General features: G+C 38.6%; 22 protein-coding genes, 3 non-coding genes and 1 pseudogene across 49 annotated transcripts; 13 read left to right on the forward strand and 13 right to left on the reverse strand.

The window, feature by feature from the left end:
• Nucleotides 1-1,205: 1,205 nt before the first annotated feature.
• On the forward strand, nucleotides 1,206-8,089 carry LOC103711863 (sulfofructose kinase-like). Its single transcript, XM_008798169.3, has 13 exons — nucleotides 1,206-1,404; nucleotides 1,496-1,595; nucleotides 1,721-1,810; nucleotides 2,103-2,180; nucleotides 2,494-2,568; nucleotides 3,300-3,352; nucleotides 4,308-4,458; nucleotides 4,940-5,050; nucleotides 6,054-6,180; nucleotides 6,329-6,429; nucleotides 6,730-6,868; nucleotides 7,355-7,407; nucleotides 7,605-8,089. Exons 1-13 carry the CDS (start codon nucleotides 1,289-1,291, stop codon nucleotides 7,686-7,688), a joined length of 1,278 nt encoding a protein of 425 aa, XP_008796391.1. The 5' UTR covers nucleotides 1,206-1,288; the 3' UTR covers nucleotides 7,689-8,089.
• A 5,298-nt stretch (nucleotides 8,090-13,387) lies between these two features.
• LOC103711861 lies at nucleotides 13,388-31,260 on the reverse strand. Its single transcript, XM_008798165.4, is given in 19 exon segments — nucleotides 13,388-13,634; nucleotides 14,472-14,593; nucleotides 19,017-19,106; nucleotides 19,190-19,303; nucleotides 19,592-19,705; nucleotides 22,033-22,093; nucleotides 22,200-22,236; nucleotides 22,239-22,402; nucleotides 22,846-23,730; nucleotides 23,732-23,994; nucleotides 23,996-24,034; nucleotides 24,121-24,246; nucleotides 24,389-24,456; nucleotides 24,612-24,720; nucleotides 25,604-25,688; nucleotides 25,756-25,872; nucleotides 26,066-26,221; nucleotides 28,158-28,290; nucleotides 30,802-31,260. Coding segments are annotated over 17 exon segments (2,571 nt in total). The 5' UTR covers nucleotides 28,268-28,290; nucleotides 30,802-31,260; the 3' UTR covers nucleotides 13,388-13,634; nucleotides 14,472-14,560.
• Nucleotides 15,973-16,044, forward strand: TRNAN-GUU. Its single transcript has one exon. It is a non-coding gene; the product is annotated as a tRNA-Asn (tRNA).
• Nucleotides 31,261-33,152: 1,892 nt separating the features above from the next.
• LOC103711860 (60S ribosomal protein L18a-like) lies at nucleotides 33,153-37,304 on the reverse strand. Its single transcript, XM_008798164.3, has 4 exons — nucleotides 37,121-37,304; nucleotides 36,639-36,754; nucleotides 36,475-36,538; nucleotides 33,153-33,690 (listed from the first exon to the last, which is right to left on the reverse strand). Exons 1-4 carry the CDS (start codon nucleotides 37,133-37,135, stop codon nucleotides 33,349-33,351), a joined length of 537 nt encoding a protein of 178 aa, XP_008796386.1. The 5' UTR covers nucleotides 37,136-37,304; the 3' UTR covers nucleotides 33,153-33,348.
• A 3,602-nt stretch (nucleotides 37,305-40,906) lies between these two features.
• Nucleotides 40,907-40,979, reverse strand: TRNAF-GAA. The gene has a single exon. It is a non-coding gene; the product is annotated as a tRNA-Phe (tRNA).
• A 15,243-nt stretch (nucleotides 40,980-56,222) lies between these two features.
• On the reverse strand, nucleotides 56,223-56,933 carry LOC103711859. Its single transcript, XM_008798163.4, has one exon. It carries the CDS (start codon nucleotides 56,880-56,882, stop codon nucleotides 56,421-56,423), a length of 462 nt encoding a protein of 153 aa, XP_008796385.1. The 5' UTR covers nucleotides 56,883-56,933; the 3' UTR covers nucleotides 56,223-56,420.
• A 1,589-nt stretch (nucleotides 56,934-58,522) lies between these two features.
• LOC103711858 (pentatricopeptide repeat-containing protein At5g66631) lies at nucleotides 58,523-61,272 on the reverse strand. The gene is given in 3 exon segments (XM_026806503.2): nucleotides 58,523-58,786; nucleotides 58,884-60,756; nucleotides 60,759-61,272. Coding segments are annotated over 2 exon segments (2,007 nt in total). The 5' UTR covers nucleotides 60,991-61,272; the 3' UTR covers nucleotides 58,523-58,786; nucleotides 58,884-58,981.
• A 3,380-nt stretch (nucleotides 61,273-64,652) lies between these two features.
• LOC103711857 (nuclear transport factor 2) lies at nucleotides 64,653-78,060 on the forward strand. Of its 2 annotated transcripts, none has more exons than XM_026806502.2 (9): nucleotides 64,653-65,047; nucleotides 65,242-65,376; nucleotides 73,950-74,256; nucleotides 75,419-75,681; nucleotides 75,793-75,979; nucleotides 76,059-76,201; nucleotides 76,284-76,349; nucleotides 76,855-76,930; nucleotides 77,494-78,060. In XM_026806502.2, the coding sequence occupies exons 1-9, from the start codon at nucleotides 65,009-65,011 to the stop codon at nucleotides 77,715-77,717; spliced, it is 1,440 nt and encodes a 479-aa protein (XP_026662303.1). In that variant the 5' UTR covers nucleotides 64,653-65,008; the 3' UTR covers nucleotides 77,718-78,060. The 2 variants fall into 2 exon arrangements, with proteins under 2 accessions (XP_026662303.1, XP_008796383.1); XM_008798161.4 differs by having other exon boundaries at nucleotides 76,080-76,201; nucleotides 77,494-78,029.
• An 823-nt stretch (nucleotides 78,061-78,883) lies between these two features.
• LOC103711856 lies at nucleotides 78,884-80,606 on the forward strand. Its single transcript, XM_008798160.3, has one exon. It carries the CDS (start codon nucleotides 79,390-79,392, stop codon nucleotides 80,236-80,238), a length of 849 nt encoding a protein of 282 aa, XP_008796382.1. The 5' UTR covers nucleotides 78,884-79,389; the 3' UTR covers nucleotides 80,239-80,606.
• A 797-nt stretch (nucleotides 80,607-81,403) lies between these two features.
• Nucleotides 81,404-88,811, forward strand: LOC103711855. The gene is made up of 5 exons (XM_008798158.4): nucleotides 81,404-81,650; nucleotides 82,946-83,083; nucleotides 86,650-86,745; nucleotides 86,837-86,926; nucleotides 88,213-88,811. Coding segments are annotated over exons 1-5 (573 nt in total). The 5' UTR covers nucleotides 81,404-81,649; the 3' UTR covers nucleotides 88,461-88,811.
• Nucleotides 88,812-89,701: 890 nt separating this feature from the next.
• On the forward strand, nucleotides 89,702-90,085 carry LOC103711902 (ethylene-responsive transcription factor 3-like). The gene has a single exon (XM_008798221.1). The coding sequence runs from the start codon at nucleotides 89,702-89,704 to the stop codon at nucleotides 90,083-90,085; it is 384 nt and encodes a 127-aa protein (XP_008796443.1).
• LOC103711854 (nicotinamide/nicotinic acid mononucleotide adenylyltransferase) lies at nucleotides 89,872-98,737 on the forward strand. Of its 4 annotated transcripts, XR_604855.4 has the most exons (11): nucleotides 89,872-90,403; nucleotides 90,492-90,589; nucleotides 91,326-91,399; nucleotides 92,141-92,226; nucleotides 93,377-93,460; nucleotides 95,344-95,428; nucleotides 95,835-95,914; nucleotides 96,037-96,257; nucleotides 97,090-97,191; nucleotides 97,311-97,369; nucleotides 98,197-98,730. XR_604855.4 is itself a non-coding variant. In XM_008798157.4 (10 exons), exons 1-10 carry the CDS (start codon nucleotides 90,221-90,223, stop codon nucleotides 98,297-98,299), a joined length of 954 nt encoding a protein of 317 aa, XP_008796379.1. In that variant the 5' UTR covers nucleotides 89,872-90,220; the 3' UTR covers nucleotides 98,300-98,730. The 4 variants fall into 4 exon arrangements, 1 of the variants encoding a protein (XP_008796379.1); XR_604854.4 differs by lacking the exon at nucleotides 96,037-96,257 and having other exon boundaries at nucleotides 97,311-97,511; nucleotides 98,197-98,737; XR_003386602.2 differs by having other exon boundaries at nucleotides 97,311-98,730.
• A 2,065-nt stretch (nucleotides 98,738-100,802) lies between these two features.
• On the forward strand, nucleotides 100,803-105,751 carry LOC120104291. The gene is made up of 5 exons (XM_039115215.1): nucleotides 100,803-100,929; nucleotides 102,367-102,440; nucleotides 103,979-104,692; nucleotides 105,086-105,322; nucleotides 105,562-105,751. The coding sequence occupies exons 1-5, from the start codon at nucleotides 100,803-100,805 to the stop codon at nucleotides 105,730-105,732; spliced, it is 1,323 nt and encodes a 440-aa protein (XP_038971143.1). The 3' UTR covers nucleotides 105,733-105,751.
• Nucleotides 105,752-116,098: 10,347 nt separating this feature from the next.
• LOC103711850 lies at nucleotides 116,099-132,788 on the forward strand. Its single transcript, XM_008798154.4, has 3 exons — nucleotides 116,099-116,851; nucleotides 118,128-119,985; nucleotides 132,352-132,788. Exons 2-3 carry the CDS (start codon nucleotides 118,210-118,212, stop codon nucleotides 132,505-132,507), a joined length of 1,932 nt encoding a protein of 643 aa, XP_008796376.2. The 5' UTR covers nucleotides 116,099-116,851; nucleotides 118,128-118,209; the 3' UTR covers nucleotides 132,508-132,788.
• Nucleotides 132,789-133,561: 773 nt separating this feature from the next.
• LOC103711851 (probable inactive histone-lysine N-methyltransferase SUVR2) lies at nucleotides 133,562-141,239 on the forward strand. Of its 4 annotated transcripts, none has more exons than XM_039114978.1 (10): nucleotides 133,562-133,829; nucleotides 134,067-134,336; nucleotides 134,433-134,465; nucleotides 134,548-135,211; nucleotides 135,839-137,037; nucleotides 137,200-137,465; nucleotides 138,772-138,838; nucleotides 138,950-139,000; nucleotides 140,691-140,784; nucleotides 140,917-141,239. In XM_039114978.1, the coding sequence occupies exons 2-10, from the start codon at nucleotides 134,151-134,153 to the stop codon at nucleotides 140,946-140,948; spliced, it is 2,592 nt and encodes an 863-aa protein (XP_038970906.1). In that variant the 5' UTR covers nucleotides 133,562-133,829; nucleotides 134,067-134,150; the 3' UTR covers nucleotides 140,949-141,239. The 4 variants fall into 4 exon arrangements, 3 of the variants coding, with proteins under 3 accessions (XP_038970906.1, XP_008796378.2, XP_008796377.2); XM_008798156.4 differs by having other exon boundaries at nucleotides 134,138-134,336; XM_008798155.4 differs by lacking the exon at nucleotides 133,562-133,829 and having other exon boundaries at nucleotides 133,836-134,336.
• A 1,450-nt stretch (nucleotides 141,240-142,689) lies between these two features.
• On the reverse strand, nucleotides 142,690-145,217 carry LOC103711849 (glutathionyl-hydroquinone reductase YqjG). 2 transcript variants are annotated; one of them, XR_604851.4, is made up of 4 exons: nucleotides 144,254-145,217; nucleotides 143,244-143,721; nucleotides 143,068-143,166; nucleotides 142,690-142,977 (listed from the first exon to the last, which is right to left on the reverse strand). XR_604851.4 is itself a non-coding variant. In XM_008798153.4 (3 exons), exons 1-2 carry the CDS (start codon nucleotides 145,024-145,026, stop codon nucleotides 143,277-143,279), a joined length of 1,218 nt encoding a protein of 405 aa, XP_008796375.3. In that variant the 5' UTR covers nucleotides 145,027-145,217; the 3' UTR covers nucleotides 142,690-143,166; nucleotides 143,244-143,276. The 2 variants fall into 2 exon arrangements, 1 of the variants encoding a protein (XP_008796375.3); XM_008798153.4 differs by having other exon boundaries at nucleotides 142,690-143,166.
• A 44-nt stretch (nucleotides 145,218-145,261) lies between these two features.
• LOC103711848 (60S ribosomal protein L23) lies at nucleotides 145,262-150,013 on the reverse strand. The gene is made up of 4 exons (XM_008798152.4): nucleotides 149,841-150,013; nucleotides 148,892-149,176; nucleotides 145,853-145,894; nucleotides 145,262-145,658 (listed from the first exon to the last, which is right to left on the reverse strand). Exons 1-4 carry the CDS (start codon nucleotides 149,851-149,853, stop codon nucleotides 145,576-145,578), a joined length of 423 nt encoding a protein of 140 aa, XP_008796374.1. The 5' UTR covers nucleotides 149,854-150,013; the 3' UTR covers nucleotides 145,262-145,575.
• On the reverse strand, nucleotides 146,282-146,414 carry LOC113463034. Its single transcript, XR_003386604.1, has one exon. It is a non-coding gene; the product is annotated as a small nucleolar RNA snoR137 (small nucleolar RNA).
• A 1,892-nt stretch (nucleotides 150,014-151,905) lies between the features above and the next one.
• LOC103711847 lies at nucleotides 151,906-166,519 on the forward strand. Of its 7 annotated transcripts, none has more exons than XM_039114980.1 (12): nucleotides 151,907-152,774; nucleotides 153,638-153,736; nucleotides 153,881-154,401; nucleotides 155,976-156,089; nucleotides 156,211-156,412; nucleotides 156,785-156,955; nucleotides 159,025-159,125; nucleotides 160,017-160,085; nucleotides 160,182-160,222; nucleotides 161,939-162,049; nucleotides 164,319-164,449; nucleotides 164,583-165,079. In XM_039114980.1, the coding sequence occupies exons 1-10, from the start codon at nucleotides 152,607-152,609 to the stop codon at nucleotides 162,019-162,021; spliced, it is 1,569 nt and encodes a 522-aa protein (XP_038970908.1). In that variant the 5' UTR covers nucleotides 151,907-152,606; the 3' UTR covers nucleotides 162,022-162,049; nucleotides 164,319-164,449; nucleotides 164,583-165,079. The 7 variants fall into 7 exon arrangements, with proteins under 7 accessions (XP_026662298.1, XP_038970908.1, XP_008796372.1 ...); XM_039114979.1 differs by lacking the exon at nucleotides 164,319-164,449 and adding an exon at nucleotides 165,427-166,519 and having other exon boundaries at nucleotides 151,908-152,774; nucleotides 164,583-165,315; XM_026806498.2 differs by lacking the exon at nucleotides 164,319-164,449 and adding an exon at nucleotides 153,345-153,453 and having other exon boundaries at nucleotides 152,654-152,774.
• Nucleotides 166,520-169,546: 3,027 nt separating this feature from the next.
• LOC103711846 (acid phosphatase 1) lies at nucleotides 169,547-171,323 on the forward strand. Of its 2 annotated transcripts, none has more exons than XM_039114982.1 (3): nucleotides 169,547-170,058; nucleotides 170,379-170,606; nucleotides 170,971-171,323. In XM_039114982.1, exons 1-3 carry the CDS (start codon nucleotides 169,664-169,666, stop codon nucleotides 171,146-171,148), a joined length of 801 nt encoding a protein of 266 aa, XP_038970910.1. In that variant the 5' UTR covers nucleotides 169,547-169,663; the 3' UTR covers nucleotides 171,149-171,323. The 2 variants fall into 2 exon arrangements, with proteins under 2 accessions (XP_038970910.1, XP_008796365.2); XM_008798143.2 differs by having other exon boundaries at nucleotides 169,554-170,058; nucleotides 170,397-170,606.
• A 10,644-nt stretch (nucleotides 171,324-181,967) lies between these two features.
• On the forward strand, nucleotides 181,968-188,855 carry LOC103711845 (protein PHOSPHATE STARVATION RESPONSE 2-like). 3 transcript variants are annotated; one of them, XM_026806494.2, is made up of 8 exons: nucleotides 181,968-182,155; nucleotides 184,422-185,113; nucleotides 185,553-185,763; nucleotides 185,864-185,940; nucleotides 186,031-186,070; nucleotides 186,379-186,436; nucleotides 187,157-187,226; nucleotides 188,132-188,855. In XM_026806494.2, the coding sequence occupies exons 2-8, from the start codon at nucleotides 184,511-184,513 to the stop codon at nucleotides 188,504-188,506; spliced, it is 1,434 nt and encodes a 477-aa protein (XP_026662295.1). In that variant the 5' UTR covers nucleotides 181,968-182,155; nucleotides 184,422-184,510; the 3' UTR covers nucleotides 188,507-188,855. The 3 variants fall into 3 exon arrangements, with proteins under 3 accessions (XP_026662295.1, XP_008796364.1, XP_008796363.1); XM_008798142.4 differs by having other exon boundaries at nucleotides 181,969-182,155; nucleotides 184,619-185,113; XM_008798141.4 differs by lacking the exon at nucleotides 181,968-182,155 and having other exon boundaries at nucleotides 182,169-185,113.
• An 859-nt stretch (nucleotides 188,856-189,714) lies between these two features.
• Nucleotides 189,715-194,962, reverse strand: LOC103711844 (annotated as a pseudogene).
• A 1,303-nt stretch (nucleotides 194,963-196,265) lies between these two features.
• Nucleotides 196,266-197,205, reverse strand: LOC103711843 (protein PROTON GRADIENT REGULATION 5, chloroplastic-like). Its single transcript, XM_008798138.4, has 2 exons — nucleotides 196,796-197,205; nucleotides 196,266-196,723 (listed from the first exon to the last, which is right to left on the reverse strand). The coding sequence occupies exons 1-2, from the start codon at nucleotides 197,069-197,071 to the stop codon at nucleotides 196,619-196,621; spliced, it is 381 nt and encodes a 126-aa protein (XP_008796360.1). The 5' UTR covers nucleotides 197,072-197,205; the 3' UTR covers nucleotides 196,266-196,618.
• Nucleotides 197,206-222,428: 25,223 nt separating this feature from the next.
• Nucleotides 222,429-259,414, reverse strand: LOC103711840 (tuberculostearic acid methyltransferase UfaA1-like). Of its 8 annotated transcripts, none has more exons than XR_003386598.2 (25): nucleotides 259,202-259,375; nucleotides 256,458-256,675; nucleotides 252,159-252,264; nucleotides 251,927-252,028; nucleotides 250,594-250,653; nucleotides 250,380-250,458; nucleotides 234,935-235,082; nucleotides 233,224-233,347; nucleotides 232,916-233,096; nucleotides 230,799-230,827; nucleotides 230,484-230,632; nucleotides 229,320-229,422; nucleotides 229,075-229,170; nucleotides 228,943-228,995; nucleotides 228,712-228,835; nucleotides 228,512-228,574; nucleotides 228,347-228,406; nucleotides 228,098-228,259; nucleotides 227,737-227,810; nucleotides 227,564-227,657; nucleotides 225,255-225,375; nucleotides 225,059-225,139; nucleotides 224,495-224,600; nucleotides 222,880-222,981; nucleotides 222,429-222,794 (listed from the first exon to the last, which is right to left on the reverse strand). XR_003386598.2 is itself a non-coding variant. In XM_008798133.4 (25 exons), exons 1-24 carry the CDS (start codon nucleotides 259,373-259,375, stop codon nucleotides 222,910-222,912), a joined length of 2,595 nt encoding a protein of 864 aa, XP_008796355.1. In that variant the 5' UTR covers nucleotides 259,376-259,414; the 3' UTR covers nucleotides 222,429-222,794; nucleotides 222,880-222,909. The 8 variants fall into 8 exon arrangements, 7 of the variants coding, with proteins under 7 accessions (XP_008796355.1, XP_017699472.1, XP_017699471.1 ...); XM_008798133.4 differs by having other exon boundaries at nucleotides 225,255-225,391; nucleotides 259,202-259,414; XM_017843983.3 differs by lacking the exon at nucleotides 256,458-256,675 and having other exon boundaries at nucleotides 225,255-225,391; nucleotides 259,202-259,379.
• A 5,705-nt stretch (nucleotides 259,415-265,119) lies between these two features.
• Nucleotides 265,120-269,666, reverse strand: LOC113463032 (very-long-chain aldehyde decarbonylase GL1-6-like). The gene is made up of 10 exons (XM_039114986.1): nucleotides 269,591-269,666; nucleotides 269,218-269,444; nucleotides 268,864-269,096; nucleotides 267,857-268,076; nucleotides 267,306-267,681; nucleotides 267,118-267,225; nucleotides 266,758-266,958; nucleotides 266,542-266,640; nucleotides 265,862-266,035; nucleotides 265,120-265,419 (listed from the first exon to the last, which is right to left on the reverse strand). Exons 1-10 carry the CDS (start codon nucleotides 269,648-269,650, stop codon nucleotides 265,249-265,251), a joined length of 1,869 nt encoding a protein of 622 aa, XP_038970914.1. The 5' UTR covers nucleotides 269,651-269,666; the 3' UTR covers nucleotides 265,120-265,248.
• Nucleotides 269,667-279,483: 9,817 nt separating this feature from the next.
• LOC120104220 (very-long-chain aldehyde decarbonylase GL1-6-like) lies at nucleotides 279,484-280,464 on the reverse strand. The gene is made up of 3 exons (XM_039114987.1): nucleotides 280,392-280,464; nucleotides 280,021-280,244; nucleotides 279,484-279,899 (listed from the first exon to the last, which is right to left on the reverse strand). The coding sequence occupies exons 1-3, from the start codon at nucleotides 280,449-280,451 to the stop codon at nucleotides 279,608-279,610; spliced, it is 576 nt and encodes a 191-aa protein (XP_038970915.1). The 5' UTR covers nucleotides 280,452-280,464; the 3' UTR covers nucleotides 279,484-279,607.
• Nucleotides 280,465-283,872: the final 3,408 nt, after the last annotated feature.

Genomic DNA, 283,872 nt, shown 5'->3' on the forward strand with positions numbered 1-283,872 from the left:
ACATGATTCTTCATGGATTTATATCATGCAAGCAAGCGTCAAACGCGCACCGACTATGGGGGGAGATGTGATTAACAGTAGGACACATGCAATCACGCAGAAAAATGCATCTTAAACCAAGTACTAGTTGTGGGCATGCATGTCGACATCAATTGATATGAAAAATAACTATCAAGTGTTGTTAATTGGCTGGCACGAAATCTGCCTCAAGTTGAATAAGATTGCACACTCCATTTCTATTCTGCCGACACAGTTAAAAGTATCGGTCATTTTCCTAACTCCAATAAGATTACAAAATATTAAAGGTCGCACCTTCGTATCTGATCAAAACCATTTATTGGTTAGTGTGATCGAATCGGTTCGATTACTGGATAGGTATCATATGGTAAGATTGACACGAAGGACCAACTCTCTTGTGATACATGGCAATCGAGCTTCATCTAGCATTACAAAAATTATAGGCCATGTTTTATTTGCAACAATTGGGAGAGAGAATAAGTATTCGTTTCCATCCCACTCATCATCATGTTTGATAACTCCTATGGAAATAATAATTCTGAATGGCATTGAATTCTCATAGAAAAGGAGTAAAACAATACCCAAGGGTAATAATGATAAAATTGATGGTATTATTACATTCCTACATGACACATATTATATAACATGGTATGAGATTTATGCAATCATCATCGCAATATTATCAATATTAATATAAGTTTATTATATATATATATATTGATATATTAAAATTATGTTATTATGATAATATATTAATATTATAATTTAATAATAAATAATATATTAATATTAATGTATTGGTAATATATTATTTGCTATGCTACCAGTTTTGCTTCATTTCCTTGAAACACATGCATTGGATTACTCATTCTCAAGAATAGGTTTATTGGTAATGGGAAAACAATTCCTGATTTACAACCAAACATAGTCATAACAGCCCTACCTTGCACCAAAAATTTTCTCATCTTACCTTCACATTCCACGTGGCACAGGTTGATTGGTCCGATACACGGAGTCAATGGAATTCATAGTTCTCATGCCACATGGCGTGCCAGCCATAGAGGGAAAACTTTTAACAACAGTGTTGGGCCTCGTATGATTCATCATGGGCCGATTTGCCCAGTTAGAGGCCTCTTATGACATCGTTGGGTTAAGTCATCATGGGCCAAGATGCCGAGTTAGAAGCCTCTCATGGCATCGTTGGGTTAAGATATTCCTAAGGCGACGGCGGCGGCGGCAGCAGCAACAGTGTCCCAAGGTGGTTGAGCTGATGACGATGAAGCTGAGCCCTGCCATCTCCAACGGGCCCCATGCTCCCTCCCTCCCACTCCTCTCCCCTTCTCTTCGCCGCCCAAAACTCCCTTCCCTTCGACCGCGCATCCCGAGGTATCGCTCCTAATCTATCGCCATTATCTAATCTTTATCTCTCTCCCCTGTTCTCATTCGTATTTCTCTTCCTCTGTGCGTCCGTGTGAAGGGCGGAGATGTCGTCGTCGTCGTCCTCCTCCTCCTCCCAAAATGAGCAGGCTGTCGTCGCCTCGCCCTCCGTTCCTCCCCTCCCGACCAACCGAATCGTGGTGTGTTTCCCTTACTCTCAATCAAGAAAACCCTGAGCAGAACCATGCACCGAGTTTTCTTGTTCAGCAATCTTGTGAATCTGATCGTTCCTTGCCGTTTCCCTGGTTCTATTTTGTGTCGTCAGCTGGGTTGCGGGTTGGCGTCGGTGGATTACTTGGCCACGGTGGCTGCCTTCCCAGAGCCTGATGAAAAGATCCGAAGCACGAGCTTGAGGGTGCGTTTTAACCTTCAGTATGGGCCTATACTGGATTATCCGGTGGTGATACCCTTATTTTTGGGAAAGATGGTTCCACCAACACCGTAACCCCTCGAAGTCTCAATCTTTTCGAAGCAAAAAGGTGGTTCCTTTGGGGGGTTCGCCGCCTTTTTGCTTAGAAAAGATTGAGACGTCGAGTGGTTTTGGCGTCGGTCAAATGGAATAATACTACTCTCTAGTACAACTGACATTATATTGTTCCGAAGTAAAGCTATAACTTGGGTTTCTAACATATCATGTACAATTACAGGTAGAAGGAGGCGGAAATACAGGTAACGCATTAACAAGTGCAGCTCGTCTGGGTGTGAAACCTAGGATAATCTCTAAGGTTTTGCTCCATTTTCCTTCTTTTATAGTTTCATCTTTCGCCAAACCTTATGTTTCCGACTAATGGAGAATTCAATTCACAGCAGATTTGCTTATGCGCAATATGCTTGTGTTCTTTATACAAACAACATAGCCTATGTGCTACAAGCTTCCATCTTGGGGTCATACTCGTTTGCTGCATCCTGTTCTTCTTCTAAAGCAATATTTTGAATTTTTATTAAAGTTTTAACTGTAATCCAGTTTATAGGCAAATGACATTTTTTTGTTATTGACTGATCTCCTAACTCATGTCATCTTCTACTTATTGGCCTTAGGTGGCTAATGATGCACAAGGTAGAAATGCGCTTGCAGAACTTGAAGCTGATGGAGTTGATACATCCTATATGGTGGTATGTTCAGCATGCCTTTCTTTTCCATCCCAGCCTATCGAAGCATTTATTTGGATGTATCGTGGCAAACTATTCTTCATGTACTTGTTTAGATGTATTGCACTGGATGTATTATGTATTGTCATGTTTCTGTAACACTGATATATTTTGCATGAAATACTGCTGGCTGAATTATTTATCAACTAGATTCTCACTGTTTCTATGAATTATATGATCCACCTATTGGTGCATTCTGTTCTAGTGTCCATGGAAGCAGAGATGTGATTTTAAATGTAAATGAGGTACTTGTATGAGTGTGAACTGCTTATTTCAGTGAAAGGTTTTTCCATGATTGTCATGTAAGTTGACAAAAGAAGAGATACCGCATCCAATGTTTCTTCACAGTTTATCATGCTTTTTGATATCTTTTCCCCTTTTCTCAGGTTTCCTACATATGCACTTTACCGAAATGGTGCATAGATGCTAATCTAGTCACGTTCTTAGAAACCTCTCTCTCTCTCTCTCTCTCTCTCTCTCAAACAGACAATTAATTAATTTTTTGATTCTTTTCTTATGATTCAATTCATTTAACATGCATTTTCTTTTTTCTTTTTGAATTCATCAAAACTGGGCATCAACTAGTTGCATTACCATATCAGTTGATGCTTAAATAATATGGGAATTTAAGTTATTCCATGCTACCTAAAATAAGTCTTTTGTGCCTTTTGTGACTTGAGCCATTTCTTTTTCAGGTTTCAGAAAATGGAAATTCACCATTTACCTATATAATAGTTGACAACCAAACGTAAGAACATTTCTACTGTTCAACTTTTCTACTGTTCTACTGTCAAGCTCAAAATATGTGTTGCCCTAATGATATTGACAAATACAATCTTCTTGGTTGTTGTTATCCAGAATTCGTTATTATAGCGAATACGGTCTGCTTGGATTGGTTTGTAGTTCAAGTTCTTTGTAACCATACATACTTCGATATCAAACTTTGGTTGAAAAAGCTTATCCGTGTCTAGTAAAACCTCACACCTTGAGGCAAGCCACTTAAGAAATGCCCTGAAGTTCATGGATGAGGCAATATAAATTACTGGATTTGCATCACAGAAGACTCATGTCAGTTGCATGCCTTGCAACTTTTTGGGCATTTGATTGCTTTTGGTTAACCCCACATCTAATAGAATTGACACTGCAAGGTATAAACAGTTAGGTTGTAAATATTCAAACCTAACTAGAGAAAAAGTTTGATTTTGAATGTGAAAATGTACGAATATTGATTTTCTTCATATGATTAGCTACTGCTGTCATGCCTCTATTAAAGCTACTTTGACCTAAGAATTTTTTGCACTATTTTGCGTCCAGCTATGACATGTTATTCTCAACAAAGCATGCAAGCTAATGTTACAGATTTTTAAAATAAAAATGTATTCTATGTCAACCAGTTGTGTGTTCCTACTTCCTTTTTTTTTCCTTCTCCTAGTTATTTGTTCCATTCCCAGCTCCAGCTGCCACTTTGTAAATGATACTTTATATGATTACAGCATGTGATTGGGAAATGTGATAAAAAGAGAGAGAGCATGCTGTTCAAAATCTCTTTACATGTTACCATATTGATCTTTGGGTCTTCTCGACTCAATCTATATGAAATAGAATTTTTCAGTTGGTCTTTGTAAGGAGAAAAATTCATGTGTAATCAGTTGTATTTCTGAAGCAGCAATTATGGTAGATTAAATTTTTGATTGTGTTTTCAGGAAAACTCGTACATGTATTCACACCCCTGGATACCCTGAAATGGTGCCAGAAGATCTTTCAGAGTCTAGCTTGTGTTCTGCTTTAGATGGTGCAAACCTTGTATTCTTTGATGGAAGATTGCATGAAACTGCTTTAGTTGTTGCTGAAGAGGTAATAATCACTTTATTCTTGTTGCATCTACAGCTCTTTTATTGCCCTCTCATTCTGCATAGGCTTACTAATAAAGCAGAAGGCTAAATACTCGCCAACTATCAAACAATATATTGATGTTATAGAGAACAAAACATTAGACTATGTATCCTGAAGAGACATGCTTATGCTTCCGCTTACAATTCTGCTTAGTCCAATCTAAGCTTAGAAATATAAAAAGTTTCATTTATTTGATACCTTTCTCGACCTACATCAACATTTCACCATAACCATAACTTGGTTTGCCATTGGCTGAACATTGTGCATAATCTGTCTATTATTAAGTTATAAATACTATTTCTTACTTTTATAGTTCTGAAAGTCTTGAAGAATGTGTTGATATTTACGAAACAATTTCTTTTGCTTTATGCATTAACTTGCTAAACCTTCTCCTTCTTTTACGAATTCAACTAATCGGTACTTAATGAATCCCTAAGTGCAGGCAAGCCGAAGGAAAATTCCTATTTTAATTGATGCAGAAAGGAAGAGGGAGGGACTGGATGATCTTCTTAATCTGGCAACTTATGTTGTATGCTCAGAAAAATTTCCCCAGGCAAGGAAATCTTTTTAGATGAAGCTAAATGGATGTCGATATATCCTCTTTCTCTCTTCCTTTTTTTCTTTTGAGCCTATGAAATCAAAATTTTCTGCTGGACAACAATTTCTCTGAATGCATATGGCTTATCAGTTATGGGTATAGGCTGTTTGCTAAATCACAATACTAGGATATTATTCAAAATATATCATTCCCTAAAGGTAGCTTAATCAGCTTGCTAAAATCGCTTGACCGGTCCTATTTGTGATGTCAGTAGACCCTTAATATGTTGGTCTTTTGAGTTGAAATTTCTGGCCATTTTTGTCATACACATTACTCTCATGGAACTTTACTCCTATTCTGTGCCTGGCTAGACCATTAGTTCCTCTTGAGCAGCTCTGCAAGGTGCTTCTTGTTGAACCTGGCCTGGTTGGGCAGCATTAGCAGCATTTTGATGGTGCATTCTTTTTCAATTTGACCTGGATGAATCCAGATTCAGAGTGAGAAGAACCTTAATGGGTGTTAACCCCTCAGATTTAGGTTGGTTGGGTTCAGAACTTCAGATACGCCATGAGCAGCACCTTCTAGGTCCGGTACTAGGCTTTGCAATTCTTGGATTCACCATGAGAAGCACTATATGAGGTGCCGACTTATTAATCTAATGCAAACCCTTGTCTTGGCCCTATCAATTCTGGAAGTTCACTAGACTCTCCTTATTGTTGCTCCATCATACATGCCCTTGACATATTAAAAATATTATTTTTGTATACCTTCACTAGTTTATTTTCTACAACTGTGTCAGCAGAAAAAATAGCCCTTACTATTGACCTTCATTAGATACATAATGTAATGCCAATCAACTTAAAATACATGTTAATTTTTTTAATGTAAATTTTATATAAGCATCTTCAAAAAGTTTGACTAGTGCTTTGGATCAAAAGTTACAAATCATCTGTAGGCACCTACTACTATAAAGGATAAACAATTCTGGCTTTATTGGTTTAATAATTTTACCTGACAGGCATGGACAACTGCACCATCTATTCCCACTGCACTAGTATCCATTCTTCTGAGACTACCTCAAGTCAGATTTGTAATTGTGATGCTTGGAGATAAAGGTTGCATAATGCTTGAGAGAAGCATAAATGGTGAGTGTCAAATCTAGTATTTTCCGGCAAAATGATGTTGGTTAAGGTATTTTAAGTCTGAACAACGAGGATGAGCATGCCAGGTTTGATCAGGTTGTGCTGATGTTATCTGCCTTATTCATTTTGCTATCTTAACTGTCTTCAATAGAGGCTTCTGAGACAAAGGAAACAGATGTAGAAAGTTTACTTGAGTCAGTGAGGCAGAAATTTGATAGAAGCACCACAATTCCGACATGTATTTCTTCGGAGGTATATTCAGACAGCGTAAATCTCTGCAATATATTTTCTTTCTCCAAATTGTTTTGGTTGAGCTGAGATATATAGTCTGCAATCTCAAGCTTCATCCAAGATAAATGGACCATGATGTTCCATGATCTGTCGTCTCAAGCTCGTGAGCCCTAATGCATTATGTCAAACTAATTACCTGAATAACTATATGTATCAACCAATCCACTTAAAAAAATAGTTCAGGAACCTCCAAAATCTGGCATTCTATTTCTACACTTGTTGTATTATCTGATAACTTGATGATTCTTTTTATCATTTCAGTCAAGCCTGAGAGTTAGTGCAGATGGAATAGGTGCTATAAGTGGGAGGTTACTTATGTGTATTGCAGAGGTGGTACCTCCTTCAGAGCTAATTGACACCACTGGTGCTGGAGATGCATTCATTGGAGCAGTTCTCTATGGTTTGTTGAACATACGGTTTTTATTTTCTTTTCTGTTGCATGATTTTGTGGAAATATATTTCGGATGTCTCTGTTTGTCATCCTAATTAGTCATTCATTCTTCTGAAGTTCTAGTGTGGAACTAATCCAGAACTGCCTTTTCTCTATTATGTCCCCATAAGTCATATGATTGAGGTTTTAATTTACTTTTGATTCTGGATATAGATAATAAAAAGAACATACAGTGTCTTCTTTGTCCTCCTGACATCGTATACTGGTTCGAAAGCTAAGATGGAAAACTATCGTGGTTCATGAATCTAGCGTATCATGTTCATGTTCTGATGTGCATTAAGAGCTCAAATCAATAATTCCAAGCCGAAAGATCGGAGCCATGTTATCTGATCTCTCTTGCTGTGCTTGAACGAATATTTTTGGTGTCTATCCATCTGCTTTTTGTGTAATTCATATTGCCATTTGTGTGCTTATTCTGTTCCTCCCCTCTGTTAGGTTTATGTGCAGGAATGCCTCCTGAGAAGTTGCTGCCTTTTGCATCACAAGTGGTATGCCTCCTTTCTTTTGTCCACCACCATAGACTTCAATTTTGCTACTTGATGGCTATCTTTTGTTTCTGTTTTTCCTTTTCTTTTGCCCTTCAAGGCAGCTTGATTTGGGATTTCACTTGTCATCCCAAATTTTGTTTTTCATTTCATTTCCTTGTGGATGACTGGGTCAACGGATCTACGGGCATTGGTTGCAGGCTGCCATTGGATGTAGGGCTTTGGGTGCTCGGAGTGGTTTGCCATGGCGCACAGACCCACGTTTGGCTCCATTTTGGCACTAGACTTCACAAATACCTCCACTCCTGGGACATGGAAGTGAGCAAGGGCACTTCAGCTGGTGTATAAGCTGCACTTATTTTTTGTTGCTGCCTTTGATAACATGAGGCAGTCCGTCATGTGATCATTTGGGATCTGAAGATCAGAGAAAATGACAATTAAACACTATTTGGGGATCAACTTGGCTAATCTCTCTTTGTGGGCAATGATTTCTAGTTTTTACGTTATCGTATATTGTTATGTTCCTCAATACTCTTGTTATGAAGTACAAACCTGAAACACTACAATTTTAAAAGTTTTGGTTCAGATTTTTGTGACCTGTTATTGTAGCATTCATCCATTATTGTCTATCTTATTACTGCTATAACATTTTATCAATAAGATGATCTCATTCAAGTTGTTTACATCTACTCTGAAGCTTTCCGTTAAGATGAAAGTTGGATTCTACTAAATTTTCTCAGGTTGATGGCTCAGCTTTGGTTTTTCTTTTCCATCTGAAGACCGGGTCAAGAGAGGGGTAACCTCAAGCTTGTTGCATTCTTGTGTTGGAAAGGATATTTATGAGCAAAGATGATAAAGTCTTCCCCCAAGTAAATCCATCCCTAATCTAGAGAGCCATGCACGAACACAATACGAAAGTTGGCAATATAGCTGCCCCTTGATTGCTGACCTCATGTCACGCTTTCCGTCTAGGGGAAATGTTGTCTCTCACCCTCTCTGTCGGCCCAGGCTGTGAATTCCAGAGTAGAGGCCGTTTGAGGGGAAGAAGGAGAAGGTGATGTGGACTCCGAAGGGGTCGTTCTTGTACCAGCAGCAACAGCTGCAGGAGCAGGATTCAATGGAGGTGGGCAGGTTCGACATGAAGGTGGCATGTGGATGCCAACCCCATTGATGTCCACACACCCCTGACGCCGACTTCTTCAACTCCTTCAATGGCCAAGACCTTGCCTGATCAACAACCATTCCCTCTTTCCCTCTCCCGTACTTCCCTTCTACTCTTCTTGATCTTTATCGCTTCTCGTTCCTTCCTCATCTAGGGTTTATGGTTTCTTGATTCCTCCCTGATGCCGGTGGAAATTAGGGTTTTCGGAACAAACCTTCGATAGGTGTTCATGTGTTTGTTTGGAATTCTTTACTTCTCTTCTGGATTTGGTGCGCGATTGTAAAAGGAGCATTCTTTCTTTTTATCTCTATGGGAGTTAATATTTCTTATTCTCTCATCTTTGTGGAAATTAGGATTCGAGGAAGAATCTTTGATGGATGTAAATGTTTTATTGGTGCGTGTGGGTCTAACCGAACTAGGGGTTTTTGGGGATCTCATTGTTTCTATTTGATTGGGGTTTGCTATCTTCTTTGTTTGTGGGCATGGAAGTTTTGAGAATAATCTTGTAAGATAGATAGTCCATTGTTTTGATGATTGGGTGTGTTAAATAGTAGATAGAAATTTCAGTAACCGTAGATATTATATGATGTTAGAACACAATTCCATGCCATATCTTTTACAATTTATTTTTAAAATTTTCAAAATAATCCTATTGATAATATTTTCCTGAAATCAGATTTACTTCACAAAACATGTATGCTGTTATTGGCAAGTTGATTTGGTGCAAGTCTGCTGCAATTCATTAGTTAATATTAACTGTCAAATGTTGTTGGCATGTTAAATGCCATCACTAAATATACTGATTGCTCATGAGCAGAAATTGGTTTTGTAATTTAATCCCTAGACCCGGACAAATGCTTTTCTATATCAATTAATCATGGTGCATAATTAGATGGAGAATTAGCTGATGCTGATATTATGTTTGGTGAATGGAAAATGGAAAACTAATCTCAATACGTTTCTTGATGTTCTTATGTCAGGGGGCCCGTTTTCTAGGTTATAATACCTGGTATCAAAGATCAAATTGCCACGCTGGTTAATGTGCAGCAAATGCCTCTCTTTGTCTATGGTACTATCAGACATGAAAGACTAATGATCTATACTCTATTGCAGTACACATGTGACGACATTCAAAACAATGAAAATGATGCGACCTGGAAACCATACATAAGGCATGGGTAATGTGGCCTGTGGAACACAAAATAGGAAAGAAACTTTTGAAAAAGGACTAGATACAAACAATAAGCTATGAATAATGAACAAAAGATTTATAAATTTAGAGACTTTGGTACAGATGGTAAAACTAAAGGCTTGTAAAAATTCAGCTGATCACCTAGGGTTTCATGATATATGATGTAAGGAAATACAATTTATCTATTAATCTTCCTAGAATTGATTGTAGAATCCATGATGCTGGTTTCCTTACATGTAAAGATGCTGAAACAATTTGTAATCTTTCTTACTTGAACTTAAGTTTTTAATAAGTATAGATGCTAAGTGATATTTAAATTTGATATCATTTGATGTGGATGGTAAAGGTAGAAGCTTGTACGGTTTACTCAGTCATAAGTATTTTATGAGAAAAAAATTGGGACGGAAGTGATGGTAAAATTCATGTTGTGGTTGTCCTTACATGTGAAGGCGTAGAAGCAATTTTGGAACTCACCATGTCACTCGCTACTCAAATTTTCTGTTAAGTTATCCACATTCCTAGCCTAATCCCACCACTAAGCTTTAACCCAACTTTGAGGATTTTGTTGTTTATGGTTAGTCAAGTCTGTAATCAGAAGATACGGGGCCTCACGGTCTTTAGACAAGTATTTGCATCCCTGAAATGGATGTAATTGTTGAATTCCTGCTAATTTTTGTAGGGTTTATCATTTACAGCGGTCCTCCTCAGGGGATATCCTTTTGGTAATTTCTTAATCCCTTTAAGCTATGAATAATCAATTTACATATTTGGGTAGTTTTAGTTCCATTGTCTTTCGTGGGACATTCTTTCCTACAGAGCTGGGTGTTCGTGTAGTTTATGCTCATCTAATGTATCAACAGTCAATCTTTTCTTTTGTTTTCTTTTTCTTTGTTCGAATTAAGACATTGTTTATTAGGCACCCAACACTTTAGACATTCCCAATTATTCATATACTGGGATAGTGGATGCAATAAAATCGAGAGGATAAGTGTTTATGATGCAGCTATGACTTATGAAACATACATTTTCTTGGTGGTTGTGTTTTGGATTGGGGAAGTATCTTGTACCTTTTGTCTTTCCACCTGTTTGGACTGAATATGTTGGTTCTTGTGTAAATGGAAAAGACAATCAATGTTACATTGAAACACAAAAATGCATGCTTTACTTGTTCTTGCATTTCACAACCATCCCTGAGTATTGCTTTATGCATGAGAATGGGCATTCCAAGAACTTCCACAGGTAAGGTGTGTTTCACATATGATTGCTCTTAGGGTTCCTTTGATTTTTAGCTATCTTGTCTTCTTTATGCGGAACCCAAGGGCTACACCTGAAGTAGCAACTCCTAAGTGTGGATTTATGCAATAAGTTGATCACCAGTAAAAATGACTTCAGAAACTCATCAAAGGGTATAGAGCCATGATGCACTCGAATTGAATGTTGGCTGTACACTGTGACATGGTTGTTGAGAGTAGAACTTTGCCCAAGGATATTCTATGGCCTAAATAACTTCCATCTTTCCTTTGCCATAGGCATTTATGTCAATACTTTAAACTTGCAATACGACATTGATTTTCAGATCTGGCCCTTGAAATGGTTCTTGTCTTGGCATATGAATTCCCCAGGCTAGTTAACGAATGACTTCACTTTGTCATGGGTGGTAATGTTTATCTGTCATACTATGGCTGGGGATGCTGCATCTTTGTTGCTCTTTAATATCTAAATTTTTTGGTGCATTTCCTCCTCTGCTTTTGGTATCTATTGGAACTTTTCTTAACACGTGTTTTTGATTTGTTTTTTTCTCTAGATAGGTCTTCAATGCCTTGGTTATTCAGTCTATGTCAGTGGAATTGGAAATGCGGGTAGGTTTTTTATGTTGAGTGCCCATACTGCTGTTAGATTACCCATTACTATGGAGATAATATCAGTCTGTTGAAATGGTCATTGTGCTACAATAGATGCTAAGAACAAACACTTAAAAACATGGTTTGTTGTACTGATGCACATCACTCCAATACCGGTACCTAATCAAGCTTCGGTACAGAGGATGTACCGCATCTTACCACGCCGAACCGATTCCGTATAGGATGTACCGAAACCATACTAATATAATATCAATGTTTGGTATTGAGACAGCAGACCTTGATTCTAAACATCAAATTCAATACACTTTTATAAATGGATGATGACTCGATGAAATCACTATTTGCTTTGACATTACTTGTACTTTAAAAATCAATTTTCTTATGCATGCAAGCATTTCACTGCCTAACATGGTATATCTGTTCTTGATAATTTGAGTGATGCTTCATGTGTCTTGTATCATTTGCTTTTGAGTTGCCGCAGGCATTGTAGTCAAATGCTCACCAACATTTTGTCTAATTAGGATTTTAAGAGGGTTAGGTTTGCTGCTGTCTCTTGATATTTCCCCATCTTCTTGTTCTTCTTCTTGCTTTCTGCAAATTTACAGAAACCCACCCGTGGAAGTGGTGGGGGCACAAAAGCCCATGGCGCCGTTCCGCAACCGAGCTCTGTTGTCAACCCCCATCTGTTTCCTTCTGTCCTTCTAGTTTTTTCATTCTCTCTTTAATGTCCTTCCCCTGTGGTTATTTTGATGCTTGCAAAAATTGATGGTCTTGATGGCTTCAGCTGATATGCATCCTTCCCCTATGTCGTATGATATCTGTGAAAACTATTTTGCTATTTGAGTAGATGTTTGTTTTCTAAGCATATTTTCAAGAAAATGGATGATGTAGTGCTCGACCATTACCGAGTCGAAGATTTAGTTGTGTCGAGGCTCTGATTTTTGTCTGTCGTACCGGATCTTGTAGAATATTTTCTTCGGACGGTTTTCAGTTGTATTAGGATCGAGATTTTTGAGCTGTGTAATTCGTCTTTGCCTGGCGTTGTAATTTCAAATATGATAGACCTGAGACAAACCATATTTATCCCATCCATTCAGGATGATTGGCTTTACAGCTCTACTAATTTTGCCATTGTTTAAAGGCCGATGTCATCTCTGGCATGTTCAAAACATCTCAAATAGTTTTTGCTCCCTCCGGATATTCTAGTTTTTGCTACTGTTGCTCATAAATATATTCATGCTCTCGACTCGAACATAGGTAATGATGCAAGGAATTTGCAAACTTCCATTCACAGATTGCTTTGTATCGTGCATGATATAAGATTAGAAATCTCCCTGTGCCCATATTTCATGGTAAAGTAGTTGTTCCAACAATGGACGTCATTACTGGATCTTGCTCATTGTGGAATTCTGTATGCAATTTATGCTGACCGCCTACAGGTGCTATCAAAACTATCATTTATTTTGGAGATTGATTGCCTAAGTTGTCTTTAAGGAGTGGTCGATATAGAAAATCCGTTGCACTGCTTAACATGCCCGTGGTGAAAAACCGGGCACATGAACCTTAGCCTTTTCACCCTAATGTTATCCATGAGAAGAATTATGCGATCATCTCTACGAACTCTACAATAAGATTGCGCCGATGATCCGGCAACTAGCTACATGATTCAGCTTTTTTTTCAGAAAAAAAAAAAAATTAAATATAAATTAGCATTTGTTCCAAGAAAATTTGTAGCAGTAAAGATTGGCACCTACGACCTTCGCTACGTGTCTCTCAAGTCCTCAAGCAGAAAATAAATCACTATACGATAAAATATACAATGTACATTGCAGTAAGCAATGAACAACAACATGATATTGCTCAACATGAACAGGTAACTAACATAAGTTCAAAATGCATTTTTTTGCATTTGGTTACAAGTTTGAGAATAAAATTTGAAAGATACACCAGGAACACTACATTGATAAGCTGTCTCCAAGCAGGTATGATGAACATTCAGCAATGGAGCACGTTCCTGATCCAATAAAGAATGAAATTTAAATTTGTTAATAACTTTGGAAGGGTAAAGCTACTAAAAGGAATCCATCAAATTGGAAAGAAAAATGCAGCAAAAAAAAGAAAAGAAAAGAAAATTCAGCAATCAAATAAATTTAAGCCAAACACAGGCTAATCCAATTTTCAAACAGACCCGACCACAAAGTTATAGAGGCATTAGAAAATGTTAGCTCGAAAAATGCAATGCACACTAATAATGATTGCCAGATAGCATATAGACTTGTGAGAATATTGAAAGCTATATTACATATGGACTTAATGCACAATTATAATTAGTAACGGCAACTTATACAACTAAGGCTAAATGTATCTCTGCTGACGCCAAAAAGCAGAATCCCTTCGTTTTGGAGCTTCAACTAGCTAATTATCAATACAGCTCCAAAGCATGCTCATCAGCCTGAATGAATTTGTGCCAGAGCAGCTTCAGGGCAGAGTATTTTACCATATATTACTAAGCCTAATACATACTTTATCTTAACATTCTTGCATCTATATCAACCAGTATTCTTAGCATATCAATTCTCTTGTAAACTTACTGAATAGGGCAGATCAGTGTAGCATTATCCCACTCTCCCAGTTCGTACGAACAGCCTAGTCTTATGCTGCCCACCTCTCCCCCCAAAGTTTGTCCGAAACTCAGTTGCTTTAGTTCGTTTACAGATTCAAATACCACATAATAACCAACAAATCTTCGACCTCTTTAATTGGGATCAAGCTTTAATGGTACAGCATTCGCAATGCTTCTTATCTTTATAAAGAACATTATTCCTACATTTAGAATGTCATTTATGCTCACCAGATTCCAAATCCACATGAACAAATTCCCAGTGCATGAACTGCCTTGAGTTAGTTGAAGAAGAGTCAAGATTACTGCTACAATGTATGTCATGGGCATACTTCTATACAAAGGTCATCATCCTGCATATACAACAAGGTTTTCTTTAATAAGTAATCACCAATAACTTGCATAAAATCTATCATAAAATTATTGCGACTGAAAGGCAGGAAAAAATGCATATTTAGCCAAAAACTTTGCTGAAGGATGGTTCATGAACTGTGACCCTATTATATGTGTTGACTAGAATGACCAGTGATCCAATTCCAGCACATACACTTCAGGTTTCAATGACTTATAAATAAAAATGATTTGACATCACCACTACTCAAAAGGAATTCATGGAGGGGAAAAAGAGAGGAAAGTGACAAAAATCAATCAGACAAGTTCATGCAAAAAGGTCGGCATATTTGAAGATTTCTCAGTAGGTATTAGAGAAGACACATCAATATTAATGTCATTCAATTGGGAAGTGGACACAATTACTAAAAATAGAAAACAAGATAAGGTAATAGAGAAGAAGCAAGGAGTAAGCAGCAGTACCAAGCAAAATGAGCAATGACATTTTGAGTTAATATCGACTGCTATTTTTCAACATTCTAAGGCATACTTCTGGATCTGCCACACAAGAAATGTAAAAATATATTAAAACTTACACTGTGAAAATAAATTTACTATTCCGAACAGTGCTGAAATTGCTTTTAAACCAGAATTTAAGGGATATGCATATGTAAGCTCATGAGAGGTAAAATAAACTTCATAAATGGAACAAAGCATAGCATCTATTTAGTCTTGGGCGATGAAACTAAAATACCTTACGTGGTCGAGGAGAACTATTCCAAGTTTGAAGGTAATAGGACAAGAAAGCATCATAAACAGAAGAGAAAGTAAAATGACCCAGTCCCACTGCTTGAAAAATTCTGAAGCATCTAAATATCATTGTCTAAAAAGACTTAGCAGAGGTTCACCTTACCTCGCACCTCAAGACAAGGTTCTCAACAAATGCCTTGTGGCTGAAGGGTTAGAATGCCAAGCAACATATGTGCATTAGATACCTAGTGCATTCTATATGCCCTTGGGCACACACCTAGAATGAAGTGTCCTACCATAATAGGTAGATGTTAAAAATTGGAGATAGTACCAACAACATAAAAAATGCTAGAATATTTAAGCCTGATACTGCTAAATTTTTCCTACCCTTTGAATGTTTAGAAGTATTGGTATCAGAAAACATAGGTATTGGAGACCAAATGCAGATTTAGATCATACCATGATGTAGAATATATGGTGTAGACAGTTAACAGCATGAATAAAGGGCAGACTTGCCCATATTGGTGGGAAATGAGGCATGGAACGGAGCCACTACGAAGAAGTTCCGGGAGTTACGAAGGAAGCTTCGGACTCATATTGTTCATGGGTTGAGAACGGGAGTTGAACTCTATGAGGTCGAATCTCCCGTTGTTCCTCAGTAGCTCAGTGGTAGAGCGGTTGGCTGTTAACTGACTGGTCGTAGGTTCGAATCCTACTTGGGGAGATTTGATTAATTCTTAATTAAAGAATGAAGAATTGAATTAAAGGGCTCGCTTTGACCGTTAGGACTACATCAGGAAAATTTTGTTAATTTCATTTTTTTTATGTACTGTATCAGCAACAATCTCATATGTTTCAATGGAGAGGGAGGATTTGCCTTCTTTTATTTTGACATCTAGGATCCGAACTGTATTAATTATAATAAATATTTATAATAATAGGAACTGAACATTATGGCAAGAAAAAGTGTGATTCAGAGGGAGAAGAAGCAGCAGAAATTGGAACAGAAGGTAACCCGTTCCCTGTCTTTGTTTCTATTGCATTCTATCTCATCGTATCACATTCTGTTCTACGATATTTGAGAATCGCCGTCAATACCTCGGCGTAGATCCGGGATAATCCCTTGTAAATAGCCAATTAAGAATTCTCAGATCAGATGATGTACTAGCAGTGCATCTTTGATGCAGTCATCGATTCTCCCGATAGGAACCTTTTGATCCATATTGACCTGTACAATAGCTGCAATAATATGCTATGCCACAATCTAATATAGCCCAAGCAGAGGGTCAACTTGCACATAGATATGACTGAACCTACCTAAACCCGAATATCATCTAGTTGGGTTTGACTTCTCATTTGCCTCTCTCCATACCTTTATCATCCCTTCCTCAAACAACGGAAACAAATTGCAATAAGATATAAAACCCGTGATTATTAGTATTGATCCCATCAATTTAGTATATCGTCTTCCTGAGAGAACAACAGGAGAAATACATTCAGCATATAAGACAGGAGTAATAATGCTACTTCATCTTTAGGGAAGTATCAATGTGGTTTTAATGCAAAGGTTTATCGCCCTCCTCAGCACCCAATGTAAAATGTGTGTAGGTACAGTGTTTATTTTTTCAGCTTACTTGTGAAGTCTTTATTAATCAAATGATTTGTGCCCACATTTGCACCTATATTCATATCTTTTCATACCAAAGCCTTCATTCGATGAGTTGCTGCTTTCACCTTCATGCCTCTGTGTTTGATATTGTTGCATGTCCTTGTATAGCAGTCACAGAGAGGAGCACGGTACCAAAACTTGAATCCTTACAGGAGAACACATTGGAAATTGCTAAGGCCAATATTGCTCCCCAAGTTTATGTCAGCTCCTGCTATGATTGTTAAGAATGACGCTACAGAATTTGAAATTATTCAAATGTTTGTCTTATGGGACCCAAATCCATTCACTTTAAAAAAAGCAAAACAAGGCCCCTACAGCCACTCATGATAAATCCTACATCCCCAACCTGCAAGCCATCGGAGATCTCTATAATCAATAGGCAAAAGGTTAAGAATCTGCTAGATTTTTCCAATGGTGAGTTATAAACATTCCTTTACACACTTCTAACCATCATCATATATGATTGCCTATCTTAAGGTTCCCTATCTAAACAAATAAGCTTGGAAAAAATGTTAAATCAGGTTTTACATGGATCAAAACTAACATTTCATTCAATTCAGAAAGGAGTAAAGCACCATGTATTAAGTTTATGTAAATAGGGTTCCATTGATACATCCGCCGTTCGTTTTGAATGGAGTACCAAGATCGATGATGGGCGGCGACAGTTGGGAGAGGTCGCCCATGTCAGCGAACGAGGTCTAGGAGGAAGAAGTGGAGAAAGAAGTATTTTAATACGACAGGATCTCTGAATTAATTATATGGAAATCAATGTTCGAGAGTGTCATGCAATTTCCGTTCATCTTATCTTACTCTGTCAACATAGTGCTCTCTCACAACCTCACGACATCCAAATATGAAACATAAACAGCAAGGTTGCCAGTGCTACAACCAACTTTGCAGATGGTAATGCCAACTTTGCCGATGTAACACAGGAACCCAGATGATCCAGACCGGAGACTGGAGTACCTGGTTAAAGGAAGAAGTTGTAGCCTTTTAAGCCCATGGAACTTGAGTCCCCATATAATTAATAGGTTGGAGCAAGGTTCGCTGTACCGATCGGTATCGATCGGTACCGAGCGTACCGTACCCGTACCGATGGGTACCGGTATCGGTACACCAATGTCGGTACGTCTGGCGTACCGCATACCGTACCGTACCGACACTCGGTACGCCTATACTAGTGCAGCACCGGTACGGGATTCGGTACCGGTACGGCGAACCTTGGGTTGGAGGGACCGTTTCTGCTTCCAGACACAGGTGTAGAATAGCCTTTTAAGGAGAACGAGGACGTGGAAGTAATGGCAGCAGATTTTGTTGACCCAAGGGGTCGGTTTGGTCCGCTCTCAAACCACTTTGCGTCCCGCATCCCAAGGCCAAAGTCGCCGTGGGCCACGGTTTCGTTGACTACTGAGCTCCCAGATCTCAAATTATTTGGATTTGTTTATTTATACCACCGGACTCGATAATAGAGAAAGCCCACGATGTGGTTTGTTCCTTTGATATTTATATGAGCTGGGGCCGCGGTTTGCGGAACGGAAAAGGGCACATGGTTTCATCCGCTGCAAGTCATCCATCAGATGGTTTCGTCCGGGGATGTAGCAAGTCGAGCCGCACCTAGGTGGTCCAAATCCTAGGCTTGGTCTGAAATATACTTGAGATTGGAACTAGATGTCTCGTGCTCGGCATTGAAGAGCCACACTTCATGGTTTTAGGGAGACCGCGGAAGCCGTTATCTGACGGTGACGGCATCTTTTCTTTCATTTGAATTTTCTTTTGTTCTTTCTAAATGAGTGTATATTTGTTGTTGGTGGTGCATATACCCAACAAACACGTAAACATAAATGTAACCCGAAAAAAGAAAAGAGATATTGTGACTACTGAGAGTTCATAGGGTATTCTTTGACCTAGGATCTGGTGCATGTTCGATAACGATCATAGGAATAAGAGGGGAATAATAAAGAAAGAGAATGCAAGGTAACCATTCCAAGCATGGATAAACGAAATAACAGTGAATCTAAAATAATTACCTCAAGCATATTTTCCTCAAGAAAGAAATTTGGTCCTGCGCAACTTGTATCATGTGGACCATCATACTGAAGAATCCTAAGCTTGCCTTCCTGTGTTTGACCATGGAATTATCAGAGTTTGTATCGGAAGCTAAAGTTCTTAAAAAATGATCACTGAATTCTTAAACCATCACCTTGGTTCCATAAACAAGACCCCCTCCAACTGAAGGATGAAAGCATGCAACATTAACCTCATCTTCTGCACTAGGAAGAACTCTTACAAGCTCCATATCCGAAACTCTATAGATCTGAAATCAAATATGCAAAAGCAGTATTACAATGAAATGTCAAAAAGTACATCAGTATTTGGAATCACTCTCATGGAAAAAATGATGTGTAAATAGCTTTAAGAAAGAGAAAATTATGCAAGAATTGCAAAATACTTTAAAAAAGAAAAAAGAAAAAACAAGAAAGATGCAAATAGCAATAGCATTAACTAAAATAAAAGAATTCACATAGTAGGAGATCCTTAAATTACTATTGGTAAAAGAATGGACAGTGTAAAACTTAAAAACACAGGTAACTCAATCATCTACCTCCAATATTGTGTATATAGGTATTGCAGTCTCCCCATCAACAACAATACTCCTAAGAAGTGAACTATGGCGACGACCATATGCTAATAATATGTGTTCTGATGTAGGAGAGAACTGCACAGGAAAACATTAAAGAAAAACATCACAAAAGCATTAGTGAGATAGTATGGATTTAGAGAAATTTTACAATGCAAACCAATATGGACATTCATAATAAGAACAATGTAAAGCTAGTGCAAAGGTATGAATACTCTGTCATGTCTCTTTTGGTTCTATATGTGAAAGCTACAGCATATTGTACTCATGTATTTAAGTTCATTTCTGTCCAACAATCAATTCATGCATTAGCACCTACATAATACTGCTTCCCAAGTTTCAAGAATGAAGGCTTAAGAAAATCTTCTAAGACTCGTCCTTAAGGCTTCCAACATCAATGACAACAGCTTGGCCTATCTACAACAGATAACCGCCATTAGATACAGCTTCACAGAGAGCTACTAAACTGTCTAGCTGAACTGCCAATAGAATCCAATGACTAGATTGTCAGCCAACATAGAAAAGTCACAAGATCCTCTATTGAATGAGGGCTTCGTCCAACATCCCATTTTATTAAAACCTTCATTTTACTTTTTGTCACCTTCACTTCTTCAACTACATTTTTCTTTTATTGACAGAAGGGCCTAGAGGCAATGAGCTACATAACAGGAGGCATCCCTCTCTGCATGCCCCTAACCCCCCAAACCCTGGTGAAGGCAGGATTTGAACCCAGCTCATTTGTTCCAACCGCCAAGGACTTTACTAGCTTGATAAGCTGGCACCTTCACTGCTAATCTTCCTTTAAAGAAAGCAACATATAATTGTCCATTTCTGATGATTGAGGTGGGACAGAACCTCCGTTAATTGATTTGCTCCTTTCCTCACTGAAATTCCTTTGTTCCAAACTCCATCTTGCTCTCCTTTCCAGTTTGACGTAATGATGCGCAAAGAAGCATTAAATGTGATGACATGAACCCAACATTGGTGATGTGTGGATAAAAATTATAATTTTTTTGTTTTGTTTGTTGTTGTCCTTAGTCATCATAGGCATAGATCGACGTTGATGTATGCATGATTTAGATACTTCAATGAATATTACTACCTTTAGAAAAGGAAACATCAATGACTGCCGAACCCGAATTGAGCAGTTTGGCCCATGCCAAACCGTACCATAGCCAGCCTGGGATGGTTCAGCCTCTCGGGTTGGTGCAGCACTACTTTATAACCCCCTTGGCAGACCGCTTCTATTTAGCTTTGAAATCCCTCGATTTCGCTCATTCGAAACCCTCGTCTCACCCTTTGCTCTTTCGCTTGTTTGAAACCCTCGTCTCACCCTCACCAACAACCGTTGTCCCAACCAAATAAGTCCCCCATCCCCCCCTTCTCTCCCTCTTCCTCTCCATCTCTCTCTGTCTCCCTCCCTCCATCCCTCTCTCGGCACCCTCCCTCCGCCTCTCTCTCCATCTCTCTCCTCCCAGTGGCCCTCCTCCCTGGATTCTGACACGCCCCCCCTCTCTCTCTCTATCTCAATTTGTCCCCCTTCCTCCCTCTCCCTCTCTTCCTTTCTCTTCTGCCTCTCCATCCCTCACTTTGTTTTCTAGTACACATTGGAGCGATACAATACATACTCGTACTAAACCGAACCAATCACCGACCGGTACAACCTCCGGTATCGGTTCGGTGAACCTTGCATCTTATATTAATTAATAGCCATGAATCTAGGACACAAGCGTAACAGGAGTTCTTCATCTTCCACATGCAAATTCCACAAACAGAGATGATTACATCTACATACAACACAAATATGCAACACCTAAGCCAAACAGATTAACACCTATGATTTCTATATTTCTCTTTCACGTCAGCTTGGAGATAAAAGGACATAGTGAAATATAATGTGTTTCCAGTCCTTGAAATGACTTGGTTCTCTGTCAAACCAATCATGTGGGACTCTGTTCTTCAAATCTAAAAGGCATCCCACTGAAAGAATATATGCATTTGGTTACTCATTTTAAATTTATCTTCATATTTTATTTTATACTCTTAATATGGACTTGTGTATCTTAAACATAGTTTGTCACATTCATGTAGCCTCCCAGTTGCACCACCCTCAATCAAATTTTGGGCCAATTTTCTGAAGTCTTCTGGTGTGGTCAAGGTGCTTCTAAGAGCAGCATATGTAGGTGCATTATAGAAAAGGCATGATATTTATCTAAGAATATTTGCCGATGAAACATATTCCTATAAATGTGGCTTTACTCATTGACATGTACCAAATAAACACAAATAGAAAGCTATGGCACAAGTTGCAGACCTAAAATTCATAATTGTTTATTTTATCTTGAAATATATACTCAAGAGAAGAGACAAGTAAACACAAGACTTTGATTACAACTTCTGCCAACCTGAATAGAAGTCAAGCAATGAGCAGCTCTGATTGCTCTCGAAGCTAGCACCATGCCAAAGCTGCAGCAAGAACAGAAAATCAAGCCATGACACAGGTATAGAGCATTTTTTAGGGAAAAAATGGTTACAACACATAAATACCAAAAAGCAACAGGTTTTGTCTTACGTTGCCTCTTCAAGAGAATAGATGCGAAGCTCATACATACTTGATGAGCTGAAATTGGATGGCGTGTTGGGGATGTTGCAGCCCCTGCAGCATCATGCTGCATCTGTAACTGAACTCCAGGATCGCCTTCCATGTGGGGCAGCAAACATGCGACACAAGCGACCAAAAATCGGCCGCAGGGAGAAAAATGGGCACCCATTTCACTGTCATTAATAAATGCATCCAATTAATCAAATAGAATATTATGACCAAAAACAGCAACAAAAAGTCTAAAGCTAATTTGTTCAGCTATATAAATTTAGAGTTATAGTTCGTTCTTATCCAGGGCCATACTGCTGTAACATGAACATATAAGCAGAAGCAACCTTCATTCCAAAAAGTTGAGTTAAACAGTCTATACTAGAAATAGAAGTTGTATTGACATTCTCATGATAACCCCTTATAAAATGTCAAGAGTAATTATACTTTCCAAGCACATTAAATGAATTATTATGACAGACAAATAAGCATGACCATGATAGAGTATATCAATAATTTCAACATGGTACTCATGCAACAAGATTTTAGTAAGCAAAAGTGAAAAAAGGGGGAATGAAATAAAAACCAGAAAATTGTGAATTAAATTAATTACAAATAGGAACTTCACCTGCAAAGGACAGCATGTGGTATAGTTAAACGACATGTCTCTGGATCTAAAGCTGCACATGCGTCTTGTATATCATGCCGCCATATCCGTAGCTTCACTGTACAAGGTAGTTCAGCAGCAGCTGCCGCAGCCAACGATGTGGGAATTTCAGATTCAATACCACGGGGACGAGGATGAGGCTCAGCTTCATCATTTTGGGCATTAAGAAATGACGCACCTTCTCCAGCAGCTGAAGAAGCCATCAAACGGGGGCGTGACCTATGCTGCGAACCAGATCTTCCAGTTACCCTAGCATAGCTGCTAGTGGTTGCCATCGAAGAAGAAGCCACTAGAGCTTCCACATTACGGGTATATAATAATTCAGGTGTCAAGAAGTCAGCTCTCGTTCCACGAACTATAGATGAATTTCCTTGGTGTGGACTGTTGACAGGTATAGCTGTATGAAGGGCTGCATGAGTTTGACCCATTAACCAGCCCTGCAAAAAAGGCAACTCCCAGCATGCTGGGTCACTAAAAGGAATAAACTGATGAAGTTGTCCACCCTCTACAGTTCTTAATAGCGATTGAAGATCGGTACTGCCTGAAGAGTTTGAGGAATTGAAGGCAGGAGAAGTACCCTCTGCACCTGGCCTAGATTGCCTAACAGGTATTCTTACAGCCACCCCATTGCAATGGAAAGTAGTTGACGGCCCATTGATAGCATCCAACCTCTCAACCATGCTGATAGAACTTCTTTGCTGAAATCCCATGGTAGGCTGCCCTTCAGTGTTTTCTGTACTTCCCATAACAGAATCACATGCCGCTGTTTCCATTCCAGTCAGCATAGAATTAGCAAATGCATCTTCTGTCATAACATTTGAGCTAGAAGGTTCTCCAGCAGATACATCATCCATCGCGGTCCACAAAATTCTCGTCTTGGTTTCCAGTATCTGCATTTCTGTGTCTTTGCTGCCCACTGACTGAGCTAATAGCTCTACTACCCTGCCGGAAAGGTGGCATTCTTCCATCATCCTTTACAAATGTTGGCCAGAACAAATAGGAATAAGGTATCAGAGGCACCTTAGCCTCCAGATGTGAACGCAGAGTTGAATTAAGGTTTGCTAAAAAGACAGCTGGTGGAGGATAATGCAAATAGCCAGAAGTAGTTGCCTAGTGTCAGTGGTGAGTCCGGTGAATCGAGATCATTAACCTTCAAGCAAAGCAGCTTAGGTTGACGACATGGTAAAAATGGGCAAATAATAATGAAAATGTGAAGCTATAACAAAAAAATCCCACCTCAGCTGTCAATACAAATGGAGCAGCATGGGGATGAAAATGCACTGCCCTCAAAGAACGCCGAGTCTTCAGCACAACCATTGGGGAAGAAGCTTCTCCTCTCTTGTTGTAGCTCCAAATGTACAGCTGCCAAGATGATTATAATTTTAGTTTTGAACATGAGAGATTTAAATCTCCTGACGGCAGCAAAACCAAAACTAATATGGGGAAGATAAAGATTGAGCAAGATGAAGCTCTACACATACTTCTGAGGTCAGGAATAACTCACCTTGTGACCAGATGCTACAGCAAGTAGTTCTCCTTGGGCATGAAAAGCAATAGAGGCAATGGGGCGATCTGCATGCAGAAGAGAGAAGGGGGGGCAGGTCATGTGTCATAATGCCTCCAAGATGTTAATAGTAATAAACTATATTATTGAGGTACTAAAACAATAAAATTCCCATTTCTTCAACTTGTTAAATCACAGAGGAAATTTTGGTAAGAGATATTACAGAAATCGCGTGACCCAATACAATCTGTGGTACGAGCATCCCAGAGACGGACCTCATGATCCAAGCTACCACTAGCAAGTATTTCTGAATACAGTGGATGGAACCTAACCTGCAGGTGATCAATTAGATAGTAACAAATAGCTCTCAATATAATGACAACATATGATAGAGAAGACCCATAATTACTGTGTAAATTTCAGAAATGCAAAAGAAAAGGAATGTACATTAAAAATCATCATCATGAAACATGATAATGGCTATGATGATGGGAAATGAGTGCTTAGGTTATTGAACCAGTTTGTAGAACAAGGGCTCAAATTTGTAACTAAAAACTAGCCAGCAGATTATAGTGCTCTTCGAGTTGAATCATCCGCCATGAAAAACATTTTGCAAAGCCAGATGATCATAAAAAACCAAATATGCACACTTGGAAAGGACATATAAAAACAAAACACCCAAAATAACAGCTGAAAAATGAAGTATCATTAGTTGCCATGTCCAGGAAGCATTGCTAGAAAAGCAATACATGAAACTAACTTGATAGCCACCCTCCAACCTCTTCTATATGTAAAAGTTGGGCAATTTCATTTTAAACAAGAGGGCATGCATGGATATTTCGTAGGATAAATAATGTAAAAGAAATCTACAAAATAGGAGGTTATGGAATATGATAATCAAATAAGATTCATTCTAGAATCTAGACGCATACAGATTGGAAACTTCAGAAAGTAAATGCAGGCAAGTAACCATGACACCATGAAAAAGAAGACTCAGGATACTAACTCTTTAAAAAAATGACTCATCTCTAGCAGCATTTGCACTGCAACTCAACTAATAAATTATAGTGACGCTCGCATACCTGTGGTACAATTTTTTCCACACACGTATATGGTAGAAGTTGAATTATTTCACTTCATAGAATAATTTAATTTGCCAATGTATTAAAGCAAATAAAGAGCAAAGCAAGGGATAAGAAATATAGGTAGACATACCACCCAAGGTGTTCGTCGATGGCCGCTTAACACCTTCAAACAGTTTCCAGTTTGGCAGTCAATTATCTTAACAGTGTGGTCACCACTGGAAACAGACTCAGTCAATACAATTGTTAACTACAATATAGAGCTAAAGCAAGGCATTCACTTACTGCGTGGAAGCAAGTGTTTTTCCATTGGAACTAAATGCTGCTGCAATCGTGGACCTAGGAGGTGGCAAAAGAGGACAATACTTGGCTGACAAGTGACGCAATGACTCTGCTTCTACCCTGGAAAAGCAGTACATCACATAATCAGACCTTGCATTGTAGCATAATTCCTGGATAAAGGTGGAAAATTTACAGAAACAACAAACAGATTAACAAGTACACTTTGCAGTTAAAGAAGTAATATCACTGTAATATTTACAGAAAAATTCTGAAATCATCCATTAATGGTAAGTCCAGAATAATGGTGTTTTACCAAGAAATAAGAGCATGCCGTGCATCGATTGTTTCACATCTTAGCCCAATGCAATCAGCTCTCTGCTTCGAACTTTCGCCCCACAGCTTTTTCGTGTAGTGTTTTGCTCGAGGAGAGATCTCCCTCCATGCTAACAACCGATAAACATTTCTATGACTAGGAGGGGAAAAAAGCAAAGTAAAACCATACATTAATAAGGATTGATATAAAGAGAACATATATACATATATAGTCCCAATAATAGCAGGTCATTGTGCCGTGATCAAACAACCTAATTCATATTATCAAATCATTTAAACATCAAAGAAAGAAGTACAAACAAAAATTATATGTACAGCAGAAAATACAATCTTATTTTTAATATAAGATGGCACTGCATTTGATATAAAAGCAAATGAATTACAAGTTTACAGCAATTCAGACTGATCTAACACCTATACTATAAAAATTCAAGAAAATTAGATCAACAAGGACATCTTAGGAGGCAGTCAACAACCCATTCACTGACAAAATGCCATCTGAAAATATAGAATTTCCCCACATTTCCCCCTGGACTTCAAATTGTCAACTTCATTCAAGAAGTTGCATACTTTGTAGAGCTTCCTTTCGTCGTTACAATGCTTCTGCGATACAACTCACACTATGTGACTAGAGGCTGGTCAGTTAGGTATTCATCCACCATCATCATGCATGCATCTGTGTAGAGAAAAGAAAGGGGGGGGGGGGGGGGGGGGGGAGAGCTTCAGCCGATGATGCATGACATGCTTCTTCCTCCTACCACTTCTTCCTATTTTATAAAAAACTCTCACTAGTTGCTGTAAATTATTTCTATCATTTATTCTTATAAAAACCACCGGTCCTTCCATCTATAGCATTGGCTATGACATCAGGCATTAGACAGATAAGATTGAACAAGTAAACTGAAATTTAGTTAAAATACCATCAAAAAAATTTAATTGATAGCCCGTCAAAACACAAAGACTTGATCTCTTCATAACTGCTAAAGCCTCTTAAACATTTTTTCACACTAATTACAGTATTTCCTAGTATAGTTCTATCAGATAACTGAATGTAAGGAAAGAAAGACCGGTCCATAGCTAGGGTCAATGTAAAGAGAAGAATATTCTGGAAATGCAAACAATATATTAATTTGAACTAAAGTACCCAATAAAGGCAATCTATCAGTAGATATCATATTCCAAGTGCCCTCTGAGTGAGAACATCTGAGAAGAAAGCTAATTCATAACCCCAGCCCCACCCAAGTGCTGAAGTCAGATTCCGGAGCTCATAAATCATCTTGTTTGTTGAAAGAGCATGGCTTCATGTCCATAATTTGCAGCCCTTGTTGGGGCTGTATAATCACATTTTAGGTAACTTACCTCATGGTCTTGGGCTTCTAGCAGCATGGAGGATTTGAGGGAGCAATCTAATAACCACACCTCAACTTTTATATTCTCATTGTTCAACAAGATGAGGACAACAAGGCATAGTATCAACTCTAACATTTCTGAACTGCCTTGTGTTGAATGACTGCTCATCAGTAATCCCAACTATAGCAAGCTGCAAATCTCATGGCAAATGACCTCAGATGGCACTGTCTCTCTACTTGAGAGAACCATTTTTTGCTAGTGGCAATCATGACACAAACGTATTGGTATATGCCCTATGGGATAGCCGGCCTGGCTGGAGATATAGCCTTTCTGGCCATTTTGGTAGTCTTCTACTCTCACAAGCTGCTTGCACAAGAGCTCAAGGATGTGATGAATTGGTTGGGCGCAAATTGAAATGCCTGATGAGCTTCTCTTATCAGTAAGGTGGCAGATATATAAATAGATAACATTTTCCTGACCAACTAGCCACACCAGATCTAAGAACTGTCTAGAGTGATAAATTTCATCCCAGTTGACTTTCACGAAGTTCACTTTCAAAGCCATAGTAATCGGATGCAGCATACGAACAGAACAACAAATATGTATATCAGACATTGCCGGCACCAGCTGTGCTATGTGTATGTATGAAGTAGCTGGCACCACCGAAGCCATAATCAAAGACAAAGGAATAGATCGAACAAATTCATAACACAATCTTTTACCTGCATCTCAAGCTGGAATATGATGAACCTTGAGAAACTGCAGGATGTAAACTAGATAATGAAGTGGATGCTGAGAAAAACTTTGCATCATCCACCCAGGGTTGAGACATTGCATTCTTTTAACATGCTGTTCCTGAAAATGATTACAAAGAAAACCACTGTCAAGGTGCATGCTTCAAATCAAAAACTCAATATAGAGTGACTGTTTATTAAGTTCTCAAAGAGGAAAAGAAGGCATTGGTACAGGAGACAGTTTTCTGTCAACCCACTCTCAACTTAATAGATTATTCATGTAACTGGCAAATATAACAAGTAGCTCAAGAAAAAATGCTCCATGCTCTTCATATGCAGCATTCCTCAAACTAGTTCCCATCAGTCAGAGCCGTTTCCAGCTCTATTTTTGACTTTAAGGACACTGGGCATTATTTCAAGCACAAATATCAAAAAAAGAAAAAGAATTTCCCAAATGTAACACAGGATGCACAAAAGAGAAATTTATTAATTTCCATAGTGAATAATGAAAGAGAATTGGATATGTATAATCTCAAGCCTTGTGGACACTTCCTTGACCATCTCTGAGGAAGAGAAACTGAAGACTCTTACCAGTTTATAAAGAATAAGTCCAAATACTATTACAAACAAATGTCTCTTCAAGCTCAAACATGCTCTGAATACAACCCAAAGTTTTCTAACAATATCAATTATCAAATGAAGTTCTAGATGGGGAAAAAAAGTTGGAACAAAACTGCAGAAATAAATTAAACTTTCTTAAATTAGAAATCATCATATTGCAGTAAGTAATAAAAATATCAGAATAGTTGGTCAAAAAAAAGACAGAAGAAAAACCAAAGAAACTGAGTCCATCTAGGTATAATTTTAGAATACAGGAGTTATAGGTGGCATTCGGCTTGAACGACCTAGATCTTGAGGTGAGAAATTTGCAGAATATGAATTCATTTATGCCTCTAACTTTATAAATTGACAAGCAATCATGTAATTAATTTTAAACAAAGAGTTCGATAATGAGATAGTGATCTATCATGTCTGTTTGAAGTAGCACCTGCTTTATCACCAGGAGGATATTAATTTTCATTAAAATTCCACTTATAATTAGCTGGGAATGAAAGTAGAACTCTGGATACAAAAAAGAAAGTAAATGAACAAACATAATGGTAAGTTTCTACCAAGTGGTCCCCTCTATTACTGCTAGCCCTAAGCTTATGCTTGAGGGCCCTCCTCAAACCTAATAAGCCAATTTAGACAGCGCAACAAGTCCTATTATTGTCTTTGTATTAGTACAGGACCACGTAACAGCCTAGACGCACATCTCTTCCTCATTCACTGTACTTTAATTTAGAGACCACTGTAGATCCCTCAGTCCATTCAAATAATATAAATAAATTTGAAACAATAATTTGATTCAAGAATTTCTACTACCTCTGTTTTAGCACAACCTTAACTCTGCATCCCGCTAGAGATGCATACCATGTTTGTTTTTCCAAAACAAATTGAGAGTTCCTATCAAAGTTCTATTTTGGTGTTCAGCATTTCCCTAGTCTCACCATCACTTCATCTACCAATAAAATGCACCAAAAGCCTTCATTTGCATAACAGAAATTCCTAAAACAAGTAGATGAAGTTAAGGGGTTTTAAATTGTCCCTATCCTGTGCTAATAGGAACTCTCCAGTCTATTGATGAGCTCTCCATAAACATTCCTGCTCTTTATATCTTCATAAACAAACCTGACAAGCATTTCTTCCACATTACCTATGAAAAACTAAGCCCCCTTGGTACTTTATCATATTTTTCTTCAGGAAATAAGAAATGAAGTTGTCATCAATATGGCTTCCAGAATATGCATGTGGATACCAAAAATAACCAAGAAACCCCCTGCAACTTTTATAACAAATGGCCCAGACTAATAAGATAATGAACTGCTATCTCAGTGTTCAGAGATGCTTCAAACAAAAAAAGAAATAACACAATCGGGGGAAAAAATAGCTCCTTAACCGACCAAAAGAAACTTTTGGTAGGTTATAAATATTGTTAAAGAATAAAAGGAGAGCTGGGTGGCAGGATAGTAAATCACATAGTCATGCAACCCAAGGACGACACGTGTGGAAGAATGATGCAATAAGAGAGAACGGGGATCATAAGACCTCGCCGGCCACCAAAATCACAGACAAATGAGCCTTCTTGTTTGTTGAATGATACCAATTTTGTGGCAACTCAAGGCGCTAAAAACGACATGATAACTTTAAATTTGAGTTTTAGGTATCTAAGACCGACTCATGTCCCGACCTTCCAACTTCGCATGAAGATTATAGAAATGGTAACGCCAAAAAGTTCCGATGCGCAATCTCTCATTGAGATCTACTATGTCCCTCACAATCAGCACCTTCCTAACCATCAAAAAGATCTCAATTTTCATCAATTCTTCCACTTTAAATTCGTTCCTTAAGGAACTGGACCTATCCCACGACAAATTACTCACCAAGATTCAATCTTTCCTCATGTTTCCACAAAAATCTGATAAAATGACGCAAAATCTGATCTAAAATTAATGAAACGGCCGAATTACGCATACGAACGCGAATCCGGACAATGATCGTAAAGACAAGGAAGCGGAGGAAAAGGAAATACCCTAGAAACGGCTGAAATGTATCAGATCGGAGGCAGGGAACACCGAATTCCCATCCCTTTCCCCGCCCGCACAAGATTCAAGAAACCGTGGACCCGGCGGATTCTCGCCAAAATTCTTGAGGAGCTAAGGATTTCCCTGAGGAGCTAGGCCACCCGTGGGAGACGGCGGATTTCGAGGGCTTCTTCTGGCGGCGGAGGGACCCGTCTCGGCCGTGCGCTCTCTCCGGCCTCGGTCGGATTCGAACGCGGAGAGAGAGAAAAGAAAGAAAGAGAAAGAAAACCTAATGGAAAGCCTAAAGAAAAGAAAACCTAATTGGCGGATCGCTGGATTGCCGTCGGAAAAAGAGGGTCGGAATTTATGGCCGTTGGATCGGGATCGGAAGGGCGGGGAGGCGGTGGCCCCATGGAGCCGAAGCGTGGGCCCAGGTGGAGGGGGCGTGGCTTTAGGAAGGAGATCAGGTGGCGGGCGCTGCTCCTCCGAATGGGCCGAGAGGCCGACACCGTGTGAGCGCGTGGTTTCGCATCTCCTCGCCCCCGTGGGGACTGGGGATAGCCGGGGTCTGGTCACCGCCATGAGCGGAAGAAAACTCTGACCTGACGAAAACGGACCGTGGAAGTGGAATGGACAGCCTGGTCTTTGTTTAAACAAAAGAGAGAGTGAATAATTCAGACAAAGGGATTTTAAATAATTTAATTTATTTTATATCCTTCTATTACATGTAAACAAAAATTCATATATATTATTAATTTTAGTATTAATAATGTTGATATTGATATGCTCGCTGCTACTCTATTATTATCAAAATTTATTATTTAATATGCAATAACTATTAATGCTTGATTATCGTTAAAGTTTATTTCAAAAATAGTCCAAAAAATTAAAAAAAATCATGCTTTTGGTTCTGGTACGAAATTCTCTATTCATCGTATGAACACTGGTATTCATGATGAAAGTGTCTACTCGATAATTATTGAAGTTTATTACTTAATCTGTAATAAAAATTTAACTTCAAATTTTTTATTTATTATAATTTATTATATTAATATATTAAAAGAAGAAAATCATACTCCACATCGCATAGGTTATATGTTAGTAAGGGATTCTTTTGTTCCAACACGTGTAAAACTTCTACAGAATGCTGAATGAGACTCGTGATTCCTTCATTATCTTTTGTGTTCTGAGGCCAACCTTCTTCTAGTAATCAGGTTTATAAAGCAACTTTTCTCAAACAACAGATGTCCAGCTATGGTTGGATCACTTATAAATCTTAATTTAGGCCACGTCACATGGAGACGGATATCTGGCCACGAATTCTATTGACTGGTGCTTGCAACGACAAACACTTGGTCGGCTGGTAAAATTGGGAGCACCTATTAAAAAAACAAAAAAAACAAAGAGTACCCACCCAATGCACCAATTCATTCCTTGAAGGGCATGATTTAAGTAATCGTACAGTCGCAGGAGAGAAGGGTGTTAAGTTGGGCAGCATCATCTCTGCGGTCTATTAATGATTAGGAAAAGCCTGGGCGGTGCGGCAGCTGACGGAATTCCACAGGTTCAAGTTTCCGGATTAGCATCTGTCGTCGTTCAATCTTACCCCCAGATAACAAATATAAAATATCAAGTTGGCTTTAGAAGGGAAGTATGTTGAATTTACGGTGATTTGGCAGGTGGTGTTATGGAATGACCAATCAAACATGATTGTTTGCCTTGGATCGTTCCTGTGAAACTTATGGTTCAGAAAATAAGATGCATTCTGCCACAAAGTTGAGTGATCTACCCAAGCCCCCATGGACTTCCCCTCCCTTGAGAAAGACAAATCGATATGGACATTAGAACACCGACCACCACCAAATTGCTTTAGAACATTCGAACTATGATCAATGATGACATAGCCTTCCAAGCAAGCATATATTCAGAAAGACTAATAGAGCCACAGACTGAGCAGTCTCGTATGTAGCCAGTCACTCCAAAATGCCACGCTCCAGGACTTTATGACCTTATTGAATATATCTACACTACAACCATATGATTCATCCATTTTTAGCACCAAAAAAAAAAAGAAAAAGAAAACACTGACTGCATGACAGAAATTATTCTCTCTCTATCCAAATTACCTCTCCCTGCAGTATCAGGTAATTGCCAGGACAAAAAGAAATGGTTCCCTCTGCAATCAAGGGAGCGTGGCAGCTGACTAGTTACAAAATACGCCACTGTTTTGTGGTGGCTGGAAGAAGAAATCACCAATTGTAAGCACTAAACAGGCGAACTTAGGCTGGTAAATTCCAAAACACCATGAGTATCTCCTAGATCTACCAACAAGAAGACTGACTCATGCGCGCCAGCAATATGATATAGTAAAAATCAGAAACAATTTCTACCCATAGTCGCACTGAATTAACTAAACTGCTTTTAAAGGTCTTACACAAAGCTCTTACCCAAAAACAAACTGACAGAGACTCACAAAATCCAACAGTTCATGAAATGAAGAAAACCCGGGCACGCCCAAAAGAAAACATTTGCATACATGCTTGGTGCTTACTGCCCTACATAAAGAGATTGGGGCGGGAGGCCTTGTAGGTAGTCTTCAGCTTCCTGGTAGGTGGTCTGACTTTCTTAAGGACGAGAGGGAATTTGATCTTTGAATCATGGAACTGCTTGGTGCTCTCACGCTTGCAGAGTTTGGCTGGGATTGTGGCAGTCTTGATGATCTGAATGCAGTGGTGCCGGACACGGTGACGGGATGCCATCTCATTGTACATCTGCTCGACAGCACCATTCAGTGTGGTGTCCCTATACTCCTTGTACATGTTGTGGTAACCTGTCCTGCTCTGGTACCTCAGCCAGATGCCATAGTTCTTGATCTTTGTCGGTTTCCTCTCAAATATCTGGCCTCGCAGCATAAAGCAGCACCAAATTAGCTTCTCCATACCAATATAAACTAGAATAACTAAGGAAGTTGCAGGATTTTATTTTTTCCCAGAGACAATCCCATCAAGTTTCATATCAATCAGAGGCACAAGAGCAACTAAAATTCCCGGAAAATGCAAAGACAACAGCTGCATATTTTGATTGAAGATCATGACTGTGGTTGCAAGATGCTTTAAAAAATAAAAACTTGAGTTGCAATGTCATAATTTAGGAGAAAGGGGTAGTTATCACAGATTATGATGCAAAGTTCATACTGAGTGCAGCTATAACGACCATGGCTGAAAGATCAAGGTGTATGAAGTCTCACATTCGGCTCTTGCAGCGTCGGGATAGGGACTCCATCTAACTTAGGTTCATCAAGGCCGAAGGCAAACCTAAGTCAAGGTAACCCTTCTTAAACATTTTGGTATTGCTCCTTGATCAGATTATAACTGATGAATCAGAGCACGTGGAGTCATCTTATCATTTTCTTGTAAAGAAAAAATATGGTGGACTAACCGATCTTTACATCAGTTGATGAAAGAGCCTGTACTTATAACCGTGGCCATCCATGATCCAGCCTTGATCAACCATTTCCAATCAACTTTTAAAAATCTATAAACAACCCTATCTAAGGGCTACATGCACTGACTTAGTTGAGGGAGGAAGAAATGGTTAAGAAATGAACAGGAGGCCACCAATAATTAAATAAATAAAAGGGCAGGACAATTAACACCTTCCAAGGATTCCTATAACTTGCTTTTGTGGATTTGTTAATAATAGTCCTCTTTGTGTGGTCAATATCGAGAATTGCCGTCTAACAGCTAAATTATTACATAAGAAAGAAATTCTACCAGTAATCCACCAAGAAGACTGCAAAAGAAAAGTAACTAACTAACGAAGCATACACAAGGGAAATTGAAAGTTAAGAAGTTTTTTTGTCTTATATATTTCCATTTTCATTTTTCCCCTTCATGGTTACTAATTGATTGGTTTCAGGTCCAAAAATTCAACCACCATGTCCACCAAAACTAAGTTAATCAAAACCATGATTTAAGTAGAATACATGTCCATGTCCTGGTGTGTGTCTATGTTATCTAGCAAGCATCCATGTTGCATGGCAAGCACAGGACACTTGAATACTCTAACTAGATATATCTATTCTGAGCAAAACTTTTATCTCTCCAAAAGGAGCAAAAGATGTCAATCATCATAACAGGACAGCCTTTTCAATCTAAAAATGTTCTCAACAGGTGATTATCAGATACTGAATAAGGTGATAAACAAGTATGGAACCTCCTACCACACTTTCATTCATATATTAGCAGGCAAGTATTTGGTTTCCAAATCACCAATGGGAACATCAAACTAGTACCAACATAAAAGAAGAATTACACAGAAAAGAACTAATGAACAATCTCTGGCAACAGCACATATATATCAACTAAGAATGCATTTCTTCCAAGGTGCTCCATGTCATCATTTATTACTGGTTCATTCATACCCACAATTTTTATCATAATTAGTAGATTATCTCCTATGGTAAACTTATTAAGAAAAAACAATGATGGCTCAAATCCTCAATTCTGAGCTTCATTCGGAAAGGGACAAACTTCTGCTGACTGGGTGGACTGGAGTTCAATTGGCATATACGCAACAAAGTGTGGACAGATTGCAGCTATTTTAATTTGATAAACCAAACTTGGAAGTAAAGAATGAGGATGATAGAATGATGATGGACAAACATCAAAAAGTTTTGGAATAATGATGCCCAATAAGACACCTATTGTTTTCACCTACAACAATGAATAACAGATGAATGTAATCTAAAGAGCATTTCTATTACCACTGAGAGCTGGATAGCATCACCTCTTGCTACTTGGGCAAGAGGTGGCAGATAGCTGCCAGGGGTGGGGTGGGTATATAGAAAAGGTGAGAATTAGCCTCTCCTACTCTTAATACACACAAGCACTACCAAGGGTTGGGTGGGTATAAAATAGACAAGGTAAGAATTAGCCCCTCCTATTCTTAAGATACGCGCGCGCGCACAGCTGCCAGGGGTGGGGTGGGTATAGAATAGAAAAGGCAAGAATTAGCCCCTCTTATTCTTAAGACGTGCGCGCACACAGCTGCCAGGGGTGGGGTGCGTATAGAATAGAAAATGTGAGAATTAGCCCCTCCTATTTTTAATACACACACACACTGTTTGTACATAAAATGAAAGAGAGAATCCAAGCAACATCAACCCACAGTAGTTCAGCTAGCTTAAAACAGTACAGGAGCAATGCAAGCCAAACAAAGATATGGAAAGCATCTAACTACATTGGATCCTGTATTCTCATCATGAACAAAAGGTTATGACCCAAACGATGTATCTAAGGATGTCAACCTGCAAAAGAAATAACAAAGGCATATGCCCAAGTTTAGCAATTGCAATGGAACAATTCTAGCAATATTCATCATTCCACCAAGCATCACGCACCACCATGATGCCAAAACACAAACACAAGTAGGCTGATTCCAAACATAATGATAGTTTAGGTACCGATCATGTAGACCAGGTTCGGTTGAAACTTTAGAGCCACCATGATGCGCCAAAAAATATTTCAATTTAATCACACCAGAACATAATTTGCGGCAAACTGCACGCTTATGACATGGCTAAAAGTCACATATCATAAGATACAGCATGGTCACCAAAACTCCAATAAGCCTAAGTTTGGAAACGAAAGAAAATAAGAAGAGAGTAAAAACAAATTAACCTCGTTAATTGCGAGCACTTGGCCATTGCTCTTTTTCACCTTCTTCAGCTTCCTCAAGAAATACCTGAAATTTTTAAAATGACGCAACAGATTCAAAATAACAACGTGATAAGAAAGAAACGAAGGAAAAAAAAAAAGAATTGAAAGATAGAGTCTACACGTACCAGAACTTGGATTTAGCTCGGACTTCGTTGGTAGCCCAAAGCTTCATGCGGTAAATCTTGGGGTGCTCATCCGACGGGGTCGGGAGGGCTCGACCCACCACCTGGTACTGATGAAACTGCCCCCAATTCCCATCCATCATCATAAAAGAAATCAATACATGGCCACCAACAACAAAACTAGCAAATAAAATAACGGAAAAAGAAAAGAAAATGACGGCATTGGAGGTGAGTTTCGCTCGATCATTCTTAGTACTACCATTATTCGATAAGCTTAAGAGATTTCAGGCTTAATTTCATATGAAATCCTAACGGACTCCGATCAAATCCGATCCAAATATCAGTAACCTTTGAAACCGGAGATCTCTGAAGAATCGGGGGTGAATGGTGCCTGAGATCCAGCGATCTATCGAAAGCTACCATGGATTTGGGAAGACGAGGAGGGGGAGAAGTAGAAGTAGAAGTAGAAGAGGGGGTGAACTTACCCTGAAGTTGCCCATCGATCCCCCGACGTCCGACGCTGCTGCTACGATGCACCGCCTCCGCCCTCAGAGAAACTCTCGTTCCCCGGGGCCGAGGAAATTAAAAGTACCCGGAAACCCTAGCGGCAACCCTAGTTTCGCCATGTTTCGGAACGGAATTACGAGAATAGCACGGGAGACGGTTGGGTCAATAAATTTGGGCTGGTCACCGCACGGTGAGGGCATGAAAATTGTGTCCGCAAGAACCTTACTCTGGGCTTTGTAGGGAACCTAATCCACCACGAATCTATTGGATGCAGACAGTTTGGGTCGAATTCTTGTGCTATTATGTGATTAGGCCATAACTGCTTTTTAATTATCCCAGGATTGAAAGAAAAAAAATGCAACTTTTGTTTGGATGTAGTGGTACCACCTCGATCTAATTGGAGAGAGAGAACAGATTATGTTGGAATGAAACTCATCCAGGGATTGACTTTTATATTAATATTCTTATTTATCGCATCATTTAATTTCTCATGTTGAAGTTATGCTTAATGATATTATTATCTGAAATGAAAATTTTACATTGACCTTCTCATTCCAAATCTTGACATTGCCGACTACCTACCTCTATCAAAAGGATGCAATAAACTCTTAACAAGTGGTCGCATTTGTGTATTACTTGGTAAAAGCTTTATTTTAACACCTAGCTGAAAATGGGTTTTATGTTAAAAAAAAAGTATGGACTTCAAGTTATGTGATGCAATTGAGTTATAAACGCAGCGAATCATGTTGCCAAATCCTTTCTAGATTATTTAAAATGACCAAATTAATTTACAAAATTTTTGATAATTATATTGTAGCACCGCTCCATGATATAGAATCCGGTGTGCGTGTGACATTCCAGCTCTTGTTGGGATTCTACTTCTCCAACAAAGCTAGATGATCACTACCTAGTTGTTGGTCATTGGACTGTCTTCTTCATGGTGATTGTGTGAGTTTGTTTTCAGTTTTTCTTTCTTAAGTTAGAGCATGCTGAGCCTAAGAATCTTTGTAGTGGATGGTTTCAAAAAAAGAAAAGAAAGGAGATTTGGGATTAGGCTTATTAGAGCATTCTTGGCCATTGTATGCATTAATGAGTGGCACTACTATTAGTCAATATGCACCCAATAGGATGGTGTGGAGGAATAGGGAGGTCAAATGCCTATTCTAAGTGCATTCATTGGATGCATAAACAATGAGTGCATACGGAATAGCAAAAGAAAGAGATAAAAAATCGAGAGGGAGTAGCCGGCGTAGGAACCGTTAGCCATTGAGTGCCTTTATAGGATGTAATTCCTCTATGGGTGGTGGTAAGCTTAGCTTATCTGCGGTTTAAATTCAAAATTCTAATGTATCAAAATCACATGGTGAAAAAGATTTTCAAGGCTCATTTGGTTTTTTTTTTAAAAAGAAAAGAAAGTATGGTCAACAAAAGAAATAAATAAATGCTTCTAGTTTGAGTTTTCAAACGAGAGAAGATTAGAAAGTAGCATTTTCATAGAAATAAGATTTCTATATTTTATAGAAAAAAATTCATGAAATATATGAGAAAACTAATTTTCCATCGGTTAGGAACTAGGGTCTCTTTTTTTTTTTGCCAACAGTACCTTTAAGCCATCAAAATCCATAGGTAAGGTATTTTTCTTTTTTAAGGGTATAATAGGTATTTTATACAAATTTTTCAATGGAGTAAATGCTCAATCAAACATAAACCTCTTTTGAATGTGCCACTTTTCTATGATCAACCAAAAATGCCAAAATCATTTTTTCAGATATCATATTCTTAGAAATTATCTTTTCAGAAAAAATATTCTAGTGTGGAAATTTTTTTCCACACTAAATTCAAAAAGCACCAAAATTCAAAATTTGAATCCAGTAGTAAGACTATGTCATCCGAAGATCCGAACATTGTTAACCTGCTAAAAATCGGTTCTGATATCGATAGGACTCTACGATCAAAAAAATTAGCATGATGCTACCATTAGAATTGTTCTAACGGCAGGTCTCTATGATTAAAGCACTTTGGTCCACGATAAGTAAGGGCTCATGCATAGTGCATCAATGAATGATGGGTGGTAGAAGCATCATAGACCCAAATTTTGCAACATCGCATATGAAGACACCACTGAATGATGCGAGGGCCAAAAGTAGGGTGTCTCTGCATATGATATTTACCATGCAACATATTATGCATCAACTGGTTAACAACTAACATAATATAAATCATTTTGCTTCAATGACAATCTGAGAAGGATATGTGATTCATCATGTATCTTCTATTCTTGTTGATTCTAACCTTTTTCGATCCCATTTCTTCGCTTTGCTATCACAAGCAGCACATGGAAAGTCTAGTGACCATTGTTCCTATCATGGGCATGGGCATATGGCCATGTAATATGGTAGAAATCGTGTTTCATGCAACCACATCATGCAACACCGGTGCATTATACATGTTGATAGAGAAATCCTAAATAGGACTTGAAATTGAAATAAAAGGTTACAACTTGCGCAATTAATATAGACCGAGCCTAATCAAGACTTAGGCTTGGATACAATAGATGCACATCTCATGTGGCATTTAAATAAGAATGCCACAACTCAATTTTGGTTGAATTAGTGGTAAGAGTTGTAGGGATGTGCAATAATTACACATACGTTAAACATGGACCCACATCAAGTTACAAACTTAACTTGCCACGTGTTAGTGTAATGCATACAAGTATACAACTTTACATCCTATTTCACTTCATCGTTACACCAAATGGCATCATCTATTTTGCTGATCATATTCACTCAAATTTTTGATATATCTTAAATAGTTATAGAGCAACTTACCAGATGGATATTGAGAAGGTCAATACTTGCAGTGGATTTAGAGATCTATATATTTGATCAATCACAGACTATGATCAAGAGTACTTTTAATTTCATGGAATATCTTGACAATCGATGTGTCACAAGGAGATCAATAGATCATGTTTACTTGATCATAGCTGACATTTCCTTGTCCAAAGATTCGGAATAATAATAATGTTTGATTATACAACCTCACATTTAGGGACAAAATCATTAAAACATCTAGGAAAAGATGTTTATGGGAAAAAAAACTCAAAAATACAAACATCAATCAAAAGAATTAAAAATTATAACATCAAGAAATGGTTACATTCATCTTTAAAAAAAATAGTTTTATACAAAAGCTAAAAGAAGGGGAAAAAACAACTGTTGTCCGTGCCTTGTAGTTATTTTACTTTACATATTTTAGTTCTAAGAACATAACATTGGCATATAAAATTATTCTAAAATAATTTTGTTAAAAATATACTTAATTAGCTGATCTCAAAAACTATTTTATTAAATATTTTTTGAGAAAAAACCAAAAGTCAAACACAACTTTTGGCATATAAAATTTAAAATGCACAAAATTTATTTCTTATAAAAAATTTATTTTAAATATCTTTCTAAAATAATTTTGTTAAAAATATGTTTAATTAGGCGGTCTCAAAAACTATTCTACTAAATACTTTTAAAAAGTCAAAAGTTAAACACAACTTTTGGCATATAAAGTTCAAAATATATGATTTATACTCATCAAAAATCTATGTTTTTAATGTTTTCTAAAATATATATTTTTTAAAATATGTTTAATTAGTTGGTCTCAAAAACTATCCATAACAGATTTTTTTAACAAATTAAAAACAATTTTAAGCATATAAAATTTTTGATATATAATTTATTTTTATCAAAAATATAAATTTTTAATGTATTTGCGGTGAGCGTGGATCGAACACGCGACCTTCAGATCTTCAGTCTGACGCTCTCCCAACTGAGCTATCCCCGCTGTGGATGAGTGGTCGTTTTAGATCCTAAATACTTATTAGCGTTGATCACCAGAGGTGAAAACATTCATTCCGATTATTTGGGTTCAAGAAAGATATTTACACAATGATGATGAGCCTGACACATTGTTTAAAATCAAATGCTATGAATCAGATCTATCACATACGTTCAGCAAATCATCCGGCACCATTAACTTGTGCGACCCATCCCTATCTATGAATTACCGGATCCATTATCCCTTGTTTACTGTCGACAAAAGAGAGTTTTTTTTCCTAGTATCGCCTTAGGATTTTCTGAGGATTGGAACATTGACCTGCAAATTCATTAAAATATATAAGTAGGTTATCTTCATTATCTTCATTTTCTGATGGATAGCATGAGTCGTCCATTCTCTTTCAAGATTGTTATCTCCAGGATAAGTAGGTTATTAGCACAATAGCCACAAGATATTTCATTACAAGAAGATCCATAGACATCTCCAAACGTAAAAAAATTATGGCAATGACTTCATTATCCCTCCGAAACATTCTGTAGATCACATTGCCATGGAACAGAAGGCACAAAGTCCAACACTAACGGTCATACTTTTATAAACATAGGTCCTTACATAGAAGAATCTGACAAGGGCACGATCATGCATGCATCGCAAGCACGCAGCGCAAGCACCCCCCTTCATGCATTAGATCAAAGGCCTTGTTGATATCCACCAGTGTCAATGTGTGAGTTATGTATTCATCCACCTTGATCTCCTGCAACAGTCACAGAAGTTTAGGTCGATACATATGCCATTTTAGTAAGCTTGCATCAATGTGTACCGACTTGACTCAATGATCAGTATCCAGTCAAATTTTGTTGTAATGTTGAAAACTTGAAATAAATGTTCGCAACATTAAAAATAGAAAGTAGAAAGAAAAATTATCCTATAAACCATTATGAAAAGTAGGGGTGCAAATGGGTCGGATCGGATCGGATCGTAGGCATTTTTTGTTCGGGTCCTAATTTTGGACCTAGACCCAACCCGGTTGAAGATCGGGTCGGATCGGGCCCGGGTCGGATCCGAGTTCGAGTTGGATCGGGTCCGGGTCTGTACCGGATCCATTTTTTGTGCTTTTGGGAGAGGATTTGGGCAAATCTAATTTGGTTATATCGTAATTATGAGGTGCTGGGTGACCCATGACCTGAAAGACTTGCAATTGACCTCCGGTCAGAACAAATGACCCATGACTTTAATTAAGTCGGTCTGCAAGCCAAATTTCATATCACACCCTATGTGACTAATCTGGATGGAACTTGGTGTCTCCCATCTCCCCTCTCACGAGGACAAAAAAAATCCCAGTGTAATAGATCGAGAGAGAATCCTGACGAACTACACGACCCACAAAAAAAAAAAAAATTCTGTTTTGCTTTTCTTCCTCCCTCTCTCCCTCTCCCTCTCTTCGGATCCATTTGGATCGGGTCAGGTCCGCTCAGTAAACCTAGACCCGATCCAGAAAATAATTCGGGTCCCATTTTAGGATCCGACCCGGACCTGCGGATCCTAAAATTCGGATCGGATCGGGTCTACGCGGGTCGGGTCTTGAGTCGACCCGACCCATTTGCAGCTTTATTGGGGAGTAACTACATCTCTTTTGTTTATTTTCTTGAATCTGACTTGTGCTTCAGAAGAATAAAAAAATTGGAAAGCATCTCCTGTTTAAAATTGAACCGATCAAATGCTAATCTGCTGTCAAATACTGTTATACCAGAATGCTTAGATATTTAATTAAGTCGTTCCTAATCTGGCCTCTAAAGTTCTTTGAATCATAGCAGGTCTTCCAAAGGAGTGCTAAGATACCGCATCTAACTTTGGAGCTTAGGCCCCCGGTGAGATGGTGAAGATTTAACCCACAAAAGTCCAGCCCCGTTCCTTTAATTATTTGAGAGAAAGAAACAAGAATACCGTACGAACATACAAAGTTCTGCGGAGACACCAGAACTGAACCCCTGAGCCACATGGAAACCTAATTTATCTCGTGTTCTAATTAATAATTTAATTATGATCGCTCCACTGATGTGCATGCCCGAGAGCAGGCGGGAGGAAAGAACACAGTTGCGAGGAGCGCAACCTCAGACAGAGCTAGGATCATCTCCCGTCTGCACCGGGGGTTCTCCTCCATGGAACCACCCTGCCACAAGAGCCGCGAGGATGCGGACTGATGCAACGAGACAGCCGGACAGCGACTGCCATGGCCTTCGAAGCAATGGTATCGCCGGGATCATGCAGAGAACATAGGCAAACCACTGGAATTGCTCGCGGATCAGAACCGAAGCAAGCGAAGCAAAGGCCGGCCCCAAGAAGACAACGGCAACATCCTCGAGGACATGAGCGACTTTTGGCAGGCTACGGCGCCGGAAGGTGATGCTAGCAAGAGCAGAAGCAACAGCACCGACGATGGAGAAGGCAAGGACGTCCATGTCGATGAAATGTTGGGATGCTGCTGAAGAATTCTTTATCGCCACCCGGCCGCCATCGATGGTGATGCATGCCGAAACTACCGTCAGCACAAACCCGAAAACGAGCGCCGGCGTGCCATCGATCAAGCTACGAAGCACCGGCGAGCTACCTGCATCTCTGGTACTCCATGGGCTAGTCTGGCATTCCATGCATCCACGTTCTCCAAAGAAAACAAAAATCGCAGGAACATAAGGTTTTGGAGAAATGGAGTGTGATTGGCTACGAGGAACTGATATTTATGGGGATTGGGGAGGCGTAGGTAAGTGCTTCCTCCACGTCCGCAGTTGACGGCCATTGCAATAAATCAAAATAGAGTCATGCTAGGAACTTGGACGGAAGTTGCCTAGAAAAAAAAAGTGCGGCCGACTTAAATTAGAAAGTATGTGTCTCTGTCTTTTTTTTTGCCATGAAGCTAACGGGTTGTCCCGATCACGCAACGCGACACGTGTCCCGCGCTCCCGTGGTGGAACGTGAGCCATAAGGTGGTAGTCATCGCGAGCCCGAACGCGACACATGTCCCACGTATGGACATGTAAAAATTGTAAATCATAACATTGCAATGGCAAATTTTTAAAATTTATTTTTAATCAATAATTTACTTAAAGCAAAATTTTAAAATTTCAAAATAATATATGCTAACATAAACCAATTACTCTAACTAGTCTAACTAAAATTTTAATAATTAAGCAAAATCTTCCAAATCTACCGCACTCTTCAAGTCCCGAGCAATCATGCATCCGAATCTAAAAAACAAAAAAAAAAAACAAGATAATGAGATACATTAGCCTAATAAGCAACATAATACCCCATAGTAGGGTTAAAGCATGCTAGATAATTAATTAAAATACAAAATAATGACTGAAAAATAAATCACGAATAATATTTTTTTTCAAAACTTATTATTATTTTTACAAAAACTCTGGTAAGCATAAATAGACTATGGCTATGTAACCCAGTGGCATGGGTTGCACAAAGTGCCAAAAATTACTATTGTTAACCACAGTGGCAACGGTATCCGGAAACCACTATTCAAATCACCGGTGGCGCGGTGTCGAAACTGATTCCTCGCATATTACAAGTTAACAGGTCCAACGGATAATTCCCATTGGCGAGACCAGAACATATCATAATCATGCTGAGAATACATATATGTATCCAAAATAAATTTTTTATAATTTGCCTAGTCGCTTTTTTACAGACTTTATGACATATAATATAATTTCCAAATGATATTTGACATACCTGACCCATTTTACTAAGTACAAAATATTTCTCATAATTTAATCAACTAATAATTATTTTATCAAATAATTTGGAAAATACACTTTGAAGTATTAAGTTACTTACCTCTTCTTGCTTTAAATCCTACTTCACGTAGACGGATTAGATTCAACTGTTAAAATATAATTAATTTCTTTGTTAATTATAGAGTTAAGCAAAACCGAAAATACTATTGGATAAGGTCCAATAAGATCCGAACGTGGTCCATATTGGACAGGACCCAACATGCCCCCATTAGCCCACATTGGGCACGACCCAATAGGGCCCAATCTCAGCCAATAATTAGCACGACCCAATAGGGCCCAGATCTTGGCCCAAATGGCCCACTAGGTCCCACAGTTGTTGAATTGGAAATATTTTTGCTGCTAAAAGGAGATTTACTATAGAGATCCACAATGTACAGGCACTGATCTGAGAGACTGGAATTCAACTAGAACAGGAGCGATGACATACGAATAGCAAGGACTCAGTACTGCTGCTGCTTTCTCCGGCACCAAGGTCAGGTGCCGTGCTTCCAAGACCATCCACGCCATCTTATCCCGTTACGTGATGCTACAGGTGCCGTTACGCCATCTCTTCGGCCAGGTTGCATGCATGCTTCGAATAGCCAAAAGGCCTGCACCAACCTGAGCCCGTAGGACATCTTGCAATCAGGCTGGGGATTACAAACTTGGGAGGGGGGAGAGAGTTTCGCTTCGCTTGGATGGATTATTAGCTTCTAATAATCTGATCGCTCTCTTACTACTTCCTTTCGTCCTTCCCCGACTGAAAGCCGCTCGCTTCAGTGAGGGTACTACTAATTTAAAGACGATTAGGGAGGCCGTGATCTTAATTAACACCTCCAGGTGAGCCGTGATCTAATACGTTCCCCGATTTCGCCACCCGCAAGCAATATAACACGCGCCAGGCTGGTTGATTATAAATACGGGAGAGTTTCGCATTGGAACATGGTAGTCATCTACGATGGTACGCTCCTTTATAGTGCAAAAGTTGCATCTTAGAAAATTCCGTTTCTCAGCAAAACCGGCCGCCATCACAATCGGACAATTCAGAAATCTAATTAAGTTATCTTCTACACATGGTATCATCTGTTTTGCTACCAACTGAAAGCAAATTTGGCCCATCATCCTGAGGCCTTTACTCAGGTGGATCACGGATTGGTACTTAATCTATTGTATCTGTTTCTTTTTTCTGATTTTGTTGGCTACATTTGCACTCGTCCGATGTGAACGACCGTTGTATAAAATAAAAAAAATAAAAAAAAGAACAAGGAGGAGGAAGAAAGAAAGCAAATTCCGCATTTGTGCCCCATAATCCATGCTCCTAAGCTGGGGGAGAAAATTAGTGGGTAAAAGATGAAATTCGGCAATCTTTTGTTGCAGCAGGAATCATCGATCACTCAGCAGTCCCTAATTTATTTTGTGTTCTAATTAATAATTTATTTTGTGTTTTGATTGCTTCACTGATGTACAAGCCTGAGAGCAGGCGGGAGGGAAAAAACACACTTGTGAGGAGCGCAACCTCAGACACAGCCACAACCATCTCCCATCTGCGCCGAGGCTTCTCCTCCATGGAACCACCCCGCCACACGAGCTGCGAGGATGCGGACTGATGCAACGAGACAACCGGACAACGACTGCCATGGCCTTCGAAGCAATGGTATCGCCGGGATCATGCAGAGAACATAGGCAAACCACTGGAATTGCTCGCGGATGAGAACCGAAGCAAGCGAAGCAAAGGCCGACCCCAAGAAGACAACGGGAACATCCTCGAGGACATGAGCCACTTCTGGCAGGCTACGGCGGAACGTGATGCTAGAAAGAGCGGAAGCAAACGCACCGATCATGGAGAAGGCAAAGACGTCCATGTGGATGAAATGATGGGATGCTGCTGAAGCATTCTTTAGCGCCACCCGGCCACCATGGATGGTCATGCATGGCGAAACTATCGTCAGCACAAACCCCAGAGCGAGTGTCGGCATGCCGTCGATCAAGCTACGAAGCACCGGCGAGCTGCCCTCTCTCCCATCTGCATCTCTACCACTCCTTGGGCTACTGGTCTGGCATTCCATCCACGGTGTCGAAAGAAAAGAAAAGTCGCAGGAGAAGAAGGTTTTGGAGCTCAATGGGCCCAGCGACCTACAGTCTTAAGGAGCGAGGAGAAGTCCCTATCGAGGAAGACGAGGAAAAGAACTTATATATAATCCCACACAACAATAGGAGCTGACGCAAAGCTGCTCCCGTTCGATCCCCAAGGGAGGAGGAGGAGGAGGAGGAGGAGTAGAAAGAAAGGGGAAGGCTGGCACGATCCCTTTTGGTTAAGACAGGGCGAGCCGCATCAAATCCTCCCCGTGGGGAAGGACGGAAAACAAAGCAAAGGACGCTCGAAAGGGCGGAGGAGGTGGACTTGGGGAAGGACGGAAGAAGCGGGGTCCCAACCAAAAAACTCAAAAAAAAAATCGGCTGTCTCGCTTCACAGAGGATGCAGCTGTCCGAGTTCATACGGCACGATACCATGACGTGGAGCCCACGGGCCACACTTGGTAGGGCCATGAGCTCTCTTGATGCGTCAATCTTTTGTTGTCTAGTAAAGCTGTATGGTGTAGGAACAGGCGCAGCAAAAGAGCAACCGCGGCTCCTCTGTTCGTCATGAAGGGGAGAAGAGTGACGTGCCATCTCCTCACTCCCTTGGGCATCCATCATCCCCTTCGACTGGGGAAGTGCTTTTATTAGGGAGTAACTGAACTCAAGAAAAGGATGAGATAAAAAATAACGATTATATTCCAGGCATATATTTATTCGCTTTTCTGCATCTTTCTACTTCAAGAAAAAGGGGGCTTGGAGAAACATCTCCTCTCTATTTCTCTCCTCATCTTACCATCAAACCAGACACTTCTCTTCACGGCAAACTAAAGGCAGATCAAAACAAAACAAAGCCTCCAACTTATCAGGCAGAGATAATCAACATAATTTGGACGCATGGATATTCATTATTAATATGTGCACTTGCTTGATTTCTAACATAGCAAAACAAGTGCAATACATGTAACGATGCCGAAATCAAATCTCTTATCTTCTTATCTAATGAGATTTACCATACTCTTCTTTCAGCATATCTGGGATCTAGTCGAGGAGGATGTCTGTTCATTATTTAGACACATGCACGATGATGATCTAGATCTTGCTAGGAAACCAGCAGATTTTTGTCCTATTAGTTTGATCCGCAGCTGCATTGAGACAATGAGCTGATTGTCTCTAAAGTTTTGGCCAATTGGCTGCAACCATTTTCTGATTAGCTCATTGACCCGGCCCGAATTGCTTACATCTAAGGAAGATTAATTATGGATAGCATTGTTTGTGCCAACGAGATTTTACACCACCCCAGGAAGGAAGTGCGATACTAATAGAGTGGTATGCAAGCTAGACTTCATGAAGGCCATTGATATGGGGGAGGCACTCTTACTTAATCAAGTTGCTTTCTACGAGATCCTTTCCACCTAAATGGATTGGTTGGATGGCGAGCATTCTATCTAGTGGAAAAATTGAAGCGAATACCAATGACGATCGGATCCTTTGCCATCGTGAGCTTAGACAGGGCGATCTCCTTTCTCTCTTTATGTTCATACTTGCGGTTGACGCTCCTATGTAGAATGCTGAATGCTGCTGCATCAGAAAAAATCTATGAGGGGCACGGCAATTCCTGGATCAACTGTGGAACTAAAATCTTACGGTATGCTAATGAAGATGAGGAAAAGAGATTATATATAATCCGACACAAAAATAGGAGCTTAACCAAAGCTGTTCCCGTTCCCCAAGGGAGGAGGGGTAGAAAGAAAGGGAAAAGCTGGCACTATCCCTTTTGGTACGACAAGGCGAGCCCCATTAAGATCCTCCCCATCTCACCACTAGAAAACAAAGCATAAGGGCGCCTGAAAGGGGAGAAGGAGGTGGAATTGGGGAAGGACCAAAGAAGCGGGGGTCCCAAAAAAAAAGGTGGGGATTCCATGACATACGGCTGGCTGAGACTCGGCTGTCTCGCTTCACGGAGGATACAGCTGTCCGAGCTCATACGGCAGGATTCCATGACATGGGGCCCACGGGCCGATCTAGGTAGGGGGCCATCGGTTCTCTTGATGCGTCAATGTTTTGCTGTGTCGTAAAGCTGTATGCTGTCGGAACGGGCACACCAAAAGAGCAACTACGGCACCTCAGTCCGTCATGAAGGGGAGAAGGATTCAGGGGTTTTAGGGATACATTAAGCTCCGTCCTTTTTCATACTAGTGAATGGCTTCCCTAGTAGTTCTTCAAGCCATCGGTCGGACTGAGGCAAGGTTGCCCCTTGTCGCCGCTTTTATTCATCATCTATGTTGACTACCTGTCCATAACGCTCTGGCGTGCTTCAGCGATGCAAGAGATGGAGGCCTACAGGCTAGCATCGGATGCGTCTCCGATCTCGCACATGCTCTTTACTGATGATTGTTTGCTACTGGCTAGGACGACGAGACGGTCAGCTTAGGTGATCCGGAGAATTCTGGAGGAATATTGTGCGGTATCAGGACAAGAGGTCAATTTAGTCAAGTCATCCATTTATTTTAGCTCGAAGATCCATCCAGATGTGAAAGCGTCTATCACTGGCATCCTGGAGCTTAGAGAGCAGGAGGGCATCTTGAGATACCTCGGAGTTCCGATCACAAGCCAGTGCCAGCGCAGGGCGGACTGCACTCCCATAGAGCTAGGCATTAAATGCAGATTGGAGAGCTGGCAGGCGGGCGCTCTATCCATGATGGATAGAGTCACATTAGTATGGTCAGTCCTGAGCTCGGTCTCTATTTATCTGTTATCGCATACTTTGGTGCCCCTCATAGTATTACGGTGCATGGAGCAGCTGTTCAGGAGTTTCCTCTAAGGGCGACAGAGGGGCAGAAGAGGTGTCATCTGCTGGCATGGGACACCGTCTGCTAGCTAACCAGCAGTGGGGGATTAAGGGGCCCACTCCTTGATCGAGCGACGGGAGGTCCTCGCGACCAAGCTGGCGGCCAAGTTTCTTCTGGAGTCATGACCAAGCTGGCGGCCGGGTTTCTTCTGGAGCCGAAGAGTCTCTGGGGCGTTTGATGAGGGTCAAGTATGGAGATCCGACCGACTTTGTCGTCTTCCACATAGGCCACCACAATTCCTTCATCTGAAGAGAGATCTGTGCCAGCGCCCCGGTGGTCCTCCCAAAGATTAGATGGAAGGTCGGAGATGGATGGGCTATTGACGTCTTGGAGGGCACCTGGCTCTCCGAGGTGCCTCTGTGCGACTGGCCCACCGTGATTTGACGATGGTCGACTGGAGGGATGTAGAGTCTGCGATCTACTTGCTCTAGATGGGAGGACATGGAACGAGAACCTCATCTGATGGGCGTTTGGGGAGCGCTGGCCTAGCGAGTCTTGTCTTTGGCGATTCCTGTCGGGGAGGTGGCGAATATGAGGGTCTAGAGCATGATTGGGAGGTCAGAGGTGAAGATCTAGGATTTACTCTAAGTGGCTAGGAGGACTACGGCTCGATAGATTGATGAGGGTTGGATCTGAAGGCTTCATATTCACCCACGAGTCGCCTTGATCATTTGGAAGGTGGCATGGAAATGTCTGCCTATCAGAGGCATGCTAGCTCGGCGAGGGGTGAGTGTTTCACCATAATGCATGATCTTTCCGGAGGTGGAGGAGTCTATTTTCCATATCCCCCTCGAGTGCTCGCGAGCCGCTCATATCTGGGGGTGCGCCCCGAGCCCCCTGACCCTCGGCAGGGGTGGACATCGACCGAGGAGTTCCTGCACTTCCTGGAGTTATCATCTCCGAGGCTCGGACTTGAGGAGCGGGGGATCAGAACTGTCTATCTAGCCTACTATTGATAGCTAGATAGGAATGCTCGAGTCTTCGAGGATAGTAGAACGCATCCGAGATTGGGGGCAGATAAAGCTCTCCTTCATGCGGTGGAGGTCATTGCATCGCTGCGTCATCGTCTCTTGGGATGGCCAGAAAAATCTAGGGCTCCCCTTCTCCTCCTGCAGCGCCCAAAACCATGTTGATCTCCTGAAAACCCCCACCTCTGGTTTTCTCAAGGTAAATTTCGACGGTAGTGTTGGCTAGGAAGGGAACACTGGTGGTGTGGGATTTGTCATCCACGATGCAAGATTGTTAGCAGCTGGAAGCCGGCAAATCTTCGACACATCGGTAGTCAGTGCCGAGCTTAGAGCTGCATGGGAGGATATCACCTATGTGAGACGTGTGCTAGGCGCAAATCACATCCTCTTCGAGGGTGACTCGGCCACGGTGATCGAGTGGATCCAGAGTTGAGGACACGTGACGTTGGCTCTAGACCGCTACTCTATAATATTCGCAGGCTCTTAGACGAGTGTAGTCTCTATCAGGCTACACATGTCTATATTAAAGTGAACATCGTTGCTTACTAGGTGGCAACCTTCGCAGCTCACTCTAGGTGGCAACCTTCGCAGCTCACTATTTGGAAGGTTTTATCTGAGAAGACCATCTGTCGATGTCTTATCCTTTGTATTATCTTTTCTTTTCTAATTTTATTAGCTGCACCTATATCTGCAGCATGCGAGCCGTCATTATATATATATATATATATAAAAGAAAGAAAAGAGAAGAAGAAGAAGAAGAAGAAGAAGAAGAAGAAGAGGAGAAGAGAGAGAGAGTGAGAAGAGTGACGCCAAAAAGCGACCACTATGGCCCGACAATCAAAAGACCTGCTACAGACGTGTCCCTGGCAGTAACTGAACTGAAGAAAACGATGACATAAAAAATAACGATTATATACCAGGCATATATTTATTCTCGTTCCTAGTCTTTCTACTTCAGAAAAAAGGGGGCTTGGAGAAACATCTCCCCTCTGTTTCTCTCCTCATCTTACCATCAAACCAGATGCTTCCCTTCACGGCAAACCTAAAGGCAGATCAAAACAAAACAAACCATCCAACCAATCAGGTAGAGAAAATCACCATAATTTGGACGGATGGATATTCATTATTAATATGTGCACTTGCTTTATTTCTAACATGGTAGAACAAGTGCAATACATGTAACCATGCCGAAATCAAATATCTTATCTTCTTATCAAATGAGATTTACCGTACTCTTCTTTCGGCATCTCTGGGATCTAGTCGAGGAGGATCTCCTTTCATCATTTAGACAGATGCACGATGATGATCTGGATCTTGCTAGGCTTAACTATGCCGTGCTCACTTTGATACTCAAGAAAGAAGCTGCAAGGGCACCGGGAGAATTTTGTCCTATTAGTTCAATCCACAGCTGCATTGAGATTATCTCCAAAGTTTTGGCAAACCAGTTGCAACCGTTTTCTGATTAGCTCATTGACCCAGCCCCAATTGCTTGCATCAAAGAAAGATTAATTATGGATAACATTCTTTATTTCAACGAGATTTTACACCACCCACGAAGGAAGTATGATACTAAAGGAGTAGCATGCAAGCTAGACTTCATAAAGACCTTTAAAAGAAGTGGTCTGTAGTTACTAAACAATAAATAGCTTTTTATAAAAGTTCTACTTCAAAAGGCTCTACTGCCAACCGTTCTGCCAAACATAGCCTTAATCAAGTTGCTTTCTATGAGATCCTTGCAACCTAAATGGATTAGTTGGATGGCGAGCATTCTATCTAGTGGAAATATTGAAGTGAATACCAACGCCGATAGGATCCTTTGCCACTGTGAGCTTAGACAGGGCATCAATCTCCTCTCTCCCTTTATGTTCATACTTGCAATTGACACTCGTAAGTAGAATGCTGAATGCTGCTGCAACAGAAAAAATCTGAGGGGCTCGGCAATTCCTGGATCAACTGTCGAACTAAAATCTTAAAGGATGCTGTTGATACTTTGGTGTTACTTCGGGCCAACAAATATTACTGTGCAATTTTGAAGGTGATAGGACCGAGATCCTACAAAGATTTGAAAACAAATTAGCAACGTGGAAGACTAAGGCCCGTTTGGCAGAGCTTTTGGTGGGCTAGAAAGCACTTTCTGGACCTCTAAAAGTACTTTTGAATGGAATAGAAGTGTTTGGTTAAAAAATCGAAAAGTTATTTTTAACTTTGCCTAGAAGCTAAAACAACTTTTTGAAAAAAACTTCAAAATAGAGCTTCTTCGACAATTTTAGCATGCGCATCGAAAAACTATTTTGATTTATAATTTTTTTCTTTTTAGATCAAAATACCTATGATAAAATATTACAATTACAAAAAAAATTTCTTATATTACAGAAATATGCAGGTGTCCCAACAATAGAAACAAAGAATCCAAAAATTAGTTCCTAAAAATATTATATTAATAAAAATATTAATATATAAACGATAATAATTCTAATATTTTATACCTTAGTATTGTATTATACTATAAATATAATATTATATCACATTATATCATAATACATTGATATGTTAAATTATATAATATCAAATTATATTAAATTATTATACTATAGTATATAATATTATATTACTACATTATAATAATATTATATTATATTATAGTAATATTATACTATATTATATATTTATGTATTAATACATGTTATATTTTATTATGTTCTATTGTATAATACTATGCAATATCCTTTATAGTCATTTTGTTATACTAAAAGTACTTTCTCGGTTTGTTTATCAAACATATTTTAAGTTCTCCGGCACTTTAGAAATGTAGTTATTAAATAGCAAATAGCTTTTAATAAAAACTCTACTTCAAAAAGCACTACTTTGGCCTAAGCAAAAAAAAAAAAACAAAACTACTTTCGAAAGCTCTACTGCCAATAGCTCTGTTAAACGAGGTCTAAGGCCCAATTTGGCGTAGCTTTTGGTGTGCCAGAAAGCACTTTCTGACCCTCCAAGAGTATTTTTGAATAAAATATAGGTGTTTGGTAAAAAAATCGAGAAGCTGTTTTAGCTTTGCGAGAAAGCTAAAACAATTTTCTGGAAGAAGCTCTAAAATGGAGCTTCTTTAGAAAAGCACTTTTAGCATGCATCGGAAAGTTGTTTTGATTTATTATTTTTTTCTTTTTAGAACAAAATACTCATGATAAAATATTATAATTACAAAAAATGGCCCTTTATATCACAGAAATCTGCAGGAGTCCCAACAAAAAAAATCAAAAATTAGTTCCTAAAAATATTATATTAATAAAATATTAATATGTAATAATAATTATTATAATATTTTATATCTTTATTATTGTATTATACTATAAATATAATATTATATTACATTATATCATAATACATTGATATGTTATGTTATATAATACCAAATTATGTTATATTATTATGCTATAGTATACAATATTATATTACTACATTATAATAATATTATACTATATTATATATTTATGTATTAATATATATTATATTTTATTATGCTTTTTGTATAATATTATGTAATATTCTTTATGGTCATTTTATCATACTAAAAATCTTTTCTCAGTTTGTTTACCAGATACATATTAAAGTTTCCAAAGCAAAAAAAAAATACATATTAAAGTTTCTATAGTATTGCTGATCATTTAGTGTAGGAAATCCACCTTGGCGTTCACAACACTAAGTTAGAAATTGATGTTGGACACCAAATAGTTTGTTATAAAAGCTCTACTTCAAAAGGCTCTACTTCAAAAAGCTCTACTTCTAAAAGCTCTACTGCCAGCAACTCTACCAAACAGGGCCTAAGTATCGTTTATTAAAGTCAAACTTTATCTGCCTGGTCTAATGCGGTTGCCTTCAAGCAGCCAAGCTGGGTTATCAGTGGGATTGACAAATACAGTAGAGCTTTTTTATGGAGTGGATCCTATTTAGCATGTGGAATCTTATGGAATTTTATGACATTCGGAGGTTGCTGAGGGAGTGTGAAGTCTTTCAGGTTATGCATGTTTTCTGAAAGACGAACAGAGTTGCTGACTGGATTGCTTCCTTTGCTGCTCACCATTCTGGAGAACTTCTGTGAACCCGTTTTGTACCCATTCCTCCATATTCGTGAAGTATTTTGTTTCTTGACTCAAATAGCAATGCTCATGCGAGACTAGTGCGAGCTACCGATGTACCAAAAAAGAAAGTCAACTGAAAAATTATTTGCTTGTAGAAAGAATGAAGGTGACCTTGGAGTGAAAGACCTTGCTCAATTCAACAGTGCTCTCCTGGCTAAATGGGGATGGAGACTCATCTGAAGAGACTCAGGCATGTGGAGAAGGTAAATTGAGTTTGCGTACCACCAAAAAATGAAGCTTTCTACATGTTGGAAATCGTTAAGAAGATATTCTGGTTTTTGAAAAGATGTGGTCGACTCTCTACCGGCCTTCTATAATGGAGTTCATTTAGGCCCTACAAGCCGAGGGTATAATAAGGCCCAGGAAAACCGGATGGCTCTTTCCCTCTCTTCTCCCAACTAGTCCAAAAAAAAGATGGCACCGTGGCTGACTTCTTTACCGTAAATTGAGAGTAGAAAATATAGCAATAGTATGCTTCAGGAAGTAGAAGCAGAGAGAAGATAAAAGTATATAGATAACTATATCATCTTTTCACTGGAGAAGATGAAAATAAAAGTGTATAGCCAAAAAATTTTAAAAGTTGTGTGAGTTGGAGAAGATGAAAATAAAAGTGTCCCCGGAAAAGGTTCAAAACTGGCCAATGGCCAATTAGGGTGCTAATTCTGGAGCATAATGCCAATTTTGCAGGAGCTTTTGCGAGTGACATATCATTTTCCAGATCACAGTTTTAGATGCAAATAATTATAATATATGTTCTGTATCTACATCTACATATGCAAGTGTCAACCGATGATGTTTTGAGAAGTGGAGAAAAAGAGAGAAGATAGAATTTCCTTAATCCATCCAATAATTTTAACTATGAAAGCTATGAACAATTGTAATTTTAGATATCATGTATACATGTCAGTTTACATATCTCACAACCCTTGCATGCATCTGCTCATATTTACCAAAAAAAAGAAGAATGCATTATCTCATAAATTGTACAAGAATTATTGATCCTACAGTCCTCCAATCAAACCATGATCCTCGCTAAATTGCACATTTCTTCATTGTGCGCAATTTGTCATGCAATTCACAAGGACTGTTAAACCACAACTTGTGAACATCAATTAAAGTTATAACCAAGGCCAATCCTAAGCAAAACTGCACCTTCAATTTAAACCTTGTTTTGGTTTCTATAGACATGCATCTAATGCATTTTTTTAATGAATTTTATTATTCTCTTTCACAATTTTTTTGGCCTTCTTTGCATGAAAGAAAACTTTTTTTTTGTATTTTGACTACAATGCCATTCTTGACTTATTCAATATCCTTTTTTTCTTGTGCCAAGTAGATATAAATGAAGCCAGGGATTCCCCAAGTTATTCTCAATTTGTTGGTTAGAATTAACCCCTGTGAATAATCTCGGACTGGGGAACATGATAGCTTATAAATTGCAAACCCCAACAATGGAATTCTTGATCAATATAGCAATTTCAGATTGCAAAAGAGTAACGCAGCACCCTACCAGATGATACACCTAAATCATACCAAAAAAATAGCACCCGAAAAAGAAATCTACAATTTAGAGTAGAAAATAAATGATAGATTAGTTGAGCATAATATGAGGTCATAGATTGAAATACTAGGGTTTCCGGCGCTCGGGCCCAAGAATTCCATTGACGACGGAGACGCCGACCAGAACTCCGACGGCCTCCGCCCCCGCCACCGCCCCGGCCTGGAGAATATCCCCGGCGACCCCGACCTCGGCCTCCGCGGCGATCCCCTCCTCCGCCGCCTGGATCTCCTTCTCCGCCGCAACGAAGCCCTCCTCCACCGCCTTCTCCCCCTCCTTCACGATCTCCTCCGCCTCCTCCTCGATCTTCTTCAACTTCTTCCGCAGCCCGAAGAGCGGGATGTCCTGCGCCCTCGCGGAGGCGGCTCCGGCCAGAAGGGGGGCGGGCGAGGAGAGGAGGAGGAGGAGGACGCACTGCCGACGGCCGGCGACGGGCCGCGGCGATGAGGCGGGGCCGGCGAGGCAGCGGGCGGCGGCAGGGCGAGGGGCGCGGGGGAGGGGGTGGAGGAGCGAGGTCGGAGACGAGGCCATGTCGGGAGAGTTTGGTTTGTGGTCGTAATCGGATTACGGTCGCAAAAAATAATCGACACCGGTTGACGGATATACCCTCACCTCCTCATTGTGGTGTCAGGTAACCATAACCAGGACCATAGAAAATCAAAAATTAAATATAAAATTTTAATAGAAATAAAATGTGCAGACACAATCAATCCAGGGGCAGATCTCAGTTATCCCCTCACGTGACTTAGGATTCACATTTGTCTTCTACAAAAGCGAGAGTCTTCAAAATCTGATATGTTTCAACTCCTTTGTAAGGTTATTTCAATTTGGTTCAAAGATGTTGCTATAGCATAATAATAATTTCATATTATACTATAGTATAATAATTAATGAGGTCAAGGAAGATCGCCTCCGGCCCGCGCGTCCAGCGCTACGGGGGGATCTGCCACCCTCCGACCTCGCCCCCACCGGTCTAAACAGCGGAAGCGACTGCTTCTCCTCATAGGTATTGTCCACTTTGAAGGGGGTTTCATAGTCTCTTCCCAACGCACGATTATGCCCCACAAAAGGCGCATCTACAGTTAGAGATACACGCTGGCCTATTAGCTCGGTCAGTAGAGCTCGTCCCCGCTTTGGTATTGTCCGCTTTAGGGGAGCACGCACATTCGTATACGGCAATTTCTCCCTCACGGCTTTATCCCTCCTCGGAGGGCGCCTCTAATGAGAAAGGGATAGCCCCCTTCATTTAAGGAACAGATCTCTCCGCTATTTAGTCGATGTGGGATTAAGTCCAGGCCCCTTTATTCCCACAATATAGCCCCCCCAGTGGGGAGGTCTATGCCGAGGTCAAGGGGATCTGCATGGGCCACTAGTGATGAGGTCAAGGGAGATCGGCCTCCGGCCTGTACGTCCAGCGCTACAGGGGGATCTACCATCCTCTGATCTCGCCCCCACCAGTCTAAACAGTGGAAGCGACTGCTTCTCCTCAGAGGTATTGTCCGCTTTGAGGGAGGTTTCACAATCTCTTCCCAACGCACGGTTTTGCCCTATAAAAGACGCCTCTACAGTCAGAGATACGTGCTGGCCTATTAGCTCAGTCGGTAGAGCTCGTCCCCGCTTTGAGGGAGCACACACGTACTTAACACTATGCGTGGTTTGTATACGACAATTTTCCCCTCACAACTTTGTCCCTCCTCAGAGGGCGCCTCTGAAGAGAAAAGGATAGCCCCCCTCCATTTAAGGAACAGACCTCTCCGCTATTTAGTCGATGTGGGACTAAGTCCAGGCCCCTTTATTCCCACAACAATAACAATATTATATAACATAATATATCAATGTATTATGATATAGTGTAATATAATATTATATTTACAGTATAATATAATAATAAAAATATATAATATAATAATAATAATTATATATAAATATTATTATTATTTATAATTATTTTATTTTATTATAAATATTTTGGTTTAAAAAATTATAACTCAAAATAGCTTTCTGACGAAGCCAAAAAGTATTTTTCTGGAGCCAGAAAGTGCTTTTCGACCTTCTAAAAGCTTTGCCAAATGAGGTTGCAGCCGCAAGAGATTCGCCCATACAACATTTCTAACTCTGTTTCTCACGCCATTAAACAAATTTCTAATACTCTACTTGAAAAATCGAACACATCTTGGAATTACCACTTCTTTCCATGGTCGATAAAGGCATATCATGGATAAATCTAGTGTGGTTTACAAAACAAGTTAAACTCAGTTCTTTGGCATTTATGAAATATTAACTAATACAGCATTATGCCTTATCACATCAGCCTGGGATTAGGGGATTTCTAACCGTACTTAATTCACGCCATTGGTTCGCTGATGCGTTCTCCCCCTCCAGCCAACGCTAGTTCTCTTGAGCTTGTATCTTCGATGCACCTTCTTCTAGATCTCCTGCAAGCATATGAAAAGATCCAGAAAACTCTGATAACAATATGAAAGAATGTTATTATACTGTAACTGCTTATGTGATCTTGCTAGGAATTACTGCCTGATAAACTTATCGCGAAACTACTCAATCGTCACGTTTTCCGCCTCAAGAAAGGCACAGATACAAACACCATGAGGTCTTCAGGCCTGGCCATCTCTCTAAGCAAAACGACCAGAATAAATGTCATAAATCCGCTTAAAATCTACTGCACTCGCAGTCCAGACATGACCCGGCGATGCCAATGGAAGCCCCGCTTCAACCCCCTCGCACCTCTCCTCCACTAATGCCGCCTCCCGAAGCTTCCCTTCCTTCCACAAGCTCTTGACAAGCAAAGCTTTGGTGTGGCCATCCGGCAACATACGCGAGCTCCTCATTTCCTCGAACACCCTCAGCGCAAGCGCCGCCCTCTCCTGTTTGCAGTACGCCCGAATCAACACCCGATACATATAAGAATCGGGCTCGAGCCTGCACTGCCTCACCATCCCAAACAGCCTATGGACGCTCTTCAAATCCCCATTGCCGGCAAAATACTGCATCAAACCTGTAAATGTTTGTGTATCAGGAAGCACTCCCTCTAACATCATCTCTTCCAGTAGCTCCATAGCCTCATTTCCCCTCCTGCACTTAGCCATCGTCCTCAGCAAAGAAGAGCATAGCAGCAAGCGGTTGGATGCCGACAGCGAGCCGCATATCAAATTGGCATCGCGAAAGACCTTCATGGCGGCATCGGCTTTCTTCGAGAGACCGTAGAAGTCGACAACCAATCGAACGGTGTCAAAGGGGAGCAGAATCCCCTCGGACTTCACCTTGGAGAGAAGGCGTTCGACCAATTCAACATGCCCGTTCCGAGCGAGGATGGCGATCATCCTCGCAACTGTGTCGCGGTCATGGGCGAACCCTCCAGGTTGGTACGCCACCCAGCAGAAGAACTCCCACGCCGTCTTGGCCTTCTTGAAGGCCCTCAGGAGTTTGCACACCAGCCGGGAGGTCCACACAAGCTTCGCCGCCTCCAATTCAGATACCTCTGTCGGATCCCAGTCCTCCAAAGCTCTGGCCAGAGCGATTGGGTCCAGCCATGGCTTCAATTTGATCTGACCACTGCCGTCATTCTTTTGGTTATCGTCAGGGGCTTCCTCCTCCTCCTCCTCCTCATTCTCTTCTTCCTCGACAGCGAACCCAATTCGATCATCGGGGGATAATATCTTCACGAACTCCTCGGTCCCTGTGGTGTGCCCAGCCTCCCTCATTCTTGATATCGCCTCCCTCATCGATCGTCCGGGGAGAATTCCATCATAATTCATTGCCTTGATTAGCTTCTCCAGGTCAACGAACCGTCCGGACGACGAGAGGGCATCGGCAAGCACATTGTACTGCTTTGATGTTCGGCGAATCCTCATGGAAGGGAGTAGATGGAAGACCTCAATGGCCTGCTCGAGATTTCCGGATCGAATGAGGTGGTCTATGATGATGGTGTAAGTACGGGAGTTGGGATTCGCACCTTCTTGGATCATCTGGTCGAAGGTGGTGACGGCGGCGGAGTGGTCGCCGGCGGCGGCGTAGAGGTTCATGACGAGGTTGTAGGCTTCGGTGCAGGGGTGGCTCCGGCCGCGGCGGGCGGAGGAGGCGGAGGAGGAGCGGAGGGAGGACCAAGCGTGGAGGGCCGATGGGACGTCGCCGGCGGCGGCCAGCCAGCGGAGGCGGTCCATGGGGGAAGGGGGGAGGGCGGAGGGGAAGGCGCCAGCATCGAGGTCGGCGAGGAGTTGGTGGAGGTCGGGGAGGCGGCGTGCGAGCGCGAGGCGCTTGGCGAGGGCGTGGAGGGCGGGGGCGGGGCGGCGGGCGATTGTGGGGTGGGAGCGGAGGGAGTGGAAGAGAACGAGGGCGTGGTCGGGGGAGGGGGCGGCGCGGAGGGCGTTGGCGGCGACGAAGGGGTCGAGGGAGGGCGAGGAGGGGAGGGGGAAGGGGCGGAGGGGTCGTGGGAGCGGAGGCGGAGGCGGATCGTGTCGATGAGGCGGGCGCGGCGGAAGTAGAGGGAGACGCAGGTTTCGCCTGCGGCAGCGGAGGGTTTCGCCGAGGAGGAGTAGGAGCGGAGGAGCGCGGCGGAGATGCTTAGGGTTACGGTTTCGCGCTTGGCGATGAAGGAGGAGAGGGAGGGATAGAGAGAAGGCATATCGGCTTTCTCATTGCCGGCAACGTTCTCTTTGGTTATGGAGTGCTGCTACTTGAGGAAGGGCTATTTGAGCGATGTGAAACGGGGTCCAGAGATACCGTTTTGCTGGTGCTGCTCTTTTGTGAGTTGTATAAAAGAGAGATGGAGATGGTTGTGGAAAATCGATCCAATATTTGGAGATTTTCTAATAGAAAGAAAGCCTCTACTTCATTTTCTCTTATCTTCCCTGATTCTATCAAACCAGGATCATCTCTTCTATTGTGACAGATTTTTATTCGTGCAATCATTTCTTCCCAGTATTACGGAAAATTAAACACCATGACATTAAGAAGCAAGTTTTTCCTAGAGCCATAGCATGTTTGAATCAAACTAGTCCAATCCCAGATTGTCAACATGAATATATTTCAGGGTAATTCTCATTCCATACAGGCAATATAGCTATTGCCGCATATTAATGTTATTGTTAAGCTCCCTACAATCTAGTGGGATTTGGCAAATAAATGACGTAAGTGTAATTTTGAAAAGAAAAGGATCTCCCTCTCAATGCTTTCGAGCAAATCCAACCTTCCATGCATGTGAGTGTTGGAAGCTTGTTTCATATATCTTCGACCCAAGCTCTCCTTCTGAGATTTCTTGCCTAGAGCCAAGCTAATTCCCATTACTCAGCCTCCTTACTCCTGCAAATTAGTGAATAAAAATCCAGCACCAAGCATTAAAACACATACCAAAATAATTCTCTCTTGGATCATAGCTAGATCATAAAGAAGCCAATGATCTGTGAATATATATGTCCATTTTGCATCATGCGTACCTAAATGGTAAAAGAATGTTTTTCCAGTAACTTATCAATATAGAGTTATGTGCTAGTAAGAAACATCAAAACACATACTAATATATTTTGGAACCGATCTTTGCTGATGAGATAGACCGATCGATGAAAGTTTGTTGCCTGGTTGCAAGCTAATCATTCAAAGTTCACTATGTGTTCAATCCAAAAGACGCACGAAAAGTCCTTTACATTTCAAATTTTCTCTGTAACCGAGAAGCATGGGCGAGATACATAGTTTATTACCTTATCAACTAGCGTATAACCCCGAATTACTCGACGGCAGGCTCCGACCCTATTTTTTGATTCTCTTAGCTGCCTCTTTGCCTCTCTCATGCCTCCTATTCTTCGAAAGCCATGTTAGGCATCGGAGAATTTTCTGTCGGACACGCTCCAATAGGTAGACTACTTTGCTTTATCTATTTCAAATTGGAATCGGCGTTAGAGTATTGGCCGAAGCCGTTCCTTGTCATCTAAAGAAAACTCATGGGTGCTCGGCATCGAGATCATCGTCGATCAAGTGCAATGGCTACTGTACTTTCATTGCGGAGATGCATGGCGACCCCATCTAATTTCTCTAAAATGATTGGTAGACGAGTTGAGATTTCCAGCAACCTCGTTAACTTGGCGCCTAGATCAGGCCGGATCCTAGCATCGACATATACTACTCCATCAAGGTCTTATTGAACAGCATTCATCTTTTCCTCGATTGAGTAGCATACAAAGTCATAACCACAAGGTTGACAATGTCACCGTAATAAAGAACCCGACTCTTACCACATCACCAGATCTCTGAAACACTTGGGTAAGGTTTTCAAATGTAACCGACCAAGATAGATTACCTACATGGAGCTTGTAGTCACTTCCAGGGTACAAGGGCTCTTTAGGCTTGGATTTGTGTAAAAAATTTAACCTAAGGCTGGACTTAAGTATAAAAAATATTAAATTTTATATAGGCATGACCCGAAGTTTAATTAAAAATAAATACGGTTCTACTTCATCCTCGCCGATCGCCATCGCCATCGCCAACAATATAGCTGTCAAAGGAATTTATTTTGTAAGACAAAGATGGATCACAAAAGCCAAGTGTTTATCATTCATTGCAAGAGCTAATTCCATAAGGGACTAACTCTTACTCTTACTTTTTCATGTAAAACAACGCAAACATAAATACGATATTTGGAAATGCACCGTATCTCTTACCTCAAAATGTGTCCGTGTCTGTCTGTGTTTCAGAGAGAGAGAGAGAGAGAGGGGGGGAGTCCTTACGCTTCCATCCAGACTCTGAATGACTTCTTTCACAATCGTCAACAGAGCTCACGGTTGCAAAAGCTAATTCTTGAATTCTTCCAGTGTCCCTGTCATCAAGTACCTGAAAACATGTCCAATTAATTGGGCCTAGCTATCTGTATGTATAGAAAAAACCAAATTACTGAATACAATAGCGTGCATTTCAACCATCGGAGTGCTTTAAATGACGTCCGTGGTTAGTACCGATACCATTTAGAATATCCTCACGAACGGAAACATAATTTTAGTGCGCATTTTCCGAGTGACGCGTTTAGCATTTAAACCTCGCTTCCTGAAACATGCATACTGGCATCTTCAGAACTTCTAAAACCTTTAAGCTCAACATTAAAAGATGATTCCTAATTCATGCATGTTGTTCGATGCGTGCGTCTATTTATCTATCGATCTATATATATATAATAGATCCGAAAATAAATCTAAACCGGACCAACATAAATCTAAATCTGAATTAATTAAACTATATTTTTAGTTGAGCTCAGCCCTAACCCAGTCCACTCCGGTCCGTGAATTGATCTAGTTTTTCTTTTGTTTGATGTGGTACCTTCGAGCAGGATATTTTTTCAGGCCACCATGGAATAGGTTGCATTTGGCTCATTAAGTACCGGGAAAAAAAAACCATTTCCTTATGTGAAAATCGATTGCAATAAATTTAAGAGCCAACAAGGTCTATTGCGTGCCACGTCTTTGTAGTTGTCCCTAGTTAAGCGACATGTTCCTTTGTTTATGTCTTTTATTATGGATTCAAGATAAAATACCATCCTGTTTTTAATAATGAGAATTTGCACATACCCCACCCGGTGAATGGTGATACTTAAAAACAAGGTTGAGATTTCCCATCAAAATTTACTGTTCAGGAATTTGCTCGAGAAGAATATCATTTTATTTTTCTTTAGAGAACTTATCCGATATGAAAATTGATAAATGTGTCATTAAACGACTGCGACCATGATAAGGTCATAAGAATTGATTATTTTATAACGTGCGATTAAATCGACTACAATTATACTTTGGGAGGCATGAATCTTATTTTTAGCAAGGTAATCAATGGGCCAATAAATTCCTCGCAGGGGGCAGGCTACAAGATTTCTCCACGTTGTCTGATAACGCTGGGGTCCATTCGGCATTGAAAAAGAAAATCACTTAAAAGGACAGCTCTGGGTGTTACCTTGGGATTTTTTTGATCTGAAGGCGCTGTCCGGGATCCAGACCATATATGTCTGACCTCCTCCGAAATCAACGAAACGAAGAACGGAGCCTAGTACAGCTCGACCCACTGCCTAACCGTACCCACCCACACAAGCTCATTAAGACGGACGGTCCAGATTCCTCGACCTTTTGTCTCCCACTTATCTCAGTCTCGCGACGAAAGCTCCGCCGTCCTCCGCCCCCGATATCTCAAGCCACGCGAGCCTTTCAAAGTGGGTGACGCGTCGCGCATCGCGAGGATCGCATCAATCAGACGGTGGAGATCGCTTTTCAGCACTCCATCGGGGTCTTTCTTTTTAAACCCCGCTGAGCTCTAGGCGCAGAGAGAAACAGGGAGAGAGAGAGAGGGGATGGATAGGAAAGGGAGCGCTTTAAAAGCCGGATGGGAGAACGGAAAGGGAAGGACCCGGGGGAGAGATCTTTTGGAAGGATTCTAGGTTTCTTCAGGACTGGCAGTTCCTGTATCTCGATCTCCTTCTCTCCTTGAAATCCAAGATCAAAAGTCGAGCGGCGAGTCCCTCGACGGATCCTGGTTCTTGATCTCGAGGTTTCACCCTTGCCCTTCTTTCTGTTTCTCGCCGATCCTCGGTCTCTGCAGATCTAGGGTTTCGCGGCGAGGTTTTCTAGGGTTGAGGTTTTGGAAACGTAGAGGCTGTGTGCTTGTTGAGACCAGCAATGGCGGCCGCGTTTCCGGGTCAAGTCAGTGCCATCCAGGTAATCTAATCGATAACAGAAATGAAGGGCGTTAGAAGCTTTCGTTCTAATTAGCTTTGTTTATCTCCATTCTTACCTTGATTTTTGTCTTATTTTTCTTTCCTTTATTGCAGGTTTGGACCCTTTCTATGGCTCGGTGGAACTAACTATGTTTTTCATCATTTTATCTTAGATTTTTGTTTTCTTTGTTGCAGGTTGGGTCCTTTTTCGTGGGGCAGTACTATCATATTCTGCAGCAGCAGCCAAATCTTGTCTACCAGTTCTATAATGATGCGAGCACTGTGATGCGGGTCGATGGTGACAGAACTGAGACTGCCACGACAATGATGGTAGTTTCAATTAACGTCTAAATTAATCAAATGTTCTTGATAGTCATTCTTGAGGTTTTCTTTGTCTCAGATGGTGATTTGGAATTGTAGGTAACAAATGTTTGTTTTTTTCCTCTCTCAAACAGCTGTGGTTAGCTGAATGTTTGTGTGGTAATAATGCCTATCGGGTTTGTCTCTTTTTAGCTTTCTTACTGGTACCATTCAGATCCTAAGAAAAATGGCTAACGGAAGTGGTTGAGTGGGCATTATCACTACTGATGCTAATATATTTGTATTTTCAGTTTTTGGTTTTTCTGAGGGAAAAGCTGGTGATTCACCTTGTCTTTGTTCATGATTTATAAAAGAAACCTAAATTTTATCAGTGTGTTTGATTTTTATGTAGTGATTACTATTATAGGCCACATAAGTCCTCGTATCGAACTTTCTGTTCTGCTGTGGTCTGGGAGGTGATTAGAGAACATATGTTTGGGGTTGGGGGGGGGGGGGGTCCGGATTATAGTCAGTCAGTATTTGTCACACGCTGAGTGTCTTGGTCAACATGTAGCACATTGGATAAGACAACATATATTTGGTTGTTCCAGAAATAATCTGCCGCCATTTATGATATCTGGGTCACTTATTAGAGTTGTTCTAAAAAGAATCTGCTGCAATCCATAAGATTTCCTTATCTAGTTGAGGTTTTTAAGTTGGTGATCCATTGTCTTTTGTATAACTGTTTTCTTTAAGCAGTTCAAAATTTGAACTACTAAGCCCTCTGCGACCTCATTCTGAAACCCTCATCTCCAATTTGTATATACATGCATGTGTTGCACTATTAGGAAGAGCTATTTAGATTAAGTCAGAGGTGGGAAACGTTTTTTTTTTTTTTTTTTTTTTTTTTTTTTTTTTTTTTTCCTTTATCTGTTTTTACTTTCTTGACATAACTGATTTATTTATGTTGGAATCATCATATGTCGCATTTATATGGTCTAAAACACGGTCACTTGATTAAGAGGAAAGGTAAGAAGCCGTACCAAGCTTTCCATATGGGTTACCATGCATCGAAATCCACTTGTTTCAGTTCCTAAAATGTAGTGATTCGATATCTCACAACTGCTTGCTCTCTAGAACCAATGTTGATGGCTGGATTCCTTTGCTTGTCCTCTCCCATGAATCCCTTTGTTTGTTCATTGGGCAAATGGGCCACAGCTAATCTCTACCCCTTCCCTCTCTTGCTGTTTATCTCCTAACCCCGTTTTGCTTTTTATCACTAAATCCTCCTTTGTTCTTTCTGTAATTTTTCCCCTTTCCTCTGCTAACTCTTTCGGACTTGTAACAACCAATTCCTACCATTCTGTCAAACCTTTTCTAATTAAGGGAGACTAAGTTTTATCATTTTATGTGAGGATGAAGAGATATGGGATGTAGATATAAGAATAGGAAGGATGGGTTCTTGGCAAGGGAAGCAATGTGAGAGTAGAATGGGAGTGGGGGCTGAGTCTAGGTTGCTGTGGTTGAACAGGGAGAAACAAAAAATAGGAGAGGATAAGGAGATCACAGGATAATGAAGGTTGAGATTTTGAAAAGTTAAGTATAAAATGGATGTGTTAAAGGGGCTGGGGACTCGAGACATGGAAAAACAGTGAAGGAAGTGGGAGAGAATTAGAGCTCACATCTATCTAGTGTTTTAAGAGATATAAATGGTGGGAGAGAAAAGATGAGCGAGGGGCATTGGTTGGATATTGGGTGGATGTATTTTGAATAATATTGTTTTATTGCCTCGAAGTTGGAGTTATTGGTTTCAACTCAATCTTACCCAACTTTTGCGAGGATATCCACCTAGCACAAGGCATGGGGAGGAGTGGCAAAACTAGATGTTGCTTCCTAGTTTTACTCTAGGTATATTCGGAATAATATTGTTTTGGTGCCTAGGAGTTGGAATAGCTAGTGCCGTCTCAAGCTCTTCCAACTTTCATGCAGATATCGACCTATCGCAAGGAACGAGGAGAAGTGGCAAAACTAGGCATGACTTCCTAGTTTTGCTCCTTGACTAATGTAGGTCTACAACTTAATAAGAGCATGTCCATGGCTTGCAAGGGGGAAAATGATTGAACTAGTTATGGTACTTATCCTAATACTTTTTAATGAAATAAAACCATTTAATGTGAATCTTTCTAGCACAAGCTCTACGAGTCTTGCAAATAAGGAAAATTTTTGCCAACTATAAATGTTTAACGTAACAAATGCTTATTCATAATTTTATGAAAGTACTATTTGCTTGTGACAAAGATTGAGAATAGGCCAAGGTGGAGAATGAAATAAATGATTTGTTTCTTTAACATGTAGTTTATTACAAAGGTTGATCTTGAAATTGCTTTATAAGATCCGAAAAGTTTTCTAGACGAAGTTCTTACAACATCCAAGATCCTTGTCAATCGAGCAAGGAACCTAATTGAAGGCCATTGTTTTGATGGCATGATCACCTGTGCTCCATCCAATGATGATGACTGAACTAAGATTGTATCTACATCATCTCTGCCAGGGGTATGTTTGGTTGGGGGAAAGTGGCGGAAGTTGAAGTGACCCACGTGGGGTGATTTCGGCCCCTCCCTGTAAAGTCATTGTAGTGGGTTTATAATTACAATTTATTGAAAGAGGGTGAATTCTCAAACATGCCAAACTGCACTGCAACCGTCACTTTAAGCAACCAAACAACATGAAGGGCTCGTTTGGTTCGCGGGAAAAGGAGGGAAAGTGTGGTTAACGGGAAAGTAATGAGATGCCTCTTGTTTGGTTGAAGTTTTCAAAGGAGAGAGACAGAAAAGTTGTATTTCCATGGAAATATGATTCCCACATTTCGAGCTCGTTTGGTTCGCGGGAAGCATTTTTTCTTCTAGAAATATGATTTCTGAAAAGCAGATTCCTGGAAAGAGGATGCATAGAAAAGTATTTTTGGTATGTTTGGTTGACAGTGGGAAAGTGACAGATTTTCAAAGTGCTTATATTTGGTTGGCCATCCACTTTTTAGAAAAAGTTATGTAATTTCTATTATACCCTTAATAAAAATTAGGTCTTTAATGCCTCTTTAATGCTAAAGGGCCTTTTTGGAAAAAAATAAGAATGGAGTGATTTTCGGCTCATGAAAAAGTAACTTTTTCATGTTTTTCATGGAAGAGATTTTCTCATAAAACGTGTGAATCATATTCGTATGGGAATACAACTTTTCCGTCTCTCTTCTTTGAAAACTCCAACCAAACAAAAGGCATCTCATTACTTTTTCGTTGACCACATTTTCACCCCTTCTTTTTCCGCGAACCAAACAAGCCCCTTATGGAAAAGTCTTTCTCATGAGAAACATGAAAAAGTTACTTTTCCATGAGTCGGAAATCACTCTACTTTTATTTTTTTTTTCAAAAAGGCCCTTCAACATTAAAGAAGCATTAAAGACCTAAGTTTTATTGAGGGTATAATAAAAATTATCTATAACTTTTTCAGAAAAGTGGATGGTCAACCAAACATAAGCATTCTGAAAATCTGTCACCTTCCCATGGTCAACCAAACATGCCAAAAGTACTTTTTCAGGCATCCTCTTTCTAGGAATCTGCTTTCCAGAAATTAAATTTCTAGGAGGAAAAATACTTCCCACGAGCCAAACGAGCCCGAAGTTATGGCTTCAGGGGAAAACCTACTTCAAGGTGCCCACTTCTAGGCGGCCAAACATTCCCAAGTTTAAAATAAACAAATAGAGGTATAGGAATAGAAATACGTGTTCTGAGAGTTTACCTCACATCTCATATAGTATTTGAACCGTCACCCTGCTATCTTTTCCATCCTATTCACTTACGGAGGTAGTATTAGTGTACCAATAAATTAATTATAGATTGATCGTTTGCGTGCTGCAAGCAAAGATTGATCATTTGTGTGTGCAATCAACTTGGATTACAATGGGGCAAATTTGTGAGCCAACACAAATGTTTCAAAAGCTTGTAAGTGACAAATGAATGATCGAGAGACCAACCAATGCCTAGGTGTTTGCCTAGAGGTCAAGGTGGCCCTACGATCAATTGTTTTTAAACAAAATAATGAATAAAAAGAAAAATAAAATGCATTTATATTCCAACAAATGGAACATAATGTTTGGTAAGTCGTTAGAAACTATCAATCAACAACTTTCAGTATTAATTTATATAAGTCATTCTTATCCTTGTTACTTAAACATGCTACAAAATGTTAAGGCCAGTGCCTAGGCGGCTTGTCCAGACAATCAAGATAAGCCCACCTAGGAGTAGGGGTGAAAATGAGCCGAGCCAAATATGAGGCTGCTTGGGCTTTGCCTGCTATGTAAAAAGGATGCTCAAGCTTGGTTTGAGCTTGGGCTTTGCCTGCTATGTAAAAAGGATGCTCAAGCTTGGTTCAAGCTCAAGATGAGATTCGCACAAGTTGTGCAAGCTCGCTCGTAAAAGTTTTGACATGAATGTCTATTGAGCCAAGCCAACCTTCTTTTCATTTTTTGCAAGCTATTTAATTAACTATTTTCCTAGAATAACGCAAATAAAAGTTTACGTTGCCACAAAAGGGAGGTGGTCCTATTAGGACTATAGGGAGAATCTTTAATTAAGATTTTTCTCCTCAAGTCTCCTCTCTGTGCCCCTCTCTTGCTATGTCCATCTTCAACTTTCAGCTGGAGCCTAGTTCGTACAAATTTTCTTTCTTTCACAGTTCAGATTTTGGAGCAAGTTTTTCGAAAGAAGTACATTGGTTTACCAATTCTAGTTCTCAGGAAACTCTTACTAAACTGGGGAACCTATCCTAGTAACTACATAGGAACATAAACGATTCAAACTATTTGTGAATATCTCGAGATGAGCTCAGTAATGGGCTTACTTGTCCTAGCTAAGAAATTAGTCGATCTTGGACAGAGCTTAGAGCTAGGCTCATAAATGAGCAAAGGTTGAAAATTTGCGGCTTGCAAAATAATATCGAGAAGCTTGGCTTGGCTTGGCAAGAAGCTTGGCTTATATGAGGCTAGTTTGAATTGCTGATTTTTAGTTTTGCTCGAGCTTGAGTGAAGCTTGAATAGCTCTCTTCTATACCGAACCAGGCCTAAGTAGTTCAGTACTTGAGGTAGCTCGGCTCAGCTCATTGGCATGCCTACAGCTATTTGTGTATTTTAGGAAAACTTGTGAAATTAGAAACTAAATTAATGCTTTATAATTTGGTAATTTATGAAAGTTATTATCTAATACTAGAGTTTATGGTCATCAAGAGTCAGTTATGAGCATATGGTCCAGCATGTCAAATATTGTCACAGGCTAAGTTAGGGATTTTTATTTTATTTTAATGTTTTATGTTTTTGAAGTTGTTTGGGTGTTTCCTTATGCGGTCTATGTGGTTTATTATAAATGGAAAGATGGAGGTGGAAAATCTTTAGGATTTTTTCCTTGCGTTGCATGTAACTGTACTTAAGCTTGACGAGAGTCAACGTCATAAACTCTCCGTATGTTGTCTAGGGTGTCAGCTATTGCTAATGTTTACTTCTTCCATATACATCAGGTCTGACATCAAATGAGGTTTTAGTTATAGAGTTCAATTTTCTCGTCCTTTGAATCACATCAAATGCAAACCAAAGTGTTGTAAACTTTGAAACTTGGATAAGCAAGACATGCCCACATATATTATATGTGTTCGAATAAAATTTAAATAAAAAATTAGTAAACTTAAGCGGTATTGGCATGGCTGCCATTTTTCATTTTTCAATTTATTAAAAATTGAAACAAGTTTCTCTTTTTCTCTGAAAGCCAAAAACTCGACTGGTGATATGGTGATAGTGGTGGAGATGGTGGTTGTGTGGCAATTGGTGGTGCTAGGAGGCAGGCAGTGGTGTTGGTTGGCGGCGATTGGTGCCGGTGGCTGTGGTTGGCGGGCGGCAGTGATGTGCGGAGAGTGGTGGCAAGCGATGTCTTGCAGCAGTGGCAAGCATAGGTGGCATCCAGCGATGGCGGTGGTGGGTGGTGGGGGTGGTGGTAGGCTGTTGCTAGTTTTCAAGAAGTTAAAACCATATTTTCTGGTTTCAACAATTTTGAGAAAGTTGTTGCTGGTTTCGAAAAACTAAAAATGGAATCTAGGTTACCAAACACCTGTTCTGCCTTGGTTTCTATGTTTTAGGAAAAGAAACTGAAAATTGGAATCTGGCAGCCATGCAGAATGGAGCCTTAGTTCGAGATGGATTTATAATTGGATTAGGAAAATGATTAAACCTAGTTCCCTCACTGAGCTTGCCTCTCTAGAAATGATCTTTGGTTGAGTTTTAAAATTAGTAATCTAATGGAACACAAGGAAATTTTTAAGTTGTTGATGTAGAGGTGGTAACTAGTAATATATCTTTATGATACTTCACTTTCTCATTAAAGAATTGAAGGCACATGCTCTTTATTAGAGTTTCTGAAATCCTTATGTTGTTATTTAATAAGAAAGCTTGAAACTTAGGCTATTGGCTTCTATAGTTGAAAACAGTCTTAAATGCTCACAGCTTCAAAATATGATCTCTTTTAAGTTCAATACTTGTTAAGAGCTTCTGATCTGCTCTGAAAGTGTATGGATATATGGAAGGAAATTGTATGGATATATGGAAGGTTCTGTCGTATACAAAACAGTAAGGACCATGTTAGATATTTTAATAATTAGAGTTGCAACTGTATCGATCAGATTTTTTTTTCTTTTGTAACAAAAATGTGCAAACACATATAGCATACATCTGCTAGGTATAAGAAAATTGAGGTTGATTATGTTAGAATTATAGGTGTTGCACAAATTTGGTAAGCATCTAAATCACCAAAACCTGATATGCTATTTTTTTTTGACGTTAAATAGGTGTCACAATATCATATCTGCTTGCTGAGGCTCTGGTCCAGATATCTTCGTTAATATGGTTTTCATAGTTTTTATTGTGACTAGAAGGTTTATCTCCAACTCAAGGAACAGCGATAGCTAAGCATTGACAGCACAATTATGAGATGCGAAGAGATGCCACTGACAAAACCAAGAAGTTGGATCAATTTATAGGGATGCCCAGTGGGCTTGTGGAGATATTGAGATATGTCAAGAATTCATCTTCTTCCTCTGTTCTGGAAGGTAAAGGAATTGTATGGTGCCACTGTGTTTGAATAGTTGAACTGAACATCCCGGTAGAAGAAATGATTAACTAGTTCAGCACAATAGAAGATGATGACTATGAGCTTCTGGTTTTCTAGATCCTGGTCAATGGGTCACTGATTTGAAATTTCTGGATAACTTGCTAACTTGTTTGTTAAGGTTACATTGCCTTGATGGTTTTGGCATTAGAATATATCCTAAGCTGATCATTGGTCTGTGGGATAGCTATTGCTGGTTCAGATACTCCAGAATGACAAGTAAAAGAAAATTGTAGGCAGAAAACAGCAACATCCTTCTGACAATGCTTATATAGGACATCCCAAGGACCAAGGCGATTATATTACTTAATTTTCTTGGCCAAAACTTTCTGAAATGCAACCATTATTTAACTGTTGCGAAAAGTGCAAGGCTAGAAAAACCAGACTGATTATGGGTATTACTCAGATGCTTCCTACTCTATTATTGATTTGTCACCTATTAATGTAGAATTTTAAATGGGCTACTAGGTTGCAGAAATATGATTGGCTTTATGCAAAATGTATGCTCACTTTTGGTGGAACATATAAAAGTTAGATAACAGGTGCTAAATCAATATCGGTGCACTGCTTTGTTCTTAAATAATCTCCGAGAGCAAGAGATTCTTGGATAGGATAATCATTCAATATGATTGGGTTAAACGCTGCTTAGATCTTATCTTATGAGGTGCCTCGGTGCTGAAAGTCCGAGTTTGAGATTGATTCTTTGAGGAGAAGAAAATTGAATTGGGTGTTCATGAGAGCAGAGTGTATCGTTTGGACATTTTTTTATTAAAGATCTGGAAAAGCAATTTTACAAAAAATGGTCATATTCTCTGAGCTGCATATGCCTACAAATACTACTTGGAGGTGTCTTGCTATTTCCAGAATCAATTTTGGTGTTCTATGACTTCAGGAAATCTTCTTATGTGCATTCTTTCTTGTCTGCTCTAGTTAATAATGTTCTATGTTGCAGACTAGGGCATTAGCTTGGTGGTGTAAATCTTTATGTTCTTGATTGCACTAATAGTTAATTGATAGCATCGGCATTGGTTTGTTTTTTTTCTTTTTATTTTTAAATGTATGTTAGAATATTTTTTAGCATTTATTATGTTAGCAACATCTGTAACATCAACATTATATGGGCTTGTATGTAACTATCCATCTGTCTGTCAGCAGAATCTGATTTTTTTTCTCCTGCAATATGTGTGGGTAATTTCCTCCAAAGTTTAACCTTAAAGCGAGGTTAATGTGAGTTTATTTTAATTAATGGTGTCTTCACACAGGCACATGCATGTACATACATGTATCTGTAAAATTATGTATATATGTTCATTCATATGTATATAGGTGTATATGTTAAAGTTTCACCCTGCAGTATTTGCATTTGCATGACTGATTTGTGTAATGTGACATTATCTTTTGCAGCAAATCCATTCTCTAATCATGTCCTTGAATTTTACTGGGATTGAGATCAAGACTGCCCATTCTCTGAATTCTTGGAATGGAGGTGTCCTCTTGATGGTTTCTGGTTTTGTACAAACTGGGGCCTATAATGCTAGAAGGGAATTCGTTCAGACATTCTTCCTTGCTCCACAGGAGAAAGGATATTTTGTTCTGAATGACATCTTTCACTTCCTCGATGAGGAACAATTGCATCAGCATCCATCGGCCATATTAGCCCATAACAATTATGAGAACAATTCAAATATGTCCAGTTCAGTTCCTGAGGCAGGTATGGTTCCATGATCGAACATGTTCTCATTGTTTAATTTTGGATCTATCTTATTTCAGTTTGCTATATGACAGTGGAGGCATAATTAATACAACCTGTATTCAACTGAAAATTAACAATTGACTTGCAACCTGTACCTATAAAAGTATATGACTGTTTACTTCAAGGGGTTGTTACTTTGTTCTCTCCTGTTTCTTTAGTGTAAAGCTTGAGGGTCATGCTTCTCAATCATTCTTTGGATTGAACTGCAACATTTTTTTGTACTTAATTTTTAGATATTTTCTGTACCATTTATTTGATACATCAATAGGTTTTGTTTATTTATTCACTTCAATGATTCATAATTTGACTCGGAATATCTTCAAAGAGGAATCAGTTTTGACTTTATGCATTTTTATTTGTAGTCCAGGTTAGCACTGTTTTAAGTCTCTTTGCTATCAACACCATCAAAGTTTTTGCAGGTCAAGACCGTAAATATATTATCTATGAATTGTATAAGATTTTCGTTTACATGCAAATGCCCCACACTTTTAACTAACTATAAGGTTTCTGTAGTTGCCTGGATGTTATTTCAGTTTGGGCTTTCCTGATCAACTGGTAATTTTCTAGGCGTCCTCCGCTGATGACATTATTCTGTTGCAGAATTGCTTATAAATTGCTTTGAACCTAAGAACCTATAAGTTCCTAAAATACTGAAGGGTCAGTAATCAGTGCAAAGGCCTGATAGTGAAATAGTCTTGGCATGCAATAAACAAGAATTTAGGTGTCACTTGTTGATGGTGCTGGACCTGGCATTGGCATGGTACAAACCATGCCATGCCTCTGCTTCGTCCTCACTGGCATGGGAACATACCAAGCACTTCTTTACAGCCAATATCGTGGCATTGCCATATGCCAACAAGGCATTGGCCTGGTATGTATTATGCAAGCTGCGCCATGCCATGCCTTGCCCACTGTTACTTAAATGTGTGGCACTCAAAATTCATGCTACTAGAAAATTGAATCTTTAATTATTTCAATATTGGTGAGACATTCAGAATCTTCTCCAACTTAAATTCATGAGATTGCTTTCTGCAGCTATTACACATCGCTCAATTTGTTGTCTTTAACATTTCATTTGCAATTCAGTCTCTCAGACACTAGAAAATGATGGCTTTGGCAGTTTCTGACTACATATTGGGAGGAGAAATTCAAAGCAAGGAATATGTGGCTCCAGTTCAGGCAGGAGAAACTGATATTGTTGATAACTACAGCATCATTGATTCACAGCACCAAGTTGGCGAGCCTGATGACCGAGTAGACGATACGCCTGCAGAAGATCCTGTTATTTCATTTTCAAATGCAATCAACATTGTGCAGGACCCATCTCCTGCCCCTGCAGTGGAGCACGTGGGAGAACCACGAAAGCATACCTATGCTTCTATTGTACTTAGTTCTCCTCTTATCATACTATTGTTATTTCTATGTTATTTGTCAGGGTTGATTTTTCTTTCATCTCTTTATTGTTTAGCATTTATAATGCTGTGACTTTGGCAGCTGCGAATTTCGAAACACCAACCTAGCAACTCTGCATCACACCGGGCTTCTTTAGGCAAGCCTGCTTTGGTGGCTTCCGAGTGGCTTCAAGCACCCCAAGCAACTCCCCAAGAGTCCTATCCTTCATTGTTAACGGTACCTGAGAAGTCCAGTGCAGAAATGGTGGATGAAGCTATTACACCAGAAGGTGATGGTTCTATTTCCCCTAAACACTCCTATTTACATACAAAACACGTGTACAGTGGTAATAAATTTTGATACGTTAGGTTTGTCCTTGTTCATCACAGGTGAAGAGAAGTCCGTTTATGTCGGAAATCTGCCCTCTTCTGTATCTGCATCTGATCTTGAGAATGAATTCAAGAACTTCGGTAGACTCAAGCCTGATGGTGTTGCCGTCAGGAGCCGCAAGGTCCTTGATGATTGCTTTATTTCTTCTACTTACCTAGAAAGGAATCTAACATCAAGTTGACTGCATTTATGGGAGATTACAGGATTCTGGTGGTCACTATGCCTTTGTTGAATTTGAGGATGCTGCTGCTGTTCAGAATGCACTTAAGGTTGGTCGCATGTATTTTTAATGGGATTGGAGACACATAGATTAATTCCCCATGGAAAGCCTTGCAGACATTTGCTCTATTCCATGCATGACCTAAAAATGGTTATTTTTTAAAACAATCAAGTTAATTGAAAGGTTACTGGAAATATTCTGTACTTGACATCGTTGCCTTTGTGAAGATTCCGACAGTTGGGTAATACTACTGCATGTTGGTTGTTGTGTACTAGGAGTCTGATATAAATACTTGGACGTTGTACTGAATGGACTTTCTCTATGTTTTCTTTTATATTTTTAAAACTTTATTATTGTTTGTTTGAAATAATGGGCATCCATGTATGATTTTTCCTTAAATATGTAGCTAAGATAATGATGTTTCAACATTTTTTTTGGCATATTTGTGTCAGGAGAATCTAGAATTCCATTGTATACCTTCATCTGTTTTAGATTTGTCTACAGCTTAAAGGGCCATATTCATTATCTTTTGACATCGCTATCTCTTTATCCAGGCATCTCCAATACAGTTAAATGGGCGGCAAATATATGTGGAGGAGCGGAGACCCAACAGTGGAATATCACGGGGAAGTAAGTTACTTCTTATCTATCGCTGCTTAAAAAATCTGAGACTATCATTGTTAGTGCCATCTCGCAGGGTTTTATAATAGAAATTATTTAAGTTCCGAGACATCAAGTTCGATATCTGTCTTCACCAAAATGCACTTTTATGTGATGGAATACCCTCCCTTTAATCCTTTTCGAATTTTCCACAATTTTTTCTGGAATCCCACTTGATTGGAAATACTAGGAAATAACTTCTTAAGGTTTTGTTTCACCAAAAAATTTGTTTTATCATGATAAAGTATATTTTGTGAAGCTGTGTAGATCAAGATGTTGAAATGAGCAAGACAGTGCAAGCGTCAAAAACTTTGTCGCATGAACTGCAAATACGTGGGATTCTAGTTTACCTACTGCTGATTACTGATAAATGTTCTATATTTTCTGTATCATGCAAGAAGTATTTTATGCCATTAAAATTCTAGAGAGCATTTTGTATATGCATAAATAGGATGCTTTTAAATTCCCGTATATCAATTATGATCGACTTAGATTGGTGGTTCCTTTGCTGTTATTTGTCTCTTTTTGGGCAGGAAGAGGTAGAGGTAGGGGTGGATACCAGTCAGGTGTCCCAAGGGGACGCTTCGGTGGTAGGAGCTTGGGGAGGAAGGGCGGAGCAGAGAACAATGACAGGGACTACATTGGTAGGCCGAGGGGAAATGGGTTCCATCAGCGAGGCCCACGCCAAGAAAGGGGCATATTGGGAAGTCAAGATACGAGGAATGGGCAGCAGCACTCATCAGTAGCTGCAGCTTAGGTATCGGGAGTTCGTAGGTACTTGTAAGGGTGTTGAAGCATGGCCCCTTTTCCCAGCATGCTCGTGGTTGTCCTTAGCTTGGGAAATGTGATCCTCAATTTTCGTATCACATTTACTAAGCTGCAAAAGGCCCCAGTGAAGTTGGAAATATATGGTTTAGATTTTGACTTTGAGATGTTCCTTTAATTTGTTGAAAGGTTTTTGAAAGATATACAAGAGATACCTTTGGTTACTTTAGTTTATTGATGCCTTCTTGATGCATAATGTTCTGTTTGATTGAGTGGAAAAATTTTCGAGATTCATTTGTTTTTACAATGATCAGTATTATCTGTTTCTACATAAATCCTTTTAGCTCATCATCTTTTGCATCTGATATCTATAATCATGCTTTTATAACAATTCCTTCTCCCGGATTGGGAACTAGTGAACCTAGAGGACATTCGGTGGAACGACTTCCTGGGTGGCTTCTGCCCTGCTGGTGTAAGTTTCGGAGCTAGGTAAAAAATGATCATATGGTGCAGCCTGTGCATATAATTTCTCCGCTTTTATGTACCCATTCAAGCTGATAATTATGGTTTAGGTCTCGTTTGGTCGAGTTTTTGAGAAAGTAACTTTTTGACCCTTCAAAAAGTTGTTTTCGCTTTGTTAGAAAGTTAAAATATTTTTTGAGAGAAGTTCCAAAATGAGGATTTTTTTGAAAAAAAATACTTTTAGCATTAGTTGGGAAGCTGTTTTGATTTATTATTTTTTTTAGATCAAAATATTCATGATAAAATATTTTACTTAAAAAAATATTTTTTTATATTATAGAAATTTGCAAGAGCTTTAAAAAAGGAAACAAGAAATGGTTTTTTCGTTATATTATATTGTAATACATTAATATTTTACATTATATAATATTAAATTATGTTATATTATTATACTATAGTATATAATATTATATTACTTATATTATAATAATATTATGTTATATTATAGTAATATTATACTAGTATTAATATATATTATATTTTATTATATTCTGTTGCATAATATTATGTAATATTTTTTACGGTCATTTTGTTATACTATAAGTATTTTATAAGTTTGTTTACTAAAAGGTGCTTTATAAATATAATTATTAAACAACAAATAATTTTTTATAAAAACTCTACTTATTTCTAAAATTTTTATTTCCAACAGCTTTGTCAAACAGAGCTTAGTCTTAGACATCTAGTTGATGTGCCTAAAAATGTGCAGGTGCTCGTAGTCTTCGTGCTACCAGGAGTTGCTCATCCTTCGTCACATTTCTATCGTCTTGTTGAGATTTGTGTTTCGCAGAACATTTCTTGTATTTAAAACGAAAAAGGAAACGATTTTTAAGGCATCTCAAGAGTCATTGGGTTGTCAGCGGGGATCCCAAACGACAACAGCCTCCTAACCACGTTTGCGATTGTTCAATTATGTTAACGCAAAGCATGAACCGAAAGAAAATTATGGACCACTCAACGGGGAGGGGAACGGCCATCCCACCTGTCCGACCAAATATAGCCCATGATTTGGATGGTGAATTTAAGAGGGAAAATCCCTGCTCCAGATCCTTGGCTGTAAAATCCCTCTGCTCTGCGCCCAAGCCCTCGAATAATATCTCCTCCTCTTCGTCTCGCTCTGTGTCCGCCCCCCCACAGCCCCCATGCCGTGGGGCGGCAGCTCCGAGGTGGACGAGGAACCCTCCGCCTCGGCCGTCCCGTGCCACCTCCTTGAGCTGACGGTGATCTCGGCCCAGGACCTGTTCCCCGCGACGGCCCGGTCCATGCGGGCCTACGCGACGGCCTGGGTCCACCCGGACAGGAAGCTGTTGACGCGGACGGACCGTGCCGGCCGTACCGACCCCACCTGGAACGACAAGCTCGTCTTCCGCGTGGACGCCGCCTTCCTCCTCTCCGTCACCTCCGCCGTCACCGTCGACATCTTCGCTGCACGCCGCCGCCTCAGCCCCCGCCTCCGAGACCCCCACCTCGGCACCGTCCGCGTCCTCCTCTCCGCCTTCCGCCCCGAACCCGGCTCCCGCCGCTTCGCCGCCCTCCAGGTCCGACGCCCGAACTCGCTCCGCCCCCAGGGCATCCTCAACGTCGGCATCGCCCTCCTCGACGGCCTCGCCTACGTCGACCGGATGGTCCCCCTCCACGACGACATCGGCGAGCCCTACGCCTTCGCCTACAAGGACCTCGAGGCCCTCTCCATGGAGCGCAGGGCAGGGGAGGAAAGCAGCCCGAGGCGTTCGGCAGCTTCGATGTTTGTCGGCGGCGGCGGAGCCGAAGAGTGGATGGTGGAGAAAAGCGGATCGGTGGAGAGCTGGATAGGGGAGAAGGAGCAGGAGGCGCTGGAGTCGAAGCTGGAGTTGTGGAAGTCGGAGCTGTCGCCGGATTACTACGATATCGGCGACCGGTCCCTCGGCGGCCGGAGGAAGAGGCGGCGAAAGGGGACGGGCGGCTTCCGGAGCCTGTCCTGCTTTTGCGGTGGAACCACCAAGTGGGCATAACAATGATGACGACCAATAGCAAGCGAGGAAGGGGAGGAGAAGCGATGGTTATGATGGATGGGTTAATGGTCCGTTCTTTTGATGGGTTTGGCTTTGCATGCTCTCAGACGTTGAAAGGGTAGAGGCTCGTTTTTTTTGTTTCATATATAAGGTTTTACTTTAGGAAGAGCGGACCACGTTGAAAGATTACTGCCTGTACCATGAAAAGCTCCATGCAGTAGCCGCACATGCCGCCTGCTCCCAACCTTGTACATATTCTCTTCTTCTTCTTCGTTTGATCAAGGCAATGTACTGTTTTCCAAATTGACGAGATAAACTAAGAGAATATGATATGGCCCTAGAGGATATGCACCAATCTATTAAGAAAAGGCCATCCTCGTTCGAACTTTCTTTCTGCTCTGCTTCTAACGCCAACGTTTGTGGTTGTAATTTCCCTGAGCTGTAATGGGTTTTTAACCCTCTCGCGCCAAAAAAATGCAAAAGAGAAAAAGATACGCATACATACAGCAGGAGGTAAAAAAGGCAAATGTGGAGTCGAGCTGGTTTAAGAATAATTTCACTAGTAGAAAGATGTCTTCTTTTTTTTTTTTTTTTGCTACGAAGCGTTGATGTTAAATAATCAATATTCAATTGAACACCAGGGTGAAAATCTGGTTTAAACTTCCCCCCACCCACCTTTCCTTTTTGTTTTTTTCTTTGTTTTCTTCTGGTGGGAGGCGTACCCCGAACTAAGGAGACAATCATTCCAATTCAAGGCGTATTCTCTAAGACAAATCTAGTACATCTGTGAGTCGCTCAAACATGCCTATGATTTTGTCTGGCTATTTAAGGCACGATATGCTGAGCAATCCTAATTTTGTCTGGCTAACTCAACATCGGCAAATCAGCAACCGAGTTCGGCCTCTGAGCACTATGGACGGTGTCCCGATCTCCGGCCCCAGCACGAACCCATTCAAAAAAGAGGTCGTTTCAACTGTTTCTTCCGACCTCATCTCTTAACCAGTTCCCAACCACGAGGTGCTCTTGAATGCTCCAGCTGTCCTCTCCTATGTTCTGTCTCATTATAGAACGCCGTTTATCAAAAATCTTCACCGAGAACACCAAAGAAAAGCCGAGGCGGCACGGCAAGAGAGAGAAAAAAAAGACCGTTTTTTTTCCCTTTGTGTTGAAGACAAGAAAGCAGGATGAGTGCATTCGATTCGATCCTCTTCTCTGTTCCACTGTGGTGCGATCCCTTGGCTTGGGTTTGACTCCAAGAGCGATCGAAATCCATCGGCCGTATTTCTTTGTTGCTTCCCATTCGATTCTTCCTTCTTTCCATATATTTGACTTTGGAACACGGACGTGCCCGCCGTGTCCTCGAAAGAGACCAAGAAAGGAGGTCGCGAACGAGCTCTGCATCGCTTCAAACAGTATCCTTTAATCCCCTCCTCTCTTTATCTCAATAGAATCGGATGTTGGGTCCTCTTTTGATGGTTTTTCAAGTGTTTTTTCGTGACCTTTTTATGGTCGAAATTGTTGTGGCTTGTTTTCGATTTAGGTTTGGTGGATTCATGGATTGTTTTTGATTGGGATCTCTCAATCCCGTTTTAATCTTTTGGGTTCTGAACGTGTGTAAAGGTTTGCATATTGGCAGGCGGTAGCTGATGAAACAGTTAGAAGTTATTCTTTCATGGAAAGTTTTTTTTTTCCTAAAAAAAAATGTTGCATATGGTCATAAGGCTAGGTTTCTTTTTGTGTATATTTTGTTGGAATTTTTACGAATCAAAGTCAATGGAATTTTGTCGACTGAAAGCAGACTAGTTTTTCTTTTAGTTTGATAAATCTCCACCATACACAGAAAATCTTAGCGAAGCCCCCCTAAAATAAAAAAATAAAAAAAGTAAAAAAAATCTTGCAGCCATTATGAGTTTTCTGATGCTTCTTTACTAATTTTAAATCAAAAAGGTTTCAACCAATTGTTAAGCCTAAATTCTAATCACTAATCATCTGACTCCCACTGACTACTCCTTTGGTCATGTACTCTTTGTAAAACTATTATTTGCTACGAAATTTTATTCAGAAATTGCAAGTTTGTATTCTGGAGTTGTTTCTAGAGAACTGTTACTAAATAGTATAGGAATGATACAGAGTACCAAGAATGTCTAAGGCAAGCAGAACAACAGACACAGTTGTTTTAAGTTCTAAAAGTTAAAAGTTCGTTTTTATTTATTATAAGCATTCCTCAAAACTCCAAGTTTGGGACATCTCCAGCTTTTATTCATTTTGTAATTTTGAATTAAACTGGTTTCTCTTGGATGAAACTTATCAGAGGAAAGCAATATGTTTGCTAAATTATAATTGATCATTACATGCAAATTGCAAAGCATGGATTGCAAAGTCATGCGTGATAGGATATACATGCTACATGGGATTTTTTTCTCTCTTTTATCTGTTGCATGTTAATGACAACATATTCATGATTGCTATAAGCCTGACAAATGGTAAGTGTTAGGCATAAGAATTATTTTACTTTTACAATAGATTTGTGGGATATGTGCATCTATGGTCATACAATTAGATGAGCATTATCTGGATAAGATTCATGAAGAAGACTTGTTATGGTCTTAATGTTGTCTAATTTAGGTTATAAAGTGTAACGTAATTCAAAAGGCAAAGTAGACTTTATGTTTATGTAATGATTCATTTTTTGTTTTATGATCAAAAGTGTACCCTCAGTTAAAAGTGAGAGAGCAAGAAGATACAAATATGACGCAAGAAGAGGCAACATCATATCCACCAAGAATTATGGAATCTCTTTCTGTAGAAGTCCATTCTTCGTCTGGAGATCCGACTTCAAATCATGGTAAAACTATTTGTTTGGATTGACTGCATTAATGATTAAGCACTTTATCAGCACTATCTTTTTATTTCTAGCATATGCTCATGAGATCCATACCTGGATACTTGTACATGTTTAATGTCTTCACCCAGACACTTGATATCAGTACCGACACTTTGTAGATATTATTTAGCAGATTCATTTTTATGTGCTCTACTTTTTCAAAGGAAACTTGTGCATCTATTGGTTCGGCCTATGCATGTATTAATTATAAAAGAGATATTATATAATATAAAGCAACCATTGAGAAATAAACTTTTGTGCTATATACAAGTATATTATCATGTTGCATTGGATGCCCTAATCAGTATTTGTGTCCTTACTGTTGGAGAAGCTTGAGTTGCATCCCTCATAATCTAAATGGTTGCCATATGTCATATGTCAGGGGTGAGCTTTTAGGTATTGTTCAATGAGTTGGAAGATCTACTCTTTTGATGCTCAGGATTAATAACCATCTATCTATACTAATCAGGAATATCTGCTCTTGCATCACTTGGGTTCCGTTGAACAAGAATTTCTTCTGAGTTGAGGTCCTTCAAAATTCATCTTGCACTTCTGTTTTGTTTATGGAACATACGGAAATCATCTTGGCACAAGCAAGAGAAAAATGCTCCCTACAGAAATATACAACCTTGAAGTGACATCAATTTCTTAAGGCCACTACCACTGAGTGGATTTTAGTCACGTAAATTGCAAATGCAACTTAAAGTTTTCCTTTTAGCAATAAAATTATTTTTGATGGGTTTGTATCCTCCTTTAACCCTAAATAAAAAGGTTTTTCTTGTAGCATGTTAAATATCTTGGACAACATTTTCATGTCGACTTGAACTATTTGCTCCTATACAAGGGCATTTCCTCTAGTAATGTTCACGGCTCTGGAGCCCATTCCACTTAACCTGGGGTCCAAATTTCAGGGAAGTGATCACAAAAAAATTAATGTAGCAGTTTGGGCTCTTGAAGAAACCAATGCATCTCCGGAGAAGTGAAAATTTGTCTGAAACTTGTAATGCTTGTTTAGATAGACTTTAGGTTATCGAAAATCCAAACATCATTTTTCATAAAATTGAACTACGCACTGCATCCATTTACAAGTTTATTCTCAGATGAATGTAAGTTCTGAACAATTCTCATCTTTGATTTGTGAATTCTTGTGGATCATTAAAGAGTCTCTATTAGTCTATCATGATATGTGTTGTGGGGGGGGGAGGGGGCCTTGAATTTAGTCCCACATCGGCTAGAGCGGAAAGGTTCCGTGCCTTATAATGAGGAGGGCGAAGCCTTTTCCTCACGAGGGCCCTTTTGTGGGACAAAACCGTGAGGGCAATCCCCCCGTCAGCGCTGGACGCGCGGGCCGGAAACGTCTCCCTCCGTCAGCGCTGGACGCGCGGACCGGAGCGCCCAAAGCGGACAATACCTCGTAGGGGACGCGGTCTCTTTCTGCTCGGCTCGGTTGGGACTAAGGCTGTTGCCGGGGTGAAAATCCAGCAACAGATGGCGCTAGAGGAAGGGCCAGCCTCCTCTCTCCATTGACTACCCTCCAGGACTGTGGGGGCCCGTTGGGGTAAAACCTGGCCGGAACCTTCCCGCTGGGGGGGCTATGTTGTGGGGGGGGAGGGGGCCTTGAATTTAGTCCCACATCGGCTAGAGCGGAAAGGTTCCGTGCCTTATAATGAGGAGGGCGAAGCCTTTTCCTCACGAGGGCCCTTTTGTGGGACAAAACCGTGAGGGCAATCCCCCCGTCAGCGCTGGACGCGCGGGCCGGAAACGTCTCCCTCCGTCAGCGCTGGACGCGCGGACCGGAGCGCCCAAAGCGGACAATACCTCGTGGGGGACGCGGTCTCTTTCTGCTCGGCTCGGTTGGGACTAAGGCTGTTGCCGGGGTGAAAATCCCGCAACAATATGAAAAATGAAAATAATATTTTCATGTTCTAGATACTGCAATTTCTTAGAAATTGAAAACTTGAACACTGGAAGTTTATATTGTTTGTATTTTTGGATGACATGTTTGCTAGGTTTGAGTCAAAGTTGTTCATGTGTATTATCTTCCTATGTTTCTTTAACAAGTTCTGACAAATCAGAATATGTAGAGCAGAACGAGAAAGGGGAAAGCGTACCTAAGTACCTAAAAGACCATTATATGACAAAGGCAATTTCTTATTAGTTTTGTATGGCAAAAGAAGGCTTGCATAAAAGGAAAAATATAGATGTCAAACCTCTGTTCTTTCAAAAGATTTGACCTCGTCCTTTTCCTTGAAAAGTGCCTTAATGGAAATGCATAAGCACTGACAAAGCTATCTTGTCTGACCATCAGAACAAGACTAATTTTGAAGAAGAATTTTACTCAATAATCAAGAAAACCTTGTTATTCGTAGTATTCTCTAAACTTGGAAGCAATTTGAAGACTGGATTATCGACTCAACAGGAGCAACAAAAATCCCAAAAAGAAAACAAATTCTCTTATAGAAAAAAAAAAACAATAATACAAAGTAAAGTGATGTGAGATTCTTGGGTCCAATAACTATGCTAAGAATGGGTTTCGCTCCACTCTTCTTGCTGATTACGCCAAAAGAAAGCAGTAATATGCTAAATGAACAATAAACATCTAAAAACAAGTGAAGTTATCACAGTAAACACTGGTATCAAGGTCCGCCGTACCGGTACCGGTCGGCGTACCGGTGGCGTCCCGGACCGGTACGAAACTGGTCCCGTACCGGTGGCGTACCGGTCCGAACCGGTGGCGTACCGGTCCGAACCGGTCCCATACCGGTGGCGTACCGGTCCTGTACCGGTTCTTCAACAATAAATTACCGGTACCGGATTTCACGCTGATCCGGTACCGGTCCCAGGCCGGACCGGTACGGCAGACCATGACTGGTATATATTAATGTGATGTGAGATTTTTGGCAATCCAATATGGTTCCGGTCCACACTTCAAGATCTTTTTGAGGCACACCAAAAGGGAACTGTGCCATGCTATATAGACCTGGTTGTCTCAAGAAAAAGCCCTTAAACTTGGGTTTTACCTAGGTCTCCTATTTTTGCATGCACAGTGATAACATAACTTCATTACCACTTTTTGGAGCTCAATTTGATCGGTGATGGAATTGCAAAGTTTATAGGTCACCTATCTGCTACTGCATCACAGGTTTGTGCAAAAGTTCCTTCTATAAGCAGTATTTTTACCAAATATCCGTACTTAACGTTGGTCAACAAGATATCATGTAAGCTCAATCCTGCAATTCCTTTATGTTGCAAAAGCATAGAGTCAAGACTTCAAAAATTATTATTTTTAGATATTTATGTTTAGCTTTGATAGCCAAACATGGAGTTTCATTACTACAAATGCTCATGTAGATCTTGTCTCCACCAAATGATGACTTTGAAGATCTGCTTTTTTCCTCTACAACTCTTAAATCTCTATGGATCTTCCCTATCAAGTTTTGCTACTGTCATGAATTTTATAATCAGGTATCATCTAAATTCTCTTATTGGAATATTTTCTCCCCTCACCAAAAAATATTATCTTTCAGGAAAAATGTCTGAGAATGATCCTCCTTCATCAGATGCAAAGATTTACTCGTCTCATCCTAAGAATTTGCTAGCATCTTCTAGTTATACATCCAAAGGTTAGATAGTATTTTTCAAGTTTGCTCAGGTTACAATATTTGCATTATTATAGCAAATTTTAGTCATATACAAGATAAGTTTACACTACAGGGAAGAACAGCCAAAGTACCGATGAGGATAATAGGACGAACATTAGAGCTAGTTCTGTTCCACGGCCTCGAGCAGTCTTGTCAAGTCCAGGTGTCTATTTTATCTGTTATATTTATTTGTTTATTTTAAAGTTCATATACTTTGTTCTTGCTATATGGGTCAGTCCTGCAAGCTGCTTGGTTTCTTGTGGTATGAGCAAGTTGATTGGTCATTTCCATATTATGCTGATAGTAGAGTTCTACTGATATGTATTAAAGCTTTCGAAAGCTCTCACACAGATTATTATAGATATCAATTATTTACCAAAGAATAATAGGAATATAGAATCTATTGAATTGTTTTTTTTTTCTATGGGCAAGATTCCATGAAGAACATCTTAAATTCAACTTGTCACCATGTCTTTGTATCAATGGTTTCATTTATTTAAGAACCATCGCAGCTGTTCAAACCCATTCGGTATACTTCAAACATTTGAGACTAAACCCTCTGTTCTATCTCCTCGTATTGGCTTTGGCAAGAGATCATATGGGTAGTTTCACTACTGCGATGGCAACACTGTGAAGCCTTTCCCCCCTCTCCTGTTGCATGTGGAACCTTGCATTTCAAAAAAGCATCAAACATGATTTTCATGTCTTTGTCCATGTCATAACATGTATCATCCTCATTTGAATTGCCATTTTTGGAAAACAAAACACATTAAACAAAAAACCATGAAAACCTTGTGCACTCAAGTACACTCAGTAAACAAGTGACGTTATCAAAGTGAGTGCAGAGAAAAATAATTAAAAAAATGCTTTCATACACTAGACTAGACAGAGGTTTATATTTATTTTTGAACTTTGTTTTATGTTAACAAGCTTGTGTATATGCGTGCCTTTGTATGTTTGGGTTCACCGGCTTTCCAACAATATCTGCAGCACCTTGCAGAAAATTGAATTTCATCTGCTTTTCACAAGGGAGCCTCAATATATGCCTCAGCCATTATGCTAAGAAGCTGGGGGCCATAAATAATAACGATAACTACAAGTAACTAACAAAGTCTTATTTATGATTCATCAATCGAATACCCTACTACTCTAAGACTAATCATGGCCAATCCTACAGCATTTTAGCGTAGTTCAGTATATAAAAAGGTTCTATGAGCTCTGTGTCCCTGTAAATATTACTGGTTACAGAGCAGCTTTGAGTAAGCTAATGTACATGATAAGAAGAATCTCTTCAGATGAGTTTTCGTTGGAGATCATCTCACTGAATGCACTATAGCTTGAATTGTGGAGCTGAATTCTTCCTTTAAGAATTACAGCTTGAGCTAATATGATCTTCCTTTAAGAATTACAGCTTGAGCTAATATGAAATGGTCATGTATTTGCTTTCAGATAATGATGATATAATTGGAAACCAGAATCGGCTGATTAAAGAGAGACATACACTACTGAAAAGGCAGAGCCTGTATCAAAACATTCAAGCGCAAGGAAAGCTCAGTCACAGGAATGCTAGAGTTGCAGGTCCCCTTAGCACAAGAAAAGTCTCCAAGGAATCTGGTGACAATCGTCTTATAAAGGAAAGGAAGCTTGGTCCTGAGGTAGATGCACTGAAGCAGAGATCAACTATTAGAAGAGGATAATCGAACACGGCATATCTGGAGCCTGATATCATAGATGTGCTCTACACCCTAGTAGTTATTTCACAATCATATGAGTGTTTGAACTCCCACAATGCTTTTTTTTAGTTTGCTAGGCGCTGGTCTGGATTCAGTTAATTAGCTCCTTGTAATTTTCTTTGATAAGAGAGCATATTCTCTTGCTCCACCAAAAGTCTCAGAGGTTGGCCTCCATAATTTCCTATCCTGAAATTAGTAAAAAAAGGCCTTGTATATCACATGTAATTACAATCTGCTACTTGCTGTTCTGGCATTCTCTTAGTCAAGATTACTAAAATGCGGTCCGGTATCTGAGAGGAAGATATCATCTTTTAACTGAAGTTGGGTGGGGAAATTGATCTGAAATCTGGAATTGTGTTTGAGTAACAATCAAAACAAGCATATAACCAACACAATGCGCACGCCGATGCCAACCAACATTTGTGGTGTTAACTTATTTGTTAGTCTGCTGGAAAAAAAAAAGTAGGGGCTGGTGCTGCAGCTCTTCAGGGGACATGATATAAACACTCATACATTCCAATACATATTGTTTTGTTCCAAATTGCAATTCCCTAAGGATCCACTATGTCACCCAAGCCAATACAAAGTAATTGGTAGTGACCCCTATTATTGATGAAATCATGGGCATATAAAAGACCATACTGATATTTCAAGCATAAAGGGACCACCATATGCCTGAACTCTTGGCCACTTGATATTAGAGAGCTTTGCTAATCGTCTTAAGATAAACTTTCTGAAGTAGCAAACAAAAAGAAAACAGCCACTAAAAGACCTAACTTGCAAACCTATAATTTAGATATCGCAAACAAAAACAAATCCTTCTTGATGCTTGTCCCAAATTAACGCAGTTTGCTACCCAGGCGGCAGCGGAAGCAACAACCCGGACGTTATATTACTCGAAACCGTGTGCATTTAGAGGGCGAAATGACATGAGTTGGGCAATGATCCAAGACCGACATCCTAACCAAACACCACGCACCTCCATCAGTGCTCTCCCTTCCCTCATCTATATCGGCTTCCGTCCTTAGAATCTCGATCGGCGATGAGAAAGGAGCGGGCGGCAGCGATGGCGGTGGCGGCCGATAGGTGAAAGAGGCGCGGTTCCGCGGTAGGAGGAAGCGGCCGTGGGGGCGGTCCGCAGCGGAGATCAGGAATCCCTCGAAGAAGACCCGCGTCTGGCCTCGGCACCTTCGACTCCGCTGAGGATGGCGCCCGCGCCTACGGTGCCGCCGCCCTGCTCCCTCCGCGGCCCCGAGGCCAAGACCAACTTCCCCCTCGGCCACGGGTCCGCCATCCCCTCCTCCACCGTTGCTGCCGCCGTTGCCGGATTCCCCTTCCTCCACCACCCCCATAATTTAGCCTCGCCGCCCGATCTTCCGCCGCCGCAGCGGCCGACGTCCAGCAGCCTGAGGAGCACCGTGGAGTCCTTCAACAGGCGCCGGCTGTGGGCGCCGCCGCTCTCTCTCCGGTCCTCCTCCCGCCTCCGACATCCGGCCAACCCGCCGCCGCCCCACCATCGGAGTACTACCGGGGCCAAAGCCGCCCTGGCCGAGCTTGTGGGAAGGGAAGAAGGAGGCGTAGTGCACTAGAGCTCGACCGGTTGCCACTGTGTTTCCCAGTATTACCCTTTAACAATGAACGGCTAGGATGATCAGTTGATTTCCGAAGCACCATAACAAACCCTCTTTTTCCGACCCCTGCCTTTCTGCGCCGATTCCCTTTGTATGCTTCCGCCTCTTCCTTCTCATCTCTATTCTCTCGCCCACCTATTTCACCAGATCGGTCCAAGAGCCCAGTTAAGCTCCAGCCTCGCCCGCCTTGATCGAGGACTAGCAAGAAAGAAGACGAAGACATCGACAGCTTTCATCTTTATTGGGAAGGGAAGTTTCTCCGATCAATCCAAGAAGGTACGCTTTATTGATCCAGAACCTCTCATACTGGGGTTTCGAACTGGATATTAGAGCGCCAATGCCGTGATCTTGTCTTTGGTACCAGGATCTGGGCATGGATTCGTTCGTCGATGTTCCTCTTCCCATGGATAAGCTTTCGTTGGGGGCTTTAGGTGAAGCCGGCGGCTCCGAAGCCGTAAACAAGTACGCCCCGAACAGATTGTTATTGCTTTGCAATCAAGAATGTCTTGATATTATTTTTTTAAATGCGTCAGGATTTCAGAAAAGGCCCCTGTTTTCTATCCCATCTAAGGTTATTATCTTTTCAGGAATATGCGTACTCCTCTAAATTCCTTGTTAGCAATGGGTTCATGTCTTCAATTCTCTCACCAGATTATTTTTATTTAAAAGAAAACATGTAAACCCCAATAATCAAATTGTGTAAATCAGGTCCTCCGTATCTGGAAAAGAATTTCAAAACCCACTTTTTTGGGGGGGTTAATGTCTTCCATCTGTCTAAATTATATAAAAAATGGATCATCGGTTAAAAAAATTGGTAATTGTTTTGCTTTAGGATCACGGGATTTGTTAGTCACTATCTGATGTGCTCCTAATTCAAAGTGACCTGCATAATATACACATAAGTGAGCTCCACCTGGAACATGGGTACATGTTAGACTGTGAGATTACTCATTGCCGTTTTGTCACTGTTGTTTGACATCCAGGACTACATATACTGGACTTGTTATAGTATTTACTACATATGTTATCATCAATAAAGAGGGTTTTTGGAGAATCTTTTTCACGCCATGTTAAACTCAAATATAGTAGTGGAAATTATACTGCTTTATTTTGTATATGTGTAAGTGTTGTTCATGTTTTGGAGTTTGCACTACTTAGTTCTAATCTCTCTCTATATATATTTCTATGCTACTTTCAGGAATCAGAGTTTTGTCGTTCTGGTATCAACAGGAAGCTTCAATCCTCCAACTTATATGCACTTACGCATGTTTGGTATGTTTCCATACCATGTTATTGTGTCCATTTCTATAGTTATTGGAACTCTATTTGATTATGTTTGTGACTTCTTATAATTTTACACAGAATTATCTCATGGATCAAATGCACCTTGGGCATTTAAACATCCTTCACTATCATTAATAGTTTTAAGAACATGAGAATGGTACTGAGCTATAGTGTCATGGCTATACTTGACTAGTTATATAAAATGAAAGTAGAGAAGCTTTACATCTGAATTGCAGGACATAACTGATTTTGTTATTGTATGTTCATACTTCCGAGTTCCTCTCATACAAGATATCTGCTTGTGATGCAGATCAAACAATTGATGACCATTTTTCCCGTAGGTCTCTCTAGTTAAAAGCTGAAGAAATATCTTGGTGTACTAGCGAGTTTTATATTTGTATGTGAATCAACGTATTTGGGTATGGATGAGAAACAGTGGAGATTCTGATTAGGTGCCTTCCTTTTGATTCTGGCCCAAGATTATACCATTTCCTTTTACTTTTATATGGCATAACAGGTGTTTCCTGTTGGTTTATCATGACAAGTAATACAAAAGTATATAAACATGATAAATAATGTGGATTGTATGCTTTTTGTTATGATGTACAATCTTCAATATTAATTTTGATGGTAAGTTCATTGGCATATATACGATAAATGAAAGATACGTATGTTTGTTAAAATTTGCAAGTTCCAACTAACAAATAGTGAAATTTGATCATATATAAGAGCTAGCAAAAGATGCATTGAAGGCGCAAGGCTATTCTGTTATAGGAGGCTACATGTCGCCTGCGAATGATGCATACAGGAAAAAGGTATGTAGCCTTTTGCAGTATCTCATTAGCACATATAGATGGTGAAAATAATTGATTGTTCGAATTCATGGCAACACAAATTTCATTTTAAATCAAAAATAGTACTCAACATTTAATGAATTCTTCCTGAGTTTACTTATATATAGTTTCAACAGAGAATTACAGGAAGTGGACATACTTCAAGGTGAACTAGAAATTGATTAGGGGCATCTTTCCCTATGTATGTATACGTATTTTCCCATATGCTTAATAACCAAGACTTGATTGCTCTAAGAATGACATGCTATTTTAGACAAAAAGCTATAATTGGTGAAAATAATTGATTGTTCGAATTCATAGCAACACAAATTTCATTTTAAATCAAAAATAGTACTCAAGGTTTAATAAATCCTTCCCGAGTTTATTTATATATATTTTTGACAGAGAACTACGGGAAGTGGACATACTTCCAGGTGAACTAGAAATTGATTAGGGACATCTTTTCCCTATGTATGTATATGTATTTTCTTATATGCTTAATAACCAAGACTTGATTGCTCTAAGAATGACATGCAATTTTCGACAAAAAGCTAGAGATTAGTAACTGTTTATCCCTAGTAAGAAATAAGTTTCAACAATGTTGATTTAGCAAGATCCAAACTAGGTACAGCTGCTGTGTAGAAATAATGGGCTACCACATAATATTGAGAAAATCCTTTTATTCACTAGTCTTTTATTAACATATACAACTCTTTTGGCAGCTGTGTCAAATTGATTTGTATTTGTTTGTCTTGTGAAGGTTTTTTGGCTTGTGTGCACCACAGAATTCAGTGATTTATGCTTTAATATGTATATAGTGTTCATGTAGACAACTCTTATATTTAGGTTACATAAAGGAATTTTTTATTAAAGCTTAATATTGTTATACTTGTATCCTTTCATCACAAGTGCATTATCTCCATACGCTAATGCATAAACAAGCTTTTCTTCTAGCAAAAAATAGTTCTTTAATCCTTATATTATATTCAAGAGTAATAAAGTAATGGTTACCTATCAAATAGTTACCATTTTAATAGTAGCCAAGTTGTTGTGGATGATTGTCACATATCTCAGTGTTTGTATGATTTTGGTGTTGTACAAGAGTAATCATAGCATGTCATCTTTTTCCTAGGACCTTTTGTCCGCCACCCATCGAGTCCAGTTGTGTGAGCTAGCTTGCAAAAGCTCTTCCTTCGTGATGGTAGATCCATGGGAGGTAATTCAAATTGAAATGTAGACTCCTGCATTTTGTTTATTTTATCTGATGTCTTCTTTTTTTTCTTTTTTATTTGCCACACTTGATGGTCTTATTATTTTAAACATTATCCATGTCTTATTTTCTGTTAGTAAATAAAATTCGTAACAATAGAGAATTTTGTGTGTCGCATAGACCAGACATGTCAAGCTTTCCCTATACTAGTTTTATTAAAAGTACACAATGAACCAGTAAATAAAGATGTATAAGTGAAGGTGTGACAATTCAATATGGAACATTCTTCAAAGATATCCTTCTTGACTAGTATGCTGGTTTGCAGTTATAGCCAAATTCTAGTTGCCGTCAGTTATAATAAATTCTTAATACAATTAGTGCTCCCCTTCATGTATGCTTGCTCTTGCCAAATCACTTTGAGCAATTTACTTTGAAATTTGAATGTTTGGAATTTTTGAAATTTCTATTTTCTGGACTCGAGACTACTAAGCTCTTCAGGATTCATTTGTACGCAATGATGTTTTTGTATTATCTACATTATTGTGGGGTGGTCTGCATTTCGACTTCTGGTATCTAAGTTACATTACTAGCTAGAATGTAACCAGAGAGTTCATACTGGACCCTGTTTCACTCAAATTCAGAAGCATTTTCTCATGGTCATGAGAGATGATTAATACCCCAATAAGGAAAACCAAATTCTCACCCAAATGCCAAAAGTTTAGTAATATCTCTGCTGTTAGTAAACCTATAATTAGTGTCTTACACCTTGCTTTGATGGATCAACATAATCTCCATGTATGGGTAAAAGTTATTGTTGATTGATGATTATAAGCTTCATTTACTTTTTTTATGGCTAGCCTTGTGCATCATGTACATGATATGAAGCTCTGCTGTATGCCTTCATGGTATTAGTAGCTACTGAGTAGTGCCTGTAGATGTTCTTGGTAAGGATGCACTATTAAGTTCTATGACAGGGAATGACACAAATCACATTGGATCATGAGATAGTACCGAAATATATGAAGTGGTTTTTGATATGGAGATGATAGGCAGTATGTTTTCACGCTGACAATGTCAATGGACAGCATATATGCTGCATTAGGTATTTGATGGTTGAAAAGATGTACTTCTCTTCCTTAAAACTCCAACACCTAGCTGGATCCAGATCCTAGGACATAGAAATTCCAGTAGTTAACATGAGTTGGAGTACTAAATATACTTTAAGTCATCCCCCATTTTGGATTATGAATCAAGTTGAAAATTATCGAAGAGCATTTTTCATCTTTGTTCCTTTAGCTAACTATGGAGCAAATCATTTCAAAAATTTTGATGTTGTTTGCTCATCCTTGGCAAGTTACATGGGTATGTGAAAATTATACAATAGATGCTCATTTATAGTAATGTTTTGGGAAGTCTTTATCCAACATGTGACTCAAATTCCTCCTTACTCTGTATCAATTACGTCTTTGAAGTTGATAGAAGCAACCATTATACTTCATTATTGAACAATGTATTGAACATCACTTTGAGCAATTGAAAAGAGAAATATGTACACACACACACACACACACACACACACACACACACATATATATATATGCATATATATTATGTATGTACGTACATATGTATGTATGGATGGATGGATGGATGGATGTACACATGTGCATATATGACAATATTGAGTGCTGCTCCTTGCTGCTAAAATTCTTTGTCTCTTCACCTGTTTGTTGGGAATAAATTCAAATCTTCACTCTGCAGTGATTTCCTAAGATTCTGTTTTTGTCCATTTGGTGCATCTTAGATAATCTTTATTCACTTGTATCTGCTTATCTTTATCTCTTTAAGGCATTTGATGATCGATTAATTTTGTCGAGCTCTTACTGTAGGCAAAGCAATACGGCTACCAGCGTACACTAACTGTTTTGTCTAGAATTAAGAGCTCCTTGTGCAAGACTGGATTGGCTAGTGAAGGTAAATAATGGAAACTCTTTCCTTGCACAGTTTTTTTATAGTTTAGGGTGTTTTCTGAATTTCATGTTCAGATTTCTGTTTTCAAATGAACCATAGTGCTGGATTTTAGAGTTTAGTGGTAAGTTAATCAAAGTTTGTCTTTTTCACTGCTGTACAACTTTATAGTCGTCTATTTATCATCTGCAATTCCTGATTTGTAAAATCATGCTGGTAAGTCCAACTTAAAAGTTCAAAATTATATCTTATGTGCATGTTTAGCTTTGTCATTATGCATTTATATAGTTTAATGGATATTTATGTTGAGACCATTTTTTCTGTACATGAATTATGTGTTATTATTTTTCACCATTGTTTCTCTTTTTGAAGAGAACTTTAGTAACTTTTCTTCTTTTTTTTTTTAATGTAGAATCACTCAAAATAATGCTTTTATGCGGTTCTGATCTGCTTGAATCTTTCAGCATTCCTGGATTCTGGATGCTTGATCAGGTAGGGAATTACAGCAGATTATCTTCATTATTGTTCAATCGGGCTTATTCATGATGTGCTTAACCATGAGAACATTTGGCTTCTATGAAGGATATGATTATGAAATACTGGTTATGATGTAGAGGAAGAACGGACAACCATTGGACTTGTTTAAAAGACAAGATAGCAAAAGTTATGTGCCACAAGGATGGTGTAACTACCATGGCTGGGAGTTCTAAATTCGAGAATGGAAATTCCTGAATTATTAGGTGTCCCCACTAATGACTAGTGCGCATGGGTGTTGAATAGCCTGATATTCCAGAGCATCTGACAGATAAACCTCCCACTTGGACATTTCCACATGGTACAGCTTCATAGAAATCTAATACACTAATACGTCAAAATGCATGGTTTTTCAGAATGAGTTGACTATTGAATAACACTTCTTGTCAAAAATTACCTGCCATGTCGTATAACGCCAGAAAAATGAAGAAAATAGGTGGCACTTCGTTAGAAATTTCTTGATACTTTTAGCCATTTATGTTTAGCACTTAAAACAGCTGAGGTAAAGGTCTCGTTACTTGCTTAACGTGGACCCTTCCTAAGCAAATAACTTTCAATAGATAAATAAGTTTCAGTTCTACTTTTAAATTGGAAATTAGTAAATGAAGCAGGCTCTTGTGGTACCATGCTATCCATGCAGAGAATTACCTTTGAGACACATCATGGAAGTGCGATTCTTGTTCTCCATTTCTTTAGTGTAAAACATTATGTACTTAAAGGAGTCAGTAAAGTTGAGGTTACAGACGTCCTGCATATAACATGAAAAGGAGAGAGTCGTATGCTCTAAGACTGTGAGGCATTGTTATGTAAGGAATATTTGCAGTAGACTGAAATGTCAAATTTTGATTGTCTGCTCTCTTTGATAGACAGCAACAGAGCAATTCTAAAGTTGGCTTCAACTATTCCGGAACAAAATTTTGTCTCTTTAGTTTTTCTCTGTTGAAGTTGGAAAGCTTATTGAAGCATGGACAGCTAGAGAACTTAGTTTTTGCTACAAAGATATGAGTTTATTTACATGCATTTTTGTCAGTTTTTGAAAGGAAACTCCACCTACTGATGTTCTTGCTAATGCTCGTTTGATCATAGTTTACAAAAAGAGAAAAATACTAATGATACTTAATATTACTTTCCAGGTCAGGACAATATGTAGAGATTTTGGTGTCGTCTGCATACGCAGAGAAGGAAGGGACATTGAGAAAATAATATCCAGCAATGAAATATTAAACGAAAATATGGTATCTAGCTATTCAAAATATCCATACTGGCTGTGCTTATTATTTTACTTGGTTTATCAGTTCTTGTAAATATAAAACATTAAAAAAATTATCTTCTTAATACTGTTTAATTTTTGCAGAGTAATATCATCTCAGTGGATGAGATAGTACCAAACCAGATCAGTGCAACAAGAGTGAGGTAATGATTTTGGTATATTCCCTCCCAAGTGGCGTGGCCCTTTTGAGTTGAGGGGTCAATATGTTCATTCCATTTCGCCCCTAGTGTACATTTCACGTGACCTGATGACCCACGCTGCCCCCTTTAATGCTGGAGCCCATATGTAAGAGCTCATATGAGAGTCAGTTGTTTTTAGTCTTTGCCTATGTTGTCTTGATAACCAGTTAACCACCAGAATACCAAAACACTTCAGGTTTTGATCAGCAAATGTTCTTGAAGATTTTATAAATCTTTGCCTTTCAACTCTTTTAGTTGCAAATGAAGGAGAAATGAAGGATTGTTAGATGAGGTATAGGGGGAATGTGAAAAGTGTTGGTGAGCTATCTAAAAAATTCAAATAATCAAGTTATCACCATGATATCACTGTAATATGGTAAACATATCCTTTTCATTCAATTATCATGACAAGATATCATGATGATAGTGCGGCAGCATTCCCAATAAATATGATGCAAATTTTATTTGGAAAATCTTTTCCATGAAACCCCAGAAGATGTCAAATGCATTTAAGATGAGGTAAGAAATCTCGGATGATGTTAATCACATCACGTGCTTATGTAAGCTGAGCCAATCAGACCACACTGTTGGCCTGATGACTATCTTGAACAAGAGAAAGCATGAAAACGAACAGCTTTTGTTCATAGTCTTGACATTTACCTGACACATTCAGAGGTTGGTGTGGAGTGATTGTAAGCTATAAGTTCCTGGCTACTTGACAGCCTTGCTTTGTCCTGTTTTCTCTAATCCATAACTTAAGACTAAGCCTTTTGTCATGCTTTATATTTCAGGGAGTGCATAAGGAGGGGGTTGTCAATTAAATATCTGACTCCCGATGAAGTCATTGACTACATCAAGGATCAGAAACTCTACCTGAAATCAAACGATGATTGATGCTGTTAGATCGACATGATTCGAATGATGACCGGCTTCTCAAAATAATATTATTTATGGAGTTCATTGTGCATTTTATGTGTGTAGTTGCTGTCAGATGAAGCATGATCCAAGCAACCTCAAAAGCCATTGCACTTTGCAATCTTTCATCCCATCCCTGAAGACAGCAATTTCATTCTATAGCATGGGCACTAAAAGGCAGGAGGGTCAATTAAGTGGGTTATCTATAGTGTCAAGATGTGGTGATTAAATGGTAAAATTTAATTTAAATACTGCAACATTAAGTGGGGTTTATCCCCTTCCTTTCAGTCAAAAAAAAAGGTTAAATTTTATTAAAAAGGCAAACTGTGGAAAAAAGTAGTGTTTCCAGCATCTGGATACATTCTGTCGTTCCGTTCTACCGGTGGTATAGAATTTAGTGAGTATTTTCATTTGTAAGTGTAGATATGAGCTTTGTGTTGCCATGAATGGATGACGGGGGCAGCCACTAATAATTTGAGCCATTGGTTATCTACTATTTTTGAACCGCGGATGATTAAAAAAGTGGGATGTTCTAAGACAGCCAAAAAATGTTTTTTCCTATTAAAAACAAAATTAAAAAAAGAGATATCAATATTTTGGCATGCATTCTTTCAATTATTAACACAATGCTGTAACTAAGTGAACTAAGGTCATTTTATATTATTAATAAAAGAAAATTATTAAATTCTATTGTTAGTTTATATGGTTCAGCTGCTTCATGTTGAAACTCAATGTCTGGCCGATAGAAAAGGAGAAGGAACAAAGTAAAAGAAGTATTAAGTTCCTTGGTTAGTTTTGGGGTAGTTCTATATACACCCCCCCTATTGCTCAGGACACCCCCCAAAAACCAAAAAAAAAATACCCAAACTAACCTTTAGTGTAATTACCATATTGCCCTTGAAATTTTCTCATACACCCCCCTTCCTCCTCCTCCGTTTCGTTTTGAAAAGAAAAAAAAAAAACACCCCTCAAACCTCCCTTAAACCCCTCCTCCCCCGTTCCCCCTTCTCCCTCTCGTCGCCGGCATTCTCCCGATCTCCGACCACCTCGCCGGCTTCTCCCGGAACCACCTCGCCGGCTTCTCCCGAATTTTTTTTTTTCACGGTTCGTGCTCCGTTCGGCACTGGATCGCCGAACAAAAGGCTTCTGTTCGGCTGAACAGTGCCGAACAGAAGCCTTCTGTTCGGCAACCCTCAACCGAACAGATCTGTTCGGCTGCACAGTGCCGAACAGAAGGCTTCTGTCCGGCACTGTTCAGCCGAACAGAAGCCTTTTGTTCGGCGATCCAGTGCCGAACGGAGCACGAACCGTGAAAAAAAAAATTTCGGGAGAAGCCGGCGAGGTGGTTCCGGGAGAAGCCGGTGAGGTGGTCGGAGATCGGGAGAATGCCGGCGACGAGAGGGAGAAGGGGGAACGGGGGGTTTTGGGCGTTGGCGAGGTGTTTTGGAGGGGAAGAGCGGGGTGGGGGGGGGTTTGGGGGGTGTAGAGAGCAATTTAGGTGAGGGGGTGGGGAGGGTGGGGGGTAATTTAGGAATTTTTAATTTTTTAGGGGTGTCCTTAGCAAATGGGGGGGTGTAGAGAGTATTTAATTTTTTTTTAATTTTTGGGGGGTGTCCTGAGCAATAGGGGGGGTGTATATAGAACCACCCTTAGTTTTGTTCGAACAGCTAGTTTGATCCCGCCATAAAATAACATTGAACTATATGCTAAAGTTGGATCATGTTGAAACTCCATTTATAGCTCATTATTATCGAAAGATTTCATCTGTACAAAACTTTGTCAGAAACTTCAAGCCGAATTTCTGCATGCCAGACTAACGGGTGGGGCGATATTTTGAGTGGAATAGGGTAATTCGAGTTGCTCTTGCATGGGAAAGGATAAATTGGTATGTGGTATTGAAACTTATCTTGTGAGTCCATGTCGACTCGTGGAATCTCAGAGTTGGTATGTGAGCTGCTTGTGTCCCAATCTTTCTAAAGGATGCCGAGAAGAAAGTGCTTCTGGTCTACCAAACTACAAATTTTGATTTGCATTTTGATCATTGCCAGCTTGAGACCCTGACAACCTACGTACACCTTACAGTCCTGCAATTGTCCTCTGGGTGATCTCAATTCGGCATTGATGCCAAGCGTGTGAAGTAATCCCGCAAGAAGTCAAGAAAACTTTGTCCCGATCCGATGCCACGTCATCCTGATCGAATATGTCCCCATCTGAGAACATATCCAAGGTTCCTAAATTTAAAGATGTTATTTTTGTAGGCGCAGAGAGCATCCAGGATTTCTTTGGCGCACCATTAGGCGGCAAGACAAGGCGGAGAAGATTTTTGTTGCGTTCCACTTTTGCCTTTTTTTTTGGGTATTGGGGGGTCACATGTTTTGGATCGCACAGAAATAGCAGCCATATGATCAGATTCTAATCATCGTTTGTTGATGGTCAAGTTGTGAAGACAAAGGCCAGGATATAAGGTCCTTTCTAGAGATTGATGGGCATTGGTTCCTTATGTGGGAGCTGCATAGACTTGCGTTTGGGCTTCTGGACCTGGGGTTCGGTGCAAGGGCTTTCCAAAAGCATAAAAAGGTCAGCTTTAGATAAGAATAAGGGCATTCTTGGTATGCTCTGCCACCATCTGGCCTTTAAAAGTTTTACCTTGTTGCATAAGGTTTTATGCATTAGAAGTTCAATAGATTTTCTTGCCTCAATAAGGTTTTAGCATGACCATGCTGCTACTCTTGCGAGGTGCTCTATGCTGTCACAAGATTAGCCCACTGAGAATCTTCTTGCACTCAGGAGAGAGGAGGAAAAAAAGAAGAAGAAGAAGAAAGAAAAAAAAGTCGTCCATGCATGGTCGGACTAAAAATATTAGTGGAATAATTAGAGATTTGATGTGTCTGGAAAAGATATTTTTGGTTTCTTAGTGGACTAAAAATATGTGGTTGTGTCCGCCGTATGTTCGAACGGAAGATTTTTTTTTTACATACACTGATACACAGAAGACATCACCTTATAACTGTTCATTCACAGACATCCCAAAGTTTGCATGGTTAAATAATCGTCATAAAATAAAACTCACACAGAAAACAAAATGTCGCATAACTATTCAATCAAGCAGATTAAGTTCTTCATTTTGTTATGCTAATATCAATAAGTACCAATGTTCTAGATTCCCAATTATAGAAAGTCTCCATATTCCTCGGAATCTAGGTACATGATGTAAGAATTAATTGAATGGAATGTCGCTATCATTATGGTCCAGCCTTGGTTTAAGGTTTGAAGATAGCAATTCTGCATCCTAATTTTCAACTTGCAATATTGAACCAAAAATGCTTTATGTTGGCGAATCAGCGTCGGGCACGTGGACGACTAGCCAGAATCGATGCACTTGTGGTCAAGTCAAGCCCACGACCAATGGTAGACCCGATCCCGGATACGCTATCCCAGGTCGTGTCTAGTGGGAAGGGCAAAACAGTCATTCGGCGCCCCGTACGGGCGTTCATAAGTCGCGAGTATTTCGGCCGAGGAAAACCCGTCGTTGCCCGGTCGCCCCAACGCCGGCGCCGCGCGGCCGTTAGAAACAAACTCCCGTCCAAAAAAAGAACGATGCCGCGAAACGGCGCGAGAAACGCTCCGTCCGCCGGCCCTCCCATGGGCATTTCTAGCATTCGGAAGCGTAGCGCGAGAAAGATCGCCTCTGCCACGTTGGATAGATGACACGTGGCAAATGGTTGTGGGACCCGCACGCCGAGCTGGATTTGGATTGAGCGGCCCCCCGTCAACCACGGGGGGCTTAACAGCTGACGGCGAGGTTCCGTTTGTTGGACGGACAACAACTGTTTACTATCTTCTCTCCCCGAACCAGAAGGGCTATATATAGGAGTCCAACACTTGACAGCTTTCTTCCCGAGGCTTTTGAGACCTTTTTTTTTCCTAATAATTTCTCTGCCTTTGGCTTGGATTGGTGAATCTGTTTCTCCTTAATCTTTTTGGCAGGACAATTATAGAGTGGTGTTTAGAAAATTAGATTTGTCTTCTTTCCCATCTGAATTTAGATTTGTTTCGAATTCAGAGCTTGAAGAAAGAGATGCTGCAGGAAATGATCCAACCGCAGGAAGAGCTTGCAATGGTAATCCTCTGAATCTCTTTTCTCTAAGCTTACTTTTATGTCTTTAATTCTTTATCATCATGCATTTAGAACTTACTTCGTTCTGCAATGTGAGGGAAGTTCTCCCACAAAATATTTTCCTTTAGAATTATCTTAATTTTAAAGCTTAGATTAACCGCATTCTTTGATAGTTTTGATGAAAAAGTCTCTGCTTTATATTAGTTCTATGAAGCATGAACTACTACTCCCTGGAAGCTTGTTCAAAGTTATGGAGGGAAGAGCAAGGTTTTGTTAGGATGCACCGGCTTTTTTTAAAAAACATGATCCATGCCTCAAGTTCACCAACCACCTGCAGTTTTAACATTATATATTCATATACTTTTCTTTTAGCAAAATAGAGCATTCGTCAGAATTCATTAAATTTCAGTATGGGAAACCTATTTTTCTACTTTTGATCGGTTCAACGACTATGTTCCTAAAAATTTACTAATCCCAGAATGTCATTATTTATTTTTAAACATCTTTCTTGGGCATTATAACCATTTTATTTTTCAGTTAGTTCTTACTACCCAAAATCCTTAACGAAGAGATTTCTTCCACCAGCATCATGCGCATTTAATAGATTTTTTTTTTCCTTCCCAATTTCCTGTCGTTCTCCACTCATGGATATGATGTACACAAAAAGTAATTCATAAAAACAAATTTTCTTTTTTTTCTCATGAGAATATAATTTCTATGTTAATATTTTCCCAGTAGTCTCTCGACAGCTCAACATGGTCCACGATGTGAGAATTCAACGAGCTCAACTACGTATTCATACACAAAGCATGTCCACATCCACTCTGTACATCTAAATATGCATGCTGATGGGAGCCAAACGATTCCTCCAAGAATCAGACAAGACATCTTTGAGAAAAGAAGTGATACAGGACATTTCACCTTGCTTCCCTTTCAAGCCGGACTTCTCTCATGCTCATCATTTCTGAGTTGATTCATAGAAATACCAACTTGTTTCATTTTCTATTATTAAAAAAAATAAGTTCTACCGAATTTTTATAAGTTTCACCTGCCATCAGATCAATGTCAGACCTTAGCCTTATGTTTGCCATATATCTACCCTAAAATTTGAAGAAAAAAAAATATTTATGATGTTAACTTTATTTTACTGAAGAATTCTTTTATTCTCGGATATAAAGTAGTTTTACTCAAATTTGAAAAATTAGCAACCATATTGTCGACAGCGTATGGGAGGTTTAACTGGATCCCATTTCGGCTGGATCCCACAATCCCACCACCGACCACCGACCACCATCCTCAGATCACAGAAGATAACGTCAATCCAGTAGTTGACTTTTTAAGTGTCACAGGTCAACGCGCCCAAACACCGTGGACCCTTCCACGGTTCCACCCCTTCATGCATCCACCTCACTTTCTCAAACTAGGCTATATATATATATACACACACATATAATAATAAGCTTGTTGTGTCCTATTTATAAAAACCATACAGCTGCTTCTGTAAATTCTCATGAAGTATCGTTCCATTTCCAAACTTACAGGAGGAACTCTCCAGCCCCATTGCCTCCCAAATCCTCGACTTCTGCGACGACATCAAAGACCTGTTTCCCGACACCCTCAGGACCTCTGAAGTCTCTTCCTGCTCCGGCGGTGGCGGTGGCATCGACCCATCCCCCTGCTACGACGACAACTCATTCATTCCCCCCTCCGCCTTCTCCCCTCTTCCTTCTTCCATGGATCCTTCCGCCTTCTCTGCCCTGCTCGACTCCTCCCAGCCACCACCTGACGATTTTGCCGCCGTCATCTCCAGCTACCCACCCCCTCCACCGCTCCCTGTGCCGCCGACAAACCTCTCAGGCCACCCTGACCGATGCGACAAGTCCGCGCTCGCAGATGCGATCGCCGACAGGTACACCGACTACTCGCCAAACTCCGCTGTCCAGCTTCTGGCGGGGCCGCTGCTGCCGCCGCCGCCGCCATCGGTGTACGAGGAGGAATGCTTGCCGTCATACATGTCAACGGTGTCGGCCTATGTGGGGTTGGACCCGCCACCATTTATGGATGCCGGCATTGTAGGTGGCGGCGGCGGGCTTTACTTGGGAGGAGGTATGAGTGTTTTGGAGGCTCAGCAGAGCTGGTATCAAGGAGGGATGAAGCTGGGGCCGCAGGAGACGGGGATGGCTCCAATGGACATGGTCGCGGGCGGGAGAAGCATAGAGTTCTACGGACAGTACTACAGCTCCACTGATCTCCAGGTATCTTGCAATTACTGGCACCACTAGTGAATTTATTATCAGAAGACGCTCATGCGGACAGATTCCATGCAATCGCAATCATAAAAAAACCACACCATTAGCTCTTCCATGTATCTGTCTCCCAGCGATGGAGCATGTGCCATCATAGTTTGATAAATTTATTGCCTCCTATTCAACAACATGATAAATCCTAGTTTTATGAATCTCTACAGATTGCCACCAACTTCCTCTGAAAATACCGATTTCTTGATACTGTCATGCAACATCATACGCTCAAAATAACAGTGAGAAATTTATTGCTACTGTATGGAGTCATCACAATGTGAGAGGAGACTGAACTATATAGATTTTTATGATAAATTCTTCGGCAAGCAAAATGGAAAAGAAATTTGATTGCAGAAGCTCCTTGATTTGATTATTTGTGTCTTGTTCTCTGTCAAGGTGCTCGGAGATAGCCACCAACATCTGGTGGGCGGTTGTGGCAGCCCCAAGCCACTGGTGGCTTCTGACGTATCAGCATGGGACGATTCCAGCTACAAAGTAGGCCGCCTCTCTGTCGAGGAAAGAAAGGAAAAGATCCACAGATACATGAAGAAAAGGAACGAGAGAAACTTCAGTAAGAAGATCAAGGTAAGAACCCTTCTCTGTAGACTGTAGCCGCCTCTCTCCCATGGAAGGGGGAAGATTGGGGAGGGCGGGGGTCTAATTTTTCTGTAACCTCGTAGCAAAAGTAACCATTTGATATTTCTCTCTCTCTCTCTCAGAAAAAAAAAGAGAAGTAATCCATTTGATAAATCATCTTTGATGTGTTTATTACACTTTTACAAATTGCTTATGCTAATAGTAGTATCGACGAACAAATAATGCAGTACGCATGCCGGAAGACACTGGCAGATAACCGACCTCGGGTCCGAGGAAGATTTGCAAAGAATGATGAGTTTGGAGAGGCAGGAAGACCCAGTAGCTCCACCAATCAGGAATATGATGACCATGAAGAAGTGAATTCCTTGACTCTGCTCTTTCCTTGTCCCTTAATTTAATATGCTTGCAGTCCGAACTCAGCGATGTTTTACTGCATAAAATGCAAAGACATTTTAGAGATGGAGAGAAAACAAACAACCAGAAATAACATAAAATACAGTTAATGATCTTTCAGATGAGGGCAAATAAAACTTAGAACCAACAAAGAAAAAAGTTGCCAAATTTAATCAATATTCACCTGTTTTGCACATTTGATGTATCCTGAGATTCAAGCGGACAGAGAATCAACAAAACCATATCCGACATGATAAAAACTGAGTCCAGAAAATTATATCAGGTTGGCAAGCTCAAAATGAATCACGCATATATAGATCTAGTTCTTTGACCTGTTCTGCACTTGGATAGTTGCAACTGCTGCAATTTATCATGATCGATCAATAATCACAGAAAATCACAACGCCATATTCCCATAATTTTGAAGTAGCTGCCTAGGTCAGATGGGTGCTGCATATAACAATGATCCATGAACTGTTCTTCATTTAATTTTCATAATCATTAAAAACAAAAAGAAAAAAGAATTGTTGCATAGCTAGTCATTCATCATTTCCCTCTTTTAATTTTTGCTTTCTCCATGATTAGTGCATACAGTGGCATTGATACCTTAATCCAGTTAAGGGAGAGGTTTGACGCTGATCAAGTTTGACTTGTAGCACACAGTGTGAGATTAAGCCATGATAGCAAGCAGACAAACAAATGGCAAGTTCCTCTCAATGGTCAAAACCATCCACTTTCAGGATCATCACTAGCGTCACTTATTTGCTGCTTTCTCCTGGACCATATGGTTCTTGCCAAAAGATTATGATTTGTTGCATCCAAGAGAAAGAACTGATAGTACCAGAATATGAAAATGGTTCGCCAGTTTAAGAGCAAAATTAATTAATAAAACCTACAGTTCGCATTGTTTGTGTACATTTACAATATATGAATATGGTATGCCTATATCATACATTTTATATTATCTGGCTACTCTTATTTGCAGGTAACGGTGAAGGACGAGGACACATTTGACCCCTCAGATATTATTGCAAATATCAGTGGTGTTAATTCCTTTCAATACAACTACACTATGGAGTCATGGATATGACCATCTTTGTGATAATTTAAAGTCAGTGTAAAATTTTTTTGCGAGGTCATTCACTAAAAGATGTGACCACTGACACATCTGACAAGTCGAATGTCAATTTTTTTTCGATGTCGTGCATATTATATATTTTGGAACTGATGATTTAGTTGTTTTTTTTACTTCTCTTTTTCTTCGTATTTGAACCAAGTCCCTCCAGCAGATTTAGACATCTTATTGAGCAATGTAAAACTGTAGGGGAGATTATAGTAAGAATGATGGCAAGGTTAAGAACACTAAAAAAATATATCCAGCAAATACGTAGTGTACTTTTCAATTTTATCCAATGCACATGTATTTTAATTTACATATAATTTTATCAAACACTTGATGTTTTGGAAAATTATCAAATGCATCTGAACTTCTCCAAAGAATGGTGAATATGGAATTTACATATAGCTTGATCAAACAGTTGATGTTTTGGGAACGTTATCAAATGCAGCCAGCCTTTTTAAAAGAATGGCGATGAGATGGGATGGTACAAAGAAAACTATACATTCCAATGAAGTTGCTTAATATATGGAATACAAGTATCGAACATTTTCCTGACAGGCAACTTGATACCTAAATTTAAGTTTATCATGAGTTCAACATACCAGTTCTCTTAAACAGCGGCAGAGTCCAAAGCCCAAGGTGAAAATTTGGTACAGAGTAGCAGGAAATACCAATGTTGACGAAGCCAAAGAGATTCTACTTTTCTAGTGCAGAGGTTCATTGCCTGATTAACTTTTAACAGATAACTAATTTGATCAAACAGAAATTAACTCAAATGTAGCTATGCAATGTAAAGGATACCAAAAGAATTAAGCAGGAAAATCTTAAAAAATATGACTTATGATTCATGAATTAACATGTACACTAGAATGTCATAGGTGCAGAACTTATCCAAGAAGGTCTACGAAAATTACATATTAAGGAAATAGCTACAAGTGTTACAATATGTGATAGCTATAACAATTACAGTTTCAGAAAAAACCTATGCAAAAAGGTTTCTAAACCTACATAACCTCCAGAAGTGATAATCATATGTGCACACATTATTGTTGTCGATGTTCTTTTTCTTGGATGCATTGAAGGATCCGGACCTCCTCTTCGATGGTTGCTTAGTGCTTACCGCTATGGAATTCAGTAACCTTGTAGAAGACACAAGATGCAAATGATCGGCTTAAAATTATACTGAGCTCATCAAATGTCTCTCTCACCCATTCCTCTACCCTTTCTGAGCATCTCTCCAATTGTGTCTTGGTCCAACACAGTAAACAAGTTTGTCTGGTTTGATATATTTGCAAGTAGAATGTGGTACCTATATGCATCTTGCAGAGTTCCAAGTACAACATATTGTGTCGCTACCAGTGCCGGCCCGAGCCCTAGGCGATCGAGGCGGTCGCTTAGGGCCTCGGACCAAAGGAAGGCCTCCGGCCTCCGCCTCTGGGAGAGCTCCTCCTCCAGGCTCCAGCGACCAGCGGGCAGCGACCAACAGGCAGCGATGAGCGACCAACGGTCCGCAACCGGCATCCAGGCCAACGGCAACGGGACAAGACATCTTAGCCATCCGCGGATCCGCCCATCCCCCGTCCGTAGCGCGTCTTCTCCAGCTGCCCAAGCCCTAGCGTAGCCAACTAGCCCGTCTTCTCCATCCAACCATCCGCCTGGCACGCCATCGTCTTCTTACTTCTTAAATGTCAGCCGATCGGTCCGACACCATAATCCCAAATAACCAAAGTGGACGGCGTCTTCTTCTTCATCCTTGAGTTCTTCCTTCAGCAGACAGCAGCTCAGCTCTTCTTCGGTTCTTGAATCTTGACTCAAGTCACTCAACAGTTCTTCCTCTTCCTTCCCGGCTTCCCATTCCTCGAATCTCGATAACTCGGTTCTTGAGACTTGACGTCGGCGTCTCTTCTCCAGGTCTCCTTCTCGTTCTCGGCCCTCCGCGGCTCCGCAGTCCGTCCTCGACTAGGTGTCAGGTGAGTTCTCCTTCTGGCTTCTCCAGCTCCGCCCCTGTTTCCGCGGCTCCGCCCCTGTTTCCGCGGCTCCGCCCCTGTTTCTTATTTGTTTTCCCCTTTGTTTCCGCGGCTCCGCCCCTGGGTGTCTGGGTCTGGGGAACGGGAGATTTATTTTTTGGGCAGAATGTGCCGGCTGCCGGAACTGTGCCGGCACCCATTTCCACTTTACTATTTATATTTCAATGCTATCAAAATTTTTATTGTCGGATTCTTTAAAATAAATTTTATGTCTATTCTTAAAAATTGATAATAGTTTTTCATGTCTAGGGTCTCCATTAAAATTGAGTTCGGCACCGCTTGTTGGGACTTGGGATTTGAGTTCGTCGTCGAGTCTGGCACCGCTTGTTGGGACTTGAGTTCGTCGTCGAGTCCGGCACCGCTTCTATTGGCATTTCGGGTTTTATCATTTTCAACTCTATTCTATTTTGATTTGTTTGTAGTGATTGTCTTAATTGTTTGGTTTGATAATATTATTTTTGGATTCAAATGTCTAATAGAAAATTTGAATGTGGGTATGAAAAACTCAAAAAGAAAAGAAAAATCGAAAAACTCATTCAATCTCAAAAAGGTGCTTTAGATAGATTTATTGTCACAAATAAACAAAACACTACATCAAGTTCAACTCAAAACGAAATAGAGTTAGAAGATGATATAAAAAGAACGAAACAAAATGAGATTGACAACCAAACAATATCTAGTGAAGAACACAATAAGAAATTAGATGAAGATAGGATAAATAAGGATAGTGTAGAGTTTAATGAAACTAGTTCTATTTCTATAAATATATATGATCCTGGTCAATGAAAAAATATTGATACAAAGTTGAGAGATCTATTAGTAGAAAGAGGTCCAATTAGAGATTATGATCTTCATTTTCCTAGGGATGAAAATAATAGACACTTTTCTACCATACATTACATTCGTAAGTTACCTAATGACGAAAAATATGATAGAAGATGGTTAGTGTATTCAAAGGATTTGGATAGGGTATATTGTTTTTGTTGTAAATTATTTGATTCAAAGTCTAGCACGAGTCAATTAGTCAATGAAGGAAGTAGGGATTGGAAAAATCTAGGTATCAAGCTTAAAAGTCATGAAACAACTAATGAGCATATCATTAGCATGAATAGGTGGATTGATATAGAAGTGAGATTGATAAAAAATAAGACAATTGATAAAAGTCTCCAAGAACAAATAAACCAAGAGAAGGATCATTGGAAAAAAGTTTTATTGAGAATTATTGCTGTTGTAAAAAATCTTGCAAAAAATAATTTAGCATTTCGAGGAAAGAATGAAAAGATCTATCAAAGCAATAACGGAAATTTTCTAAGTTTTATTGAAACGATTGCAGAATTTGATCCAGTAATGCAAGAACATGTTCGACGCATTCAACATGGTGAAATTCACAATCATTATTTAGGTCATAATATTCAAAATGAATTGATTCAAATATTAGCGTCTGAAATTAAAGCTATAATAATTAAAAAGATTAAAGAAGCAAAATACTTTTCTGTAATACTTGATTGCACTCCTGATGCAAGCCATCAGGAACAAATGACCCTAGTTTTAAGATGTGTAGATACTTCAACAAGTCCAGTAAAAGTAGAAGAATATTTTTTAGAATTTTTAGAAGTAGATGATACCTCTGGAAAGGGCCTTTTTAATGAACTTATGAATATAATAGAAAAATATAAACTTGAGGTTAATGATATAAGAGGACAAGGGTATGACAATGGATCTAATATGAAAGGAAAACATCAAGGTGTACAAAAAAGATTATTAGATATAAATCCTAGAGCATTTTACACACCATGTGGATGTCATAACTTGAATTTAGTATTATGTGATACTGCTAACTCATGTCCTAAGGCTATATCTTTTTTTGGAGTAATACAACGAATTTATACCTTATTTTCTTCTTCTACAAAACGATGGAAAATTTTACAAGATAATGTATCTACATTAACTCTTAAACCTTTATCACAAACACGTTGGGAAAGTCGTATTGAAAGTGTCAAAGCAATTAAACATCAAGCTCCTAAAATAAGAGATGCCTTAATTCAATTAGCGGAAACTAGTGAAGATCCTAAAATAAAGAGTGAAGCCATATGTTTAGCTACATATGAGATTGAAAATTTTGAATTCTTATTAGGCATGAATATTTGGTACGATATATTGTTTGCTGTTAACTCAGTTAGTAAGAATTTACAATCTAAAGACATGCATATTGATGTTGCTATAGATCAATTAAAAGGTCTTCTTTCTTATTTAAAAAGTTATAGAGAAAATGGATTTATGAATGCTTTGAATTCATCTAAAGAAATTGCAAATGAAATGAAAATAGAACCTACATTTCGTGAAAAACGTGTGATCCGTAGAAAAAAACAATTTGATGAAAATACTGATGATGAGACAATAAGATCAGCTGAAGAATCTTTTAGAATTGATTACTTTTTATATGTAGTAGATCAAGCTATTTCTTCAATTCAAAGTAGGTTTGAACAATTCACCATATATGAAGATTTTTTTGGTTTTTTGTTTAATTTTAGAAAGTTAAAATCTTTGAATGAAGAGAATTTGAAAAGGTGTTGTCTTAATCTTGAAAACTATTTAAAGCATGGTGAATATTCTGATATTGATGGTCTTGATCTATTTTCAGAGTTAAACGTTTTAAAAGAAATTTTACAAATAGAAACTTGTACCCCTATTGATACTTTAAGTTTTATTAAAAAAACAGATTCTTTTCCAAATGCATGCATTGCTTACAGAATATTGTTAACAATACCTGTAACAGTTGCTTCTGCTGAAAGAAGTTTTTCAAAATTAAAGTTGATAAAATCTTATTTGCGGTCAACTATGTCACAAGAAAGATTAAATGGATTAGCTATATTATCGATTGAAAATAGTATTTTAATGAATCTTGAGTACAAAAGTTTGATTAGCAATTTTGCATCTCAAAAAGCTAGACGGATTATTTTTAAATAAATTTTTAAAGTATTTTGCACTTATTAAAATTTATTATTATTATTATTATTATTTAAAAAAAAGGCCTCTCTTAGAAAGTTCGCCTTAGGCCCCCAAATGCATTGGGCCGCCCCTGGTCGCTACTAAAGGGTATGCTGGGTTCATATTTAACAAATAGCAGAGCTATACGAATTCAAAATGCAAATGAATATACCTTTAAAACAACGGACCTCCCATCACCATTGATATTTAGTACATGAACTCAATGCCACCGGCCATACTATACCACTATTCCATTTTTTACATCTAGAAACAGCCAACGATCATATAGAACTATAAATACTACAGATGGATATAACGAAACTTCTTCGAGCGGAGAGTTAAGACAAGAAAATTAATCTAGTCTAACAGTCTCCAATGGCTGTTCACCTATAGCAATATCAAAAAAAAAGAGAAAGAAATCCAAAAAACTCTTAGATTTTTCAAACATTCTTTTGTCAAGAGTAAAGGGGAAATGCAAAGAAACTCCATACCTCGAATTAACGGCATAAGTAAAACCTCGACCAAAGAGGCCTCTTTTCCAACCTCTGCTCGCAGTCGGACGCCTTAGCTCTCTCTCTCTCTCTCTCTCTCTCTCTCTCAATACGATCACAGCCTTAACCAAAAAAATTAACACATCAAGGCCGATCCAGAGTGCGGAATCCCACCGAATCCCTAACAAATCCTCTCAAACTACCAAGAAATTTCTCTAAAACTTATTACCACTAGCCGTAAACCCTAACCCTAACCCAGACCACGAGCATCTCGAAAGTCGAAACTGGGGTTTACGGTGCTGGAGTTGTTGAGGGCGAATAGGGGTTCGTGGGATCGCGCCGGGGGGTGGGGGGGGGGGGGGGGGGGGCGGGGCGGAGGGCCAGCGGAGTCGCCTTCGAGATCCCGGATGTTCATGAAGAAGCGGACGGAGGCGCCAGGAGCTCCGGCGGGCATCGCCAGAGGACGCGCTTGGCCACGGAACAGAGATCGACGACCGAGTGGAGTTTTCTCAAAGCTAAGAACTCGTCCGCCGACGACAGGTTCCGTGAAAAATAGTTCTCCAATCCCGTCATGCCGCGTGGCGGATTTTTATAATTAGAATCTTTAGGTACAAAACGTTTTATAAGTTAGTATTTGCATTTAACTCTCTGGGGCTTACTCAGGGTACCGGCTCAAATTTCCTACGAGGCGAAGATAGTTAACAACCCCATTTCTACGAACACTCCATCTTTAAATATTATGAGAAAATAGAAGGAAAAAGTGAAAGTATATATCAGGCTTATACGATCTACAAAAAAAATAAAATCATAGCAACTTGTATGCATCCATGCTTTTTCTGACGTGTTTACCTCCTCCCATATGCAGCTTTTCATATAAAAATAAAATAAATATCGTAAATGAGAATCATTCACAATGATCTTACACGGAACAAATTGGACCAATAACAATGATTCTCTTGCAATATTAACACAACCTTCGCATGATAATAAAATAACACAACTAACTCTAAAAAAAATAATAATAAGTACCTTGAGTAAGGTACGTTGTATCGGTATCAATAAGCATACCGATCGTCTACCAAAGTGATACAATTCCAGTTTGGACTGATTTAAATCAGTACTGAACTGGCCAGCTCTTTTCCGCATAAGCGGATGCGTCCCGCCGGAACCGAATAAAAAGATGAAGAGAAGGAGAGAGCGAGTGGGGAAGCGAGGGAGGGAGGAGAGGTCTCCGCCACCCACGGAGGGCGGCCGTGGAGGGGAGGGGGAGAGAGAGCGGCGGAGGCCGAGGGTGAGCGGCGGAGCCTGCAAGGGGGCGCAGCAAAGGCCGAAGCCGCGGCCCCTATTTCTTTCGAAAAAGGGGACGCGGTCGAGGAAAAAAATCTCCAAATTAAAAAATCGTGGTCGCGTCGCCTATTTCGAAAGAAACAGGAGCCACAACCTTGGCCTTCGCCGCGCCCCCGCGGGCTCCACTGCCTTTCCTCAGCCTCCGCCAGCCTCTCGCGGTCTTCCGTAACTGGCGGTTGCCTCTCTTTCTCCCTCCCTCCTCTGCTCACTCTCTCCTTCTTCCTCGACCCCGACTGGATTCAGCATCTACAAGCCCTGTACCGATTTCCATTGCTCCTCCGTACCGGTCAGGGCCCGAACCGATATGGTATGTGCTGAATCGGCTGGTACGGGCCGATACAGCGTACCATGATTTTGAGTGATCAAAAGTCTTTTTTTATGTAATTATTGATTGGGTAATAAAATTAGCATATTTACAGCTAGGAATTGTCCCTGACACTTTCATGCTAGACATCTATCTCACTTTTTGATGATATGTAACCACCAAGTTTTTGCTTTTCAATGACTGCCATATTAAAATGACAACAAATAATGGATAGACATACCATGGAGCCAACTTGAGCAGCAAACATACTGGCTATTTCATCCTTTAGTAACTAATGGCTTCAACCAAATTGTTTAGGCCAGTATGTTATGATGAATATAGATGCGAAAATTGTCAATGTGGAATTAAGGGACAAAAAAAGTGACTTCTATTTTGTAATGTTCCTAGCAAGAGTGTGAGATCTACTAATTCATATGATCTTAGATGAAGGGAAAAAATTAGATAAATAGGTTAGTGGAATTTTTATTTATTTTCGCTTTCCACTGTTCCACTAGCTGGCAAAGCAACACCAAATGCCTGTCTTTATGATAGCTTCAAGATATCTTTATGCTTGGAAACTTTGGACTCCACGTGAACAAAAATGGAGTGGATGGGAGTAGCGATAGGCAAGAAGAAGCCATGGTAGACGCCTGTATCAAGTTGTGACGTGATCATTGCACTGTTCTATATAAACAATTAACCTTTATCCCTTTCGGGGTGCAACCTTCAACGTTCATCAGGGCACGAGCGAGCAAATAGCGGACGAAAGTCAATGATATGGACGACTTTTTGATAGGATGTTGTCTAATTTGCTAGCCAGTCCATCAATTGATTTCTTGTAAACATAGATATCCAAAGGATGGGAATCCTTTGGCTGCTTGGATTCTGGATTTATCAACATAACATAAGCAATCACAATGATCAGTAGAATGCTTTGAAGTCCCTTTCGTTCTGCAGCCAATGTCTATTGTTGCCGCTAGAATTCAAGATGAATGTTGAGGTCGGCTCCACTCCAAGTTGAAATGTTGGGGCTGATGAATAAAACGTCAGACATTGACAAATGAGATATTAGTGACGAGCTTGACCAACTTTCAGGATGTTAGAACAATCTAAAAATATAGTTCTCTTGCCGAAGTTTTTCTGGTGGAGAACTCTCCGACAAAAATCAATCGAACTCTAAGAAATAGTGGAAGAGAATAAGAGAATTTAGAGCTGATAGAATCATCAATCTGAGGGTCCCTCAATTTTTCCTAAAATAGAGTCTGCAATTCGTTACCAAAATTTACAATATGCATAATATACACGATAATGACTTTCTACGTCACAAGTGATGATAACCATTTTAATTCTTCAATTAAAACCGAGTTGGCATAACCATTACTTAGATTGTTGTCACAAGCATAACTATCCTTAAAGGGCCTTCAATAAGATATATGACATTTTTTCTATTACTCAGCTGGATTAAATTAGCACTTCTGCTATTATTAAGATAAAATATTTCAAACAATACTGAGAACAATTTTCTCAATTAGGTTGTCAAATGTTCACTGTATCAGCAAAGGACCACCACCACAAAAGCCTGCACACTTATACAATATACGTTGAATAACTTTTCAAATCTATAATAAAATCATGGAATACTGATTGGATATACACACCATATATACAATTCCCGTTCGTTAGTACAATAATAATATAATCTCTGACAAGAGCAGCAAATTCTCCTTCATGCAACCTATTGGGTCATAAATCATGGGGTAGAGACCACGACTGGATGAACGGACGATCCTCAAAACTTGGACGTACTGATCGGATTGGATGTCTCCAAGAAGTATTTTAATCGCTTGCACACCCATGTTGGAAGCGGTCATCATGCATGCTGGTTTTCCCCCACAAGTGCTAGAAGTTGGTGTTCAAATGGAATACAACCAGCTCGGGTCAACTGGCAGAGCCGGAGGGACCTTGCAAGACTTTTCCCCCCTCGTTTCCGTGTTGGGTGGTTCGACGAGCCCAAGATTTTGACCACAAGCGGATGGAATAAAGCGTGGAGCCCGCCTCCCTCCCCCACCACCAATCTCTCTCCCGAAGAGACGGCACCGAGGTGCAGGTAAGGACGAAAACTCAAAGAGAAAAGATAGCGGAATGGCAGGGAGACCCACTCCCCTTCTTTTCTTTCCTCTTTAAATTTTTTCAGTAACAAAGAGAAATCAAGGGTGTCGCTTTTCGATTGCCGAACACAAACACACACACACTCTCTCTCCTCTGTTCTTCGATTCACATGGGCGACGAGCACATGTAATACGACGCGGTTTCGTTTGTTGGCTTCTCTCCTCTCTTCCATCCTCTTCTTCTGCTGCTGCCACTGGCAACAGTGGGAGTGAGACGACGTCTTTTGTTGGAATGCCTAAAGGCAGCTCCGGTCGCGCTTCTGCGAGAAGCCCGAGCGAGAAGCATCGGGGAACGGCGGAGAAGGAATAGGAAAGGGCCCGTCTTTCCTTGTAACAGCGAAGGAAGAAGAGGAAAGATATCGCCTTTCCTTTCGTCTAGTGTTTAATCTCCTGTTCCTGCCCACCGTTTTGAAATAAAACAAGAAGGAAGAACAACCAAGAAAGAAGAGGCAAAGAGCTTCTCCCTTCTGAATCTTCCCTTCCTCCGTCTTCCCTGTCGATTTAGAAGGAAAAGATCTCTTCTTTTTTTCATCGCTTTTCCTCTGTTCTGGCTCTCTCGGTCGTCGGTGTTGTCGAAGTTAGGCGAGATAAGGGTCCAAGACGGTTCCTTCCTAATACCTGGAACTCGTGTGACCTCTCTGTCGGATGGTTGCAGATTTGGGGGAGCTTTGGATCGGAGGTGAGGAGTATGGTTTCTTTTGTTTTAATTCTTCTTTTAATCTGTCCCCCCCTTTTTCTTTAACAAAGTTTTCAGAGAGTGCGAATGCTTAAACTTCTCTCCTGCTTTCTTCTTCTTCTACTAAATAGAGAAATAATAAAAAAAAACTCTTAATTATCCAATTTTGCAGCAGGATTTCACATTTTGGTAATTTTAGTAGGGACCATATCTTGTTATATTGAAGTCTCATGCTATTTTTTTTCGTCTTTTTTCTTTTTGGCTATGTCATATCTCCTTTTCCAGTTTCAAGGGAAGCAATGGTAGTGGAATTGGCAAGAAGAATAATTGATATGCATGTAGCCTGAATTTCTTGACTTTTTAGTTTTTTTTTTTTTTTTTTGGTTGCCTAACGACTAAATTATCTCCAAATTATTTTGAAAAAAATTGCTATTATTTAAGTTAAATTCTAGGGCAATACACATATGGTAACAGAATAATCCATATTGGGTTAATGGAAGGGATGGACCGCCGAAACATGATAGCAATGACATACCGTACCTTATTTGTTCAATTTTAAGTTAGTGCCAGCCTAAGAGGAGGTGCAGTGCAATAATTTCATGCTTTGATTACCCAAAGGGGCTCCAAGTTTGATGTTGGGTATACATGCATTTAACTAGAGAAAAGTCATAATGTTTTTCCATCATTGTTAATGGATACACATGCTGAATGGGAAGGTGGTTGGAATCAATGAACCAAAATTTGCTCCTATGTGCTATTTGATATAAAGAGAATTTTTCTCTGCGGACCACCGGACCGACCAGTGTTCCATGTTGATTGGAAAGCATAAAATAAGGCCAACTAGCATGGGCAAGGTCATCTTCTTTATTCTGTGGTGATGAAGATTTTTGTTTTCTTTAGTATTATATTCCCTGTTAAATGGCCCTATGCATGCTTTCAAGCCTTGTTTCATATTCTCTATAGACAGTCCTATAGGGTCTGGTTGGTAGGGCATGCGCCTCATGAATCGTCATTTAGGTATGCTTGCTAGCCTCGATACTATTCTCAAATAAATAAGTTTATGAAATTTGAGTTTCGGAAGCATTTGCCTGGTTGAAATCCTAGATTTCTTTACTTTGAAGTTCTTCAAAGATATATCAAATGCCGATGAAATTCTGATTTTATTTTTTTTGAATATAATGGCTTGTAGCTTGATGTTGTACACAATGCACACGTGCTAGATGTTAAGTTTCTTGATTATGTCGTGATGGATACTTGGTTTCCATGTGATCCTATGCAGATTCATGACATGAGATGAAAGGGAAGGGAAGAAGTTCATCGCATGCGGATTACAATTGAGGGTACCCCATTGGAATGCGGCAATGGGCCAGATATATATGGACGATCAAGATGTGCTTCAAGATGAAAAAGCTGTACCTGTTAACTCAAATAATGATATTGGACTCAAAGAAAATCGTTCAGATACTGCAGCATCAGAACATACGGAGTTTGAGAAGGTGGCCGGTAAGCATTCTTTAATTCTTGATGTAAAAAGGCCAGATAATAGTCAAAGATGCAGCCAAAATACGCGTCCATGCAGCGACGAACCGACCATTCTAGATCATATCAGTTTTTCTAGTCTTGGTAAGGACCTTGCCCAATATTGTGGCGTCACCGAGTATGAAGCCTCTGATTCACCAAATATTTTCCATAGAACAGCATCCTTTTTCAAGATCCCTGTTAACCTGAGGTCCATAGAGTTTTTCATGAAAAGCTTAAAACGCCATAGAAGGATAAAAAGTACAAATTATACGGTAGAATGCACATTAGAAGCTGGGACAGGAAATCTAATCCTTAATCCTTTGGGGCAATGGGTATTTGATTCAATGGAGAGGACTGCCGAGACAGGGTCCCTAATGAAAAGCTCACTTGTTTCCCATTTGGTGGGTGCTACTGTTTGTAGCACAAGCTCAGGCAGAGCAATTTCATTCAATCTCGCACAGACCAATTCCTCAGAGTTGACTAGCTCTCCTTCTGGTCTCTGTAGAAATTTAGCTGAAGAGCCTGAAACCAATATAATACACCTTGAAAAATGGAACTCTGAGTTCAAAAATTCTGATAAAATGCTTGTTTCTTGCTCACATACAAAGCCGACATGTTCCAACGAGTGTACTTCAGCTGACAAGTGTTTTGGTTCCAAAGCACAACTTCAATGTAAATGGAAGAATGGGACTCCTCATTTTGTATTCACAGTGGGTGATGATTGCTGCGAGATATATGTGGCCGATCCTCATAAGATAAAATCTTCTGTTGGCGAGGCCTTGGATTACATCTACTTGTTTCATTCAATGGCAGGTAGCAAAACTGAATTCAGAAATTGTGGGGCTAATGCATCAGATTTTATTGGTAAGATGAAAGTATCAAGCTCTCTAATTATTAATGCAAATCGCTCTAAAATCATGGAGACAAAGTTTGTTTTGTTTGCTGCCAACAGCGACCATTCTAGAGAAATGCAAAATTCAACTTCTGTTCTCATGAAGAACAAGGGGTTGTCTAAGAAGGCAGGAGGCATATTTAGACCAAGCCATTCACCCAAACATAAATCTACTTGCAAAACTAATGAAAAAATCAGGCCTCAGTTTGAGAGCTTTTCAGGGGAACTATGTCTTAACAAAGTCAGCAATTATAACCCATCAGATCTGGTCAATCGCCTCGAAAGTAACTGCACACCTAATCTTGAGTTGGCTGCAATTATCATAAAAGATTATCAGCATGATAGCAGTATAGAGACTGCAATTGGTGGGTGGGGCCTTAAATTTCTTGAGAAGACTACAGTTAGTCATGCTGATTCATCTCTGGAGCCCTCACTTTCATCTGAAAGCAGTGAAGAAAACCATGGCAGGAATGGAGGGGAACCTGCAAAACGTTTGAATGTTCTAGTCCCAGCGGGTTTCCATGGTGGTCCGATCACCAGAATTGGTGGTCCATCTAGTCTTATTGAAAGATGGAGATCAGGCGGGCTGTGTGATTGTGGTGGGTGGGATATTGGCTGCCCTCTCACAGTACTTAACAACAACAACAACAACTCCATCCATTTGAACTCTTTGCCCCTGGAGGAGCAACGCGAGGACTGCAAGTCAGTCAATCTATTCATAGAGGTGATTTTAAACCTTCTAGTTTTTTCCTTTTGGTTCCTGACTTTAAAGTGAGGATGATAGTGTTATTTTGATGATTAACAAGTAATTATCTAGAGCATGCTATAAGTTAAATTGATACTTCATTTATAAGTTCATTACTCTCAGTACATTTGTTTAATTGAAAATATATATATGGTCTTGTTCATTTGGATGAATCTAACCTTGAGAATGCAGCAAAGTGTGGATTGAGTCGACCCATAGGTTGATTGGGTCGACCCCGGCACATCTAGGAATCATCTGGCACACTCCTGCAAAAACAGCACAAATGAACAGTGAGTTGGGTCGACCCAAGGTAAGCATGAGTCGACCCAACCTCCAAAGAACCTCAAAACGCAAAGGAAGAATGCTCTCTGGATTCACTGAGAGGGTCGACCCACACAGTGGTTGAGTCGACCCAAGCTTGAGTCGACCCAAACCCTGAGAGGGTCGACCCAAAGGCAAGACAGAAAGACAGACAGAAAATGGTTCTCTGGAATTACTGAGAGGGTCGACCCAAGAAGAAGTTGAGTCGACCCAAGTGAACTTTGAGTCGACCCAAAGAATGGTTGGGTCGACCCATGGGAAGGAAGGCTGAAATTGAGGTTTCTGTGGTTACTGAGAGGGTCGACCCAAGAAATGGTTGAGTCGACCCAAGGCAAAGTTGGGTCGACCCAAGGACAGGTTGAGCCGACCCAAACACGGACTGAACAGTAACGGCTAGTTCTGCAGATGTACTTTTTGTCCTTCCCAAGGCATGTAACGGCTAGTTTTTCAAATCTGACGAATGGGGCTTGTCCAAGGAAGGTTGAAAACTATTTAAAGGGGCACTATTCATCAGAATAAACAACTTTTGAGTGGGATATCAAAGAAAACACAAGAAAACAAAAGAGCCCTAATCTCCTTCATCAAGAGCTTCATTCAAGAATCAAAGAAAGGGATTGAGCACATTCAAAGAGGCATCAAGAGCTCCTTCCCCCCTTGAAGAGTGAAGCTTCCTTGACAAAGAAGAGCAAAGCGACTTCAAAGCGATAATTTCTTTCTAACTCTTCTTTGTAGTTCATATTGCTTTATATGCTCATTTAGGAGTTTAAATCTTTTTTTTTTCATTTGTTTTAAATACTTTGTAAAGGTTCGTTGGTAAGCCCGCAAAACCAACAAAGGTTTTTGGTAAACCCGGAAAACCAAAGTTGTATAGGTTCGTTGGTAAGCCCGCAAAACCAACAAGGTTTTTGGTGAACCCGGAAAATCAAAGTTGTATAGGTTCGTTGGTGAGCCCGTAAAACCAACAAGGTTTTTGGATTGTGAGCCCGGAAAACAATCCAACTGTAATCCGTGAGATTATAGTGAATTCCCAAGGGTACGCTTGGGGAGTGGACGTAGGTGCTAAGGAGAGCACCGAACCACTATATATTGGTGTGTTTGCATTGTGTTTGTGATTTCATTTTTCCTTGCTTTATCTTCTATTCTTGTATTAACTTAACTCACTCAAATAACCTAAGAAAGCATCCACCGCACTTAATTACGAAAGTTTCTAAAAGCACTAAAATTTAGAAGAAACCAATTCACCCCCCCTCTTGGATTGTCACCTTGGGCAACAAGTGGTATCAGAGCGAGGTGCTCTAATAGTGCTCATTGATCTAACAATCAAGAGTTAAAGATCATGACAACCCAAGTGGGATATTCTATGAGTGAGGGACAATTAATTGATAGACCTCCACTATTTGATGGTATAAACTACACATATTGGAAAGCACGCATGCGCATTTTCATTCAAGCACATGACTACGATTTATGGAGTATCATAGTCAATGGGCTACACACAAACACTAATCATGATAAAGAAAGGGCTCAGCAAAATGCAAAAGCCATGAATATTCTATATTGTGCATTGGATGATAGTGAACTTAATAGCATATCTTTTTGCATAACTGCTAAGGAAATATGGAATATGCTTGAAGTTAAATATGAATGCACTAACGTTTCTAGTGAATCTGAAACTAGTTCCGAAGAAGAAGAGCATCAAACTGAAACTGAAAATCTATGCTTTGGAGCACATGAAGATGAGGTATGTACTCGAACACAAAGTGATTTCTCATTCAAAAATCAAGTACATACTGAAGCTCAATCTGATTTTACATTTGATGAACTTCATGATGTTTTTTCTGATTTGTATTTAGAACATAAGAAACTTATTTGTAGGAACAAGAACTTGAAGAATGAAAATCAAATCCTAATAGATGAAAAACTAAAACTGACTAATGAAATTGAAATCTTAATTAAAGAAAATAAAGAACTAAATCAGAGAAATCAACTTCTCACTGAAAGCCATGATAAACTTAAGAAAAACAATGAATTGCTTTCAGAAGATAATGAAAAATTAACTAAAGAAGTTGATAATTTGAAACCTACTGTTGAAAGATTCACTCTCAGCTCTGAAAAACTGAATTTAATGATAGAAAATTTAAGAGCTGTATATGACAAAGTTAGATTGGGATATCAACCTTGGTACACTCAAAAATCTTTCGAGAATATATTTCTTAAATCCTCCACTATTCATCCTAAAACAATTTTTCACAAATCTGGTGAAACTAATAAACAGAAACAGAAAACTGAAAATTCATTATCTGTTTTTGCTAAATCTATGTTGTTTAAATCTAGCAAGAGTATGCAGAAGTATATTACTTGTAATCCTAAAACCTGCAAACTAAGAGACAAAATAGCTATTAAGAAAATATGGGTTCCAAAAGGAACAATAATAGCTAACCTACAAGGACCCAAAAGAGCTTGGGTTCCTAAGTTGAAAATCTGAATGTTTTCTGCAGGTGTGTCTAGCACTCAAGGCTCCAACAAAAGATGTTAATTTAGACATTGGGTGCTCTAGACATATATTAAAGAATGAGACTTAAAATATAATTAAGAAGAGTGACTAAAATGGAAGAAATAATGAAATTAGTAATCCTTGCATCCTCTCATATTGAAATTGTAGCTAGTATTAATCATTTCTGTGATATAAGTGATACTTTTGGTATGAAAAGAAAATATATCTAAATCACTCCATCTTTCTATGTTATGCTTCAGTTATTGATGGATAATTTGCTTAATCAATACTCTTAGAATAACTCTTTGAATTCTCTATATGCTTGATTGAGAGTTCTTATCCATGGCATTATCTTCTATTGAATGTCTACTTGGTATATTTTTTTTATATATGCATTAAGAATACCAAGATTAAAGAGTCTAGTTTTGGCATATAAAATCAACTCATACTAGTATGGACTTAATCTCAAAAGACCTTGTCATTGGTTCACTTAGATTAATTTTTGCAAGGTCAAAGTTTGCTATGTATGTCATCTAGAAAAATAAACTAGAATCGTTTCTAAATTTGAAAATATTGTTTCCACCTTTTAGCCGTTGGAAATTCTCCATAAGAACTTATTTGGATCTCTAGGATTGTGAACCTAGGAGATAAGCTCTCTAATTTTGTAATTATGGATGATTTCTCAAAGCTAATGTTGGTTTTATTCTTGGCACTTAAATTGAAATATTTTCTGCTTTGGCACAAACTTACAAAAGGTTTCAAATGAAAAAGGTTTGCAAACTATGAAAATAAAATTGTATCATGGCATAGTTTTGAAAACCAATTTCTTATTAAGTTGTGCACAGAAAATAATATTGAATACAATTGTTTCTACACCAAGAACACCATAAATAAAATAGGGTTGATAGAATCCTTGAAGAAATGAAAAAGACAATGTTGTATGATAGTCATCTACTTAAATGATTTCTGTTAAAGGTTATCATCATTGCTTGTCATACATATGGTTTCTATTAGAAAACTCCTTTTGATCTTCTGAAAAATAGAAAATGATATATTGTATATCTTTTATATTTTTCAGTCATACATGTCATGCTTGATATGTTCTTATGAAAATAATGTCAAATCTGATAAAACAAATATTTCTTTGGATATCACTCTTCAAGCAATGTATATTGAAAATTCAATGAAAAGATACTAGTTGTAGAAATATCAATTCATACTATTCTTATTAAAACTAGATCCTTTATTGAGAATATAGTTTATCATTTTGATTCTATGTAACAATCTGAATTTTGATAGAAACAACTGTTTAAGATAATTTGATTAAAACTTAGCTAGCACGTCTTATTGATAATTATCTTATGCAAATAGAATCTAAGTTAAATTGATTCTGAAAACAAAAAAAATTTGATTTAACTTTAATGAATCTTTCTATTGCCTCACATGCTTGTCCTTGAACCATTTTACTTAATGAAGTTATCTCTTTAGTTCAAGTGACTTGTGCTTGCTTATACTTAGGCAATCTCTTGAGTAAAGTGACTCAAATTCAATTATTGTCATGTCTCATGTTGAGTCATCTAGTTAAGAAATATGTTGTATGAATGTTTTTGTATCCTAGAGAACCTAATGAATTGCCTTCAAGAAAAGAAAAAGATTTTGCTAATGATACAGAATTTATGAGCAAGAAATTTCAACTTGAAGGACACATCGATGAAAGATACAATAAACATTCCCTTGCAAAAAAAAAAAAAAGAGAGAGATTTTCTTCAGCCAAGGGTGTAAAGAATCTAAAAGGTATTTAGCTTGAAGAATGCTAAATGCACTGGTAATCTAAACTCTTCTCTTGCGAGTTAGTTGAGCAAAATCAATAGTGTGAAATTATATGGTTGCATGATTAAACTTTTAATTGTTGATCATCTTGATATCATGCTTCATTCTCATGCTAGTAATAATTGTTTCATGGTGTGATTAAACTACCTTTTTCTATATAATGCATAACCATGAAATACACAAGCTTATGCCTCAAACCTCTAATTCAAAATAACTTGTGATAAGCTATGAATCATTGGGCATAATGAAAATGCTGTTTTGCATGGTATATATTTATATGCAGCATATTAGATTAATTTTTTATTCTGCTCTTTCATGTAATTACTTGAAATAATAAAAAGAAAGAGAGATAAAGAAAAGAAAATGAACAATTATTCAAGGGAATACTCCAATCTTTAGGAAAAGCAAAACAAGCATAATATATTTGGCACATTTGTGAGACTAATATGAACATTCCTTTTGGAAGAGATAAAATCTGTAATTAATTACATAAAAAGTTTGAAGTGAACATTTTAACCCTTCTATATTGCTCATCATAGGGATGGTGCTAATGGGGAGGCTAGTGGTAGTACCCGGCACTATTTGACCCAACTATTCGGTGTAGGGTATATTAGGGACGGCACAAGAGGGAGGCTAGTGGTAGTACCTCGTGCCCCTTCCAACTCCACCGGATAGGGAGCAAATAGAGTATAGAGCATAAGAAGGTAAAAATGAAAGTATATAAGAAGAATCAAGTCAAATTTTTAATCACTTGAAAACACACCTTTAGGATAAAATCAATGTAGAATTATATATAAATAGGGAGAGTTTATTTAAAAAGAATAAATTTTGATCCTTGACATGTTTGCTCTTAATGTTTTAATACATGATGTTATGACTTAATGCATATTATGTTTTGCATGTAACATGATGTTATGAATTATGTGTTTTCAATATTCAAATAACAAAGATCTTTCCTAAATATAACTTGTAATGCTTCATGCCTATAAAATCTGATTGAAACATGTTATTACCAACAACAACATCATTTTGTTTTCATGAATATATTTTGAAAAATAAAAGAAAAGAATAATTTGAATTTGCAAATTAGGCAAAATGAATTGATTCTGATTTATCTTTTATCTTGTCTAACATTAGTACATAATGTCCTCCAATTCGTACCAAAATTCAATATGAATTACAAAGATTCTGGATGTGCTCTAATGTTCTTGAAATATGTGTTTTCAATCTTAATAATTTAAGATGAGCTACAATGTAGAAGATGCATATCTCAAATTATAATCCTGAAAGCCTCCTTGAAAATTTTTATGAAATTCAGAATCTGATTTTGTATAAAAGCTTAAACTTAATTTAAAAAAATGCTTCTATCATTGCATTTTTGTAACTTTCATTATATGCTTCAATGATTGCATCATTTTGAGGAATAACTCAATATGATTCCTAGATGAAAACTACGGTCTAAGAAAAATAGAATTAATTTTGATGCCTTGATTGTTTGCTCCGATACGCATCTGAAACATATCATTTTCTATCTTATAAGTTTATTAAAATTAGTCTAAATGATGCGTTTTTCAATGATCTTGATTGCAAATGAATGGTTCTAAACATATGATATTATTTTGATATTAAAAAGATTTATGGTGCTTCATATATACATTGCTGAAAAACTATGACTAAGAAATTAATATTTTGAATATACACTCCTACATAATTAAATGCTTCTATCATTAAAAAGAAAAGCTATTTTTAAGAAGAGAGTTAATGATCCTAAAGCTTAGAATATTTCAACTCACTTCAATAATTCTTATAGGAAAGAAAATGTAATTACTTTTGAAAGAAATTTGAGCTTCAAAAGAATTATTTTCTGATTAATATTTTCATACATATTCAAAAAAAAGGGGAAATATAATTTATTCTTGAAAGATTAAAAAGAGTGATTGATATAAATTTTGAAAAATTCTAGATCACTCTACATTCTTGATATTATAGAAGAACAAAAAAAAGGTTTGAAAGAAAATGCATCTTTTGAGGAGGAGCTTTAAATACTCAATCTCTTTATTGAAAATTATCTTCAAACTCTAAACTCTCAAATGGAATGATTAATTAAGGGGGAGAAAGAAAATTTCAGAGTGAGAGATCATATAGAACTTAATCGTATAAATTCGCATCTAAAGATGAGACAAAGAATACTAAATGTAAAGTGGTATTAAACTTTGTGCTTCATTGAATATCTTTTGAAAGTTGGATTTCCATCTGTATTCATCGGTAAATCATTTATTTCTGAAAATTTAATTGAAAAGGATTCCATCTGTCTCAGTTTTGAAAATTTATCTTGGAATCTACTTATGAGTTCTTATTGGCTTGCACTTTGGTGTTTCAATCCTGAGCCAATTCATTTTAATTGATTTTGATGCTATGATCTTTAAAGGAGTAAAAGAAAGTTTTTAAGAGAGCTCTAAAAGAACTTTCAAAGCCTTGAATTTTATATCCTACACTGCATAAATTCATGTTTTGGTATATATGCCCCAATACTTTTATATCATGAAAGAACTTTGAAGTCATTAAGAATTAAGGATTCAACATAATCTTATGTTTTTTCGAGTATATAAGTTTTGATCTTTATCTGCTCTTATACTATACTCTAAAAATTAATTAGATTGCTCTCATGTTGCTATATACTTAATATATTAAAAAAAAAAAGGGTATTGAAGTTTCATTCGTGCTTTCTTTGAATATTATTCTAGATACTCCTTGAAATAACTTGAAAAAGATTCCATCTACACTTGATTTCAAAACTATCTTTGGAATCTACATTTAGAGATCACTTCTGGCTTATATCCTAAATATCTCATTCCTAAAGCCAAACACATAGAAATAAGATATGATTTTATTAGGGATCATGTGCAAAATGGAAACATATGTATTGAGCATATATGCACTGAAAAACAATTAGCCGACATATTCACAAAACCCTTGAGTGAAGATAGATTCTGCACGCTAAGGAGAGAATTAGGTATATGTGATCCTTTTTATTGAAGAAATATAAAAGGGAGCAAGTAGTCTCATGATACATTCCTCCAATTTCTAAAAATCCATGAAACATGAGTCAAACTTGTTATCTATAGATTCCTTACTCATGTATCATTGTCCCAGAAAGAATTTATAAGGATTGGAAGCAAGGAAAATTTTTAGAAGCAAAAAGGAAGAGAAAAGAAAAATTCTGCACTTGGGTCAACCCAACCCAGAATAGGGTCGACCCAACGTTGAGTCGACCCAAGAAGTTTCTTGAGTCGACCCAATGTCGGGATCCCACTATTAAAAGGGGGACCCGTGAGCTATCTAGGGCACTGTTTACCCTTTGTCCTCTTCCGAAAACCTTATTTTCCACTCTCAAATCTTCTCCAATCATCTCCAAACAGTAGATTACTTCAAGATCTTGGAGAAATGGGACCCGAGAGAGCCGTAGCCAAGCGATCCGGGAGAGTCTCACGATCTTGTTTAGAGACTAGGCTAGAAATCTAGTTCTCATATGTATCTTGCTTTTTCTCATATGTATCTTGCTTTTCCCTTATATCTTTAAATCTTGATTGAGGAACATTGTACTTATCTTTATTTTGGGCATTAATGTATGAAAATGTTCCTATTGTGATCAATGAAGTCTGAAGTTTGTTCTTAATTGCATCTTTTCCCATATATATGTTTTTGATGATAACAAAAAGGGGGAGAAGAGAAGGAAAGAGTATATAAAGGAGAAAAGAAGAAAAGATAGAATATTCACTTTAGAATATATAAAGGGGGAGAAGAAAAGATAGAATATTCACTTTAAGAAAAGAAAGAGTATTTCATTTGAGAAGTTAAGAAAGAGTATTAATTTTGGAAAGAGTAAAGATAGTGTTTAGAATATGTAAAGATAGTGTTTAAAGAAAGAGTATTAACTTTGTGAGAAAGAGTGAGTAAAGAAGTTATGAAACGAAAAGAGAAATAAATGGGCAAACAAATTGAAAATCATATAAGAAAGCTTATATATCTAAGGGGGAGCAATTTGTAACAATGAAAATCATCAGATCAAAAAATTTATATCAAATTTCAGAATTTGGCACACATAATTTCAGAATTTGGCACGCACCTTTCACACCTCGATACATAATCTGAAACTCATGTTTTATCTCAAATTTTTGGAGTTTCATCTTTAATGAATTATAAATGAAAGGGGGAGCCATTCAAAAAGTCAAATTGGCAAATTTTGAATAATATAGGGGGAGATTTCACAAGTATATATGAAAAGCTGAAATTCTGAAATTCAATCCCTTTTATAAACTGATTTTAAAGACAAGTATCAATAGGCTTATACTCTTTATTTTGTAATCATCAAAAAGGGGGAGATTGAGGATGATAGTGTTATTTTGATGATTAACAAGTAATTATCTAGAGCATGCTATAAGTTAAATTGATACTTCATTTATAAGTTCATTACTCTCAGTACATTTGTTTAATTGAAAATATATATATGGTCTTGTTCATTTTGATGAATCTAACCTTGAGAATGCAGCAAAGTGTGGATTGAGTCGACCCATAGGTTGATTGGGTCGACCCCAGCACATCTAGGAATCATCTGGCACACTCCTGCAAAAACAGCACAAATGAACAGTGAGTTGGGTCGACCCAAGGTAAGCATGAGTCGACCCAACCTCCAAAGAACCTCAAAACGCAAAGGAAGAATGCTCTCTGGATTCACTGAGAGGGTCGACCCACACAGTGGTTGAGTCGACCCAAGCTTGAGTCGACCCAAACCCTGAGAGGGTCGACCCAAAGGCAAGACAGAAAGACAGACAGAAAATGGTTCTCTGGAATTACTGAGAGGGTCGACCCAAGAAGAAGTTGAGTCGACCCAAGTGAACTTTGAGTCGACCCAAAGAATGGTTGGGTCGACCCATGGGAAGGAAGGCTGAAATTGAGGTTTCTGTGGTTACTGAGAGGGTCGACCCAAGAAATGGTTGAGTCGACCCAAGGCAAAGTTGGGTCGACCCAAGGACAGGTTGAGCCGACCCAAACACGGGCTGAACAGTAACGGCTAGTTCTGCAGATGTACTTTTTGTCCTTCCCAAGGCATGTAACGGCTAGTTTTTCAAATCTGACGAATGGGGCTTGTCCAAGGAAGGTTGAAAACTATTTAAAGGGGCACTATTCATCAGAATAAACAACTTTTGAGTGGGATATCAAAGAAAACACAAGAAAACAAAAGAGCCCTAATCTCCTTCATCAAGAGCTTCATTCAAGAATCAAAGAAAGGGATTGAGCACATTCAAAGAGGCATCAAGAGCTCCTTCCCCCCTTGAAGAGTGAAGCTTCCTTGACAAAGAAGAGCAAAGCGACTTCAAAGCGATAATTTCTTTCTAACTCTTCTTTGTAGTTCATATTGCTTTATATGCTCATTTAGGAGTTTAAATCTTTTCTTTTCATTTGTTTTAAATACTTTGTAAAGGTTCGTTGGTAAGCCCGCAAAACCAACAAAGGTTTTTGGTAAACCCGGAAAACCAAAGTTGTATAGGTTCGTTGGTGAGCCCGCAAAACCAACAAGGTTTTTGGTGAACCCGGAAAACCAAAGTTGTATAGGTTCGTTGGTGAGCCCGTAAAACCAACAAGGTTTTTGGATTGTGAGCCCGGAAAACAATCCAACTGTAATCCGTGAGATTATAGTGAATTCCCAAGGGTACGCTTGGGGAGTGGACGTAGGTGCTAAGGAGAGCACCGAACCACTATATATTGGTGTGTTTGCATTGTGTTTGTGATTTCATTTTCCCTTGCTTTATCTTCTATTCTTGTATTAACTTAACTCACTCAAATAACCTAAGAAAGCATCCACCGCACTTAATTACGAAAGTTTCTAAAAGCACTAAAATTTAGAAGAAACCAATTCACCCCCCCTCTTGGATTGTCACCTTGGGCAACATAAAGGTTGTCTTTCTTCCTCGACAGATTGATTCAATGACAAAAATGATTGCACAAACATCATATTTTTTTTACCAGCTCACTCTTGCAAACTGAATATTTCTCATCCTGTCAGATTCTTGATGTGTTGAATGTGGAAAGGCTTTGTAGCATTTTAGCTTGTACTGTTGCTAAGCCCAGGGCAATCTTAGAGGATTGTTTAAAAGAAAAGGCTGCACATGCTGTTCTCCCTTTGTCTGCTTTATTTCATTTTGATTCGCTATGGAAATCTTTATTGTGAGAAAAGGAGGATGACCCACCTGGAACTCAGACTTCCCAGGTTCAGATTTTTGGGATGCATCACCCAAGAATTGAAACCAGAACATCTGGTTGCTAGGCAAAGGAGTGTGATGTTTAATAAATAACGAAGATTATGTTTGCAATTTAACTTTCACCTTACACACACTTATTCTAATTGATTATTATGATGAAGAGAATGGTTCTGCTGCTGTTCTTTTCTTGCACCTTTCTCATTGTTATACACAACAATCTTGAATCTGAACCTAACTAATGCTCTAATGCATGCATCTGTGAAATCTAAGATTTTGTCATAATATCTAACTGAGATTGATTGAATATGTTTATTCTTTTTTTATAGAGATAACAAGTTAATGTTGAATCATGTTATGTTGTATCTCAGATATTTCTATGCCCTTTTTCTGCTAATCCCTCCTATTTGCTAACTAATGGATAATTGGAAGGTCACCCGGTAATGATTAGACCAGTAGTGGTAGGTTCAAGATGATGCATCTTACTGGTACTTCTGATCACTTTTTGTCCCAATATCATAGAGAATTGCTCAAAATTTTCAGGCACTACTTTGATTTTCTCAACTTATTTGATGTGCCGTTCGCTATATTGCCTCTTAAAGAAAATAATAGCTTATATCATAAATTGAAGAAACACTTACCATTTCTTTTGAATGATAAAAGTAGCACTTCCCTGACCAAAGGCAGATACGCTAATAGTCATACAGCAATCATATAGGTTGTTGTTCAGTCTCATTTCCATTAGTGGATGAAGTGAAATAATCTCAACAAATCTTTACTCTCTGTCGGATCCTGTCATCTGATGTGAAATGTAATGGATCAAAGGGTGCCTCTGAATGACCTTAGGAGATAATTAAGAGTTCATGACCTTGAGCAAGTTCACTTCCCATCACATGTCTCATGTTTTCACATATACAGTTACTTGATACTTGTTTTTGGGAAAATTAATCCATGCCTTTAGAAAGCCACATCTTAAGGTTCTAGTGTGAGTCAGTTGATATGCGAAAGGCACTCTAGTGGAAATATCTCATAATGGCAGATATGCAGACTGGGTATCTCCACCAATGCATAAATAAACAATTATATGTATTTGTACAATCTTTGGCAAAAGGGATAAAGAGATGATGTGGAGTATGTAGTCATGAGAAACATTATATCTTCACCTTCTGAACTCAAATGGCGATACAGCATGATGCCCCAGACTTCACGTTAAACTTTGCAACGCACCTACACCTTGGACTTTATTCTAAGAATGAACTAAGAAACAATTATAGCGGGGAGTCCATGTTTGGTGATATGGAGACATTTTGCCTTTCTTTTCTCAGTTATTATAATTTCACACAATGAAAACAAATGAAATAGTGTCTTCGAGATGTGGACTAATGTGCTGCATCAGACTGAACCAGTACTAATGTTACTAAAGATCTGCTTGTAAATTTTCAGGGCACAAGACATAGAAAACCAGTTTTGAAGATGGTGGATATGAACGATGGCCGGTACTTTGTCTATTTCCAGTCTAGTCTTTTGGCTTTGCAGTCTTTCTCCATTGCATTGTCAATCATCCACTCTCAGATACCTGCTCTCTATCAACAACTGTAAACATCATCTTGGCTGAGGTTTATCCATATTTGCCCATCTAATCTTTTGGTTTAGCTGTTACTATACTAAATGAAGAAAATCTACAATACCTATACTTCAATATACATGCATACTATTCTTCATTCTTCTTTTTCTTTTCTTTTCTTTTCTTTTTCTTTTTTTAAATAGCGGTTGCTATATATTTGATATATACAGGGATTAATCTGTTGTCCCTTGCTTGGATGTCTCGTACAAATTTTTTCATCTTATTTAGTAAATAGAGACAGGCTCATCTGCATACAGTAAGTGCCTTCGAGTAATTTTGACGCATGTGCACTGTGTTCTGCTGTTGGAGCCGTATATGTTTATTCCTGAGCTTGTGCGCTATTCTTGAATGAGATGAACCCATTCTAGAGGTAAATTGGAGCATACATTGTTAAGAGCGAGTCTATCATCAGTATGTGCTTCAGTTTTGGAGTTGTTATCAATTGGCTTCCCTCAATGTTGCTTGTTGCATTTGTGTCGAACTCGGGTTCTCTTAATTGGTGGCCAAAGCAAGCATCGTCGACCCCATTTATTCATGTTGATGCACACAGATCCTTTTGATTGAAGATGGCACTTACGTGGCAAAATATGAGTGTTGGGAATGTCTTGAAGGAAATTCTTATGTAATTGTTGCTCTGTAATTTATATGCTTGTGTGTTTTTCCAACATAAATTTCACTTCTCTCTCCGTGCGTGGAAAAAGAAACAGTCTGATAGGTTCTCCAAACTCCAACTTTTGAGGACAATTCTATCTTTGGAAGCTAATGAAGAATTTTTTTTTTTTTTCTAATGCTTGTTGTTGGGGCTTTTCAGAGGCAATATTAGCAGCAAAATAGTCCCCGCATGGGAATCTTTTATGCAAGCGTCCGGAAGTCAGCGTGGTTGCGGGAGCGGTTCTGATGCTCTTGAGGAACAATTAAAGGTAGAGAAAATAACTAATAAACCTCGAGAATGTTCCGGAATCTGGAGCCGCGAAGCAGCTACTTAAACCAAACCCGCGAGGCAATAGAATCGAAGGGCGACACGTAACTCGTCCTCTTTTTCCCTCCCTCGTTCGCGACACTCTCCCTCTCCCCCAGGGTGCAGAGAGAGAACACGGCCGCGCGGTTGAGGGGGGCTTGGAGCCCTCTTCTCCTAAACCCTAACCCTCGATCGATCTCTGAATAGGATGCAAATGCGGAAAAGATTCCCTTGGGATCGAGGTTAAGGAGACCGTTTCGAGCTCGCCCTAGGGTTTCTCGAGCGAAATCGCTTCAAGAATCGCAGGCTCTTCTTTGTTCCCGGTTCGAATCGCTCGAGGTAAATTGCAGACGTCCCCAGATCTCGATTCCCTTTTCCTCGCTAAGTTATTACATGCTTCAGGTCTCCCGCTAGGGTTCCTGCTTCTTTTCTTGTATCTGTATCCCCTTATCCCATATCTCTATGGTCCGATCGAAGAATTTTTACTTTTATCTTGATTTATCGCGTCTTTGAAGTCGAATCTTGCATCTGCATGGTTTAATCTCGTAGAAGCTATGATTTCTGATCTCCTTCTTGAATATGTTTCCTGTTGGTGGATTACGTTGCGGCATTGCCAAATTTGGGCTTCTTGTTTGAGGTTCTGATAGCGCTGATTTAAAAATGGCCCCGATTCCTGAAAGAGCACTCGCAGCATTGAAGGCAATGAAAGCCATTGGGTTTCCGATGCATATAGCGAAGCCTGTGCTGAAAAATCTTCTCAAGGTGTATGATAACAACTGGGAATACATTGAAGCCGAAAATTATAGAGTTCTTGCGGATGCCATACTTGATGCTCAGGAATCTAAGGTGCATATTTTATTATCTGCATGAGTTTCAACTCTGATGTAGTGGGTTCTGTCTTGTTTTTTTGATGGCGTTTTTAAATTGATTTTATCTTTTCAGGATGCTGCTCCGAAGAACAAAATGATTGACGATGTATGGCCCTTCTTTTGCTTTTGTGTCGACTTAGTTTTTATCATGATATGTAATGTTAAAAAGTAATGTTGAATTGAATCAGGACTTAAGTGGTAGGAACAATGATGTTTTGGCAAGTGATGAGCCTGAGCCTTACAGAACGAATCTAAGGATTAGACAAGAGGATGACCAGCTATCACCACCTATATATCATTCCGATGTGACCGGTGAAAGTTCGCTGAAAAGACAAAAGTTAGAAGCATATGCTTCGCCAGAAATACATCCTGAACGGAGAAGAGCAGAGCTTTGTTCTTCTCAAAGTAATCTTAGAAGCAAGCCAGTTCAACCTATATCACCTCAACCTTCTTTAAGACAGGAAGTGACTGAGGACATATCATCTCAACCTTCTTATACGTCTGAAAGAGGTGGACCAATTTCACCTCAAATAAATTGCAGAGAAACAAGAGTGTCCTCTCAAGGTCATCAAGCTGGTCCCGTGCAAGCTGATTCCGGTTCACCTGTGAAGACCTATCGATTAGGTAGACAGCCAGCACATGATAATCCAGGAAATGCTGTCCATTTCAAAGAACCAAAGATTGAACCGGGCACTGAGGTTCTGCAGAAGAATGACACGGCTGACCATTGTATTGCTTTTATCAGGCCGAAAGATGAGCCATATGATGATGATTCTGTAGGGTTTGAGACTCCTATTGCAATGATATATCCCTCTCCCCCAATTTCGAACCCAATTCCTGCTGAAAACGAAGGTATATCTTTCTTCTTGGTGTTTTTTTATATATTAATTCAAATTTATGCAGATCTGGAGGTTGTTTTTTACTGATATACTTGTAAGTTTGTGCACTTGCAAGTGCAACTCTTGAGATGGGCTGTTTCTTGTTCAAAAGTTTTTTTCCCTAAAGAATAAAATAGGACTCAGCGACTACCATAAGTCCAAAATGTGTGGTTGGGTTACATAATGACATTTTTTTCATTATTGAATTATATGATCCAGGCGGATTAGCTGACCTGACTGCACAAGCTGACATGAAACGCCCTGTGACTTGATTTTGCTTTTTTGCTAGTCCATGCAGGGGGTTAACAATATGTTGATACACCCTCCCTATGCAAGATATTAAAGGCAATGGCAGTGTTAGTGTTTCATATGTATTTTTCAGCTCGTGTGGTTTGTCACAACCAGTGAAAATGCTTTTCAATGGGATTTTTACCAATGAAGTTTCAGATCGGATTACCTTTCTTTAGCTGATCAGAAGTTCTATTTATATTTGCTGATTCAGGATCATAGGAGAACTATGCATCTTACTATTGCATTGATTATTCTTCATCACTGACTCATTTCTAATTGAGTTTGATTGGCCTTTTTTTAACTGATCAAGATGAGACTAGCCAAGAAGATTCTATGATGAATGCCCCTATTTCGCAAGCAAATGTGGCTGAAGCCCCTGCAGTACAGCATGATGATAGGGGTCATGGAAAAGAACGACTTCCAGTTGCTGCACCTGAAAATGGGAAAACATCTGAGCTTGTAAGTGTTCAGGAAGCATCTTCTCCCAGCATTGATATAGCTTCCTCAGCCTCAGGAGAAGTGAAACTTTCATTGAGCTGCAGTCCTGATCGTCAAGATTTCCACATGCCAAGCCTAGAAGCTATTTTTAAAATGGTAGAGGATAGATGTCTAAAGTCCTATAAGATTCTACAACCTGACTTTTCTCTTATGAATGTCATGAAAGAAGTGTGTCAATGTGCTTTGGAGTTGGGTTCTGAATCTGCTGAAGATAAACAGGAAAACTTTGTAAAGATTACTCCTGCACTGGAATCATTGAAAAAATCTGGTGTGCAGGACATATTTGGTGGCATGCCATGCTCTTCTAGTGCTTCGCCGAATATGATGACACCAGAGGGTTCAGGGTTCCCAACCATGAATGGTATTTGTCCAAATCAGAACCTTTGTGAAAATAATGAAAGTGGGAGAAGCAAGAAAATAGAGCGGCACAAAGTTCCAGAAGCTTCAGATATCATGCCTCACAGCCTGGTGGTTGTTCGGCAGCCACAACTTGCGCTTGGTGATATTAGGCCACTTCATGATGTCAATGACATAACAAAAGGTGAAGAAAGAGTAAGAATCTCAGTAGTAAATGAATTCAGCAGTGAGAAGTACCCATCATCTTTTCAGTACATACCAAGGAATATTGTTTACCAGAATGCATTTGTTGATGTTTCGCTTGCTAGAATTGGTGATGAAGACTGTTGTGCAGATTGTTTTGGTGATTGTGTGGCTGCAGCAATACCTTGTGCCTGTGCACGAGAAACTGGAGGCGAATTTGCCTATACATCAGATGGCTTGCTTAAGAAGAAATTTCTGGATGAGTGTATTTCGATGAACCGTGATCCACAAAAGCATCACCATTTTATTTGTAAACATTGTCCCATTGAAAGGTCCAAGAATGAAGTTATGCCTGATCCATGCAAGGGTCATCTGGTCAGAAAATTTGTCAAGGAGTGCTGGAGTAAATGTGGGTGCAGTAAGCAATGTGGAAATCGTGTGGTGCAGCGAGGCATAACAAGCAATTTGCAGGTCAGTCCCCTCCCTTATGTGAGTGAATAATATTATAGTGATTTTGGAGTTTGCAGATACCATAGAATTTTTTCATGTTTTAGTATGCCTACATCCTATGAAACTACTCTATCTTCTCTAAATTGCAGCTATTTTTTTTGTTGTGGTGTGTTTGTGTTCCAGGTGTTTTTTACTGCCGAAGGAAAGGGGTGGGGATTGCGCACGCTTGACGAATTACCTAGAGGTGCTTTTGTGTGTGAATATGTTGGGGAGATTTTGACAAACATGGAACTATATGATCGCACAATGCAAACAACGGGCAATGCGAAGCATACCTACCCAGTGCTACTTGATGCTGATTGGGGTTCAGAAGGGGTCTTGAAGGATGAAGAAGCCCTGTGTTTGGATGCAACATTTTATGGGAATGTTGCACGGTTTATTAACCATAGGTAATGTACTTTAAAAGAATTTTTTCTTGATATCTCGTGGTGATATATGATCATGATATGTTGTTGCTTTAATTATAATATATATTATAATTAAAACACCAATATATCCTGACCCTATATCACCACCAGTTATCATGGAAAAAGTCTTATTATAGTGTATTTTGACTCCTGCTACGAAAATTGTTTGGTAAGGCTGCGTCCATCAAACCCTCTAGACCTCCTGCAATGGCAAGAGCCTCGCACACTAGGATGGCCTTTTATATTTGACTCTTGCTTCTTCACTGTCTTGAAGCTTTATGGCTTATTGGTCTCTAGGTTGCTAGGAAGCATTGGCGGTTCGAATGGTCTAAAAGAAAAAGGCTCTTATGACCAGCAACACTTGTATTAATTTGTATTATTAGGATAATGTATTTACCTGTAGGTAGATCTGCATGATGTCGATTTTTTTTCAAGTCCTTGGAGTTGTTGATCATGCACTAATTTCACATTCAAAAATAATGCATTTTGGTATAAATCCAAACATGATGTCAATTGGTTTTTGAAGTTGTCGATTGTGCATTAATTTTACATGTGTGCGTTGGCTTTAGATATGAAAGTTATGTGTTGAGCTTAGATTTTGTAACTAAATCTAGAGAAATAACCACTTGGAACTTTCTGAACCACAACTTACTGAAAATGAGGTTCGTAGTGTGTTGAAGCTTTGGATGGTGAGACCTGAGAGTGTCTTGGTATGTTTGTCACCCGACTTTTGGCATACCATGTGGACACTCCGAAAGATCTATGCACTTGCACCTGGGACAAAAGGGTTTCCTTTGCTGTGAAAACTATATCAATGATTAAGGTAAAAGTTCTTAATGGCCAAGTTCACTATAAAAGCTTTTCATGAATTTCATCAAAATATTTAGAACCACTTTTCCTGACTCCGTGTGTGTGTGTGTCTGAGTGACTCATCTACAACCTTTCCTCATGGGAATATTCACTGGTTCATCTTATGGTAGGAGAAATGAACTTTTTATCTACTCCCTTTATATTCTTTGAAGTCCATTTGACACAAAGTGACCTTTGATGTACCTGCTTTATCTGTTGCCAAGAGTTCTCCAATGTTGTCTCCGTTGTTTTTTTCATTATGTTATAATTTCTCATGTTTCTTGCAAACCATTGGAGTATGGTCATGGTTATGCCATGTAGATATAATTGGTTCCACGCATTCTTCACACATCTGTAAAGTTTTGGCCTATGCACCCTATATTGCAACTGCTACAAAGTTTTGGAATTTAATCATCTAGAATTCTTTGTTTCATTCTAGATGCTTTGATGCAAATTTGGTTGAAGTTCCGGTTGAAGTGGAGACGCCAGACCATCACTATTATCATGTGCGCAACATAAACTAAAGCAGAATTTATGTGTGTGCTTTTATATTCTGAAGTAGCACCAAAGTGTTGTGCATATTGGACTCATATCTTCCTGTTTATTGTGATGTGCAGCTTGCCTTTTTCACAACTAGGAAAATAGAAGCTTTAGAGGAACTGACATGGGTAAGCGCCCTTGCTGTGACTGATGCTCATATTAGTGATATGGCAAATGTTGTTTTCCATCTAATATATGAAGTGCAGGATTTTTGAGCTTTGGTTCATTGTTTATTTGCAACTACACCATGCTTCATTGTCATGTTTTTTAACGGAATCTTATCTGTATTACATGAACGCATCAAGCATGTCAATGCATCTTATAATGTGATCTTTTTTTTTTCTCATTTTCTGCTAACTTTTGGTAAAGTAGTTGTGCGTGTTTGCCCCCTCCTATGGTGGATGGAAGTAATATGCTGACTTTCTGGACTTGCTTATTCACTTGGTCTGAAGAAGTTGATAAATACAACCCAGGAAGTCAACTTAAATTTAACTGGGCCGACTCTATTTGGACTCAATGGGGTAGAATTTATCAGATTGTATCAGTTGAAACTCGCTTAGTCTTGGCCAATCATGGTCATCTACAATGAGCATGTGTCTATTCATTCTTATGTAGAACCTTTTGCATTTTTCTTATATCATAATTAGTACAAGTAGAATAGAGAAAGCAGAATGTGCAACATTTGGAATGGAATTGAATATGAGGGCCCTTTCAGAATTGATGGCTAAAAGCGTGTTTTGGAGACAATTGTGATAAGAAGGTGAACCTATTGCATTATTTCAAAATGACCCCATTGTTCAGCAAATTATCTTGTGATTTTGCGTTTGATGCAGTAGCTCAGGTTTTTGAGTAGTAGTCATTACCATGTTCAGTTGGTGTCCGTGGCATGTGCAATATTGCTTCCGCTTCTTCAAAATGACTTCTAATTTAGAACTTTCAGTGGAATTGGTTTAAAGGAAGGCCCTTGTTTAATTTTTTGATATGCGGTAACCATTAATGTGGTAGCACATTCTAATTCTTTGTGATTTAGTGGGGTTGGATCTAACGTTGTTGGTATCTCTCTCTTTCTTTTTTGTTTGTTTCTTTCTCTTTTTTTTTCCTATTTAAGAAATAGTGCTGAAGGAAGCCCACCCAAAACTGGGGTTAGGGCAGGATGAAACCTGGGTGACTGGTATCCAACATCGGACTTTACAACTCAACCAGTTGGCAGCCTGCTAGTTTTGGGAGACTCAATCCCAACTTTGTTGAGATTCATCTAAATTATGGACTACCAAAAGACCCACAAAATCATATTTAACTTCGGATTGAGTCTATGATGAGCAGACTAAATTCAAGTTTACCTAAGACATTTGGACATCCGGTTTGTCGGTTATTAAATGATGCAAACTCTGCGTCTTTTCGTTTCTGTTTTTTAAAGTGGTTGCTTCATTTAAGCTTAAGTCCTAAACTAGTTTCTGTAAATTATCCTAAAAGCAGCCTTTTGACTTACATGAGAGGCGCTTTATGTGGAGCAATTACAAATACTTATTTTCTTTTCATCATAAGGAAGTGCTTATTTGAGTCTAAAAGTTGTAGAATTTGTTTCTGTAAGCAACTCCATTCACTCCTGTGTGGAATTTTAACCATTAAGCACAAGATATTTGGAATCATAACTGATTAAAATACAAGACGTGGTTATGTTCTGTAAGTGTACACATTAACTTCGGCACAGATTAATCTATGAGGTGGGAGTGGTGTCCCAGGGTTGTCTTTTGCCATATTCAACAATATGTGTTCCACTTTACTAGAAGTTGTTCATTTGGCATGGTTTGGTTGCAGGATTACGGTATTGATTTTGATGATCATGACCACCCAATCAAGGCATTTCAATGTCGATGTGGAAGTAGGTTGTGCCGAGACATGAAGCGCACCAGTATGTGTTTCTTTCTTCCTAGAACCACTAAAAGATCTCTGACTTCTTAAGACATAATGGCTGGACATGACCTCCTTGAATTTCACTTTTTACAAATCTTGCTTCGTGCTAAACTATCATGTATTGTCTCAGAAACCAGAGCTAGAGCATTAGTCTCGAAATGATCTTCCAGAGAATTTCAGGTGGAGGAAGACTGCCAGCTAGAAGTTGCTTTATGAAGCTGCACAGGTAATCTTGAGGATTTTCACTTGTTACCTGGTCAAAAATGATTGGTTACCTCTTGTAGATGGCATGTGTTCACAAGGTTTGTATTTAAAAGTTCTGGACGCTTTACCAGACTGCTTTTTTATGGATTATGAGGCACCATTTCAAAACAACTTATATGTTTTCCCCAAATTTTGGATGGGTAACCAAATAGGTGAGTTAATGTTCATATGATACAGGGATTGCCCCAACGTGTCAACATCAGTGCAGCGGCTATTAAGATGTGAAAAACACATTAGTGCATGCTGCATTTATGTGTGTTATGTTTTATGCAATAACAAATATCATAATCATCTCATAAAAAAAAAAAAACACATTCATGTATCAACCAATATCCTTCCTCTACCAACAATAGCCAAAGAGCAGGTGCAGATTATATTTGTCTTAGGAAGCAGGCGCTGATTATGGTTACCATGGGTGAGTTCTGGTTGACAGTGAGGTGGTAGGCAGACATAGGAGGTGTGCTACCTGCTCTGAAATAGCTGCAATGATTTTCATGGCATCTTTGATGAGTTTCCTAGTCCTACAAAGGCTTTTTGCAAGATGAGAAGCACCAGTTCTTGTTCTGCGATGAGACATAGGACGACTGTTTTGGTCCTGACTTCTATCAGTCGACGTTAGGTTCCAAGTTGATTTATTTTAGCACGAGAAACTTTTGTTCTCGGGGCTACTCAAGACGTAGTACTCGTGCCACACGGGCTTTGGACAGGAAAAGTTTGAGGAACGAGCTCTGCATGCCGGTTTAAAAGGGGAGGGACAGGATGGGTTGAAAGGGCAATGGTCTATTCTGTTGCTGATGGCAGCAGGTAAAAAACTTGATTCCACCTTCAAAAAAAAAAAAAAAAGGCTTTCTGATTGCTTTGCCGGAAAAAAAAAAGTCGTGCTTAAAAAATGTCACTTTTTATTTTTTTTCAGATGAAGTGTCAAAAAAATAGAAAAAAAGTTTAATATTTTCAAAGGGATAAATATTCGCTCTTTGCTTAGCAAGTTTTCTATTAAGCCAAGCAAAAAAATAAGTTTTCCTATTTAATATAAGAATATAGCTTCTTCAAAGTATAGGTGGTGATCTTTTGCTCAATTAAATTGTCGAATTCTCTAGCAAACCAAGCAGATAGAAGATTAAAAGGAAAATTAATTTACTTTTCCTGAGAAGAAAATAACTGTCTACTCTTCGTTTTATTGCAGCCAATCAGACCATAAAATGGTTCATGGTAAGGAGGTAACTCAAACAAAAGTTGTGCCCAAGAATGTTGCTGCCAAGTTCAGTCGGTAAAGTCACCGAGATTTGGATAGTTGGCTTATATTGATTTAAAATTTATTAAATCAACAGATTAAATGAGAACTCCAGACCCTATCCAGTTATCTCTAAAAAACAAACAAAAAACATGGATGTCAGTGTGGGTGGAGATTCAAAATTGAATCTTGATTGTGCGCAGCTTTCTTTGTTGCAGTTTTTATAGTTACTCGGCCATATATGTGAAACATGGTCATCAAGAATATTACAAGGGGAATAGATGATCATATTTCTAGAAAGAACTCAAACCTGCTAGATTAGTAGCAAGAATTTGCAAACCACCTTGGCTGTGGGAACACTTTTCACGGCTTTCACAGCATACTGAAGTAAATTGGTGACGAGCATACTTGCTTGGAACTCGATTCATGATACTTATTTTGCATTTTTGCACCTGTTATTTATTTGAAGAGTAGCATCCCTTTCACTGTTGGAACTCATATAAGTTGATACAAAACTAAGTTTAATGTAATAAAACTGTTACTTGGCTCAGCGAAACTACTATGGTCCGCCTACAGGCACTTCCATTCTCACCACCAGGCATCTATCAGGGCGTGCTAGCAGTCCAATAATTTCTGCGGTGAAGTTCTGAGCCTTGGATGCCCAGCAAATGAATATAGAAAGACAGGCCAAGTCACCTGTTGTAAATAAACAAAAAGGTGAGCATCCAAGTGAGGTTTTGATGAAGCAATGATGAAGAAAGACTGCCATATTCATCTCTCATTAACTTGTTGCCTTCAGCTTAGATCACACAAATGTGTTTGATCAGTTGGAATGGTTTTGCTTGTGTCCACCAGTCAGCTGAAGCTTAGCTGTAGGAAATGATGCTGCAAAAACAAATTTCATTACTTCTGCTAATCAGGCAATTGGAACATCAGCTTAAATTGATAGTTAGTGGGCTTACCTAACCAAAATGTTTCCACTGTAAGGCATGCAATTATTCTGAAACATGGATCTGCCTATGTTTGCCATTCGAAGACAATGATTCTCTATCATGCGGTTCAGACAGGGACTGATTCTCGCAAGCAGAAGGCATGACAGGCCGAATGTTACCAGGATTTAGCGGGAATAATGTCTGATAGTATCCCTCCATTATAGCCTCTAAATTGCAAGTTTCTGCCACCTTTGGAATCTGATAGATGTCGCGTGTATAACCATGAAGATTGTGGTATTCAAGCAGCTTCTTCTTGGTGCATTTGAAGAGAACATTATACACGAGGTCAAAACGTATCAAAGTAGTAAAAAGGCAGACATCAGCTAAAGTCAATACATCTCCACAAAGGTAACGAGAAGCTGACAAATGAGATTCGAGCATATCCAGTGTCGTGAATAACTCATTGACTGCAACATCATAGGCCTCTTGGCTCTGCGCGAATCCACATCTGCAAAAGAGAGGTCAAGTATAGTTCGTGGCTTTCAATCTCATATATCGGAGGTAAACTTTCATTTTGTAGCATTCAGTCCTTGACATCTGAATATCAATCTGCACCAGTGAAACCCCCTTCACGTGATTTTTAAAGTTCGAGCAGCATTAGGTGATCACAGCCAATTTGACATCAACTTTCCCTCAGAATGGCCAGCGTGTTAATATATACAGCAAGCATCTAACCAGTTTTACCAAATTATGTCTACCCTTGCTACTTTATTGTCGTCTAAATTCAAGAGTTCTTTTCATCATTCTTTTTTTGTATGGACAGCTACATCATTCTTTCCCAAAGAGTTATAGGCATTTCCATAATGAAACGTGCATTTCATATGTAGCAACCTATAATTTGATACGAGCTGCTATTCTAGAAATTCACGAAGAAAAAAAAAAAAGAAAAAACGTCAGTCCGCTAGCGTCCTCGAGAAAATTATTAGATTATAAAGCGTAAGATGATTAACAGACCATCCGCAGAGAGAGAGAAGATTTACCTATAGACTCCATTGTTGACATTGGAGTAAATAACCCGATTCCATTCTTCGATCTCTCTCTTGAGCTCCGGCGGCGACAGGTCCAAGCTGGAGGAGCCATCGAACGCGGCGGAATTGAAGAAGTCGATGATGTCGTAGCTCTCGTTGCAGACCACCTCCCTACTCTCCACATCCCACAGCATCGGCACGGTCGCCCTCCCATCGTACCCCCCTCTCCTCATCCCGTAGACCTCCCTCAGCGTCCGCCGCCCGTTCGCCCGGTCCGGCCCCGGGATCAGATCTCGGCCGTCGATCCCCCCACCGCCGGGAAACTCCCAGGAGCCGTCGAAGCCGGGGGCGGCGACGGACACGGGGATTTGGGGCTCGAGGTTTCTGAGGGCGCGGACGATGAGGGTGCGGTGGGCCCAAGGGCAGGGGAGGGCGACGTAAAGGTGGAGGCGGGCGGTGCTAGGGTTCCGGCGGTAGCGGTCGGGGACGGAGCCAAAGGCACCGGGGGGGCGGGAGTAGGATCCAGCGGGGTCGGAGGGGGCGAGCTGGCGCATCATGAGGTGCCAGGCGGCGGACCAGGTGAATCGGACGGTGGAGACGAGGGGCCCCGGCGGGAGGGAACGTCCCCAGAGGAGGCGGCCGACGGCGGCGAGGGGATCCGTGGCGGCGGAGGATGAAGAAGACATCCTAGCGCGGGGGAGCGCGCGGCCTTCGGGAATCCCGCGAGAGCCGCGGTGCAGAGGGAGCGTCGTTCCGAGGAAGAGAGAGCACGCTGATGTCCACATGATGATGAGGCTTCCACCGCCCCAAAGGGAAGCGGTCGTCTCATTCTTATTATTCTTTTCTTTTTTAAATAAAAAGAGAAAGATTCCGCCAAACGAATGGGGAAAAAATTCGAGATTTACGATCCGTTCAAGCTTTTGCGAGAATATAAAAAATTAGGGCACTTGCATTCCATCCATTTAAAAGCAACTCAAAACATATCATTCATGTAATCAGAATCGGAGATAACTTGTTAGAGGATCAACAAACATATCATTCAACCAAACACAAGCCCATTATCCTGGAATGAATCGGAGATTACTTGTTAGAGGATCAACAAACATATCATTCACCCAATCACAAGCCCATTATCCTGTAATGCCAACTTATCTATAACGGGCGATTCCGATGGGAACACAGAACGCAGAGTCTCAGTTAAGACAAGCCGTCCCTTGGTCAAAGCAACGGTAGTAAAAGAAATTCCCTCTAGGAGCAGTCGGGACGGCCAACTTAAATTCTTTTCATAACAATCAAGCCAAAGAACTACATAATTAATATAGCTAGCCTCAGCGCTACACAATAGCATTGGCTGCACTGGCAATCCTGGGCCACAGATCAGCACATTCCTTCCCAATAGGTCCTGTGATGGCAGAACCTGCAAATCCACAACAACAATAATAACTTTTCAGCTAAATATAATTGTGAGGATAACGATATTGCAGAGTCTACACAGTACGGTGGCATCAACAGGAATCAGGTCAGTGGTTAGAACAACATCCTAAAGAGAGAGAGAGAGACAGAGAGACAGAGGGAGAGAACAACATAATTATATTAGATGAATTTTTGTACCTTTCATTTCCCCCTTTGGATTAACAATTACTCCAGCGTTATCTACATGATTGGCAATCAAACAAAATATTAGAAATTTGATTGCTTTGATGCACAAGAGCATCTAACACAAATGGTGCAAGAGATTCATTCTGAACAGTATCCAATAACATTAAAAAACAAGAATAGCCACAATTAGAGCAATATGATTAAAAGTAGCTGTAACTACATAACCACAATTCTCCTATGGGTGACAGATTGACGATTGATAATCTAATGTGGTTAGTTCTCAAGTGATGCAACTAAAAGCAACTATCATGATGGATATCACAATATCTAGCTAATGGGCATATGTGTGCAGCAGCGGACACAACATACAAGCATGAAATCTTCAAAGTGCTCGGTACCAGTCAAGTAAAACAGCCAGCATATGCATGCTTCTTTAATTCAACATTTACCAGGAGACAGATAACAAAATGCAACAATAAAAAGCATCATGCTGTTTAATACCGGCCAAGTTAAATGTGTGCTTCTCATCAAGAAATGACCCGATGGATGCCACTCTTCCAGTATGAGAAGCAACTTCAAAATTGTTATGGGAAGCAGTTGCAGAATGTGATCACCTACAAGACAAACTCTTACTGCAGGCGATAGGCAAGATTTTGAATGCTGTTATGACATAGTGCGTGGGAAAAAAAAATAAAATACCAGTGACGCTACTCATATTGCTATACAAGTTCCTGTTTTTTTTTGATAGAGAGAAAGTGACTCTTAAAGGAGATTTTGCTGATAATTGAAAAAGATCACTGAAGTGAAATGCTGTGTAGGGTTGGGTTCATGTTAGATAACAAATGCACAATAACAAAAACAGACTGCAGATGGAGTATAGAGACTAGAGAACGATCATCAAAGGGAAACGAAAAGTTTAAAATAAACTACATCAGATTTATCCACTAACACAATGGAAAAGCAAAGAAATGCAATATGCACTTCCGATTCCTGAAATATTAATGATAATCACAAGCATTTGTGGCACTACGGAGAACAGGCAACCAAACACTGTAAACACCAATGGAACACCATGCATCAAAGATGTTTGAGTGCCCATTAACCTGAACAATCATTCCTAGTTGTATGACCATAACATACTTAGCCTGACGCAACAAAGCTATCTACACCCACTGCCATTAATAATCTTACATGCACAGCAAGATAGAAAAGAACTATGTAATTTGCAAATAATTTTTCTATGATCGAAGGACAGAAAAAGTATGGGATTTTCATGGCAAGTCCAGAAAGGCAATTCCAGGAGAGGAATGAGACTATTGCCAGACAGGAAGAACCATCAATGCCCAACAACCTTGTATATAAAGCTACATAGGATACACAGACATTATTGGTTTGCTCCAACAAGTTAAGCAGACTATTAACCAAAAAAAATCATCAGTTACCTGTGACATTAAACATTCTCCATAGCATGAGGCAAGTAAAAAGGATAGGGGGAAAAGGCGTCTTGATTAAAAAACTGTCTCATATTTTTCTTTAATTAAAAAACCAAAAGAAAAAGGTGCATGTGTGTTACATGGCCAGTCCCCAAAGGTAATGGCAGCAAACAATGCTCCTCCAGGCAATGAATATGAAAGTGCCTTCAAGCGGAAGAACTTCCTGGAAGGATCGAAACTTCCAAGAGGAACCATCAACACCCAAGGACTTCCTGTCTAGTATTTACTAAGAAATATTCAAACATGATCGGTTTGCTCCTTCAAGTTTAGGAGATCTTCACCTAGAAGAATCACTTTCATCGCACTTGACATTACCCATTCCTCGTGGAAAGAGGCCACCAGGTAAAGTACAAGATACATCTACACTGATGATTAGTTTAAATAAAAAAACCAAAAGAAAAAAAGTGTATGTTTGTCTCATGGCCAGTCCCAAAAGGTAATTGCAACAACGCTGCTACTCCAGGCGATGGAATATGAGACTACCTTCAGGTGGAAGATCTTCTTGGAAGGATTTGAACTTTCACGAAGAACCATCAACACCCGCGGACTTTCTGTATGACGTTTACTTGGGAATATACAAATATATGATTGGTTTGCTCCAGCAAGTTAAGGAGACTTCCACCCAGAGAAATCCCCTTCGTCAAACTTGACATTACACATTCATTGTGGAAAGAGACAGTTGGGTTTGAAACAACACAGTTTTACCCTGATGCTAAGTTTAAATAAAAAGGCCGAAAGAAAAATGTGTATGTCTGTCTCATGGCCAATCCCAAAAGGTCATGGCAGCAATGCTGCTCCTACAGGAGTTGGAATATGAGACCGCCTTCAGGTGGAGGAGCTTTCCTGGAAGGATTGAACTTTCAAGAAGAACCATCAACACCCAAGGACTTTCTATGTGACGTTTACTTAGGAATATACAAACATGATTGGTTTGCTCCCACCAAGTTGAGGAGATTTTCACCCAGAAAAATCTCTCCGTCACCATTACATTGATCAAAACTCTCTTGTAATAGCAGAAAGCAAAAGGATGTAGTACAAAAAAGGAAAAAAACTCTCTAATGCTTTGATGGAAATAACAAATGATTCAACAATATGCGGGAAACATTCACATTCTCAAACACCAAAACAATAAATGATTTGATAGTATCAGCTACAAGCATTCACGATTTCTGTTAAATAACACAAGGCCAATATAAAATTGTATTGTGCCGAATACAAACACATAGGTGGTAGCATACTTGAAATAAATAACAGACAGTCATGTCTATCAAAACAACTGAAAGAGTTCCAATAGCAGTTGTGCGATAGCATTGCTCACCACTAATTTCTGGTAATATTGACACAATCAAAGCAACTTTTAGTGAACTAGATGAGTTTTCTTAACAAGAAAATTGCATGCCACCAAAACTACAGTATCGACTATCAGATCCATGGGGTGCTAATGATAACAGATGCAGTGAGGGGGGAAAAAGCATTACTAGATACAATTATTAGAGTATCATCATCAAAAGAATACAATCAGAGTTGATACAAGCAGAGTTGACAATGAAAGAGATACCTTCAAAGTACATATAGACGCCATCCTTTCTGCGCCATGGCTTCCGCTGCCTCACAATGACAGCAGGCATGACCTTTTTTCTGAGATCAGGCTTCCCTTTCTTGACAGTGGCCATCACCATGTCCCCAACACAAGCAGAGGGAAGACGGTTGAGGCGGCCCTTAATTCCCTTAACAGAGATTATATAGAGGTTCTTCGCGCCTGTGTTGTCTGCACAGTTGACCGTCGCTGCCACTGGGAGACCCAGTGACATCCGGAATTTATTTCCGGCAGAACCTCCTCGTCCTATGAATTGCAACAGCAAAGATAAATCGGAGAAATACAACAATAACTGAATTCTAACATAAAACATACACCAAAAATAAACAATTGCAATTCATGAATATAAAACGGATATATTCAAAAATAAATCCTTTTGGCTTAATAGAAACTTGAAAACGGAATTAGAAAATACAAGATTACAGCTTTCACTGCGTAGAATGCTAATATCCATCCAACAAATCATAAACCAATAGAAACCTAACAGTCTTGACGGTAACTAACCTCCCATGAGGATCCAAATAACATAGTAAAATCTGAAAAAATTAATCTTTCTAATAAGAAACGATTCTAGGACTTTCAACTGGATAAGATAATATCTAAAAAATCAAGCCAAACAAAAACTTTTCACGAGAAAGGTGGAATGCAACAGATCAAAATTTGAGCGAAAAAAACATAGAATAGATTGATTCGACGAAGGATCGAGCCTTACAATAGCCCCAAATTGGACACATTTGTCCCGCAAATATCAGACTTGTTCTGTAGTCATCTTTGACCAGACAAACAAGATCTGATCGCCGATTCATGTGGCTAAAAGAATCGGATCGTGAAACCCTGAACAGATCGCAAAAGATGGAAGAAAAGGAGATAAAAAACTTAGCCGGGTGGAAGGTCGGGAGAGAGGCCTTACCTCGCTTCGACATCTTGGAGGGAACAGGATCTGCGACGCCGCATGCTGAAGGAGGTGGTGTGAGGTTTTATAGAAAGTTTTCTAGGGTTTTTCTGGTTCGGCTCCAAAATTACAATTTTCACCTTGCCGTGTATCCCCATTCCAGCAGCCCTGGTAGGGGCCGGGCAATGGTAAAAGCCCGCTCAACGGATCGGAACCGGGCACAAATAATTATAAAATCCAATCTAGATATATAATTTTTTACAAATTTTCTTCTTAATCTTTACCATAGTTGCTCCATATCTAAAAAAAATAAAAAATTCAATATTATAATACTTATTTATTTTTTTATTAAATATTTTTTATTTAAAAACATTTAACTTTTTAAAATAGTATTTTTATTATTGATGAAAATTTTATTTGTTGATTGGATAATTTTATCTAACTTACAAAAATTACTATGATTTCAACCCTTATTTTATTTAATATGATGTCATATAAAATACTAATGTTTATTTTTATGATAAAAAATTATAAAAAAATTTAATTTTTTAAAAAATCTATCTATTTTGCTTCACTCCGAAATAAAAATAAAATGGGTATAGATAGTAGCCTATCCAATGCAATCCTTCACCATAGTCAAACTTTAGTACAATACATCGTGATATATCTTAATCTTGTTCCGTATATGCCTCTGAACCCATCTATTCGAGACCTCCAATTCAGCCTCCGAATTCAATGCAAATTCCGTGCATGTGATTTTGTCCTAAAATTCACTTTGTCGTTGTCAATTATCTATCACTATTTTTTTGTTCAATATCAACCAACCTTTTCTCTAGACAGGTTCGACATGAAGACCAAGTTAAAAGATAATGGGCCTTCTTCGGTTAAAAATTCAACAAAAGTCTCTGCGGAGCAATAGCCATATTGCTTAAAATAATGATTTCAAAAGTTTTGGTGGAGTAATAGCTATTTTTTTTTTTTTGCTAAAGGTTCGCATAGAACTTTATAAAGATATTTTAAAATTCGAACAAATAATAAATAATTCATCCAGAAAGATGAAAGAATCATGTTTTCTCAATCTTTTTTTGGAACTTAAACATAGGCGTTAAAATAATTAGTAACCCACTCAAGACTCGTAAATATTTTCTCGTTGGCACATTTCGTATGAAGATTGCAAATAAATAATCTTTTTATGAAACTTGCAAATAGATGGTACAACATCAATTCATATGGAACGTTGGCAAAGGCAGCACTATTACTCTTTCTTTATGGCCTACTTGTATCAAATGGGAATGGATGTTCTCCTATAGGTTCATGGAATTAGCCTCTGCATTCCGGCCGACATGATGTCCAACATACTTAATATCCCCTTGCCGCTTGGAAATTGGTCTAATTAGCTCAATTGAGGCACCAGCAGGCTCAATCACACTTCCTAGCAAGATTTTTATGCTTTATTATCTCCACCAGGTAACTCAATTAATCTTAAATGGCCATGGGGCTTACAAGTTTGGAAAAGGGTAGAAATCTTTTGGTGGAAACCGGTGAATTTAAAAGTCCCTTGCAAAGTTGTTTCAGCAAGCCGTGGTATTACTCTGGAAGATGCTGATATTGAGGATTGTGAACATGTAGCAGTTACTTGCTTTTTTTTTTTCTTAGGACAGGTAAGTGCTGCTACATGGGTACGGACACATCCAATAAAATTAGCAAACAAAATATAACGAAGTGCCTTAAGTAGCTTCCCCTCTCGGATCCGCACGGTACCACTAGAATGGTAAGCCATGCAAGCAGCTACCTAATTCGCGGCTTCGTTGGTCTTTCTGAATACGTGCTTAGCCTGAAAATCATTCCCACTTTGGCTCATCGCCTAGATATCTCGAATCAAGAGATGGTCCTCTCCATACCGCTCGGGCCATTCTGGATCCATCCGATCATTATGGTCGAGTCATCCTCTAGTATGATCGAACTGGCCTACAGGGCACATCGTGCATGGTAAAGATCTACCTAGGCAGCTCGCAGCTCAGTACCGAAACCGAGGTGACAGATGGCTGATTTGGAATGCTAGAAATGAGAGGCTGTTTTAGCCTTCCATGTCTTCACCTGCAGCAATGGTAAGAAAGACATTTGTGTTCTTGTTCATATGTTTCAGAACCAATAGCATTATTTATGAACAAAATAGCAAGGGAAGACTATAAGTTTTCCGCATGATTAACTCCATTTGATGCTTTTGATACGTGGGGCGGATATCCTCCATTGTTCGGTGATTCCTGGATCCGTAGATGATGAAAACTTCCTTATTTCGTCCCCTTCGCCGCCTCGAATCCTTGGGCACCGCCAATCTCCCCAAATCGAAGTCCTCGACCTTTCTCAAAAAATTCCACTCTCCGACCGCTATCCCTCGAACTAAACAAACCCTAATCCCCTCACAACACCTACCTTCGCAATATACAGCGGTAGGTCGAGAAGGACCTCCTCTAGAATGCCAAATCTCCTCTCGAAACCCTAGTTCGGTTGGGACCTCGCTCCGCAGAACGCTCCGGTAGGGGCAGCAAAAAGGCGCGATCTTTGCATAGCTGCATCTCCCATACAATTTGGCGAGCGCTCGTTGAAAACATCCCATTGGTCGGGTGAGGCTTGCAATTTTAGAAGTTGGGAGTTCTTCATTTGTTCCGGCGGCATAGTTTCCGACGGAGTGGAGTCGATTGGATGGTTCGAATCGTTTTCTTGGTGTGTGAATTGTGGTAGAAGCGTAGGCATTGCAAATAGGAATCTCTCATTCTTGGGGAGATGGGTTGGTCTCATCCGGATATTTCTTTGGACGATCTCTTGGTCCTGATCAAGGGATTCGTAGATATACTAATTCTTGCGTCCGGGTATCAGTCTTCCGGCCTTTCTGCCTCCTGGGACGTGGAGAACATCAAGAAAGCCGTCAGATGGGGCATCTTCTTCGAAGATGTGAGAACCCTCTTTCATTTCTTATGTACTTAAGTTTAGCTGATATTGTTTGTCAGCTGTACCGATTTCACAAAATTAACGTTTGAAGCAATTCGATAGTGCCCTGGAACATAAGAAAGTTTTCTTTAAGTTGGTTGTTGGTTCTTCTTTTGTTTTTTCCTTGGCAATTTTCCATGACCGCTTATTAGTTGATTTATATTATCCTGTCTCAAAAAGGATGGTGGCTTATTTAGTGAACATCAAGAGGAGAGAAGGATTGATAGACATTCTACCTCTGATGAAAAATTGAATTTTATTTCTCATGATTTTAAGCCTGCTTACTCCTCAGTGATATTTTGTTGAATAAGATAGACTGGGCTTGCCCTAAGCAATGTCGTTTTATTGAATTTAATCTAACCTGAAGTATCAATATGTTTCTGGGATCTGAATTTGTTAAATAATAAATGCATTATGTTATTGTATTTTGTGAATGCCGAATGGTTTTTAAATAATTGACTAGCTGGGTAACAATAAGTATCTTACTTTTCATTTCTTCTCCTGAAATACATGTGTTGTACCCACGTGCTTCAGCAACTTTTGATTGTTAGTTTATCCAACTCCTGTTTGTTGGCTTTGTAAAGAAGGAGAGAGAAGATGTCGAGGCTCCTAAGTTGGAGTTGTTGGTAACTTATGAGATAGTGTAAGCATTGATACTCCATCCTTCCATTCTTTATAATTGTATGTTGCATGTCATGATCACATTACCTTTATCTAGACTTGCTCAAGAAATTGAACTGTTTTGGCTTTTTCTGTCCTTACTTGCCATCGTGCAAGGTTGGCTTCATAATTTAACTGCAATAACAAGTTACTCTTGTATAATATAGGTGCTTAGACATCTACATGACTCTGTTGATTATGAAGATTCCATTAAGGAACTTGATGCAGCTTTGCTTCATCTGACCTCCAGTCCAAATTTCCCTCAGGTTATAACATTTTACCATGGGTAGTATGAAATCAAGAATTTAAAGTATGTTCTTGGTTGTCTGTTATTAATTATTGTCTATTGGTTGATGGAATTGTTAGGGAAGATATAAAACCAGTCCTTTTTCCTTGATTTTAAAATGCAGGGCCTCGCACACATGTCTTCTGCAACTCTTTCAAAAGCAAGAGACTTGATTTTAGAACATTTAGTTCAAACTCACCCATTAGAAGCTGCACATATTACTTCTCTTTTGACGGCAATTGTTGAGCTGGATATTGACAACCTTACTGACACGGATAATGATGGGCCAAATATGTATATGGACAGGTTGATGTTGCATTTGGAATCACATAATTTGATTTCAGTACGACAGGACATGTTCAAGAAATCTTTCGCTTCATTACCAGCAACGGGTTTGAAGATTTCTGATAATGTTTGCAATGCTGGATCTCCAAGAAAATGCTACATTGAATCAGAGGAATGCAATTTTACTGATCATTCATACTTTCTCATCCAAGAACTCTTAAAGAGGCAAGCTTCAATTTCACGTGTATCTTCAGCTGAGAGAGGCCTAGATACTTTTTTAAAGATTGTCACAAGGGACAACATAGTTAGATCTGAAAATAAAGCACTGGAAGAGCCACTGTCCAATGATATTTCTTTGAAGTAAGGGAGTTGGTTATTTAGATGCTATGGGCATCTTAAGTTCTACATTTTTTCACCTAGTTTTGTTTCTTAGTTGCTTGATTCCATGTGATACCATTTGGAGATCGTCTTATGGTTTGCTGCGTCTGATCTATTGTATAGTTCCTTAAAACATGTATAGTAGAAGATTTCATATCACAAAAATCTTTTCATCCTTAAAACATGTATGGTAGAAGTTTTCATATCACAAAAATCTTTTCATTTATGACCTGACATGATTTGTCATATATCTGAAGGCAAAGCATGCATGCTACCAAATGTTATGGACTCCAATCTTTTTTTTCAGAGAGAGAGAGAGAGAGAGAGATAGAGAACAGGATGGGGTTTCTTCTCCCCATCCAAATTATTGAGGTAATAAAATTTGAACTGGTTTAGGCGGGACGCCAACTCACGTCACTGGTAACAACTCCTAGCAATTTTACCAACTGCACCAGTTTATACCTGGGACTCCAATCTTAGAGTTTTTTTTTTTTTTTTGAATAAAGACTCCAATGTTAGAGTTATGTTGGATTTGATGCATTTCATCGAAAACCGACTCTATCCACTTCGTATTGCAGAAAAATGACTAAGTTAATTTTGTGGAAAAAAAAGTGACTTTGTTTTAGACCTACCAGGAATCTAGGATGATATAAGAACACTTGGATAGATTTGGTTGCTTAAATGCTATCTTTGTTTACCTGTTTTACTACTTACACTGGTGTAATGTTTAAAGATTTTGGCCAATGCATGTCAATCCATGCGTTCATTGTGATGTTATAGTGAAGGTACATTTTGGTATGTATAACATTTTACGTTACTGAATGAACTGCAATATCTCACACCTTAATCCATTATTATGTATGTGTTTGCTTTTGTTAATTTGCTTTTATTATGCTGTTTTTCTTCTTCTTCTTCTTTTGGGGTACAACATGCTGTTTTTCCTTTGGGGATGATGTTGGGTACTACTGGATAAATTTCTCAAAGATGGAAATAATTTGTATTTTTAAATACATTTATGTGATGTATATGATTTTTTCATTGGACATCTTCAGGAACCTTTTTTTCGCACTTACATGATCATAGGTAGAACTTTTAGGCTGTTTTAACATGCTAGGCAGTACTATAGGGGGATGCAATGAAGTTTGGTTCTGATGGGAGTGGTCTTGTCTCAATGTTACTTATTTGTATTCACAGTTCTTTTTCAAAAAATATATATATATATATATATACATGATTTATTGTTTATAATTATCTTGTTGTAGCTTTACTGTGACTTCTATTGTCTATCGCACATGGTGCTATTTTTTTATTGTAATAAAACTAAGGAAGAAAAAAGAGAACATGAAGTTCCATTAGGATGTAGTGATGCAGTAACTGGATTCAAATTATATATATATATATATATATATATATATATATATATATATATATATATATATATATATATATATATATATATATATATTCTTACTACCTTCTGCTTTATCTATTTAGATTACTGCTATCCCTTCCCACTCTGCTCCCCGCTTAGCTCCTTGGTCCTCTGTGGTAATCAGGGATTGGTGCAGGACATGTTGGGTACATGGGTTTCAGTTGGGGCCCGGAGTACTGTTCAGCCAATCACTGCTTCCACATAGGACCAGGGTGCTGAGCGGTAAGTGGAGTGGGAGGTAAGTCTTTTCCATCTGTCAAATATTTTACATTGTTCTGTTTGTTTACTTGATTCAAAATAAAATTGATATCATTTTCAAGTGTGCAGAACTAATACGTATTTTTGGTTCTTTGAATAAGGAGCGCAGAAATGTTGAGTGAGTTTTCTTTGTGGGACCAGTGGAGATCAAGGTGTCTGTCATATCTACTGGACAAAAGAACTATTACAATGCTCTCTGGTGCCAACTTGATTTTCAGTGCCTCTAAGGTTCAATGGATTCGGGTCTTTGAGCCACTTAAAGTTTCATTGGATGTTAATTATGACAATCTTCTTGAAATTATGGTAATTCTTACTAGTATCAGATTTTTTGTGATTTTCCTGGTTTCATTATCCATGCATGATTATAGTTTTTTGTTCCATTTTTGGCTTACAATAGATTAAAATACTTCCAGTATAGTTGTTTATAAAGAAAGATATGAAACATTGCCGATAATGTAAATGATTTATATTGATGAAACAATATGTTGTCCTGAAGCGATTAAAAAAAAAAGAAGTTAACCCCTGGGACATAAATTAAGATTTTCATATTGAACCTGCTGAGCTGACTCCTAATGACGCATTTTGATTTGCAATTACATACACTTAAATTAGATAATTGGTCATTGTTATCATAAATTTCAAGGTTCTGACTTATTCATGTTCATGGTACAACAGGAAATATCATTGTTAGGCTTTATCTCAAGCAGATGGAATTCTCTGATTGAATGCTTCATTTCACAGACTTATAATTTCCTTCCCATATCTAAGCAATACTCTGATCTTCAATACTTGCTTCAAGGAAATTCTCTCTGTGCACATTCTAAAAAGGAAGCTATGAACTCCAAGGTACTGAAGCAAATACTTAATTGAATTAGATCACTACTTCAGGCTGAGTTGAAGTTCCAAGAGGAAAATGAAGCAGTTTTTGTGATTGCTTCTGAATATGAAGTTCTTTTGGAAGCTGGTTGAATGCTAGCAATTTGCTGAAAATCATTATACTAGTCAATTCATCTGTCCTTTCATATTCAGCTATTTTACTGCATGATTGTTCTAAATTTGTTTACTTGTTATTTAGTTGCTATAAAGTTGCTGAGCAGCTATAGTTGTTGAAAACCTTAGGAAAATCGTTTTTTTTATAGCAGTTTATCTCGACCAATTGCTAGAGCTTAAGTTTAGATCTAATGGGTTTCTGGGACAATTTGTCAACTAAGATTTGTGAATCAATAAACCGATCTCGATTCATCATCCTTGAAGGTGTATACACTTGCCAGCTTGGTTTATGCAGATTCATGCTTTGATATAGAGGCATTGTCAACTGGAATATTGGTTTAGCATGATTTTTGCTTCTGAAGTTGGGAAAAAAGGTTTGGTTGCACAATTTGTTGAATGTTAGTCCTAAACATTTTGAAAAGCTCAGTGGGTCATTTCAATACTTTGCTCAATATTGATATGATAATCTCATTGTTGCCCTGCAGCTTTTGCCCATTAACTTTTCTTATTTTTCCTAGGGTTTTCTGTTTTCTTAACTATTAGTAATTTTGCTTTAGAGTCTGTTGCTCTAGATATAGTTAGAAAACATCTGAAACATTAAAGTTTTTATATGTTCCCAAACATTGATATTCCGATTTTGTAACCTCAAATTTCTTAATTCTCTTCTTTCCGTAATTTATTTTAAATTCGGTAAGCTTAGATCCAATTCATGGTTTATGGTCTACTAGTTGATGTACTGTCCACTAACTGTATGGTTCCGTGCAGCGTATGCCGAACCGGCCCGTACCGGCCGGTACGGGCCGGTATAAACCGGTCCGGCCAGCTACCGGTACGGCGGAGCCGTGGAAACCGGTACAGGCCGGTTCCTTGCCGGAGACGAAGAAGACGAGGAGAAAAAGAAGGAGCGCGGGGAAGAGAGGGAGGGAGCCCACCTTCGGCCGCCATCGGAGAGCCGCGGAGGGGCGTCGGAGGCCGGTGGGGGGCGGCGGTGCTTGGCGGGGGACGGGGGAGCCCGCGGGGGTGCTGCGGAGGCCGCGGCCGCGGCCGCGTCACTGTTTCGAAAGAAACAGGGGACGCGGCTGCGTTTTTTAATTTGGGGATTTTAAGTGAAGTCGGCAACCGATGTGCCGACTTCACTTAAAATTCCCAAATTAAAAAACGCGGCCGCGTCCCCTGTTTCGCTCCGCAGCGCCCCCGCGGGCTCCGCCGCCCCCACCGGCCTCCGACGCCCCTCCGCGGCTCTCCGATGGCGGCCGAAGGTGGGCTCTCTCCCTCTCTTCCCCGCGCTCTCTCTGGTTCTCTTCTTCTTCCCCGGTTCCGACGGGGAAGAGCTTCCCGGTTCGTACCGCCCGGAGCACGGTACGAACCGGCCCGTACCGGTCCGGTAGGCAACCGGTACGCCTACCGGACCCGGTACGGTGGACCTTGGTTCCGTGTCTCTGTCAAGGCTGGTAGGATGCACAATACCTATCTGAACCTTGGCTAGGCTGCTAGGGCAAAAGCTATTGGAACAAATGTTGTGAAAAAGCTACTGGAACAAATGGTTGAAAGATGTATTATGGTGGAGTCATCATTCCTTTTTCATCTCTAAGGCTGCACACTTTTATGGGATAAGAAATGCTATCTGAGGGCCAAGATATCTAATCTCTAATATAAAGTTTCTCATATGGTATAATATAATTAATTATCCTTTTAAATAAAAATCATAAGGTTTTCTCTTCTTGTATATCACAACATATGGAAAAAATTTTCCATGAACCAGTATTATGTAGATAGGAGGTCTTGATGTTTAACTTGCTTCATAAATAATCTGATGTAAATTTGTGCCTACATTTTAGTCTTTTACCTTTTCCTCTTGCTGTTGTTCACAATCCCCTTTTTAATTTTTTAATCATCATCTCACCTCAATTTTTGATGTGGAACAGGAAAGAGATATTCTTGAGTATGTGGCACCATTATTAAGCAGTCAACCTCATAAACTATGGCTACTGCCTCCAGTCCTTGCAGCTGCAGCAATTCCTTCCTGGTAATTTTATTCTTGTTTGACAACAGCTATTCTTCAAAAAAAAATGTCAAATGTTGATTTCATGATTTTGTTGTATTATTTATGAATCTGTTACTCCATGTCTACTAGCAACAGCATGGTAAATGACTCATTTATAAGGGCAGCCCAAATCCACTCTAAAATTCACAAAGATACCTATTGCTTACAACTAAACTACCTACTCTACCATTTTATTGCTCTAGACTCAATTGTCGATTGCATGGTTCATGTTAACCTGTATTGTGGGGATAAGATTGGTGGTCGTTGGAATAGGCATTTTCTGAAAAAAACAGAAGCTAACAGGCAAGGAAATATTGTACTATATTTTAGAATTTTACAGAATGCCCTTGTTCCTAGTTGGCGGAAAGAATATTTTGAGTAATAAACAGGAAGAGAAAGTACCATATGATTTTAGTTTCTCCTTACATATATTGAAAGAGTACTGCAACCGGCGATTATGGGCAACCTGACCTGATTCATATCCAGGTTGTAAATTTCTGGAACAATCTTTAGGTAGTCCTTCAAACTGTGTAGGCTGCAGGGGCACTAAAACTATTTTAGCTGGAAATTTTTAGTATTTTGGTCAAGATTTGTTATCTCGGTATTAGACCCTTACCAGTATCATGTTGGTACAATGTCGATACGCCCGGTAGAGGGTTGGTTCGATGTACCGACACTCGGTATGCTCTTGTACCAAGTATTGGTTGGCATCGGTGCGGTATGGTACGTTGATACTGCCAACCTTAGTTTTAGTTAATAACAGATAACTCGATATTGTAAAATTACTTTCGGAGAATCTTTTATATAATGTTCTCAAGAAAAAAATATTCTCTTATATTATAGGGATTTGATAATTTCGAAGTGGTTTTTCAGGTCAATCTTGTTCAGGATTTACTTGAATGAAATAGAAAAACAGTTTTCTGGAGCTTGTTCTCAGATCAGGTCTTGCCTCCTTATTATGTCAGAGCTATTCAATGTACATGATACTTTTGTAACACTGTGACTGTTCTAATCATTTAATCTTACTGTCTCCTGTAGATACTGTGGTTGCAATCAAAAGGGAAAGGAGCACCGAGTCTGTAAGTTTAACTACACACAGAAACATGGATATTTAAAGATGATAAAAAATTACTTTCAGAAAATAAAGATCATTACTGAAATTTTTCTTCTTAAAAAAAACTGATTTCTAGGCATCGTTTGATGACTGTTGGAGGCATGACATATGCTGGACAATGTACAAAATGTTTAATTGTTGCCCTCAAATATACACCTGAATCTCTGACAATAATCTGATAGTGATTGGATTTTCTGCGAGTTTGCCAAATCCATTCTCAACATTTTTACTATTATTAATCTGTAACATTATCTGCTTTACCGGACGCTTAATTCTACTCAATCATTATGTCAAGCTTCTAGTATAGTAGATTGCGGTTTCTGATCTCTGCTATCTTTTTGTTTTGTGGAAAAACCGGCTCTGATCGGATGAGCACCAATTTTCTCATTTGATATAACTTGACTTTTAAAAAGACCTGAGCTCTACCTGTCTTGTTCTCTGTCTCCAACAACAATAAGAATTTGATACATTTTTTACATCGTGATACCTAGAAAGTTGAAACGGCTTTAGATTTCATTTGTCCTTGACAAGAGAGTGGGTGAAATTAGCTATACTATAAAATATTAAAAATGTGCGCATAGATGTCTGCATAACATCCTTATATCTACAAGGAAAAAAAGGTAATTCTGCCAATTGCAAGGCCTTCTGATATATCAAAAGCAACAAGTTCCAAATTATCTTTAAAGCTAACCGTCAGATTCCCAGGTAATATGCAGCTGACCATGGCAAGACACAGCCAAAGTAGCTTGAATGTTGCTAATCTTCCAGGCTATTTTCCCCAGACGTATACACTTGCTTTTACAAATTCTCCATAAAATCCAACAAATTGTTAGTAATTGCTCCCGATGTTATATCTCTTTGCAGTACTGCCAATGGTTTTGAGGCAATATACAGGTCCATGAATTGACTGATGGGGGGGAGGGGGGGACAATTCCTAGGGTCACGGACAGCTATATTAGGTGGCCAATGTTTTTCAGATTGTTGGCATACTATAAAAAAAATCAGACAACTGGTGTCAACAAGATACTTGTGCAACAGGCTTAGAAGCACACAAACAAAATAAGCATTGCATGGTCTGAGATTTACTTTCCTGTTTAGGCAACTGAGACCTGTTAAAAACAAAGAAAGAAACCTGCACAACTACTTAATAGACTTTGTTGTTTTTTTGAGGATCTTTTCTTCTTTCCAGAATATCTATAATACTATGTTAAATATCTTTTTTCTGCATATTTTACTCATTTCTAAGCCCCCTGCAGTCCCCATCCTTGGTTATCTTTTGCATGTATCCTGAAGATATCCCCCCATCTCTTTGACCATGAACTAATTCCGAGCTTAACATGAATAGTGACATCTGATGAAGAAATGACTATTATTTCTTGTTCCTGTAAAATGTTACAAACTACTGATTGGTGATAACATGAGAAACCCAAATGCTACTCTTAGAAATACAGTCCTTGTATAACCATAAACTTGTACTAACATGACAAATGCAATTTAGCTTAGTTAGATTCCATTCCTCTGGTAACTCCATAGTTAGTTATTTGTAGTCCAGATAGTATTCGATCAAATGCGTGCTGAGCTTGTCGAAATCATACCTAACTTTTCAAACCACACCTGCATGTATATACAGTGTTATTTCTACCCAGAATGTATGTATAATACATCTTCTGCTATGTTACAGGTGAAGTTGCTGAAAGGATTCGATGTCTCTACGTTGTTCATATTCAAAGTTCTCATCTGTTGTCTGATGATTTTAGTGCTTGATCCTAATCCGTGGTTTAAGACTGGTCATGTAAGGTTTTGCCTTTTTCTTTCTCGAGTTCCATTACCTTGATATCATGCCAAATATGTAATTCTTGAATAGCTATTTAACTGTATGGATTATTAATTATTGTCTATTAATTATCCACTTCAGTCTAGTTAAGAGCTACTACAATTTGATTTGAGATGATTAAGGCTCTATGTAACTATATTTTTGAAATGCTGTGAAACTTTAACATTTGATTGGTAATTAAAATGGGAAAGTACTTTTAGTATCAAGAAATGAAAATAAAGGACATCGCATAATGCTTTCAATTATCTAATTATTCTTAGTATCAAAAACTACTATTATAAAGTATTCTTAATTTATAAAATATTTATTTGATATTTTAATCTAAATAATATAAAAATATAATATTTTTAAAATGTCCATAAATTATAATATTATATTTATAATATATTATTACAGTAAATAATATAATATAGTAATATATAGCTGTACAATGAAATATAATACAATAAATTATTATAATATATTGTAGTATAATAATATCAGTACATTACTAATATTATAATATTTTTAACACTTATTATTTTATATTATAACATAATATAATAATAATAATATTGTATTATTATAATCATATTATTATATCATCATATTACTATGCTATCGTGTTATTATATTATCATGGGTCTTTCCATTTTTGTGGAATTTTTATTAAATGTAAGTAGTTTCATAATGCGTCTCAAGTAGTCTTTTGCTTGGAAGCTTCGGATTAGAGCTTTTCTCCATACAATTTTTCTTTTTTTCAGTTTTGGAGGAAGTAGAAAGCTGTTACAAAACTTCTAGTAAACACCTCAAAGCCACCCAAAAGGGCTTTTGGCCCTCCAAAAGCAAGCCAAATGGGTTAGGCTAATTCAAACTGGTTCCAACTTTGTTTTTAACGGAAACTTTAAGATTTCCTTAGTGTCGACACCTTTCTAAGCTGATCAGTGTGTTATGGATATTTCCTGCCTAGAAGGAAATGCACCCTTACATTGCGTCCATCACATCTAGTGCTTGCTTCACTTTGTTCACAAAGTAGAGACATGCACATGCAAATCCCATTATAGTTAAAACTTAAATTTCTAGTTCACAATATAAACCATTAATTGCACTATTGAGAAGGTTTTTGCACTTCTATGAATATGTTACCATAACTTTTAAGTTTCTTGCACAGTTATCCCTTGACCTATGTTGGTTATTCTCCTTTTTGTCTTCCATCTCTCCCCTTTCTTGATGGTTGTCCCTTCACAGTGCTCTCATCTTCTTGTTCTTTTAACTCATCAAGAGTTAGGCTATTGACAAAGAAATTATGCCATAATTTTCTTTGCCATGGTTTAACATTCTTATGTATAACCATCAGATCTCTTTTTATTTGGATGGCGATGATATTAGAAGTTTAGCAGTGTACTTTTGTCTGCACGAGTTGTAGTTATAGATATCGAAAATTATCACCTCGACCTTCCTCTAGACTCTTTGAAAGTCCGGGGTATTTTAGATGGCTGCTGCTTGGTTGCATGGGGTTAAACTGCGAATAATTTGAAGGATCTCCGTATCCATCGACTGACCATAGAATTTTCATGACAAGCCCTTTCCTTGCCTCAATTTGTCTTGGCTTTGAACTCACACCAGTTTTAGGGGGCTGATGTCTATAACCATCAGATCTCTTTTTATTTATGGCTATAATATTAGGAGTTTAGCAGTGTACTTTTGTCTGCACTTACATTTTTGCAGTTATAGATGTTGAAGATTATCACCTTGACCTTCCTCTAGACTCTTTGAAAGTCCGGGTAATTTCAGACTGTTGCTCCTTCGTTGCATGGGCTTAAACTGCAGCAAATAAGGTGGATCTCCCTATCCATCGATTGACCATAGAGGTTTTTTGACGAGCCCTTCCCTTGCCTAAATTTGTCTTGGCTGGGAACTTGCACCAATTTAAAAGGGCTGATGTCAAGTTGACAGCTGTAAAATTTGCTCAATCCTTTCATGGACCCTTCTCAACTTTTAGTTCTCTTCGATAGCTGAACCTAAAAATGATCTGAAATGTCTTGGAGGAGGATGAGATTTTGATTATCTTTATGTGATCACCTGACTGGGGCAACTTTAACTATTAAATTGAGTAAGAAAAGCCTGTAATTTTTCACCAGTATCCTGCTTTGCTTTCTTTTATTTCTTGTCTCGCCTTTTACATGTCTCTCTAATTATTACCATCCTGGCTCGTCTCTTGGGACGCTGGTATTTACTGATTGAGCAGTTGGAGTTGAATCAGAATCACATTAAATTTTGCAACTGGCATGCAGACATTAACTGCAAGATCTATAACAGTTGCATGGCGCTTGGAAGTTCCATTTATTCACATGATAGAAGTTTTTCTTCATTTTATAGGTAGATATATTTGAGCTGTTTTCATGCTCTTGGAACAGCAATATTTTTTCATGTGATATAGATACACTTCAGATCAGGCATTTATGCTGATGAGTCACAGAGGGCCTTACAACCCTAATTCTGTTTGTAACAGGTCATCTTGCAGTATGACAATGGCTCATATAGTCGTTGTCTTGGGTATTATTGAATGCTTGATTGCCATGCTTCTGGACAGTTTGAAGAAGAATGAATGGAAAGATAAGTCAAGAACCATATGGTTTATTATGTCATATGAAGGTCAGGGACAAGCTCGTTAATCTTTTGTTGGTTGCGGCACGGCCAAATCGGAGTTAGATTGTGGCATATCCTGTTGGACCAGTTATGGTGACCATTTCCAACATTCCTCTTACCAGCAATCTAGCATCTTCATGCAACACTTTCATTCTTTTATTTTATTTTATTTTGGCATCTTTCCTTGTACCTGCTTCCCAGCAAAGTTTCGGACTAGTGCCGATAGTCTCTCTGGGTCCTGGTTGTCAAGTAACAGACACGGCTTCAATATGTGGTCTATGGCTGCATTTCATATGGGTTGAGCTCAGACAAGCACAAGCAGAATAAATCCAAAAGTTCCAAGTGTTTTTTAGTTTTTTATTTAGGAGAATCCAAGTGCGAATTGGTCTCCGTTATGGTCATGAGCCTTAGTAAAGACAGGCAAAGCTAGCTCCACGTCATAAAGATGAGCAGCAAGTCAGCATTTTCTACGTAACAGTGCATGGATATTTGGCATGTGACTAGAGTTCAGCTTCATCAAAAAAGAAAGAAGAAGAAGGAGAAGATTAATATGTCAGCACCGGTTGTTGCTTTCCAAGCTGATTCAATGAATGATGGTATAATTTACGTTATTATAAGTCATTAGTCAACATGAAAATCGATGGCTGGAATTCAAACCTAACAGCTTCTGTGCACCCATGATCCTAACTGACCTTTCTCGTATGTAGTAAGGTTCTAGCGCCTCTTCAGCCACAACTAATGCTGCGCGTCCTTAGATGGTGGTGAGGGGCTGCAGATTAAGGGAATGAATGATGGAAGCATTAGCTCACAAGGCACTAAGATGGCCGCCGAAAGCAATGGTCTTGGCCCACGAGGATGCTCTGAAAAAGATACAAACCCATCAAACTTCATCGGCCATTCTTTCCAAAACGTAATCCATTTGCTTTGTGACTCCTTTTATTAAAGTAAAAAGAATTCCACCGCATCATGTCACCCAACTTTTGATGATGCTCTGACTAGAAAAGGGTCCTTTGTGTCAAGTCTCCTTTAGCGATAGAGGGAATGACACGTTCATCATTGTCAGCCGGCCGGTAAAGAATCTAAAGAGAGTTGTATTTATGTCATCCGTGGCTGCCTTAGAGTAGCTATATAAGCAAAGCTTCTAGCTAGACGGTGGCATGGCATTGAAGGAGCAAGGCGAAGAATCCACTATGATAATTTTGAGCCTTGGAAGCAAGAAGATTCATGCCATGAATTGGGTAAAGAGATTTGGGAGAGGAGGAGATGGGATCGCTCCTGAGAAGGCCCAGGGAAGTGCGGCGTCGGCGGAGTGGTGGAGGAGGTCGGCATCTGTGAGGCAAATGGTGTGGAAGCTCAGGTCCCGTTGGAGGCATGCGATGAGATCTTCAAGGAGGAATGGGATGAGATTTGGGTACGATCCCAAGAGCTACTCTCAGAACTTTGATGATGGTTTCCTCCACGATTATTTCCCACCTTGCTCCCTCAGCTAAGCTATAAACTTTTCAAGGGGTCCATTCTTTTCCTTGTTTTTTACTCTGAGAAAAAGGTTCCCCGGCTTCTTGGACGTGTGCTTTCCTTTATATGTATGTATATATTGGCGGCAAGGATGTTATGCGAAATTTTGATGTTGTAAGTATGTTTGTGGTTCATTAGAATTTCATCATCAAGAGTGCTTCTGGGTTCCTCAATTTTCAGTGGGGGAGGATAAGAACACGGAAGAGAGCACCCTTTTTTTTCTCTTGGAATTTGGTATTTGTTTGCTAGTTATTTTCTGCGACGAGCTTATGTTACCAGGTCTTCTATTCTATGCTTCCCACAATTCTGTAAGGTTGTCCTCTTGTTTAGAGTCTTAAGTGAACGTGCTCAAGGAACCGTGACGTTAGGGGGTAACGCAAAACTACGTCCATCTGAAGATGTTACACCTTGAGAAATTATACAAGGTAGGATAGAAATATTCCTCAAGTCCCCATGTAAGGTTGATCCTTATAGCTCTCACGATGTTCCCTTTAGCATATACACGTTTGATTGAAGAACGGCAATTCTATATTAACAAATGAAGCTCAACAAATTTCCCATTAATCCACTTTGTTGCAGTGCAAATGCACAATTAGCTGGTTCTTTAGTTTTCTCCTTTTTCATCAACGCCTCTTTTTATAATAAAAATGCGTCCGAATTACTTTAGCACTTGCTAATGGAGAGAAACAGGAGTGTGCTAGCTAGAATGAGAGCTTAACTAGAGATCGCAATTATTAATTTCTTCTCTTGTATGATTATACAATCATCAATGTGTTCTCTTTCATGCACTAGACTTGCCGAGCACTCTCATATGGCTAAGAGACCACACAGCTTCCCATTCCTTTGCTTTGCCGTCACTAAAATCTACATTCCATAATACCTACCACCTCAATTTTCATCTTAAACAACATGTAGAGGAGCAATTACAAAAATTAAGTATTCATTAAAAAGAAAATATATTTATGCAAGAATATCCTTATTAATTAATATATTCAGTAAAAGCGTTGAACGTATTTGTCCATTTTTGATGCTGGAATTAGATAATCCTCAGACTGTATTCCATTTAATTAAAAAAAATTATAATCCCACTCATAATTGGAGGTGACGGGGGGCGAAATATATTGTCACGCCCACAACAAAAGGGCCATTCAATTTCGGCCCAATAAACACCAACACCGATTAGACGTTTCCTCAGTCTGGCCCAGAATCAGCCCGACCTTGAACTCCACCGAAAGCTCCTTCAATCTCCCGACTAAGTTCGGGGTGCCTCCTCTTTTCGCCGACTTGCCCGACCAAGTTCGGGACGCCTCCTGCATTCGCCGACTCGCCCGATTAAGTTCGTGGCTCTTTCTGTATTCACCAACTCGTCCCGATTGAGCTCAGAGCGCTCCGTCGAGCATACCTCGAAATTCGGGATGCTAGGTTGGTCTTAGCACCTGCCTAGCCGACTTCACCAAATGCCTGATGCGACATCTCGACGAGCTTGGCCTCACCAGCGGCCCCACCCATGTGCATGGCCGTACATTGCGACGCCACCACGCTACGTTACTCCGGCCATGCCCTGCCACGGCTGTCAACGCCTTACCGTTTCCAAGAATGGACTCCACCGCGCACCACAAGCAAGCTCTGGTTGCATGCCACTCCCTCTCATGATGGGAATAGGCTATATCTTGCTACGGTTGTCAACGCCTTACTGTTCTCAAGAATGGACTCCACTGCGCGCCACAAGTAAGCTCTGGCTGCATGCCACTCCCACTTATGATGGAACGGGCTATACCTCCGCCATCTAAGCGCTCCTACCGGGACTATAAAGAACTCCAATAGATAACACCTAAGGAACTTTTGGCTGGACCAAATAGACTTTCCTCTAACTTGATCATCAGATGATCCTCACTGAAAATACCGATTATGCTTTATGCAGGTACATCGCGCAGAAGATGGCTTTCATCCTTTTTCTTCGTACTTCGGCGGCTTCTCCGGCTCTTCCGGCGTGGCCACCCTCGGGCCAGATATGAACCACAACAGAAGGGAATTTAATTTTTTAAATAAATGGAATACAGTCTGAGGATTACCTAATTTCAGCATTGGTGGCCATAGACTGCGCTGTCTCCCCAAAAGATATCCGTTGAGCAAGAATCAGAGAATAAAATATATTATCGTTAGTATCGTATGAAAACATTTGGCATTCTAGAGGAGCCACAGCTGCCCTCTTTTGCGGTGGAGCGTGCAGCGTGCATGTCCTACAACTGCTACGGTTCACATGACCCTTCCACCTCTCAATTTCGTTGTTTCCTATGCAATTGAGTTGTCTCTGACTTGAAAGGACTCCCAAATGTGCAATGAATGCTTGCAATCATTATTACGTGGTGCAACGGAGGTCCACTTGGCAAACTTGTCATGAATATGATATACTAATTAATTTTAGAAAAAAATTCTCCTTAATATGAATCATAAATTACTAAAAAGTTACTTCTGATTACTCATTCATCACCAAGAACAATGTTCAGGAGACATGAGATCAGAATTATAATATAAATTTATAGATCCATCTATTTAAAAAAAAGAGAGAAAAAGCAAAGAGGTTGATCCTATACAATCACCACTGTCATACCCATTATAATTCTAAAAAAATTATATTTTTAATCAAATATAATACAGTCTGATGATCATCTGTTTCAATATTTTTTTTTTTTCAGAAAGAGATCCATTTAATCAGAGACTAAAATAGATTATCACTTGAAAGTAGAAGCGATAATTGTCATCACGCTGGTACTAAGTATTCCATTCTAACACTGCATAAAAAATATTTGGAATACGGAAGCAGCGAGAGCTGCCCACTTTCTTGATGGACCGTGCGATGCCTGTGTCCTACAACAACCACGCAGTTCTTATGACCTTCCACCTTTCACATTGCTGTCTCCTGTACAATAAATCTGTCTCTGATTTCCAAGAGTTGAAACATGGGCAATGAGTGATTGTATTTCATTACCACTAAAGTAACTGAAGTCCACTTGATAAATATTTTCCTAAAAGTGGTCTACTAATTAATTCTTTCAAGGAAAAATTCTGTTTAATATTTCATAATGTTGGATGATGCTGAATCAAAGATGACTTCTGATTACCCATTCTTCACCAAAAATGATGTTCAGAAGAACTAAGCTCAAAATAATAATATAGATTTATCGTGATCTATTCGGATCTAACCCAATAAAAAAAGGAAAAAAAGCAAGAAAAGACTGGCCCCATCCATTCCCGACATGCCAACCATGACTTGAAGACAGCATTGGAGAGGATCCAAGTCCAATCCAATCTTAAATACGGCCACCGCCGCTACCTCCCCAAAGCCCATAACTTCGTCTTCCACATCCCAGCTCTCATAGCCATACCCTTGTTTGAAGAGAGAGAGAGAGAGAGAGAGAGAGAGAGGGAATGGAGAAAAGGAGAGCAGAAACCCTCCTACTCTTCTTTATCTTCTCCATAGCCGTTGTGGCCGGGGACTGGAACATCCTCAGCTACATGGCCAAGAAAAGAGATCATCATCAAGTGGGAATCAGCCTAAAAAACTACTGCGAGAGCTGGCGGATGAATGCGGAGCTGAACAACATTCGGTGTTTCGACGTGGTGCCTGGCGAGTGCGTCGGCTACATCGGCAAGTACATGACCTCCACGCAGTACAAGGTGGACGTGCAGCGGGCTGCCGAGGAGGCCACACTCTTCCTCACAAACAGCTTTCTTCTGGGTGGCGATGGCAAGGATGCCTGGGTCTTCGACATTGATGACACCCTCCTCTCCACTGTGCCATACTTCAAGAAGCACCAATTTGGGTAGACTATTTGTTGCTCCCTCCCTCCCTCTGTCTCTATGTGTGTGTGTTTGTGCCTCTGTAAAATGTTTAAGTCTTGATTTGTCTGAGATTTAGGTGCAACATAGTTGCACTCATTTTGAGATGACAAGGTTGTGATCCTTGGCATGTGCCCTCTAAATCTCAGGTACCAACTATTGGTAGTTATTCTTAGTTTTACTAGGAATATGCTGGCTATCAGCAATCCCACTTGCACGCCCTGTTCGTATGTGATGATGATTAGATGCTACTAATGCTAGTTTTTGATGTTCATGGAGTCGTGTAAATGTCATTGTGTGGAAGGGCTGTTTTGCGGTGCAGGGGAGCTACGACAAACAGAACTTCCATGGAGCAATGGATGGAGGAGCGGAGTGCGCCTGCCGTGAAGCATATGCTGAATCTATACCATGAGATCAGAGCACGAGGTTTGAAGGTCTTCCTCATTTCTTCCAGACGGGAGCATCTGAGGGACGCCACCATCGACAACCTTGTCAAGGTTGGGTACCTCGGTTGGGCCGAGTTGATCTTAAGGTTTGTAGTTCCTATCTCCTACAATCTTCATATTTTGATGCCGTATGTTCTGATTTCTTCTTTACTTAGTTTTCAGTCATGCTTCAGCACTAAGAGCTAGAGGGCAAAAAAAAAAAATGTTTAATTACGAGAAGTTACAATGATGATACATCATAGGATTGATGTCATATTGGAAGGCCCCATCAAGCCCATCCATTTGTGGATCATGGATACATTCATGACCAATTTTTCCATATAGTTTCCGGGTTAAATACAAACTTTTGAGCTCCTCGACTCTGTTCTCGGAGCCAGCGAACATCTTTTATTCTATTTATTACGGTCGTCGAATCTGCAACTAGTGACCGTCATTTTTTATATGATTCAGGTGCTCAGAAGACAGCTACGATGCGGTAGCGAGTTATAAGGCCGAGCAAATGCGAAGGTTGATGGACCAAGGCTACCGCTTGTGGGGGATTATGGGAGACCAATGGAGCAGTCTTGTAGGCCACCCCAGTGCCGAGAGAACATTCAAACTCCCAAATCCCATGTACTACGACGCTTGAGATTTCTTTCTTTCTTTCTTTCTTTCTTTCCTTCTTTCTTTTGGATTTTCCCTCTTCCCATTCCATGAATAAATAATCCGCCCCTTCAGCAATATATGATGGATGAAAGATTAATCTTACCTTTGTATTGGCCTTGCTACAAGTAATCTACTTCAGAGACTTTGGAAGCCCTTCACATCACTCCTCTCTTGAAATACACACTCAACATACGCTTGCACAAGAAAGTACCATGCTGCAGAAAACTTCTCACGCATATACACCATATGTTAGATCAAAAAACAAGTTGAAATAGCTTACAACTACAAACAAATAACCATGAAGAGAGAGTGCATCAAGTGGACTTGCATCTACTCTTGACTTTTTCACAACTCTCTGTAGTCTAGCACAGTAGTCAAACAAGCTTCCATCAAAACAACGCCTGGTGGTTTCTTTAGACAGGAAACCCTCCTCATCACTTGCATCTACTATTGGCCAGTTTCCTGCATTCAGTTTATCCTGAATTAATTACAATCACATTTCAAAAGGCTTGTAGACAATGAGAATGATGGTCATAATAGGACCATATGCAAGTGAGTGACTTTGCATAATCTTTGTCCCCAGAGGAAAAGGTGAAAGTGGAACACATTGTTATCTAATTATTCATAACTCAGATAATGTCAAACTAGCAGTATTGGAGCTTCTTTTTGAAACTAATTATGTGTAAAAATATTTGACATGTTAAATTATCTGTTCATTCTCAAAGATTATGAGGAGAAGTTGGGTGAGCTGATTTAGATCCATTATGCCAGAAATTTTAACCAATGAATTAGGAAAATTTACATTTTTTTCCTCTCTTTTCAAGGCCACAATATAAGCAAATATACAGGAATCTTTAAGGGTTATAGCTTATCCGGCTCTGTTTATGCAAATTTACTGAGTACATTCTCAAGGTCGAACCGAACAAACCTAAAGGCACCAAAGATCAAGTAAGATTCCAAGTGATTAAGAAATGTTTAATTCCAAGTGAATATATTCTCGCCGGATTTTGGTTGGCACACATATTAACTTTCACACGTGAGAGATCTTGGTCGGTGGCTCAGAAGTTTTGATTGTTTTACCACAAGCAATGCTGCTGCTGCTGCTCTCTGGCTCAGATGATGATGATTCTTATTGTCCAATTAATGTACTATTTGATGGATTCTATCGACAATTTCCACATTTGAAGGTAGGATACCTGACGATGTCTTTTCTGAGAGAATAGTTCCTTCCGATATCCTTCCTGTTTCACCATAAAACGATAGTGTACTTCTGAATCTTAGCAATGGGGGATGTTTCGCATTATATGTCTGCATCTATCCCTGCAAGTTCATTAGCTCGATTTCTCGGGATAGAATGATATAATTCATTTCATTAATTCATATAATGTTCATATCAAAATTTATTCTGATGTATAGAAACCTTGCTCATAAAACGCTGTCATAAAGATAAATAATATAAGGAATATGGAATTAATTCTAGAGAGGAATTAGAAGGACAAAGACAAGGACGGTTGGCACAAATACGTTTATTTGAATAAGTCCCTGTGCTAGACTGCAAATTATTGTGAATCATTTTTGGTTTGCACCAACTCAAATTCTGCATATGATCAGCGCATTAGGTAGCTACAATTGCATCACCTGAATAAGTCTCCCATTGATAGATGATGCCATCACCATGCCAATCAAAGAAGACAGCATGTCGCTGAAGAACACTCATTTGGCAGTGGTCATGGTCCCTCGAGCCCTCGGTGTTGGTTGCGTCGGGCGCCGCCGAGGCTCTTGGCACGTCTGCAGAACAATAAGAGCATGGATTACTTCATTTATTTTGTGTTCTCTGCAAATAAATTCTCCTTCAGTCCATGGTTGGAGGTTTTAGGGTTCCCGTTGGAAGCTCAAATTCATCACTCAGCTAGGTTAACTGGAGTGTCGATATGAAAACATTTGAAAAAATAATACTTTCATGCTCTGCCTAAGAATTGCTCCGATTCCCAAATGCAAGGGACCAAATTGGAGCATGCTTGGTGGAACCTTCTATCATGGGTGTTGTAAGGACCTGAAATTTGGGCCCATTCTTGGGCCCAATGAACTGAAGTCGGCAATGGATGCCGACTTCAGTCTGTTCATCGTGGTCTTCCCACGATGAACACGCCGGCCGAACGGCCCGCGTGATCTCCGCAAGCCCCCCCCTCTTCCCTCTCCCCCTCTCTCCCTCTCTCTCTCTCTCTCTCTCCCTTTCTCTTTTCTCTGAGAGCCCATCCCTTCCTCTTCATTTTTCCCTCTTCTAGAGATGGTCGCCGGAGCCGTAGGCGTCGCCGGAGCCGCCATCGTCGCCGGGGAACCACTCATCGACGACCGGAGGTGAGCAAGACAACATAGATCTATTTTTTTGGATTTAAGGGCGAGAGAAACGATGGGGAATCAGTAGGTTTTATTTCCCCTATTTCGGGGAATTTCCTTTGTGAGATTTGGCCGGCCGACGGCGGCCGGCCGGGGTCAATCCGGCCGAAACGAGTTCGGCCGGAGATGGGTGAACGGGGGCCGGGCTTCCAGCCCCGGTCTCCCTCTCTTTCCTCCTTTTTCTTCCTCTCCTTCTCCTCTCTTTCTTCTCTTCATCTCCTTCCGCCGCCTGTGACAGCAGAGTGGCCGGCGGCGGCTGGCCGAGCGCCGCCGCCGAGGACCACGGTCGACCGCCGAGGGCCGACCGGAGCCACCAGCCACCCCCCCTTTTTCTTTCTTCTTCTTCTTCTCCTTCTTCTTCCTCTTCTCCTTCTTTTTCTTCTTCTTCTTCTTCTTCCGGCTGGGTGTTTTTCCTTGCATCGATTTCCGTGCTTGATTTGTGAACCAGATCTTGGACCGGGTTCAAACTATGAACCGGTTTCACCTATGCTGTGAATAGGGTTTGATCCGAGTTGGAGTGAATGGGTTTTGGTTAGGGTCTGAACCTGAGTCAGGAATTTGGGTTAGCCTGGTGTGAGTATAAACTGATTCATCAGGATTTGATCTAATCTGGTCTGATCAAATCTGGTTTGGGTTGGGTTGGGGAATCTGTGTTGGGCTGAGTTGAACCTCATTGGATCTGTGGGCTGGTTTGGTTTAGGCCCGAGATCTGATTTGGACCTGTAATCTGGTTTGGTTCATTTGGGCCTAATCTGTGTTGGGCCACAATGGGTTTGGGTCTAAAGAATTCTGATTTTTGGGATCTAGTTTACTTATTCTTGGATCTATGAACTTAGGAGTTTAGGGGATTGGAATTAGTTTAAATTATGTTTCTTAATTAATTAAATAATTAATATTTATGTTTAATCAGGGGTTCGTGATATCTGTGGCAGGGATTTTTAAGCGAGCCCAGGTAGGTAACCTTGCTTAAAGTATGATTTACATGTACTATGCATATGTGTGATTATTTCCAGCATATTGATATGTTTTATATTCTTGGCAGTATTATCATTTAGAAGCATGTTTTTGACTGTAAATCGATCATCTGAAAATCTATTATGCATATATATTGGTTTTGAAAACTTATGTTTATATTAAGTTTGATTGTTGGAATTTGTGGATGTGATTTTGGAGACCGCGTGACTATTGTCTAGGATTCCCGCCAATGGGGTGGAAACGTTGGCCCTGTCGACTTGTATGAGGAGCTAGTTCCGGCACTATGGGGTGTTTTGGCTCTGCGGAGCATGCTCTGAGGAGCAGAGATTGGGGCACCCTGGGGTGCAGCACTGCGGTGCAGGGCTCCATTTGGAGCAGAGTGTTGACACTTCGGTGTGACCATGCCACTGGGTGATGTGGCCGTAGTCATGCGGTAGATATGTGGATTATGTTATGCGTGATATGATAGACTAAGATGGTATATATATATATATTACTTGAGTATCGGATTGGTTTGCGGATCATCATATTTATTTGTGCACATGACCTGTAGTTATATTGCATATGCTTTAATACATGTTATCGTGACTTTATGCATGTTGTTACCTACTGAGCTGTTGTAGCTCATACCTGTTTTTGACATAATTGCAGGAGATGATTGATGGGGGATTCGGGAGGAGAGGACTTATGACATTGGACATAGATAGATTTAGATTCATTTTGTCATAAGTAATTGATCTTGTAAATAAATGTTACCAACTTTATTTGAGACATTTGTAATTGAATTATTGATTTGATTATCATAAATGATAGATTTTTAGTATTGATATTGTGATCTGATGTTGTGACTTGAGTGTCTGATTATTCAGCCTTGCACGCCCGTGCGGTCCGCCGTGCGGGTGTGCGGCGTCTGGCGCGTCCCGGGCCTAGGTTCGGGTTCGGGGCGTGACAGATTTATTGGTATCAGAGCTTAAGGTTAAGGTATCCTAGGGTTTATGTTCAGGTGAGTATCAGTGGAGAATTATGATAGAAAAACTATCAGAGATTTGGTTTATAATCACTTGAGATTGTAACAAGAATGATATTATAATCTAAGGTTTAAGACCACTAGGGACTGTGGCCTTAGTGGCATTAAAGTTTGAGGTTTAAGCTTATTGGAAAATGTGACCAGTTGGAATCTGAGCATATGTTTAAGATCACTAGGGATCGTGACAGAAATATATCATAGCTTAAGGTTATGATCATTTGGGACATGATAATTAAATTCAGTGCTTAAGGTGTGAGATCACTGGGCATTGTGATAAAATGTATGCATCGGATTTGGTTTTCGATGAGTGTGGAAGGAAAGTATAAATTGTCTTTGATCATGATAAGAGAGGGTAGACCTAAGGCATGTATAGGAAGGTTAGCCTTGGCATATTAGTTATATCATGTTTAGATGTTGTGTAAGTGATCTGAAAGTTCAAACATGATATGGGTGCAGATGTAATAGTACTTTTGGTTTTGTTGGTAATTATTAGAGTAGAGTTTGTGCATGGATCTATTATAGCATTGGAGTGAGCTAAGAACGATTTTTCATAATATTAAAGCAAATTGTTCTTCGAGGTTAAATCTGTATATGAAATTATATTTGGTATTGACATGTTTGGATATTTTAAATAGATGTATTTCTATTGGTGGGTTAAATTTTTAGGGCTAGTAAGCAAATTGGTGGAGAATTCTAATTACTTGAATTTGTATATTCAGATTGGGCTACTGAATTTTTCTTATAATTGTTGGAGACTATTGGATGTGTTAATTTGAACTCAAGTCTCGGTTTATGATCAAACTAGAAATTTTTGTCATTGTAAAATACAAAATTGAGTAGAAATTTTGATTTTGAGATGCTTATGTGAGTTATTATGTGTAGCATTGATCATAGACATTAAGAATTTTGGTGAAAAAGAATTTGGAGGTTGATAGGGTTAATTCCTACTCATAGTGATATTGGCTCAACAGTTCTAACCCATTGAATTTGAAGTAAATTCTGTTGGAAGGAAAATCAATGTAGATTTTCTAATTAAATTGCTAAAGGAATACAAGAATTACCCCTTTAAATTAAACCTAGATATTTTTGGATTCTAAGAAGGTTGTGGAGATCACATAGTGACCTTAAACTTGACTAAAGGATTGGGGGTTAGTTATGGTAAGTATACTCTATATAAATTGAGGACAAAAAGATCTAGAGGTTTTGCTCTAGTTCTACTTGGAAATTTGAAATTTGGAGTTTTTTTAGTCTTAATGCAAAGTGATACTTTAGTCAGAAATCATTTGTGACTTTAGAGAATTAAATGAATTAAATCAGAGTGTGCAGCGGAAGTCTGGTGGTTTGACTTATTTTGAAACTGGTTAAGATCATTAATATTTGATCTAAAAGGCATTATGATGAAATACTTGAGTTAGTTTCAGGAGAATGTTGTTGATTCTATGGATCTCTTATTTGTTGGGATGATGTAGGGGAGAGGAAAATTCTGGGTCCAGAGATTATTCAGTAGACAGTGGAGAAGGTTCAGCTGATCAGAGAACGACTTCGGGCAGCTCAGAGCAGACAGAAGAGTTATGCTGATATCAGGAGGCGGGAATTGGAATTTCAGGTCGGAGATCATGTGTTCCTCAGAGTATCCCCTTCTAAAGGGATCATGCGGTTTGGAGTTCGAGGCAAGCTCAGTCCGAGATATGTGGGACCCTTCGAGATTCTCGAGAGAGTTGGATCTGTTGCTTATAGACTGGCACTTCCACCTGCTCTATCGGGAGTTCATTCTATTTTTCATGTCTCTATGTTGAGGAGGTACATTGCTGATCCCAGTCATGTGATTGAAGTGGCACCTTTGCAGCTCCGCGCAGATCTTTCTTATGTTGAGCAGCCTATCCGTATAGTGGATAGGAAGGACCAAGTTTTGAGGAGGCGCACGATTCCTTATGTAAAGGTGCAGTGGAGCAATCACAGTGAGAGAGAAGCTACTTGGGAGCTGGAGGAGGAGATGAAAGAGAAGTTTCCTGCCTTGTTCTCGGATTGAGGTATGTTTTAATTTCGAGGACGAAATTTTTTTTTAGTTGGTTAGAGTGTAAGGACCTGAAATTTGGGCCCATTCTTGGGCCCAATGAACTGAAGTCGGCAATGGATGCCGACTTCAGTCTGTTCATCGTGGTCTTCCCACGATGAACACGCCGGCCGAACGGCCAGCGTGATCTCCGCAAGCCCCCCCTCTTCCCTCTCCCCCTCTCTCCCTCTCTCTCTCTCTCTCTCTCTCCCTTTCTCTTTTCTCTGAGAGCCCATCCCTTCCTCTTCATTTTTCCCTCTTCTAGAGATGGTCGCCGGAGCCGTAGGCGTCGCCGGAGCCGCCATCGTCGCCGGGGAACCACTCATCGACGACCGGAGGTGAGCAAGACAACATAGATCTATTTTTTTGGATTTAAGGGCGAGAGAAACGATGGGGAATCAGTAGGTTTTATTTCCCCTATTTCGGGGAATTTCCTTTGTGAGATTCGGCCGGCCGACGGCGGCCGGCCGGGGTCAATCCGGCCGAAACGAGTTCGGCCGGAGATGGGTGAACGGGGGCCGGGCTTCCAGCCCCGGTCTCCCTCTCTTTCCTCCTTTTTCTTCCTCTCCTTCTCCTCTCTTTCTTCTCTTCATCTCCTTCCGCCGCCTGTGACAGCAGAGTGGCCGGCGGCGGCTGGCCGAGCGCCGCCGCCGAGGACCACGGTCGACCGCCGAGGGCCGACCGGAGCCACCAGCCACCCCCCCTTTTTCTTTCTTCTTCTTCTTCTCCTTCTTCTTCCTCTTCTCCTTCTTTTTCTTCTTCTTCTTCTTCTTCCGGCTGGGTGTTTTTCCTTGCATCGATTTCCGTGCTTGATTTGTGAACCAGATCTTGGACCGGGTTCAAACTGTGAACCGGTTTCACCTATGCTGTGAATAGGGTTTGATCCGAGTTGGAGTGAATGGGTTTTGGTTAGGGTCTGAACCTGAGTCAGGAATTTGGGTTAGCCTGGTGTGAGTATAAACTGATTCATCAGGATTTGATCTAATCTGGTCTGATCAAATCTGGTTTGGGTTGGGTTGGGGAATCTGTGTTGGGCTGAGTTGAACCTCATTGGATCTGTGGGCTGGTTTGGTTTAGGCCCGAGATCTGATTTGGACCTGTAATCTGGTTTGGTTCATTTGGGCCTAATCTGTGTTGGGCCACAATGGGTTTGGGTCTAAAGAATTCTGATTTTTGGGATCTAGTTTACTTATTCTTGGATCTATGAACTTAGGAGTTTAGGGGATTGGAATTAGTTTAAATTATGTTTCTTAATTAATTAAATAATTAATATTTATGTTTAATCAGGGGTTCGTGATATCTGTGGCAGGGATTTTTAAGCGAGCCCAGGTAGGTAACCTTGCTTAAAGTATGATTTACATGTACTATGCATATGTGTGATTATTTCCAGCATATTGATATGTTTTATATTCTTGGCAGTATTATCATTTAGAAGCATGTTTTTGACTGTAAATCGATCATCTGAAAATCTATTATGCATATATATTGGTTTTGAAAACTTATGTTTATATTAAGTTTGATTGTTGGAATTTGTGGATGTGATTTTGGAGACCGCGTGACTATTGTCTAGGATTCCCGCCAATGGGGTGGAAACGTTGGCCCTGTCGACTTGTATGAGGAGCTAGTTCCGGCACTATGGGGTGTTTTGGCTCTGCGGAGCATGCTCTGAGGAGCAGAGATTGGGGCACCCTGGGGTGCAGCACTGCGGTGCAGGGCTCCATTTGGAGCAGAGTGTTGACACTTCGGTGTGACCATGCCACTGGGTGATGTGGCCGTAGTCATGCGGTAGATATGTGGATTATGTTATGCGTGATATGATAGACTAAGATGGTATATATATATATATTACTTGAGTATCGGATTGGTTTGCGGATCATCATATTTATTTGTGCACATGACCTGTAGTTATATTGCATATGCTTTAATACATGTTATCGTGACTTTATGCATGTTGTTACCTACTGAGCTGTTGTAGCTCATATCTGTTTTTGACATAATTGCAGGAGATGATTGATGGGGGATTCGGGAGGAGAGGACTTATGACATTGGACATAGATAGATTTAGATTCATTTTGTCATAAGTAATTGATCTTGTAAATAAATGTTACCAACTTTATTTGAGACATTTGTAATTGAATTATTGATTTGATTATCATAAATGATAGATTTTTAGTATTGATATTGTGATCTGATGTTGTGACTTGAGTGTCTGATTATTCAGCCTTGCACGCCCGTGCGGTCCGCCGTGCGGGTGTGCGGCGTCTGGCGCGTCCCGGGCCTAGGTTCGGGTTCGGGGCGTGACAGGTGTCACACCAGCTCTTTATACAAGTGTGTGATTGGATATTTCCAAGCTTTTAAATTCTTATACATATGCTAATATTTGCTCCATGAATTTATCTAAATTATTGTTGGTTTAGAAAATTGAACGGTCCTCTTAATTTTGCCCCATTTGGATTTGAATAAAAATTGGACTGTCGAATTGGAATTTACACTTATACTTTTGATTATGATCCTTGGCTGTGATCTTTTCCAACAACAACAACAAAAAAAAAAACTTTGGGATATGATTTATTCTATTAGATACAGTGGCATTTCAAGATCACACTTTTGAGGTGCCTCTGATTCCATTCTCTATTCCTGCTTTCAGTTTCGTTTTGGATAACCTTCTGAAATGACTGCGTATCCAACCAATCTGTAGTTGTAAATGTCTCAAGTAGTTTTCCCCATGAAATATACTGTCCTAGTGCGAGGCATAGTGCAAGAATACTAAGCTAGTGCTGGACAGATTCGATTTCATGCTTAGTATCATCAACAGGTGTAAATATGCTTTCATCCGTCACATTTGTTCTCACCAACTCTAAAGGTTAGCTTTCCATCAAACCAACAAAAAAAAAAAAATAATCTAGAAGTTATCTTGAACATGGAAGACTTATTCTTTCCGATCTGCTGGTCATCATGGTATTATTCTGTTAATCCTCCAGCATGAAGGCATTGCGAGTTGAGAACCTGCCTCATGCTCTAGACCTTTCAAGAAAGAGAGGGAAAGGGCATCTTGGATCCTTGTAACTGCTGCTGCTGATGCTGATAGCCATGTGAAGGGAGAACCTCCATATCAAATACAGTCTTATATACTTGCCATATCTTCATGGTGTGAAACTGGAGGTGGCTGGAATAGGAAGAAGAAACAGTAATATAATAATTCAGGATCATACCTAAAAAGGCTAGCTGAAAGGTATTATTTGGATTTCTTGATAAGATCTACTCAGCGAATAATCGACATGGAACCACCCATACAAGTCCTCACAGCCCAACCTTTTCGTCATTTTTTTTAACCTATAAACCTAACAGACCCAGCTCCTTGAGCCCATGAGGTTTTTTTCAGTAATTTCTGCTTTAAGATTTACAGCTATTAAAAGCAAGATGGGCGTTAATAGGCACTGATTGATTTCCTTTTTCCTTTTATTTTTTTTGGGTGTTCACCTTAAAAGCTTGGAGGCCATTATTTGGAGCAACTATGAAAAGCTTGGAGATAAGACACCTTAACATAGCAGCAAATACAGGACAGCAATTGCCTTATCTTGGAGGCCTCTCATTATGTTGCTGCATATACATAAAACATTTTAATAATACAATTATGCAGCAAGACTAATGATAATTAGTTTATATTTCTCTCCTTAATATCCAAGTATTTTTTAAAAAAATTAAAATCTGAAAGAAAAACAAAATATGTAGTCCGGCTCAATAAAGCTTTATATTAATCTAACATTTTTTTCTTCATTCAGATGCAAGCGGCATTACAAATTGGATATCGATTTGGGTTTGGGTCAGGAACATGTATAAGCCATGCGGTTGACACGTTGGCTCTGTCATTAGGTTAGATCTAAATTAAAAGATTTTATGAATTATCAAATGGTGGGGATTGGCCTATGGGAGGGCTGGCTGTCTTTTTTTTTGGGGAAGCTGAGATGGAATTCCTTTTTTTTTTTTTTGCTAGAAAAAAGAGAGAAGGGGGGAAGGAAGGAAGAAACTCATCCCTGCGTAGCAGTCCTCACTAGGCCCCCATTCCGCTAGGAGAATATTCGATGCGAGCAGAAATGACCGTATATTGGGTATCCCAGCCGGTTTTACTTCTATCCTTCTATCCGTAGATCCGGCTCGATTATTCCTATGGGCTCCAACATAAATTTTTTGTATAAGTACGCCATACTTGGCACTATCGAAGCTATTAGTGGACCAATAAGCTCTTTCAAACTTCATATCTAAGTAAAAAGCATTCGGTCACATAATTTAATAATTTAATCGACCTCAGGGCATTTCAAACTTAGAGCTATTTGGTTGGAAGCCCACTGAGGTGGCAGCGAGATGGAATTCTTCCGTGCCCCACTGGACTCGGCGTATTTCCTTCCCTTCTCCTCCTGCTCCTCGAGGATGCCATCTGCCGTCCGACAGCAGCGAAAAAATAAAAGAAGCTTCCTACTTTCCGCTTTCTTCTTCTTCTTCTTCTTCTTCTAGGCTTCCTGCTTTCGGTCCCGGGCGAGGTAAGAATTCTGAAGAACCCACCGAGACTTGAGCGCTCTCTCTGTCTCTCTGCGCTCCTTTCGCTTGTTTTTCGTTTTCTTTCGGGCGGACTCCATCACCACCTCGAAGAGTTCTTTCGGTTTTTTTAATTTCTCTTTTGGATATCTCGATTCTGTTCTGCCTTTTTTTTTCTAGTACTAATATTTTCTTTGTTCGTAACCAATGGATAAAGATTCGTGAAGTGAATTCCTATCAAGAAGATTACGTGGTGTATTTCTTTTGGTCGAATAGATGAAAGTTGACCAACTGTATACAAGTTTTTGTTTTTTAGGGAAAAAAATTGGTGCGTTTTCATGTCTTCCCATAGAGTAGTTGCCTGTTTCTATCTGGTTCTATGGAAATCTGAATAATCTAGCACCACATCCTTGTTGGTGACATGGTGTTCGGTGCTGATGCCAAGTTTCGCGCGAAACAGGAAAGGGTCACCAGTCTTTAATAAAGTATATATCATTTTGGGGAACCAAGACGGAAATCAGATTACTGTTTCTTGGATTCCTCTTGCTATAATATAGTGGCAGGCCGTATCTTTTGGCAGCTCGTATGATCATCTTTGTAATTCTAATAACTAGAATTTAATACAAGGTGTTAGTACGTAAATGATTGCGTTATAGGTTAGAACATAGCCTACATAGGAGAAGAAACTCGGTTAATGGAAAACCCTCGTTGACGGCCAACAAGAACAAACCACAAAGGTTCGAGTGATGATACTGAACTAGCATGGTTTTGTCCTCGAATGCTACATTTATGGGATGCAATATGCCAGAGAGGATCAATTGCTCTCGTAGATTGCGCTCAGCTGCTCAAGAGAGTTCCTCTGCAGCTTAGTCATCTCTCCCTTGAAGAAAATATTTTTAAGATGTTTTGTGCAAGTGATGCCAAGGTACTTGCTAGTTTAATGCATTGCCAGACTCAGGAAGTAATAGTGATCTGCGGAGGCTCTTCCTATGTAATTGAGACTGAAGACCTGAAACTATAGTTTGCACAAACGTATCTGCGAGTTGGGCAATCAATAAATAGTAAGCAATATGGAACCATGCTTGTCTTTGCAGCACTCATGAATTACATTTTTCTCCTTGCTATTGAGAAAGCTATGCATGTGTGGTTGTATTTTCAGTAGAAATGATAGGAAAATTGAGAAGAACGTTAAAAACTAGTGGAATTCCAGTGTTAAGGCTTTGAAAGATTGAATAAAAGTGAATCAGAGGTTGGCTTCATCATGGTCAAGCCCAAACACATGCATTCTATCTCTTCTTTGACTGTGTCTGACCTGTTACAGACTGAAAAGAGGCAGTGTCTGAGTTGTGGCCATCATAAACTAATACTCATCACTGTTAATATATGTAGACCATTGACATGAATAACATCATGCTCCAGTTGCTTCCACTTGTATCACAGGCATAATAAATAAGCTTTGATCTGTTATATTTATGCTGGTCAATTTTAGAAGCTATGGAAGGCAAGATTTTGATCAATGTCTTCCATTACTTTCTCCTTTTCTTGCCTTTATATTTCTATTTAGATTTCTAATGTCAATATATTTTTTGTTATTTTCTCAGTCACTATAGAACCATCTCTTCTTTTTCTTCTTTGAATATAACTAAGTTCTTTTTTCAAGTTATGAAATATACTCTTGTAACAAAATATAGCTTGTTTGAACCTTTCTTTTTTAATTACTTCTCCTGCTGAAACTAGTAGTGGTTGCAATATTGATAATCATGAACATGCTTTGGTCAATAGTCTTAAACTCTTTGTTCTAATAACTCATGATTAGCCTTGTTTGGCATATTTTTGATATATTTGATTTATGCTCTTTATATCTTTTCCACTTCTCATAATGATGCACTTTTTCCAGTAAGTTGCATAGGTCTTATCATCTCAATTAGTACAAGAAATATCAAAGTAATATTGATGCATATAATTGTGAGCACGCAGTGTCGAACACGTAGCATGAAGGACTGGATATAAGATGGCAATCTAAGAATGGACTGGGTGTTAATTTTTTCTTTATTAATTTTATTTTCTTTTACTTAGTAATAGAGATCGACAGTTAGCTCCGATTGATGCATATCCAATAAAGTCATTACATGAAAGTATATTTTAATGTTCCTGTTGTGTATAATGTTGTAAAAATTCCAAAGAACTTAGCATTTTTCATTTCTAGTTTTTCTGACTTCTTCTTTGTCTTAGGCATATAGTCTGTGATTTTTTTCCCCTAAAATTTAACAGGGGTGATTACTGATGGCCTGATAGTGCCTTCTTCTGAATGTGGAAAGGGATTGAGGCTCCAAAAAATTTTATTTCTGCTCAAATGAAATATGAAACAACTTTATAATACAGGAATTTCTGGAATCGTGTCCTCATCTTTACCTGTTCTGCCCATTTCTCTGGAAGAGAAGTATCTCAAACTGCTGGATTCTCAACAGGTTACAATGGAAAGGGAACTGAGAAGTGATCCAATGGCACCGCTTCATACTCCATATGTAAAAAACAATGGGGTTGCCGAACCTTTTTTCTCAACAGCTTCAGGGTTCTCTTTGGATGTTCATTGCACTTCCGTTCCACCCTATGAGAGGCAGCCTGTTTCTGCTTCGTATATTTCTCAACCATCAAGCAGTGCTTTGTCTTTGTCTTCAACATATTCCTCATATTCAGGAACATGTCAACCTTCCATGAGTAATTATCCCAAAGAGTCTGCTGAAATTACCTGGTATTCGGATTCACTTCAGGGAGTTCTTGATTATTCTGATAATGTCAATACTGTGAATGATCAAATCCAAAGCAACTGTGTTATGACGTCTGACAACCTTATAAAGCAAAATGAATGGCCAGATCTGACAGATTTAATGAATGGTGATTGGGGGGAGTTCCTGGATAACAGAGATGCAACTGAACCTCAGCCAAAGGCATCTGACTTGCATGTAAGGAGGGGATATTTTATTTAATTTTATGTTACAGATATAATTCTAGAAATGATACTGCTATCTGGGAAACCTGTGGATTGTCAATCCAACCTCCTGATTGGTTTATGGGATAAAGATAATTACCAAATGAAAATCGTACTCAATAATTTGTATTATAAAATAAAATATATGGTACATAACCTGTCTCTGATAATGAGAGAGAGCTATCCATGTAACAAAACATGGTATTGACTTCCCAGTCAATAATTCAGTGGTTGAGTTCACTCGAGTTTCATTAATAAAATGGCATTTTTGTTGCAAGGGCATCTTGTGATTTGAGAGGAGAAATTTATTGTGGCTAATATGTTGTTACTTTGGGTTATTTATAAATAATATCTATTGTTTTATTGATTTTGATTATATACTGCAATTTTATCTATATTTTCTTGTTGTGCAGGTTGTATATCCAGCAGCACAGGCATCTACAGATTCTTCAGCTTACCATTCACAGATCTATGAATCAGTTCATTCTCATTCTGGTGAGCAATGTGCTGTCGGTAGTCTCTCTTCTTCTGCCAATGCTGCTCCAGCCAAGCAACGCATGCGGTGGACCCCAGAACTCCATGAATGCTTTGTAGAAGCTGTTAACAAGCTTGGTGGTAGTGAAAGTAGGTAACTGCTGTTCCTGTATCTAAGGAAGAAAAATAGTGATATCTTAGGTGACTATTTAAGTTCTTTATCTTGATATGTTGTAGCTTTTTCTTACAGAAGCAACCCCTAAAGGTGTGCTGAAGCTAATGAATGTTGAGGGCTTGACCATATACCATGTCAAAAGCCACCTGCAGGTCGGTGCTTGGGTATTCTTTTATATATGTGTATACTTGATTAGTTATAACATTTGATGATATGTGATAGATCTTTATATTGTGGTGCAGAAATACAGAACTGCTAGATACAGGCCAGAATCATCTGAAGGTTTTTCAATAGTTTACTTAATATCAAACTTTCATTGAATAACATTGTTAAAGCTTCTAGAAACTTTCTATCTTGAACTAACCATATTAAAAGCCACCTAATCCTCCCATTTGCTTATTCAGAGTCTGCATGTCTACTAATATGTTAAAAAGCTTTGCTATGTTACACTTAAAAAACTCAGAATTCATTTATTTTGTTTGTAGCCATGATCATAATGTGGCAGCCTCTCTGTATTCACAAGTATCTTATGGAAGATCGGCAGCATTTTTCTGAATTTTTTTTATTTTTTGCTTGCACTTGTGTGGCAGGAACATCAGCAAAGAAGATCACTCCACTTGAAGAAATGCCGTCTCTAGATTTGAAGACGTGAGTTGACCATCACTCGCGATGTAACTGTGCTTGCTAATTTTGGTGTAGCCCACCTGTTATATAGTGCTATTTTTCCAAGTAATTCCACAGTTTGTCATCTTAAAAAAGCAATTTAAGTGCAGTGATGAAAATTCAAAACTATAACAAATTTAAATTAGCAAATGTTGTAATTCTCATAAACTTAAGTCCAAAATTTATTGTCTGAATTCTTTGTGGCTTGACACTGGTGTGAATAGTGCTAGCTCCACACTTCCTTGATATCTTATTTTATTTTGGCCCTTTATGGCTTTTTGGTTGGCCGCAAATTTTAAATAAACATACGGAAAAAAAAATCTGATTTGGGGGTTTTTAAGAAAAGTTTATGGTTCCTATGCATCCATAAAAAGTGTTTTCAGGTTATATGAACTGCCTGATTTCATGAAAAGTAACTAAAGAAAAACTTCATAAACTTCACAGATTATTATGCTTTTTGTTAACCTCTTTTTGTAAAATGTGAATGGCCTTAATATTACCTTTGACTCTCTATTCCACAATGTCCTCCCTTTTTTATTTTCTTACATTTTCTGGTTCTTTTTCTGGATAATTTACTTTAAAATCTACTTGATTGTTAATATTGGCGTGGAAACAGCAGCATTTGATCGCTTCCAGTAATTCTCAAAGAAAATGTAGTTTGTAATACTGCTTTTAGGGCTAATCCTGTCCATCTTCTATTGACAGTGGAATTGAAATCACTAAAGCATTGCGGCTCCAGATGGAAGTCCAGAAACGACTTCATGAACAACTTGAGGTATTCAATAATGGTTGAATTGGATGTGGCATTGAAAACTTTCAATGTTATATATGAATATATTTGGTGTTTAAGTTATTTAATTGATTCTGAAGTACATTGATATCTAGCTGAATACCTTTGTGTGTGGCTAGCCTCTTAAGAAATCAGAAGCGGGACATCATTATCCTTTTTTACAAACGATCCATGTATGTCTTTTACATACATGGTCTTTTTCTGATGCTGACTCTAGATGGCAATGCTTGGTAATATGCGTTGCTTGGGTTGATCTTTGCATTTCTAACGGCTCTGTCTTCCTTGAGGTCGCTGTAGTTGAGGAATTCAACAGGCTTCATCCTTTTCATAATGAATGGCTTCTGGGTGCTACTGCACAAATTTTATGCTATCTGCTGTTGATCCAAGTTCTTTTCTCTGTCAAATATTGATGAGTTGCTACAATGCAACGCCTATGTAGTCCCAGTGCATGTTGGGTGTCAGGCCAGGTTGCTTAAAAAGTCGGTGCCTTACGAATGAACATGCCTAAATCTAACCTTTTTCCCACCATGGGTGACCATGCTTGCAGTTAGCTCATGAAATCTATAAGTTCATAAATATAATGTAAGTAGATATTTTAACATCGGGAATTGAAATTGCTATCCTTTTTTGTGGAAATTTTTTTTAATAAAAAAAAACTACATTTTTGCGTTAGAATTACCTTTTTTTTCAAAAAAAAGTAGCTTAACATGTGGATTATGTAAACATTTTATGGACTCAATAAATAAAGGTAGATCATGACTAAAAACTTAGGTCAATTTTTATTTTTAAGCATTTTATGTTAAATAAATTATTAAATAAAATATAGTTTTTAGGCGATCTGTATAAATTAGGGTAACATCAACATTTTTCACAATGCTCTTCCTCGACAGATTCAAAGGAAACTGCAGTTGCAAATTGAAGAACAAGGAAAGTACCTTCAGATGATGTTCGAGAAGCAAGGCAAGGCAGGCAGTGACAAGCTCAAGGCACCATCAAATGAAGAAGATCCCTCCTCCCAATATTCTGACCTATCACATAATGTCACCAAAGATGGGATATCAGAAAAAGATCGAGCTGAAACAGAAAATGGCCCTTCTGGTGCAAGTATCCTAGAAGAATGTTCGCGACAGGTAGGGGACAAGCAGAAGATCGTTGAACCTGATGCTGATATGAGATCAAATACGATTAGGTCTCATTCCTCACCTCACAAGCGTGCGAGGAGCCATGATGCAGATGTGTCATCCGCTACATCAGCATTTTACTAACGAAATCATGCTCTGATGTCTTGTGAATAAAGCAAGTTTAGTACAATCAGGATTTCAAGATGACTTGACTTGCAGAAGTTGACCTGTACCAGTGATTGTTGATGAAGTGCTTTCTTCATATTTTGATAAATAACAAGGGCTAGGATTTAAAGCTTGAGTTTACTATCTAAAATTTCATGTTTCAGATCTGTTGAAGCAATGAATAGCTTTTGGGAGCAAGTTTTTTAAGGCAGAAATGCTGTTACTTGAAAGAGAGATTTATTGTATGAACCGCTGACTTACTCTGTCAAATTTCCTCTGAGAAGGTTACTTTGATAGTATGGATCCCTTACAAGGCCGCATTCGTACTTATGTGCTTGTTTATTTTAACTAGCTTAGTTTTCACCGACTTGCAGCATTGTTGTCAAGGGGTTGTCGCTCGGTCTGTGATCTTACACCATCAAATTCAGACTGCATCTCCTCTCTTTCATTTTACTGTTTCCCTCTTTGTTTCAGTTTCTTATCTAATAATTTTTTATTAGTTGTAGTAAGAATTTATCGAATGGCAGTCTTCGGCTGGCAAAGTTGTTGGATTGAAGCAGTCTTCCTGGTTGCAAGTCCATGGGCAGTTGGGAAATGATGAATTTCATCTCCTGGGGAAGTAGAATGGGTTGCAACTATCTGTTTCTCAGAATGTGGACTTAAAAGTGATCTTGTTGCATATGTTCTTTGTTGGTTGCACTTGTAGTGTATGCCTCAAAATTGGATTTTGTTGTTGCACTTGTAGTGTATGCCTCGAAATTGGATTGGCAAGAGACCAAGATCAGATGTTGGCATGCATGTAGTTTGAATTTTCGGTTGAGATGTTTGAAACTTTTTTTGAAAAAAATGTCACAGGACCCTTTTCTCAATAAACGTAAAGCCCCCCTTGCATCCAGAGAATGTGAAGATGCCCTCACCACAACTTTCCATATTTCTCGTTTCATAATTGTGGAAGTTTCCACAGCAAGCGCTTCAGTTGTAACTGAGGGGTTTAAAATGATCTCCTTGGCCAGGCGGCTGTTAGGGATCTGAAATCTGAATTTCATAAGAATGATGATACATGAGCCTGTATATAGATCAAATATTGTAGTTAACCCTAAAAAGCTCTCTCTGAACAATTCCAGTTAGCAGAAGGTCTCTCCACATAAATCAGCCACCCAAATAGGCATAGCACAAGCTAAATAGAATTTATTCACCAACTGTCATAGTTTCATAAATATTCTCTGTAAAAGTTAGAAAACATGAACTGTTGCCAATTGAGAAATAATGCATCAAGTTTTTGGAGTAGATTAAACTCACAAAAGAATTGTTACAGACATCCATCATTGCCCTTGCCTAAACTGTTTTCAATTCACAGCAATATATATCACAAGAACTCATTATTGACCTCTCCCCTTCCACATTGATAAATTCTAAAATAAACCAAAAATTCAATTAGTTGACAACATCAACAATCAACTTCCTTGACTTCAGAACTGACCACCTCAGTCGCCGATAGTATGCAGCTTGGAGAAGAGCAAGTGACAACAAGAAGATCCATTTGAACCCCATCTACATGAAAAAGAAAAAAAAACAGCACAATACTAATCATGAAGGAGTGATCGAAAATGAACACTAGAAACGTAAAAGACACTACAACAAAACCTAATTACCAGTTTCCTCTCTTCCATTTCAGGTTCTGCTGCCCATGATAAGAAAGTAACAACATCCTTCCCCATCTGCGATGACAATGGAAAAAATTAAGTAATAGAAGTAATGTGAAGTTGCAGCATAAATACATTTCAGAAAGGCAAATAAAAAGAAACATAAACATGAAAAGTTAGGAATATTGCCTGTGATTCAGTTGCTGGGGTACCATCTTCATACTCGACTGCACCGTCGATAAGCATTTTGGGCATTGCAATTGCACCACCAGGGAAGTAAGGGTTGTAGTACAGACCATCTCGAATCTGAAAGTCCCAGATAAGTTGGTTAGCATATTCACTCAATTGACAGACACTGCAGCATTCATTATAACATTTGGATTTTGGACCTTTGCTGCATATGGTAAAGTGCAAAAGTGAACATCTCTTCACTATCCATAAGAACACATATGTATAAATATGATAATAACAGAAATGATATTGTTCAGGAGAGAGAGAAATGCTTGTTTAAAAAACTAAGCATTCTAAGCAAGTTCACCACAAATCTTCACAAATAAAACTCATTATCATGGTAATAGGGGTGAAAGTGGACCGGATGGTATTCAACCGGACCCATTTTCTTATCTGTATCTATCCGAATATAGGTACAAATTTAAGCATCCAACTAATATCCGAATATGTATCCATATCCATCCAAAAAAAACTAATATGCATATGGATAGGCAACTATCCAACCCATATTCAAATATCAGGTTCTATTTGTGATCCTATGTAATCTTATATAGCAGTTGTGAACTTTCAAGTGAAATAAATGGAACTGATTTAATTTACCTTATATTAAGTGATAACTTTGATTTTACGGTTATAAAGTTTAACTATCTGATTTATATCCATACCTATATCCGTACTTTCAGTATCTTCTATGTATTCATATAGTTTAAAACAAATATGAATATGAATTTTAAAATCTGATTAATACCAGTATCCACATCCATATTTGTCAAATATAAATAAATATGAATATGAATATATACTGATATCCAATCCATATTCGATCCATATGCAGCCATACATGTTAAAATCCCAAAACACGAAACTGCAGCTCAAGCATTTTAGAAGAAAACAAAGGTCAAAGTTAGGAAATAAAATCATCATCCAAGCATTTTTTTTTTCCATCAAAATAGGATTCACCATAAAGCACAAAAGCCAAGAAGGCTCATTGAAAGAATGTGGAAATTTTTACTCCAGGTGTTAACCTTGCACCAATCCTTTAAAAAAATTGTGATATTCTTAGTCAAGGCAACTTGAGACATGAGAAGGGCCAATGATGAAACCTAGAAGCCTAATTGTTGGGAAAATAGACCAAGTTTAGTGGTGGCAATTTAAGCTCAACCAACTAGGGAGCAATTCTCCAACATTTCCTTAGACTCGGAATGAGTTTAGATGAAAAGGAGAATGGCAATGTTTGGCATAGGGAAAATGGTTCTCCTCATATGGCATATATTTTAAGCCAAAGGGCCGATTGAAACACAGTCCCATGGAATCTAACACTAAATATGCAAGGAAAAATTATTTTTTAATAGATACGTCCATATAGCTAATCAGAAGTGCTAGCAATTATCATCTAAAGGCTGTAAAATTCAACATAGGCAAATTGTAACATGAATTATGATGAACATGGAAAAAATGTTGCAGTTAATACTTATAAAACAAAGGAAAAAGTGAAAAACATTACCGAAACACCTGCAGGAGGATCACGGTAACCTGTGAGTAGGGCAAAGACATAGTTTTGTCCACTGTGTCGTGCCTGAAGGAATATAGAAACCAACATTAGTAAAAAAGTACACAAATATATTGATGGAAAAGGAACTCCAGATTTTCAGTAATACTACCTTAGTGATAAGGCTTAAGTCTGGAGGATATGCTCCTCCATTGGCAAACCTTGCTGCTTGTTCATTTGGATATGGCTGAGGGAAACGATCACTTAATTTACCAGGACGTGTAAACATTTCACCTTCATCATTTGCCCATCAACCACCTCAATTTCAGCAGCCATAGCCTTTGTCTCTTCTTCAGTGTATGCCACACCAACAAGATCTCGATATGAAATCAGAGACATTGAATGGCAAGAAGCACAAACTTGTTGGTAAACTTGGTGACCACGCCGAATTCTGCTCAAGTTAATTATAATTAGTATAGCAGTCATTATACATCCACATTAAAATTGTTATACAGCTTGGTTATCTAAAATTATTATACACGTTTTCATTGTGTAGATGAACAAATTGTTGGTTACCTGAAATGGACAGAATTTTTTTTGTGGCTATGCTACTAAGCTACTCAGGTTAGTCATTTAATGTTAACAGAAGGGATCCTTTCAAAGTTTATGCACCATCTCAAAGTATGAAGTCATTCAGAATCAGGTAGTTGAATTAAATTGGTACGGTGAAATAAATTTTTTTACAGAAGCAAGAGAAGTTTTAGTAAACATACAGATAGTGTTCCACTTACGATGCATGGTCATAGGAACTAAGAATGCCTTTGTGAGGCCAAGGATAACTAGGACATGATAGGCCATGCTCAGCTTCATCAGCAGATGCTATAGTAGCAAAGCTCAATATACCAGAAACACCTGCTCCAAGGAATGCCAATGCTCTTAGTGACTTCACACTAGCAGATCCAATACTTTCTTGATCTTGCTTAAACACAAAAGATGGAAGCAAAAGTGGGGCCTGCACAAAAATGATAGATGGTTAAATGCACTAAGAATGGAAATAATACAATGCAATGCAAGTTGACCAGAGAATGTCACAAATGCTAGAACATATAACTCCTTTGAACCAAAAGAATATAATAATTGAAAAGCCCATCAGTAATTTTTGTTCTTCTCCAACTGCTCCAAAACAAGCTTCATCTATTTGCGAAATGAAGATCAAGTATATGGGTGAAGGAAGCAAATGTTGGGGGGGGGATGCTTACAGATGATTGAAATTGAGGTCTCCTCCTCAAAAGCTGGTGGATGGCTCTTCCTGCAACCATTTTTGTGAACTCTTTGAAGAGTGAAGATCAAGCAGCTCTGCATATGCAATAAGAGAGCAGACAACAAAAGGCATGTGAAATTTCATCGAGGTATGTTCAAGTTGTCGCCTTTGGAACAGTGCACAAAGAGGAGAAAACAATTCTACATACATTAATCTCCGAAAATAAATACAAAAATACAATATGGAAAAGATTTGAATTTTCCAAGGCAGAGTGTGCTGACAGATATTACTCTCTATTAGGATGCTACAATATGTGCATTGGTGTCCATTTAAACTTTATATCTATCAGCTAGTTTATAATCCAAGAAGTCTTGTTTTTCATCCCATTTACATTTACAAGTCCATCAAATATTGCATGCTGAAAAGTTACTTTTATGTTTGAATATCATTCTGCCAATATGTGTTAGTATTCATTGAATTAATACTCTTAGCAATTATCATAGAAGGATACCACTTTCCAGAAAATAATCACCAAAGTAGATATGATCTGTTTCAAGCACTCCATTGATTTGATATCACAGACCACTGAACAATGGCTTTGGACTGAAGCTTCAGAAATGAAGTATGTTCAGTTTTGTTGATTGTTTGCATTTGGGTTGGGGCTAGGTCCACCAGAACAGATCATCCATGGACTAACCACGGAATAAGCACAGTACAGACAAGTTCCCACTTTTCACAGTGAGTTTCAATATAGGGCCAGAAGAGTCTGCATGTCATACTTTCAAATTGGGTAGAACTCACTTTATAATTGTCCACATATTGATATGTGTTAACAAGATCAACAATTTCTCCATATCATAATGGACCAGCCAGGATGATACATGCCCTGCTGTTTCTTAATGGTGCAAAAAACTCCACTTTGGTGTTCTATCTAGAAAACCTAAATTCTGACTCATTCAACCCTATATGTAAATATATATATTTTTTGACTGCAACCCTGTATCTAAATATCAACTTGATTAATCCATCAATCTAAACCTTTAGCCCCTTTGCATCCATTCGGACACCAATATCTCAGCAAAAGAATGCCAATAGGGCATTTCAACAATATATTTTTCACTCTCAAATTGATGAAAGACAATAAACCAGTGCTTTCTTCATTAAATAAATCCTTACATCTGAGATATGACAGGAAGGGACAATCTCGAAGACTTGCTCATAGGCAATAGGGAATGAAAAATGAAGCAAGTCAATCAGCCGACTTTTTCTCCAAATACAACAAACTATTTTTCTCAGATGGGAGGCCAACAGTGCAATAAAATTTATACGAATTAGCACTTCTCAATTAATTATGATCAGCCAACAATAAAAGCTCAATTAATTAAATAAAAAATAAAACTATTCCAACTTGAATCAGCCATGATAAAGTGCCGTAAAGGAAATAGTAAAGAAAAAAAAAAGTCATTTATAGCCACTGATCTCAAAAATGACTCTAATGGCATTTCGAGCACATCTCGACAGTATAAAAAATCGGAGGAAAAAGATAAATCCGAACAAGAAATAGGATTGTGCGAGCTTGTTGGAGTGAATCAAATCGATAAATATATAAGTAGGGGGGTCGGGGTGAACAGACACAGTATGCTTCGATCTACCTGAGAAAGATCGAGAGCGAGCGAGAAGGATCGTGGCTTTCACGCGCCTTGGAACCGATCGGGGAGAGAGCCGGGTAATAGCTAGGGTTTTTAAGATGGATCGAAGGAGGATCGGAACAGCTGGGGTCAGTGGGCGAGGGGAGAAGGCTCCGATATTATGGGGAATGGATCGGCTGGTGGGGTACGAAGTGGGGCAGGTTTGCCCGATGGAGACCGCGCCACGTACACCGATTCCTCGACGGCCACACGACAATCCTGGGTTGGGCCGGGCCGGGCCGGGCGAACACGGGATACGTCGCAATAGCGGGTGTTCAAAATTAACGCCGTAGGCTGTCCATTATTCTTTTTTTATATTTGTTTTTACATAAATACTCTTCTAAAAAATTAAATTCATATAAATACTTTTTTAAAATTTATACTTATTTTTGTACCTTCATAAAATATTATTTTTGCACAATTGCTTCTAACATAAAAGTTCTTCTAACACTGTTAATAAAAACAATATTTATTTTAATTAAAAATAAAATAAAATTTTGAAATTACTTTTTTTGTTTCCATCGTGATCATCTTATAAATATTTCTGTTTGCACATCTATCCATTAAGAATATTTTAATTATTTTAATTTGAAACCATTAATTTTTTAACGGTGTTAGATGATTTGGGTACATATCCAAAAATAAAGATTAAAAAAAAATAGAATAGCAAAACAAGTGTTTTGCGAGGGTATACATATAAATATCAATTTTTGGAGGATATTTATGTAAAATTCGATATTGAGGAGAGTATTCATGCTTGTTTGATACATTTGTACTTTTACATCAAAGGAAACCAACGTTTTTGAAAATAAATTTCTTCAAAGACATTTTTTAACTGAATGAAGAATATTTTCAATAATAATGCATTCTTATGTTACTAACCATCATTTCTATTATAGCATCGTTAAATGACCAAAAATAATTCAGAACCACTTATATTGGGATTGATGTATAACGGCAACTATAGTGGTCGGTAACAATTTTAGAAGAAATGGATTATAATAAGAATGGTGCTGTTATTGAAGCTTGGTTTATACAATACGATTGCTTCTTTCCAAGGAACTAAACCTTGGTTTGTGTTAAAAAGATTTGCATTAATTTGGGCATTCGAAATCCAAATACTAGTTCAGAATTTTTATAATGGACGTTTAGAAACTCAAATGTAATTGTGACATGTCTCAGGAGGTTATTAGAAATATCCTTCATCACCTGGTTGTTGGGAGTAGTTCTGTTTTTTTTTTTTTTGGTAGGGCGAAAAAACCATCTCTTGGAACTTTAGAAACTTTAGTATGATATCACCACTTCCACACTTCACGAGTGGTTATTTCAAAAAATCTCATGATGTCAATTATGAACAAGTGATGAAATAAATTTTCTCAGGAAACCCCTTATAAGAGTAAACGTGACATTTGAGTTCCTTTTTACTCCGGTCCTGAGTCCATCATCGTCGAGCTCAATAAAGATCTAATATTAACAATCCCTTGGAGCATTCTGGTGCTTGATTTCTCTGCACTTCCTGGTTGATGTTTCTTCTCTGTTCTTTCTTGCACTAATTCTTCTGTTATCAACTGGAGGCACTGTGGTGACTAAATCCGACACCATAAAAAACTGCTTCAATCTCACTTAGATCCAGGGAAAGAGATTTTTTGATTTGAAAGCTTTGACAAGTTATGCAAAATCTCACATAGTAATCTCACTTACACCATGTTCCCTTTTCTTGAAAAGAAGAAGAAGAAGAAGAAGAAGAAGAAGAAAACCAAGCTGCTGACAAAATTCATCTTATGCAAGAAAACCAAGCTTTTCTCCATTCTTCTTGGCCAGGCGGATCAGCCCTTGCCTTTGCTTATTATCAGCACCTATAGTCTTGCAGAACTCTGTAATCACCTGCACACAACATACCGCATACCATCAGAATCTCTATTCTTTCCTTTACGTAGCCACTCTATGTGCTAATACCTGTGAATGGAGAGCTATGGCCTTGCCTCGCAGCTGATTGAACCGCTTCCTGCCGAGGATGTTGCGGGTGAGAACGACCAACGGTGCGAAGAGACCTTTGCCTTCGTTGACGTTGCCCATCCTAGGCCGAGACCTTGGAGGCCGAGCAACGCGAACATATGACGGCACTGACTTGGTCAGCGCTGCTCGGTCGTCGCCGGCAAGCGAAGTTGTCCAGCTTCCATGGACGGCGGAGGGCAGGGCTTTGAGCCCTGCGGCCGATATAGAGGCAGCCATGAAGCAGGGAGAGCAGCGCAGGTTTAATTGAAGAAAGAGATGCAGGGGAGGGTAGAGGGGAAGAGAGGTGGGAAGTAGGACGCAATTGGAGCCTTCGGTTTAGAAGCCACACGATGGAAATCTGGATGGATCATTCGTGGTGAGTTTTAGGGCGCGCGGAATGCTTGGCTACGAATCTTCTCACGTGCACTTTTGTACTTGCACGTGAGCGGCTAGCCTTTCACCTGCATGTGGGCCCTGGATGGCATTTGGAGGGTGTCATGCTGGGTACCGTGTCATATGCGTGAACATAGTGTGCTCTACGGTTGAAATGTCATCTCGGCTCTGGGTGATACCAATCAAATATAGCGTGGATCGCTCTGCTGCAAGAGCCTTCTTGTCCTTTCAAAAAGGAAGAAATGAGAAGGGAAAACTTATTAGTTAGGTGAGCGCGCGAAGTACCTTGTCTTATTTGAGGAGTTTAGCTCTTTCAATCGATCATGGTTTCAATACATGTTATGTTATAAACGATTCCATACCGTCCTTTGCATGGTAATTAACTAGTGTAGAGAGAAATTAGACGTATAAAGTTAGACGGAACATATAAAATTAGTCTGATTTGATGGCAATTGGGTGTGTATAGAACGAATAGGCTATTATCCGCACTTATCCTATAATTGAGAACCACATATCCATACTTGTCTTGGAACAGGACAGATAAAGTTAGATGAGCCAAGTTAAGACGGATTGAGATGGGTAAAATTGTAATTTTGTTTTCTTTATATACAAATTTTAGTTTTTTTAGATTATTTCTAAATTTTAACTTTTTTATAATATTTTTATTAATCATATTTATTTTAGGATATATTCGAACTATAAGAGGAATCCAACCCAAATTGTAAGAAGTAGAACCTCACTAGTATTATAAATGAGGGCCATGTACCTCAATGTAAGTGGTGAATCATCAAAGAAAGAAAAAAAACTTAAAAATCTACTTTCAAAATTTCTTTATCTTCGTCTATTTTTTAAAAAAGATTCGAGTTGAATATATTGAAGAAATTTTTACTTTTCCCCAATCGCATCAGCTGGCTACTAACAGAGTCAGGAAACTTTCTCAACAATTTTCTCCTTTCGACTGTTTCTAAGATCACCCATAGAAATGGTCCGGGGGATGGATTTTGGATAATGTCAATGCCTCGCATCTAGATTACTACTACGCATTTCTTGCATTCCTCGGTTTCTTGAATTTGATATTCTTCTTATTTGTCGGTAAGCCTTATGTCTATAAAGCTGAGGCATTTAAGTTGAACAAAGAATCAACGGAGGAACATCATGCAGCGGATGCCCAGGAAGAAACAGACACCTAGATCCACGGCTTGCAGTTTATCGAAATGCAGCAAAATTTTAGCCCAAACAGGCTTGGGGGTGAAAGACAAACTATTATATGTAATTTTCGGTTGTTTGGTGGTATTTATGTATGTTATGAATCAATCAAACGAACAACAGCATTGCCAAAAGGCTTTAGTGGCAAGCAGTGTTTGATATTAATTAACTTACTCTGTTCCATATCAGCATTGCGTCCTTTTTATTTCACCCGATTGGCTGCATGAAAACATAGAAGTCTAGATGGAAGCATTTCAACATGGTATGATGAGCACCTACCATCTTTCCAACATCTACTACGACAGCTAGAGTAGCGGACCATGCTAAACTCTCATTTCGAGAAGGTTATAGGTTGAAGTCACCACTTGTCCTAAAAGCTTAAGCTCAGAGAATAAGATAGATTTATTTATATATTTTATATTTTCTTATACTTTTTCTCATATAGGGAAGATTTTTTTTTTAATGAGTGAGCCCAACATGTGAAATTTTTAATAATTTTAGAATATCTGTCTGATACCATGTTGAAATCATCATTTATCCTAAAAACTTAAGTTTATAGAATAAAATAGATTTATTTATATATTTTATATTTTTTTATACTACGGGCAGGAAAAGCCTAAGAAAAGAAAAAGGAAAAGGGGACCAACCAAAAACGGCAAGAACCCTGGGTCCATTCATTATCCACCTTCAAACAAGTACCAACCGTTCATTCCCTAACTCGATCGGGCCCTCCATCCCAACCGTCTGATCCATCCTTTCCCGCCCTCCAAATGATAATGGAACGCTCCCCCCATCTGCCTCCTTCCCGTTCTACCCCTCCCCGCAGAGAGTTATTTTGTCCACCGCGGGAGGGGTCGGTCCTCTACCTACGCTCTCCGATCTTTCTTTCTTTAGGTTTAGAGAGAGAGAGAGAGAGAGAGGAGTTTAGGAGGAAGAGGAGGAGAGCGGAGAGTTTTGGTGGGTGGGACTGGGGGGCCAGCCGGAGCGAGAGGCGAGGAGAGAATGGAATCGGAGCAGGGGAAGCTGTTCGTCGGGGGATAGCTTGGGACGCGACGGAGGAACGGCTCAAGGAGTATTTCGGCAAGTACGGCGAGGTTCTGCAGACGGTGATCATGAGGGACAGGGTGACGGGGCGCCCCCGGGGGTTCGGATTCGTCGTCTTCGCCGACCTCTCCTTCCTTTACCGCGTCCTGCAGGACAAGCACACCATCGACGGTCGCACCGTTAGTTCCTCGATCGAATCGATGCCTTTTCTTCTTTCTTTTTCTCTCCGATCCGATCGGTTTCTCTCTCTCTCTTCCTTCGCTGATTTATTTGATCGATCCCTTTTCTTGTTTTTGTTGCTCTTGGAGTTCCTTTCTTGATTCTAGGGTTCTTCTTCTTTCTTTTTCTTTTAGGATTCTCTTCTTGATGAGCTTGTTAGTTCGTTATTTTCTTCTATGGTTTTGGGTGGGTTTCTTTGCTAATTTCTTGAATATGCTGGTCTTTTAGAGATCGGTAGGGAAATCGTGGCGTTTTCCTTGTTTCGATCGATATTTGAATCATCGGCGTTGCTGTATGGGATCATTGTTGTCTTTTGAAATCCTAATGTTTCTGTTTTTGGGGGTTTTAGTCTTAAGGTCTTTTGTGGGATACTTCATCTTTCTTCTTTATATGCACATTTGTCCGGAATAATAGCATCTCGAAACTTTTCTTGGGCTTTGGATGGGATTCCCTGTTTCGGGGTTTCGGGTTCTTTGCTAGTCGCTCGAATCTTGTGAGTTTTTCTATGAACCGCTAGGGATTTTGTGCTATTCTGTCAATTCTGATGTGAGGTCGTGGGTTCTTGACGTTTGAGTTTTGGAGTTTCTTGGATTTCTGTGTCACAGAAGTCTTTTAAGGAAAAAGAGAAAGAAAAACTCATGGTTTCTGGTGCTGGGTTTTGTGATTTTAGATTGGTGAGTTTGGACCTTGCTGTTCATCGTGTATATTGAGAGATTATGTGGGAAGTAGATCGGCTTTCTGCGAAGAGTTATTTCATTTGCTTTAAATGGCATATGTTGCAATTGATTATGCTCTTGTTGAATCCTATTATTCTTTTTATTACTTTTTAGCAGTTGCATAGCATTGCAAATACTCGTATTTGATATGTTGCTGCCATTTGTTTGCAATGCAGTTAAAAGGGATGAGAATGTGGTAAATTTGATTGATTAGTTGTCCAATTCAAACATGTGAACAGAACAGTCTGCATGACTGTTCTTGATATCGGCTGTCTGTCAACTGTTTTCAGTGAGCTGGGCATTTATTATTGTATTTTGTTCAGAATTCTTTGTTTAACAATAGTTGCAAATATCAATGTCAGATCTGCTGCAGTTTGTGCCTTTTAACTTTTTTTGTTTTGGCATGCCTTGTTTGTGTTTCAATGTTCTTTAATCTGCTGAACTATTTACTATAATATCTTGATTGAGTCATTTTGAGATATCTGATTTACTCTACACTAGTATATTGCACGTATTTTTCTTTTCTGGCATGCCATGTTTGTATTTCAATGTTCTTTAACCTGCTGAACTATTTTCTATAATAACTTGTTTGAGTCACTTTGAGATATATTGTTGGGTTTTGACCCACATGACTATAACGTGGTCAGTTACAGGATGATTATCGTAACTAACTCCTAGAGAAGTGGAAGCATAATATCCTTGATGGTAGGATATTCGAATGGGTCTCACCCTCTGCCTATAACGAGAACACAAAATCGGTCTCCATCACCGGGTGTTTGAACAGGGGTCAAGAGGGAGAAAAAGAAGTGTTGATCGTTCAGAAAATCCATGGATTCAGGTACGCTATCCTTCATGGTTCTGTTTATGATCCTATTTACAGATGTTTACACGTGGTATCAGAGCATGGTTCATTCTAGAACTAGATCATGGTAAAAGGGTAGAACTAGATCACGGTAAAAGGCCTATTATTTGACAATCCATCAAGCCATGGACAGTCCTCCACGGCAGCAGGGACAAGGCAATGGTTGCTTGGCCGGCCGTCACAGGGTTGGACCATCCCAATGCCGAATCTGGACGGCATATGCCACCGAGAGCCGATACGGGATCCGGCATCGACTCTCGGCCATGGCTTCCATCCCATCCCAATGCCGGATTTGGCCGGCATATGGCGCCGAGAGCCATCAAAGGATCCGGCGTAGCCGCCGTCCATGGCCTCCATCACACACTTCATAGATTATATATAAAAAAAACTCTTACAGGATGATCGCCGTCGGGCGGTGGATTCCTGCGGGTGGCTCGATCGCTCGGGTAGTCGCCGTCGGGCAGCGTTGCATCCGGCGGCAGGCGGCATGAACGCCGATCGCCGCTCCTAAGGGCCGACGGGTTTGGTTCAGCGGAACCCCAACCCGTCGGCGTTGCCCCTGGTGGCGTGCGACCGCTGGTGGGCTCGCCATCGGGCGGCGAGTCCACCGGAGGCAGGCGGCGCACTCGCCGCCCGGTGATCGGAGGCAGGCGGGCTGGGTTCGGCGGAACCCTAGCCCGCCGCTAAAAGAGGAAGAAGACGGTTCGGGCCGACCCGTCTCCTCTTCCCATTTAAACAAAAAAATAATTTAAGGCAAAACGGGTTTCGGGTTTTGGGTTTCGACCCGAACCAGGAATCAGTAACCCGTTTACATTTAAAAAAAAGGGCATAACGGGTTCGGGTTTTTGGGTTTCAATCCGAAACTCGAATTCGTTTGGCCAATAAAAGGAAAATTTTTAGTTAAGCCCCTATGAAACCTTTTATTTATGCCCTTTCAGGGTTGTTAAAGGAAGGAAATGTTTCTGATAAGTCCCTATGAAACATTCTATTTATACTGAAGTCTTAGAGGGCTGTTAAAAGATGAAAATATTTCTGTTAAGTTCCTGTGAAATATTTTATTTATACTGAAGTCCTTAGAGGGATGAAATTGTTTCTGTTAAGCCCCTGTGAAACATTTTATTTATGCTGACATCCTTCCAGGGCTATAAGAATCAAAATATTTTAATTTAGTCCCTATAAAGCATATTATTTATGCAAAGGTCCTTAAAATATGTTAATTTAGTCCCTGTAAAACATATTATTTATGCAGAGGTTCTTGTAGGGTGATGTGATAAAATTTTCTATCATTTATTTTACATTTTAGTATACTTGATAGCATAATGTGACACATGTACTGATTGTGTAGATTAGTAAAATATTAAATACAAGTTTTATTTTAATTTGTCATATTATGAATTGTCAATTATATGCAATGTCATTATTTTAATTTGATGTCTATATTATGAAATAGTTTGGTAGTTGCCAAAGTAACCCAACTAGAATGTTTAATAGATATCAAGTCATCAAATACTCTAATCCCAGGTATTAGGATAGTGATTTTGCAAATATTGACTTACAGTTTTTCAATCATGAGATATTATGGATTGGCCCAAAGGTGCACCACTTTCAAATGATTGATTTGCTAAGTTAGGATAATTAATGAGTATCCTTGATTTAATAGGTATTGGATGCTCAAAGGCAACAAACCTATTTGAATTTTGGACCTATATCATTAATTATTCCTAGGTGAATTGGGAATCACCATAATAGTAATTTAGTGTTTCATAATTACTACCCAAAGGTGTATTATGGTAACACTGTTTATGTTATTCATCATTATTGCTAACTCAAAGTATTAATGTTGTAAGCATTTTTTTATTGTCGATTTTCTTATTGCAGTATCTATTCCTGTTTCGCTTCATTCGCAAGCTTCATCTGTACGATCTTTAATGGAACTAATTTCTCCGAGTGGAATGAACAAGTCCAGTTTCACCTAGGTGTTCTGGATCTTGATTTAGCACTCCGATCTGAGAAACCGGCTGACATTATTGATTTGAGCAGCTCGGAAGAAAGATCTTTTTATAAGACTTGGGAAAGGTCGAACAGATTGAGCATTATGTTTATGCGGATGAGTATAGCGAACAATATCAAGTCAACGCTTCCTGAATGTGACAGTGCTCAAGCATTATTGAAAACTATGGAAGAACGTTTCCGATCTGCTGATAAGTCTCTGGCTGGGACATTAATGGCTAAGCTTACCACCATAAAATTTGATGGTACTCGTGGGATGCAAGAGCATATTCTTGAAATGACAAATATAGCTGCTAAACTGAAGGCTCTTGGGATGGATGTGAATGAATCCTTTTTAGTTCAATTTATTTTGAACTCCTTGCCTCCTCAATTTGGATCATTTCAAATTCACTATAACACTATTAAAGATAAGTGGAATGTGAATGAATGACCAGTATGCTTGTTCAAGAGGAGATAAGACTTAAGCAACAAGGACATCATTCTGTCAATCTTGTAAGTCATGAAACCAAGAAGAAATGGAAGAAGACAAGAAAGGGCATGAAGAGTGGACCATCCAAGGGTAAAGAGCCTCATCATGATACCGAGGTTCATAAGAAGAAACAAAACAAAGATAGATGTCATTTTTGCAAGAAATTGGGATACTATCAGACGGACTGCCATAAACGCAAGGCATGGTTTGAAAAGAAAGGCAAGCCTTTGGCTTATGTATGTTTTGAATCAAACCTTACTGAAGTTCCTTCTAATACTTGGTGGTTTGACTCAGGTTCTAATGTTCATGTTTTCACTACGATGCAGGGATTCCTTACAACCCAGATGCAAGATCCAAATGAGAGTTTTATCGTTTTGGGGAATGGGGTTAAAGTTCCTGTAACAGCTGTTGGAACCTATCGTTTGTTTTTAAATACTGGTTGTCATTTAGATTTGCTTCAGACTCTTTATGTTCCTTCTATTTCTAGAAATTTAATTTCTGTTTCTAAACTTGATGTTGAAGGATATTTTTTTAAAATTGGGAATGGTAGTTTGCATCTTTTCAAAGACAATGTCTTCCTTGGTTCTGGTGTCTTGTGTGATGGTTTATATAAAGTAAATCTTGATAATCACTTTGCTGAAACTCTTATGACCTTGCATCGTAATGTTGGAATTAAACGAAACCTAATAAATGAAAGATCTTCTAACTTGTGGAATAAAAGATTGGGTCATATATCCAAAGAAAGGTTAGAGAGATTAGTGAAGGATGAAATTTTGTCAAACTTAGAGTTTACTGATCTCGGTATGTGTGTGGACTGCATTAAGAGAAAGCAAACCAAACACACAAAGAAAGTTGCCACAAGAAGTGAAAAACTTCTTGAAATTATCCATACAGACATTTGTGGGCCTTTTGACTCCCCATTATTTGGTGGAGAGAAGTATTTTATCACTTTTATTGATGATTTTTTACGTTATGGTTATGTCTATTTGTTGCATGAAAAATCTCTGGCAGTGGATGTCCTAGAGGTATACATTACTGAGGTTGAAAGACAATTAGATAGAAAGGTAAAAATTGTCAGGTCTGATAGCGGTGGTGAATATTATGGTAGGTATGATGAAACAGGACAACACCCTAGCCCATTTGCTAAACTCTTAGAAAAGCATAGCATACGTGCCCAATACACTATGCCGGGAACACCACAACAGAATGGAGTAGCTGAAAGGCGTAATCGTACACTTATGGATATGGTTAGGAGTATGTTAAGTAATTTTCCGTTACCCATATCGTTGTGGATGGAAGCCCTTAAGACCACTGTATACATATTAAACCGGGTTCCTAGTAAGACAGTTCCAAAAACTCCCTTTGAGTTATGGACAGGAAGGAAATCGAGTTTAAGACACCTGCATGTTTTGGGTTGTCCAGCGAAGGCCAGAATTTATAATCCACATGAAAAGAAATTGGATTTTAGAATGGTTAGCGGATACTTTATAGGTTATCCCGAAAAATCTAAAGGGTATAGGATTTACTGTCCTAACCATAGTACGAGAATTATAGAGACCGGTAATGTCAAACTCATTGAGAATGGTGAAACCAGTGGGAGTGATAAACCACAAAATGTGAAAATTCAAGAAGTTAGGATGCAAGTCCCTTTACCCATGACTTCTAAGAAAATTGTTGTTCCTACAGTTGTCACACAGTTTAATAACAATGAACAACAAATTAATGATCAAACACTCCATAATAAAGTTCACACTGAACAAGTTGTAGAAGAATCACAAGGAATGACATTAAGGAGATCTCAAAGAGAAAGAAGTTCTGCCATTCCAAATGATTATATGGTTTATCTACATGAATTTGATTTTGATATAGGGATAAAAAAAGATCCGGTTTCTTTTAAACAAGCCATAGAAAGTGTTGATTCTACTAAATGGATTGATGTCATGAAAGATGAGTTGAAATCAATGGATCAGAATGAAGTCTGGGATGTCATTGATTTGCCCGAAGGTTGTAAGACAATTGGGTGTAAGTGGGCCTTTAAGACCAAGCTCGACTCAAAGGGTAATGTTGAATGACATAAAGCTAGACTAGTGGCTAAAGGTTTCACTCAGAAAGGAGGCATTGATTATAAAGAGACCTTTTCTTCTGTATCTAAAAAGGACTCATTTAGAATCATTATGGCTTTGGTTGCACATTATGATTTAGAGTTGCACCAAATGGATATAAAAATTGCTTTTCTAAATGGGAGTTTAGATGAAGAAGTTTATATGGACCAGCCCGAAGGTTTTCCATTAAAGGAAAAAGAACACGTAGTTTGCAAATTAAAGAAGTCAATATATGATCTTAAACAAGCTTCCCGACAATGGTATCGCAAGTTCAATGATACCATCACTTCCTTTGGTTTTAAGAAAAACACTGTTGATCGGTGTATATACCTGAAGGTCAGTGGGAGCAAGTTTATCTTTCTGGTCCTATATGTTGATGATATATTGCTTCCAGTAGTGATCTTGGCTTATTGTATGAAACTAAAGTTTTTCTTTCAAAGAATTTTGAAATGAAAGATATGAATGAGGCAACCTACGTGATAGGCATTGAAATATTTCGTGATTGATCACGTGGATTGTTAGGGTTGTCTCAAAAGGCATATATAGACAGAGTTCTAGAGAAATTTGGTATGGAGAACTGTTCAGCCAGTATTGTTCCAATTCAGAAAGGAGTTAAATTTAGTCTCATGCAATGCCCACAAAATGAATTCGAACATAAGCAGATGGAAAATATACCTTATGCTTCTGCAGTTGGTAGCTTGATGTATGCTCAGACCTGTACCAGACATCAGTTTTGCAGTTGGAATGCTAGGCAGATACCAAAGTAATCCAGGGATGGATCACTGGAAAGCTGCAAAGAAGGTGATGAGATATTTACAAGGAACAAAGAATTACATGTTTACATATAGAAAGTCAGATAGCCTTGAGGTGATTGGCTATTCGGATTCAGACTTTGCTAGATGTGTGAATAGTAGAAAGTCAACATCTGGCTATTTGTTCCTATTAGCTGGAGGAGCAATCTCATGGAAAAGTGCCAAACAAACAAGCACTGCTTCATCCACCATGGAAGCAGAATTTGTGGCATGCTTTGAGGTCACGGTTCATAGTTTGTGGTTGCGTAACTTCATATCGGGGCTTGGGATTGTCGACTCTATTGCCAGGCCGTTGAGAATCTTTTGTGACAATACTGCAGCCGTCCATTTCTTCAGAAACGACAAATATTCTAATGGTGCCAAGCACATTGAGCTTAAATATTTTGTTGTCAAGGAGGAAGTTCAAAAACAAAATGTGTCTATAGAAAATATGAGGACAGAGCTCATGATTGCAGATCCTTTAACAAAAGGTTTACAACCGAAGACTTATAAAGAGCATGTTGAAAGAATGGGTCTTAGTTGTAATCCATGATATTAATTGAGGATTGTATTATGTTTATTTCTTTGACACTTAGATATAATTGATAATGTTTCTGATTTTCCTGTTCTTCAAATATATGTACATGTATGGGTTTGAATGTATGATTATAGGAATTGTCTCTAACAAAGACATAATGTTTGACCATTAAAGACACTTCTCATTTATGGACTGTGGTTAAATAATTTGCTAGTATTGGGTACTTAGAAGGAACTATGTCATTATGTTGATATGGAACCGCCTTGACTCGCATTAGTAAGTTATTTAATTATGGTATTATGATAACCTAACTGATTGTGGATTGGAATGATGCGCGCCTAATGTTTATATCATTCTAACCAAAGTATGGTCATATGGGCCAAGTGGGAGGATGTTGGGTTTTGACCCACATGACCATAACGTGGTCAGTTACAAGATGATTATCGTAACTGACTCCTAGAGAAGTGGAAGCATAATATCCTTGATGGTAGGATATTCGAATGGGTCTCACCCTCTGCCTATAACGAGAACACAAAATCGGTCTCCATCACTGGGTGTTTGAACAGGGGTCAAGAGGGAGAAAAAGAAGTGTTGATCATTCAGAAAATCCATGGATCCAGGTACGCTATCCTTCATGGTTCTGTTTATGATCCTATTTACAGATGTTTACATATTTGACTTGCTCTGCACTAGCATACTACGTGCAGTGAAGGTTTGCTCCATCTGCAGATGGAATTTACTATGGTCTGCATTTTTGTTTTGAATTAGGAAAATTAGTATGAAGTGCTAAACATTTTGTTTTCTTTATTCATATGCCTTTTTTGTGTCACCTGTTAAGCATGCTTTGTTAAGCTCCTGATGGCTTGTTTAGTGGTTGATGGCTTGCATGTTTTCATGTACATGTCATGTGATGTTTTGCTAATGCATTGGCACATTTCTTTTTATCATGATTTAGAGAGTCATGTTGCCAAAACATTTAGTGGAAGGATCATATATATGATTAATTTTAGTGTTTTCGTTGAGATATATCATTAATATTTTGCATGAGTCTGATCTAGATAAATGGTCTCTTCTTCCAATGCTGTAATTCTTTATGTGATTATCCAGGTGGAAGCTAGAAGGGCTCTCTCAAGAGAAGAACAACAAGCCTGTGCCAGATCTGGAAACTCCAGTGCAGGGAGTGAAGGGTTTTAGCATGTTATAATGCGCAGCGGAAGCTAGGGATTTTAAAAATTTCTTAATAAAGTCCTTATGCATGAAACCCTTTTAAGCCTAGATCACCTTAATGATTACAATCAAATGATATAAAATAAATGCAGAATTAGTAGAATACCTCAAACGCTAATCCAAAGTGTACAATCTCCACGAGGCGTCCAAGTGTCCGCCCTCCAATGGTGATCCACACGAAAACTTAATCAAGACTTTAGCTCCAAAGACTTTGATCCTTAATGCAGAATTCTTAAAGAACTCTAATGGCTTGCTTTCCTTTCTTTCTATTTTTCTTTAACCTTCTAAAATCACTTCTAATCCTTTTGTCCTAAAGAAGACCACCTTGTCTTGGCTTAGGACACACTAGAAGCAATGCTAGAAAGAAAGAAACTAATGTAAGAAAGAAAGAAGAGAGGAGTGGGGTGGAGTTGGAATGATGAAACCCATGAAGTGCTAACCTATTTATAATAGGTGTAGGGATGCATCTCCAAGGGATGCATCCCATCCACACATCCTCTCATGAAAGGGCATCATCTAAAGGGCCATATCAAATAAGAGGAGGTGCAGATCAAGTGAGGAGGTGCATCAAATAATATGTCCTTTCATGTGGTGCCATATTTTGACCAAGTCAACATCACATGCTAATCACATGTCCATCACGCCTCACCTCTTGATCTTTCATGATGATGATCCAAGGGCTCCAATGCAAGGCGCCATTCACTTGACCCATTATGTCTTCATCCAATGGTGGGATTAAGATCCAATGGTCAATTATGGTAGCCATCCTCTAACCCAATCCAATTGGGTTAAACCAACTCTCCATTATGTCTTCATCCAACGGTAGATCAAGATCTAACGGTCTAGATTGAATGATTTATTAAATCTAATCCAATTAGACTCAAACCAAGCCAATTAGGTGCCAACTCTTGGCTAACCCATATTAGAATATGATCTAATCAAATTAGATCAATTAAGAATTAGATTCGAATCCAATTCGAATCAGATTCGAATCCAATTCGAATCAGATTCGAATCCAATTCGAATCAGATTCGAATCCAATTCGAATCAGATTCGAATCCAATTCGAATCAGATTCGAATCCAATTCGAATCAGATTCGAATCCAATTCGAATCAGATTCGAATCCAATTCGAATCAGATTCGAATCCAATTCGAATCAGATTCGAATCCAATTCGAATCAGATTCGAATCCAATTCGAATCAGGAGCTAAGGTTTGCAACACCTGCTAGGATGTTTATCTTGCAAACATGATCTAATCTAATTAGACCCTTGATAAGTTTTCTTGTGTGTGATCCATTGGGTTCCATACTTAGCCAGCAATAGGTGTGAGTGCGAGTTGACCCAACTTGATTAGAACTCTTCTAATCGATTTAAGTCCAAACTGCGCGAACCCGAACTTAACAATTAGAATCCTTTCTAATTGGTGATCGTATTAAATTCTTTAATTTGATCAAACCTATAAAACAAGATTGACGTCTAGCAACGTGTCATGTCTACCCGAAAAATATGAAATTTGGTGGAAATACCAAAAATACCCTTCAGTGGCAAGTTACCATGCAATTCAATCCTTTAATCAAACTGCATCCCAAATATGTATATGAGTATGAATATATGTCAAACTTAATTTCATATTCATATTTTTCTCAATCTTTTAATGATAATTCAAATAATGAAACATTAGAAACTCTTTCTAATTTTCATTCTGCTTTGATCAAAGGCTTCCTGAATTATCATATGATTAGAATAAATAGGATGCTATCTTCTCTTACTAGAAGTGATTAATTCCTTGTTGACCTACTCATAATCTTCGTACACAATTCACCATATCCAGAAGACCTCGTACATAACTTATTGTCATGAATGAGTGTAAACCAAAATATGGGTTCATGTGTACAAGATACCATGGTGATCTCAGGTCATAGGATCAGTTGCACAACTCCCACTAAGAGAATCATCTTTTGACATGTAAGTAAGACTTCATAAGATTTCTCTTTGTAGGTCAATTCAGTGAACTCATTCCTCTAATGAGCACCCACATCTTTGTATTAGTGTCTCCACACAAATGATTGTGAGATCAATCATCCTCTGCATCGAGCATACATAAGACATGCCAGTCTTTCCGGTAATCATTGATCCCCGACTCAATGTACCAATGACTGGAAATATTTAAGATTAGGATTTTAGGATTTTAAGTCTCACTAGTATGATCTCATCATAGTCTTAAAAACATTGCCCTAATCTAAGGAGTTTATCATAAATATAATCAACAGCATATGATAAAACATAACGCCTTTATTCATATTTAAATGTCATGTACATGATTTGGACAAATCAAAAGAAAAAATCTTTCGCAATACATATTGCGATTGGCTTGTAGGGCATCTACTTTTTCAATCTCCCACTTGCACTAAAGCCAATCGCTCTTATATTTTATCCCCATACAATCGAGGTGGCGATCGAACTGCTGTTGTGGTAGAGCTTTAGTGAACGGGTCTGCTAAGTTGTTCTTTGTGTCTACTCGTTCAATGACTATGTCTTGTCTCTCGACGATCTCTCGAACGAGGTGGAAGCGTCTTAGAATGTGCTTGGATTTGTGATGAGATCTTGGTTCCTTTGCTTGAGCAACAGCTCCAGTGTTGTCACAATAAACTAAAACTGGTCCAGCAATCTCAGGAACTACTCCCAACTCAGCGATGAACTTCTTCATCCAGACAGCTTCCTTAGCGGCTTCACTTACAGCGATGTATTCTGCCTCAGTAGTTGAGTCAGCTACAGTTTGCTGCTTGGAACTCTTCCAGCTCACTGCACCACCATTTAGGGTAAAGACATACCCTGAAGTGGACTTGCTATCATCTGGATCTGATTGAAAACTAGAATCGGAAAATCCTTCTAGTTTCAACTCAGATCCTCCATAAACTAGAAAAATATCTTTAGTCCTTCTTAAGTACTTAAGAATATTTTTCACAGCTATCCAATGATTTTCTCCTGGATCAGCCTGGAATCTGCTTGTTATGCCTAAGGCATAAGCAACATCAGGCCTAGTACATAGCATAGCATACATAATTGATCCTACTGCCGAAGCATAGGGAATAGAATTCATTCTATTCCTCTCTTCAGATATCTTAGGAGACATCTTCTTAGAGAGACGTATGCCATGACTCATAGGTAAGTAACCTCTTTTACTTTCTTCCATGCTGAATCTTTTCAGCACACGATCTATGTACTTAGATTGGGACAAGCCTAGCATCCTTTTAGATCTATCCCTATAGATCTTTATACCAAGTATATAGGATGCTTCTCCCAAGTCTTTCATGGAAAAGCTTTTTGATAGCCAAGTCTTGACCGATTGTAACATTGGAATATCATTTCCAATGATTAGTATGTCATTTACATACAATATTAAGAAGACAACGACACTCCCACTAGTCTTCTTGTACACACATGGTTCATCCACATTTTTGATAAAACCAAACTCTTTGACTGTTGTATCAAAACGGATGTTCCAACTCCTCGATGCTTGCTTTAATCCATAAATGGATCTCTTAAGCTTGCATACTTGATTTGCTCTCCCACTTGAGACAAATCCTTCTGGCTGTGCCATGTAAACCTCTTCCTCAAGATAACCATTAAGGAAGGCGGTTTTGACATCCATCTGCCAAATTTCATAATCATAGTATGCAGCTATTGCAAGCAAAATCCGAATAGATTTAAGCATGGCAACTGGTGAAAAAGTTTCATCATAGTCAATTCCTTGCTTTTGCCTGAAACCTTTTGCCACCAATCTAGCCTTGTAGGTTTCTACTTGGCCATCTGCTCCAATCTTCTTTTTATAGACCCATTTGCAACCTATAGGGTTTACACCTTCTGGTGCATCAACCAAAGTCCATACTTGGTTGGTATACATAGAGTCTATTTCGGATTTCATAGCTTCTAACCATTTGTTAGAGTCATTACTCATGATAGCTTCCGAATAGGTCAGAGGATCATCATTTTCGACGATGTGGGCTTCATCATTCTCAATGATAAACCCATACCTCTTAGGTGCATTTCGCACTCTATTTGACCTTTGGAGAGGAGATGTGTGTTGTGGTTGTACTTCATCAATGGGTACATCTGGTTGAAGAATTTCTTGTGTTTCTATTTGTAGGTCTTGAACTTCATTAAGTTCAATTCTTCTTTCACTGCCCTTTTCTAAGATAAACTCTTTTTCTAAGAAAGTGGCATGCCTACTAACAAATATCTTTTGTTCAGTAGGGTGATAGAAGAGATATCCAATACTTTCTTTGGAATAACCTATAAATGTACATTTATCTGATCTAGCACTTAGCTTATGTCCAAAATTTCTTTTGACATATGCTTGGCAGCCCCATATTTTAAAATATTTAAGATTGGGCTTTCTACCTCTCCATATCTCATATGGAGTACTAGATACAGATTTTGAAGGTATCCTGTTTAGCACATATGTAGCAGTTTCTAAGGCATAACCCCAGAAGGAAATAGGAAGATCTGTAAAGCACATCATGGACCTTACCATATCTAATAGAGTACGATTCCTCCGTTCAGCTACACCATTTAGTTGTGGCGTATACGGAGATGTCCATTCAGAGAGAATGCCCTTTTCTTTAAGATGATTTAAAAATTTACTAGAAAGGTATTCACCTTCTCGATCAGATCGAAGGATTTTAATACACTTTCCGGTTTGTTTTTCAACCATACTTTGATACTCTTTAAACTTATCAAAGGCTTCGTATTTATGTTTCATAAGATACACAAATCCGAGCCTTGATAAATCATCAGTGAATGTGATGAAGTAAGAGTATCCACCTCTAGCTGGAGTTGTCATAGGACCACATACATCTGTATGTATAAGTCCTAATAACTCACTTGCCCTTTCTCCATGTCCAGTGAATGGAGACTTGGTCATTTTTCCCATAAGACAAGATTCACAAGTTCCTAATGATTCATAATCATAAGGATCAAAGAACTCTTCTTTGTATAACTTGTTGATTCTTGATTCACTTATGTGACCAAGTCGGCAATGCCAAAAGAGGGTATTATTCACTTCCTCTCTCTTTCTTTTATTGCTTTTATTAATATGAAAGATATTGTCATTAAGTAATAAAACTAGAAGACCATTTTCCATAATGCCATTGCAAAGATGCTTATTAGAAAAATAAATAGAGCAACCATTGCCCTTTCTATTAATTTCAAAACCTTTCTTTAACAACAAAGGAATGGAAATTACATTTCTAATAATTTTGGGCATATAATAACAATCTTCTAATTGTAGGAGCTTTCCCGAAGGCAATTCCAAGTTGTAGGTTCCAACAGCTTCAGCCTGGATGGACTCTCCTCCAGCGCCATACAGCTCGAAGTCACCTTTCTTCAAAATTTTAATTTTCTGTAGTCCATGCAAAGATTTGCAAATGTGAAAACCACAGCCGGTATCCAATACCCATGAATTTGAATTTGAAGAACTTAATGACAAGTTGGCATGTAACATAAACATACCTTTTGATGCAACTCTTGCATCGGTCTTCATACTTGCAAGAAAACTCTTGCAATTCCTTTTCCAGTGGCCAGCTTTGCCGCAATGAAAACAGGTACTTGATCCGGAGTTTTTCTTTTCTTTTTTCTTTTTGATGCTACTCTTGGGGTTCAATCGTTTCTTAGAACCCTTATTTCCCGATTTCCTCATAGAGGTGCTGTTTATAAGAAGGAGTGGACCTTTATCCTTCTTAATATGCCCTTCAGCTGTTTTAAGCATATTTAACAGCTCGGGCAGGGAGGTGTTCAGCTTGTTCATGTGAAAGTTCACAACAAACTGAGAGAATGAATCAGGCAGTGATTGCAGGATCAAATCCTGACTGAGCTCACTATCCATAGCAAAACCTAATTGACTTAATCTGGTGATCAAGTCTATAACCATAAGAACATGGTTTTGCACTGGAGTTCCTTCATTCATTCTAGCACGAAACAACTGCTTAGATATCTCATACCTAGCAGTCCTGCTTTATTCTCCATACAACTCTTTTAAATTGAGAAGTATGGATTGAGTGTCCATGCCTTCATGTTGCCTCTGTAATTCATTGTTCATAGAGGTAAGTATGATACATTTGACAGTCACACTGTCATTTTTCCACATCTTATGTGTGGCAACCTCCTCTTCTGTAGCATCATCCCCTAGATCTCCAAGATCTGGGGTTTCAAGTATATAGGAAATTTTCTCCTGAGTGAGTACTATCTTTAAATTCCTCAACCAGTCCACATAGTTTGGTCCGGTCAACTTGTTGGCATCTAAGATGCCTCTTGGTGAAAGTGAAGAAGCCATTTAATAATTCTACATATGCAAGAACAAAACTAATATAAGCAGACCAATCATGATGACATGTTTACAACTAGATAAGGACTTTAATCTAATTTGTCTCCTACTATTTTTATCGAATATCATAGCCCTCTCCTATGATAAACGTGAAAATATAATTTTTCTTAGTAGGGTTGAGATCCTAATTCATCATAAAAAGCCTTGTGTTTACACAACAAACTCTTATGAGTTCAAAGGTAGGAAACTCTTTCCAATTGCATCTCATGCAATTCTCAACTTTATCTTGTCCTCTTAAAATACTTATTGCCTTGTGTTAGCACAACAAACAATAATATTTTAGTTAAGTCAAACCCTTCATTTCCATATAGTCATATTCGAATAATATTGCCCTTGTGGTTGCACAACAAGGCAATATATTAAAATATGCCATAAGCATCTTAATGCACCAAGACAGTATAACATCAGTGCCCATTGCAAGTCTTGTGTTAGCACAACAAACTAGCATGGATCTTGACATAATAATATCGAGGCATGAAGGAAGGCTATCAATAGTGTTAAATCAATATTAAGCTTATCCATAATAGGCAATCAAACAATTGGCCAGGTAAGCAGGTGGGAGGCTCCCCTTACTCAGAGAGTAAGGTCCTAATTAAGTAACCACCTTTAGTGCTTTCCTTAGACACCAATTAGATTAATTGTTCTAGAATGGGTTAGCTCAAAGTTTTTCAACACTATGACTTAATATAATTTTTATTGAGGGCTTACTAGTCTCTAGCACATTCTTTAATTGTAACATACATTTAACATGTCTAAAATAAACTATTATGCATCATGGCTATCTCATAGCATGTATAAATCATAAGCAATTAATTAACATGCTTCAACATATTTTCATATGGAAAATTTTATATCATGATATTTTATTACATAACATATCATATATTAATCATACATTTCAGCATTTCTCTAAGCATATGACATTACTATCTCATAGTAAATTAATAATCATACATCATACATAATTATTTGATTGAACCAATTAAGGATGGCTCTGATACCACTGAAGGGTTTTAGCATGTTATAATGCGCAGCGGAAGCTAGGGATTTTAAAAATTTCTTAATAAAGTCCTTATGCATGAAACCCTTTTAAGCCTAGATCACCTTAATGATTACAATCAAATGATATAAAATAAATGCAGAATTAGTAGAATACCTCAAACGCTAATCCAAAGTGTACAATCTCCACGAGGTGTCCAAGTGTCCGCCCTCCAATGGTGATCCACACGAAAACTTAATCAAGACTTTAGCTCCAAAGACTTTGATCCTTAATGCAGAATTCTTAAAGAACTCTAATGGCTTGCTTTCCTTTCTTTCTATTTTTCTTTAACCTTCTAAAATCACTTCTAATCCTTTTGTCCTAAAGAAGACCACCTTGTCTTGGCTTAGGACACACTAGAAGCAATGCTAGAAAGAAAGAAACTAATGTAAGAAAGAAAAAAGAGAGGAGTGGGGTGGAGTTGGAATGATGAAACCCATGAAGTGCTAACCTATTTATAATAGGTGTAGGGATGCATCTCCAAGGGATGCATCCCATCCACACATCCTCTCATGAAAGGGCATCATCTAAAGGGCCATATCAAATAAGAGGAGGTGCAGATCAAGTGAGGAGGTGCATCAAATAATATGTCCTTTCATGTGGTGCCATATTTTGACCAAGTCAACATCACATGCTAATCACATGTCCATCACGCCTCACCTCTTGATCTTTCATGATGATGATCCAAGGGCTCCAATGCAAGGCGCCATTCACTTGACCCATTATGTCTTCATCCAATGGTGGGATTAAGATCCAATGGTCAATTATGGTAGCCATCCTCTAACCCAATCCAATTGGGTTAAACCAACTCTCCATTATGTCTTCATCCAACGGTAGATCAAGATCTAACGGTCTAGATTGAATGATTTATTAAATCTAATCCAATTAGACTCAAACCAAGCCAATTAGGTGCCAACTCTTGGCTAACCCATATTAGAATATGATCTAATCAAATTAGATCAATTCGAATCAGATTCGAATCCAATTCGAATCAGATTCGAATCCAATTCGAATCAGATTCGAATCCAATTCGAATCAGATTCGAATCCAATTCGAATCAGATTCGAATCCAATTCGAATCAGGAGCTAAGGTTTGCAACACCTGCTAGGATGTTTATCTTGCAAACATGATCTAATCTAATTAGACCCTTGATAAGTTTTCTTGTGTGTGACCCATTGGGTTCCATACTTAGCCAGCAATAGGTGTGAGTGCGAGTTGACCCAACTTGATTAGAACTCTTCTAATCGATTTAAGTCCAAACTGCGCGAACCCGAACTTAACAATTAGAATCCTTTCTAATTGGTGATCGAATTAAACTCTTTAATTTGATCAAACCTATAAAACAAGATTGACGTCTAGCAACGTGTCATGTCTACCCGAAAAATATGAAATTTGGTGGAAATACCAAAAATACCCTTCAGTGGCAAGTTACCATGCAATTCAATCCTTTAATTAAACTGCATCCCAAATATGTATATGAGTATGAATATATGTCAAACTCAATTTCATATTCATATTTTTCTCAATCTTTTAATGATAATTCAAATAATGAAACATTAGAAACTCTTTCTAATTTTCATTCTGCTTTGATCAAAGGCTTCCTGAATTATCATATGATTAGAATAAATAGGATGCTATCTTCTCTTACTAGAAGTGATTAATTCTTTGTTGACCTACTCATAATCTTCGTACACAATTCACCATATCCAGAAGACCTCGTACATAACTTATTGTCATGAATGAGTGTAAACCAAAATATGGGTTCATGTGTACAAGATACCATGGTGATCTCAGGTCATAGGATCAGTTGCACAACTCCCACTAAGAGAATCATCTTTTGACATGTAAGTAAGACTTCATAAGATTTCTCTTTGTAGGTCAATTCAGTGAACTCATTCCTCTAATGAGCACCCACATCTTTGTATTAGTGTCTCCACACAAATGATTGTGAGATCAATCATCCTCTGCATCGAGCATACATAAGACATGCCAGTCTTTCCGGTAATCATTGATCCCCGACTCAATGTACCAATGACTGGGAATATTTAAGATTAGGATTTTAGGATTTTAAGTCTCACTAGTATGATCTCATCATAGTCTTAAAAACATTGCCCTAATCTAAGGAGTTTATCATAAATATAATCAACAGCATATGATAAAACATAACGCCTTTATTCATATTTAAATGTCATGTACATGATTTGGACAAATCAAAAGAAAAAACCTTTCGCAATACATATTGCGATTGGCTTGTAGGGCATCTACTCTTTCAGGGAGAACAAGTGGAGGAGGAGGGTCTGGCGCAAATGTAAGGACCAGTAAGATATTTGTTGGAGGGTTGCCTCCCACTCTAACAAAAGAAGCATTGAGTCACTACTTTCAGGATTATGGAATAGTTACTGATGTAGTTGTGATGTATGACCAAACCACCCATCACCCTTGAGGCTTTGGATTTCTCACTTTTGATTCAGTGGATGCTGTTGATCAAGTGCTGCAAAAGACCTTTCATGAGCTGAATGACAAACTTGTGGAGGTCAAGCATGCCCTCCCAAAAAGCATGCCCTCCCAAAAGATGCAAACCCCAGCAGCGGTGGTGCTCAGTCAATGGGTGGCGGAAGCTATCAAGCCTATGGTGGTTCTGGTGCGAACACTAGTTTTTGTGATGGTAGAATGGAAGCTCATAGGTACATGCAACCACCAGTAGCAGGGGGTGGGTATCTATCATATGGTTGGTCAGGCTATGGTGCACCAAGCAATGGGTATGGAGCAGCAAACAATGGCGTTGGCTATGGTGGTTATGGGCTTGGGGTCTATGGAAGTGCTGCGGCTGAGTATAGGGGACCTGCTGGTGGCTACTATGGAAATCCAAATGCTCCTCCAGCTGGTTATGTAAGTGACCCTCCAGGTGGTCTGAGGAACCCCTGCAACAATCAAGCTCCAACTGGTTATGGCTCTGCTGGTTATGATGGAAATACAGCTTGTGGAGCTGCTTCGACATGTAATGCTCCTGCAGGTTGTGGAGCCATTACTGCACCAACTTGTCAGTCACCTAGCGAGACCACAAGATATGGGAATCCGGGATATGATTATTGGGGGTATGATGGGACAGAAGGACCTTATGGTAGTCAGGGTGGCTATGGGGTGGTTAGCGGACGTGCTAGTAGTGATCCAACTAACAACCCAAGCAGTGATACAGGAGAACAAGGGGTGGGTTCTGGTTACATGGGTGGTGGCTATGGTGATCCTAATGGATCTCAGGTTATCCAATTGCTTGGAGGTCTGACCCTTCACCGGGAGGGTCTTATGGGGCTTCTCAAGTGAGTGGACCTCCTGGTGGATCTGCTGGTTATCGTGGTGCTCATGGTAGGCAAGCCCAGCAGCAGTGATTAGGAGGAAGGATTTCAGTTCCGTTATGGAGCTTCTCAAGTGAGTGGACCTCCTGGTGGGTCTGCTGGTTATCGTGGTGCTCAGGGTAGGCAAGCCCAGCAGCAGTGATTAGGAGGAAGGATTTCAGTTCCAACTGGGTATTCATGTTTGACGGTTTCTTTGTTTGTTTGGAGCAGATTCCTGGTTAAAGTTTGTTTCTTGCCTGTTGTGAGGATCAATCCTTTCAAAGAAAGCAGATTTTGAGCCGAATTGGAATGCTTGGATCCCGGTAATTTGGCTGCAGTTCTCTACTTTGCCCAGTATATAATCAGTAGACTAGATGTTCTGTGTAGTTTCCTTCAAAATTTCTGGCTGTTTTAAGTTTGGTGTGCTTCTTTCTCAACTATATAAGTTAGAGTTCCTTCCCTGATTTTGCCTCTATTTAAAAGCTAGAGTAGCTTAGATTAGACCTTTTGTTATGTTGTTGGATGCTATAGTTTACAATTCTGGTACTGGCATTAATATTGTGAATGGATAGTACTGAATATGTTTTTCGATAGTTATTACTGCTTGCGGATTTTCTATTTTGGCAAGACTTATGATTTTCCTGTAGCTTCCCTAATTGCTGGAAGTGGTGGTAGAGATGTGAACTTTGTTGCATCAGCATCAGTAGCTTTCTAGTGAGATGGGAGTAGAGACGTAGAGGGCAATGGAGACTGTACTTATAAAGGTTCGAATAAAATGTTCAGTAGGGAAAATGCCCGTCATAGTAGTTGTTGTGATACTTGTCAGTGGCATAATCGTTTCTTCCCTTCTGTATTTTACCTTCTGTACAGGGAATGCAGCTCTCCTATAGTGCCCTCGCTCTTCACCAATCACCAAAGCTTTCAACAGAGAATGGTGTTTAGATGAGGCCAGGACACCCCAATCATTGTTTGTTTATCTCACAAACTTCATTTTCTTCCTAGACAATGCTAGCTGGATTTCATGTCGTCACTTTGAATCAATGGTGACGAGCATGCATATGATGGCTAATGATATGAGTGAACCAATAAATCTCATCTGCAATACCTCAGCTTGGATATCAATTTCCTTTGCTTTTACTGAGATTGAATTAATTTCTTATAAATATCTAGTAGAATCTGAAAAAATTGATATGATGTGATTTGAAACTTGTCTGATGAACAAGTCCATTATGGTTGAAAGCCTTGATGCCTCCCCATTTTTTTGATGCCATCCTTTCCAGTTTTAGTTCTGAAGTGGCCACCAACAGTTACATGCTGGATGCGAGGATTTCCTGGTCATATATGGTTGTGGTTTTTTTTCCCCGGTTGGATTGGTAGAAAGATTGCTTTTTCATAGTAGGGCTTCTTGTACCAATAGAAGCGTCTTTTGGAAGTTATTGCTGCTTTTGACTGTATGATATTATCAGCAAACTAAAATCAAACATGAATTGATGCAAAAGCATGCCTGTGCTTGAATTTGTAGAGAACTGTTAAGGAGAATCTTTCATGGTTCATGCAGTGCCCCTTCCCAACATTACAGTTCTAGTGAGATTGTGTTGGACCTGCCATGTGCATCAGTTCTATCTTTCTCTTGCAAAAATTGTGAGGGTGTTACCTTTCCTCACCCAGGGGCATTGACTAGAACTGTGAAGGATGTGGAACGGTTAACAGAGAGGTACTCGTGAAGTTATTTTGCCAAGGTTTTACCAGCTGAGGAGAAACTTGATCTTTTTCTGCAGGTCACATGCAATTGATTGTATAAGTGATGGCGCTATCGGTGGCTCAGCAGATCTGTTACCTTCCTCTTAGTTGAGGCAACTGTGTCGGATGCTAAATACACAAGGCTTGGTAAGATTTTCCATGCAAATCTGTTCAGATGAACTTCGACCAGTCAAGAAAATCTCACTTATGCAATAAGGTGGTTGCACTCCAGATTGACAGGTAATTATTATTTGAGGATTAGGATCTGTTTGGCATTGTTGCCGCAGTTGAATTTTTGCCTGTAGAGCTTTCACTGATAAATTTTTTAATAAAAAGCTATTTATTATTTGGTAACTACATCTCCGAAGTATTGTAAAACATTAATATTTATTTTATATCCAAATTGAGAAAATACCCTTATATTATAATAATAAAAAATATTATATGGTAATTTTAATTATCTATTTGTTTGTGCTATCAAAGCTGATACTACAAAATATTTTTAATTTTTAATTATCTATTTTGAATTTTAGAAAAGCTAAAAAGCTGTTTCAAAATTTTGAATATACATATCCAAATAATAATAAGAGCTCTTGGTCTTTCAAAAAGCACTGCTTGACCTTTGAGTCTATTTCCAAAAAACACTTAATAGTAGTCTCTCTTTACACGCTCACGCCCACACATTTTATTATATTTGGTTGGTAGAAAAATTACTCTAAAAAATAGTATTAAAAAATAGTGTCAAATTTTCAACAATATTCTTAAATAAACAATTTCAATAATATATATGCTGAGTAGTTTGGAAATAGGAAACATTACAATATCCAATACCCTTCCACTAATGTTATAGCGTGCACAACCAAACTAACCTAAAAATTTCATTGCAAAGGTAGATGATGGCTTGCTGCTTTCTTCTCCATCTTCTTCTAGCCATATGTTGATGTCTGGGATGTGAGCAATCTTATACATGACATTTCAATGCAAATATATTTGAGTTAATAAATATTTTTAAATTAATACATATATTAGAAGATATAGTTTATTTTTAGTATATAAATCAATATACCAATTATTAATAAATCTTATGTTAGATTCATTGATAATTAATAAATATTTTTTATTTTTATAAATATATAAATATATTAAATAATTATTATTAATCAATATATTAATATATTTATAATATACTAAGATAATATGAATATAGTATAAGGGCATTTCTTTTAAGAAACGGCAATTTTAGATTACCTTGATAATCCAACCTTCTTTATGGTATTGTTTTACATTCTATATCAGAAAAATAATTACCAAACCTACGATTTATTTTTACCATCTTACCAAGTATAGTAATTTAACATGAGATTTATTTTTTCCCATACCAAAGTATCCCCAAATAAATTGGCCCTAAAATGGAAAGAGATGCACCCAAACAAACACGAGATGTGCACAGGGGTATCCATCCATGCATGCACTTGTGTGGCAATCTTGGAGGGAGGCCTTTGAAGTCTAAATGCAGAGTAGTTTGGAAATCGGAAACATTACAATATCATCGCATTTTAAGAATTTATTGACAACCAACGTGGGGCTAGCGTGTCAAATATTCATTCTCCATGTGCATTAATGTGGAGCCACTGCATATTTTTCCCTTTTAAACAATTGAATTTTAGATTATTCCAGTTGGGAAGTAAAAGAGAGTTTAAAGGTTTGAATTTTAACAAATACCCTTCCACAATGTTATATGCTTCTTCGTCCATGTTGTTAATCCAAGGGCCTATGATCGCTGAACCTCAGTTTCCTCCGGAGCTGCATTAGCTTATTACCAAGCAGTGAACCTAATGAACTGACGCCGGGGGGGGAGGCGATCTCACGACCAAATACTTGCATTCGCTATAAACAATCAGAAAGGAAAGTCCTTTAAGCTTGATTTGATCATCGAATCTAAGTCGGAAGCTAAAAGAAAATTGACCCTTACCGGTCAGGACGAAGGAGATCAGCGGACAAATCAGCAGGCTGATGGAACACCATCGTACGGGTTACTGAAAGCTGTCGAGTTACCAGGACGGGAAAATACCATCTGCAGCATTAAATGATAGAAATAATTATTGCACCAATCCTTGCCATAACCAGAAGATCAACATAGTGATTTAAATGCTGAAAAATCAAACAGGAAAACCTAGCTGGCATATCAAAAGAAATGAAGTGAAACAAATGAATTTGTTAGATACAAAATGGACCAAGTATGGCATTTTTTTTTTGTGACCAAGTAATGCACCAGCCTAAACTCGTGGAACCAAAAAATGCTCTATCAGCTAGCAAGCCACACCCAAGGATTGGTGGAGTTCATGGGGGTCAACGTGCACAGTGGGATAACAGCAATAAAAATCACCAATTTCCTCATGACATTTGACAGGCTAAGGGTGCAGAACCTTATAAACCATACCCAAGTATCAATATGAAATCATTTTTCATTTGCCTATAGCTGAAATTTATTAATCATAAAAATCCGAACAAGCTTGTAATGCTTTCTTGGGCTAGCATTCTACTCGTTAACCATACCCAACAAGGCCTAAACAAATTATAAAGGCAAATATTCAGGGCTTAAATATAGGAAACTGTCTTGCCATGTCTTGATGTTGCATCAAGACTTGCATGCAGGGTCATTTGTTCCATATTGTTAGGTTGATCTTAGGAGGGGTAATGATGATCGGGTTATCAGTCATTTCAACTCTGGGTTCGAGATAGTGCGAGGAGAAATAGCAAGTAGCTGGAGATTTTAAGTTGATCAGAAATACAGGGGTAGCATAGAACCCTTTTAGTGTAATATAACGTAGCAGCTAGTGATTTTCTTCAAGTATTTTATTTGTACAAAAGGGCATGCAAAAGTTTTTTAATACTCCTAATAGAAAATGTCTCTTCACGAGTATTCATAAATCCATTGCAATCAAAAACTAGTCGGGGTGATATTGCCAGCCATATAATTATTGACATTTTATAACTGCATCCTATTTTGAACTTAGACTATGTTTTGTTGGAGAACAAAAAGGAATACTTTTGAATCAGGCACTCATTTGAGCGTATGGGTAGACCACTTTTTAAAAAGGACAGAATGGGCATTTCAGAAAATTCAGCACGCTGTAATTCTTTACTTTGTCTCCTAACCCATTTATTCTACTTAACCTAGAAAAAACTTACTCCAATAACAAGGTGGAATAATTTATTCCAATTTAACCATCCTTCATCCACTCCAACTTATTCCAACTTAACCAAGCCAATCTGGATTATTCTACAACCAAATTCCGCCTTAGTCTAACCATGGGCCATGGCAGATAACTAATTCAAAAAGATTTTCTCAACACTCTTGCAAAGATAGCCCTTGCAGGAATATATCATTGCTGCTAGTCATGAGGTACTGGGAGGTTTCTGGTAGGGGCACACTGAAGGCATGCTTAAGCTGCATCTTACCAACAAACTTAATGATAACAATCATGAGAGATATGTTTTTTTTAAAAAAAAAAAAAATCTTGTTAGTGATATCCTAAAACCTTGAAAAGAACATCAAAAATAAGTATGCTAGTTCAGATATATACCTGATAGTTTCCAAGTGTACGTGATCTAAAACCAGCTGCACAATATATGAAATAATATTCCCATGTGCGTATGAACTTCTCATCAAATCCCAAGGCAAGAATTTTACTGAAAACCAAAGATATAATGCCAAATTATCACATATATGCTTTTTATATCATTGCATGCTACAGTAATAAAGAAATCCTTGTATTAATATGGCATACATGCCGTTACAGTCACACTCTATTTATATCATCATGTCAAGCCAATTATTGAAGACCTCCTAAGAATTCAGACTCAGTCCACATTAGGAAATCATTTTTTAGCATTTTATAAAATGATTGGAATCAGCCACAGAAAACCAGTTGGAATCTCAAACTGAAGAATCTATTAGAAAATTAACGGCTTGTTATGGCCTATAGGTAAAAGCTATGCACACTATACAAGTTCCTCCATTGATACTCCCGCATTTAACATAGACATGCATGCTAGTTGACTGCTGTCTTTTATGACTCAACCACAACAAATGCATAATGCAGATCGACAAAATGATTGTGATATATGCAAAAAGAGATGGGGTATACCATTTATTTTGCATGAAGTTATTCCTCCAGTATCTCAATGTTTGATCATAATGGATGCCAATATTTTCCAAGTGCTCTACACTGCATTATATGAGAAAACTATCATGAACTTCCAAAAGAGCAAGAATTTAATGATATGAATGTAAATTCAAAATTTATACATGTAAAATATAATAGAAATGAGATTATTTTTTACCAAAATCTCGATGCGGCAGCCATAGCAGAAGTTATTCTACTCAAAGAAGGAAGGCATCCTCCAGGAAAAATGTATTCCCTTATGAAGTCAGAGCTTCTCCTGTATTCATCATACCGTTCGTCTGGGATGGAGATGAACTGAATGATAACCAACATTCAACCATCTTAAACACACTGAGAAGCAAACCATCACAGACACTACCATGCATTATAGTGCTTTATTAAAAGTGACAGAACATAACTTGAAAAGATAATTCATGAGAAATGAAAACCACAATAAATTGCTCTAAAACTGGCTTTGCCTACAAAATTACAATGCTCTGCAAGTATGATCTAGTTTTATGATTTAACCAGCATTCAATTTAAAAATGGTAAAAACAAACACCGTTCACTTGTTAGAGGGTATAATTGCCCTCAAAATCAAGAGACCTAACTCAGGACAAGAAATTTTATTAGCAGAAAATGCACATTCGAAATTCAGATCAGACATATGCAGGGCCAAGTAGGCAAGCCTCCCGCATATCAATGGCCAATAAAATAGCATCTTTTATGCAGAAAATTTTGACAATATAGATTGTGTTCGGTATTGTTTCAGCGACCAATGTCAGCATAACCATAAGCGTAATCTACAGTGCTTATACTGACGATATTAAATAATCTATGATACTTAATGATTATAAAATTTAAAAGATGTCAATTATACAACATAAGTTAAGATAAGAGGGTTGCAGTCCATGTAAGCATATATGCTTTGTTAAATAAACTTCCATCCCTATTTTTAATTGATGTCATTTCCACTGCTTAACCCTTATTTTTAATTGATAAAATATCCATACTGTTTTTAGAATGATTGATCTTCTTGCATGATGTCAACCGTTGGATCGCGCCCTGCACAGATCTCAAAGCACTCCGAACTCCATTCATCCACCTGTACAAATCTCAAAGCAGCTATTGCGCAATCCAGCGGTGGTTCGCATGAAGGTGAACCCTTTCGTGCGAAAGATACAACCGCTGTCCTAAAGCATTTTTGCTATATGAATTTGGGCTAGATATGGCTGCAAATTCAAGGGCAACGATGCAATAGAACTAATGATAGAGTTGCAATAGCTAGGTTGATTTGGTATGTGTCAGGGCTTGAAATAAAGATTATTTTCTTGTAAAGTAGCATGGTATAGTTTCCTTAACCATGGGATGTCGTGGGCTGATGATCAGAAATTAGACAACATAAAGAAAAGATCATGAAAAGCTTTTATTTAGAGATAAGAATCCGAAAATTTCACTTAGTACTAGAAATTATCAACTTATGTTGAGGATTTCTCCAGAGAGTGCTGCGGCCAATAGGACATTAAAAAGGAAAATATGTGGTCTGGAAGAACTAAAAAGTGTTTTGAAGTAAGGAATATGGCAAAACAGCTGAAGGGTCCTAATGAAGTAAATATAATCAGCAGGGAAACTGAAGCATATTGGCTCACTGGAGAGGCATATGAACATAAAAGCTCAGTGATGAGAGTAGTTGTTTCCTCATGATCAGATGCCACGTGCTCTAAATGACAAACTCATAACTATGCAATATGTTGTTTGGTTCAATATAAGTGACAGTAACATAAAGCTTACTGTGTGTATTACAATTTTTATAGAGCAAGACATCACAATAAAGCGTCAAAGAATTAGTCTTGTGCCCAGTGTACGTTCAAAAGTACATAATTTCATGAGAATTTGAATCTCAAATAAACATAATTAATAAAACAAATGACACACACATGATTAAATTAAGATAATGCTTGATGTTGAGAGACATTTAAATGTCAAATATGTTGTCTTATTGCAATGTTTTTGCCAGTGAATATACTGAAAACATTCCCCAACAATAGAATAAGCCAAACTTTTCCGTGCCAAACTATTAAAAGCAGAAGTTCCAAGAATTTGTGGCCACGAGATGTCTGTATGCACATTGTACAAACCACATAACCTGTCCAACATTCTCCATGATTTTGCACTAATGGACTGCACAACACTGTCTGACATTGGAAAAGGAAATGAAAGGGACACCGAAAGCCATCCCAAAATGGAAAGATAAACTATAGCAGTTGGTACTTTAGCTATCTACATGTGTAAAATTGCCATATTCTGCAACTGATCTGTACGAACATCGCAAGTTGAAAAATTATAATAATATAAAGCTATTATATGAATATCTTGATCTTTTATTAAAATATAAGAAAAGTCCAATAACATAAAAAGTAATTAGATTATTCTAACTTATGCAAGAAAGTTTGCCGCAACTAAGTCTATAAACTGATAAATGTTCACCTGTAAGACAAATAAGCCATCTTCAGCCAGAAGTGATTCACAACAGCCAAAAAACTCTTCCATGTATTCATGACCAACTCCTTCAATCATCTCACTGCAATACAGTTTTGTTAATATATTATTCTATATTTCTATAGCTACATGCATACAAAAAAAATGGCAGCAATCAGTACCAAGATATAATCCTGTCGTATTTTCGGTAACATGGTAGTTGGCGGTAATCACACAGCAGGAAAGTAATACGGTCCTGAAAGTAAATTTCCTTAACAAGGCATAGCACCATATTCTAAACATATAATCTATAAGTTAAAATTCTCGAAATAAAAACGACAACAAAGTGTATAGTTTCTCTTTGCCACTATGTTACTATGAAGCATTTTCATTCTGATACTAAATGCAAAATTTAACTGCTAGGTTTATTCAAAAACCACTTTTGAACTTAGGAAGCAAACCCCATTACTGCAGCCTAAATTCCAGAAGAAAGGGATTTTATGTGATTTTATTTTTCAAATCAATGATCCATGGAAATAAAACCTCCAAACAAGCCTCTTTTGCTCTTCTTTTGGCAAACTTAAGTTGTTCTTCAGACAACGTGATTCCTGTATACTTGCAACCAGTTTGCTTCACGACTTCTATTGCCAGACTCCCCCAACCACAACCAATCTCAAGAATTTCATGCTTGGCCTCGATTCGAGCCTTGATGATTTAAAATTAGAATAATGTTAGAAGGGCATGCAGAAAGATGGATAGATATGCAAAAAATTAAGACTAAGTGGAGAATACCTTTTCAATCAAAAGAGAGATTTTGTGTAACTGAGCAACTTTTAAGTCTTCATTTTCCATCTAGCGAATGATTTAGTGCAGAAAGATTAAATTATAATCATGGCAATTAGAAATTATAGTAAATGGTTATGAATTGTTAATTCAGGTTAAGGAAAAGCTATGTACCTTAAAAATTGCACCAGAGTATGTCATTGTCTCATCCAAAAATAGAGAGAAGAATTCATTACTCTATATACACAGAAAAGCGAATTTGTCAAATCATGTATCAAAGAACAAGAAAGTAGAAGAGAAGATAACTCGAAAGGATAATGATGCAACAAACAGAAAATTAAATTCATTTTAAAAATGACAATTTAAAAACTGACCAGATCATAATGATGAGAGATGTTCTTGGGAGCTTGGGCTACAGTATTTTGCCTTGAAATGTGGCGTAAAAAGTATCTAGCAGATTGAAGACCAGCTGTAAAAAGTATAGGTGTCCACCAGCCCCTACGCAAGTTGCCGAGTTAGAAAAATCAAGGAAAATAAAAGAGTAAATATTAGGAATCTGTATCTGTATATAATGATTGCAATAAACAGAAACTGCATAGAAAAACCTTGTAGTTTTACTTTTGCTGGAAGAATTCTGATCCCTGTTAACAATTAGAATCTGCAGGAAGAAGTGAAATGCAGATTAAAGATAACTAACCAACTTCATTAATATTTCAGAATAAGAAATTTCTACTTACCATAAAAAGATTCAGGAGACCTTCTTGCTCATCAACAAAGGAAAAGTACCTATTTATATATGCATCTGCAAGGCCTAAATCAGCTTCTGTAGCAACCTGCAAAACAAATATCAATGCCAATATTATAAACGGCCATATTCTAAACATCATATGTCATATATATAGAAGCTGCTAACTAATGCCCCACGAACCAATACATAGAAGATTATATAAAGTAAGGCCAAATTAAAAGAGAAGAACTGGACCTTCCAGTAGAACAGGGGATCATGAATTTTCAGAATAGATTTTATACAACTTTTCTTGTTGGTTCCTTCAAAAACAAAAATAGTGCCACCTTCTTCTAGCAATCTGCAATAATCGCATGCCAAATTATCTGTATTGTACAAATTCATTTGTGCAGATGAGTTTCATAGGGTGGGACGAAAATGAAAACACCAAGTACAAATGAAATTAGTACATTTTACACAATATCAGTTAATTGTTGATACTTCAAACAATAAAGGTAGCAGCATCAAGTTCAAATGATTGCCTGGAAAGGTTGATAAAGTTTATTAACTCAGCAGCAATTCTGTGAAGAAAAAAAAAGTGCAAAAAGACTATAAAGAAACTGATCCAAATGATTCAGAGCTCACTCAGTCAACTGAGAAGTTCAACAAACTCTTGAAATAAGCGTTGACCAAGGCGGACCAAAGAAATGGACATACCAGAGTCATTTGTAACTAAATCTAGGAAATTCTCATATCTGAGGAAGATAAAAATACTGCATCTTATAACTCTTTTTAGATTATCTGTCAGTTAGATATTTTCCAAAAGTTAACAAGTATCATCCAAAGCAAACATTATTTTAGCTATTTCCGATGTGGCTCAATTCCCCTGTTTATGTTCTGCAATATATTTTTAACATCTAATTTAATTTCTATAATTTATAGAATTGTAGAAGAGAATCTAATGAGTAGCAGAAAGGTATACATACATTCAGTTTTCCAGTTAAAAATATCCAACTCTCTCAATTCAACAACCATAGTCATTCAAGATCTGGCACTCAACAGTGAAATTTTAAAGGATGCGCTTTTTGGTTGCTTTTTCATGATTGGATCATTTACATGTTATAAATGGCAAGTTAGACATTGTTTTGGATAATGTTCTACAATTTCTCATTAACATCACCAGTTCAACCTGTCAATTGGAAGTTTTTGCAACAAGACACTAGAATGACATGAATAAGCTTCTGCAGATTTACATAGTGCTATCATGATTAAAATGAAAGAAAGATCCAGAGACTTCTGAATCATAAAACCAGTCACACTTGCCAAACTATACGTATAAGCAGCAGTAAGAGAGCTACCTAGTCCACTATTACTTAAAAAACACAGAATCAGTTAAGCTACAGTAAGAATCCATAAACTTACGTTAAACAACCAGTTGAGATATATTTTTCAAGAAATCTAGTAACTATAAGTCGTGCTCCAGTTTCCACCAATGAAGGTACCATCTGTCTTGGGTTTCTCAAAAGAACACAGTCCATTCCAAGCACACTGTTGGCGGCAACTATTCCAGCCTGCAAAACATCCCAAGATTCATGCCGCATGCTGTGTTGTAGATCATTTTAGGTGTTTCAAGATAAACTATTATTAATGAGAATCTTGTAAAAGCAGTATTCTACTTTTATAAGTTATGTTTAGATATTTGCTGACATATATAAGCTCAAGAAGTTATAGTACTACCTTTAGTCCATCCTCATGGAACCCAAAACCTGAAAATAGTCAAAGAAAGGAATTTCTTTCATATCAGAGATGAAAAACTAACTGATATTTTTCAAATTAATTAAAATTGTATAGCAATTGAGCCCTGGTGCTACCGCTATTGATAAGGTGGAAGGCTCCTGTCGAGTCATTAGATATTTTATCTGATACAAGTATTACATAAGAAATGTGCCTATACCACGCAGTTTGATATTTTACTAGACAAATGCTTTTACGTGTAGGTTATCACCCGTCAAAAGTCTAGAAAAAATTGCACAGCACTACCAATTACCTTCAATCCAAAAACTGATTTTCATGTGACTAGTTGACCAAAGCTGATATTTACCAGAAATTCTACCATGTAATTTCTCAGTTTCCTACCGATCAAGTTGATATAAAGGCAACTTACTGTTACATGGGAACAAAATAATAAACATGTCTTTTTCTATAATCACATATCAAATGAAAATCTATGTCAGGCACATAAAATCACAGTTTATGTTGAAGGACATTATAGAATGATACAAGTTGACTTCAGTGGTGCAGAGAGGGCATGTGAGCAGTAAGCACAAAAGAGATATAACATAGCAACTGCAGGTAACCATAAGCTTCGTCATCTAGGTTTAACCAACTTCATGGATTAGCTTTTTGAATACTTCAAACCAGTAATTTCTATCATAGGTTACATCTATTGCACTGCAAAAACCCATTCTCACAGCTATTATCCCTGTTACTTTACATCTACTACTGCATATGCTCATATAACACCAATTGTTGGTGACATATCACAAGTTCAGCATTTGTGAATGCTTGGGCTAGGGGATGTTCCAAAGTTCGAGAGAAATCCAGTGATTTCACCAAGATATTGGGGAAAAAAACAGAAGACAAAAATTGGAAAGAAAAAAAGAAAAACATAATGTACATACATATAGATACACTTTTATATCATTTTGTGTTTCTAGTCATTTTCAGAGATATAAATCAAAATCAACTGTGCGGATCTTTAATTTCGGAGGCCAAAATGTGATATTGGAATTGTCAAATCTTTTAACAAAGATTTCACATTCAGTACATAGTCTAATTCATTTATATATGTTTACCAAAGATTTAACATTTGGTATATAGTCTAACTCATTTATGTATATATATGCATATGCATGTGCGTACACCAATACAAGCATAGAGAAGGCAATAACAACAAACAAAAGCAGCACCACCACCACCACTACCATGAGTGACGGAAATCATAGTCAGCATATAAGTTCAACCGTATGATGAATAAGTTGTGAACAATTCATGAACAGTTTACAACATTCAAGAATAATCTAATTATTCAAGGGTAATGTGAAGCACTATAAGCTAATTAAGATACATACATACATACATACATATATATATATATATATAAAGATTTTATTAAATAATAAAGAGAAAATTGTTACTAGCCATGCACTCATTACAAATATATTTAAACAATCAAAAATAGGAATTGCTCATAATATAATAAGAGAAAATTAGTATAAAGTGGGATGAAAAAAAAAGGACAGAAACTGGAAATGAATAACAATAACAAAATATAAAATTTCAAATATTTCAAATTTCCTGATAATGCAGAAAATCAGGTCACTATGTCACTTGTTGAACCGATTATAGGTAAGTCCATGATGCTCAGAAGAAAATCAGTGCGTTTCAAATTAGCATCTTATATTCTTATCAAATAATAGAAGCTTTATTTAATGTTATGGGAGACATTTTTGACAGTATTTTTGGTTTCAAGACATCTTCTTGACTCTTATCATTAAATAAATGACAATTTACTGCTCTCCAGCAGTCCTGTATCATCTACAAATCCCAGTATTTGTCATCATTTATCAATATGAATATGAATAATCTTAAGAGTTGCAACATCCAGTACTTGATTATAACATACTGTACAATCAGACACATGACTTGGTACTTACCTCTCCTTTGATGTTCCTCTGAAACAAGTAGCCTAGCTTTTATCATATTGACTTTGCAACAATTATTTAATGATTTTACAGAAGAAACATGGGTTGTTTCTATTCAATTGCTAAGAGAAAGTTAAAGTGTTCAATTACCCTGATATGCTCCACAAAACCAAATTCTTCTTTTTCCCTGAATTTTCCCTATCTCAAGAGAAGCTTTTGAGGCAGCAACTGATGGAATGGGATGGCTAGTGGACCATTTAAGCAAGGTATGTTTAGGAACAAAACGAGGATTTAGAGTCACAAGAAAAGGCAGATTGGTAGAACCAAGATTCTGCAATGTCGTCACAACAAGAAGAAGACTTCAAGTGAGAATAAAGAATCAAAGAGATTTCGCCAAATATTTTTTATTGTGAAACCAATGATATATGGCAAGATTTCCAGATAAATACGTTACCCACCTGAAGCACGTTGAGCCAATATGTAACACATACACCATTGTTTGTGGTCCCAAGAAAATTCCAGGCACTCCATGCTGATGGGTTTTGGGGCATCAGACTTTTGTCGTGGTGAAGATATATGTCACTGAGCCAAAATAAGAGTTTCACTGAACTATCAACTCATAATGTTTAAATATTAAGAAAAGTAGTAACTGGTTTTTGCAAAGCAGAAAGCAAAACTGTCTTCCAACCAATTATGCATGCCCAGCCTAACTCCTAACTAGAACAAATTCCCTCCAGGTTGAATATAATTTTATCATGTAACGTGTAGCTACATAAATGACTTTTGCCTGACTTTTGGCCCAGACTGCTGAACCCAACAACAAACCAAAAGTCCAAGGATTAAGTTCTGATGAACAAACCAAATTCAAGTAGGAGTGTGCAGTTTCCAATATTTTTTGAAGTACTTGCTTTTAAAATTTCAGCTGTATTTTGACAACTTTTGTTAGACAAGAAAGGTTTTTTTATGATCAAGACAAATGCATAAGAAGGTTCTAAACAACTTTCATTAATCTTATGGTCCTCAATTTTAGTTTTCAAGAACTAAAAACAATCTTTCATAGATCGACCAGGCTGAACACTGATTATGTTGTCACAATTAGGTGAAACAAAGACGATAAAGAGAAATATGTATAATGAACAACCTTGCCACAGAAGAAATAGATCAGGCGAGATGATGGCTAACAACAAAGACATAATCTATCATTTCTAGTAAATTTGACAACCTCTTTGCATATGCGAGAATTCCACAAAAAGGGATAGAAAGAATCACTATGGGACACTTAAAACATTTGGAATACAACTCAGGAGGCACCTGTATCCTAACGATGACAGAGTAAAAGCACAATTTATTTTCTAAAGTCCAAGTACCAATCTAATTAAAGACATTTCATTGCTTTTCAGAGCTGAAGAGTTTTTGTACAAAAAAAAACTCTCTGAAAATTCAGATTGGTGGATTACTCATCAGATGGCCTTATTGCTCGGTTGGTAAGAGTTGCTCTAACTGTTGGTCAAAATGTTCAAGAAAGGAAATATTTTGGTCATATAACAAAAGCAATACTTCCACAAAAGAATTTCATATATCATTGATAGTTATTCTCCTGCACACCCTAAAGTCTAATCAAAATACTGGTAGCACATCCTAAAGCAAATTTTTGGCTTTGATCAACATGAGTGGTTGCCCTGAGGTTGAACAAGTTACATGCGATATCTAACATGAGGAACACAAAAAATATTACCATACCTTAGATATAATGTACCCAGAATGAGCTATGAATTGGTCCATAATGCTATAACCTAAAAATGATTGGAAGAAAAGTTCCAAACACCTTTTATATATACTATACTGTAGAATGCAAACTCCAGAGCGCATTGATGGGGCTCAGCTAAGACGGTTAATGGTTACAGAACATGCCAGGCACATGCCAAACACTAGTATGTTATGAATGCTCTATATGTTTATTCTAGCCATTTCAATGCTTGTTGTACAATACATTAATTTTTCCAGTATTTATATTAGATTACTTGGCATTAGTACGATATAGCACTATATTCAACTACAAGCAAGCATGCTGTTGGGCTATGATTCCATAGTTTATTAAAAGTGGCATCAGTTGTATAACACAAGATCAGGAGAAATCTAAGCACTGACAGGAAAAAGCAATTAGCTTACCTGTATACGTACTGATAAGCGCCAAGTAGCCTTGATTCCTCATATGTTGCTTGTGTCCCTAAAATTTTCAAAGCATCTGGTGCATGTGTGCTAATTATGCATCCATCATATGTTTCCTCTGACTGGTCTTCTCCTACTACATGGCAACCTGCTCCACATTGACTATTTCAGCAGAAGGTAATCCCAGCTCGGTCATCAAACAGGAACTTGGTGTTTGCATTATAATGATTATGCTTTATGGTGGCCTTCTCATACACTTATCAGTATCATTGCATTAACCAAATAATTGCAAAAGAAAAGTTAGTCATGTTACTGTAACATGACCTAAATAACACAAGCATGAAGCATTAAGTATATTTTTATTACCAATACTGGGTTTTCTAATTAGATTAATATTAATAACATAATTTTCAAGGGCTTTTGTTGTGAGAATATGCCACCATTTTGGACCACCACTGAGGGAGTATCACTAATGAATTGCAAGTTAGGTGACAATTAGACATGTTACATATTACATTTGCAAACACTGCAAGTGAACTGCAAGCATCCAAAACAACAGTTTGGACGCCTGTAACTGCAATTGCAAGTTCCATTTGAAATGCAAACCTAAACCTAGTACTTGGAACTACAAGCAAAATTGGCCACAGTTCCAATTATAAGATTTGTTGCAATTGGAAGCAACCCTTAAATGAGTCCCCTCGCCAATATCCATACCATTGAAATTAATATTGTATAATTTAATGTGTTAAATACATTAATTATTTTAATAAATATATTACAAATATAAGTTATTATTATAATCATACATGAATATTATAATATCAAATAAAAATTATAATATTATATTAGAATTATTATTATTAGTATCTTAACATTATAACTATTATTGTTATGACCATAATATACTAATTTAATTAGTATTGTTGCTATCACAATGATTCTTATTATATAATATAATAATCATAATTATATAATAAATTCTATTATATAATAATTATTATTTAGTATAATAACACATATTCTAAATATATACTTATGAACACAATAAAACATCTAACTATTATAATGTGATTTTTTTATATTATATAAATATCATTATAATTATTATAAAAATAGTCCATTAGTAACTAAACAATAATACTGCTTTTCTATTAAAATTATTAAAGTAATATTATAATTATTTATACTATAATTGAAAGAGTATATCGCAATAATAATTCTTTTTATGATGTTATAATAATCATTTAGTACTAAACTATTATTATTAGAATCATAATATACCTATTTAATTATTATAATGAGGATTCTTATTATAATGCACATATAATATAATAAGAAAGTTTATTATTATAATAAAAAATGGTTTCTATTGTATAATATTTATTAGTTATTATAGTTATACATATTATAAATATATATTTATGATTACAATAATATACCTAATTATTATAATTCAAATTATCTTATAGTGATGTAATTACTATAGTAATTATTGTCATAATAGTCCAACAATTACTTAATAATGTTTTTATTGTAATTATAATAATATGATAATTATTATATTATAAGAGTAAAAATAAACAGTTCATTGTTTCTAAAGGCAAGCTTACTAGATTATTTGCAAGGTTATCATATCTCTTTCAGAATCATAAAACCAAACAGCAATAATTTTTGCAACTATAGTTCCAATTGCAGCATTTTGGATTGCAGCTTGTATTTGAATTGCATGCTCTTGAATTATAGGCAAACAAGCAGCCCTTAAGTTCTTTTCACAGGGCATCCACTCACAACTTGCAACACCAGCTTAAATGATTGCATCATTGTGGTTTTTCATTTGTTTTCTTGTTAAAAATCTTTGACCTTAAAATTCATAGGTCTGATGTAATACTTTTTTATGTATAGTCATCAACACCAAAATGTACCACAGAGAAAATTAAGAATGCACTGAATGTAGCTTTTCTAAGCCAATCAGCAAGATACATATAATCACATCATATTCACATGCAAAGTGAAAAAGAATAAATTTCTAATTGTTTATGAAGAAATTTTTGTTTTTAGAACTTTGAAGATATTGCAGTCTTGATAAAACTCATATACCGTTAAAAATGTAGTAAATTCTAATAAGAAATAAGACCAATATGCATAGGGATCTATATGTATTCGGATATAAAGAAATGGCAATGACAGTGATCAAGGCCTTCAAATGGGCATTAGGTTTATATTTCTTTTATTGCAATTAGTTAATCAGTTAATAACAATAGTTTGGAATATATAGGAAAGTTGTAATTGTAAGCATTAAATGGAGTTTAGGGTCAAAAAGTGTCCCATCCCAACTAGAAAATAAGTTCAGCTGCAGTCAAGGTATAGAAAAGGGATGAGACTTCTGACTTTTTTTTTTTTTTTGAAAAAGGTGCTTGGTAAATTGCCATGTCTTGCTTGTAAGATAGTGTTGGCCCTCAAGGATTCACCCTATGTTCATCTTTGACCATGAAATCTTATTTGTATGATAGTTGAACCAAACTCTCCTCATCTTAAATAAGCCTACATAAAACAGTGGGTTTTTTTCTTCTTATTATCTTACAACTAATGGCATATCTAGATCAAAAATACAACATTAAGGGCTAGGATCAAGTTAACAGAAATAAAATTACTTGGCTCCCACATTAAAGCTTATATTCAAGACTGATAGCATGCAGTTTCCCCTACACATATGCAAGAAAAGGACTTGCATCCAGACATTCTTCATATTTGTGCTCTTATGCACAAAGCTGACATGTTATATACCATACCAGACGATCTCCAGACCACCAAGCATCCTACATCACAAGTGTTCTTAGAAATGAATTTATGAGTGTAAGAATCATATCCTAGAAAAAAAATGTTTCCCTCGCTCCTCATGTGAGTGACCAATATTACTGATTTGAGATTGATGGATCCATCCATGGACTGCCGAACCGCTCGGGTCGGTTCGGCCTCCATTTTCGGTTCCGGCTTTAAACTAGTTGGAACTGGTCCCAAACCGACTGGAACATACCGGAAAAGGTCCGAACAGAGTGCGAACTGGCCTGCAATTGGCCAGTTCCGCATGGAGTCAACCCGATTTTGAACCGGGCCCCTCCCTTTCCCTTTGTGTGCTACTATAATGTTGTTGGGAAGGCCCAAGAAAGCCTTCCCAACAACATCAATAAGCGGAGAACTAACGTTCCGCCTTTCTCTCTTCCCACCGGGTCAAAAATCACACTGATTCAACACTTCAAAAGAAATATTCAAGCCTAAATAAGGTGTGATTCCTCTTCCTTATCTCATTCCCTCATTTTTTGGGGGCTTGAAAAAATAGTTCAAAAATTACAAAATAAAGAGAAATCATGCCAAAATTTTCGATTTTGTCTTGTAGATTTATGGATGATCTACACGATGACAAAACTTTTAATTTTCGGATTATACATAATTTTAAAAGATTAAAAATATATTTTTGGATTAAAAAATAAAAAATATAAAAATATAAAATCAGAAGCATATTTAGGGTCATGCTAGCCACTCTCCAGCATAATTTAGTGTCCATTCATTCATGTTTTGATACGATCATGCGCATAGTGGCCTAGGCCTAATTTTGAAAAAAATTGAGAATTAAGTAGCCTTAGATGCATGCCCAAGGGCCTAAAAAAATATATGTAGCATTCATTGTGGGGTTCTATATAGATATGAGCTGAAATAAATTTTTTTAAATATTAATATTTAAAAAAAATTTAAATTCGAAAAATAATTAAAATATATATAAGTAATACCAAAAATTATAAAAAATTAGTCGTATGTATTACATAATTTAGAAGTAATTTTTGGTATTGAACAGTCTCGCCTTCAGTCAATATGAACGATAGAATATTTTTGATATTGAATCTCGGTTGGTAGATCTTCATGTCCCCCTGAATCTTCAACAAAGATCGTTCAGCTATTGCAGCTGGGTCGATGTAGTCCGGGTAGCAGAACCAACAGAGGGCCAAGGAATCGAAGAACCGTCGGTTGTCCGAGCACTCTCTTTTCTTTGTCCAATTCCGTCTGACCAACCCGCGAAGGGTTGTGAGGCTGGACCAGGAAGCTCTTCCCCCTTAATGAGTCTCTCAAAAGCCACATCGAATCTCACCGCCAAGAGAGGAAGAAAGAAGAGGTGCTTTCAAGCCAGGGCTCGAACCTGCAGTCTTCAGGTCATGAGCCTGATGAGTCGACCAATTCCTCCGATCTCAACCTCCCCCCGGCTGCTGAGCCGGAGCCTGCCTCTTCTTCAGAGCTGTGGGAGAAAAATTATAAAAAATTAGTCGTATGTATTACATAATTTAGAAAAACATATTTTTCTGAATTTATGATATTTAAACATATTTTTAAATTTAAAAATTATTAAAAATATATATATATATAAATAATATTAAAAATTAATATTATGTATTAGATAAATTAGACGTATTTTCTGGCATAAAAAAATTATCTTCATCGTAAGTTAATTTTGCTATTTTTAAGAAATTGATAAACTGACATAGTTGATAAACCTATAGGAATGGAGCCATCAAGAAAAAAGAAGTCAGAGCGTGACATTGGTTGGGATCATAGACAAATGCTCTCGGGTCGGCACCATCGAAAGTACAACTGGTGCAACACAAAGTTTAGAAAAGGAGGGGTAACCAGGTTGAAGCATCACTTAGCTAGTAGTTATCCCGACGTATCTATGCGCCGAAAATGCTCATAGAAGGCTCGACAACTGATGAAAAAGCACTTCGTTGATTTCATAACAATAAAGGAGAGGATTTCCAAAAAGAAGGCAAAGGTGGACCACCGAGCGGCAGAGCCATCTTTCTATTACTCCAAAGAGTCAAAGAAGGCATCCACTCTAGATAACGAGGCACAAATTCAGGCTGCCATGCAGGCGAGTCTGGATGATCAGTGGCAGCAGGATAAGGTGGCCAGGCATAGGGCTCAATTTGGGCCTTCGTACTACGAGTCGGGCTCCAATTCTGTGAGGAGCAGAATAGATCCAGAGTTCGGAAGGACCTTCTCAGAAAAGAAGGCCATTAGCAGAGACGGTGGCTGTATTGCATCTATGCTGGAGGATTTTGGTAGCAAAAAAAAGTCATCTAGAGAGATTCCATCATGAGCAACAATCCATGATTTAGATCAACATACCTTCCCCCGCAGAGAATCGAAGCAGCAAAGGATTGACTCAATGCTGAAGAAGGATAGGTGACGAGCTATTGGATCCTGGTTTCACTTCAATCATATCCCAGCGAATGTGGCAGATAACACGTATTATAGGTCTACCATTTCTGCCATACAGATTGTCGGTCCCGGTGTAGATTTTTCAGGCCTAAAGAACATCTACGGTGAGCTTTTTGGTAGTAATAAGCTAGAGAAATAGATTGCCTCATACAAGAGCAAGTGGCCCACATATGGACTGACAGTGTTGTGATGGTTAGACCAGTCCTACCAGACGGAGCATTATCAACTTCATAACATATTGCAATGCGAAGACTTTTTTCCACAAGTCGGTTGATGCTTCTGATCAAGTGCACGGTGCCATGTACATCCTCAAATTGATGAAGGAGGTGATTGATCGGGTAGGAGAGGAGAATGTCGTACAGATCATCACTGATAATGGGCCACAATATAAGGTCGTCGGAGAGATCTTGATGGAGCAGTGACCACATTTTCTAGACCTCATATGCTGCACATTGTATCGACCTCATATTGATGGACATTGTGAAGATTCGTAGGGTGCAACAAACAGTGGAAACAGCCCAAACGATCACCACACATTTATAACCATACGTGGGTCTTTTTACTGATAAGGAGGTATGCAGAGAGAAATCTTGAGGCCAGAAGTCGCATGATTTGCTACCAACTACGTTGCACTTGATAGCCTTCTTGAGAAGAAAGCAGCCCTACGTCGAATGTTTATCAGCCCCGAGTGGTAGAAAAATAGATATGCGAGGGCCGATGCTAAAGGGAGCATAGTCAAAGATTTGGTGACGAGGCAGACATTCTAACAGCAGGCCACACGATAGTAAAGGCTATCAAACCATTGTATGAAATGCTTCGAGCCGTAAACAGCGAGAGATACCCCCAGATGGGCTTCCTGTATCACATGATGGAGAGGGCAAAGATTCAAATTATGGAGGCAGATCCAACATATGCCCACAAGTACATCAACATCATTAAGCGGCAGTGGGACTACTAAATACGTAGGGACTTGCATCAAGCAGATAAGCAAGAACATTGAAAGTTAGATGGCTCCTATACTTGTATAATTTTGCTAAGACAATAACGAACTCTATCTGCAGCATACTATATGAATCCTCGGTTTCAGTATACCGTAGCTGGAATCGATATAGATGACGAAATAATTTACAAGATGGAGCCTGATCCAGAAGTCGCGGCCCTACGTTTAGAAGGGATAAGTTAACTTAAGTGACATGTCTAAGTTAACTGGTATCTTCAATTATCAACATAGTAGAACATGGTTCTTTTTCATGGATCAAAATATTTAGAGAGAGCACCGACAACTTTGGAGTCTCGTAAATTTCAATAGTCGTAGGTAAGAAAATACCTATATTCATACTTTTCTTACGACAGCTGCTGAGAGTGGCCCGCTACCAGAATGTCTGCCTTGTCATAAGTCTTCGACTATGCTCCCTTCAGTGTCGACCCCCACATATCTATTTTTCTACCACTTAGAACTAACAAATCTGACATAGGGTTTTTTTTTCTCAAAAAGACTATCTAGTGCAACGTAGTTGGTAGCAAACCGTGTGACTCCTGGCCTCGAGATCTCTCTCTCTACATACCTCCTCATAAGTAAAAGGATTCACGTAGGATTATAAATATATCTGGTGATGGTTTGGACTGTCTTCACTGTCTTTTGCATCCTACGAATCTTCACAATGTCCATCAACATGAGGTCGATACAATGTGCAGCATATGAGGTCCAGAAAATATGTGGTCGCCGCTCCATCAAGATCTCTCCGACGACTTTATATTGTGGCTCATTATCATTGATAACCTGTACGACATTCTCCTCTCCTACCTGATAAATCATCTTTTCCATCAGTGTCACGACCCCCGCCCTGTTCCCGGTGGGCCGCCGTGACGGTCCTAGGGTGCGGGTAGGCATAAGGCCACCAGCCACCGCGTAGAACCCTACTACCTATCAATCATCAATAAATCTTAAAAAATTTGGCATTATATATGCACAAAATGATCACTTTTCCTATAGTGACCTGTCAGGATTATCTCAATACATACAGCACACTACCTGTCAGAGCAGCAATCACATAATCCGTCACATAATGAACCTGGACAATATATATCAATACATTATCTCAGGCATATAACTCATCTGTATAAAAATCTGGTTCCCATTCCATCCATGGACAAACCCATATCCACAACAGGATTTATGACTGTAACTATACACTAAATACAACAGAAGGTTTATAATACACCAAAAGGGGATAAACCTTTATCTACATTATACTATACTATACTATGGAGCGGCACAGCTAGTAGGCAATCTCTAACCCTGCTCTTCTCTATACAATACCTGCCCTGCAATCAAAAACACCAAACTGGGAAGTGAGTATATAAATACTCAGTGAGTGGAGTAGAGAGTACTATGCACATGAGACAAGATATAATCATGGCTCGAGGTGAAATCTCAAGAGCAATAACAAGATGAACATGATCTCAACATAGAGAATATGGAGTAAATCATCAATATCACCACAATCAATATCAACTCATCTGAAGCATATATGGAATAATCAAGTAAACATATATGCTACTCATGAATATGCTCAACAGATCATAATGCTGGAACATACAAATCAAGTGTCAATATGCTGAAATCATCACTAGACAGCTGTCGGGAGGTGGGTTTTACGCCCCAGGCGAACCAGCAACAACTCCCTACTGTCACATGCATATGCAGGATAAGACACCATATCGATAATGTAAATACTAGACAGCTGTCGGAAGGTGGGTTTTACGCCCCAGGCGAACCAGCAACAACTCCCTACTGTCACATGCATATGCAGGATAAAACACCACACTAATCATGTAAATGCCGGCCAGTATCCAGAACAGAAATTCATCTCACATCTACATACTAAACGGCACCTCGCGGAAATTCTACATCCGCGGAAAGCCATACTGCACCTCGCGGGGTCTTACTATGCCCGGCGGCAAGCAGAATATAAGTCGTAGGACCGGCCGATCCTACGCATAGGGCCGTGTCCCCCCTAGGAAGGGACTGGGCTCCGCCCACCCAGAAGGCTACTATGTGCACAAAGGCCGATGTTCAACCCCATCGACTATAGGCGTCCTGCAGATACTGCCAAGCCATGCATAAATGCCATAATGCACCCTCCCAATACTCTACTAAAAAGGAGCATAATCAAGACTGCCACTCACTCGGCCACGACCCAATTATAACTAACATCAGGGTTGGGAGTGAGGAATCACGGGAGTACAATGCAACTCAATATACCATAAGAAGGGCTCTACAAGTCTTTGAAATAGAGAAAATGAAATCAATTTACAAAAGAAGTTATTTCACAATTCGGAATCAATTTGGTTACTCATCAACCCCTCGTAATTCCTCTCAATGTTCCCTCAAATGCATGTACAAAATAATCAAGCATAGAGAATCAAGATTATAGAGGAATCTACTACAACAATTAATCAATAAGCTCAGGTGGAATCAAATCACACTTGGCAACATTCATGAAAATGAATAAGGAATGTGCTCATGGTGCAAAGTACAAGCTCCCACTCACCTGTCAATCCGGCACAGCCCTGATACGCCTCCAAAAATCTACAGCAGGCAGTGGGGAACTTCTTCCTCTTGTTCCCTAGCTTCTTGCCCAACTATGACATGCATTTACAATACATTTAGTCTTGTATCAAGAGCCATAATTTACGTGCCAATTATAATATAGGGAACTTTAATTGATTCAACTCCCTCATTCCCTAAATCTTTTCTTTTCTTTCTTCTTTTTCTTTTTAATAAATTAACTCACCATTTATGTGTATTAGGGACTCCTTTGCATGAGTACAAGGTCCCTTTTAGCTTGATCTAGGCTTAATACTCTATTATAGCATGAAATCCCTTATTTTCCACTCGGATGAACAGTAACTCGGACTGACAGCCGGTTACTTCATCCCGGGTTTGATCCACTTTTCAGACTCCAAATTTGATGAAATTTTTACCTAACATTCTACACTCATAGGGGATTCCAAAAAGGTAACATGCATCACCATCGGAGGCTGATTGACCCCCGAAATAATTTTCCAAAGTTGGGACTTCGACACAGTTTTTCCGTAGTGCCGGAAAAATTTGTCGAAATCCGATTCTTCCTCTTTTAACCACCTCTACAATCCTTATCCGACCCCTCTAGACTACATCCACCCTTTGTATAGCCTAATATCATCAAAAGACTAGATAGAGATGGATATTTACCCTTTTTTTTTTGGAAATCGAGGTCCTTGCGTAGAGAAGAAGGAGATCTACACTTTTCCCTTCAGCTGGCAGTGCAACCGGAATTTCTTTCCTCCTCAAATCCCCTTCCTCTTCTTCTTTCTTCTTCTTCTTCTTCTCTTTTTCTTTCTTTCTTTCCTCTCTGTTTCACGCCTGAGACTCCCCTCTCTGTCTCTCGGTTTCATTCCAAAAGCCAGCTCAAACCCTCCAATTAAATCACATCAAGGCACTATTCATCCTTTGTTTAATATTATTAAATTCCCATTTTACCTCTAACACTTCAACATATCTACCATTATGCCATTAACTTTTGATTCCTTCCCATTTTACCCTTACCACTTCAACGCATCTACAACTATGCCATTATCTTTTGATTCTTTCCAATTTTACCCCTTATATCAATTTTAAAGGACTATTCTATCCTTTTTTTATATATAAAAAAAAATATTTTGGGGTTATTACAATCAGTTTGAGGATGTACGTGGCATCGTACGACTAATCATAAGTATCAACCGACTTGTGAAAGAAAGTCTTCGTATCACAATATGTCATGAAGTTGATAATTAGGGTTGTTAACGAGCCAAGCCGAGCCGAGCCCGAGCCCCTCGGGCTCGGCTCGGTTGATAAAATTCCAGGCTCGGGCTCGATACCGAGCCCTGTATTGGGCTCGAGCCTACTTGGCACAGCCCGGCTCGAGCTTGAGCTCGTAAGGCTCGTTTGTCCAAGCCCGAGCCCGTCCCATCCCGATCCCGATCCCCATCGGCGGTTCATCGGAGGAGAGAACGAAGGAAAGAAAGAAAAAAAGAAAGAAAGAAAAGAAGAGGAGAAAGAAGGGGGCGGCCGCAAGCACTACCGGCACAGGCGTCGGCCGCGGGCTCGGCCGTGGGGGAGTGAAAGCTGGAGGGTAGGGCCGTAGGGGGAGCCTCGGCGCGGGAACGGCCGGATGGGGCGCGGGGGTTGGGGCGGCGACGCTTGTCGCCTCCCCCGCCGGGGGTGGCGGCATCGGGGGCGGAGAAGGGAGAGGAGGAGACGTAGGAAGGGTGCCCGGCCGGACATAATGCAGAACTTCTTGCGGAGGCGGCGGAGCTTCTCGGAGAGCTGGGATCGAGTGTACGGCATCGTCGTCGTCCTCGTCATCGTAGCCGTTGTCGGAGAGGAGGGCGGGGAGGGGGGCATCGGCTTTGGCTTGGGGCGAGGAGAACGGAGCCGTGGAGGCGGGGGTGGAGCCATGGAGGTGGGGTTGGGAAGATTCTGGAGAAACCGAGAAGGAGAAGAAAAGGAAAAGAAAGAGGAGGGAGGAATGGGTTAACGGGTTGGTTCGGGTTAACAGGTTGGGTCCGAACCTGAACCAATCCAATTTGATTTAAAGAAATTAAATGGATTTGGGTTAGCTCAGGTTGGGTCTGAACTAAATCTAACTGGGTTCAATCAGATTGGGATTTAAATTGATTAAGCTAAATAAAATTTAATTGGGTTGAGTCCAAGTTTAATTGGGACCCAATTAAATTGTTAATTGGATTGAGCCCTCATTTGAGCTCGTGAGCTGCTCAGGCTCGGATTTAAACAGGCCTCATTTTGGGCTCGGGCTTGGGCTCGTTTAACTAACGAGTCAAGCTCGAGCCGGGCTTTTACCGAGCCGGGCCCGAGCCAAGCTCGAGCAGCTCGACCCGTTGACAGCCCTATTGATAATGCTCCGTCTGGTAGGGCCGGTCCAACCATCACACATCATTGTCAGTCCATATACAGGCCACTTGCTTTTGTATGAGGCAATCTATTTCTCTAGCTCATTATTGCCAAGAAGCTCACCGTAAATGTCCTTCAGACTTGAAGGATCTACATCGGGACTGGCAGCTTGTGTGGCGAAAATGGCAGACCTATAGTACATATTATCTGCCACATTCGCTGGGATATGACTGAAGTGGAACCAGGATCTAATAGCTCGCCACATATCATTTTTCTTATCCTTCTTCAGCATTGAGTCCACCCTTTGCTGCTTCGAATATCTGCTAGAGAAGGCAAGTGGATCTAAATCATGGATTGCTGCTCCTGATGGAATCTCTCTAGATGACTTCTTTTTACTACTAAAATCCTCCGACATAGATGCAATACAGCCCCCGCCTCTGCTAATGACCTTTCTGACTGAGGTCCTCCTGATCACTGGATCTGCCCAATTGCTCGCAGAATTAGAATCCAACTCGTAGTACGAAGGCCCAAATCGAGCTTTATACTTGGCCACTTCATCTTGCTGCCATTGATCATTCAGGCTCACCTGCATGACAACCTGAATCTGTGCCTCATTATCTGGAGCGGACACCGGAGTAATAAGGTGGCTTTACCGCTCGGTAGTCCACCTACGTCTTCTTTTTGAAAATCCTCTCCTTCGCCACTCTACAAACCTATGGCATCGATTATCTCGAGACCTTTGATTAGCAAAGTATTTCTTCATCAATTGTCGAACCTTCTATGGGCATTTTCGGCACATAGATATGTTAAAATAACCACTAGCTAAGTGTTGCTTCAACCTAGTTACTCCTCCTTTCCTAAACTTTGTGTTGCACCAGTTGCACTTCCAATGGTGTCGACCCAAGAGCATTTGCCCATGATCCCAACCAATGTCACGCTTTGACTCCTTTTTTCTTGATGGCTTTATTCTTACAGATTTATCAACTACGTCAGTTTATCAATTCTTTAAAAATAGCAAAATTAACTTACGATAAAGATATTTTTTTTATGTCGGAAAATACATCTGATTTATCTAATATATAATACTAATTTTTAATATTATTTATTTATTTATATATTTTTTAATATTTTTAAATTTAAAAATATGTTTAAATATCGTAAATTCAGAAAAAATATATTTTCTACTTCAGAAAAAAAATTCAAAATTAGACCTAGGCCACTATGCGCATTATCGCATCAAAACATATATGAATGGATACTAAATTTTGCTAAAGAGTAGCTAGCATACCCCTAAATATGCTTCTGATTTTATATATTTTTTATTTTTTCTATTTTTAATCCAAAAATATATTTTAAATTTTTTAAATATATATATAATTCAAAATTTAAAAATTTTTATGTCATCATTTAGACCATCCATAGATCTGCAATATATAATAAAATCGAGCCGAAATCAAAAATTTTTGTATGATCTCTTCTTATTTTGCAATTTTTGAGCTATTCTTTCAAGCCAAAAAAATAAGAAAATGAGATAAAGGAGAGAAAATACATCTTATTTAGACTTAGATCTTCCTTTTGAAGTGTTGAATCGATGTGATTTTTGACCTGGTGGAAAAAGAGAAAGACGGAACCTTGGTTCCCCGCTTACTAATGTTGTTGGGAAAGCCTTCTCGGGCCTTCCCAACTACATCATAATATTACACAAAGAAAAAGGGAGGGGCCCGATTCAGAACCGGGTCAACTCATTACAAACCGATCGATTCGCACTGAGTTCGGATAGAACCGGCCGGTTCGCACTGGTAAGGCCTAGTTCGGACCTTGTTCGGCCGATTCTGGATCGGTTCGGTACTGGTTTCGCCCGGTTCGGTGCCGGAACTGAAAATGGAGGCTGAACCGATCCGATTTCGCACCATGTCGCTCGGTACGAGCCAAACCAAGCAGTTTGGCCCGGCTCGGCAGTCCATGCTCGTGACTATGCCGATGATTCAGATATCTATGAGAGGCATCGTCACTCGATCCGATTTTAGATATTAGCATGTATGTTGTAATTTAAATGTATATAATTGATTGTATTATTTTATAATTTTTACCTCACTACTTGATTTAAGGATATTTCATGTTGCTCCTTATAGCATGCAACATCTAACTATTCATTTTATGATATGTATCATTTTAAAACAATAAAATACATTATTTAGGTTAAACCAAGATTAGAAAACATCAATTTAGACTTAAAATTATTGAAAAAGTTCAAAAAAAGTGATTACCAATTAAATCAACTTGAAATATTCCACCAAAAAAAATTAGTCATGCCGGTACAGAATCGACACGCCCTACCGGTACGGGGTGTCGGTACGGTACCGAATTGGTACCAAATCAGCCGCCGACTGGTACAGGTCCCAGTACCGGTTCGGCGGACCTTGGATCCATCCTTTCTGCACATCCATTTGAAATGATACCTAACATCAAGGTTGACATCTTAAGACTTAATTGCCACTTACGACGTTCTTTAATTGCCACTTCTAAAGATTGGCAAAGAGTTAAACTCTTTCGAAGTTCGAACAATGAGTTTGACCTTCCATTTTGATATTAGGAGTGAGGTATTTGCTCTTTTTAGATACTGACCAAGGATGTACGTATTAAAATAACTTTACAAAAATATTATTTTTCTTATACCCCTAAGTTAATTAGGAGATTTGAAAGAGAATCATGTATATTAAAAGAATTGACAAATGATATTTAAATATGTAAATATATAATTTAGTCAAAATTATAGTTTATCCTATGCATCCCCATAACTCCCTCTTGCTGATTCAAATACTTGGATATACACTTGAATCCAATCCTCATATCCATATCCATGCAACACTACCTATACCACAACCATTGCTCTTAGCACTGGAAGTGTAAGAATCATATCCTAGAAAAAGCATTTCCTGCTCTCCTCATGTCGATTAACCAACTGTACTGACTTGAAATTGATGGATGCATCCTTCCCTTGCATCCATTTGAAATGATACCTCTCATCAAGGTTGGCATCTTCAAACTCAATGAACCTATCTTTTTTCAAATGAAAAAAATGATATAGGGAACTGAAATGATTTACTAAAAATAGTAAATCCACAAAGTTATATAGCACATCATATACTTACCATCATCATGTTCTGTCATACATTGTCATGTGCTAGCTATCTTCTAGATGCAATCTTTCTATGTAACAGACTAGAACTGTACATTTCCTGTATTAAACCTCTTAAGACTAGGACATCTGCGATCTTTACATAGCACTTGTACTGTGTTTTAGAATTCTCCATATCCACAATTCCGCTTACACGATTAACATTCTATATCATATTAAATAGTCTCCATGCCAACCACTGTAGGAATTGCATCCAACACAAGAATATGCTTTCATGCTAACTCTATTGTATAAGTTTTAATCATATATTACCACCTCTCTTTGTAAACATTCATTAGATTAAATTGATGCATCATTTGATCATGTCTATTTACGGCACCACCTTTCCATCACATTCCTTCATTTTTCAAAACAATCTTCTTCAGGCCCAAATGGGACTTTCATACAACCAAGTCAGCCTCTCCTGTTACATTTGGAAGTAAAACAATCATAGGATTATCTTAAAAAAAACTTTCCAACAATGTTTGCATAAACAGGTTAATGGTCCAAAGATGAAAGAGAGCAGCAAGAAAGTATAAAATCCAAAAGAGCAAAGTGACATCTAAATAATGAAGGCATGACAATGACCATCTGGCGTCCGAGCTGGGCCATGCCTATTGTTCCTTAACATCAGTTCCCAACCTATCCAACAAACTTCCAATTCCAACAATCATTGATAATTAACAGCATATCTTTCGCCAGATGCAGCAAGAAAAAAGAAATGTTGTTTTCACCAAAAAATAATGCTGTTATCCTTGCCGAACCCTGTCAAAACATTATAAATTTTCTCCATACCTACCAGTGCACCGGTGCTCCTAAAGTTTAGTTTAGATAAAACAATATCTTTTAAATTCTTTTACTGTTAATTTTTTCATCGTGATGTATTTTTCAGTCAATTTAACAAAAATGATTTTTTTCATTTGAATTGTTAACAAAGAGAAAGTTAACCTTTTGAATAGTCTGATATTACCGCACTGTCAAGTTTTTTAAACAACAATAAAAGCATAATTCAACATCACTAATGAGAACCAATAGATAACCATCTGCCAGAAAAGTCCATTTACCTCCATCAATATTTAAGACAGATTTCACTGCACACCCTGTTCTAATTTGACAACACCTGCTCTCTAGTTCTCCTCTTACCTGCTAGTACTTTTAGGTTAGCTATAAATTCAATTGAAATGTAACATCATCAAGAAGAGGCATATCCTCATTGTATTAACCAAGTAAAATCACTGCTACTTGATGGTATGAATTTAGATGATGTAAATGTCCAACCTTTCTAACATAGCAATGAGATCGCTGCTTGACAGTAAGCCATTGTGGGCGGCCAAACAGCTGGAGCGAAAATAAGATCAAATAGTCAATATTTACGTATTAATGTAGGCTATACAAGGAGTAAAAGATCCAGCTTAAAATGAGAATGATATCATGTAGATTTATCTTATGCATATCTAACATGATATTCCAACATACAAAATAAATATCTCAAGCTCTAGAGACTTTCACACATCAGATTGGAGCCAAATGGTACATAACATAATGTAGTGTAGAACTATATGTCAGACAACAAATCATCATGAGAAAAATTTTACGAAGTTTGCTCTTGTAATTCCTTGTTAACAATCAGCATGACATTGTTAAACATGTTGATCAATGTTGCTATAAAATTATAGTGATGACTCAGACCACATTATACAACCGACCTATGTGTTTAAAATGTAATGTGCAAGTGACACAGCTCTGCTTGACAAAGATATACATAGAAGTAGTATAAAAGAAAACACCTCTATGCATGTTGATTTGAATAGGCTTAGCAGATAGAAAATATGAATATATGCATGGAAGGGATGTAAACTAGCACCAACCTTCAGGTTTTTTTTTAATTCAATGAAATATTTATTTACAATTTAATGGAAGAATATATATCTAAAGCATCTAGTGTATTAACCTAGGTTTTACATATCAAACCATCCAAGCATACCATATCATATTGGTTGCGAAACAGTACTCATAGGAGCTAGATACATTATAATGCCAACACTGGGTAGTGTGTGACTGAGTACCTTTACCTTGCAACGATATGGTCTCATACAATACTGTACAGGTAAGGTGCCGGTACAGGACATCGAGACATAAGACCTTGGTATTAACCAATGTTGTAGTGGAGTTATTAGGTTGAGTCAAACAATATAAGCTTTTTATAGAGACCATATCATACCAAAGTGCACAGAAAGTAGAAGAGACAGGTAAAAAAACTTTAATCCAGATTTCTGTATACAAAAAACAATTGTTTTACTTAGATAGAGGTGAACATGATCATTTAAATTGCTTGTTCTTGACTCTTATAACACCTTTAATTTTTATTTTCCTGGTAACACAGTCAGAGTGCTCCAAAAGAAGGTATCTAGATGTTAGGGTGCTTTTGTCAGTTTCTTATTCTGGTCTTCAGAGGTTGCACTACTGCTCATTCACCACACGCCCTTACAGCTGTATAGCTTTTTGCACAACAGATTAAATTACCAATAGTACAAAGTAGTTTTCAAAAATCTAAAGGAAATCATAACAATATTTCAGGATAGTACCCAAAAGAAACCAAAGGGATCTTAACCTGAAGAAGATGATGATTACGGCAAAATGCAAGCACAGAAAATGCAGAGAAGCTCATTACACCTTCTGAAGGGCACGACCAGATACAAGCACAGATCGGAACCTGCAGAATTGAATGCATTTAATAGACCAACAAAGAACAGATAGTTTAACCAGGAACATTAGTTTCTACTCCAACAGTTATTTTAGAGAAATAAGAATGTCATTTTGAACAAATGCATGAGCAGTCTCACAAGATAAGCCTTCTGAAATAACTGAGAGTATCCATGTGACTTAATGAAATGCCCCAATGTTTCATTACGGTCCAGATCAGGGTTGTTTTCATACTTCTCAAGGTACCTTCCAAAACAAGATTGATATGTTAGTTTCTCATGCAGAGATGGAGAAATGATTAAAAAACAAGAAAAAATGAAATTAATGAAAGTGATTCTACTATTAAAGTTAAAGCCTAATATAACATGACAAGACTTTACATGGCCATTCAACAAAAGAACTTATTCTGGTCCGAAATTTTGCCATCGCAAGGAAAGTTAATACTTTCCCCCAGGTTCAGCACAGTATGCGGTAAATAAAAGATGTCAGGAAAAAAAAAACACCACACTGAACTCTGGAGTTAAATATATTTATCAGCTATAACAACATGGAAATGCCATGGAAAGAACCTTCACAGTCTTTTTTATTTTTCTTCCTTATCGTTAAGCTAATAATTATATTTGACACAAGTTATTAAAAAAAAAGATCCTGGTCATGCCAGTGTCGTCTTAAGTCCAAATATGGTTAATAACTTATGCAAGATGAACATGAGGTTATTTGTCTGGGTTTGCCAATCAAATAACCATTTATCAAGGATTCTTAAATTAAAAGAGCATATACACCCAAATGGAACATCTATCAAATGCAGAAATGTTTAGACACACAATTCGGATATATATGACATGATGTTGCTTTCATCACAAACATATTTTGACATATAAAGCACCTAAGTTTTCCCCCATAAAAAGCTCAGGAAAAGAAGTGAGAATCCACACAATTTCAATCTAATAGTTTCTCTTTTTAATTTCTTTCCTTTTCAATCTTTTATCTGGAGCAAAAAATGACATATTTTCATTTTCCAGTTTTTTTTTGCTAAACCTATGATCATTGTATTGGTATTAGCTGGTTTTTAAATCCACCATACCAAACTAATGATCGTAACTTTCTATAAGAATAATATTATGTACTGGTCATTTTGAGTTCTCATGCAAAAAGATTGTGGCGTGTTCAGTACCTATGTTTTAGTGAATTAGCTTCAGAACATCAATTTTGTGCATATGCAGTAATTTTAGTAGCATAAATGTATGATATAATGAGTTCCAAGTCTCCCTAAAGTCCTCAAGAAGAATTTGCTCCATATCATCCAATATTGATGAAGTGTATTATCATTTCACTGGACCTAAACTATGCGAATATACTCCGCCTTGAAATTATCGTATTAAAGTTTAAAATTTTACAATATAAGGATGTAAACTAGATTCATTAAGGTACTCTGAAAATTAAACATGGAGCAAAAGGCAACACAGGTCTTCATGTTGACATTTGAATTCTTGCAGAGAACTTGACAACAAAGAGAACAGTTTGTGAATGTCATGTTCTGCCCATAGAAGGACTAAATAAAGTGGTTGAGAACAGGTTCACAACCAACGTAAGGCTGCTTGGAATGGCATTGAGGATTTTTCTTTACAGATTCGTTGTGAGAAGTATACTATTATAGATCCCGCTAAGCATTCTGGGCAATCTTGGAGTCATTGTTTCTTGATTGGCTAGCCACAAGAGGTAATGTGGCGGAAAAGAAGGGTCTAGATCACAAAATTGATGGTTGATGTTCCTGATTCAAAAACCAAGAAGCGAAGTTCTTGATGTCCTCTGGCAGTTTTCCAAGATGGTTCTGAGATAGAAGCAAGATCTTGAGACTGCATTGTCGGACATAATCTATCATGAAACAAGAGAGACTGATCTAACCAAAAACAAAAAAGCCTGAAAGTTCAATAAATCAACAAGTGAAGTTCTTGGCGAACAACAAGTTCTGGCGATTAATCTCAGCTGATTCTAAGATTGAAGGAAGACTTCAAGAACAAAATTATCACACATAATCTAACATGAAACAAGATAAACTTATCTAATCCGAAAAGAGAGGCCAGAGATTTCAAGAAATCAACAGGCAAGGTAAATTCAAACGAAATCATAAGACATATATCAACCCAAAACTAATAGACAAAAAGAGTTCAAGAACCGAATAAAACAAAACAAGAAACTCTAAGATAGCTGGGTAATTTACCTCGATCTCAAACCCTAGTACACCACACGATGGCGTCAGAGCGTATCTAATTCTCGATTCGGCCGCCTCCTTGCATGATCTCCCATGGAAGAAGAAGAGGAAGATGGGAGGAAGGGAGATTCTTGAAATCTCCATAGAATCCTCCTCAGCGTCCGGAGCGGAATCTTCCCCGCCTCCCTCCCTTCCTCCCTCCCATGCCGATCTCCGTCTCCGACATCGATCGCCGGCCCTTTGCCGGGAAAGAGCGAGATGGCTGTCTCCTTCCACCTGGCGGCGGCGGCGGCGGACGGAATCTTGACGCGAAGACGATGAGATCACGGAGAAAATCTCCGTTTCCGTTCCCATCGCTTCGAAACCAAGAAAGGGAGGGAACGGAAGGTGATGGAAATGACGAGCGGGAGAAGAGTAGGCCCCGTTCTACTTCCATCCATGGGAGTGGAAAGGGTATTGGTGCCTCGCGACGTGCGCGATAGCTTGTGATCAATGCATACCGTTGGATTACAATAGGCTGCCCACATGGCATACACCTCACCGCCGGACGCAGTGTTCGATGGGAGTGCGATGTGATTTGATGACATGAGATTTGTTAGGGTCCATACCGCTTGCTCCTAACAAACTTTGGATCAGGAGGATGAGTTCCTCCGAACATTACTTTTATTTTTTCTCAAAAAAAAATAATTGGCCAACTCATCTGAAATGACGCTCACAATGGCCATCAATGGGCCTTATTTGCAATAAAAATTCTCCATTTCAGTATTGAACTCCATACCATTACTATACTAGCACTAATATAGTACGAAAATTTTCGAATATCGATTCGTCATCTATACCAAATATAGATACCAAATCGGTATAATACGATATAACTCATATTGTTCGCTGGGACAGCATACCATACTTTCAATTAAAAAATATTAACATAAAAAATATATAGAAGACCATTTTTCCTTTTCCTCTCTAGATTTGAAGAGAGTTAGGAGGAGGCCAGAGTCTTTTCACACCCACAGGCATAGGCATGAGGCTTCCAAAGAGATGGTCGCAGGATGCAATTCCTTAAAACCAAGTTAACAGCGATAGAATGATCACACTGCTTTCGAAGTACGGGCTCGTTTGGTTCGCGGGAAGTATTTTTCCTCCTAGGAATATGATTCCTGGGAATCAGATTCCTAGGAAGAGGATACCTAGGAAAGTACTTTTGGCCTGTTTGGTTAACCATGGGAAAGTGACAAATTTCCAAAGTGCTTATGTTTGGTTGACCATCCACTTTCTTAGGAAAGTTATGTATAATTCCTATTATGCCCTTAATAAAAATTAGGTCTTTAATGCCTCTTTAATGCTTCTTTAATGCTGAAGGGTCTTTTTGGGAAAAAATAAAAAAGAAGTGATTCCCACCTCATGGGAAAGTAACTTTCCCATGTTTCTCATGGGAAAGACTTTCCCATGAAATGTGGGAATCATATTCCCATGAGAATACAACTTTCCCATCTCTCTCCTTTGAAAACTCCAACCAAACAAGAGGCATTTCATTACTTTCCCGTTGACCACACATTCCCCCCTCCTTTTCCTGCGAACCAAACGAGCCCTACAATTTTAGGGACCTAAAGAATTTGAAAAGGAAGGAAGCATTTTGTAACTCCAGCAAAATCGACATGATCGGATTATAATTTTTCGAACAATATCTATAATACATTAGAAACTAGTGAAAGTCGTATAACCTAACATCAATAACTAGTCGATCTATTTGGCTGTGAAACTATAAAAGGACTAGCGTAGAATAAATTATTTCTAATTCATTCTAATTTTAAAACAAAATTATGCTTTTTCTATGACATAGTAGTTTTAGTTTGAATTATTCAAATTGGCTGGGGAAAAGCAGGGCTATCAATTTTTTTAAAATACCTAGCCCATGAGAAATGGCATTTGGTGAGAAAACTTAGACAATACCAGATTGTTACATTTTATCATATACCAAACCTTTCATCGAACGGGGCCCAACGTGGTAGGTATAAGTGATATAAGAAGCAAGAGCGATGAGCGTAGTTGATCTGGATATATGCTAAGAAGGGGGAAAGGAACAACAATTGCAGTGAAAGCAAGACTTCATGTATGATCCGTTATCATGACCACTTATACTGCACCACTGTGGCATTCGCGTCTTAAACCATATTTAATTTATGAAAAGCTGGAAGTAGGGATTGAAGCATGCTCCGTTACTTACCGTATAACGTCGTGTTTGAACTTGACAATTTCTTGGAGCATTTGCCAAAAGTAGGGATTGATCGCATTGCTTTTTTGGGCAAACAAGCTAGCCAATCCATTGCGACTTCCCCACTCACAACCTTTGCCTTCGTCCAAGCTCACGGCGAATGACATGTCGGATATCTCCATGTCGACCCCAAGGCTCTCAAAGAACTCCATCATGTTAGGATAAGTGACCTGGAAAAGAATTTAAAAATTTTATATTGATTTTTTTTCCTAAAAATTATCACTCTAGAAGAGAAAGAAAGGTCACAAATGCAGTCTGACAAATTACTGTAGAGTTCCTATTTAATATCTTAACTTTACCGCCCCTTTTGTACATGGATCCTAGTTACCTCACGTTTCATCATAAATAAGGGGGCGAATATTCCAAGACAGGAGGAGATCAAGTGTATCGTCTTGAACTTTGTCTGATTTCAAGCCTGTAGCTTTCGCTTAGGGCCATGGAAGTCTTGATATTTTATATAAGTTCAGTAGAACGGCTAAGTTGATAGGAGCATGACGGATACTCAAGAGCTGCTTGCCGTAGGACCACTCGATCTAAGGCCGGGATGGAACAAGGGCAGCATTTGGACGTATATACAATTGACGAGTCATAAACTATAGAGGCGAGACATTGCCCATCATTTGAGCCAGTTGGTGTATATGAGACTATTTATCATTAATTCTTGTATGGCCACCGCCAATTGATTATTTGCCATTCTTATATGGCCACCATCAATCATAATAGATGGGCTCTCTTGTACTCGTCGAAATACATAAAAATATTCCCAAAATTCTTCTCTTCTTTCCTTCTATGTTTTTACATAGTACCGATGGTAGAATGACGATCTATAGGGAGGTTGAGTATCATGCACTGGCAGATACTATCTCTAAGTTTTTATGGCTTTGATGGCTACTACATGACATTAGTGTAACTTTAACTAGTAATTCCTTTCTTCACTGTAATAATATCAGCGCCATGCAAATTGCTCATAATGATATGTTTAATGAGCGAACGAAGCATATTGAGATAGTTTGTCACTTTATTCGGCATCATATCGGCCGGGCACTATTCAATTGATATATACTGCTTCTGCGGATAGCTTGCGGATATTTTATGAAGGCTCGTCCATCGGAATGTCATCGTGAGTTGGTTAGCAAACTCAAGTTGGCATCTTTATTGTCATCTTGAATTTGAGAAAGGAAGTTGGTGTATATGAGCCATTAATTGACACCATCAATTAACTGTTTACCAAACTTCAATGGCACCATCAATTAATTGTTTATCATTATTGTATGGCCACCGTCAATTATAAACAGGTAGGCTTTTTTGTACCGTTGTACTCTTTGAAATATATAGAAATATTTCCAAAATTCTTCTCATCTCCCCCTCTACGTTTTTACATAGCCAATGGTTGTCCCTCTTAGTCCTTCTTTGAGTTTTTAAGAAAATTTATTTAACTGCAGGGACCGGATACGGGGAGAAAACCGTACGTTGGAGCGCCATCGGTGCATGAATAGAAATATTTTTACGAGAAGAGAAATATTTTATTGATGATATATATATATATATATATATATATATATATCATCAATAAAAAAAAACAGAATTTTCTAAAGAATGAAAGAGTACATGGTCAAATTTGCAGCTTTAAAATATTAATTCACAAAACACGAAATCAAAAACGAAACTTCACAAAAGGCATACACCTCATCGATGAGGGCCTAGGCTTGGCAGCCAAAAGATGTCACCATCGCTCGTTCTCATACTGCATAGAACAGGACTTAGCGGATGGAAGATGCAACGGGCCAACTACCTGCCTGAAGATAACGTGCCAGCTAACTATTAAACTCAATCGAAAAAGAAAGGGTCTAAAGGAAACTAGAACATGTGAGAGGAACCATGGAGCAAAATCCACCCACTTCAAAAAATATTTAGGACTCGTCTCGTTCGCAGATTTTTTTTTACTAATATTTTTTAAAAAACTATAATTTTTGAGAATATAATGTTTTAAAAAGATAATTTTAGTATATTTAGTTGACCATAAAAAAAAGACACATTCAAAGGAGCTTATATTTGATTGAATATTTATATATATTTTTTTAAAAAATATATGAAATATCTATTACACCCTTAATAGAGAAAAAGACGTTGTCTATAGAATGTGATAACTTAAGAGAATTTTTAGAAAATGCTATTTTTCTATCTCTCTACTTTAAAAACTCCAACTAAACAAAAGTTATTTTTATTTTTTTAATTGACCATACTTTTCTTCATTTTTCCGCAAACCAAACGAGTCTTCGATGTGTGAGCATCCACGAGCAGTGATAAATTACGACAACCGGCAGCGTCAAACTAGAAAGTAAAAAAGCCTTGAGGAGATCGAGATTAATTTAGAGACTATCACGAAAAAAAATAAAACAAAAGAAAACTGCTACTTGGAGAAATATCCTTTTAATCTTTTCGGTAAACAAAATATCCCTTTAAGGATATTTTTTCATGTGTACCTCTAGCCTCTCAGAAACGACCCAAAGAAAAAAGTAGCTCGACTCCAAACTTTTCTTTCCTGGGTTCCCGAGTTGAGTGGCATCCAAGAGAAAAACAGAAGAAATAAAAGTTTATGAAGAGGTTTTTTCTGGCTTGTTAGCTCTATCGTGACCTGTCACTTATATATTCAAATTAGAGAAAATGTTAGCTGGAGAGAGGGGAGGGGGTTTTACTCCGTTGAAGACCATGAAGCCCAGATCCAGGTTGACGCCATCGAAGTTTACGGTCTTGGCATGACCGCCCAAGCAGTCCTCCTTCTCATAGAGCACCACGTCCACCCCGGCCTTGGCCAGCACGTAGGCCGACGCCAACCCACTGATCCCGGCTCCCACTACGGCCACCCGCATTTCCGTTCTCTCTTTCTCGATCACGTACACCACACCTACCAAGCTTTTAAGGTAGAACAAAGAAGAGGACAGCGTGGCAGGGCCGGGCTCCACAAGCAGCTGTCCCAGTTTTGGCAGGTACACAGCGTGAACGTGGAACCATTCCGACCACACATGATGCCTTCTTTTTTTTTTCTTTTTTTTACGCTAAGACGGATGGATCATACAAGACATACACGATGGAAATCTGGATGGATTATTCGTGGTGAGTTTTAGGGCGCGTGGAATGCTTGGCTACAAATCTTCTCACGTGCACTTTTGTACTTGCACGTGAGCGGCTAGCCTTTCACCTGCATGTGGGCCCTGGATGGCATTTGGAGGGTGTCATGCTGGGTATCGTCTCAGCGTGAACATAATGTGTTCTACGGTTGAAATGTCATCTCGGCTCCGGGTGGAACCAATCAAATGTAGCGTCCATCCAAGAGCCTTCTTGTCCTTTCAAAAAGGAAGAAACGAGAAGGGAAAACTTATTAGTTAGGTGAGCGCGCGAAGTACCTTGTCTTATTTGAGGAGTTTAGCTCTTTCGGTCGATCATGGTTTCAATACATGTCATGTTATAAACGATTCCAAACCGTCCTTTGCATGGTAATTAACTAGTGTAGAGAGAAATTAGACGTATAAAGTTAGTCTGATTCGAGAACAGGCTATTATCCGTACTTGTCCCAAATTTTCAACAATAGTAGGAACAAGTAGAAATATCATTCTTTAGGATGTTAAATATACTTTGATCTAAGCAAAATAATCAATTAAAAAATAAACAACTATGGATGAATCTTGTAGCCTTCCACATGATTAATCATTCTCATGATTGATCACCATACTTTCTTCTCTATTATTATTGTTGTGCGGAGGCACCCGAATTTAGTCCCACATCGTCGGATAGCGGAAAAGTCTGTGCCCTTATATGGGGAGAACAAAATCTTTCCTCCCGAGGTGCCTTTTAAAGGGCAAAGCCATGCGGGGCGCGTTGAACCCCAAAGCGGATAAAACCTCGGGAGGGATGCGGTCGCTTTCTCTGTCCAGGACCGATGGGGACTATGCTGTTGCGCGAGGCTCCGGCGAAACGCCGTCCCCGCAACAATTATTATTATACTCATCATAATTATTAAGGCTTATATATAATCTAGTTGGTTTTGGGGTGGACATTACAGTTATCTGTACTCACTTCAGATCTGTTGCCGAGTTTAGAATGAAGATCGGTCCCTGCTATCAACTTGAAACGAGTATTCAGAAGGATCACCAAGCTTGATAAGAATCACTTTGGCTACTATGAATATTCAAGAAAATCACCAAATTTGATGTCGAATATTTTAGCCACTATGGATATTCAGGAGGATCACTAAACTCAATATAGAATACTTTGGCAACTACGAGCACGGTTGGATAGGGTTCAGAAGCTAGATCCACCAATCGAAAAGCCGAATCGCATGCCAAACTTCTAGAGGCATAACTTGGTTATACGATGCCCGATTAAGATGATCTTATTATTTTTTTAAAAAATTGAGTATCTTTTTGAGTTCTACAACTTTAAGCCAACCTCCTAGAAAGTTGAATCAGGCCGAATTTTTATCGTTTAGACCCCAAAATGGCCTAGTCAAATCGAAAGTTTACTTTTCAGGTAAGACTTTGATCGGGCATAGCTCTCTATTTAAGAAGAATCAAACAGAGCGATAGAAGGCAGAGTTGATGTAGAAATGAAGATCTACATACCTCCTCAAGAATTTTAGTTTTTTTATAAAATATTTCTAAATTTTATTTTTTTTCAAGAATATTTTTATTAATCATATTTATTTTAGGATATATAGTTCTATTCAAACTATAAGAGGAATCCAACCCAAATTGTAAAAAGAAAACCTCACTAGTATTATAAATAAGGGCCATATACCTCAATGTAAGTGGTGAATCATCAAAGAAAATCTTACTTTTCTCCGATCAGATAAGCTGGCTGCTAGCAGAGTCAGAAACTTTCTCTATAGTTTTCTTCTCTCGACTGTTTCTAAGATCACCAAGAGAAATGGTCACAAGGGATGAATTTTGGACAATGTCAATGCCTCACATCTAGATTACTAATACGCATTTCTTGAAGTCCTCTGTTCTTTGAAATTGATATTCTTCTTATTTGTCAGTAAGCTTTATGCCTATAAAGCTGAGGCATTTGAGTTGGCACGTATACAGCGTGAACGCGGAACCATTCCGATCACACATGATTTTTTTTTTTTTTGCCAAGACGAATGGATCATGCGATGCATAATACTAACCAAAGTTCTCGAGGACACTGGCTTTTTTTTTTTAATTAAATATTTATTTTTTGATATCATAGATCATCTTAAACAATAACTATCATGATTAATAATTTATTAAAATTTTGAATCTTGCGAGGATGAGCCGGCCTTAATTACCACTAGCGTCATTATAAGTCATAATGAAAAATAAATGCTGCAACAGACGACTTGCTCAAACATTATTTGCGAGATTGAACGTGTAACTACTATTTGAATTACAATAATTAATTATTTTTATCATAAGACAAGAGCGATATTAATGATTCGAAATCTCTTACCTTTCATGTGATTTTCGAGCACGGCAGGTTCTCCACGTAAGCTAACAGCATAGTGCGAGGATGAGCCTTGTGGAATGAAGTACATTTTATATCAGAAATAGGCAAAATACCCTCTCTCTTTTTTTGGGGGGGAGGGATAGTTGGATTTGTGATGCGCCGCTCCAATATGTTTTTCTCTATTTTTACTCGTTAAGCCCCAAAAAGAATAGGTCAGTTGTTGTTTTTTTAAAAAAAATATATAATATATAAATAAATCTACTTTATCATATGAGCTTAAGCTTTTGGAATAAATGGTAATTTCAACATGGTATCAGAGCAGAAGTTTTGAGTTCGAACTCTGTCTCCTCACTCTTTAACCCTATTATTAAAAATTTCATATGTTGAGCTTACCCATTAAAGAAAAGTTCCACCCACATGTGAGGAGAAGTGTAAGAAAATATAAAATATATAAATAAATCTACCTCATACTATGAGCTTAAGCTTTTGGGATAAGTGGTGATTTTAATTAGAGCTCTTACTACATCTAATAGGGAGATTCGATCACAGTTTCAGTGCCTCTCCTCGCTGCTCGCCTGAGTCTATCTCAATTCTGAAAAAGGTGTGCTCTCTCTACGGCCTCTCCTTAGCCTCAACACCAGGATCGAGTTAGGCTAACCCCGGTGACTCTTATATATCCCCCCAGCCCCCCGCTTCTTCCCTGTCCCTCCTCCTCCTCCTCCTCCCTTTCTATCGTTATTCCTTGCTATCCAAATAACTAGAAGGAAAAATATATTTTTTTCCACAAAACAGTTAAGAGAGAGAGAGAGAGATAGGAGAAATAGCTCTGACCTGTGTAGGAAAAATCTTCGATGATCTAGGCTTAGGGTTTTGTTGCGTCTTTGGAGGCCGGAAGGCCGGTTGATGAAATCTTGCCGCCGAGAGAGGAGGGGAGGATGAGCTGCAATGGCTGCCGAATTCTTCGGAAGGGGTGCAACGAGGCCTGCATTCTCCGGTGGATTGAGAGTCCAGAGGCCCAGGGGCATGCCACTGTCTTCGTTGCCAAATTCTTCGGCCGTGCCGACCTCATGTCTTTCATCTCCGCCGTCCCCGAGCCCCAACACCTTGGTTTTCCCCCGAAGTCTCCTACCCTCTTTTCGTGAACCTCCTCGACGAGCTCCGGCCCCTTCCCCTCCCCGTCAACCACTCTCTTGCCCTCGCCCTCTCCCGCCTCTCCCGCGGCCTCTCCTCCCCTGCCCTCGGACCTTAGATCTTTGAGGAGGAAAGAGGTCACTCAGGGGGAAATCCTAATCCTAATCATCGGGTAAACGATTATCTGATCCAACCTGACCCATATATTAAACAGATTAAACGGGTCAGACATCTAAAATGTGTATCCGACCCAATTAATAAGCAGATTAAACGGGTCAATCAGTTTATGACCCGAACCTATTTAGGCCAAACTCAAACCTGTTTATGATGGGTCGAACACGGATCGGATTGGCGGGTTAGGTCATATTTTACCACCTCTACATACAATTATACCATAGTTTTTAGTTGTATTACTCTACAACAGTATCATGTTGTGATATCTTCGCCGTTCTGCAGATGGGCTACCTTCACGGCAATTAGATGTAAGATCTTATGTAGACCGCTAATGAAAGTGTTCTGAACAAAGCTGGGTAAACTGCTCAATTCCTACTGCCAGATAAAGAATGGATCGAATCTAGCCTTTCCGTGATGGAATCTCCATCTATCTCCAGATTGGAAAATAAAAAAATAGATGATATATTCAAAATAATTGCATATTTATAAAATACCATTCAATTTATCCTGGATATGTGCAGTTCCAATCTTGGCATCTTGTCAAGAAGGGAATGGTGGTTTAAAACTACTTCATCCAACAGTCATCAAATAACCATATAATCCCAAGCCAGAATGTCAAATTAAAAAGAGCTTAAAATGGATGAGAAATCTCACCATTATTGCCATTCACAACGCCATTTTGCTCGCCTTATCTTTGAGGGGGCCATTATCACAATTACCATTTTACCAATACTTTTAAAATTGAATTGGATGATGAACCCGCAAGACGCTTTGTACTAGATGGACAGATTGGCCAAAACAGTCACATCAACAAAATAATATTATAATATTATTTATATTTGTTAAAAATAAAAAATAAAAAAAAGTTTTAGAATACAAATAACAAAGATAAAAATATAATTAAAATAATATGAATCTAACTCAAAATAAAAACTTCAAACTAATTCATAAACCATGGCCCTAACAAAGCCCTCTTATAAGGTTCAAATTCACATACAAGTATGTCACCTCAACAAAGTCTACATATGATGTTCAAATTCAAATTCAATATAATAACGGCCTGCCATGGGTTTGGCTAAAACAGGGAGACCTGCCCTGGATTTGACCGTTTGAGATGATGAGTGCCCAGTTACGGAGAAATAGAGAGATAGGGAAGGGTGGAAAAATAGATCAGAAAAAACTGAGAAAGTAAAAAATTCGAGCTGAGACAGATCGTCTGCGTTATTTTGTTTGTAACTTTATTTCTCTTTTTTTTTGTTGCTTGCTTAAATATCATTAGGATCCTCGTTGTTGAGCTGATTGTTTTTTTTTTAATTTTATCGGGCTCAACAATTTAACTTGTGTCAAATGTTCTAGATCAAACTTACAGAAATTTGAGTTAAAAAAAAGTCAAAATTATGAGAACCAAGCTAGACCTGCTTGTCCGATCGATTTGCCTAATTCTCTTAGATTCGATCAAGTTTTGACTATTTTTAAAATAACTTTTGAAGCAAAACGAATAGGCTAGCGGTCCAATCTTTTTTTTTGTTGGAAAGACTGAATTTTTTTAGGCAGAGGGAATGAATCAAGTAGGAACTTAACATCAATTCCTTTAGCTTTAATGAAGGAACTCAATGAACCTAAGATTAAACTAGTGACTTCTACTTAAGACCCTATTTGAAGGGTTGTTGGCAATAGAGCTTTTGGAAGTAGAGCTGTTGGAAGTAGAGCTTTTATAAAAAGCTGTTTGCTATTTCGTAACTATATTTCTAAGAAAATAAAACCTCTTGTTGCACAGTAACTAAAGAAAGATTTAGATCAAGACAAGCTTATATTTCAAGAGTAACACAAGTTTACATAGGCAAACCCTGCCACAATGAAGAACAGCTCGTTTATTTAGATATAATCGAGCAAACCCCATTCAGGATATACACGACATCTTACATAGTATTTGCTATGGAAATATACTTAATAGTGAACATGTTTTCAAATATTAACCTAGTTTGCAGCCCTCAAATGGAAGGAACCCATGCGCAAGAGCCGCATGCCAAGCTTTCTCGACGCCGGTAACAGTGTCACCACATTCATGTCCATTCCATTCTTCCAATGCATGAACTATTCCAGCTACACGCCATGCACTCATCACCCTCCTAGGCAGCCAATTCTTTTAGTGCCGTGCAAAAAAACACGTACAGACATTTGTAAGAAATGGAGAAATTAGATGTATTTCACACATGAAACATGATAAGATGTTCAGAAAAGATTTAGCTCTATTATGTCATATTTGGATATTCTCTTTTCGTAGATCTTAAGTTGGACACCAATTTGGAGTCCGATATTCTTTTTGAGAATAACTTCTTTATTATAAGATCTCATTTGTCAAAGTCGCAACCATCACATCGATCAAGAAGAAAATCAACCTTTCATGCTACTTATCTCGGATCTTATATTATATCTATAGATTTTTATCTTATTTCACTATGTTAGGCAGCTCTAAGCTCATATAATTTCCAATATTCCATATAAACTATTTAGCTGTTGAAGAGTGAAAAATCTTGTGCATGTATAACATGACTAGCTCATGCATGTATGATGTTTAAATGTACCTCACATGTATGTAAATTTTCATAGGTCCTAGGAACCACCATTGCCGGAGTACAGTGATAAATGCAATCTTTGCGAACCAGCTTGGGAGGGAATTGGGTAAATGGAATAAAACGAATGCCTTTGCTGGCCCTCAGTTGTTCTTGATCCGTCACTCCATCTCCAACTAACCATACCTGAATCCATTAAGAAACATGTTACCATGGATCCTCCTTAAATCAGAAGCTTATAATTAATTACTGCGCCATTTTTACCCATAAATGTTGCAAACAGATAGTTTATACAAGGAAGAATGACAGATAGTTTATACAAGGAAGAATGATTTGTCATTCAATTTCATGTTTAGATGTACTCCAGAGGAGATGAATTGTGGGTCTTCATTGCGTTGTTTACTAGTTTCAACATTTTCAAAGCATGCCATTAGATTCGCTCAGCTTTCGCAGGAAAGCTTTATTTTTCAGACATCAAACATGGTTGCTACGGGGAAGTTGCTCGAGTAGAAGTAATTTACCGATTTGATAAGGTTTTTCTACTAAATTCTCAGCCCTACTTTATACCATCTGATCAATCAATAAAGTCATCTGTAGTTAGAATACATTGACATAATTTTGTAAAATATCACCGGAATTGTTTACATAAATTCGTTTATAATAAGAAAACCGAAAGGTGCATCAAACTTTACCTCACTAGCGTAACTATCAGAGAGCACCAAATGACCATGCAATTCTGGTGGCAACTGTAGTTTCAAGAGCTCGTATTTGTCCTTCTGAACCATCTCTACCTGTTGGACAACAAAGTTAATTTGCTGTTTGTACGTAGGTCGGCAGTATAACTTCTATGTTTAATCAATGTTCATTCTCTAAAAGAGAGGAGGGGGTGCTGTGACTAATTGATCTACCTGGACTCCCCTTTTACATAAGGTTAAAGATAAGAAATAAGCCATCTTAGAAAGGTTGCCTACAAGCAGAATACTGTTAGTTCCTTTGGGAACACTGTTTAGAACCCCTGCAACTGCCAAGCTGGTTCCATCGACAATTTTTGTCTTCAGTAAGGAGTTCCTTTTAAGATAGAGCTCACCATATCCATTCAGCGCACTTCCCTGTCCGTAGTTAGAAGATCATCAAAATGAAGCATATTTCTATACGCCAATAGCTATTTATTTATTTTTATCTATAAGAAAGCGATTCTGAAAGGTAACAATAATCACTGCAGCAATGCACAGTGTTTTACTTACGTCCTTAAATCCATGCCAACTTACTTGGTTAAGGAGGCCAAGACTAATGACTTTGGCTCCCTCTTCTTCTGACTGCAATATTGCTTTCTCAATCAGAGTGTTGATTGGGTCACTCTCAGACGATGATTTGTACTGCACAAAGAACACCCATCAAATCCAAATGCTTCCCAGATCACAGCCTTCAAATAAGCCTAATTTATTACAGTTCTTACCTGGAAGATGTACCTTGGCACCACCCTTGTTTCCATAATGAGTTTCTTGAATCTATTCCTCTCCGCAGTGAAGGCGGTCCCATAAATCCATGTCAGCAGCATCGATGCAAGTGTCAATGGCCACATAATCCACATGTAATATTTGGGAGTATATGGTTTGGATGCTAATGAGGAGAACCCGAAGCGTAGATGGTAGATGGATTGCAAGTTAGTCAAGTGGGTCAGGTGAACGACATGAGGCCTCTCCTCCTTTCCCTTGCGAGATCTTTCGTATTGTTCATCTGAAGACTTGTCGATGGTACCGTAAACGTAGTCGTAGAATGGCATGAACAAGGAGTAATTTGTTCGAAACTGTGTATGGTGAAGGGAATGGAACCTGCAGAAGCCATCATCTCATTAAAATGTCAGCACCAAGACATGAAGCCTGTATATAGATCTCAGCAAGCCTTTGCACCATATTCCTCTATGGATCAATTTTTTATATGCGATCAGAGAGTCCTGGACCTGAAACTAATCTTTATAGTTCCAATGCTCGGATGATATACACTTACGAGGGAGTATACATCAGGTATTTAAGCGGGGGGAAGACATCGAAGAGCCATTTGGGGACTAGCTCAAAATTGCAGTGGCCCATGTAGTTCATGAAGTCGACATACATGGGATACCCCACAACTGCAGCGATGGACGCCGTTCCAGTTAATATCCCGGTCATCGGAGGAATTGCGAAGAGTACGAAGTAGGACAACTCTTCAGCAAATGGATGGATAACAGCTGCCACCGTCAGGAAGGAACAGGTAAGAATTATCATGCAGATAAACATTTCAATTAAAAGAGAACTAATAAGAAAATGATCGACAGACCATACTTTTGACACACCATGTTAAAAAGTTCACATTGTTAAAGCTCGATCGAGCCTTGTAATTAATCAAAAAAATGTTCATATTTAATAAAAAGAGTCCATGTAAACAGAACGACAGCAAGCAAGAACTATCCTCTATATATATGCATATACACACATATGATCATAGACTGAAAAAAATAATTACCAGAAAATAGGTTATTCTTTATCGGAGAATAGAAATACATTTATGGAGGCCACCAAACATCTCATGCTATTAGAACTTAAACGTTCATAATTAATGATAGAGTACATGGGAACACGAGCTAGAAAGAAAAATCAAAACATTAAATACAGAGGAGCAAAGATGTTAGGTTAGACTTGGTCCCGTAATAACATAGCAAACAAATGCGTTCAAAGAAGCGGTCTGGGTCATGTTCGTTTTCAATGGTTTTATATTTCTTGCGCTCAAAATGAGCTGATTTTTATATTCTACAACTAATATATATCTGTCATTTCCATGAGCAACTCTCTTGTTTAAAAATGCCGATCACCCAACTTCATGAGATTATCATTCATATTTTATCCTTTCCATAAATTAGCCTTCCAACGTGTGACAAAGGTCGTCCCTTAATTAGACTTCCACACACACACACACACACACACACACAGAGAGAGAGAGAGAGAGAGAGAGAGAGAGAGAGAGAGAGCAGCCCTTACATGTGATGGGCTCAGTGACAATGGAGGCATGATGGTGAGAGTGGTAACGCAAGTAGAGGAAATGGTGATGCAAGGCTCTATGAAGCCAGTAGTAGATGAACTCCACAGGACCCATGTGGAGGAGAATGATAAGAACCACTCCCCTGGTCTCCCACCAGGGCAAATGTGAACCCCCTGGAACCACCATGTTAACCATGTACAGGAACAATGCGGTCAAAATGATCTGGTCATCCCTGCCATCCAGAGTCCTCCATCACTCTCTACGACATCTCTAACACTAAAAAAAAGGAATCTAATACTGAAGCCTAGAGGCAACGCTGGAAACAGAGTGCGTTGTTCTTTATTTTTTCATACCAGTTCCTTTCTCTGTCCACCTGATCAAAGTCCAAGCTTTTGTCGACTATCCTGTGCTTGCCTTTTGCTGTTTGGAAGCGAGAGAAGGTGATCCACAGCTGAGAGTGCAGCAGCCTTAGCAATAGAGTGGGGAAGACGAGAAAATTAAACATATCCCTCTGCTCCCCACTGTCGACCGCCATGAACTTGTGCATGCTATGCGCCACCCATGGAGCTAGCAGTACGTACTTCCATCGCACAAAGCAGAGAAACAGTAGGAAGGAGAAGCTATGGTGAGTATCCAACGCAGTGTAGAAAAGAAGTAGGGTGGTGGGAGAGGGAGAAGGTGGAGAAGTCAAGTCATATAATTAGTTAAAGATAGATTGTAGAATACCTTGAAGTTTCCTAGCCTCTGCCATGGCCATCGAGTGAGGGGACCTGGTTGGGAGGCCATTCTTCTTCTTTCTTTCTCCTATGGCTTTGTTCTCGTATCGGTACTTTATTTATAGGCGCAATGGAACAGGCGAGACGGTTCAGCCGAATTTCTTTTGATCTTCTCACGAGCTATTTTATGCAAAATAATATTTCTAAAAGGAAGATGGTTTGGGCCGTCGATTATGTGCACCTCCGAAAGTTGGTCGCATCTCAAAATACTGATTTGCGATGCTTCGTGTATGGCAACAAATTAAAGTCCATGATACTCCGGCCCAACTTTTAAGCGACTGAAACGGTTGTCTGAGGCTCCGGCCTAAAGAAGGCCTATTGTAAGAAAAACCTCAATGACAAAATGGAAAGAAAAAAATGCCTTCATGTGAGTTCGCCTTAAGCTGGCCCACTGTAACGAAGGCCTCAAATATAAAATAGCCTTAGGCTTCCAAATATATTGGGCCGTTCCAGCCTAAGACACTGCAAGTCGACATCCTTCTTACCTTCATTAGCATAAGAGATATTGCCTATGAAGTTGAGGAGCTAACAGCCCTTTTACCCTCGTTGCTACTAGCTAGTGATGTTGCTCATACTTTTTTTTTAAAATTTTTTATACTAAAAACGAGAGTATCATACATAATGTGTATGAATACAGCCAAAAAAGTCAAAAAGCAAGATATTCCAAAGACCACTAGGCAACTCCGCCTCTTCCACCTAGAGGTGGTCCTCGGAGTGGTTGGCAACTCCATCCTTCTCATGCTCATTGTCCACATTCGTATCATTCTTGCCTACAAGACCCTATTCTTTATTGTGTGTGTGTGCGTGCGTGTGTGTGTGTGTGTGAGAGAGAGAGAAGACCGTCCTCTCTCTCTCTGTAGATTGAATAGTGAGGCTAGAGTAGTCTTTTCACACCCACGGGCATTGGCACGAGAGTTCCCAAAGAGATGGTCATTGGATGCAATTCCTTAAAACCGAGTTGACAATGAAAGAATGATCGCGTTGCTTTCAAAGTACAATTTTAGGGACCTAAATTTCTAAAAGGAAGGAGGCATTTTGTAATTGGAGCAAAATTGAAGTGGTCAAATTAATTGTAACTGTCCGAACAATATTTTTAGTAATTAGAAATCAGTGAAAGCCGTATAACCTAACAGCAATAACTAGCCAATCTATTTGGTTGTGAAACTATAAGAGGACGAGTGTCGAATAAATTATTGCTAGTTCATTTTAATTTTAAAACAAAATTATGCTATTTCTATGAAATAGTAGTTTTAGTTTGAATTATTCAAACTGGCCAAGGAAAAGTGGGGCTATCATTTTTTTTTCCCCATGAGAAATGACATTTGGTAAGAAAACTTAGACAAAATCTGATTTTTTTTATTTTATTTTATACCAAACCTTGGATCAAACAGGACCCATTGTAATACGTATAGGTGATATAAGAAGCAAGAGCGATGAGCATAGTCGATCTGGATATATGTTAAGAAGGGGGGGAAAGGAATTGTTCGTTCTTTTCTTTTTTCCTTGTTAAAATGGGTTTCTTTGATATCATGACTGCTTATATTGCATGCAGGCACTATAAGAGCACTGATGTGGTTGGTATTCATATCCTAAACTATATTTTAATTATCTATGAAAAGCTAGAAGTAGGGATTTACTTACTTCATAACGTCATGTTTGAACTTCACAATTTCCTCAAGCATCTGCCAGAAGTAGGGATTGATCGCATTACTTTTTTGCGCAAACAAGCTAGCTAATCCATTGCGATGTCCCCACTCACAACCTTTGCCCTTGTCCAAGCTTACAGAGAATGACATGTCGGCATTCTCCACGTCGACCCCAAGGCCCTCAAAGAACTTCATCATGTTAGGATATATTGATTTTTTTAAAAAAAATTATCACTCTAGCCTTGATTGATTCAGAGATAATACAAAAATAATGAATTGGTCCTAAATGTATCAATTTCCTTCTTCTATATTCTATGAGTTGGGTTGGTTTTGGAATAGCACTCGCAAGGCGCTGTAAGACCTATCAACAAATAAATCAGAAAATATTATGAGATTTAGATTATCCGCATTTAGTATAAGCTCAAGACGTAAAAATGCTCAAACTACTAACCACTGGAGAAAGAAACGTGACAATGCAGTCCAACAAGTTACTGTAGAGTTTCTATGTAATCTCTTAACCTAGCCACCGCTTTGTACGTGGATTCATGGTTACTTAATGTTTCATCATAAATAAGGTGGAGAATATTCCAAGAAAGGGGCTAGGGCATCAATTGTATCGTCTTGAACTTTGTCTGATTTCAAACATGTAGCTTTTCCTTATGGCCATAGAAGTCCTAGTATTTTATATTGATGGAACTGCTAACTTGATTGAAGCGTAACGGACACTCAAGAGCTGCCACAAGGCCACTCGATCTAAGGGCGGCATTTGGACGTATACAATTGACAAGTCATACACGTCAGGTCCATCATTTGTGCCATTGAGCATGGAAGATGGGTATTGCTTTTGGTCCCTCTTTAAGCTGTTAAGAAGAGTTATTAGTGTACCCAAACAATTCTCCTATAATCCAGGCTAAAAACCTAAAATTTATTTCAGTGCAGGGACCGGATACAGGGAGAAAACCGTACGTTGGAGCGCCTTCGTTGCACGAATAGAAATATTTTTATGAGAAGAGAAAAGGTTTCGCATGTAGGACATATATATCATCAATAAAAAAAATACATAATTTCCAAAGCAAGAAATACTCAGTAGTAGTCAAATCTGCAGCTTTAAAATATTAATTCACAAAATGCTAAATCAAAAAAAAATCACAAAAAACACCTACACCTCATCGGTCAAAGGCCTGACCTCAGGCACCGACCAAAATATGACACTATCGCTTGCTATCGTATGGACGAAATAGTGAATGCATGGAAAGTCAAAAATTTTGTATCTGCATTATTTATTGTTTTAGGAACTTCCCGTAGTGGTACTGCGCTTGAGTTTCAGAGGATTGTGGTTAACTGTTGAATATCTCGCAAGCCATTACCTTTTCAGGTCTTTCTTCTTAGTATCAGGTGTTGAGTTATTTACTGTCACAAGATGGACTTGCATTAATTTCTGTCATCTTTGAGTTACCGCGGCCCGTCCTCAATTTCTGGAATAAATTTACAGGCATCCAAAAGTTTTGAGTGTGTTCCTGAGATACCCATCTTCAATACTGTGCAAGGTAAACTAGTCCTGAAATTTTGAAACCAGTCACTTGTTTTATGTCATGCAATTTCCAAGCCTCGCATTTTCAAAATTGAGAGGTGAGGTTTGGGTGATGGTAGACTGGAATTGAAAATATACAGTAGCAGTATCAAAATCGAGTAGTATATGCTGTCAAACACTTCAGCAGCTATCCTAGATCCCGCTTATTGCTTGAGTTGCATGAAGCCTTTCATTCCCTGTAATTTTCTTGCAATGTATGTGCTCATTGGACTTTCCAAAGCTTGTTTGTTGTACCAATGGTTGCTTTTTCCACTGCCTCCTTTTCTTTGCATGTACTTATTTCAGCGTGTAGTTATTTCAGTGTGTTAGGCAGGAAGTAACTCCACAAGTAGGCAAGGCATCTTATCATGATATCATAAACATGCAACGGAATAACTTTAATTGATAATATGCAACTTTATTTCAGTAATTAACTCAAAATTTAAATATTGCATAATTTTAACAATATTTTAAGATAATATATCAATTTAAATAAACTCTAATCTAAAATAATTTTGTACCAAAGTTCTGCTAGTTGTTTTTCCATATTAAACTTCGGTCATGCTAGTTTTTCAGATCTGTAAAAACAGTAACAAATCGTATGATAAGCTAAATAGTCTGGTAAGTAATGAATATCTTAACTAAAATATTCATGTAATAATATAAAATATAAATACAAATTAAAATGAATCAGTATAAAGACAATTAATTCCATTTCAAAATACAAATCCATTAAAATCCATATCTTTGAAATATTCGTCATAAATTCGATTTGAAACAAATCACATTCAACTCAATAGGCTTAAACTATGGCCACACTTATACCATGTAGCTAGGCTAGAATAGAACCGTATTTATGCCCAGCAGAGTGGGCTAGAATACTGCATACATATTTTGCGGAGTGGGCCAAAAAATCATATTTATACCTTATGATAGGGCTAGAAATAGAATCAATGAGCTCAATAATAATCAAAGTGCCAATGCATAACTTCCAATTGATAGGGTTTAGAACATAATCAGGTTGAGAGTTCAAATATGATACATATCAAAGTTCTTTTTACAAAATAACATATATATCATAATCTAATCAATATAACAATAGTTCAGAAAATATTATGGGATCTATCATCTCTAGAAAGAGTAGAGAGAAAATTCAGTAGAGAGAAAAAATAGGAAAGAGACAGAAAGAAGAGAGGAAGAGAGAACAGAGTCTCTTTCTTTTTTTTTGGTACATCGGTGGCTCACACCTGACGAGTGTGAAGAGGGCCAACAAAATCAGAAAACAAAATGCTGCGCAAAGGCATAGGCACAACCACATGGTCTATCCAGAAAAAGCCTTCCGAGTGATGAGCAGCAAAGGAAGCAACCCAATTTGCAGCACCGTTCGCCTTCCGATATACGTGCGTGGCCTGGTAGGAGTCAGCCTTCCCCAATGCCCTATGAATATCATGGAGCAACGGCCGGTCCTCAACTGAGCACCCCATTACCGCAGTCGAGTCCCTCTCGAGAAGGATGCGACCCGCACCTAATACCCGCCTCGCATAGGAGACAACAGAATCTCTCTTTAACCAAGAAAGAAGAAAGCAGAGAAAAAGGGTGGCCGTGGTGGTGCATCCCATGGCAGGCCAACAAGCGACCCCTTAAATCATTGATTCAATGCATCCCGATAATTAGAGCTCCGGCCATAGCCTGCACAGCACGTCTGATAATATATATATATTTTTTGTTTGGGCCACAATGACTGTGCCGATCTAGTGGACCGGTCCAGTTTATTGGGTCTTGCGCCAATGCTAACATAAGTCTCACACAAAATAGTTATACGACTGATATGCGAGTCGGTGCAAATATGTCGTTGTTGCCGCGCGGTGTTCTTAGATTGATCTATTCTACTGTAGCACTACTTAGTTTTACTTTAATCCAGGCTGGGTTGTCAGGCTAATCCTAACTTTTTCCATGCCCTTTGACCCAAGAACCGGTCCTGCATCCCAGAAATGAGGTAGATAACCTCCTACCTACCATGAAGTCTTCAAACTACGCGTGACACCATGAATTTTGGCAGAAGAGGTAGCATGACAAATCCATTCTTCCATCATACAACTAGAAGTGAGTGGGTTTTTGACATTAATCTTGTCTTGCCTACGTCAACTGAATACTGCCTTTATAAATTAAAACACCATTTTGCAGGTGCTTTAGTGTCCAAGGACGAGAATATCCTCATGCAAATTCATGTATATAATTAGACAATCAAAGCTGTATCAAAATGTTTCTGACCGACCGATACCATCCGTGCCCAAATACTTGATAAGTGAATAGCTTAATTTAAATCTAGAATTTTATATACATGGAAATAGATAAATTTTGTATCAAGCTAGACTCAGCTCAGTTTGATTCTAGCACTAGCAGCCATCAACATTACTGCCACCACCAAAAACTCTGGCCTTGATAACTACAATCAAGTTCAGTTTTTTACTGTATACAATTTACACTGCAGAGTGCTGTACAACACTCGATGACTATCACATATAAATATAAAAAATTATGCAGTATTTTGCAGTTTAAGATGTGCATATTTTTTAAATATTTAATATTTCAACGAACTCCTTGCCCAAATTTCCAGCTTGATGAATCACACCAAACAGCTACCATGGATTTGACCGTTTGAGATGATGAATGCCCAAAGATGGAGAAATAGAGAGATAGGGAAGGATGGAAAAATAGATCAGAAAAAGCTGAGAAAGAGAAGAATTCGAGGCGAGAAAGACCGTCTGATGTGTTATTTTGTTTGAAACTTTATTTCTCTTTTCTTTTTTGCTTGCTTAAATATCATTAGGATTCTCGCTGTTGAGCTCATGGAATTTTTTATCGAGCTCAACATTTTAACATGATCTGGGTCAAATGTTCTAGACCAAACTTAAAGAATTTTGAGTTAAAAAAAGTCAAAATTGTGAGTACCAGTCTAGACCACCTAGTCCAATCGATTTGCCTAATTCTTCTAGATTTGATCAAGTTTTGAGTGTTTTTAAAATATCTTTTGAAGCAGATTGTGTGAGGCCCGGTCCATTGACCGGTCCACACATGAAATGGCCCACAAGCCCATGTGAGCAACGGCTCACACGGCCCGTGTGTGGGAGAGGGAGAAGTCGGACTCCGAATAGAAATCCTCTTCTTCCCCGATTCCGTCGGAAGGAGACGACAGAAGGAGTCCTAATCCTTCCACCATTGAGCCGAGCTCCTCTACTAAAAAGAGCCCCCACACCCATCGAGTGCCACCGCTCCTCTTTCCTCCTCTTTTCTCCCTTCAAAGTCATAGCATCCTATCACCATGCTCGCCGAAAAACAGAATTGTCAGACGTCGCCGAAGTCGAGGTAAGGCCTTAGACTTCTTCTCCTTTTCTTGCTCTTCTTCCCATGACTAGGAAATGCGGTCGTCGGCCGAGAAATTGGCCGAAAATCGACCAGCAAAAGAAGACCCTATTTTTTTTCCTATTTTGGTCGAGTTTTTCTTCCTCTTTTCGGCCACCAGCGATGTTGCCTCTTGGCGCTGGACCTCTGATTGAGTCCCACAGCCTCCCTACTCTCCTCCACAATGGAATCGTGGCTGCCGGTGAGTGTCTAATGGCCAAAAATTAAGAAAAGGTCCGATTCTCCTATTTTGCGGGCATTTTTCTTGGATTTTCTCGTCGGCCGGCCACCACTGCCAACTGCCACCTTGCCGGACTACCGTGACCATAGCCACCAGCTGCCTCCTTCTTCCTTTGTTTTTCCAAAAAAGAAGAAAGAAGAAAAGAAGAGGAGGAGGAGGAGAGAGAACCATCCCCTCTCTTTCTCTCTCTTATTTCCTCTCTCTTCTCTTTATTTCTCTCTACCTTCTCTCTCCTCTCTCTACTTTCTCTCTCTTGAAGATCCAAGAATACCAGAATTGGGTCATATCGATCTAATCTACGAACCCGAGTTGATCTATGAAAAGAAGCCCTAAACTACCCTGATTTTCGGATCGCCTATTGAACCGATCACTCGACCTTGTCAAGTGTCCGTAGAACCCACTAATGATGAATTACATTAAACGACCTTGGCCCTGATTGAGTCTATGCCCTATGATTTATTGATCGAATCGCTCAGGCCTGTCCCATTTGGAATCGTCGAACGCTGTCATTCGGCTAATCATCCTTGTTTCTTATTATACAATTAAAATTATCAAATAGAAATTAATTGTACTTTTAATATTTCTAATAAGTAACTGAATTGCCTAGTGAAGTTTGACGGTCTAAGACGAAAAAGGTAAGTAAATCTTATACTCATTACTAGTTTTTGAACTTGTCAGCCTTATATTCTTGACTAATTTTTAAATTTTTACTTATTTTTTAGAATTATGAAAAACAAGATCACCAAAGATAGTGATTTGGGGTTGAAAGTTAAGAATAAAAATGCTCCTCGGTCCAACAAAAAATTAGTATATTAATATACCATTAATGTATTATATTAATATTTTTATATATGATATAATAGTATATTAATATTATATATATATTATATTATAATATTTTATTAATTATATTATTGTCATATTACTATTCGATATTAACTTTAAATTAAGTAGATGCAAGCTGCAAGCTGTTTTGTACTAGATGGATGGATTGGTCGGAACAATCACATCGGCAAAATATTATTATAATATTATAATTATATTTATATTTCTTAAAAAATAAAAAGAAAGAAGATTTTTAAAAAAATAACAAAGATAAAAATATAATTTTAAATCTATTTTTCAATAAATATATACTTAATTTATACAAATAAATCAAAATAATGTGAATCTAACTCCAATAAGAACTTCTAACTAATTCATAGACCATCCATGTCCCCAAGGGCGGCAAGGCTCACCCTTTTTTCGGTGGCCCATGGCGGCGAAAACAAAAGAAAGAGGCTCCGAAATAGGGCACCCCTGTTTCAGATTAAATTTCGGCGATTAGCCAACCCAAACCCAAACCCAAACCCAAACCCAAACCCAAACAAAGATGGCTATAAACATAGAAAAAGAAGGAGAGGAAGGCAGACGACACTCATCTCAATCTGGCGAGGTTTCATTGGCACTTTCCGGCGACAAATCAAAGGAGAAGAAGAGGTTGAATCACAGCGATTCTCGACGATTTGGATGGAGAAAATTAAAGGAGGAGGAGAATTAAATAGTCAAGATCCTTGAGTTTGAATCAAACTCAAATTTCCCTCGAGGAGTCACTGCTTCCGCCGAAATCGGAAGGAAGAAGACTTTTAGCTAGGTCCTCTTCCCCGATCCCCAACATGCCGAGCATGGGTCAAGTTCAAGCCCGACCTATTTGGGCCGGCCCACAAGCCCACTGGCTAGGCTAGTTGGGTTCAGGCTGGGCCTGGCCACTCCGGGCCTACCCACAAGCCCAAAAAATAATCATGTTATTACATACTCCTTCCTTAAAATAATTTCGTCCTCAAAATTAACTTACTTAAGGCACAGACTTTGAAAGTACCCAACCGTCATGTCATCCTTGATCTCTCAAATAGTCTCCCTCTCGAAGTGCCTGTTCACAAGATTTTGATATAAAAAATTATGACATACAAAGTCTTGGCATCTTAAAACTCGATCCTTTTCATCTATAATTCATAACAAGTTCTCTTGATCTGTTTCAAAAGAACACCAACCTCCCAACTTTGGATTTAAATGCCATAATTCTTTGCCCAAAAATTAATTGCTCTTGCTTAATAGAAATAGGAGAAGGCTTTAGCATCAAATGCTCTTCATAATCTATAATTCTTTTTTTTCTCTTAACTTCGCCCATGATCTAATTATCAACCTTTGTCCTAGAAAAATCTTAAACCCTTTCAAATAGATAGATTAACAATATTAGAGCTAGGAGTAGGAGATTCATATTAAAACATTCCAAATCTAAGCCCAACCAAAGAATCATCAATCCGTTAACGCTAAATTTAAAATGCTCAAGATTCTCCTAAGAATTGTCAACAATAGAATAATCCACTAGTGAAAATTACATAGCTACCTCCAAATTATCCATAGAATCAACAACATTCTTCTCTACTAGAAAACTAACTCAAGTCTTCGATCATAATACTTTTTGGGTCAAAGTATTATTATTTTTAATGAATTTCAAAATAACTCAAACCACCAGACTTTCGCTACGCACTCTGATCTAACCTATCAAATATTCTAAGACCGCTAAATAATTTCTGACTAAAATATATATCTCTTTGCATTGGGACTAAAAAAATTCAAAATTCAAATTTTCAAGTAAAACTAGAGCAGAATCTCTAGATCTCCCTATCTTCAATTTATGTAGAGTGTACTTACCATAACTAACCCCTAAGCTATTAGTCAAGTTCAAGGTTACTGCATGATCTCCACAACTTTTTTAGAATCTAAAATATTTAGGTTTAATTTAAAATAGGTTAAGCTAGATTCTCGCACTTTGATTAGACAATCTAGATCGATCTTCCTTCGAAAAGGATTTACTCCAAATTCAATAGGTTAAAAGCCTTTGAGCTAATATCACTACGAGTATAAATTAACTCTAAGTTCCAAATCTTTCTTCACCAAATATTTCGGTTAAATATAAGTTTTTATATTCTACAACTAATATATATCTGTCATTTCCATGAGCAACTCTCTTGTTTAAAAATGCCGATCACCCAACTTCATGAGATTATCATTCATATTTTATCCTTTCCATAAATTAGCCTTCCAACGTGTGACAAAGGTCGTCCCTTAAATTAGACTTCCACACACACACACACACAGAGAGAGAGAGAGAGAGCAGCCCTTACATGTGATGGGCTCAGTGGCAATGGAGGCATGATGGTGAGAGTGGTAACGCGAGTAGAGGAAATGGTGATGCAAGGCTCTATGAAGCCAGTAGTAGATGAACTCCACAGGACCCATGTGGAGGAGAATGATAAGAACCACTCCCCTGCTCTCCCACCAGGGCAAATGTGAAGCCCCTGGAACCACCATGTTAACCATGTACATGAACAATGCGGTCAAAATGATCTGGTCATCCCTGCCATCCAGAGTCCTCCATCACTCTCTACGACATCTCTAACACTAAAAAAAAGGAATCTAATACTGAAGCCTAGAGGCAACGCTGGAAACAGAGTGCGTTGTTCTTTATTTTTTCATACCACTTCCTTTCTCTGTCCACCTGATCAAAGTCCAAGCTTTTGTCGACTATCCTGTGCTTGCCTTTTGCTGTTTGGAAGCGAGAGAAGGTGATCCACAGCTGAGAGTGCAGCAGCCTTAGCAATAGAATGGGGAAGATGAGAAAGTTAAACATATCCCTCTGCTCCCCACTGTCTGCCATGAACTTGTGCATGCTATGCGCCACCCATGGAGCTAGTAGTACGTACTTCCATCGCACAAGGCAGAGCAACAGTAGGAAGGAGAAGCTATGGTGAGTATCCAAACGCAGTGTAGAAAAGAAGTAGGGTGGTGGGAGAGGGAGAAGGTGGAGAAGTCAAGTCATATAATTAGTTAAAGATAGATTGTAGAATACCTTGAAGTTTCCTAGCCTATGCCATGGCCATCGAGTGAGGGGACCTGGTTGGGAGGCCATTCTTCTTCTTTCTTTCTCCTATGGCTTTGTTCTCGTATCGGTACTTTATTTATAGGCGCAATGGAACAGGCGAGGCGGTTCAGCCGAATTTCTTTTGATCTTCTCACGAGCTATTTTATGTAAAATAATATTTCTAAAAGGAAGATGGTTTGGGCCGTCGATTATATGCACCTCCGAAAGTTGGTCGCATCTCAAAATACTGATTTGGCGATGCTTCGTGTATGGCAACAAATTAAAGTCCATGATACTACATCGTAAAGGAACTGTTCGCTACCTGCGTTCCAACTACCTGCTGTAAAGGTGCAACATGCCAGCTACCTGCGTGACCACAGGTGGTTATCAATAGTTTAACTCAAAAAAGGATGGGCTTAAAGCGTGTTTGGTATAGTGTAATCATCTCAAAATTAAAAATGATATAGACAAAAGTAATGAGATCACTATATTTAATTACACCATAATAAACTTATGCTATATTTGAGTGGTCCTAAATCATCTCCACCCCTCAAACATCGTTTCTAGGTCGGAAATTCAAGATCACCTCAAGACAGTAATTTAGGACTGAAAGTTAAGAATAAAAATACTCCTTATGTGCTACTGGTGGAAGACTGCTGCTCTATGATATCTACAGACTTCCGAAAGAGTGTGGCTCCTCTCAGGTCATGCATGTCTACAGAAAAGCGAACAACGCTGCTAATTGGGTTGCCTTCTTTGCGGCTCACCATTTCGGAGGCTTTATTTGGGCAAACCACGTGTCCATGCTTGATCCCTTGTGCGATCTCTTTTTTTTCTGGTTTTGTTGGCTCCACTCATACCCGTTGTATATAAGCCACCGTTGTACCAAAAAAAAACCTCCTTAATTCAGCAAAAAAAAATGATATATCAATATATCTTTAATTTTTATATTAATATTTTATATATAATATTATATTATATTGATATTATATTTTATATTTATAATATATTATTAATCATATTATTGTCATATTATTATTCAATATTAACTTTAAATTAAGTAGAAATGCATTATTATATTCTATATTTATATAATAAAAATATTTATATATTTATACATTATTGTACTCTATTTCTGTTTGTCCTCATAGCTGCCTTATTTTGCCTACTACTACCTTGTTGCGGATAAACTTCATCTACCCCTGTAATTAAAAGCTTTTTTAAACTACCATTATAATCACATCCTATCTCTGTAAAGCTTTTTTCAATCTGCAATAAAGGACAGGTGGTATTCTTCCCTCTCTTCTACTCAAAAAAAAAGAAGAAGCAAATATGATAATACAAAATTTTCTGGACGCATGCGATGCTCTGTGATTTATTATCCATCATGTCTTTTATTCGTTCTACCAATTTTGGCAATTTTCATCATGCGACAGGACAGCGGAGCCCTAACATTGTTTCAAAAAATAATAGATGAGCATCTTTGCCATTCAATCACAAGGACATACAATTATACCATAGTTTCTAGCTGCATGACTCTACAACAGTATCATGTTGCGACATCTTCACTGTTCTGCAGATGGGCTACCTTCACGGTAGTTAGATGTAAGGTCTTATATAGGTTAATACCGCTGATGAAAATGTCCCGAACTAAGTTGGGTAAACCGCCCATCTCCTATTGCCGGATAAAGAATGAATTGAATCTAACCTTTCCGTGATGAAATCTCCATCTATCTCCATATCAAAAAATAAAGAAATAAATGATGTATGCAAAATAATTACGTATTTATACCGTCTCAATTCATTCCAGATACGGGCAATTCCAACGTGGCATCTTGTCAAAAACGGAGTGGTGGTTTAAAATTACTTGATCCAACGGTCATCAAATAACCATATAATCCCAAGCCAGAATGTCAAATTAAAAAAAATCTTAGAATAGATGAGAAGTCTCACCATTATTGCCAAGGCCATTGTGCCCGCCTTAGCTTTGAGGGTGCCATTATCACAATTACCTTTTTACCGATATTTTAAAATTGAATTGGATGGTGAACCTGCAAGATGCTGTGTAGTCAGAACAGTCACATCAACAGATAATATTATAATATTATTTATATTTGTTTAAAAAAAGAAAAAAATTAGAATACAAATAACAAAGATAAAAATACAATTTTAAACCTATTTTTCAATAAATGTATACTAAATTATACAAATAAATTAAAATAATATGAATCTAACTCAAAATAAAAACTTCTAACTAATTCATAAACCATGGCCCTAACAAAGTCCTCTTATAAGGTTCAAATTCACATACAAGTACGTCACATCAACAAAGTCTACACACGATGTTCAAATTCAATATAATAACGGCCTGCCATGGGTTTGGCTAAAACAGGGAGAGCTGCCATGGATTTGACCGTTTGAGACGATGAATGCCCAGTGATGGAGAAATTGAGAGATAGGGAAGGATGGAAAAATAGATCAGAAAATGTTGAGCTGATTATTTTTTTTTTTATCGGGCTCAACAATTTAACTTGATTTGGGTCAAATGTTCTAGACCGAGCTTACAGAAATTTAAGTTTAAAAAAAGCCAAAATTGTGAGAGCTAGGCTAGAACGACTAGTCTGACCAATTTGCCTAATTCTCTTGGATTCGACCAAGTTTTGACTATTTTTAAAATATCTTTTGAAGCAAAACGGATAGGCTAGCGGTCCAATTATTTTTTTTGTTGGAAAGACTGAATCTTTTTAAGCAGAGGGAATGAGTCAAGTAGGAACAGAAAAGGAACTCAATGAACCTAAGATTAAACCAGTGACTTCCACTTAAATCTCAGGCACTCAACCACCAAGCTGCAATAGAAGGTTCTACTTTATATAGGTGGCATATTTTACTTATTTACAATATATTAGGTCATTAAATAAATATCTTATATATATATATGCGTGTGTGTGTGTGTGAGATATTTTATATTTTTGATCATTATATTTATAAAAATCATTTTCTCCTTGATAAAAATGCAAAAGTACTCTTTATATCATTTTAATTTTTTATTACTAAAAATATATAAAAATTTGAATAAATTCTATGTATTCCTATATTTTAATAAATACTATGCATATCTATGTCTCGTTTCAAGCTTCGATTTTGGTTATCAAAAGAATTGATATGCTGTGCAGAGCTTTTCTCTGGAAATTAAGGCTGCAATTCGGCGCATGGCATCTCTTGTAATGTAAACTGCAGCGAGGTTTGTCTTAAAAAACAGAAAAAGAAGAAGATGGCCTCGGTATCAAAAATTTGAATACTTTCAATCTTTGGCCTTGCTTGCTAAGTGGGAGTGGAGGACCTGGAGGTTCCTTAATAATGAAGCTGGTGTTTGGAAGAACCGACTTTCTTGGCTCTACTGTAAGAAAAAAGTTTGAGACTTTTTTCTTGAAGAAAGCCAAAAAGAAGCGCCCTTTCATTTGGCGCGCTA

The sequence above is a fragment of the Phoenix dactylifera genome, chromosome 17 (assembly GCF_009389715.1).
Source record: "Phoenix dactylifera cultivar Barhee BC4 chromosome 17, palm_55x_up_171113_PBpolish2nd_filt_p, whole genome shotgun sequence".
Lineage (NCBI taxonomy): Eukaryota > Viridiplantae > Streptophyta > Magnoliopsida > Arecales > Arecaceae > Phoenix > Phoenix dactylifera.

Coding starts and splice junctions, on each gene's coding strand:
- LOC103711863 (XM_008798169.3), top strand. CDS start 1,289: ATGACGATGAAGCTGAGCCCTGCCATCTCCAACGGGCCCCATGCTCCC. Junction 1,596..1,720: donor TCCCGACCAACCGAATCGTG/GTGTGTTTCCCT, acceptor TTGTGTCGTCAG/CTGGGTTGCGGGTTGGCGTC. Junction 4,459..4,939: donor CTTTAGTTGTTGCTGAAGAG/GTAATAATCACT, acceptor CCCTAAGTGCAG/GCAAGCCGAAGGAAAATTCC.
- LOC103711860 (XM_008798164.3), bottom strand. Junction 36,539..36,638: donor CGAGCTAAATCCAAGTTCTG/GTACGTGTAGAC, acceptor TAAAAATTTCAG/GTATTTCTTGAGGAAGCTGA. Junction 33,691..36,474: donor AAGTGCTCGCAATTAACGAG/GTTAATTTGTTT, acceptor CTGCGAGGCCAG/ATATTTGAGAGGAAACCGAC.
- LOC103711859 (XM_008798163.4), bottom strand. CDS start 56,882: ATGGCCTCGTCTCCGACCTCGCTCCTCCACCCCCTCCCCCGCGCCCCT.
- LOC103711857 (XM_026806502.2), top strand. CDS start 65,009: ATGGCGGCCGCGTTTCCGGGTCAAGTCAGTGCCATCCAG. Junction 76,202..76,283: donor TTGCCGTCAGGAGCCGCAAG/GTCCTTGATGAT, acceptor GGGAGATTACAG/GATTCTGGTGGTCACTATGC. Junction 76,931..77,493: donor CAGTGGAATATCACGGGGAA/GTAAGTTACTTC, acceptor CTTTTTGGGCAG/GAAGAGGTAGAGGTAGGGGT.
- LOC103711856 (XM_008798160.3), top strand. CDS start 79,390: ATGCCGTGGGGCGGCAGCTCCGAGGTGGACGAGGAACCCTCCGCCTCG.
- LOC103711855 (XM_008798158.4), top strand. Junction 86,746..86,836: donor TTCTAGTTATACATCCAAAG/GTTAGATAGTAT, acceptor TTTACACTACAG/GGAAGAACAGCCAAAGTACC. Junction 86,927..88,212: donor AGCAGTCTTGTCAAGTCCAG/GTGTCTATTTTA, acceptor ATTTGCTTTCAG/ATAATGATGATATAATTGGA.
- LOC103711902 (XM_008798221.1), top strand. CDS start 89,702: ATGGCGCCCGCGCCTACGGTGCCGCCGCCCTGCTCCCTCCGCGGCCCC.
- LOC103711854 (XM_008798157.4), top strand. CDS start 90,221: ATGCTTCCGCCTCTTCCTTCTCATCTCTATTCTCTCGCCCACCTATTT. Junction 95,429..95,834: donor GACTGGATTGGCTAGTGAAG/GTAAATAATGGA, acceptor TTTTTAATGTAG/AATCACTCAAAATAATGCTT. Junction 97,192..97,310: donor AAATATTAAACGAAAATATG/GTATCTAGCTAT, acceptor TAATTTTTGCAG/AGTAATATCATCTCAGTGGA.
- LOC120104291 (XM_039115215.1), top strand. CDS start 100,803: ATGGGCATTGGTTCCTTATGTGGGAGCTGCATAGACTTGCGTTTGGGC. Junction 100,930..102,366: donor TAAGAATAAGGGCATTCTTG/GTATGCTCTGCC, acceptor ATCTGAATTTAG/ATTTGTTTCGAATTCAGAGC. Junction 102,441..103,978: donor CGCAGGAAGAGCTTGCAATG/GTAATCCTCTGA, acceptor CCAAACTTACAG/GAGGAACTCTCCAGCCCCAT.
- LOC103711850 (XM_008798154.4), top strand. CDS start 118,210: ATGGGCCAGATATATATGGACGATCAAGATGTGCTTCAAGATGAAAAA. Junction 119,986..132,351: donor CAGTCAATCTATTCATAGAG/GTGATTTTAAAC, acceptor GTAAATTTTCAG/GGCACAAGACATAGAAAACC.
- LOC103711851 (XM_039114978.1), top strand. CDS start 134,151: ATGGCCCCGATTCCTGAAAGAGCACTCGCAGCATTGAAGGCAATGAAA. Junction 137,038..137,199: donor GCATAACAAGCAATTTGCAG/GTCAGTCCCCTC, acceptor TTTGTGTTCCAG/GTGTTTTTTACTGCCGAAGG. Junction 137,466..138,771: donor GCACGGTTTATTAACCATAG/GTAATGTACTTT, acceptor GTTTCATTCTAG/ATGCTTTGATGCAAATTTGG.
- LOC103711849 (XM_008798153.4), bottom strand. CDS start 145,026: ATGTGGACATCAGCGTGCTCTCTCTTCCTCGGAACGACGCTCCCTCTG. Junction 143,722..144,253: donor GTCAACAATGGAGTCTATAG/GTAAATCTTCTC, acceptor TCTCTTTTGCAG/ATGTGGATTCGCGCAGAGCC.
- LOC103711848 (XM_008798152.4), bottom strand. Junction 145,895..148,891: donor CGTCTATATGTACTTTGAAG/GTATCTCTTTCA, acceptor CCAATCATGTAG/ATAACGCTGGAGTAATTGTT. Junction 145,659..145,852: donor TCCAAAGGGGGAAATGAAAG/GTACAAAAATTC, acceptor GTGGATTTGCAG/GTTCTGCCATCACAGGACCT.
- LOC103711847 (XM_039114980.1), top strand. CDS start 152,607: ATGGGTTGGTCTCATCCGGATATTTCTTTGGACGATCTCTTGGTCCTG. Junction 154,402..155,975: donor TCCAATGATATTTCTTTGAA/GTAAGGGAGTTG, acceptor TGTGGTAATCAG/GGATTGGTGCAGGACATGTT. Junction 160,086..160,181: donor GGAGCTTGTTCTCAGATCAG/GTCTTGCCTCCT, acceptor TGTCTCCTGTAG/ATACTGTGGTTGCAATCAAA.
- LOC103711846 (XM_039114982.1), top strand. CDS start 169,664: ATGGAGAAAAGGAGAGCAGAAACCCTCCTACTCTTCTTTATCTTCTCC. Junction 170,059..170,378: donor TTCAAGAAGCACCAATTTGG/GTAGACTATTTG, acceptor ATTGTGTGGAAG/GGCTGTTTTGCGGTGCAGGG. Junction 170,607..170,970: donor TGGGCCGAGTTGATCTTAAG/GTTTGTAGTTCC, acceptor TATATGATTCAG/GTGCTCAGAAGACAGCTACG.
- LOC103711845 (XM_026806494.2), top strand. CDS start 184,511: ATGAAACAACTTTATAATACAGGAATTTCTGGAATCGTGTCCTCATCT. Junction 185,764..185,863: donor CAAGCTTGGTGGTAGTGAAA/GTAGGTAACTGC, acceptor TTTTTCTTACAG/AAGCAACCCCTAAAGGTGTG. Junction 186,071..186,378: donor CAGGCCAGAATCATCTGAAG/GTTTTTCAATAG, acceptor CTTGTGTGGCAG/GAACATCAGCAAAGAAGATC.
- LOC103711843 (XM_008798138.4), bottom strand. CDS start 197,071: ATGGCTGCCTCTATATCGGCCGCAGGGCTCAAAGCCCTGCCCTCCGCC. Junction 196,724..196,795: donor CCATAGCTCTCCATTCACAG/GTATTAGCACAT, acceptor TGTTGTGTGCAG/GTGATTACAGAGTTCTGCAA.
- LOC103711840 (XM_008798133.4), bottom strand. CDS start 259,375: ATGCGGGTGGCCGTAGTGGGAGCCGGGATCAGTGGGTTGGCGTCGGCC. Junction 256,676..259,201: donor GCTTCATGGTCTTCAACGGA/GTAAAACCCCCT, acceptor ATTCTTTTCCAG/GTCACTTATCCTAACATGAT. Junction 252,029..252,158: donor TATTTCAGAAGGCTTATCTT/GTGAGACTGCTC, acceptor TCAATTCTGCAG/GTTCCGATCTGTGCTTGTAT.
- LOC113463032 (XM_039114986.1), bottom strand. CDS start 269,650: ATGGCCTCCCAACCAGGTCCCCTCACTCGATGGCCATGGCAGAGGCTA. Junction 266,959..267,117: donor GTCTTGGCCTCCTTAACCAA/GTAAGTTGGCAT, acceptor AACTACGGACAG/GGAAGTGCGCTGAATGGATA. Junction 266,641..266,757: donor TATGTAAAAGGGGAGTCCAG/GTAGATCAATTA, acceptor GTTGTCCAACAG/GTAGAGATGGTTCAGAAGGA.
- LOC120104220 (XM_039114987.1), bottom strand. CDS start 280,451: ATGGCCTCCCAACCAGGTCCCCTCACTCGATGGCCATGGCATAGGCTA. Junction 280,245..280,391: donor ATAGGCTAGGAAACTTCAAG/GTATTCTACAAT, acceptor GTGCGATGGAAG/TACGTACTACTAGCTCCATG. Junction 279,900..280,020: donor GTGGACAGAGAAAGGAAGTG/GTATGAAAAAAT, acceptor TCTGGATGGCAG/GGATGACCAGATCATTTTGA.